General features: G+C 49.5%; 6 protein-coding genes and 1 long non-coding RNA gene across 20 annotated transcripts; 4 read left to right on the top strand and 3 right to left on the bottom strand.

Moving 5' to 3' along the window:
* The first annotated feature begins 61,690 nt into the window (after window positions 1–61,690).
* SMTN (smoothelin) lies at window positions 61,691–83,783 on the top strand. 4 transcript variants are annotated; one of them, XM_032602547.1, is made up of 21 exons: window positions 61,691–61,828; window positions 63,537–63,667; window positions 68,304–68,452; window positions 68,826–68,919; window positions 69,006–69,084; window positions 69,192–69,289; window positions 70,200–70,520; window positions 70,609–70,681; window positions 71,294–71,365; window positions 71,446–71,967; window positions 72,153–72,325; window positions 75,430–75,582; window positions 75,669–75,744; window positions 76,817–76,981; window positions 77,083–77,145; window positions 77,350–77,416; window positions 78,321–78,494; window positions 78,699–78,816; window positions 79,490–79,641; window positions 80,605–80,768; window positions 83,479–83,783. In XM_032602547.1, exons 2-20 carry the CDS (start codon window positions 63,617–63,619, stop codon window positions 80,747–80,749), a joined length of 2,745 nt encoding a protein of 914 aa, XP_032458438.1. In that variant the 5' UTR covers window positions 61,691–61,828; window positions 63,537–63,616; the 3' UTR covers window positions 80,750–80,768; window positions 83,479–83,783. The 4 variants fall into 4 exon arrangements, with proteins under 4 accessions (XP_032458438.1, XP_032458440.1, XP_032458439.1 ...); XM_032602548.1 differs by having other exon boundaries at window positions 61,702–61,828; window positions 78,702–78,816; XM_032602549.1 differs by lacking the exon at window positions 71,294–71,365 and having other exon boundaries at window positions 61,693–61,828.
* Window positions 83,784–83,953: 170 nt separating this feature from the next.
* Window positions 83,954–86,630, bottom strand: SELENOM (selenoprotein M). The gene is made up of 5 exons (XM_032602553.1): window positions 86,280–86,630; window positions 85,061–85,096; window positions 84,821–84,855; window positions 84,381–84,459; window positions 83,954–84,297 (listed from the first exon to the last, which is right to left on the bottom strand). Exons 1-5 carry the CDS (start codon window positions 86,397–86,399, stop codon window positions 84,139–84,141), a joined length of 429 nt encoding a protein of 142 aa, XP_032458444.1. The 5' UTR covers window positions 86,400–86,630; the 3' UTR covers window positions 83,954–84,138.
* Window positions 86,631–93,520: 6,890 nt separating this feature from the next.
* INPP5J (inositol polyphosphate-5-phosphatase J) lies at window positions 93,521–103,107 on the top strand. The gene is made up of 13 exons (XM_032603664.1): window positions 93,521–93,648; window positions 95,284–96,371; window positions 96,725–96,838; window positions 96,960–97,068; window positions 97,280–97,396; window positions 97,730–97,905; window positions 98,302–98,413; window positions 98,554–98,663; window positions 98,800–98,983; window positions 101,554–101,691; window positions 101,835–101,912; window positions 102,039–102,143; window positions 102,342–103,107. Exons 1-13 carry the CDS (start codon window positions 93,544–93,546, stop codon window positions 102,846–102,848), a joined length of 2,943 nt encoding a protein of 980 aa, XP_032459555.1. The 5' UTR covers window positions 93,521–93,543; the 3' UTR covers window positions 102,849–103,107.
* Window positions 103,108–104,209: 1,102 nt separating this feature from the next.
* On the bottom strand, window positions 104,210–108,967 carry PLA2G3 (phospholipase A2 group III). Its single transcript, XM_032603665.1, has 7 exons — window positions 108,343–108,967; window positions 107,197–107,329; window positions 106,807–106,941; window positions 106,206–106,513; window positions 105,454–105,583; window positions 105,229–105,345; window positions 104,210–104,595 (listed from the first exon to the last, which is right to left on the bottom strand). The coding sequence occupies exons 1-7, from the start codon at window positions 108,854–108,856 to the stop codon at window positions 104,382–104,384; spliced, it is 1,551 nt and encodes a 516-aa protein (XP_032459556.1). The 5' UTR covers window positions 108,857–108,967; the 3' UTR covers window positions 104,210–104,381.
* Window positions 108,968–124,926: 15,959 nt separating this feature from the next.
* On the top strand, window positions 124,927–213,122 carry LOC116765143 (E3 ubiquitin-protein ligase RNF185). 10 transcript variants are annotated; one of them, XM_032654405.1, is made up of 22 exons: window positions 124,957–125,078; window positions 128,585–128,733; window positions 140,164–140,386; window positions 143,402–143,420; window positions 145,142–145,254; window positions 146,678–146,732; window positions 149,278–149,395; window positions 170,218–170,317; window positions 197,338–197,473; window positions 198,014–198,123; window positions 198,686–198,874; window positions 200,060–200,165; window positions 200,471–200,667; window positions 201,667–201,853; window positions 202,689–202,775; window positions 203,413–203,544; window positions 203,790–203,846; window positions 205,957–206,022; window positions 206,958–207,132; window positions 207,866–207,921; window positions 208,987–209,144; window positions 211,331–213,122. In XM_032654405.1, exons 3-22 carry the CDS (start codon window positions 140,211–140,213, stop codon window positions 211,473–211,475), a joined length of 2,382 nt encoding a protein of 793 aa, XP_032510296.1. In that variant the 5' UTR covers window positions 124,957–125,078; window positions 128,585–128,733; window positions 140,164–140,210; the 3' UTR covers window positions 211,476–213,122. The 10 variants fall into 10 exon arrangements, with proteins under 10 accessions (XP_032510302.1, XP_032510294.1, XP_032510303.1 ...); XM_032654403.1 differs by lacking the exon at window positions 128,585–128,733 and having other exon boundaries at window positions 124,939–125,078; XM_032654404.1 differs by lacking the exon at window positions 128,585–128,733 and having other exon boundaries at window positions 124,942–125,074.
* Window positions 213,123–213,261: 139 nt separating this feature from the next.
* On the bottom strand, window positions 213,262–225,128 carry PIK3IP1 (phosphoinositide-3-kinase interacting protein 1). Of its 2 annotated transcripts, none has more exons than XM_032654420.1 (6): window positions 224,912–225,117; window positions 223,856–223,972; window positions 223,646–223,765; window positions 222,545–222,745; window positions 222,366–222,444; window positions 213,262–213,432 (listed from the first exon to the last, which is right to left on the bottom strand). In XM_032654420.1, exons 1-6 carry the CDS (start codon window positions 224,982–224,984, stop codon window positions 213,399–213,401), a joined length of 624 nt encoding a protein of 207 aa, XP_032510311.1. In that variant the 5' UTR covers window positions 224,985–225,117; the 3' UTR covers window positions 213,262–213,398. The 2 variants fall into 2 exon arrangements, with proteins under 2 accessions (XP_032510311.1, XP_032510310.1); XM_032654419.1 differs by lacking the exon at window positions 213,262–213,432 and adding an exon at window positions 214,287–215,936 and having other exon boundaries at window positions 224,912–225,128.
* Window positions 225,129–225,276: 148 nt separating this feature from the next.
* On the top strand, window positions 225,277–246,262 carry LOC116765147. The gene is made up of 3 exons (XR_004353154.1): window positions 225,277–225,369; window positions 241,956–242,263; window positions 246,058–246,262. It is a non-coding gene; the product is annotated as an uncharacterized LOC116765147 (long non-coding RNA).
* The last annotated feature ends 243 nt before the right edge of the window (window positions 246,263–246,505 follow it).

Below are 246,505 nucleotides of genomic sequence, written 5' to 3'. Positions count from 1 at the left end.
GAATCTGCCTGCCAATGCAGGGGACATGGGATCAAGCCCTGGTCCTGGAAGATCCCCCATGCCGCGCATCAACTAAGCCTGTGCACAACTACTGAACCTGTGCTCTAGAGCCTGCGAGCCACAACTACTGAGCCCACGTGCCACAACTACTGAAGCCTGCGCGCCTAGAGCCCATGCTCCGCAACAAGAGAAGCCACCACGATGAGAAGCCCGCGCACCGCAACAAAGAGTAGCCCTCGCTCGCCGCAACTAGAGAAAGTCCGCGCGCAGCAACGAAGACCCAACACAGCCAAAAATAAATAAATAACTTAAAAAACAAAAAAGAAAAGTAATAGATGTTCATTGTAGAAATTTTGGAGGCACACCAAAAAGAAAATAAAAATTACCAGGAATAATTTCCTCACACCCCCTCAGATAACCACAGATAACACATTGGCACATTGGCAAACAGCCTTCCCCAACATGGTTTTATGCAGAGAAGCTGAATAAAGTTACAAACAGAGAAAGCTCTGTACGCTCTGTACAGACTGTTTTGTAACTTGCTCTTTCCACAGTGTCAGACCATATTTGAAGCATCAGAGGGCTGAATTTGTTCCTGGCATTTTGGGATGTTGCCAGATACCAATTTTAATGACCTCAGGTTTTTCGCAGGCTGGGCTTTGGCAAAGGAGACTTATAAAGGAAACTGAGGCCAGGCAGGGAATGACACCCTCGAGGCCAGATAGCCTGTTGTCACCCAGAAATTTCTGCCCCTCCAAACTCCTCATAACATTGTAGTTGAGCTGCTGTATCCCCAAAGCTGTTACCTTTGGGATTATTGTCAGAGTTCAGTTCATGTAAGCCACAGCCTCACCCCTAATGAGAGGGGCTTAGAATAGGGTGAACCCAGTACCCCTCTGCCTGAGACCTGGCCAGCCCACCACCCATGGAGCCTGATTCTCCCCGGGCCCCCACAGCAGCTGAAACTCGATTCCTGGAGCACCATTCTAGAACTTTTAGGGTTTGACCTTCTTTTAAATGTGAGTGGGAAGGTAATAAGTGAGGAGATGGGAAAAGGAAGGCAGGAATCATTCATTCATTCACTCATTCAGCAAACTTCATCAAGCCTCTGGAAGTCCAGGCCCCGTTGGAGGGTACTGGAGCTATGGAGATAAGTACAACAGGGTCTCAACCCTAAACAATACTTCTGTATTTGAATGTGATACAATGAACAGGTGTTACTTTTGCAATGAAAAAAATAATGTGCAGTGAAGATTTTTTTAAAAGAATGTCTGAGTTATTTCAATATTTATAAACCGTGTGACTGTTCCATTCATCAACAATAAATGTGGAGAAAAGGGAACCCTCCTACACTGTTGATTGGAATGTAAATTGGTACAGCCACTATGGAAAACAGTATGGAGGTTCCTTAAAAAACTAAAATTAGAGCTACCATATGATCCAGCAATCTCACTCCTGGGCTTATATCCCGAGAAAACCATAATTCGAAAAGATACATACACCCCAATGTTCATTGCAGCACTATTTACAATAGCCAAGACATGGAAGCAACCTAAATGTCCATCCACAGAGGAATGGATAAAGAAGATGTGGTACATATATACAATGGAATATTACTCAGCCATAAAAAAGAACGAAACAATGCCATTTGCAGCAACATGGATGGACCTAGAGATTATAAGTCAAACAGAGAAAGACAAATATCATACGATATCACTTATATGTGGAATCTAAAAAAAATCCAATGCAAATGAACTTATTTCCAAAACAGAAACAGACTCACAGACATAGAAAACAAACTTACGGTTACCAAAAGGGAAAGGGTGGGTGGGAGGGATAAATTAGGAGTACAGCATTAACAGATACAAACTACTATACATTAAACAGATAAGCAACAAGGATTTGCTGTATAGCACAGGGAACTATTTTCAATATTTTGTAATAACCTATAGTGGAAAATAATCTGAATATATATATATATAAAAGAATCACTTTGCTCCATATTTAAAGCTAACACAATATTGTTAATCATCTATATTTCAATTTTTAAAAAAAAGATGGAAGCCACAGCGCCTTTTATGACCTAGTTCAAAGTCATACACTATTACTTATGCTTTATTCTATTCATTACAAGCAGGTCACTGAGTCCAGCCCACAGTCAGGGGAAGGGGAATTAAACTCTATCTCTTGAAGAGAGGAGGATCAAAGAATTTGTGGACACATTTTTTTTTCAAAAGCACCATCACAGCAACATATTCCAGTTCACATTGGGCATCAGACCCCCTTTCCAGTGCTCTGCTCTCTTGGAACCAGTACAAGCTCTCCATCTTGTCTCATAACGAGAAGTGTAGCTGATTTCCTTTTTCTCCTGGTCTGTCCCACACACCCTTATCCCTTTTTTCTACCCATGAGAGCTTATCATTATATTTTTCCCATCCCGCACAGTCCCCTTCCTTAAATGAATTCTAGTGTCAGTTGTTAAAATAATGAAATTTCTCTTTTTTACATGAAGCGTTTTAAAATTTATTTATTTATTTATTTAAGGTTGTGTTGGGTCTTCGTTGCTGCACACGGGCTTTCTCTAGTTGTGGCAAGTGGGGTTGTTGTGGTATGAGGGCTTCTCATTGCAGTGACTTCTCTTGTTTCAGAGCACAGGCTCTAGGTGCGTGGGCTTCAGTAGTTGTGGCACGCGACCTCAGTAGTTGTGGTTCCCAGGCTCTAGAGCATAGGCTCAGTAGTTGTGGCTCATGGGCTTATTTGCCCTGTGGCATGTGGGATCTTCCCGGACCAGAGCTCGAACCTGTGTCGCCTGCATTGGCAGGTGGATTCTTAACCACTGCGCCACTAGGGAAGTCCCTACAAGAAGCTTTGTATGGAGAAAATTATTTCGAATGAAAAGTCCATATCCAGCTATATGAAGAAAAGCAGGGACTCTGAAACTTTCTCTTGTGCACCCTCTCTGCAAAAAATGACTTGAGGATGTACTCCAACGAATTGATAAGGGAGTCCAGGAAAAAGACTTGGGAAACAAGAAACAGTGGAGGGCTTCCCTGGTGGTGCAGTGGTTAAGAATCCGCCTACCAATGCAGGAGACACGGGTTCAAGCCCTCGTCCTGGAAGATCCCACATGCTGCAGAGTGACTAGACCGTGCACCACAACTACTGATCCTGCACTCTGGAGCCCACGGGCCACAACTACTGAGGCCCGCACGCCCAGAGCCCGTGCTCCACAACAAGAGAAGCCATCGCAATGAGAAGCCCACGCACAGCAACGAAGAGTAGCCCCTGCTCGCCAGAACTAGAGAAAGCCCATGTGCAGCAATGAAGACCCAACTCAAGGAAGGGAGGAAGGGAGGAAGAGAGGGAGGGAGGAAGGGAGGAAAGAAAGAAAGAGTGGAAATAAAAGAGAAGTTTTGAAAGAATCCCAATCTGACAGCTATGAAGACGACCTAAAATACAATGTGTCAAAACTAGAATTGGAAGTTAGAGGTCTCTGGGACAAAAACTTCAAGAATAAAAATAGATGTCATTGTGCAAATTGAATATGTGAAAATCTAGACATTCTTAAGGATGAAGTGAAGACAAGAGACTCTGACTACCAAAAGGGAATTAGAAACTTGGTGGGGGGATGGGTATAAGCCTTGCTAGAAATGCACAATCAAACTAAAATGAACATGATTTGGGACAACTGATAGTGAGTTATCAGTAACCAGCGAAACAAAGACGACCAAATAACAGTCATAAACAAAGCTGAATTTATTGCCTTCCTGGCAAGAGAGTCATGTCACTCAAACACAAGTTCCACAGGGCTCTCTGAGCAAAAATTAAAGTAAATAGATAAGGGGGGGGCGGGGCAGGAGAGGAAGTGCACCAAATAAGGCAAGATTCTGAATATGGTCTCTAGATGGCTCACAGAGCAGACTGTAATGTCATTTTTGCAAGTGCTCACCTCTAAGTTCTATATCACTGACACTAGGAACCCAGTTTGGAAAAAAAAATTGAGGGAAGAGTACGATTAATATTCTGAATTCATGATTAATTTTGTTGGGCTTAGAATAGATAGCAGGTGTAACTGTTTTCCTAAGATGTCTTTTTCTCTTTTTCCTACAAGCAATTTGTCACTTTTATTGAATATTTTCTTGGCAATCAGGCTTTCTCAATTACTGTCTTCTAGAGGGTTCAGGTTTTAAATTTTGTTCCTTTCAATAAAAGTTTTTAATTGTATTGTGTGTTTATTATCTATTTAGCCATCATAGTTGTTGATTTTTATTCCGCAAGTGACAAAGTTTTATTACATGGAAATTTAAAGTTATACCTACCAAGATAAAGTTTAACCCAATACACAATGTTCCCATTCTCTTACTATTTCACAATCTCTTGTTAAATATAGAGGAACTGGGGGCAGGGAGTGAAGGAAGACTTTGGTGTACTTCAATTCTTTTTATTTTATTTAATTCTAGTAAAATAAAATAAAATATTTTGAAAAACTGAGACTCAGTATCTCATGGTGATGAATTAAGGATGATTTTTAAATTTTCACCTTTATGCATATGCTTTTCTGTATGTTTCTTTAAAAATTTAACCACGCATATGCATTTTTTAAATAAATAAATGTATTTATATATTTATCTTTGGCTGCATTGGGTCTTCCTTGCTGTGTGCAGGCTTTCTCTAGTTGCTACGAGTGGGGGCTACTGTTCATTGCAGTGCACAGGCTTCTCCTTGCGGTGGCTTCTCTTGTCGTGGAGCACAGGCTCTAGGCACACGGTCTTCAGTAGTTGTGGCACATAGGCTCAGTAGTTGTGGCTCGTGGGCTCAGTAGTTGTGGCTTATGGGCTCTAGAGCGCAGGCTCAGTAGTTGTGGCACACGGGATTAGTTGCTCCGTGGCATGCGGGATCTTCCTGGACCAGAGCTCAAACCCGTGTCCCCTGCATTGACAGGCGGATTCTTAACCACTGCACCACCGGGGAAACCCCTGCATTATTTTTAAACCATAAAAAGTTATTTTATAAAAGAAAGCCAAATATATATGTAAAAGGATATTTATGGCAACATTGTTCATTATAAGAAACAATGACAAACAACTAAAATGTCTGTCAACAAGGGAATGGAGTAAATGATGATACCCCCATAAACAATGATGTAGCTATTAAAAAGATTAAGGTAGAGTTATGTGAAGGGACTAGGAAAAATATTAAGGAAAGCAAGTGGCAGAAAAATATGTTCTCGGGGACTTCCCTGCTGGTCCAGTGGTAAAGAATACACCTTACAATGCAGGGGACGCAGGTTCGGTCCATGGTCAGGGAACTAAGATGCCACGTACAACAACTACGGAGCTCGTCCACCTCAACTAGAGCCCACGTGCGCTGGAGCGTGTGTGCCACAACTAGAGAGAGAAAACCCACACGCCGCAACTAGAGAGAAGCCCGCGTGTGGCAACAAAAGATCCCACATGCCTCAGTGAAAGTCCTGCATGCCACAACTAAGACCCAACATAGCCAAAGATAAATTAAATAAATAATAAATCTTTAAAAAAGGAAAAGAGAAAAATATGGTCTCATTTTTGTGTGTAGGGGTGGGGGGGAAGAGTTTAAATTACCCAAATATAATTCAAAGGGCTTGGAGATAAAAAGAGAGAGAAAGAGTGACATAGAGATAGAGATACATGTGTATGTGTGTATACGAATATGTATATATTTCAACTTGACCCCTAAATGCAAACTGATTCTCAACTGAAAAACAGGGATCTGTTACCTGATGTGAGAAAACTAGGTGGACTTACTAAAGGAAGTACTGAATATGTGAAGACCACATATACCGATGATAATAAAATTTTACATTATGAGCTGACTTTAGAAACCATCACCTCACACCCCTTAAGACATTACTTCACTATTTGTGGACCAGAGATTCTAAGAGGATGGAAGTGTCACCAGCAAAGCCCAGGGAAAAATTCCCAGGGAAATAAAAACAGAATCTGAGTAATAAAATAAAGTCTAACCTTTTTTTTCTTTTTTTTTCCTTTGTTCTTAGTCTAGTTTCACTCGCTCCTAGAGGGCCGCGTGCAGAGTACCCGCACCGGGTGCTTCAGAACAGAGCTCCCGGTGCGAAATGGCTGCGCCAACACCTCAGCTCAGCAGAAGCGCTGCAAACACCATGCAATTCAAGATGGCGGCGGCGGGCCATGGGCAGAGATGCTGCCCCCGGCCCTGCGGTCTGGAGCCCCGAGCAGCACAGCTGTGCGCGACCCATAAGAACTCCGCCCTCCCCCCCCACACACACCCAGTTACCCTATAAAGCAGCCCCACCCACAGCCTGAGAAGGAAGGGGAGTGTGTACTCTAGAGCCCCAGCTCACAACTCTCCATTCTCTGATTAAAGAATAAAGCTTTCCTTTGCTTCTGAACAGAATTCCGTCTCATTCTATTGGATCCAACCACAAGGGCAGAAGGACCTTGCTGGGGACTGACTCAGGAGGGTCAGTAATAAAAGCCCATCAGTTAACAGATGGTGGGGGACAGACTATTACTTTTAATGCTTTCCCACATAGTTTTATATTGTTTGAATTTGTTAAGTTTATAAATAATTTATAATTTTTTTAATTATAAAGATTTATGTCTTTATATGATGCATATTATCTTTCTATATATATTCACATAACACTTTTTTTTATTTTTTATTTTTTTGTTTGTGCCACGCAGCTTGCAAGATCTTAGTTCCCTGACCAGGGATTGAACCTGGGGCCACTGCGGTGAAAGCACAGACGCCTAACCACTGGACTGCCAGGGAACTCCCACATAATAATATATATATTTTTTTCTACTTTTAAAATTGGTTTATTTAGTCCATATGCATTTAATGTAATTTTTAAAACATCTTTATTGGAGTATAATTGCTTTACAATGGTGTGTTAGTTTCTGCTATATAACAAATTGAATGAGCTATACATATACATACATCCCCATATCTCCTCACTTTTGTGTCTCCCTCCCACCCTCCCTATCCCACCCCTCTAGGTGGACACAAAGCACCGAGCTGATCTCCCTGTGCTATGTGGCTGCTTCCCACTAGCTATCTATTTTACATTTGGTAGTGTATATATATCCATGCCACTCTCTCACTTCGTCTCAGCTTACCCTTCCCCCTCCCCATGTCAAGTCCATTCTCTATGTCTGCGTCTTTATTCCTGTCCTGCTCCTAGGTTCTTTAGAACCATTTTTTGTTTAGATTCCATATATATGTGTTAGAATACGGTATTTGTTTTTCTCTTTCTAACTTACTTCACTCTGTATGACAGCCTCTAGGTCCATCCACCTCACTACAAATAACTCAATTTCGTTTCTTTTTATGGCTGAGTAATATTCCATTGTATATATGTGCCACATCTTCTTTATCCATTCATCTGTCAATGGACACTTAGGTTGCTTCCATGTCCTGGCTATTGTAAATAGAGCTGCAATGAACATTGTGGTACATGACTCTTTCTGAATTATGGTTTTCTCAGGGTATATGCCCAGTAGTGGGATTGCTGGGTCATATGGTAGTTCTATTTTTAGTTTTTTAAGGAACCTCCATACTGTTCTCCATAGTGGCTGTATCAATTTACATTCCCACCAACAGAGCAAGAGGGTTCCTTTTTCTCCACACCCTCTCCAGCATTGTTTTTTTTTTTTTTTTTTGTGGTACGCGGGCCTTTCACCGCTGTGGCCTCTCCCATTGCAGAGCACAGGCTCCGGATGCGCAGGCTTAGCGGCCATGGCTCACGGGCCCAGCCGCTCCGCGGCATGTGGGATTTTCCCAGACCGGGGCACGAACCCGTGTCCCCTGCATCGGCAGGCGGACTCTCAACCACTGCGCCACCAGGGAAGCCCCAGCATTAATTGTTTGTAGATTTTTTTTAAATAAATTTATTTATTTATTTATTTATTTATTTATTTTCGGCTGCATTGGGTCCTTGTTGCTGCGGGCGGGCTTATCATTGCGGTGGCTTCTCTTGTTGCGGAGCACGGGCTCCAGGCACGTGGGCCTCAGCAGTTGTGGCATGCAGGCTCAGTAGTTGTGGCACATGGGCTTAGTTGCTCCATGGCATGTGGGATCCTCCTGGAGCAGGGATCAAACCTATGTCCCCTGCATTGGCAGGCAGACCCCTAACCACTGCACCACCAGGGAAACCCTGTTTGTAGATTTTTTGATGTTGGCCATTCTGGCCTGTGTGAGGTGATACTTCATTGTAGTTTTGATTTGCATTTCTCTAATGATTAGTGATGTTGAGCATCCTTTCATGTGTTTGTTGGCAATCCGTGTATCTCCTCTGGAGAAATGCCTATTTAGGTCTTCTACCTATTTTTGGATTGGGTTTTTTGTTTTTTTGATATTGAGCTGCTTGTATATTTTGGAGGTTACTCCTCTGTCATTGCTTTGTTTGCAAATATTTTCTCCCATTCTGAGGGTTGTCTTTTCATCTTGTTTATGGTTTCCTTTGCTGTGCAAAAGCTTTTAAGTTTCATTAGGTCCCATTTGTTTATTTTTATTTCCATTTCTCTAGGAGGTGGGTCAAAAAGGATCTTGCTGTGATTTATGTCATGGAGTGTTCTGCCTATGTTTTCCTCTAAGAGTTTGATAGTGTCTGGCCTTACAGTTAGGGCTTTAATCTATTTTGAGTTTATTTTTGTGTATGGTATTAGGGAGTGTTCTAATTTCATTCTTTTACATGTAGCTGTCCAGTTTTCCCAGCACCACTTATTGAAGAGGCTGTCTTTTCTCCATTGTATATTCTTGCCTCCTTTATCAAAGATAAGGTGACCATATGTGTGTGGGTTTATCTTTGGGCTTTCTATCCTGTTCCACTGATCTATATTTCTATTTTTCTGCCAGTATCATACTGTCTTGTTACTGTAGCTTTGTAGTATAGTCTGAAGTCAGGGAGTCTGATTCCTCCAACTCCGTTTTTCTTTCTCAAGATTTCTTTGGCTATTTGGGGTCTTTTGTGTTTCCATACAAATTGTGAAATTTTTTGTTCTAGTTCTGTGAAAAATGCCACTGATAGTTTGATAGGGATTGCATTGAATCTGTAGATTGCTTTGGGTAGTATAGTCGTTTTCACAATGTTGATTCTTCCAATCCAGGAACATGGTATATCTCTCCATGTGTTTGAATCATCTTTAATTTCTTTCATCAGTGTGTTATAGTTTTCTGCCAACAGGTCTTTTGTCTCCTTAGGTAGGTTTATTCCTGGTTTTTTATTCTTTTTGTTGCAATGGTAAATGGGAGTGTTTCCTTAATTTCTCTTTCAGATTTTTCATCATTAGTGTAATACAAGAGATTTCCGTGCATTAATTTTGTATCCTGCTGCTTTACCAAATTCATTGATTAGCTCTAGTAATTTTCTGGTAGCATTCTTAGGATTCTCTATGTATAGTATCATGTCACCTGCAAACAGTGACAGTTTTACTTCTTCTTTTCCAATTTGGATTCCTTTTATTTCTCTTTCTTCTCTGATTGCTGTCGCTAAAACTTCCAAAACTCTGTTGAATATCAGCAATTGATATGATTTCAATTTTCTTAAATTTACCAAGGCTTGATTTGTGACTCAAGATATGATCTATCCTGGAGAATATTCCATGAGCACTTGAGAAGAAAGTGTAATCTGCTGTTTTTGGATGGAATATCCTATAAATATCAATTAAGTCCATCTTGTTGAACATATCATTTAAAGTTTGTGTTTCCTTATTTATTTTCATTTTGGATAATCGGTCCACTGGTGAAAGTAGGGGTGTTAAAGTCCCCTACTATTATTGTGTTACTGTTGATTTCCCCTTTTATGGCTGCTAGCATTTGTCTTATGTATTGAGGTGCTCCTGAGTTGGGTGCATAAATATTTACAATTGTTATATCTTCTTCTTGGATTGATCCCTTGATCATTATGTAGTGTCCTTCTTTGTCTCTTGTAATAGTCTTTATTTTAAAATCTATTTTGTCTGATATGAGAATTGTTACTCCAGCTTTCTTTTGATTTCCATTTGCATGGAATATCTTTTTCCATCCCCTCATGTACAGTCTGTATGTGCCCCTAGGTCTGAAGTGGGTCTCTTGTAGATAGCATATGTACAGGTCTTGTTTTTGTATCCATTCAGCCAGTCTATGTCTCTGGGTTGGAGCATTTAATCCATTTACATTTAAGATAGCTATTGATATGTATGTTTCTATTACCATTTTCTTAATTGTTTTGGGTTTGTTATTGTGTTTCCTGTCTAGAGAAGTTCCTACTGCATTTGTTGTAGAGCTGGTTTGGTGGTGCTGAATTCTCTTAGCTTTTGCTTGTCTGTAAAGGTTTTAATTTCTCTGTCGAATCTGAATGAGATCCTTGCTGGGTAGAGTAATCTTGGTTGCAGGTTTTTCCCTTTCATCACCTTAAATACATCCTGCTACTCCCTTCTGGCTTGCAGAGTTTCTGCTGAAAGATCAGCTGTTAACCTTATGGGGATTCCCTTGTATGTTAACTGTGCTTCTCCCTTGCTTCTTTTAATATTTTTTCTTTGTATTTAATTTTTGATAGTTTGATTAATATGTGTCTTGGCATGTTTCTCCTTGGATTTATCCTGGATGGGACTTTCTGCGCTTCCTGGACTTGATTCACTATTTCCTTACCCATGGAAGTTTTCAACTATAATCTCTTCAAATATTTTCTCAGTCCCTTTTTTTTTCCTCTTCTTCTTCTGGGGCCCCTATAATTCAAATGTTGGTGCGTTTAATGTTGTCCCAAATGTCTCTGAGATTGTCCTCAATTCCTTTCATTCTTTTTTCTTTATTCTGCTCTGCAGTAGTTATTTCCACTGTTTTATATTCCAGGTCACTTATCCGTTCTTCTGCCTCAGGTATTCTGCTATTGATTCCTTCTAGAGAATTTTTAATTTCATTTATTGTGTTGTTCATCATTGTTTGTCTGCTCTTTAGTTCTTCTAGGTCCTTGTTAAACGTTTCTTGTATTTTCTCCATTCTATTTCCAAGATTTTGGATCATCTTTACTATCATTACTCTGAATTCTTTTTCAGGTAGACTGCCTATTTCCTCTTCATTTGTTTGGTCTGGTGGGTTTTTACCTTGCTCCTTCAACTGCTGCGTATTTCTCTGTCTTCTCATTTTGCTTAACTTACTGTGTTTGGGGTCTCCCTTTCGCAGGCTGCATGTTCATAGTTCCCGTTGTTTTTGGTGTCTGATCCCAGTGAGTAAGGTTGGTTCAGTGGGTTGTTTAGGCTTCCTGGTGGAGGGGACTGGTGCCTGTGTTCTGGTGGGTGAGTCTGGATCTTGTCTTTCTGGCAGGCAGGACCACGTCCAGTGGTGTGTTTTGGGGTGTATGTGAACTTATTATGATTTTAGGCAGCCTCTCTGCTAATGGGTGGGGTTGTGTTCCTGTCTTGCTAGTTGTTTGGCATAGGGTGTCCAGCACTGTAGCTTGCTGGTCGTTGAGTGGAGTTGGGTCTTAGCATTGAGGTGGAGATCTCTGGGAGTGCTTTCGCCATTTGATACTACATGGGGCCAGGAGGTCTCTGGTGGACCAATGTCCTGAACTCAGCTCTCCCACCTCAGAGGCTCAGGCCGGACACCTGGCCAGAGCACGAAGACCCTGTCAGCCACAAGGCTCAGAAGAAAAGGGAGAAAGAAATAAAGAAAGAAAGAAAAAATACATAAATAAAATAAAATAAAGTTATTAAAATAGAAAAAAATTATTAAAAATAAAAAAAAGAAAGAGAAAGAAAGAAGAGAGCAACCAAACCAAAAAAAAAAATCCACCAACGACAACAAGCACTAAAAACTATACTAAAAAAAACCCAAAAAATGGACAGTCAGAACCCTAGGACAAATGGCAAAAGTAAAGCTATACAGACAAAATCACACAAAGAAGCATACACATACACACTCACAAAAAGAGAAAAAGGAAAAAAATATATATTTTTTAAAAAAAAGGAAGAGAGCAACCAAATCAATAAACAAGTCTACCAATGATAGTAAGCTCTAAATTCTGAACTAAGATGAACATAAAACCAGAAACAAATTAGATGCAGAAAGCAAACCCCAAGTCTAAAGTTGCTCCTAAAGTCCAGTGCCTCAATTTTGGGATGATTTGTTGTCTATTCAGGTATTCCACAGATGCAGGTACATCAAGTTGATTGTGGAGATTTAATCCACTGCTCCTGAGTCTGCTGGGAGAGATTTCCCTTTCTCTTCTTTGTTCACACAGCTCCTGGGGTTCAGCTTTGGATTTGGCCCCGCCTCTGAGTGTAGGTCACCTGAGGGCATCTTTTGGGAAGTCTGAGGTCTTCTGCCAGCATTCAGTAGGTGTTCTGTAGGAGTTGTTCCACATGTAGATGTAGTTTTGTTGTATTTGTGGGGAGGAAATTGATCTCCACGTCTTACTCCACCATCTTGAAGGCGCCCCATGTATTCAAACAAAACAGGCTGTACAGTGCTGCGTGCAGTGATTCACAATAGATTGTATAAAATGGTGCCAGCTCAGGATGGCTCAGCAGTGGGAAAGGGCTGCCAGACTCACAGGGGTAGGAGATAAGAAATAGTTAAGTGGCTGACTGCTGCATCTTCTCCTCTGCAGAAAGCCCTCATTTTTCAACACTTTAAAGGATTTGCCTCAACTAAAGAGACCTGCATTGCCCAAGGTACAGTCGCCCCTCCGTATCCACAGGGGATTGGTTGCAGGACTCCCACCCCAGCCCATACCAGAATCCACGGATACCAAGTCCAGGGACGTTCCATAACACTATTTTTTTTTTTTTTTGCGGTACGCGGGCCTCTCACTGCTGTGGCCTCTCCCGTTGCGGAGCACAGGCTCCGGACACGCAAGCTCAGCAGCCATGGCTCACGGGCCCAGCCGCTCCACGGCATGTGGGATCTTCCCGGACCAGGGCACAAACCCACGTCCGCTGCATCGGCAGGCAGACTCTCAACCACTGCGCCACCAGGGAAGCCCCATAACACTAGTTTTAATGGCTGCATAAAGTTGGACAATTAAGTCTTTTCTAATTTTTTATAATTATAAACATTCTTGTACATTAACCCTTGTTCATTTTTCCATTTGATTCTTCTATGAATTCATCCTAAGGGAAAGAAAGAGGGGAGAGAGGTATGCATTGTTTAATAATATATTTTTTAGTTAATTAATTTACTTATTTATTTGGTTGCACTGTGTCTTTTTTTGTGGCAGGCAGTCTCCTTAGTTGTGGCATGCGAACTCTTAGTTTTGGCATGCATGTGGGATCTTGTTCCCAGACCAGGGATCAAACCCCAGCCCCCTGCACTGGGAGCACAGAGTCTTATCCACTGAGCCACCAGGGAAGTCCCTGTTTGATAATATTTTTGTGAGGATAAAGTAAAATAATATTCAAAAAGAACCTCACTTCTGTAATTCTTCTTTTTGCCACTGGGCTCACAGCCAGGTCTGAAGAACCCTGAGGGTTCAAAAGACATATCAGTTGCCACAGCCTGGACTGGCTCCTGAATGGGGCATGAACCCTGACCCTGAGCCTGACCTCAGGGCACTCACAGTCTTAAGGGGAAAACAGACACAAATAATTACAAAAAAATACAACTCACAAGAGAAGCACAGTGTCAGAAGTGGTATGTAACACTTCTCAGACTTCAACTTGCACATGAATCACCTGTGCGTCTTTTAAAATGCAGATCTGGATTCAGAAGGTCTGAAATAGAACTCGATACTGCATTCCTACCAGTTCCCAGGTGATGTCCAAAGAGTGGTCCTTCACAGACCACATTTTTAGTAGCAAGAGCATAAAGAGAAGATAAGCAAAGCTTTCCAGAGTTTCGAGCAGAGTTTTGAAAGATAATTATGATTTTCCCAGGCAGTTAATGAGAGGAAGGGTATACCTTGGCAGAGAGAACAGTTTATGTAAAGGTGCAGAGGCATGAAATAGCATGGTCTGTCTGAAGCACCAAGTTCAAAGTGTGGGGAGCAGATGAGGAAGATCCCCCCACTAAGGAGCAGCAATGGTGATGGAACCAAGGAGGAAGAGAATCCACAGGGTGAATCCACAGGCTGGATAACTGACCAGAAAAGGGGGGAAGCAGAGGAGGGTATGCATGGCAAGGGGAGGGGTGCCCCCTCCAAAGGAGTGAATAAAGATCCAAGCGTAGGTTTGAGGGAGAAAGTAATGTGTTCAGTTTGAGGTTCAAGGAGTTGGAGGTGGAGGAGTACGGAGTATTGGAACATTAGTGGAGCCCTCTGGGGAAAGATTGGAGCAGGAACGGGCAAGTGGTCAATGTGTTGGGCAGTCAAGACCATGGTCTGGGAATGGAGAAGGAGTCTCCAAGCCAGAAGCATAGTCTCTCTTCAAACCTCAGAACCACCACTATAAAGCTGCAAACCTGTGCATGATGTTTCTCATTTACATTTGAGAACGTTGATCATTAGACGCAAAAACAGGATCCCAAGGCCCTCCTAAATTATCAACAACATCATACACAAAAACCTGTATGGAAATGTTTATAGCAGCTTTATTCATAATTACCCCAAACTGAAAGCAACCAAGATGTCCTTCAATAGATGAATGGGGCTTCCCTGGTGGCGCAGTGGTTGAGAGTCCGCCTGCCGATGCAGCGGACACAGGTTTGTGCCCCGGTCCGGGAAGATCCCACATGCCGCGGAGCGGCTGGGCCCGTGAGCCATGGCCGCTGAGCCTGCGCGTCCGGAGCCTGTGCTCCACAGCGGGAGAGGCCACAACAGTGAGAGGCCCGCGCACCGCAAAAAAAAAAAAAAAATAGATGAATGGTAAGCAAACCACGATACACCCATCCAATCAACGGACTATTATACAGCAATATAAAGAAATGAACTATCAAGCTATGAAAAGACTTGAAAGAACTTTAAATGCATAATGCAAAGTGAAAGAAGCCTGTATGAAAAGGCTATGCATTATATGGTTCCAAATGGAAAAGACATAACTATAGAGACAGTAAAATAAGATGACAGTGGATGCCAGGTGTGATATCATGATTCATAATAAGAATTTTATATTTGGTCTTCATCTCTGTTCTGGCACAAAGCTCCTAAAACCCTTGGAATTTCCTGTGATAAGAGCAATAAAGGTGTGTTTTGTTATGTTAATGAGGTGATTTTGAGGCCGCAAGCGAATAAGCCAACCATGTGATTAGAGGGTTGGAACTTTTAGTCCCCCCCACCCCCACCTCCTCTGCGGAGGGAAGAGGAGCTGGAGATTTGTGCTCAAACGCCAATGGCCACTGATTTAATCTATCACACCTGTGTAATGAAGCCTCCATAAAACCCCAAAAGGACAGGAGAGCTTCCTTACTGATGAACACACGGAAATTTGGAGAGAGCGGCACACCCAGAGGGCATGGACACTCTGGGCCTCTTCCCACATACTTTGCTCTATGAATCGCTCCCATCTGGCTGTTCCTGAGTTATATCCTTTTATAATAAACCAGTAGTCTAGTAAGTAAAACATTTATCTGAGTTCTGTGAGCTGCTCTAGCAAATTAATTGAAATCAAGGATGGGGTCATGGGAACCTCTGATCTATAGCCAGTTCATCAGAAGCACAGGAGAAAACCTAGATTTGAAATTGGTGTATAAGGGTGTGGGGGGCAGTCTTGTAGGACTGAGCCCTTAACCTATGGGCTCTGACGCTATCTCCAGGTAGTTAGTGTCAGAATTGAGTTAATTGCTTGGCAGTGTTGGAAAAAGCACACACACATCAGACCAGGGGTTCAGGGAGAGGGATGAATAATGAAGCAGAGAGGATTTTAAGGCAATACAATTCTGTATGATACTGTAATGCTAGACACACTTCATTATTGCATTTCTCAAAACTCATAGAACTGTACAGGGGAGGGTGGGAAAAAAATACTGTACAGCACAGAGGGAAACCTAACATACGCAAGTGAGAAAAATAATAATTTAGGAGGTTGGGACATCCTAGGAAGGAATAAGGCTGTGATAAGAGAATTTAACTATATGAATGTATGAATATATGAAACAACTTCACTGAAGGGGATGGAGGTGCTAATCTAAGCAAATCTTTGGACTAAGTGGGGTCTATGAGATTAAAGGCAAAAGGAACTGCACACAAACACTGTACTCTAGTTGATAATGTTGTTTCCTATGTGGTTACAAGTGAACAACTCTGATACTGCTATATGTGGATTAACCAAAACTTCAGAAATGGAGGCCTGATTGAAATTAAAAGGTTTGTTAGGACTGCAGCCTGAGAGACACAAGTTGAAGAAGCACTTGAACTGTGTTGCACTGAACTACAAAATGTTATATAAAGGCAGAAACCTCAAGATTACATTTAGTTGCGTGAATTGTTTATCAAGAATTATAATTGAAGCTGGCAAGAAGTAAAGGTGCTTCTTAAGTAAGGATTGGTTGGGGTCCAAACTGGTTGCATAGTTACAAGGGGAGACCTTGAGGCCATAAGGTTGCAGCTGGCAGGCGTTCTGAATAAGCCTGGTGGTATCCTTGGGTCTGGTACAATTCAAAGCAAGTTTTTCTCAGTGATACAGAGAAGTGTCTGAGACCAGATCCTTAGTGACTGCCTGACTCCATTTTTGTACACCTGAACTGTGATCACTCCATTATAATTTCAATTTGTCATCACATGTATACTGGAATGGAACAATTAAGTAAATGGATGTCAGCAGGAGTCAGTTTTCTCACTGTTGGAACAGAAGTTTGCAGATAAGCAAGAGAAAGAAACTAGAATGATCCACAAGGTAATGTATTAGAATTGGATACATCAGCATGAGCTCATGTTCAGCTTAATATAGATATAGATGGTTACATATACACAAATTTATATATATATACAAATTTTAATATGTATGTGTTATATAAAATATGTATGTGTATGTTTAATATATATATACATAGTTATATATATGGAAAACACATTTTTTTTTGCTCTGTCTGCTGAGAGAGCCTAAAAGAAATGACACCCCAGAAGCCATAAGAATGCCTAATGCCCAGATTTTGGTTTTTGACGCTATTCCCCAAGAAAAGGAACCAAAGCTCTCTAGAGAAATGGCTGGTTCTAGGACTGCAGCAGGAAATATACAAGATGAGCCTGGAGCATCTTGTAGGGCCAGAGAGTAAGGAAGTGCTCAAAAAATAATAACAACAAAATAATAAGACTGTCATAGGAACCAACTGAAATAGCTTCTAATAGCCAAAGCTGAAACAATTTAAGCAAAAAGTTAAAGTAGCATTGGATAATGACTCAAAGTAAAAAAATAAATATCCGTTAGTTCATAATAATAAAAATGATTGAATAAATTAATGAAGGGCAGAGAAGAGACAAATGTCTCATGCTGGATGGAGTGGACTGAAGAGCGTGCCCCCAAAACTCGGGTCCACCGGAAACTCTGAATGTGACTTTATTCAAAAATAGGGTCTTTGTGGGCTTCCCTGGTGGCGCAGTGGTTGAGAATCCGCCTGCCGATGCAGAGGACGCGGGTTCGTGCCCCGGTCCGGGAAGATCCCACATGCCGCGGAGCAACTAAGCCCACGTGCCACAACTACTGAGCCCGCGCGCCACAACGAAGAGTAGCCCCCACTCGCCGCAACTAGAGAAAGCCCACATGCAGCAACTCAGACCCAACACAGCCAAAAATAAATAAATAAATTTATTTTTAAAAAAAAGAATATTGCCATTACCCTACCAAGTTCACCTATGATCATCCACAGTCATCTCAACTCCCAACCTCAGCTGTGGGCAAACATTGACCTGCTTTCTGTTTCTATAAATATGCCTTTTCAGGTCATTCTGTATAAGTGGAATCGTACGATATGTGACCATTTATGTCTGACTACTTTCACTTAGCATAATGTTTTTGAGGTTTATCCATGTTGTATCAGTACTTCATTACTTTTTTTTTTTTTTTTTGTGGTACACGGGCCTCTCACTGTTGTGGCCTCTCCTGTTGCAGAGCACAGGCTCTGGACACGCAGGCTCAGCGGCCATGGCTCACGGGCCCAGCCGCTCCACCGCATGTGGGATCCTCCCGGACCGGGGCACGAACCCGTGTCCCCTGCATCGACAGGCGGACTCCCAACCACTGCGCCACCAGGGAAGCTCCTTCATTACTTTTTAAATTGCTGAATAATATTCTATTATTACCATAGTCTGTTTATGCGTTCACCAATTGATGGACATTGGGGCTATTAGGTATAATGCTGTTATGAACATTAATGTACAAGTTTTTATGTGGACATATGTTTTCATTTCTGTTGGGTAGATACCTAGAAGTGTAATTGCTGGGTATGTGGTAATTCTATGTTTAGTGTCTACTGTTTTCCAAAGGGGCACATTCTTTTACATTCCCATCAGCAGTGTATAAGGGTTCTGATTTCTTCACATCCTCACCAACACTTGTTTTTATTTGACTTTTTTTTTTTTTTTGCCACGTCACACAACTTGAAGGATCTTAGTTCCCTGACCAGGGAATGAACCCAGGACTACGGCAGTGAAAGCGAAAGCGCTGAGTCTTAACCACTAGACCGCCAGGGAATTCCCATATAGTTGTAGTTCTTAAATTTATATCTGTGATCCATTTTCAGTTTATTTTTCTGTATTGTGTGAGGTAGGACATAAATTCACCCTTTTGTATATTGATATCCAATTGTCCCAGAACTATTTGTAGAAAAAACTACCTTTTCCTTATCAAATTGCCTTGATACTTTGTTGAAAATCAATTGACCATAAATGTAAGGGTCTATTTCTGGACTCTTGATTCTGTTCCATTGATCTATGTTCAGCCTTTTGCCAGTTAAGTTTGAACTTAGGAAGTACAAGTCCTCCAACTGTTCTTCATTTTACGAATTCTTTTGACTATTTTATGTCCTTGCATTTCCAAATGAACTTTAGGATCATGTTAAATGTTAGCATGCTAACATGTTAGCATGCTAAATCCTGTTAGTATTTTGTAGAGATTATATGGAATCTAGAGACCAATTTGGGAACAATTGTCATCTTTTTTTTTTTTTTTTTTTTCCCGGTACGCAGGCCTCTCACTGTTGTGCCTCTCCCGTTGTGTAGCACAGGCTCCGGACGCGCAGGCTCAACGGCCATGGCTCACGGGCCCAGCCGCTCTGCAGCATGTGGGATCCTCCCGGACCGGGGCACGAACCCGTGTCCCCTGCATCGGCAGGCAGACTCTCAACCACTGTGCCACCAAGGAAGCCCAACTGTCATCTTAATATTGAGTCCATGAACATGAATCTCTCTCCATATATTTAGATATTCTTAAATTCCTCTCATCAATTTTTATAGTTTTCTGTGTACAAGTCTTGCACTCCTTTTGATAGATTTACTCCTGAGTATATTTTTTTAATGCTACAGTGAATGCAGTTAGTTTCCTTGTTTCTTTTTGCTGTTGTTGTTTGTTGCTAGTGTGGAGAAGTACAATTGATTTTTTTCATTATATTGACCTTGCATCCTGTGACTTTACTGAACTTATTTATTAGTTCTAGCAGTTTTTGTTCATGGTAGGAGGGGAGGTCTTTAGGATTTTCTACATACATGATCATGTTATCTGTAAATAAAGACAGTTTTACCTCTTTTCTTCCCAAATAGGTGCCTTTATTTTCATTTTTATCTTGTTGTCTGTCCAGAACCTATAGTACAATGTTGAATACAAGTGGCAAAAGTGGACAGCCTTGGCTTGTTTTTGATCTTAGTTCCCCGACCAGGGATCGAACATGCCCCTCAGCAGTGAAAGCTCAGAGTCCTAACCACTGGACCACCAGGGAATTCCCTAAATAGTATACAGTTGGATCATAATTTTTTAACCATTCTGCCAATCTTCTGTCTTTTATTTGGTATATTTACGCCATTTACATTTAAAGTAACTGTTGATATGTTAAGACTTAAGTCTGCCATTTGACTATGTATTTCTATCTTTTCCTTCTATTTCTCATCCTCTGTTGCTTTTTATTGCCTTCATGTGGATTACCTAAGCATTTAGGTAATATTTTTAGCATTCCAATTTGATTTATTTGTAATATTTTTGAGTATATTGCTTTGTATAGTAAATGTACGTGTAAATATATATATTTACATTTATATACACATGCATGTATAAATATATAGTTTTTTTTCTAGTACTTGTTCTAGGTATTACTGTATAATCATGTAATTCATCACAGCCCACTGATGTCGACATTTACCACATTGAGTGAAATGTAGAAACTATACTTTGCATTTAGATCCCTTTACCCTCCCACTTTTTCAATCTAATTGTCTTAAGTATTTCTTCTACATACATTGTCCACCTGTGTGGCAGAACCACACTGACTCCATTTTGTCAGCTCCATCTTAGACCCACATTTTGTCAGCTCACCTTTCCGTGTGACTGAGATTTAGCCTAACTCGCCAAGGAATGTGCCCAAACCAGAAGAGTTCCCCATCAACTTTTACCCTTGCTTTCATCTGACATGAAACCTGGAAGAATGCCTTTCGTTGACACAGATGGTTAATGGTCATGAGCCCCTTGAGGGTAGGAAAAACCCCTCGGTTCCCATTGGTGTGGAGGTGCTTCACCCTAGTAGTCATCTTCTATTTTTAGCTTTAGCCCCTTCAAACTCCCCTGTATCCCTTCAGTGGCATGCAATACAGCTTCAAATGCCTCTGGATCATCCATTTGCCCAATCCTTCCTGCCTCTATGCAAGTTACCCACAATAAACTTCATAATTGCACTTTATGCATTTGTCCGCTCTATTTTTCGGTCTCAAAGTTCCTTCTCAGTTTGGAGGATATTATTCAATATCTCTGCCTCCCAATACCACCACATCAGACGGTATTATAAATTTTTTTCAATCATAAAATATGATTTAAAATCATGAGGTGAAGGATAGGTTACTTCTATTTTTACCCATTCCACTTTTCTTTCATTTCTAAAGGCTTCAGCCTTCTTCTGTGATTATTTTCTTTCTGATGAGAGAACATTCTTTAGCCATTCTTTAGTAGCAGGTCTACTAGCAAGAAATTCTCTTAGTTTCCATTCATCTGAGAATGTCTTTATTTTTCCCTTCACTCCTGAAAGATAGTTTCACCGGGTACCATTCATTTTCTTGCAGCACTAGAAAAATGTTGCACCACTTCCTGCCTGCCTCCATGGTTTCAGATGAGAAATCTGCTGTGATCCAAGGTAGTATTCCTTTATAAGTATGTGTCATTTCTCTCTGCTGCTTTTATTTACTTTTTTTACAAGTTTTCTTTTTTGAATTAATTTAATTTTGGCTGCATTGGGTCTTTGTTGCTGCGCACAGGCTTTCTCTAGTTGTGGCGAGCGGGGGCTACTCTTCGTTTTGGTGCATGGGCTTCTCATTGCGGTGGCTTCTCTTGTTGCAGAGCACGGGCTCTAGGGCGCATGGGCTCAGTAGTTGTGGGGCGCGGGCTCTAGAGCGCAGGCTTGGTAGTTGTGGCGCAGGGGCTTAGTTGCTCCGTGGCATGTGAGATCTTTCCGGACCAGGGCTCAAACCCATGTCCCTTGCATTGGCAGGCAGATTCTTAACCACTGTGCCAACAGTGAAATTCCTCTGCTGCTTTTAATATATTTTTTCTTTGTCTTTGGTTTTTACAAATTTAAATATGATGTATCTTGTGCTATTTGGGATTAACTTGGCTTCTTGTATCCATATTTTTATGTCTTTCACCAAATTTGGGACATCTCCAAATTTTATTTCTTTGAACACTTTTTTAGTCCCACACTGTTCCTCCTCTACTTCTGGAACTCCAGTGATACGAAGGTGAGATCCTTTGTTATTGTCCCACAGATCTATTCATTTTTTTTCAGTATTTTTTTTTTTTAAGAGCAGTTTTAGCTTCAAAGCCAAACCGAGATGAAGGAACAGAGATTTCCCATATATTCCATGCCCCTACACGTGCATAGCCTCCCCCATTATCAACATTCCCCACAGAATGGTACATTTGTTACAACAAATGAATCTACATTGACACATCACAATCACCCAAAGTACATAGTCACTCTTTGTTTTGTACATTCCATGGGTTTGGACAAGTGTATAATGACATATATCCAAACTATAGTAACATATGGAGTATTTTCACTGCTCTAAAAATCCTTTGTGCTCTGCCTATTCATCCCTCCTATCCTCTAACTCCTCATAACCACTGATATTTTTACTGTCTCCATAGTTTTGCCTTTTCCAGAATGTTATATAGTTAGAATAATACAGTATATAGCTTTTTCAGATTGGCCTCTTTCACTTAATGTTATGAATTTACGTTCCCTCCATGTCTTTTCCTGGCTTGATAGCTCATTTCTTTTTAGCAGTGCATAATATTCCATTGTCTGGATGTACCATATTTATTTATCCATTCTCTATAAAAGGACATCTTGGTCATTTCCAAGTTTTGGCAATTATGTATAAATCGCTATAAAAATCTTTGTATAGGTTTTTGTGTGGACATAACTTATCTCCTTTAGGTAAATACCTAGTAGTATGAATGCTGGATTGTATAGTAAGAGTATGTTTAGTTTTGTAAGAAACTGCCAAACTGTCTTCCAAAGTGGCTGTACCATCTTGCATTCCCACCAGCAATGAATGCGGGTTCCTGTTGCTTCACATCCAGCATTTGGTGTTGTCCATGTTCTGGATTTTGGACATTCTAATAGGTGTGAGGTGGTATCTAACTGTTGTTTTAATATGTATTATATGTAGACCTATGTTGTAGAGCATCATTTCATATGCTTATTTGCCATCTTTATATCTTCTTTGGTGAGGTGTCTGTTAAAATCTTTGGCCCATTTTTTTAACCAGGTTTTTTTTGGTTGTTGTGCTTTTTTTTTTTTTTTTTGGCTGCAGCATGTGTCATCTTAGTTCCCTGACCAGGGATTGAACCTGGGCCCCCTGCAGTGGAAGAGCAGAGTCTTAACTACTGGACACGAGAGAATTCCCAATCAGGTTGTTTTCTTATTTTTGAGCTTTAAGTGTTCTTTGTATGTATTGGATAAGAGTCATTTATCAGCTATGTCTTTTGCATATATTTTCAGTCTTGTTTCTCTGTGTTGTGCAGATTGAGTAAATTCTATAGACACGTCTTTAATTCACTAATTCTATTCTCTGTCATCTCCACTCCACTGAGTCCATCGAGCAAGGTTTTTATTTTGATTACTGTATTTTTCAGTTCCATAAATGCTATTTGGTTCTTTTTATAATTTCTATTTCTTTGTTAAGATTTTCTATTTTTAAATTTGTCTCCAGAATATTTGTTATTATTGTTGAAGCATTTTTATGATGGCTGCTTCAAAATCCTTGTCAAATAATTCCAGCATCTACTCCATCTTGATATTAGCATCTGTTGATTTTCTTTCCTTATTCAAATTGTAATTTTCCTAGTTCTTGGTGTAATTGATAACTTTTTTATTACATCCTAGACATTTTGGTTATTATGTTAGGAGATTCTTGAGCCTATTCAAATCCTGTATTTTAGAAATTACCCTTTTTCACTGTAGGTTCTGGACTATTTCTGTAGTCTTGTGTTCCAATGACAGCTTAATTTTTCTGAGCCCTTGCAATGTTATTATTATCTGCTTCATTCTTCTTGTGATGCTGAGCCTCCTGCTCAATTCCTTTTGGTGCCATATGTGGGGGAAGAAGTGCTATTCTGGGTCACCTGCTGTCACTGAGGACCTTCTGGCAGAGGTGGGGTGGGCAGAAGCTGCTGGGCCTAGGTATCCCTATGCCACAGGGATAGAGAGCAGGGAAACACAAGATTCTGCTGCTGTTGCTGCTGCTGCTGTCACTATGATGGATGGGACCACCCATTAGTGCCCTGGTTGTGGAATGAAAGCTATGGTAGCCTGGGGCTTTGCTGCTGCTACTGCTGCTGGCAAATCAGGCTGCCCATAGACCCCAGTTGTGGAGTGGATTTAACTCACTTTTTCAAAACTCAAACACATCTACTATCAATTTAAATTCATCCTAGGAACTCCCTGGCAGTCCATTGGTTAGGACTCTGCACTTTCACTGCCAAGGGCTCGGGTTCAATCCCTGGTCAGGAGCTAAGATCCTGCAAGCCGCGTGGTGCGGCCAAAAAATAATAATAATAAACAACTCATCTTAAGAACCAATGGCCATGATGAAATCATGAGTTTGGAGGGCCAGTTTTAAATTTTCCTCTAGGACACGTGTAATGATTGACAGGAAAAAAATGTTTAGCCTTGTGCCACCTGAAATCATTTCATGGACACCTGAGGCCACTTTGGGGAATCATCCCTTCAGCACACTGACACACTTAGCCTCTGTTTGCCCTGCCTAAATGCGGTGAGTAGAATGACTCTCCCAAATAGCCTGAGGCTATTTTGCGCTCAGAATACCCTAGAATGGGTCTTCGATGTTGTCACCTCACCCTATCACAGGCCAAAACCACGATCAGGTTGAAATTCTGAAAACAGCCTTGGTACATGTCAGGGCAGTGTGTGGAAGCTGCACGCCTCACATGGAGCGCAGGCAAATGCTGCTATGCTCACACGTGTACCCGCTTACGTGCTGAACGCCTGCACGATTGCCTGCTTGCTTATTTACAGACTTTCTGCCCATACAATTACATGCTTACTCCCTGATGTAGTTACTCAATTACAGACTTATACACTTACCTGCTTACGTGTTTACCTCCTTACATGCTGCATGCGTACCTCCTTGCACACGTATATTTTACATGCTTACACTCTCAGGTGCTAACACAGTTACATGCTTACTTGCTCATCTGCTTACGCTCCCCTTTACCCGCTTAGCCCCTTTACACAATTACACACTTACCATTTACACACTCTGACACAATTACATGCTTATGAACCACTTACACAACTCCAGCTCCAGACCTGGTGGGGTCCTAGCTGCAAAGACACCCTGCTAACAAGGAAAAGGAGTTGGATTTCAGGGAAGGAAGGCTCTTAGTCATGCTCGCAGCAGTCAGGCCTGCTCTCGTCCCCGGCGCCTGCCTCATACCAGCCTGTTCTTGCAAAGCTCCTGTCCACACCTCCAACAGCTGCCAACATATTTCCTGCGGCCTGAACATTTTTGCGTGTGTCAAGTTGGAAGGAAAACAAGCAGCGTTCAGGGCACTTGCGCGTTCCCAGCCTTACACGTAGCGCCTTGTGTATAATCTCCTCCTCAGCCTTTTGGCTCCTGGCCTGCTCGGCTTCATGCAGCTCCGTCTGGTGTGAGTCAGAGCTGATTTTCAAATCAGTAGATGCTGGCTTCACAGATGGCATGTAAGGTATCTCCTCCAGGGAAGAACAGCCTGAGTGCGGCTGGTGGAAGGGATAGAGCACTGGACTAGGAGTGCTGGATAGGCCTGAATTCAGTGTCCAGATGGGCCTCTTCTGAGTTGTGTGACCTTGGGGGAGTCACTTATCCGCTCTAAGTTTCTGTTTCCTCATACGAGAGAAGGGGGTAACTGGGGGCGTTAGAAAAGCAGAAACTGGATCCTTCTGCCTTTCTCTTCTCTTCCCTTGGTCCTGGTACACAATAGACCAGTGAATGCTTTCCACCTGGAATAAGACTTCTCAAGACATTCATACTCCACTGAGCACTAGAAAAGTGGCACAAAAGCCACGGAGCACCGTTCTCAAAGTGGGGTTCCCCCCACCTGCATCAGAATCATTACAATGCTGGTTGAATACAGATTCCTGGGCCCCAGCACCTCTCGGCATAGGACCCAGGAGTCAGCAATTTGACAACTTGCATAGAAAGAATCACTTGCATAGGGTGCAGAAAACAATTTCCGCCATTTCTTTTCTACACATTATAGGTTCTTATTAATCCTTCGAGTGAGCTCCGAAGTCACCTCCACCAAGAAGCTTTCCTAGACTCACCCCAGTTAAAATTAATTGCCTCACCCTCTGTGGGCTCACAAGTAAACTACCTTATTCACATTTGTGTCCCCAGCACCAGCCCAGGAGCACATAGCAGATGCTCATATTTAAAAATAAAATCTAACATCCCTCCCTGGCCTGAGAGGCTCTCAGTGCTCTGATCTTCCCCATTTCTACCTGCCTTCCGCACCCCACTCAGCTCACCTCTCCCTCCTCTGCCCCTCAACCTCGATGCTCCTGCCACACTGGCCTGCGTTCTGTTCCGTAAGCCAAGTTGCATCCATCCTCTCATCCTTTGCTCTTGCTGTTCCTCTGACTGAACCACTATTCCTTCAGATCTCTGCGTGACTGGCTCCTTCTCACTGGACGTCAGGTTCCAGATCAAATATCATCTTCTCAGAGACACTGTCTATGCTCACCCAACCTGAAGAAGTGCCCCAGTAACACCTGTCTCATCACCTCATTTTAGTTTTATCATACATTGATCATTCTATGATAGTTTTTTTTTCTTTTCTTTTCTTTTCCTTGGCCGCGCCACGCGGCTTGTGGAATTTTAGTTCCCCAACCAGGGATTGAACCCAGGCCACGGCAGTGAAAGCACCAAGTCCTAACCACTGGACCACCTGGGAATTCCCGATAATTTCTTTTTTAAAAAAATATGTTTGGGGACTTCCCCAGCGGTCCAGTGGTTAAGGCCCCGCGCTTCCAATGCAGGGGGCTCGGGTTCAATTCCTGGTCGGGGAACTAAGATCCCACATGCCAACGTCTGGAGACATCTTGGGCTGTCACAACTGGGCAGGTAGGTGCTCCTGGCATCTAGTGAGTAGGTGCCAGGAATGCTGCTAAACATTCGACAATGCACAGGAAAAAACAAAGAATGATGCAGCCCCTAATGTCAGTAGATCATTGGAGAAGAAGCCCTCTCTAACTCATCTCTGATGTCCCAGTGCCTGGACCAGTGCCTGGCAGATCTTACGCAGCTCAAACATTTTTGCAGTGTGAACGAATAAAATGTTTAAATTAAATGTTGGATTTAATTTTAAAGCCTAAAATTTCCCTAGAGAGCCATTAAACCACAGGTTTTCACACTGCTTCTGGAAGCCTCAGGCTACGAGGCAGAGTTTCGGGAATTCTGTATGCAATGAAGAGTTTTCAGCTCAACCCTGAAGATGTAAATTTCCTGGTCTGTTTTATATATTGGGGTCCCAATTGTCTGACAAGTTCTACCACTTTAAAAAATGGGGAAACCACTGCTCCAAACCAGCCCCTTCATTTCACCCAGCTGCAAGCCAGGACCCAGAGAACCTGGGGGCCCCTCAATATTATTCCACAGAGAGCCAGGTCTGAGTCTCCTGAGTTCCCCGGCTGGCCTTGGTCACAGAACTGGTCACAGTGCTGTGATTTGCGAAAGACACAATTTAGGAGCAAGACAATGTGATGTAACAGTTAGGAGCACCAGAGCCGTATCGGGTGGGATTTCATCCTGCCTCAGCCTCTAGTCAGCTGTGTAGTCTTGGAAAAGCCACTTAACCTCTCTGAGCTTTCATTTCCCCTGAGGATCTGTAAAAATGGAGACATTAATATTACCTACTTTATAGGGTTGTGATGCAGATTAAAAGAGTTAAAATGTGAAAAACGTTTAGAACAGTGTCTGGCACAGAGTAACTGCTGTTACTATGCTGTACAGTAGGTGACCAACTCATCCCAGTTTGCCTGGGACAATCTTGGTTTTAGTACCTGAAAGTCCTGTGTCTCAAGAAACCTCTCGGGACTTCCCTGGCGGTCCAGTGGTTAAGACTCCGCACTTCGACCGCAACGGGGGCAGGTTCGATCCCTGGTCAGGGGAATAAGATCCCACATGCTGCATGGCGCGGCCAAAAAAATAAAAAAGAAATTAAAAAAGAAACCCCTCAGTCTGAGCAAAGCAGAACACTTGGTTCTCCCAATTGTATGTGTATGTTTGATTTTTTAAAAACCATCTGCACTACTGTTCAGTAACTGTATTAATGTTCAGTTTGACTTCATTACTAAGTACTTTTTTACTTAGCATGTTACATATACTGAGCATTAGGGAAGGGTTACTGATGAATTGATTACACAGATGGGATAGCACGGGACATCTTTAGTCTACTCTTTTTTCTAGCGTGTTCCTCTCACTGGATACAGTAGTACATTAGTGGCTTTTTTGGCATTGATTTATGGGAGTGATATTTCTTGAGTAGTATTTTTTTTACATTTTAATATTATTCCCCTTTTCCCCCAAGTTTTATTGAGATATGTTGACATACAGCACTGTATAATTTTACAGCATAATGATTCGACTTTACCTGCTTTCTAATAATGAAGTAAATGAAGCTATTGTTCATCTTCTATCAATTCATGTAACGAGGTCCACAGCACCTCTACTTGGAAAACACTTTTGTAGCAGTTGGTTTGTTACTGGATCTCCTCAAACAAGAGAACTCTGTTTCTTTTTTCAAAAAAGTCTATATTCCAACAGTTCACCACTTCAGACTAAATATTCCCCAGTCACACAGAATCTTTGAACTGGAAAGTTTAGGAAATCTTTAGTACAACTGTGCCATTTCCCAGATGGGAAAACTGAATCCAGAGAAGCCCACTCCCTCCCATGAAATCACATGCTAGTAAAGGATGACCCTGGGGCTCGGGTCCAAGATTCCAACTCCTGGGTCAGGGCACTCTCAGAGGTTCTCAAACTGGGTTCCACACACAGAGGCAAGTTTCAGAGAGAAGTGGGAGGCTAGGGCGTAAGAGGGAAGCCATGTCACCATGCAAACTCCACCCCTCCTTCTATCCCAGCAGATCTACTTTAACCATTTGGACATTGAACTTCAGTTTAAGTACCCTCTGCAAAAGAGTTCATGTTGAAAAATTATTTTTTGAAAGCTTCTCTGTTATATCATAAGATTGACATATTTTCTTCCCTGGAAAATTTGCTCCCATGGAGACAACTTAACTATTTATTTGACATTTTTTCCCCTTTCTAATAGATTTTCTGTGGTTGGAAAAACAGATGCATGGGTCCTTTAAAAGGCAGCAGTTAAAATGAAAGGCACATTCGCTCGCAGGAATGGGCTGGGTGAGTCAGGATATTGGTAACAACCTACCCAAATGTATAATCTCATGCCCATCACTTAGAAAAATGTCACTTAGGAAAATGCTGCCATTTGGGGCCACTTGACAGTGAGAGCTCAGGAGGGCCCCAAGGTGGACGGTCTCCAGGAAGCAAGAAGGAGGGGGCAAATGGCAGTGAGACCATCTAGAACCCAGAGCCAGGGTGTTGGACACAGGCAGAGGGAGATGCTGGCAAGTTATGCCTCTTCCTACCCCTTCAATATGATTTTAAGCTGAAACAGACAAACCTGGCTTTGGAGCCAGGAAAACATCCTGGATTGACCCCCAAGCGGGAGAAAGACAAGAAATGCCAAAGCAAAGTGTGCGGCCTTTGTCCATGACGACCCTGGGCTCTCCCTTGAGTGGGTCAAGGCTAAAAGGAAGGGTGAGGAGATTTAGTGATTGCCCATAACAGAGAAGTGAAAGTTCAGGCTTGATACTCAACAGGCCTGGGTTTGAATCCCAGCTCAGACACTCACCAGCTGTGCAACCTCGGGAGAGTTGTGTCACCTCTCCGAGCATCCTTTCCTCGTTGGTAAAATGTAACGGTACCTACCTTACAAGGCCAGTAAAGGATGAGAAAAGAGGAGGGCTCTGCTCCTTACAAGGCTCTCGTGCCAGTACCAAGGAAGTAGTTGCAGCTACTGTTTATTAAGTACCTATTAAGTGCCCATCTCTGGATGCCAGAGCCCGAGCTCCTCACCACTGGACTATGTGGCCTCTGTCTACCGGGGATTCTCCCCAATGCTAGAGGAGTTCAGAGTAGGGCTGTCACCATTGTAATTTGGCGCCAAAATAGTCTTGAGTGAGAGAACATCCTGGGAGACTCAGAGTTCATCAGTCTTTGCCATGAATCATTGTGTTTGGCCAGCCCTCCCTATATAGTAGGGGGTCAAAAAATATTTGTTGAATGAGGGACTCATTGATGGAAGAAATTAATGAAATACCAAATGTTGATAAATGTCTCCTTCTGGATGGAGGGAGATAAAAAAAACAAAACTCAGGAGGTCATAACATAATGTTGAATGAAATAAGCCAGATACAAGAGAATGTTCTGTGTGATGACATGTGTATAAAGTTCTAGAACAGGCAAGATAAATCTATGGTGACAGGAGCTGGAATAATGGTTCCCTGGGGGCTGGAGGAAACAAAGCTGTTCCCTGTCTCCCCTATATCTGTTCCCCTCTCCCTTGCAGCTAGTGTAGCTACTTGATAAAGTTCTGGCCAATGAGACATAAGTGGAACTGTCAGGTGACAGCTGGGGAAACCTTTAAGGACTGGTTCATACTCTTTGCCCTCTTGCCCCCTCTTCCTCCATGCTCCTTTTTGAATACAGATGTAATGGCTGGATCTCTGGCTGTCCTGTTGTATTATGAGGATTAGAGCCACATACTAAGAGTGGAAGAGCTGAGAACTAGATCCCTAACTACTCCATGGAGCTGTCACACCAGTCCTAGACTGCTCGCCTGCTAACCTCTAGACGTGAGAGAAATGATTCTTGGGTAAGCCACTCTTATTTTGGGGTTTTCTGTCACATGAAGTTTAACCTATTCTCCCTGCCCAACAGCCCTATGAGGTTAGTACTGCTACTGTTGTGTAGATGAGGACATTGAGTTACAGATCACATCCTTGCCCAAGGTCACATGGCTGGAAGAGGGACAGCCAAGCTTTGAGGGTTGTTGAGGGCATTCCTTCTCTGGAGGCTACTGGGCACACATCACAGTACTCCAATGCCCAGTTCCTGGGGTCCCAGGGAGAACAGCCCATGACCACAGGATCAAGAGAGTCATAATCATAAACCCAAAACTTGAGCCCCACCCACTTGATGTCTCTGACACCCCACTGACTATGGGACACGGAGTTACATCCCCATTTTACAGCTGAGAGAACTGAGGCTGGGGGCACTGAATTTACTCTCTCAGCATCATGGAGCTAGGAAATGGCAGAGCTGGAGTTTGCACCAAGGGTCCCTACCAGCAAAAGCCACATTCTTAACCCCTCAGCCACACTGCTGTCTCAGAAGCCATACAGCCCAGTTCCTCATCAGATTTTGAGAGCTCCTTTATAGCCCCTGCCACATGGCTGGCCAGCCTCCATTTGCATACCTCCAGCGACTGAGAGCTCTTTACCTACAGCCCTGCAAAAGAGAAGCTTGGGAGGAAGGGTTCTAGTCCCTATATGAGCCTCTACTTCCTCCTGTCTGGACTTGGCCATCCTGTGACTGCCCTGTCCTGGGGACTTTTCTCCAGAAGCCACCTTTTTCCTCCTTGTCTAGTCCCTCAAGCTCAATGGGTGGGGTGCAGGTGGGCGTGATATCTTCACTGTGGATTCTCTCTCTCTTTCATCATTTCCTGTTCATTTGAAGAGAAGACAACAGTTCAACAAATGTAAACTGTACATACTCTGTGACCCAGCTCTCTCTCTCCCTGCACATGTGCCCAAAGATGGATGTGTGAAACAGCTCAGAGCAACGAGGTTTGTGAGAGTGAAACCTTGGAAACAACCTAAGTGTCCACGGATGAGGGACTGGTTATGACATCAGAGTGTTTCCAGCCAATGGAGGATGCCACAGCAGTTTAAAAGGTCCATCCAAGAGAGTCCATCCAAGAGAAATGAGAACACACGCCCACACAAAGACTTAGGTGTGAACATTTATAGCAATATTATTCCTAATAGCTCCAAACTGAAAACATTCCAAGTGTCCATCAACTGGTAAGCAATTAGCAAAATGTAGTATATCTATAAAATAGAAGAGTAGAAAAAAAAAGATGATACACTCTACAGCATGGATAAACCTCTAAATCGTTATGCTAATAAAAGTAGTCAGAGGCAAAAGACAATGTATTGTTTGATTCCATTTACATGAAATGTCCGGAAAAGGCAAACCTACAGAAAGATCAGTGGGCACCTGTGGCCAGGGGTGAGAGCAGGGGTTGACTCAAAATGAGCATAAGGGCACTTGTTGGGGGACTGGAGATGCTCTAAAACTGGATTGTGATGATGGATGCACAGCTCCATAAATTTACTAAAAATCTTTGAGCTCTACATTCACAACAGGTGAATTTTATAGTATGTAAGTCATACCTCACTCAAACTTTTTTAAGGAAGAGGCTGATATGGAAAAAGGAATAAGACATTAAGTGAAAAAAGAAAGATGTTGAACAAAAAATACAACTCCCATTTATGTAAAAAATAAATTGAATAAAACCCCTCCCATGTGAACATGAATGCATGTATAAATAAATGCAGAGAATCATGTCTTGAAAGCTCCACTTCACACTTTTGGCAATCACTATTTCTGAGAAGGAGAGTAGGAATGGGGGCTGGGGAGGGCTACTTTTATTTTTCCATGAAAGTATATTCCTTGGGTAATTTTTTTAATTTAAAAAAATCAAGCAGATAAAAGAAAGAAAAGAAGCAAGGCAGGGAATTTTCTGGTGGTCCAGTCGTTAGGGCTCTGCACTTTCACTGCAGGGGGCATGGGTTCAATCCCTGGTCAGGGAACTAAGATCCTGCATGACACATGGCATGGCCAAAAAACAAAGAAAAGAAAAAGAAAAGCAATGCAAAGGAGAGAAGCTAGAGGCTGCATGCAGTCCATCCTCTAGCACCTCCTTTTACAATTATTGGGGTCATGGGTTTAGGGAATTGGCATTTGTAAGCAGTAAGTTGGATGTGTCTAGACTTAGTAAGGGTTTAAGGAATGATCTAGTCCAGTTCCTTTGCTCTGTAGGTAGAGAAACTGAGGCCCAGGGAGGGTCTGGGACTTATCCAATGCCAGAGCTCATTGGGCCTGGGCCCGGGCTGAAGTCCAGGCCTCAGACGAAGCTCCCAGCTCTGCCCCCGCACTGCACTCTGCACAAATTGTTTCGTGTCTCCGGGAAGGGGGAGTTTATAAATTTGGCCACATTTTGGAACAACAGAGCCATAAATGGACATGCCCGCGGGAGGCTGGGAGGTACCTGACCTTTGAGGCTTGGAGCGGGGAGGGGAAGGGAGCACAGGGTGGGTAGACCAAGCCACGGCCCAGATTCTCGCATTCAGGGGAAAGTAAAACTGGAGAAAAGAGCTTGTCCAGAGGAGGCTGCAGATAAAGTGAGTAAATGTGGAGGGCCAGACGGACCTGGTTCAAAATGCCCCCTTTGCCACTGTCTGGCTGGGTGACCTTGGGCAAATGCCTTTACCTCTCTGAGCCTCACTAGTCACCAAACCCCGTGAATGATGAGAACATGTGAAAAGGTTGGGAAAATGCGAATGACCAGGCCCCAACTCTGACTTACAGAGAATCAGACACTTCCAGGATGGAGCCCTGGCAACTGTATTTTCTAGAAGCATCCTGTGGGGGGGGGGGGGGTCTGCATTGCTAGAAAACTAGAGTTCAGGAGCCAAGGACATCCAGGCTCTCTAAACAGCCTTCTCAAAATGATTATTTTTATTAGACTCTGTTGCCTAGGGCTGAAAAGCCAGACCACTCAACACGGCATTCAAGGCCTCCAGGGCCACAGAACAGCTTCGTCTCTCACGTCAGCCAGGCACATCCATCTCTTTATTGCTTAAACAAGGTGGAGTGTCCCCCCACCCTGCTGCCCCAGACAAAAATCAGGTCCCTGCCTTCCCTGAACATCCGAAGTGGGAATAAATTAAACTCCACACTTCACGGTTCTCTTCCTTTTCCAAACACATTCACTTTCAACTTCCAAACTTCTGCACTTCCTTTCAGTTGGACAACCTCCCCCACCCCACCTGGCTTCCCTTTTGATGGAAAGCCCACCTCAAATCCCCTCTTCTGTGAAGCTTTCTTAGGTCTCTGCACACCCCAGACTGAATCACTATTCACTCAGGGCTGTCCCCTCCAAATGAACAAATGAATGAATGAGCGGAATTCCTGATTGATTTGCCTCCCGCCCTGGCACACAATTTGTAGCCAATAATGTTGGTTGAAATACAATAAAATCTGGATTCTCTCAGCCAACTCTGATCTGAATGCAACAACCACTGAAAAACATTCAGTCTGTCAATAAACATTTGTTGAGTGCCTACTATGTGCCTGGCACATGTAAAGAAACCAGAGCATTCCAGATGGGGTTCAGTGCTATGAGAGATTACTGTTGAGAGGTGCTATTTCACAGTGTCCAGGAAGGCCCTTGGAGGAGGTGGCATTAGAGGTGACACCTGAAGAATGAGACAGGGCCAGCCTGCAGAGCGCCAGAAGTGCTGAGCTAATTTGAGTTTGAGAAGAGCTCTCTGGATTCTAGGTGGTGAGTGGAGATGGGGTGGGGGACAGTGGCCAAATAACAGCGGTGTGGAGAGGTGGGTCGTAGCCACATGAAGACAGATGCCACAGGGGGCCTGCTGCTTGGGTGGGATGGCTGACCTTCCAAGCCTTAGATTCTTTGATTCTGAGTCTTGTTTATGTTTTAAACACACACGCACACTCACATACAGAAATAAAGAAAACAAAACCCCTCAGAGCCTCAGAAGTTGGCTAAAGCCCATAGGATTGTTTGTTCGTTTTCTTAAAAATATATTTTCCCACTGAATCTTCAGTTTTGTGTTTCCAGCAGCTGGCATGCCCCCAAAGGGACAAGTTAGCTGGGACAAGCGGGCTTCCGTCCCTCTGTCATTGTCCTCTGGATCACAGCTTGTGGCTGCTAAGAGGGTCATTTCCTGCGGCCTCAGCAGGGCCGGGAGTGCGAGGTGCGGGGGCCAGGCCTTCCCACGGATGCAGCTGGGTCGGCTGCATTTCCCGAGAGGACACTGCTCTAGGGGAGAGGGTGGGGCAGGCAAAAGGCAGCCCCTGAGGTCAAGCAAGCAGCTCTGGCCCCACAGTTCATTATTAAGTCAGTTACTCAAGGTTTAACAAGACAATACGGTGAGGTTCCCAGGCTAGCCCATAAGAAGAACCTGAAGCATTGATATTGGAGTCATCTTGGAATGATGAGGAATCCAGCTCAGGTGAGGGCCTGGGCCACCTGATTGTAAGACTCACCATGGGACTTCCCTGGTGGTCCAGAGGTTAAGACGCCACAGGGGTCTTAATGCAGGGGGCCTGGGTTCAATCCCTGGTAAGTGAACTAGATCCCACATGCCACAACTAAGACCTGACGCAGCCAAATAAATAAATATTAAAAAAAAAAAAAGACTCACCAAAGGCAGGCCACGTGACCCAGAAACGATCCTCTGAGGTGACAGAAAAGCCCTTCTACCACTGCAGACCCAGCAGGGGGCCCTGACTCTGGGACAGGGGACTCCAGACACGGGGCTCTCTGAACCCCATGACTATCCAAGCTACACATACACCCAGATTCTGAGGTTCTAGATTCAGCCCCTCCTGGACAATCTGTTTTTTTAAACTGATGCTCTACCCCCAGGGAGAGTGGGGAGGCTGCCAATGCTGTGTCCAGGCCATACCCACCAAATTCCTCAAACAAACCCATGAATCTTGTATCAGGATCATGCACCTTCCTCTCATGCCACTCTCCCTTGCTCATTACCTCCAGTCACCCTAGCTCACTTTGGGTTCCTTCTTCCCACCTCAGGGCCTTTGCCCATGCTGTGTCTTCTGCCTGGATCAGGCAAAGTGCTCAAGAACCTTAACCGTTTCCTTCTTAGAGCTAACTAACAATAGTGATTTGTGTAGTAATTTGTGAGATGTCATCTTCCTTCCAAGACCATTGAAGACAGCCCACCACCTCTGTCACGCGGTCTCCAAGGTCACCATGAAAAGGAAAGCGAAAAGAGAACCTAGGTTTCTGCGGCCTAAACCTATAAGAGATGCACGTCCCTTCTACTCACATTTCATTGGCTGGAATCAGTCACATGACCCCTTCTAACTGCAAGGGAGGCTGGGAGATGTGGTCTAGCTGAGTGTCCAAGAGGAAGACATGGATGTTTGTGCAGGCCATATAACTCTATCACAGTGGGCAACGTGGTTCCCCAACATGAGAAGATAGTGGTGATGGAGGCCTGGAGAGGCAAAAGCCCCCACTATTGCACTGTATAAATCCTCCACATCCTCACACAGGGAGGAGGAGGCAGGTCTCCTGGGCCTGTGACTGCCTTTTCCTGTAAATGTAAAACAAATTCGTGGTCAGCCCCTGGAGCAGACACTGCCCATATCCCCCTGACAACTGCCACGACTCCCCAAAGGCTGCTTACGTTGTTCTGGCCTCAGGAGCACTCTTGGGTCTGCACGCAGGCAAGCCGGAAGTGCCGAGAGTTGGCGCCCGGCCCCCACCTCCACGCCATCCCCTGCCCCAGCCCCTGCCCCACCCCAGCCCTCAACCGACAAAGGATGACTATCCCAGATCCCTTGCCCCTTGGTTGGGATGAGTGAGGCCTACTCTACCCTGTCTCTGAGAGTTCCTTAGCAGGGTTGAGCTCTGGTTTCCCACCACGGTAACTGCCTTGATAATGCTTCCTTTACTGGAGGCCTTCCCTTCCCTCCCCTACGGGAATGCCCTGGGATCACCTCCAAATTAGATTATTTGCACTTAAATACTTGTCTTAGGGTCTGCTTCTGGGAGGACTCAAACCAAGGTCGCTCCCAAGGGCAGGGACAATGACCCATGCTCTACTCCCTACCATGTCCAGCCTTGTGCTTCATGGGTGCAGGGTCATCCTTTTTTTTTTTGATTACTTTTAGAAACATGCAAAACACATGTCAATGTGTTGGTCCTCTTGGCCAGGGCTGCTGCAGACTCATGAAAGGGTAGCCTTCACGCAGTTGAAAATAAGCCTCGGAGGATTTATCTCCTCATCCTGTTTCTTTCCCACACACAGGAAATCCTGAGCAGGCAGAACTTCCTGACCCTGGGGGAGCTCGCGGCACTGGGTCAAGGCTCTGCTCCCCATGGGAGGAAATGTTTGAGTGGTTTGATGGAATCGGCGTTGCCTTCCTCACTGCCTGGAGAAAGGGAAAGTACAGAGTCCTGGGTTCTAGTCCTCACTCTGCCACTAGCTGGGTCACTCTGAGCTGTTCCTTCCCCTCCCCTGGGCCTTAGATTCTATGAAGTCTGGAGGTAGAATAATCATGCTTCGGGATATCTTAGAGCTGCTGCATTCTGCGTCTCCTCAGAACTCAGATCCAGGCCTGGCACATTATTTCACTTCTGAAAACTTGTAAGGGGTTCAGGAGGTCAAAGCAGACAAGTATTTTGGAAACCAGTATTAGCAACAATGAAGAAGAGTTAGAGTGACTTGTCCTGTAGATGGAATTTTCCATGGGAAATAATTTTAAATATATATTTTCTTAATAAATTGACACTCCGCTAGACAATTTTCTCTTTTCCTTTTTCCAGGCTTGCTCCAATCCCTACATTGTAGCCCAAGTTACCTGGCCAGTTGGATCATGTTGCTCTTCCGCTTGAAACTCATCTGTGCATACCTGGTGCCTAGCAGGGCCTCCCACGGTGCTTTGCATGTAACAGATGATTGATAATGGAATTGAATTTGATTTCCAAGCTATGGCCTGGGAAGATGCCCTAGAAAAGCTTGTTAGAAGGAATTCCCTGGTGGTCCAGTGGTTAAGACTCTGTGCTTTTCCACTGCAGGGGGTGCAGATTTGATCCCTGGTCAGGGAACTAAGATAACATCCCACATGCCGCGTGGTGTGGCCAAAAAAAAAAAGAAAGGAAAAAAGAGAAGCTTGTTATAATTGTATGTAAAGTAAGAGTAAAAAGACTATGAGTTAAGGCCAGGAAAGCTTACCTAAGAGTAAGGTGCTTGGTATGGATGTTGTGGTGCTGCTTTTGTCCTTTTAGCTCAGTTGTCCTTTTAGCTTCATTTCGGATTCTAGATAAGTGAAGTCATTGCATAGAGTTACTCCAGTTATGTGAGATGCTATTGTGTATGCTGATTCTATCAGTTAGGGATGCATTAAGCTGCAAGTTGCATGGCACAGTGGCTCAAACCACAAAGATATTTATTGTTTGCTTGTCTACAAATCTGGATACAGGAGACCACAGAGTTGTTCCACCAGCTTAATGATGTCATAAAAGATCCAGGTTCCTCCTATTTTTTCATTCCTTCATCCTCATATTTCAGCACCTCATGGTCCCAGGATGGCTTTCACTTCTGTAACTTACATCATCCTTGTAACAATTCCCGTGAGCTCTTCTCTCCTTTCTGATCCTTTTATCAGGAAAGCTTCATTAGCCAGAACTAGGTCACATGACCATCTGTATCAATTATCCATTGCTGTAAAACAAATTACCCAAAACCTAGCTGCTGCAATAAACATCTACTATCTCTAGAATTTTCTGTGAGTCAAGTACCCAGGAATGGCTTAGTTAGGTGGTTCTAGATCAGGATCTCTCAGGACTGATCTGTGCCTGACTTAATTTATAAGGTGACTGTGTGACAACATGGGGAAGTCGATGCCATTGAAAGAAAAGTTTAATGTTACTTACAGTTCCCCTAGAAACAGGAGGCATACTGTGCCATGCAGGGCCACAGGGGAAAGCACCAGTGTCAGTCAGGAGGCAGAAAGGAAAGACAGAAGTCCAGGAGCACAGCCTTTATTGGGGTTTCTGCAGAAGGGGCAAGGCAGGGCAGGGTAAACAGCTTATAGCTGGCTAGTTTGAATAATTCCAGTGAGCTTTGGGGCATAAGGGCTCTCCCTAGTTGTCCAGTGCCTGGCCCTGGGTTGATTTATGGCAGAGGAAATATTGGCTTGATGTGTGAGAGTTAGATAAGGAGGTGGTTGGGGGTATAGACACAGGGTTGGTTGGTTTGTACATGAAAGGTGGGCTCACTGACAAGTTGTTTACTGTCTCTAGGGACTAGCTAGCCCTGGGAGGGGCAGTGTCTTCCCAGACATCAAGGCTCCCAAAGACATTGAAACATCATAAAATATAGAAAATAAAAAATATGATTTGGGGCTTCCCTGGTGGCGCGGTGGTTGAGAGTCCGCCTGCCGACGCAGGGGACACGGGTTCGTGCCCCGGTCCGGGAAGATCCCACATGCCGCGGAGCGGCTGGGCCCGTGAGCCGTGGCCGCTGAGCCTGCGTGTCCGGAGCCTGTGCTCCACAACGGGAAAGGCCACAGCAGTGAGAGGCCCACGTACCGCAAAAAAAAAAAAGATTAATACGAGTATATCCCTGGCTCATGCTACAGTCAAAATGTTGGACCACACTGTAGTCATCCATAGGCTTGACTGGGAGTGGAGCCACTTCCAAGGGGGCTCACCTACAAGCCTGGCATGTTGGTGTTGGCTGTTAGTTCCTCCCACGTGGGCCTCTCCACAGGGCTGTTGCATGTTCTCACAACATGGTAGCTAACTTCCCCCAGAGTGAGTAATCTAAGAGAGCAGGGCAGAAGCAACAATGTTTTTTATGACCTAGCCTTGGAAGTCACTCTTTGAAATGAATCAGTAAGTCCAGCCTATATTCAAGGGGAGAGGGTGAGTTTCTACTTTTTGAAAAGGGGGGTGTCAAAAAATTTGCAGCCACCAGATCATCCCTGAGTGCAGGGGAGTTTGGGAAAGCAAAGGAGAACAGAGTTGTCAGGACTGGCTTATACTAATCATGATTCATTGCCTGGGACACAATGCCACCCCAGACAAAATCAGAGTTCAGTTCTTGAGGAAGGAGAAGTAAGGCTGATGGGAAGACAGATGAGAGTGTCTGCCATAGTAATGATGACACAGATGAAGGGGAATAGGGCTGCCAGGTAACTCTATGTCTCAACATTGCATGGGACAGGGAATTCCGTGGCGGTCCAGTGGTTAGGACTCCACGCTTTCACTGCTGAGGGTATAGGTTCAATCCCTGGTCAGGAACTAAGATCCCACCAGCCATGCAGTGTGGCAAAAAAAAAAAAAAAAAAAAAAAAAAATTACATGGGACATATTTATATGAAGACACTATTTGTTTTTTATCTGAAAGTCAGACTTAATTGGGTGCCTTCTATTTTCATTTGCTAAAAATCTAGCACCCCTCGGTGGGAAGTAAGTCTTCAATAGTCACGGAAGGAGGCCAGTGAGGGGGTAGTATTTCTTGAGAAGAGGCAGCAAAAGGAGGCTGGGGGTGTCTGGGGGAGGAACAGATGTTTCAAAGCCTAGGGGAGGTTTTGTTGGGAAGGTAGGTGGGTGAGGTTGAGATCTCCTGTGGGCTCAATCACTCTTCTCTGTTCCCATCACCACCATCACCACCCCACCATCACCTCCACTCTGATGTCAAACACAGCCAGGAAGCTCTAGCCAGAAGCATCTCTCTTTTCAATACCCTGAGAAACTAACTCACAAAACCAAAGTGGGGGCTGAGGGCAGTGCTGCAAAATGCATGTTAAGGAGTGTGGGAACATGGATCCTTGCTGTGTGACCTCAGGGAAGGCCCTGTCCTCTCTGGGCCTCCCTTTCCTTGGCTATATAATGAAAGGTTAGTCTAAATGGTTTCCAAGTGCCCTTTCACTTGGCCTACGTGTCTCCCTCCCAAAGGAAAAACTAGAGGGAACAAAAAGACATGGGTTGTTTCTCTGGTCCCACCTTCAAGCCAAATTCAGATGAAAATGTCCAGTGTGACAGAGATTTAATATAAACAGTGGTGCATTAATACTCACAAATATCCCAAAAGGAGTCCCAGATGGGCTATTTTTATCCCTTAAAACACACACACACACTCCAACCCCCATCACCTCCACCCATGAGAGTTTCTCCAGTTGGTTTTTATAAGAAGACAAGAGTTCCAGTTAAGAGTGCTAATTAAACAGCTTTGACTGTGGGCAGGAGGAGGCTGGCAAAAACCTCCTCTCTGGGCATGATGTCACCACAACTGTGCATTTCTCATGACCCAAGAATGTGAGTGTGTTTGCACAGCACGTCAAAGCCAGTGATGCAAGCGCAGCCTGGTAAACAGGCCCCAGACAGGCAGGCCCTGCAAGGAGACTCGGTGCAGAGGCCTGGCGGAGGCCCAGGTGGTGCTTAACTCCTTCCTGGCAGAACTGGCTGCTGGGCCGCTGAGGCTTGACCAAGGAGCCTTCTCTACTCAGCTTCTCTCACAGGCAGGATTCCTGGTGGTGGCAAGCCCTAAATTAGAGTCACTGAGACCTTCATTCTCACCCACCATTTGCTTGCTCCAGGGACTTGGGTATGTGATTCCTCTAGCTGGAATCTCAGTTTTCTCATCTGTATAACGGGGAGAGGAATCAGGTCCCTAATACCTACCTTCAATACCATAGTCCAGAACACCTAGACAACCAAGGGCTTTTCTCTATACTCAAAGAAAACTCTTTTGGAGGCAAAATCTGACCCAAATGGACTGAAGCTCTGCTGAACTTTTATTCATCCCACTTAGAGTCAACACACACTTCTCACTATAGCAATATCTATATGCTTGATTGGAGACGGGTGGGCTCAGACTCCACCCAATCACTTTTTAAGATCTCCCAAAATTCTGAATTCTGAAAACCATCCAGCCCCAACAGTATTGATCTAGGGTTGTGGGCCTGGGCCACCGGCCTCTGGCTCTTTGGGGAGACTTACTGAGAGACTGCTTTCTGCTGGAAAGTCAACCCCGGAGGACAGGGCTTAGCTCTGTCTCTGCTATGCCCTAAGCAGGCAGTGCCTGGCACACAGCAGGCACCCAACCAATATTTGTTGAATCAATAGCTGAAGTTATTCATACCGCATAAATGCCGTGGTGGTGATTATGGGGAAACTGAGGCCGAAGCCTCTGAGCTGGCCTGCCCTGGATCCTTTCCCACAGAGGGAGTTATGTCTTTCCCCAAAAAAGGTAGCTGCCCTTATTTCTCTGCTGGCCTGATCATAAACAGCTTGGTGACCCCCTCCAACATCCCAGGGCAGCCTTCTCCCTGGCTGGCTGGTTGTGGGCATCAACGAGTTTTCTTTGGCCAAAGGTTTCAGCTGATTATTTTTAAAGGGGGGGCCCATGCAGAAAGCTGGGGGTGGGGAAGGGGTGGTCATGGGGTGTCTGGGGAAGACAGGATCTGGGGTCAGCCTGAGACTGTGGACTAGATCCCCAGACCCTTCTGAAGACTGTGAATGTATCACTCTTAATCCTAGGGCTGGAGAATTATCCAGACCCGTGTGGAGCTGCCAGGATGCAAAAGTCCTCCCCAGTGTGGTCTGACCCATCCCCAACTGCTGTGAGGCCCCAAGTAACTCCTTTTCCCTCTCTGGGCCTTAGCATGACGGAGATGGAGAATCCAGCACAGTGGATCAGAGCTGAATTAGAGACATAGACTTGAGTCCAAGCCCGGGCTCTTCCCCTTGCTGGGCAGGGAGTTAGGGCAAGTCATTTTCCCCCTCTGAGCCTCAGCTATCCCAGCTGTAAAATGGCACAGTTATAGAGACGTTGTTCTGATGAAGGAGCCTGGTACACAGCAGTGATAAAGGAATGTTAGGGGCTATTACCCTTGGTCTGGATGAGCCTCCTGATCTGATGTTCTGTGTTAGGCACTTAGAACAAAAATAACTTCATTGTCTGAGCACCCACTATGTTCCAGGCTAAGTGCTTCACAAGCATTAGTTCATTTCATCCTCCCAACATCACTCAGATGGGTACTAGCATGTCCCCATATTTCAGAGGAGGAGACTGAGGTTCAGAGAGGTGAAGTGACCCCCCACAAGGCTGCACAGCTGGTGGGTAGCAGAGCTGGAATCTGTCAGACTCGTAAGTACCTCATACCATGGCTCCGTTCCTTGAAACAAGAGATTCCAGGCCCAGCTGGGCCGCACCCTGATGTGGCATATGACCAGTGCTGGGGCTGTAGGTCCTCCATCAGAACCATGAGGAAAAGCCTCCCTGCCCTGCCTCCCCTGCAGTGCTGAGGTGAGGAAGCTGGTGACCTTGAAAGGGACTTTGTAGGCTCTGAGATGGGACAGGCATTCTCAAAGTCTCAGTCGCAGGAAGGCAAGGGAAAAAATTAATGCTTTCCCAGCCACCCTGGCAAGTGTCAGAACAGCTCTGGTCACAGAGGTATGGAATAGGAAGGTAGGTGAGGTACAGCTGCCTCAGGCTGTGTTAAGGGGACTACTCGGGGAGCCAAGAACTGAAGGAGAAATGGTGTCCCAGGACCTGACTCTCACCACCAACTCCCTCCATTAGGAGTTGGGCAGTACTGCCTAGTGGTTAGGAACTTGGCCTCCAGAGTCCAACAGACAGGGTTCAAGTCTCAGCTCCACTCATCTCTGCTGAGTCCCTTGGACTTCCCCTGTCTGAGTACAGTCTTCCCAACTGTGAAAAGGGGATGATAATGATAAGAGCCTCGCCAGGACTGTAGTAAGGACAGGACTTGGCCCATGGATATTAGTTGAACAATTATCTTCTACACTTGGTCTGCAATCCTCAAGGAGCTTCTAGTCTGAAAGGAGAGACTATATGTAAAATGCCTGGCACAGGTGGGTGCCCACTGGATGGAAGGATGGATGGATGGATGGACGGACCAACAGACAGACGGATAGGATGAGAGATTTACTCCAGGTCATACAGTCAGGAGGTAACCCTTCCTGATAGCTCACACTGGGCCCCAAAGAATGCCTAAGAGCGGGTTAGAGAGGGAGAGGAAGTCCAGGTGGAGGGGACTGCACGAGCAAAGGCTTGGAGTTGGGAATTACTGCAGAACGGAAGAGATACTGGTCTCACGTATTCTCCTTCAGTAACTTGCTCAACAAGATCCTATGAGGAGGGGCCTCTGGATGGAGGCTCTCCCAGAGTCCCCTGGGGCAGAGCCAGCAGGTTGCACAGGGAGTAGGGCCCCACAGCACAGAGGAGCAGGCAAGAGGAAGACCAGCCTTGGAGTCGGGCCTGCGAGGGCCTGGTCTGGCCATATTTGGTTTTCAAGGAACTGGGAGGCTTCTCACTGGCTCTGCTGCCCACGCACCGGAGCAAGGCCACCCACAGTTGCTGAGTCAGGATGGCAGCTGGGATCGAGAGCAGAGGCCCCAGAATGGGGTGACTGTAACACAGTGGTTCAGAGCCCAGCCTCTAGAGTCAAGAAGATGTGGGTTCAAATCCTGCTCAACTACTGATGGCTGTGTGACTGGGCCGGCTGCATCACCTCTTGGAGGCTCTGTTTTCTTTATCTGTAAAATAAAACAGGAGCAGTAAGGACAAGCACCATTACTGAGTTTGCTATGTGCCAGTCTGTGCTAAGTGCTCTACCTGCACTTCTTGTTTAATTCTCATCACGATAGAGAAATCTTATTATTGTCCCCATGAAACAAAACACGTGAGACCAGTGTTTCTCATCCATGCTGCAGTAGTTCCTAACTCCAAGCCTTTGCTCATGCACACCCCTCCACCTGGAGTGTCTCTCTCTCTCTCTCCCAGCTCTAGGTATACTTTGATGCCCAGTGTGAGGTATCAGGAAGAGTTACTTCCTGACTGTGGGACCTGGGTTTCCGGATAAAGAAACTGAGGCACAGAGAGGTGAGGTCACATGCAAGTAATAAACAGAGCAAGGACTAACGAGAAGCACCTCACCACTCCCCTGCACTTTCCTACATTCCCATTTCTATTTCTTAATCATTTCCCCACCCAATGCCCCCCAACAGCTCATGTAAAACAATACCTGGCACCTGTTCCCTCCACGTCCAATTTCCAAACTGCTGCCAAAGGCTTATTCAGCCCCTCATAATAGTCCTGTGCAGAAGGTAGGCTAGATATCATCCCCATTTCACGGATGGGGACACCAAGGCTCAGAGAAATGAAGCAAGTTGCCTGAGACCTTGCAACCAGCCCGAGGGGAAGCCAGAGTTGGACTGCAGTGCTGTATGACCCCCATTCCAGTGCTCTCTCCCCACCACGGTGAGCTGACCACTTTCTGAGACAGGTGCCCTTCCTTTCCTCCCAGCCAGGTCATTCCTAGACAATTAGGATAAAGGGAAAATTAATCTGAGGTCCACTTGAAAGGGAAAGTCAGGCAGGACTAGTGGGGCATTATGCAAATATATAAAGAAATTAGGCTTCCTTTGAAAAATCATAAAAGAATGAATGAACAAGCTGCAATAGTTTTAAATCAGATCATCTCCTCATGACAGGCAGGAGACCAGAACCGCTCTCTAAACCCGTTACCTCATCTCACTCATTTTTGGAGGCATCTCCTGCCTTACCCCATGCCAGGAGCTGTACTGGGAGCCAGACAAGGGCCCTGCCAGAGGAATCAATACCTGGACAGCGCTCCCCAGACTCTGCGATTTCACATTCCAGTAAAGTGTTCTCCCCAAATGAGGCACACAGTTGCCAACATTTTGCTATTTGTCAAAGAGCATTAAAGAAAAGGAAAAATAAAACATGACTTTCTGTCACCATAAAATTTAATAAGGACTAATCTCAGAATTTAGCAATTTTTGAAAATTATCTTTATAAGTAATGGTCCTAGTTTTGTCACTCGTTGCAGGCCAGGAAGAACTGTATCTAAGATGGGCATTTGGCAATCTCCAGATGAATGGGAGAGAGAAAACATTTATGCATATAACTCAGAATAGCTATATTCATTGAGTATCTTTTGGTTGAAAGCCACAGAAAACTATTCTGGCTACCTTAATAGAGAAAGATTTATTGGAAGGGAATTTTATTGGAAGATTGGATTCTGGGGGTTATGTAGTAGACAGCAGGGCCAACCAACCAACCATTCCTGGCAAGGACAGAAAACTTCAAGAACAGATGGAATCAGAGTCCTCTCTCTGCTCTCCACCAAGTGAGGACAGTGAGAAAGTAGCTGTCTACAGCCCAGGAAGTGGGCCCTCACCAAAACTTGACAAGACTGGCACCCTGATCTCAAATTTCCCAGTCTCCAAAATTGTGAGAAATAAATCTGTTGTTTACACCAAAAAAAAAAAAAAACCCAAAATAAAAACAAACAAAAGAACAAAACAGATGGAATCAGCTCTCTCTCTCTTTCTCTCCTTCTTGCTGCATTTGCTATCTTCTCTCTAGTTGCAGACAGGGTTCCTCCATGTGTCAGAGAACACAATGGCTAACAGCTTCCACATTCATATCTCATGGCTCCAACTTCATATCTCACGGCTCCAGCAACCAGAGACAGACCAATTAACTTCTCAGTTTCAGTGGGGGGAACCTGGAAGGTGTCTGATTGGCCCAACAGAGTCAGATGTCTACCCCTGGACCAATCAACTGTGGCTTGGGGGGGGGGTCTGTAACAACATGGTAGCTCCTGTCATGTTGGACATCATGGTTGGAGAACATCATGGTTGGAGAACATCATGGTTGGAGTCAGGAGCAGGAGGAAAAAGAGCTGGGCGGATAGGCTGGGTGGATGATACCATAGATGTCCACCATGGAGGTGATAAATGCCCTAACAGAGGTGCAAATAAGGTGTCGTGGGAGTTCAGGGGAGGAAGGCACAACTTCTAGCTGTAGGGATCAAGTAGAGCTTCTTGGAAGAGGTGGCATTTGAGCTAAGAATAATCTGGAATATACAGAGATTCAAAATGTTATCTCAAAAAAAAAAAAAAAATGTTATCTCAAATTAGAAGAGAAAAGTGAGCACTGGTAGAGGTGTCATCCAAAGTAGCTATATATTAATGCCTTACTTTGTCAAGATTTTTAGAGGTTATCTAATTTTTAAAAAATTTTAAAGTTATTTACAGTTATTACAAAACATTGACTATATTCTCCCTGTTGTACAGTATATCTTTGAGCCTATCTTACACCCAATAGTTTGTACTTCCCACTCCCCCAACCTTATAATGCCCCCCACAACTGGTAACCACTAGTTTGTTCTCTATGTCAGCGAGTGAGTCTGCTTCTTTTTTGTAATATTCACTAGTTTGTTGTATTTTTTAGATTCCACATATAAGTGATATCATACAGTATTTATCTTTCTCTGCCCGACTTATTTCACTTAGTGTATTGCCTTCCAAGTCCATCCATATTGCTGCAAATGGCAAAATTTTGTTCTTTTTTATGAATGAATAGTATTCCATTATGTATATATATATATATATATATATATATATATATATATATATACCACAGCTTTATCCATTCATCTGTTGATGGACACAGGTTGCTTCCATATTTTGGCAATTGTAAATAATGCTGCTATAAAAAAATAATAATGCTGCTATGAACATTGGGGTGCATGTATAGTTTTATAAATTTAGAATTCATATATAAAATTTACCTTATAGTTTATTTATTTTTTTTTTTGAAATAATTTGACTTACAGAAAAGTTGCAAAAAATAGTTCAGAGAGCTCTCCTAAACTCTTCACCTCCTATATCCCTCACCTAGCTTCCCCTAATATTAACATCTTACCTAACCTTGGTACAGTTATCAAAGCCAGGAAGTCAACACTAATACAGTGTTATTAACTAACCTACAGACTTATTTGAATTTTGCCAGTTTTCCTTGCAATCAAATCCAGCATCCCACTTCGTATTTAGTTGTTATGTCTTCTTAGCCTCCTCCAATCTGTGACAGTTCCTCAGTCTCTCTTATCTCTTAAACCTTGACACTGAAGAGTACTGGTCAGTCATTTACAGTATATCCCTCAATTTGGATGTCTCGTGGTTTTCGCTTGATCAGATCGAGATTATGCATTTTTGGCAAGAATAGCACAGAAGTAATTTTGTGCCCTTCTTAGTACAGCATACAAGGGCTTCATCTTGTCAGCGTGATTTATTACTAGTGAAGTTAACATTGATCACCTGGTTTAAGGAGGTGCCTGCCAAGTTTCTCTTGTAAAGGGTTCCTTTATAATTAGTAAGTATCTTGTGGGGAGATACTTAAGACTACGCAAAAATGTAAACTTCTCATCATTTACAGTTCTTTTTAAAGGTGCTATGCAATGCACACTTTCTACTTTTATTCAACAAACATCAACTATTCACCCGCTATGAACCAAGCACTGGTCTAAGATGCATGGCTCAGTTTTGTGTAGCTTGATGACCTTGCACCACCTTAGGATCCTCATCTATGAATTGGGTATAATTAAATTTTACCACTCAGGGCTTCTGAGGATAGAGGAGGACCATGTTTATGAAAGTGTTCTGTAAAGCTAACTGGGATTGTTCATTCTCTGTCCAAGGCACTCAGCTCTGTCCTCACCTCCACCTATTACCAGTCTCCATTTCTGTTCTGCCTGCATCCATACCCACAGGCTTCTGTCTGTCCTCACTGGCCAGACTCCCTCATCCTATTTACCAAGCCTTACTTATGATGTCACTTAATAAGTTTTGGAGACACAAGGTGAGCCTTGTGTCTCCTTCTGGAGCATCTGAACGCAATTTTGGGAGCTGCCTCGAGATGCCGTGTGATGCCTGGGACCTGTGGGTGGCAGGCGGGAGATCCTTTCTCCAATGGGAGAAATAGTGGGAGAAGTAGGAATTGCCTTCTTCCAATAATGCTTTGGCCCTAAAAGGGAAACTCTTGAGCTCCAGGGAGTACTGAGTAAGTCTGCATGGATACTTGTGTCTTGCTGAGAGATCTACATAGGCACACTTTATTTTTTTTTATCATTATTTATTTATTTATTTGGCTGCACTGGGTCTCAGTTGCCGCACACGGGATCTTTAGTTGCGACATGCGGGATCTAATTCCCTGACCAGGGATCAAACGCAGGCCCCCTGCATTGGGAGCACCGAGTCTGAACCACTGGACCACCAGGGAATCCCAGCATAGGCACACTTTAAATGAAAAACTTCATAATGTGAGAGGATGAGCTCACCCACGATCCAACCTCCTAACCCAACAGCACCTTAATTTGAGAACAGGATTTTAGCAAACCAAGAGGGAGGTACAAGTTAAGTAGCAACACTCCTTGGGTTGCACTTAACCCTTTTAAAGGCAGGAAAACTTTTATGCTTGACTGGTGGTTTTGTTTTTTTTGTTTGTTTACATCCTTTGTACAAGATCATTAGGAAGATCAAATATGATAAGAGGTGAAGGTGCTTTGGAACTCCCACTGCGCAGAGTCAGTATGGCTGTTCCCATTCTGTGCCCTGAGGGCAGCTTTTTAGGAACTGCTTGCCAGGATCAGAGCAGGCAGATTGAAAGTCCCAGCTCCAACATCAGCCCAGGCCATCCTCTGCCTTCCTTCAGCCAAGAAGATGAGCCCTTCAAAATAGAGTCCCCTAAGTAGGAATCCAGCAGCATACAGGGCATTCCCTCCAGGGTCCCGAGTAGTTTCCTCCTTGGCAAGTCACAGGCCTGGGTTCCCCAGGACCATCTCCCACCTGAGGAGCAGGCTGCTGTGGGCTGGACTCCCGCCCAGCTAGCACCCAAGCAAGAATCGTTAACAGCAGCTCAAGATTGCCGATTTTACTGCCCTCTCCCCAGTGGACCCTGGGGAACAACCATCCCCTGGAGACCACCAAGGCAGCAGCTCTCCTAGGAACCTTCAGGTTTAAGAGACACCGTCCCACCATTACCCAGTTGATTCCTGTGGCCATGCACCCAAACTATAACGTACACGTGAATCCCCTGAGAATCTTGTTAAAAATACAGATCCTGATGCAGTAGGTCTGGGGCAAGGCCTGAGACTCTGCATTTCCAACAAGCTCCTAGAAGATGCCAAAGCTGCTGCTCCACAGACCACACTTTGAATGCAAAGCTCCAGACCACAGGATGATCAGAAGGGTCTGGAAACCAGAAAACAATGTTGAGTAAATAGAAACAACATGAGTTGTTGCGTCCCCTCTTTCTACCTTGAAATTTTTATAATCTTGATACCCCTTCTGATGGCCTCCCAATAAAGTCCCCATTTAACTCAGGTTACTCTAGGAGGTTTCTGGTATTTGCAAACAAAAGAACCTTTCCTAATATCGAAAGGTAAATCCCCCAAGTAGGAAAGGGTGACTCTTCCTCATCCCATCGCTTATTTTACAGGCCAGTTCTTCCAGACCCACCACCAGAGCCTGGCTAGACCCACCTGCTTCTTAAAGGGACCAAGTCCCCTTTTGGGGGGCTTGTGATCATTTAAATCTCCTTCAACAACACAGAAGAGGTTTTCAAACATTACGCCGGGGATTCCTCATTGCCCTCTCTCAATATTTTCCCAGAGACCTGAGGCTCCTTGAGGGCTTCAGTCCCTTGATTGCCTCCCAGCCCCTAAGCTGTCTTGTGCATTAATTAGCTGGTGACTAATTGCTTCCTAATTGCCAACCGGCTCCCACCCACACCTGCATCAAGAAGTCATGGGTATCCGCCAGGGAAAGGTCTTTTGTGAGTCCAGTGGTTCACTTTTCCACAAATGTGGGCTGAACTTCTTCTGTGGTACCAGGTCACATTCGCAGCCCTGGGGACTTGGTGGTGAGCAAGACAGACTTGGTCCTTGCCTTCAGAGCTCACATCTAGTGGGAGCCAAATAGCAACACAGGGACTGCCCTGGTGGCATAGTGGTTAAGAATCCGCCTGCCTAATGCAGGGGACACGGGTTCAAGCCCTGGTCTAGGAAGATCCCACATGCTGCAGAGCAACTAAGCCCGTGTGCCACAACTATTGAGCCTGAGTTCTAGAGCCCATGAGCCACAACTACTGAGCCCATGTGCCACAAGTACTGAAGCCCGCGTGCCTAGAGCCCAAGCTCCGAAACAAGAGAAGCCACTGCAATGAGAAGCCCGTGCACTGCAACGAAGAGTAGCCCCCACTCGGGCTTCCCTGGTGGTATAGTGGTTAAGAATCCTCCTGCCAATGCAGGGGACACAGGTTCGAGCCCTGGTCCAGGAAGATCCCACATGCTGCGGAGCAACTAAGCCCGCGTGCCACAACTATTGAGCCTGCGCACCAGAGCCCATGAGCCACAACTCCTGAAGCCTGGGCACCTAGAGCCGTGCTCTGCAACAAGAGAAGCCACCGCAATGAGGAGCCCGTGCACCGCAACGAAGAGTAGCCCCCGCTCGCCGCAACTAGAGAAAGCCCGTGCACAGCAACAAAGACCCAACACGGCCAAAAATAAATAAATAGAATTTTTAAAAAAAAAGAGTAGCCCCCACTTACGGCAACTAGAGAAAGCCCAAGCGCAGCAACGAAGACCCAACAATGAAGGCCCGACGCATCCAAAAATAAATAAATAAATAAATTTATTTTTAAAAATAAAAAACAAACAGCAACACATAAATTTCAGATAATAACTGCTATGATTTAACAAATAATAAAAATACAAAAGGATAATACAATACAGAGTAATGCCTGGAGCTTCAGATAGGTGCGCTGGGAAGGCCTTTCTAAGGAGGTGACATTTGAGTTGAGACCTGAATGGTACTCAGGAGCCAGCCAGAGTGATGATTGAAGAGAAAGAGCTGTCCAAGCAGAAAGCACGGGCAAGATCAAAGGCTGGTTGGGAGGGACCAGCTTGGCCTGTCTGAGGAACACTCACTGCATCCTTTCAGCCCCCAGGGATTCGGGAGTCAACCAGCAGGTTGGAGCTGGTTTTAAGAATTGGAGCAAAACCTTTCCTCTCCTCTTTTTGCAGAGGCTGGGGGTGAGGCTTACTCCACATGGCCCCACCTCCAATCATCTGATTGGTCAGATTTCAGGATCCTGATTGGCCTTTGGTGGTAACTAGGGCGCTCTTTCTTCAAGGTTCCAAACTCCACAGTCTTACTTCGGACTTACGGCGGAACCCCTCGGAGGGTCCAGTTAGGGAGCACGCGGCTTCCCCTGGGGAATCCAGACCCAGGACTCTGCAGAGAAACAACAATGCAGATTGCCATGTGAAATTTCTTGATTTTTAAACGTTAATGATAAGTTGGAAAAGCTTTTTAAAAGCTGTGCAGGCCAAACACGTGTCTATAGGCAGGACCTGGCCCCTGCACACCCACACCCACCCCCCGCCGCCCGGGGCGGTGCAGTGGGGCTTGGCGAATGCCTAGTGGTAGAGGTGATGGACAGAAGGAGTCAGGAAGGACACTAACTACATCCTGGATTCTGAAATACCCTGCCCTGGAGGAGGAACTCGCTGCCACAGACACATACTGAGCACCTATTGGTGCAAGTCTCTGTGCTAGGTTGGGGGGTACAAAGCACATTGTGAGGCTGTACCCTCCTCCAGGGCAGGGGGTTGCCTACCGCAGAAGACCTGGGTTCCAGTCCTGCCTTGGCCTCCTGTAATTACCGTGAGTCCTTGGGTTAGTTCATCAGCTCTGGGATTCGGCACATAGCCTTATGTTGATAGCAGGTTAACTAAGTCAGGTGAGGGCAGATTATGAAAGGCCTTGAACGTCTAGGTAGGGAGTTTGGGCCGGATCTGTTAAGGGGGTGGGAGCCACTGCAGGTTCTTGATCAGGAGAGTGATATTGCAAGTAAAATATTTTAGGAAAATGAATCAGGCCACCTGTGCAGAGAGAAGAGGGTCACATACCATCAGGTGTGGTATAGTGAGACAGCACCTGGGTTTATGCAAATAAGATCTTACCACCCCTAGCTCAAAAGCCTCTGGTGGCTCCCTGCAGCCCTCACAGCAAAGTCCTTCCTTCTTACAATGGTCCAAGTGCAGGACCATTGTCCTGGGTGTATGACCTGTGCAATTGCACAGGGCCCCACACTTAGTTTAATGATTTACTGTCACCATCTTGAAATTCTTAAAGGGGTCTCATGTTTTTCCTTTGCATCAGGCCCCACAAATTATGTAGCCAGTCCTGCCCACAGGGACTGGCCCCTGCTCCCCTCTCCCTTCTCATTTGCACCCCGCTTCTCCCTAACCCTTCAAACTCCAGTTGCTTTAGTCTTCCATCAGTTCCTGGAGGTTGTTCCTTCCTGCCTCAGGGCATTTGCACAACCTGTTCCTTACCTGGAACACCACCCCTCACCCCAAGACCAACTCTCTGTTCAGCAAATTTCTTCTTATCCTCCAGATCTGAGCGTAATTACCTCCTGAGAGATAACTTCTCTGACCTCCCAGGATTATCTCTTCAAAAACAAAAGTTTAAAAATAATTTAAAGTAGGCCCCCAGTACAAGCTCCCATAGTGCCATGTGGTTCCCACTTCAAAGAAATGACCGTAATCTGTAATGAAAACTTTATATGGCGCTCTGTTCGCTGAGTCTGTCTCCACCTCCAGACTGTGAGCGCCACGATGCTCACGAACCTGTCTGCCTGGCTTCAAAGGGAGGCTCAGAGATGGGTTAAATGGGGTGAAAGGTGGGGAAGCCATATCTCACCCATCTTGGACCTTTCCTTCAGGTTGGGCAGAAATTTTCATAATGCCCAGACCACACACCCAGTAGGGTCTGCTCTGGCCCTGGCCCTGGCCTTTCCCCAGCTGGAGCCCATTAGCTACAGACCCTCTTGCCCCGATCCCAGTGATGGGACAATCCTAGGGGTGGGTGGGAAGAGGATGCATTTTACAGAGCCAAGCTTTAGTCTAAAGGAAGCAATAATGAAATAATTTCAGACCTCTGACAGCAGAACAGCCATGGGTGTTTGGGGGCTTTGTGCTTGTAAAGGCTTGAGTAACATATCCAATTGGGGGAAATTTTCCTTCTTTTAACCAAGTAAATAAAACCATTCATACCACAAGAGGTAGGGGGAAGGGACAGAATTTGCACAAAACATAAAAATTTGTTGACCCTGGCAAGATGAGAAAGAGCATCATGCCTGCCCAGGTGGCTCACATTTATTAAGTAGGTGCCATGTACCAGGATCTGAGCTAAGCTCTTGACACACATAAGCTCCTGAATGCTCACCCTAACCCTGTGAAGTTGGAACTATTCCCCTCCCCATTTTGTGGATGAGGAAACTGAAACGCAGAGAAACTGGGTAACTAGCCTAATGTCACACAGCAAGGAAACGACAGAGTTGGGATTTGTACCAGATCTGTCCAACTCCAGATCTGTTCTGAGCCCTTCACTACCACAAAACAGCTACTCATTTGGCTTGCAGTGTGCTTTTGGCAAATTTGTCAACCTCTCTGAGCCCCATAATCTGTTTTTTTCTTTTTCTTGACCCATGCCCCCTGCAGTAGAGCACAGTCTTTTTTTAAAATAAATTTATTTATTATATTACTTATTTTTGGCTGCGTTAGTTCTTCGTTGCTGCACACAGGCTTTCTCTAGTTGGGCGAGCGGGGGCTACTCTTCTTTGCGGTGCGTGGACTTCTCATTGCAGTGGCTTCTCTTGTTTTGGAGCTCGGGCTCTAGGCACGCGGGCTTCAGTACTTGTGGCACATGGGCTCAGTAGTTGTGGCTCATGGGCTCTAGAACTCAGGCTCAATAGTTGTGGCACACGGGCTTAGTTGCTCCGCAGCATGTGGGATCTTCCGGGACCAGGGCTCGAGCCCGTGTCCCCTGCATTGGCAGGCGGATTCTTAACCACTGTGCCACCAGTGGTTAAGAAGCCCGAAGCACGGAGTCTTAACCCCTGGACCGCCAGGGAAGTCCCAAGCCTCAGATTCTTCACCTATAAATTGCCCCTTATTTAAGCCACTCTGTGCTAGGTACTGCCTGACTCCTCACGGTGCCTGGTGAGGGAGGGAATGTGGCAGAGCCAATGATTTGTGTTCTTCAACCTGTTTCCTCTTCCTGGGCCCTACAGTTAGCAGAGTCATGTGACTACACTCTGGCCAGTGAAAATTACATGTCATCCCGGGCCAAGGTAATTAAGAATGGGTGAGTCTCTTTTGATTTTTAGTCTCCCTTTCACATGCAGAGGATTCAGGAATGGATTCCAGGGAGGGCCTTGGGGAGTCACTGCCTGGAAGAGAGCTGCCTTCCAAGGCAGATGGGTTAGGAGACCCCTGACCTATATCAGACTTTGCATGAGTGAGGAATAAACTATCATTGGGTTAAGCCACTGAGATTTTTGTTTTGTTACAGCAGTTACCATTAATTGCACTGAATGAAACTTTATCAGTTATTAATTTCCATAATAATGCTGCATAACAAATCACCCCAAATCTTAGTGCCTTAAAACAGCAACCAGGGACTTCTGTAGTGGTCCAGTGGTTAGGACTCCATGCTTCCACTGCAGGGAGCACAGGTTCGATCCCTGGTTGGGGAACTAAGATCTCGCATGCTGCACAGTGCAGCCAAAGAAACAAAACAAAAAACCCCCACAAAAAACAGCAACCATTTAGTTTGCTCATGATTTCATGGATTGGCAATTCGGTCTGGGCTCAGCTAAAGGTTCTTCTAGATTAATTGGCTGATTAGCACAGCCTCAGCCAGGACAGCTCATTCCTGTTCCAGTGGTCTCTCATCCTGGAGCAGGATAGCTCAGGCCTGTTCACATGACAGCTGGGAGGATTCCAAGAGAATGGGCAGAGGCTACAAGACTTCTTACAGTCCAGACTCAGAACAGGCAGTGTCACCTCTGCTGTATTCTATTGGCCAAAATAGGTCATATGGCTGAGCCCAGGTCCAAGGAATGAGGAAATAGGCTCTATCTCCTGATGGGAGGAGTTCCAAAGTCACACTGCAAAGGGGCTTGCATACAGGGAAGCAAAGCACTGAAGTTATTTTGCAACCAAACTACTACAGGAGGTATTAGTGCCCCCATTTGAAACTTCCTTCCCAGGTTCAGGAAGATGAAGTGGCTAGTGAATGGAAGAATCAGGATTTAAGCAAAACCCGAAGCTCTCTTCATGCCCCAAGCTTCCCGTATGACTCCAAAGACTGGTCCTCTTTGGCCAGAAGGAACCTCCCCACTTCTGCTAGCTGAATCAGGAATCCAGCATCCTGGGCTCCCAGGGAAGGAGCCCCCAAATCTGGATCTCATTCTGGCCTTTGGAAGAACAGGGCATCTTTTCAGATATTTGAGTCTAGGAAACACCTTGAACTTCAAGCCTGGAGAAGCTGTGACTGCAATGACCTGGGGCTGGCGGAAAGGCCTTCCCCTCCTGGCCTTTACACATCAGATGGCCCTAGAGACCTACTTCACTCTGTGACCCAGGCAGAGCCCACACCCTCTCTGTGCCTCAGTATAAGGATGCAAAGTGTAAAGAGAAAAGTGCTCAGCCTCTGGACTCACAGCACTGGCCTCAAATCCTGACTCACTTGCTGTCAGTCCTGGGCAAGGCCCTTCCACTCTCTGAGCCTCACATTCTCTTCTATAAAACAGGTGTGAGAGAAGAGGAGTCCCCATCTTGGGGGCTGTTGTGAGAACTGAATGAGAGAATGCACAACATAAATGCATGATGTAAATGACCTACTACCCCCAAGGTGGACTTAGTAGCTGGCAGGTGGTGGTAGCATCATGTCAACCAAACCCCCATTTTACAGAGGAGAAAACAGAAGCTCAGGCAGGTGATGTGACTTGCCAAGGCCACACAGCTAAAGAGCAGTGATGTCATCAGTGATGTACTCAGGTCTATCTGATTCCAGAAACCAAGGTCTTACCCTCTCTAGAGTCCTAGGTTTGAGTTGCCTCTTGCAGCCATGTGACCTTGGGCAAGTCCCTTTTCTCTCTCGGTCTCATTTTTTTCATCATCTAAATAAATGATGATCTGCCTATGATGCCTTGTGCATTTTCCTCAAATGGGAAAATACATGGAAAGTGCTTAGCACAGTCCCTAGGACAGACTTGTGTGCTCAGCAATGAGAGGCTGCTATAACAGTCAGGGGTAAGTTGCGTAACTCTCTGTGTCTCAGTTTCTCTATCTGTCAAATAGAGCTAATGACAGACTTATCTCATTGGGTTGTTGTGAGGAATAAATGAGTTACTGTGGGCTAACCTCAGCACAATGCCTGGCACATGTATGCACTTCATAAGCACTTGCTATTATTTTAAAAGTTCAGAAACCTGTTCCAAGCCAGCATGAGATGATGGGGATCCCAGCCCCCCACTGGCTGAGGCTCCAGGCACTGCCTTTGCTACCATTCAGCTATTATTAGGCCCAGCGTCCTCATCTCAAATCCAGATGGGGAGCTAGAAGGGCGGGCAGGGCTGGGCCTGGCTGGCGGATGGCTGGGAACACTGCTGGGAGGCCGGTTTGGGTTTGGGCCCCACCCCGCCTGCCCTCCCTCGCCTGCAGTGGGTCCAGCCGCCACGTCTACACTTGGCTCTGAGGTCTGCACCAAACACTCCCTCCCACCGTGGCCGCCTCCTCTGGGAAGGTTCAGAGCATTTCGCGGCCTCAGCACTTTTCTGCCCACCCCGGGGAGGCCAGGCCTGCGTAGAAACTATGAATTGGACACTGCATGCCTCTGGAGCCTGCAAAGGGGTCAACCACCCTCCTGTCTAGAGGTCTTCATACCTACAGTGAGGCCTACTGGGTCCACCAAGGGGAAAGGGTCCACACAACTGGGTTCAAATCCCAGCCCTACCACCGATATGCAGCGTCAACATGGACAAGTGACTTCCCCCTGAGCCTCAGTTTCTTTATCTATAAAATGGGTATAATCTTAGCACCTACCTCACATGGCTGTGGTGACGTATAAATGAATGAATAGCACATAGTAAGGACTCAGTATGTGCTAGTTATTGTTATTTCATGCTTGAGTGTGCCAGGCCCTGAGGGGGAAACAAGGATTTGGGGAGGCTGGGGATCTGGGGTACCAAGTGGCTCCACCTCCAATTGCTGTGTGACCTGAAGCCTGTTCCTTGCCCTCTCTGGAACTCAGATTACCACGAGGTGGGCATCTAGGACTCTATGATGCCACAATTCAGCTGCTGCACTCACAAGTAGTTAAGAAATATGACAAGGCCCCATGTGGGCAGAGACCCCAAATGGCAGGGTACCATGGTTAGGAGCAAGGGTTCTGGGGAATTCCCTGGCAGTTCAGTGGTTAGGACTCCACGCTTTCACTGCTGGAGCCCAGGTTCAATCCCTGGTAGGGGAACTAAGATCCCGCAAGCCACGCCATGCAGCAAAAAAAAAAAAAAAAAATCAAGGGTTCTCGGTTCTAATCCTGTGTGAGGTGCTGGTGTGGCTTGGCCTTGTTGAGCCTGTTTCCTCTTCTGTATAATGATGGTTCTACCTCACAACATTCAAGCTGTGAGGTTCATGATAATAACAAAACTGCACTCATGTGTTTTTATGGTTCCAACCCACTAGGCAGCAATTATACAGGGCCGCTGCCATAAGCCTAGATTACGCCAGGCATCAGGGAACTCCCAGAAGTGATAAGTCCAGGCCGGCCCATCCAGAACCCTCTCCTTTTTCCATGAGGCTGGTCTCCTGGGGTTCATCACAACCCATTGGGCATCTCAGATTCCCTTCTCCTTCCCAGGGCTCACTTGCCTCCAAGTTTCCTACATTGAAGAGTCACTCCTTTCCCATCCTTCAGCACCTAGGGCCGGGCCCCCTTCTCCTCCAAGGCCGGAAGTTTATCTGACACTGTCGCTCAGAGAACACAGCAGCTGGATGACATCATGGAGGAGACAGTCTTGCCAAACTGGTTTGCCAAACAGATCCCCAGCCCCACTCCTGTGGCTGCTGACCTTGGGGGCCTCCAGTTCTGCCCACGAGGGAGAGGGTCACAGCCCTTGGATCCAGCCAACCCCAGCAAGAACCAGTTCTTCTCCTCCAGGGTCCCCATGCTCCAGCCTCACCTACCTGACTTTTCCCCAGCAAAGTCCTCAGAGTCCTATCTGATTTCCTTTGCTCTCATGCTGTGCCCTCTCCAGGTTGCCTTTCTCCACCCCTTCCACATGCCAAACAGCAAGTGAGGGCTTTTTCTCCACAACTTTTAGAGTCCAGATACCATCTCTCCCCCTACCCTCACCAAGCTGTGAGACCCCAACAGCAGGCCCAACTCCCATCCAGCTCTAACCCCTCTACCCCTCCCACTGCCCAGCAGGCTCTAGACCCCTCATAGGCCCAAGGTCTTGGCCTTGGCTGGCCTCACAGCCACTTGTGAGCACATCCCAAGGTGGGGTCTCCCTGAAAGTCTTGGAATTTTATGTTGTCTACTTTGGTGGGGAGAGGGCTTAGAAAGCTCAGGCCACAACTCCCCCATCTTGCAGATGAGGAAACTGAGGCTCCAAGGGGAACAAAACTTTGCCTGGGCTGGAGCCAGGCCTAAGACCCATCACTCCTCTTGCTTCCTGACCCCAGGACTGGACTTTCTCTGCAGGACACCAGGGAGGGGGAGGGGAAGCCAGGGAGATTCAGGGATCTGGCACTGCCAGCTTGGTAAAAATATTTATTCTCAGACTGAGAGACTGGAGCAAAATATTACCCTTGGCCCCTGAGCTGCTCCAGTCATTCCCTACTCTGCCAGTCCAGGGTTGGACCTGGAGAAATCTGGACCCTTTCTGGGAGGGCCTGAAGTGAGCCAGTCCAAGCTCCTCATTTTATAAATGGACAGACTGAGGCCCAGGCCTCCCCAGTGCCCATAAGACATGTTCACCCTACTCACCTGTCACTCAGGGCCTTTCACAGATGGAAGGTCTTCCATCCCCATTTCCTGCTCCATCCACAGCCCATCTCTCCTCCTTTTCCCACTTACAAACTTCCTGGCCTTTATTCACACTGTCCCCCTGCCACTAATACACTTTCATGTCTTTCCCCCTCTTCTCTGTGGGATGGATTTCTTTGCACCCTTCCTCAAGGATCAGTTTGCTCCTCCTCTAAGAAGTCTTCCAGGATTTCCTCCATCCTAGAGGCAGCAAGGTGGAGGAAAGGGGCTTTAGCATGGGGCAGAATTCCACTCAAGTTTGAATGCCATTACCAGCCAAGGTGCCTTCACCTCCCTGAGTTTCAGCTTCCACCTCTGTAGAATCCGGGTAATACTTATCTTGCACAGTGGTCAATTTGCATGCAACTGGTTCTCAGTAAACACCAGGACCCTCCTCATGGGACGTTTACTCCTTCCTGTGCTGTGGCTGCAAGCTTCTCCAGAACCACACCGGGCTGCCCTTTGATCTTTGTTTCACCACCATCTCGTCCCACCCCTTTCAGATAGGAAGGGAAAGCAAGTAGTTCTGGAGGAGGACCCCAGCCCTGAGGGCTTGATGGAGGGGCAGGACCCATGCTTATCTTCAGTACTACCAGGAACTAGTGAGCGTGTGTGTGACACAAAGTCCGCTCTCAGAAACTCACGTGTGCCGTTCCTCCCTCCTGGGGGGTGGGGGCAGAACTAGTACGAAGCAGGCCATTCACTGGAGCCAAGAGCCGCCACTCAGGTGGCTTACGTATGTCCCGCCCCAGGAGGCTGTTCCAATGGGCGCGCGAGGTTTGAAGAGGACTGAGTTGGCTTTGCAGGGCGCTGAACCTTGTTCTGAAGAATAAGATGACATCTAAGTTGGGAATTCCCTGGCGGTCCAATGGTTAGGACTCAGCTCTCACTGCCAAGTGCCCAGGTTTAATCCCTGGTCGGGGAACTAAGATCCCACAGGCCACGTGGCCAAAAATAAAAAATAAAAAAATAAAGTTTATTAAAAAAAAAAATGACATCTAGGTTAACCAGAGAGAGCCTACATGGGGCCTTCTCAGGAGACGGGGACCTCGAACTAAAGCCCCAAATTGGGCTCTGTTTGCTCCTCCTCCCGTGTGACCTTAACAAGCCCCTTCCCTCTCAGAGCCGTGGTTTTCCCATGTGTAAAATGGGACCACCTCTCAGGGATGTGGGGATGCAGTAAGATGACACCTTTAAAAGAGTCTCAGAGTGGATACTGGCCCTCGCTCTAGATGGGGGCAAGGTGTGGTAGTGGGTGGTCACAGAGGATCTGGACAGTGGGGCTGAGGGGCTCTGCTGGAGCAAAAGGCTGAAACCACTTCCCCACAACCCCATATCACTGTGGTTAAAAGCACAGATTCTATACTCAAAAGGTGCTGGTAGGAACCACAGTTCCACTACCTATCAGCTGTTGTCCTCAACTGTAAAATGGGACAGTAATCCTGGGCTCAAATGGTCGTTATAGGGACTATATGCCTGGTACATGGCAAGTACAAAAAAATGAGTCTATATTATTATTGTTATTATTTGACAGACGGGATTCCAGACCCCACCTCCCAGGCTCCAACTCCCTTTGATGTCCATGGAGACCTGTGGGAGGCACCCTGACCTCTATCACAGGGGACAGAGTGGTTTTCTCCAGTGGGTCTGAGCTCTTGGGTCCCCTGGTTGATTCCTCATATTGTCTTGGGCATGTTGGCTCTCTCTGGGTCTCAGTTTCCTCCATTTGTTGAATTCTGGACTTCGTGTTCCCTATTTAACTCCACAGCGCTGCAAGAGGCCGACGCTGAGGGGCTTGGAAGCGAGAAGCATGACAGATAAGGTCAATATCTGTGCAAAAGTGTGTCGGCTGGGGAAGGGGAATTGTGTGATTGACCCTGCTCCATCTGAGGTGGTCCCTAAGGTACTTCAACGTAGGGTCAAGGTGCTGCCGGCCACTTAGTCCCTGCTCTGAGATGACCCGGACCAGGTGTGCCGAAAGCAGCCTGGGGGCAGCGGCCAAGCCAGGGCACTGAAGCGAGGAGGGGGCGGAGTCGAGTGAGGGGACAGGGTCTCACGAACAAAGAGGTGGGCGGAGAGGGACAGTCCTGAAGGCTCCGCGAATAGTACGATCCCGGGCCACTTACCGCGGCTTTGGGCGCCCTCCCTGACTTTGGCGCAAAGCTGCATCCTCCTGGTGACACCCATCCGACCAGCGAAGGCCGCTTGAACAGTGGCCCCAAGACTGCAAACCCCTACAACCTAGGCCCGTGAGGGGCGGGGCCTCTTCTAGGGGCGTGGCCGTCAAATTGAATTTCCCCAATGGGGCACGAGGGTGGGCGGGATTCTCCCCAGGATTGGTTGGCGCCGTGGCGCGGGGCGGGACCCGCGGGGCTGCTGGCGCGGCTGGACGGGCGGCGCTTGCAGAATCCCGGGGACGGTTGCTGAGCGGGCTTGGCGTCCCGGTCGCGGCGCCTTCCGCCTGACCGCTCCTAATCCATCTGTTGGATCCCGAACGACCTAAGCTGAGCCCGTGCCGGGCGGGCGGGCCGGACTAAGAGGTGGGTGTGCGGACCTCCGGGCGGCAGCAGGACCCCCGACGGGTCCGAGGGTGGAAGCCGGATAGGTGGACTCCCAGGGTTCTGGGACTCCTGAACCTGGGAGCCCCCACCCATCCACAGGGGCTCTAACCCATGCGATAAAGTTCTGAGGCCTGGGGAAAGGACACTCACGGACCTCCAGGAGGCTCTGCGACCCTCAGGGGTGCTAGTCTGTGGGGGCAGAAACCCTGAGGAAGCTCCTACGTTCCTCTGAGACTCCTCGCAATCTTCGGGGACCTCACACTGTGTGACAGGGAGCCATGGAACTGGAGTGGAGCAGCGGCAGGAATCCCTGAGGAGAAAGAGACTTCCCTGGGAGTCCTAGATTCTGCGTTAGGGACCCCTGCCCCTCAGAAGACATGGGGGAACTCAGAGTGTCCACAGAACCCAAGTCTGGTGATTGCTAAGTGAAGGACCCCAGCAGAGGGCGGCTGGGAGGTTGCTACCTGTCCGAGCCTACAAGGATGGGAAAAGCAAGCAGCGACTTGAACAGGCAGAGTCCGAAGAACCCCAACTGTGTGGACTAGGACCTTCCCCAGACCCATTCACTGGATGGGATGACTCGACAAGTGACTGGGGAGGGGGAAGGGATGACTGAGTGATGAATCAACAGGAGCGGGGGCAATCCAGGGGCCATTTCAGTCACCATACATTAACTAAGCACCTACGGTGTGTCACGCTGTGGGCCCTCAAATTCCAGAAAGATATTAGGGCTGCAGGGGGAAGGAAAGAGCTACACTGGGAGGCTGGGCCAGGATTTAGGGGGCCATTTTGATAGGCAGTGATAGAGCAAGAGGGAGTGTCCTGAGCCCCTGAGGGCACTTTGGAAGGGGACTTCAGAAGCTAGAGGTGGCCAAGATTAAATCCATTCCCTACCCTCTGGGTCTTTGGGATCCTCCTTCCCCCATGACAATCCTCTGGTCCTCTCCAATCCTGTTTGCCTAAGTCCAGAAGCTGGACGGATCAGTTTCTGAAGGCTCTTCCAGCTGAATTGAATTCTAAGTGTGTGAACTGGCAGGAGGAGCGGGGTGCCTGGACACCTGGCTTCATGAGGTCAGGGCAGTTGGCATCAGGGGGAGGGCGGGAAAGGGAGGAGTGGAGAGGGGTGTGTACAGAGGGCTGTCCTCAAGAATTAGAAGACAGAATGTTACCTCCAATGGCTTAAGTTACCTGGGGGAATGAGAGTGGCAAAGGCAGCAAGGACTTGGATATGGGTTTAGCCCATAGCCAGAGGCTGAGCTTTTGGGGTGAGTGGGGGCTGGGCAGGCCCTGGGGATGGGTGGGTGGGGCAGGAAGCTGTGGAGTGTGGTGGGCACCCCCTGGTGGTGAGCACAGCTTGGGTGGGCCTTACTGGGCCCTGGCTTCACAATCCAGGTCCCTACCCTCCCTGTTTGATGCTTAGATATGGCAAGGGCCCAGCTTAGGCCACACAGCAAGCTAGCAGTCCAGCTGGCTGGACTGGAACCAGGGACTCCTACTCTTGGTTTGTTTAGTTTTCCAGCACACTACCCTAGGGCAGAGGGCACCTCCCAGCCAGGAGTCACATCACAGATAAGGATCAAACACCAATGGATAATCATGGCTTAGAGGGGGAAACTGAGGCACAAAGCCCAAGTGCCTGTGGTTTCTAGAGGCCCCAGAAGGCCTGATTCATGTCTATCCCCTGCAGAATTCCCTGAGCTGGTGTCAGCTGCCAAAGGCACTGGGGAACTCACCAGGAGGGGACGGACGGAGCTAGGGGCCAGCAAGATGGCGGACGAAACATTAGCTGGGCTGGATGAGGGAGCCTTGCGGAAGCTGGTAAGTGGTTCCATTATCCCTACTATGAGGGCAGACAAGACAGGCCAGAGAGGCAGGGCCTGTCCAGGATACCTCTCAGCTGACAAGAGGAGGTGATGGGGGAGGGCGCAGGAGAAGGGCTCCGGGGAACAAGGCTAGGCCTGTTCCGCGTGGCCGATGCAAAGGCCCTGGTGGCATGTGCTTGTCCATGCCAGGTGCTGAGGCCTTGTTCCTCCCAGCCCCCCACTGCCACCACCTGTTTAAATAGTAACTGGTAAGGACTCACCCATGTGCAGTCACAGGTGTGGGGAGGCTGGATTTGCCTCTCTCAAGCAACAGCCTGGGCAGTACCCACCCCTCCTGGAGGCTGCCCCAGTGATAACAGTAGCAGCAATGATTAATAAGCCAGGGCACAGCAGGGAGCAGTCTGGGCGCTAAGCACACCATCTCACAGAATGGTTACAGTAGCTCCAAGAGCCAGGAGGACACTGAGGCTGAGACAGGTGAAGTCACCTGCCCAACGGCACCCAGCTCGGAAAAGGGTGTGCCAGGATCCAAACAAACCCCAAAAGGGGTCATGGGGGACCAAGAGACCTGGATAAGTCAAGTCCAAAAGAGCCCATAGAGAGAGACAGGCCTTGGGGACCCTTATAAACACTGTGACTTCTAATCTGTCATTTTTCCCACTCTGAGCCTCAGTTTCTTTATCTGTAAAATGGGAGGTGGGGGGAATGTGTGTGAACATAATATCTAGGTCCTACAGTTGGCATGGGGATGGAATGAGGCATGGGCCCAGATCTTGGCATGGAAGAAGGATGGGCCCACTCTACCCCTTTCCCCAGCTTCTTCTTGAAGCCCGCCCTCCCCCCCAACACACATATCATGCACAGAGAGGATGTGGGGCAATATAGCAGGGCAGGCATGGGCCCACCAGCAAGGGCAGGGTGCACTGGAACTGGAAGAGGGGCCAGAGCTCCACCCCCCAGCCCCTGACCCTTGTCCAGGGGGTAAATTAAAGATTTACCTTCCCTGGGAGAAGGCAAATGACCCACCCCACCCCCATACCATTCCTCTGGAGGCAGGGGCTGGAGCCAGCTAGCTCAGCCCAGTCACTGGGCAGTGCCCAGCCACTGCCATCATCTACCCAAGGCACTTGGCCTCTGTGTCCTCGGACAGCACCTTAGACTTTGGGTGTCTGCCACGGCCACAGGCGCTGTGTGCAGCCTGAGGGAGATGGGTTTCCAAGGGGTCCCACCACGTCAGCTCGACCTCCCATCAGGAAGTCAGAATCCTAATGTGGGTAGTGGAGAGAAAGCCAGACCTTTGCTCATCCCCTTCTCTAGGGGTCCACTCTGAGGCTCAGGGTTCTCCAGCCGCCACCCCCCACCCCATGCGGGTTTGGATGCTGGAAAAGGGTTTCAGAGAAACCAGAGCATTGGCTGTAGTCCGCCCCCCCACAACCCCGGCCCCCTCCCTGGGAAAGGACTAGCAAGACCCCGCCCCTCGTCTCGGGACCCCGGAGGTCTTTCCCATTTCGGGACCGGGGTCCTCCACCGCCGGGCGCCCGCCATTACTGCGCCCCAGCGCTGCCGAGGGTCCCGCCCCGGGCGCCGGCCTCCTGGCAGGAACTGAGGCGTCCGGAGCCGGGTTCCTCCCCGCGGGGCCGGGCCTTATAAGGGAAAGCTGACCCAAGCCCCAGCGTCCGGCCGATCTGGGGACCCGGGGACCCGCTCCCAACCTCGGCTCCTGCACATTCCTGCGAACAGGGAGGGGGGCTGTGCGGGATGGAGACACCTGGGGACACGAGCACCACGTGCTCCTCCTCCACATATAGGGACGCCCTCCGCCTCGGTCCCGGGTTCGAGATCGAGCTCTGACACTCACTAGCTGGGTGACCTGTGAACCTGAGTTTCCTCTCTGTAATCGGGGATGTTAAAGCAGGCGGAACCTGGGCGGCTTCCTGTCCTGCTGGCTCCTGGCTGGGCGCCTTGCACCGGGCTGCGTGGGAGAGGCGTGGGCGGTGCAGGCGGCTGCGGTCGCGGGGCCCGCGGGCCTTCAGCGCCCCCTGGCTAGGCCACGCTTCACTGCCGGCCGGTCCCCCATCGGTCAACTGGAGGAGCTGGGACTGAGCGAATGCCTGGAGTGTCTCCTCCGTAGTGCTGGTGGGGAGACCGAGGCCCAGGAAGACGCCGGGGCCTGTCAGACGCCCCCAGCAGCGAGGGTACAAAGTACCCGGAGGCCCGGCCCCCCGGGAAGAGGAAGCACCCTCTTTCCTCCCAGGAGAATTTCACTGGGCAGTTTCGGAAACCCCCCCATCTCCTTCCCTTTCCCCGAGTGGACAATGGCGCTTTGTACTTCCTTCCCTCCCAACAACAGCCCCCTCCACTCAGGATGGTGGGGCCTGAGAGGACAGGGAACGCAGGACACACATCAGGGACACTGTGGGCGGAACTTTGTCTCCAGGCCCAAAGGGAAGGCTCATGCGGGAGGGTGACCAGTGGGATGAGGTTGTCCATTCCACAACCCTGCCCCACCCACTCGGGGGATCAGACAGAGGCTCCCATTTTCCAGAGGGGGACACTGAGGCTCCCAGGGGTTGCAGAAGTGACCAAGTTCCCACATCAGCTTTTTTCAGGGAGGAGAACCCCATCTCTGGAGCCCAGGGGGTTGAGAAGGGACACACAGGAGACAAAGGGCTAGTCATTGCATCTCTGAGCCTCTTTACCCTCTGCACAGGAGGGTCTGGACCAGCTGTCCCCTCAAGCCCAGAATCTCCTAGTGTACCACGGAGGGCTCTGGGCCTGAGTCAAGGCCAGGACTGAGGGTGGGAAGGTGAGCCTTCTCCACCCCCCCCCACATGATAGGCCCCCTTAAGCCCCAGGGCCTCTCTAGTCCAGGCTGGAAGGGTCCCCAATATAGTACAAGGATCTTCAAGGTACCCACCATAGCAGACAGACCCCAGCCACAGAGATATCCTCAGCCCAGGGAAAGCCCTGGAGTCATGGAAACCTGGGTTCAAATCCTGGCTCAGGTCACTTGACCATAAGCAAATCACTTCCCCCTGAGCCTCAGTTTCCTCATCTGTCAAATGGGAGTAATAAATTGCCTAGGGTTTCTGTGAAGTTAGGACAAGTATGGGGCTCAGCACAGGATCCAGCACATGGTTTCTCAGTAAATGTTACAGATGCCTCTGGGTATCTTGTCCTCACTTGCCCTCACTTCTCTCTCTCCCATCCTGACTGGCTGGAACCAACCATACATAGGTCCGCAAGGTGGGGGGGACCCCAAGTCACTGCCCCCATCCTCACCCACTGCCCTAAAGGGAGGCCATTGTCCCATCTGAGAAATGAGATGTTAACCAAGACCAGGGATGTTAAGTATATGATCCTGACCACCCAGCCAGGACTGGACTGGGGCTGGAGCCAGCTGGGGGTCCTGGCTTGAGCCTTCCGGGAGCCCTCCCATATCTCCTCAGGAATGTGAAGACTGAAGGCTCCCTGGAGGGCTCTGTCACTTGTCTCTACCCTCTTCAGACTGGGACAAGTGAGCTCATGGCTAAGCTGGGCCAGCCCACACTCCCTGCTGAAACCTTTCCCCCTCCCACCAGGCTCCCTTGTAGATCAGGAAGGAATGATGGGAGAAGAGACTAAAAAGGAAGGGAGTAGAGGGTTCCTGGGCCTACCCCTGAATGATTTGGGGGTGGGGGCGGAGGAAATCACTTTGCCTATACTTGCTCCCACCTAGCGCACACCCACACTGGAGGCTTATCTTTGCCATTATCTTCCTGGGGGCCCTGGGCCTGTCCTCTCTCCCTTGAGCCACAGAGGCTCTGTAGGGGGTAGAGGAGTGAGGGGGGCAACAGGATTGGCTGACTGTCCAGAGAAGGTGCCCTTTCCTGGACCTGGTTAGACCAGCCACCCCCAATTTCCCAGGGAGTGACAGGCTAAGAAGCTGGTGGGAGCACCTGTCCCCCACGGACGCCCTCTCTAGGGCCCTGGGTGGACCCTAGTGCACCCAGGGGTGTTGGCCCCCCCACTCTGAGACCCGGCCCCTTTGCCCCTTCAGCGGTGGCTAGAGCAGGACCAGTGCAGAGAGAACAACAGCCCCCAGCCAGGCAGGGAGCTATGACTCCTGAGGGCCTGCCCCTGCCTCAGTTTCCCCATCTGTCCAGTGTGGACGAGGCTGCCACCCATCAGCAGGGCTGTGGTACTTTGGGAGTCTCTCGTGCTCACAGCTAGATTCCAGCAGCCCAATCACCCTTCCCTCCCCAGGGACACTGTTAGGGGCCCGTAGGATGGCCTCCCTCCTCCTGCCACGACTCCCTGGTTCTTGGGGGTTTGATGAAGGGCTCTAAGAGGCAGGAGTCGAGTCACAGGAATGAGCGCCTGACTTGGCACCTGGCACAGGTGGGTGGTTGCTGGCTGCCCACTCTGTGAATCTTAGTCCACGGTGGGCTGTCCAGAAGCCCTCGCCGCATGATCTGAGTCTCCCCCTGAGACCAAGTTTGGGTGGGCAGGCAGGCACATGACGGGCTTGGGGCAGAGGGAATGGAGACAGGCCACTCATTGTGCCCCAGGCCAAGCCGTGGGCGGCCAGTGCCCGCCCTCCGTCCCTGGCAGCCAAGATGACCTGCCCCTCACCACCCCTTGCCCTGCAGCTGGAGGTCACAGCAGATCTAGCAGAGCGGCGGCGCATCCGCTCAGCCATCCGGGAGCTGCAGCGGCAGGAGCTGGAGCGCGAGGAGGAGGCCCTGGCATCCAAGCGCTTCCGTGCCGAGCGGCAGGACAACAAGGAGAACTGGCTGCAGTGAGTGGCGAGGGGTTGGACATGCAGGTGGGGCTGAATGTGCCAGGGCTCAGCTCGTGTTGTGCAGGCAGGCATGAGCCATGTGTCTGCTGCCCATCTGGGTGTGCAAATGGCAGCGCAGGCACGCATTTGGAGTACACAGGGATGTTGGTGGGCACGGACCACGTGCCGGTCATGGTGTTCTGGCCACGCCCATGTGATATTAGCACTCAGGTCCATGGGCGTGCATGTGCCAGCGTGTGTGCAGAGGGTGTGCACAGCTACCTGCCCCTCTGCCAAGGTTCCAGGTACCCTGTCCTGGCCTCTGCCCTCAGCCCACATCCTCTATGACCTGGCCCTGGCAATGGAGGTTATAGTCATGGTGTCCCTGCAGCTCTCAGCAGCGGAAGGCTGAGCAGCAGGCTGCTCTGGCACGGCTGGCAGGACGGCTGGAGTCCATGAGTGACGTGGAGGAGCTGACCACACTGGTGAGGCCTGGGCCAGGGCAGGGGATGGGGGCAGGGCAGGTGAAGACCTGGCCTTCACATACCCGTGGCCCACCCCTCACCTACAGCTGCGAGGCGCTGCTGAGTACGAGGAACGCAAGCTGATCCGAGCCGCCATCCGCCGTGTACGGGCCCAGGAGATTGAGGGTACGTGCCCTGCCCTGGCCCCACCCCTGCCCTGCTGCATGGTGCCCCCAGCAACGCCTCACCCTGACCCCCTGCCACTCACCTGACACCTCTCCCTTTCCCTCCAGCCGCCACATTGGCTGGAAGGTTGTGCAGCGGGCGTCCCAGCAGTGGCTCAAGAGAGGACAGCAAGGGGCGGGCAGCACACAGGCTGGACCGGTGTGAGGTAAGGGGTGTGGGCAAGGTCCTGTGCCCATGGACGCCAGCAGCACAGAGCGCCTATGTGTCTTGGCTAGATTGGTACTTAACTGAGGGGGCCCCCAGCTTGTGTTTGGGGGACAGTGTGACTCTCTCAGGCCTCTGCCCACTCTCCCAGGCAACTTCTAGTCACATGTCTCCACTCCAGAGTTTGTCTCTACCCAGGCCTCCCCCGCAAAACCAGCTTGTCTACACTGCTCCCAGGTTCCTGACTGTCACTCATTACCACCCTGTTGACCTCCCTGCTGGCCTCCCCGCTTCCACACCTACCTTCCATCCCCACACTGGCCATCCAGCCTCCACTCAGCAGACAGAGGGATCTCCCTAAAATGAAAATCAGACCCTGGTACTTGCCCAGCTTAAACCATCTGAGGCTGCCCCTCCCCCTCCGTACAGCCCAGTTCCTTACCTTGGCTTATCAGGTCCTGCTGTCAGGGGCCAGTGTCGGCACTGTTCTCCAGGGAGTGTGGGTGAGAGGTCGGGTCGTGCAGGTTCCCTAAGTGGCCAGCAGAGGCCGCTGGGTCCCTGGTCCTGGCAGGACTACCCACTAACCCCATAATTAACCAGGCAGAGGCCAGGGGTCAGGGGCCTCCACGCCTGAAATTGATTAAGTCTGGGAGTCCCCAGCAGGTCTCCTGCTGTCCCCAACCCCTGCCATTAGGATCTGGTCATCTCTGAACTGCCCTTGACTAGGCAGTGCCAAGAGGTTGGGAAGTGGGGATCAAAGACGGCCCATGGTGTGCCAGTGACCATGCTTGTGCAGATGTGCCTGCAGGAAACCGTGTCCAGCCCCTCTGCTTTGCATGCCCTGCCCTGGGTGCCTGCCAGCCTGGAGAGCCTTGGCCACATCCTGTGGGTCTCCCACGGGTCTCCCACAGGTGCCAAAGCCAGAGGAACAGGAGCAGCAGGCAGAGGTCCCAGAGCCAACTCCAACCCCCAATGGCACCAGCCATGACGTGACGACAGTGACACTACTGCTTCGGGCCCCACCTGGGGGCACACCCAGCTCACCTGCCTCAGCTGACAGTTCACCCACCACTACCTCTCCTGAGCCTCCACTGGAGCCTGCCGAGGCCCCATGCCCTGCCACTGAGGCTCTGGGTGGCCCCAAGCCACCTCCCAGCCCGCCCAGGGCTGCCAGCCCTGAGCCCCAGGAGCCTCCAGCCACCCCCAGCACGGAGGGGCAGGTGGTCAACAAGGTGAGTCTAGATGAGGGACAGGGATGCTAGGCAGGTGAGCTCCCCAGTCTGGGAGTCAGGCCCTGCCCATGCCATGTCTCCCCTGCAGCTCCTGCCTGGCCCCACAGAGCCCCCTGCTGCTGATGGCCCTACCAAAGGTCCCTCCGACACAAAGAGAGCAGGTAGGGTTCCGGCAGAGATAGCTAGGGGCATCTGCCTCCCTGGGCCTCCCCTTCCCTGCCTGGAAAATGGGTTCTTGTGCCTAGATGGCTCCAGTGCCCCTCAGGTCCAGGCAGGCTCTGACACTCCTCCCACTGCTCCTGAGGTGTCCCCACCCCTCCCCACCGCCCCACTCCCGCACCCATGGCCAGAGGCCTCCCTGCAGCCTTGAAAGGCAACAGGCCTCAGGCACATTCTTTTCCCCAATAAGGGAGTGCGCCCATCTCCCAGCTAGGAGCCGTGGGCAGTGCTGGCCAGGGGGGTGTCCACCATCCCCATCAGCAGGGAGAATCTGGGCACCCTTCCTCCAGCCCAAGCCTAGCCCCAGCCCCCAGGAGTGTCCAAGTTATCCCGGGGTCGGGGAAGGAGGGGCCTGTAAGAGAGACGCAGCTGAGTGGGGAGGTTAGGAGCTGTGGGAGGTGCAGGATGGTCTGGGGAGGCTGGGGAGGTTGAGGTGCAGGAAGGGGTTGGGAGGCTGAGGAGGTGTGGAAGAGAGGACTATGAGAGGTGGACCCCACCATCCACTCTCCTCTCTCTGCGCCCACATGGCTGCCACCGCCTTCCCATGCTGCCAGACCTGGCTGGCCCTCGCCCCTGCCAACGCTCCCTGTCTGTGCTGAGCCCCCGCCAGCCAGTCCAGAACCGAGGTACTGCCAGTTCCCACAACCCCGGGCTCTGGGCAGTCCCTGTCCCATCCAACCACTGACAGCCCTCCTGTCCCTTCTAGAGCCCACCCCCCTTGCCAGCGGACCTTCCGTGTTCCAGCGGGCTGGCTCCGTACGGGACCGTGTGCGCAAGTTCACATCCGATTCTCCTATGGCTGCTGGGCTCCAGGAAGGCCCACTCCGGGCAGCCCTAGGTCCCTCGACCCGTGCAAGACTCCCAGGCTCCTCCCACATCAGCACCACCCCTGCCTCCTCCTCCAGTGGCCCCTCCTCACGGGGCCCCAGTGACACCTCCTGCCAGTTCAACAAGGATCAGCAAGGAACAGCCCGGCCCCTGGCCCAGCTTCAGAGCTGCCCCAGGGAGGAGGGCCCCAGGGGGCGGGGCTTGGCTGTCAGGCCCCTTGAAAACAGAGCAGGGGGGCCCATGGCCCGCTCAGAGGCGCCCAGTGCCCCGCTAGCCGTGGCCGTGGGCACTGCTGAGCCAGGGGCCAGTATGAAGACCACATTCACCATCGAGATCAAGGATGGCCGGGGCCAGGCCTCCACGGGCCGGGTGCTGCTGCCCACAGGCAACCAGAGGGCAGGTAGGCCTCCCCGCTGCCTCCCCACTGCTGGGGATGACTGCCTGCAGCCACCCAGCTCTGCACATAGGACAGGTGCTGTGGTCAGGGCTCAGGGTGTCTCCAAAGGGTGCACTGGGCGCCATCAACCTGGACTGGAATTACCCTCACCCCACCTGATCCTGACCATAGTCCTTCTCCCTATCCAGAACTGATGCTGGGGCTGCGGGCGCCCCCCACCCTCCTTAGCACCAGCAGTGGGGGCAAGAGCACCATCACGCATATCAGCAGCCCTGGGAACCTGGCTCGGCTGGGCAGTGTCACTCACGTCACCAGCTTCAGCCATGCCTCCCCTGGTAGCCGAGGAGGCTGCAGCATTAAGGTGAGCCCTTCCTCACCCCACCAGCCTCACCATCAGCCGCCTCATGTAGACTTCTTCAGGGTGCAGGGCTCTCAGGGCTCCTCTGCTCTGCTCTTCCCCTACAGCACACACGGGAAACTGAGGCCCACAGAGAGAAGGTGACCACAGTCCACAGACAGTTGGTGGCAGAGCTAAGGCCAGACCCCCACCTATCAGCCACTAGACATGTCAGAAGCTCACTCTCTACTGGCCTTAAGCTTCCCACATGATGATCTCTGGTCCTTACTCCAGAATTGGTCGGTTCATTCCTCGTGAACAGATGGGACAACTGAGGCTCAGAGAAGGGTAATAAGGGCTTGCCCCCCTCTTCCTGTAGCAGCCCCAGTGGCCCTGCTCCCAGCCTATACTGAACCTCAGCCCCAAGGTGCAGAGCCGTTCATCTGCTCATCCAAGATCAGCCTGGCCCGTTAAGAGATTGGAGATTAGTGATTACCATCTGCGTCAACATCTCGGGGTGGGGGGGAGCTGGGCAGAAGCACTGAGGGGGGACAGGCAAGGGGGTGCCAGTCAGGTGAGGCAGCAGCCTAGCAGGTGCCACGGGAACTGAATCTGCCGCACCCTTCCATTATTCATTCTGGAGCCCGGGATCAGCTGGCTGGGAGCTCAGCCTGGGAAGGGTTCCCCAGCGGGCCGCCCAGCTGCCCAGGTAATGGCCTCTGTGCTGTTCCAGGGGCTGAATGGGACTTTGAGGTGAAATGGCTAGAGCCAGCTTTGGGCTTTCTCAAGAGTGATAGGGAGAGGGTGGGGGCAGGAAAGCACCCTTCACCTCACAGAGCAGGACCTAACTGCTCTCTGCCAAGGGAGTGAGGAGAGGGTGGCTGAGGCCCTTGGGGTGGAGGGGAGGTGCCACAGGGAGCGCCAGGTATGACCACCTACTTGCCTCAGTTTCCCCAGCCAGAACCAAGGGGAGGCAAATCGTGTGCCTGTAATGCACTTGCTCAGAGTCTGTGGTTGGATCTGAGCACCAGAGGCAGGCAGAGGACATTTATCTCAGGGATAAGGCACTTGCTACTACAGATTGCTTGAAGTCCCGCCTCTCTGTGCCTCCATTGCCCCCATCGGTTCAAAGCTTTCTAAAACAGCATGGCATGAGGGCAGAGGACGCAGGCTCTGGAGTCTGGCAGACTGGGTCCTCACGGCTAATGCACATAGTGGCCCAGACAGGCCCATGCCTTACTCCCTGCCTCAGTTTCCCCACCTATGGGGCATGGGGCCCCGGCCTCAGCAGTCCTTCAGAACCTGTGCAGACTTGCTGTACTGCCAGTCTGTGATCTCTGCAGGGCCAGGGCCAGGCCTGGCGGTCTGCCTACTTGGGCAGGCCACCCCTCCCCCACTGCCCCCTCCAGAGGGAGCCCAGAATAGGTTTCTATTTGGGCTACAGCCCCAGCTGGCAGGTGGCGGGCTGGGAGGCCAACAGGGGCGGGGCAGGCCCACTGCCCTTGCCTTCGCCCTCGGGCCAGCTGCAAAGACTGACTCTGCCAGACAGAAGCAGCAGTCCCTACCACTGCCCCCTCCGTCACCCCACCATAGAGCCCCCACCATCACCATGCCGGGGGTACCGGGGCCCAGGTCTGAGCTGGCCGCAGCCCTTGAGGAGAGATTGGGCCGGGCGTTGGAGGAGCTGCGGGCAGTGGCGGAGGCAGGCCGGGCGGCAGTGACCCAGGCAGCTGAGGCAGCTGCCTCGGCCGTGGAGCCGGTGGCCCGGGCAGCTGAAGAGCTGCGGGCAGAGACAGCAGCGCTGAGCCGGCGGCTGGATGCGCTGGGCAGGCAGGTGGAGGTGCTGAGCCTGCGGTTGGAGGTCCCGCTTGTGCCTGACCTTGAGCCCGAGCTGGAGCCCAGTGAGCTGCTCCTGGCCGCTGCCGACCCTGAGGCCCTCTTCCAGGCGGCCGAGGATGCTGGGACCCCTGTGGCCCACCCGCCTGCCTTCAGCACCCGCCGCCGCTCCTCTGCAAGCCCTGCCCACAGCGGCAGTCTCGTAAGTCCTTACGGGCTGCAGGGAGGCGGGTGGTTTTGAGCCAGGCTCTGCCTCTGCTCAGTGACCCTAGGTGGCCTACCACCTTCTCTGAGCCTCAGTTTACCTATCTGTACAGGGGACTGGGGCATTAGCGCTCCGAGACTGAGGCGAGATGGTGCCAGGCTTCTGGCCCTGAGGCACACGTGGCGGCTGCCCTGGCAGCCCCTGGCCGGGGCCCAGCCTCCAACCCCACCCCCACTCCCTGCCCCTGCCAGGCCGAGCCTCCCTGAAGCAGCTGCCACCTCGGCTCTCCTTACTCTTACAGCAAACAGAGAGGCCCTGCCAGGAGGGGAGGGGCTCTGATAGTTGGGCTGGGGGCTTGTCTGCAAGGGGCTGGGAAGATGCCCTGGGAGGGGTGGGGGGCTAGGTTGGGGTTGGAGGCCCCTTAGGGGGTGATTCATGCTAAGGGGTGTGGGGAGCAGGGGCGAGCTTCAGAGAGGACTTGGCTCTGGGCAGCCCTGGTCAGACACCTGGTCAGGAGCCTATGGGCCCTGGTCCAGCTCCCTTGGTGTGTTGAGGGCGGGCATGTGCTTGCTGCCTGGGCACTGGCCCAGGAGGACCCAGGCTTTGGGAGCAGGCAGGACAGAGCACAGCCTGCCCGGGAGGGGGCTGGGAATGAAGCCGCAGAAGGAACTCAGATTCAGGAGTTAGGCTAGCTTCAGCTCAGATCCCAGTCTGCATCACACTTATAGAAGGACTGTGGGCAAGTCATGCAGCTACCCTGAGCCTCAGTTTTCCCTTCTGTTAAATAGGGACAGTAAAATACCTAGTGTTCATACAGTGCTCACCACTGAATGGAAATCACCATTATTACCTCCCTTAATTGTATTAAGACAGTTCTGGGTACATGGGAAGCCCTACAACAAGGCTCTCAGTACCTCTTCTGTGAGCCTGACATCAACATGGTCATCCTTGGACAGGCAGTCCAGCTGGCTAGTGGTATTTCAAAGGCTGTGCCAGAAGCCCCAGGGCCTGGCCCCCTGTACTTTGGGGCATGGTTGGTTTCATTTACACCCCTGCTTAAAGTCCATGCCCTCTCCGCACCACACAGATGGAGCCAGAACCAGCAGAGCCCCCTTCTGCAGCAGTGGAGGTGGCCAATGGCGCCGAGCAGACCCGCGTGGACAAAGCACCAGAGAGGCGGAGCCCTCTGAGCACCGAGGAGCTGATGACCATTGAGGATGAGAGTGTCCTGGACAAGATGGTATGGCCAGATCTGGTGGACTGGGGGTTGGCAGGGGCCGGGACCAGCAGGCACCAGATAGGCAATGACAGGGACTCTGTCTGCAGCTGGATCAGACTACGGACTTTGAGGAGCGGAAGCTCATCCGGGCTGCGCTACGTGAGCTCCGACAAAGGAAGAGAGGTAGAGAGCCCCATGCCCCCCCAGATCCAGCTGCTCCCCTCATTGGGGTCCATTTGTGGACACTCCAGCTCAGTAACGCCCTCCCCAGCTTCTTCTCTAGGCTCAGCTTCTCCTTTTCTAGACCCAGCTCTTCCCTTGCCTCCTTTCCCCAGATCCAGCTGCTCCGTTCCCTAGCTGCTTCTCTCCCGCTTCCTAGACCCAGAACCAGCTTCTCTTCTCCTTCCTAGGCCAGTTACTCTCTCCCCCAGCTACTCCTCCTTGCTTCTCCAAGTTCTGTCAAGTACTCCTTCCCTGAATCCAGATACTCCTTCTCCCAGCTGCTTCTGTCTCCTCAAGGTCCACTGATGACCACCTTAGCCTCTGCTTCCTCCCTGCTTCCCCTTCCCTGAACACAGCTACTTCCTCCCCAGACCCAGCTATTCCTTCTTCCAGATTCTAGATTCATTTGCTTCTCCAGATACTCTCAATTACTCCCTCTCTGGATCTAGCTGCTTCCTGCAGGGCCCACGGATGGCCACCCAGCCTCTATGCCCACCCACCTGCTTCTTCTTTAGGCCCAGTTACCCCCTTTGTCACCTTCTCTCCCAACTACCCTTTCCCTGGATCGAATTGCTTCTCAGATACCTACAATCACTCCATCCGTGGATTTAGATATTTCTTCCTCTAGCTGCTCTTCTCCCTGCTAAGACCTATTTGAAGGCCCGCTCAGCTACTGCCCTCACTCAGCTTCTCCTTCCTGGCCTCTGCTGCTTCCTCACTAGATGGAGATACTCCCTCCGGACTCAGCTACTCATTCCCACATAAACTCCCTTCTTGGATCCAAATACTTTCCCTTTGAGTTCAACTATTCCATGTCCCCTTGTTTCTGAGTGCACCACACCCCGCCATTCCCTCCCAGGTTATAGCTACCCCCTCACCCCCAGCTACTCCTAGAGAGGACCGTTGTCCCCTGTGTCTTCAGTATTGCTAACAAGTTGCCCTCCACCCCATCTGTGTGCCCCGTGTGCCCGTGCATATGTGCTTTGTGGGCGATGGCGGCCTTCTGGGCATGCGTGGGGCATTCCCCGCCCAGACCAGCGGGACAAGGAATGGGAACGGCGGCTGCAAGAGACACGGGCCCGCCCAGGGGAGGGCCGTGGCAACACGGCCACCAAGACCACCACGCGACACAGCCAACAGACAGCCGACGGCTCAGCTGTCAGCACTGTCACCAAGACCGAGCGGCTCGTCCACTCCAGTAAGGGGCTGAGCAGAGATCAGGGCTCAGGGTGGGAACATGTCTACCTTTGCTGGACCCTGTGCCCATCCACACCCTTCCTCTCATCCCTGCCCCCGCAGATGATGGCAGACGGACGGCCCGCACCACCACGGTGGAGTCGAGTTTTGTGAGGCGCTCAGAGAGTAAGGCCGCCCGGCGTCTTCTCGTGCCTGCCTGCCAGCCCACCTTCCTCAAACTCTCTCCGAACTTCCATCTGTGTGTCTCTCTGTCCAGCCGTCACTTTCTCTTCTCTGCCTGTGGCTACCTCCATCCCTGTACCAACCTCCCACCCCATCTCCCACATCCAGCCCAGGACCTCACCCTGCTCCCCTTCCCCTTTCTTGCAGATGGTGGTGGCAGCACCGTGATGCAAACTAAGACCTTTTCCTCTTCATCATCCAAGAAGATGGGCAGGTGAGCACAGGTACCCACTCCCAGACCATGGAGGAGTCAGTGTCTCAGGGCACCTCACTGCACACCCATTCTACAAGAGGGGACACAGCCAGGGAGGGGCAGAGTGGGAGTCAAACCACTCCTGCTTGCCTTGCCATCTCACCTAATTCTCAACCGCAACCATTGGGGGAGGCCAGAGATTTGCTCAGGGTCTTAGAGAAGCCTCCCCACCACACTGAGCTGCTGGTGGCACTGCCACTTCCCAGTGTCTACAGACCATGTCCCATGTCACAGAGCATCTTTACATCTTAGCCCCATGAAGGTGGGATACACCCGATGTTATAGAGCATTTTGGGGCAGGTAGGATCAGAATTCAGGCTGGAACCAGAGGGGTCCAGGAACTCTGAGTCAGAGACTTATATTCAAGTCCTTGCGCTGCCCCCCATGCTCTCTGAAATCTAAGGGCCCAAAGGCCTCTGTTTCCTCATCTTCAGTGGAAGTGGTAAGAGCCCCTCCATACTCTTGTGAAGTTTAAAATGACACATAGAAAAGGCTCAATAGACACTAGCTATTATTATTATTACCATTACTGTTATCACACTGGTTGTCATTATTAGTTGATAGGGCCCAGAATCTAAGCTCACCTGTAACCTGACGATACAATGAGCCTTCGCAGAAAAACTCCCCAGGGTCCAAGTCTGTTGAAAAGAGCTTGCTCCCATTTTCTTGTCGTTGAGCCTCAGTCTACTCTTCTGTAAAATGGATTGTGATGAGAGCACCTCCCTTGCTGGCCAGCGTTGCCGGTGGTGAAGATACCGCAAGAGAGTAGGATCTGAGTGTGACAAGGCCCCTCCCTTGACCTCGTGGGGATCGAGGCTCAGGAGCGGCCCTCCCTGGCCCTAACAGTGGCATACCCACCCCTCAGTATCTTCGACCGAGAGGATGAAGCCAGCCTGCGGCCCGGCAGCCTAGCGGCGCTGGAGAAACTCCAGGCAGAGAAGAAGAAAGAGCTGATGAAGGCGCAGAGCCTGCCCAAGACCTCGGCCTCCCAGGCGCGCAAGGCCATGATTGAGAAGCTGGAGAAGGAAGGCACCGCGTGGTGAGCAGCAGTTGGCGGGGCGGGGCCTAATGACCGCACGGGGCGGGGTCTGGGCCGTGGTGGGCGGGGCCAGAGACGAGAAGGGAGCGGCTGGAGCTGTGGGGGGGCGGGGCCTGAAGGTAAAGAAGGCGGGGCTGGGGCCTACGCCGTGGGCCGATGGAAGAAGCGCCCCTTGTAACCCCGCTTCCGACACCACCCCCACAGCAGCTCTGGCGGACCCCGCGCAGCTGTGCAGCGCTCCACCAGCTTTGGTGTCCCCAATGCCAACAGCATCAAGCAGATGTTGCTGGACTGGTGCCGAGCCAAGACGCGTGGCTACGAGGTGAGCTCTGTGAGACCATGTGGCCAGGCGAGGGCCTCCTCACCCTCACAAGGCCCCAACTGCAGCTGTACCCTTCACAGCCACCATGTCTGGCAGAGAAGATGGGAATTCCTCTTCTGGGATGAAACAGGCTCAAAGGACACATAACATGCCCTACATTCCAGGATAAGTGATTAAGTGGCAGGGCCTAATGAGGGCCCTTGGATGGTGGGCACAGTTCAGGGCCAGACCCCACCCTTAGAGTCCCCTCCTCATTGTTCTGTCGGAGGCACTGGGTAAATTTCTGTACATAAGGGAAGGAGTGATGAGGGCATGACCATGGCCCTAGCTGGGTGGTGCTGCGCCTCTTGGTCACTCTGTCCCCCTAAGCAACAGACACGGGAGTTAACAAACTGAGTTGGAGGAGGCTACCTACTGTGCAACCTTGAGCAAGCTACAGGGCCTCTCTGAGCTCAGTTGCCGTAGATCTGGATTACCAAAACACTGGAGGGTGAGGACTTCCCCAGTGGTCCTGTGATTAAGACTCTGGTTAAGACTTCCACTGCAGGGGGCATGGGTTTGATCCCTGATTGGGGAAGTTCTGCACGCATGCCTCATGGTGTGGTTAAAAAACAAAACAAACACTGGAAGGTGGAGGACATAGGGAGCTGACCAGTCTTCCCACTACCCATAGCATGTGGACATCCAGAACTTCTCCTCGAGTTGGAGTGACGGGATGGCCTTCTGTGCCCTGGTGCACAACTTCTTCCCTGAAGCCTTCGATTATGGGCAGCTCAGCCCACAGAACCGGCGCCAGAACTTCGAGGTGGCCTTCTCATCCGCTGAGTAAGTGTGGGTCCCAGCCCTGCTGGTGTCAGCTGGGCGTCTGGGGCTGGGCATCTGGGCCGGGCCCAGCTGCCCTGAGGCCCCCTGGAGCTGGTCAGCTGCACTGTCATTCAGCGGCTGAGACCCCCTTCCCCAGAAAGCCCCCGTCCTCTTCCACCCCACCCACCTGTTGCTGAGCGTGCCAGGTGCCCACCGGAACGAAGGAGCCAGAGGCCCGCCTACCAGCCTGGGCCAAGGCCCATCAGGTGGCCCTGTCCATATCCCCTCCATCCTCCTCTGCCCCTTCTCCCTCTATCTCTCCCTTTCTCTGTCCTGCTCTCCTCCCACTATCACCAGAGCTTCCTGCTCCCACGGGATCCCGGCTGGAGATTCCAAAAGGAGGATCCTGGCCCGGGCACCGTGCCCGCCCAGCCTATATAGGTGTTGCCAGAGGCTTATATAGGACATCAGCAAGCCCTCCACTTTGGAATCGTTGCCCCTTCTGCTCACCTCACCCTCAGCACCCTCCTCCATCTGTCTTTCTCTATCTTTCTCTTTCTGGTTTCCCCCCGGATTTCTTCCTCTTTCTCCTCCCTCCACCTCCTCTCACGCCTCCCTCACCCCCCCCCCCCCGCCCGGGGCACGGCCCTCCTCTCCAACCTCAGCGCCAACGCCATCGCCCCCACCCCTTGTTCCCTCCCGCTTGCCCCGAGAGTCCTCTGCACCTGTGACTGATCTGGCCCCCCACCCCTGTCTGCATTGCACACCATTAGTGATGGGTAGTAAGCGGCACGTCCACAATGGGGAGGGGGCATGCGGGGGGCTGGCAGACTGCAGCACTGAGAACGTAACTGAACTCATGTCTCTGTGTGTGTATGTGTGTGTCTCTCTGTTCTCCTCCCCTCTCTCTTCTCTGCCTCTTCCCCTGCTGCCCCGCTCGGGCCCCGCCCCCCCTGCCCCTTCCCGGCCCCCTACCCTCCCCAGGACCCATGCGGACTGCCCGCAGCTCCTGGACACAGAGGACATGGTGCGGCTTCGAGAGCCCGACTGGAAGTGCGTGTACACGTACATCCAGGAGTTCTACCGCTGTCTGGTCCAGAAGGGGCTGGTAAAAACCAAAAAGTCCTAACCCCTGCTGGGGTCCCACGGTGAGGAATGCCGCCTTGCTCCCCTGTCCCATTACGCTGCCCCGCTGGAATCTGCTCAGTGGGGCACAAAGAAAAGCCAGGGAAATGGCAGGAGTGGGGGTGGGGAAGCAGGGGGACCCTGAGAAGAGCCAGAAGGAGCCAGGCACGGCCTTATCTTCTGTTCAGGACCTCACAGACAAGACTATTCTCCTCAATGGGCAGTGATGAGCCAGGTGGGCAGGACTGAGATGGGGGAAGCCCAGGAGGCCATGGGATCCCTGGGGAGACACCCGACCCAGCTGGCAGGTCCAGGACAGCTCTCAAAAAAGTGCAAACTAAGCTGGCATCTGAATGACAAGTTCAGGCTAAAGAAGAGGGAGTCCCAGGCAGAGGGATCAGCCAGTGCACAGGGGTGGGGTCGAGGGAGGTGGAGGGCATGGCACACCCAGGAAGGGAAGGAAGTTTATTTAGTCTGGATGTGAGGGGGAGGAAGGGGTCACAGTCAGGAGCCTGAACTTCCTTCTGAGGACAACAAGAGTTATAAAAGGTTTTCAAACAGAGAAGGGATATATGTGATCTGGTAGCATTGAAGAACAATCCTTGAGTGAGGCCTGGATGAGGGATGGGGAGGGAGGGGATGGACTAAACAGTTAGAGAAGCTTAAGCAGAGGGGTGGGGTTTTTGATGGACCCACTGGGGAGGGAGAAGGAGGGTCAGGGAAGCCTCCCAGGCCTCCAGTTTGTGCACTGGGAAGTTGGGGGTGCCATGCTCCAAGTTGAGGAGCTCAGGAGTGAGGCCAGTTTAACAGGAAGTTATTTCTGGTGGGGGTCCTGGATCCCCAAGCCAGCTGTGGCATTTCCTGTCTGGTCATCTGACCTCAGGGCCACAGTAGAGAATTCAGATCCTGAGCTAACTGCCCATTACAGACCAGGAGCTCAGAGGAGAGAGGTGGGCTCAGAGTGTGCCAGGGGTTGTTAGGTCAGAGCTAGGGCCAAAAACTGGAACTCCAGACTCCCCACCTTGTGGCTGTTTTCCTTGCCCCATCACTTTTCCCACCCATTTTGTAGGGAGAAGAAAAGACGAAGGCCCAGAGGGAGAAAGGGGATTGCCTAAAGTAATGTGAATCAGGGACAGAGCTAGCAGTGCACTCAGATGCCCCTTGGGGCCTGGAGCCATTGTGGGGGGCAGCCCACACGTGCACACATATACTCAGAGAAGCTGTGCAGGTGAGGGAAAGATGGGCATGGTGCTGTCTCCAGGTCATATATGGACTTAGGAGCTGCTGCCCAGCAGGCCAGCCTGGAGGGAGTGGGGCCCAGTCCGGCCCTGTTCCAGTTGGAAAGTGTGACTCAGCCGTGCTGTTGCTCGAATTGCCTGGTGTTTGGCCTGTCACTGGGGCAGCAGGAGCCCTGAGCCGTGAGCCCCGGTGTAAACAATGGCTTTATAAGGTCTCCAGGGAAGACACCAGAGATGGGAGGGAGCTCCACTTTGGGAGAGGCCAGGATCCCTGGGGAGATAGCCACAGCTGGAAGAAGCTGCAAAGAGAGGCCGCCTCTTCACCATAGTACAACTGAAACAAGCTGGGGCAGAGACGACCTCAAGGGCACATAGCACCTCAACAAGAGAGTCAGAAACCTCTCACTCATCCTAGGTGCTTCCAAGGACTCAAATGAAGCAAAGAATGACTATACTATTGCAGAAAAATGGGGAAACTGAGTCACAGGGCAGGGTTTTCTCTAGCTTCCACAGCTGGCCAGGAGTAGAGCCTTGACAGAAACAGGTCTCCTGCTTCCCAGGCTTCTTCCCCAAAGGAGTCCTGGTGAGCTGAGAGTAGGCCCCAGCCCTTACATTGTTTGACCTTGAAGGTCTGACCTTGAAGGCACAAGATGGAAGGTAGTCCTGGGCCCTTGGGTGTCTTGGGAACAGGAGCAATTCCTGCCCTCATGCCTTCCCTGCCAAAGGAAACTCACTTAACAACATTGACAGTGCTAACTATATGCCAGGCATGGCACATGGGAGGGAGCAAGTCCTGCCCCTGAGTGTGATGTAGTTGGTCCAGTTCGTATTGATTGGGACACTCATCTGCTTCCCGTGCTCTACCCAAGTGGGTAATAAGAGTTAAAGAACTGTCTCTCAGACATACACACACACCTCCCTGGCCACCATCTCACACAGCAGGGATGTCCCTTGAGGCAGATGGGGGTTCTCAGGCTGCTCTACAGGAGGTACCAAGCCAGGGAGCTGGCAGATAATCCTGGGCCCAGAGGGTCACTGGAGTGGGTCCTGGGTGCAGGGAAAGATTTGAGGCCCCTTGGGTACAACGGCCCAACTGAGAGGCTTGTGCCAGCTGGAGTGTGCCATTGAGGGTGAGAAGGAGGCGGCCCTCCAGAGAGAAGTGGGTGGGGTCTGGAGTGAGGACCTCCCCAGGGCTAAGGGTTGAGACCCCAACCCTGCGCTGGGTCTGCTGCGCCTGGGCGCTGGGATGGGGCAAGGATCTCCTCCTTAATCTCCACATGCCTTCGCCTTGCTCCCCACAGAGGTGCCTCCAGGCTTGGGTGGCTGGGGCCTGGGGCTTCTGCCTTCCTAGAAGGCTTTTCCCCCATTCAGTTGATCAGGAGTCGAGTTTATGGAAGACCAGCGGGCTGCGGCGTTGTAAAGACCTCTGGGTAGAGGGTCGCCGCAGGAGTCGGGGCCGGCACTGACAACCACCCCCGTGCCCCCCTCCCCGCAGGATGCTGGTGGACTGCGTACCCCTCGTGGAGGTGGAGGACATGATGATCATGGGCAAGAAGCCCGACCCCAAGTGCGTTTTCACCTACGTGCAGTCGCTCTACAACCACCTGCGGCGCCACGAGCTGCGCCTGCGCGGCAAGAATGTCTAGCTTCCCCACCGCCTGCAAGGCCGCAGCGGCAAGCTGCCCCCACCATCCAGGCACCGTCCCCTCCCTGTGCGCCTGCCCACCGCTGCCCTGTCTGTTGTGACACCTTTCCACGCATACACACACAGCGTTTTGATAAATTATTGGTTTTCAACGACCCTGATTCCTCTCTGCCTCCCTTGGGGGGCTGAATGGAGGGCAGCTGGGTAAGGTGTGCCCACGTCCCCACTCTGGCAGCCAGGCAGCTGGGGATGCGCGGTCTCCTATGGGTATTCGGGGAGCTCTTATTCCTCACCCGCCCGCATCAAAGAAGGAGTCGAGTCTCGCTGAAGGCGGAAGGGGATTTAGTGGAGCTGGGAAGGGAAGAAAGAGGGTTAGGAGGGACCCCCGCAACTCCATCCCTGCTGGCTCGGGGACTGGGCGTCGGCCCTCAGCGAGGGTGGTGCTCCCGGGCCGCTGAGCGCTTCATTCTGTCCCCAGGGCTCAGGCAGGGTGGTGCCGCGTCCCCAGACCTACAGGTCAGCGCGGTCAGGAGCGCCTTCGGCTGGCCTAGCGGGCGCCCGCAGGTACTCTGGGGGCACAGCCTCGTCGGGCGACGCCTTGCGGTAGAAGCCGAGCTCCTGCACCAGCGCGTTGATCTCCTCGCGAGTCATGTCGCTGAGTGGGATTCGCTGAAGCAGAAGAGGGGCGGGGTCAGCGCGCCGGGCCCCGCCTCTCGCCCCTCCTCCCCACTGTCCACCTCCCCAGGCCTCACCTCCAGTTCCTCAAAGCGTTGGCCCAGCAGCACGAGCTCCGGGTCGGCCCCCGGGAGGTGTTTCATTACCAGGTTGTGGCTGGAGATGGTGTTAAGGTGGGTAGTGGTGGGCGGAGGCAGGTGGGGTCTCCCGGGGACTTGTCGATGTGAACACTACCTCGTCTGCCCAAGCAGGGCAGGGATACCCATTTACACGTGAGGAAATTAGGGTTCGAAGAAGTAAGGGGGTCTCCTCTCTGTGCCGGTGTCTGTGGCAGTCATCACTAGTCAATTTCTCTTGCCAATCCAAGACCACCTCAGAATTCGCTGGGCAGCCACTATCAATCAATCCCACTTGTCAGTTGAAGACCATTTGTCATCCCTATCTGTGAAGTTAAGTGGAAGGAGATTCTTGCAGATACCCTCCCCTTTCTCCCTCCCCAAGAACAGAAGGAGGATACTAGAGTGGGATGTCCTGGGTGACGAAGGCCTTCACCTGGGGAGGAACCAGAACATCAGACCCCAACCATCTCCAGGTACCAACAGGAAACTGAAGCCCAGTGAGGTCACACAGCAAGCCAGGTGCAGGCTCCTGACTCCCAGCCCAGGGAACCTTCCCCACCCGGTCATTGGGACCATGTTGCCCACCCCCAAAGAGGCTCAGGGGGGACAGAACTGGGGATCCCTTCCTTCAAACTCACCTCCTTCAGGCGATTAAGCTGTCATCCCCCACATGTCTGGAGGGGAACAAAATGGCATAGGTCAGGATTAACACATCTACCCTCACCCTCATTCCCCAGCTGGGCATTGGATTGAGCTGTGAATTACTCCCTGGAACAGCAGTTCCTAAGATGTGGAAGTGGAGGCCCCTTGTGGGTAGAAGGAGGAACTCTGTACAGATGGGAAAGCCGAGGCCCACCCACACCAGAGGAAAAGAGGAGCAAGACCAGAAACCCAAAGGAAACTTACCAGCCTTGGGGCTCTTGCCTGCACAACTTACTGACTGTTGACCCATGCCCAATGCCCAAGAGAAATGATCACCCTACCCCCTCAGGCCATAGAGACCTGGACCTGGTCTTTGGCCCCTAGAACCTCAGGGTGGAGGCAGACCAGAAGGAAACAGCTCAGAACTTCCCTGAGAGGCCCTATTAGAGACACCTACCATCTGGTCCCTACCTCATCCGGTGCAGAGCTGGCTCTCCCTGCCACCTGCAGCCTAGCCCTACAGACCATCTGGTTGCTTCCCCAACAAAGGAGGCTGGGAGGGCCCCTCCCTGTACTCCCTGAAGGGGAGTCCAGACCCCAGGATTACCCATTCTAGTCCTCCCTCCTCCCCGCCCTCGCCACCCCCCCCAACATTTTTCAGGCAGAAAACCAAGGCCCAGAGAGGGTCTGTGATGATCCAAGTTACACAGGGACTTTGGTGGGGCATTTCATGGCAGGGGAGGGTGGGGGGATTGCTGAGGAGTAAGAGTGGTAAGGCAGTTCCCAGCCAGGTGGCAGGGAGGCTCCCAGAAAGTCTTCTGTCTCCCAGGCAAAGGGAGTGAGACCAACCGGAACTGGAGTGGGGAGGAATTCCAGGAAAGAGAGAAGTGATGGGGGGATGGGAGGTTGGGCTGCAGAGGACAGATTTGGGAAAGTCATAGGCCGGAAGAAGTTAGGGGACAGGGCCAATGTGTCTGGGGCCCGATGTCTGGCCGGATGGGGAACTGGGGAGGGTTTCAGATTTCCAGGCCTCAAGATCGGTTGTCTCGGGCTTCCACGGTGGGTGCTGGGGTGGGGAGTGGGAGGGACAGTCCTGGTGCCGAGGGGGACATGGGAGTCGGGAGGGTCCTGGGTCAGAACGGGCGGTGATTCCAAAGCCAAGGGGCCACGGGGTTAGGGGTCGGTGGTCCCTAGCCTGGGGGCCGCCGCACTCACCTCTACCCGGCCTCGGGCCAGGCCGTGTAGACGGTTCCAGTCGGGCCGGAAGGTGGTGGTGGCGGCCGCGACTGCCGCGAGGAGCAGTAGCAGGGGCGGCGAAAGCAGCGGGAGGCGCATTGAAACCCGGCCGAAGATGATCCGCAAGCTAGAGGTGAACCGTCTGGCCACTGCGCCACGTCTGGGCCCGCAAGTTGGCCAGGTCCCTGCTTGAGGTCCCACCCCACTAGGGACCACGCCCCCAGCTCTCGGTCTCCGCCCAGGGCCTGCGTGGGGGCCGCCCGCGCTCTCCCGGCGGGGTTTGGGCTCCTCTCAGCCCTTTACTTTCCCAGCCCCGAGAGTGTCCACCCTCCCTCTGCTGACAGAGAGCATGGACGCTCCGACAGGATGCGGCCAGGCAGTGCCCCCTCATGCCGGCAGGGGGCGCGGGCGGGATGCGGACGGACACGCGAGTTTCTGGGTCAGACACCCGATTTGAAGATGGGGAAACTGAGGCCTGGGGAATCCTTTTTTGTGTTTTTTATTTCTCTGGATGAAATTCCGATCTGGATTTCAATTTCCTGAGCACACGTGTGGCGATGGGAATATTACGTCGGAGCTGGGAGGATAAAAGGGTTAATACACATTAGAAAGCTCTTTAGAACAGTACCTGGCACAGTACCTCAGAACGGCCCCATGAACTCCGTTTTACAAGTTAGGTAACAGACTCAGAAAGGTAAAACAATTAAGTTGTGGATCTGGGATTTGAACCTAAAACATGCCTGTGTTCATCTCACCAAGACAAAGATAACTAGATCAGCATGCTACTTCCTCTCTCCAAGCCTAAGGCAGACAGCATATTGATCACAATGCTCTTTCCCACCGAATCTAGCCTGGGACTCAGAATCCTCCTCAACATCAAACCAAGGCTGCATTATGACCGGTTTTGCCTTCCTGGGCCCCTTCCTTTATTAAAAAACATATATTAAAAATTGGATTTTACAACTGCTTTGATTTAATAAAATGAATGTAATCCAGGCTGGATTCATGATTACTTATTCATTTTTTTTCTTCCGATTTTAAAAGAAGTTAAAATTAAAATATTTTTGTGGACCCCTAAAAGTATGATGGGTCCTAGACACTGAGCCTAATGGAAAAGTCAGTTCTGCCCTTTGTTCATACCCTGCTACCTCCCATTCACTGACTTGCTTGTGAAGATATAATAATAATAGGCTTAGGGCTGTTATTTAATATCCATTCTCTATAAATGCATGAGGACACAGTAAATATAATTGGTTCTATCCAGATTATTGAAATGACAGGCTATGTCTAACACTCTATTTACTGCTGTGGAAGTGGGAATTCATCCAAGCTTTCTGAAAGGCAATTTGACACAGTAAATCAAAACCCTAAAAATATTTCTTCTACCCAGTATTCCACTTCTCAGAATTTGACCCAAAGTAATCTTCAGAGAGGGAGTCAATTGTTAGGTCAAGATGTTTATCAAGACACTGTTTATCATGGTGAAAAACTGGAGAGAAGACAGAAGCATGTCACAGCAGGGGATGAGTTAAATAAATGGTGATACCTCCTTAGGGTAGAGAACCAAGCAATTGTTTAAAATGATGCAGCATACTGTTGAATGACATGGAGAATGCTCATAGTTATGGTATTAAAATTTTTAAAAAGCTATGAAACAGTAATATCAGCTGGGAGTGGCGATGCTCTGGGCTGCAAGTCACAGAAACCTCAAGTTTAACTGGCTTAAACAATGAAAGGAATCTGTTAGCTCAAATAACAAAATAGTCCAGGCAGGGAGGGAGGGCTTCAGGTGAGGTTTGATCTGGTTGGTAAAGTCACCAAGACCTGATCTCTTTCCATTCTGCTTCTATAACATCAGCTTATCACTAGCCCAATTACCTTCATGGTGTCAAGATGGCTGCCAGTAGTAACCAGTACCACCACAGACTTTTTCATTCATATCTAACCAAGGGGAAATCTTTTTTTTTGTAAACTTCTCAGGAGAGAAAACAAGCTTTCTTTCCCAAAACCCCCAGCAAAAGTCTCCTTATATCTCACTAGGTCCATCCATGATCTAATCAAGTGTCTGGGGAAATGCAAATGCTCCCTGGCTTAACCAGTTGGGACCCATTCCTGAAGATTGTCAAGGATATGAGCTGCAATGGATGTATGGCGGCAACAGAGTAGCCAATGGATTTTATAAAATATGTATATATAAATACATATGCCTTCACCAAAAACCATAATCTAAAGGAAACAACCCAAGAAGTCAAAATGGTCATCTCTTGGTAGATGAAATTATAGGTGAATTTTTTTTTCTCCTTTACAATATTTTTCTGTGTTTTCTATAATAAACGTGTGTTACCTAAACACAAACAGTAACATTTGTTAACAAAAAGAATGGGTCATATGCCATGGGTTCCCTCTACCCCACCCCACACCCCAGCAAGGGCCTCAGATTGGCTGAATCCAGAGGCCCCGTGGAGCCCATGGCTTTTCTGCTGACAGAGCCAAACCTCAGCACCCCATGGGCCCACGCTGTTCACTGGACAGGTGCCACCAAACCACCCTCATTGCATTAACCTGGACTCTGTGTCCTGGAGGGGCCATAGCCTGGGCTGCTGAGTGTTGACTAGCCAGCTAATGGTAGTGACTGGCCACAACAGTACCAGGAACATTCCGGCATCAGCAGTCATGGGAGGCCCAGGATCTCCCAGAACAGATCTCTGATCTTAATCCATGACTTTATGGGGCAGTTTGTAATCTAGGCCAGCAGCCCTCCTCAGGTGGGGCTGGGTTTGGGGTTTAGTCTGTGATAAAGCCAGGCTCAGACAAGGTCAGGGTCAGTCCTTAGCCTATGCCCAGGTTCAGAACTGAGTCTGGGGCTGGAGTCAGGGCTCAGTCAGTGACTGGGATTTGGTCTCCGTCTGTGACTATGTTCAGGGCTCAGCCTTTGACCAGATTCAGTACACAGTCTGAGGTCAGGGACTAGTATGTGACCAGAGTTGTGTGACCCAGGGTCAGAGCTCAGTTTGAGACCAGCGTTCAGTCAATGATTAGATTCAGGGCTCAGTCTGTGACCAAGATCAGGGCTCAGTCTGCCACCAGGTTCAGTTAATGACCAGACTTGGATCTCAGTCTAGACCTGGGCTTGGGGCTCAGTCTAAAATCAAGGGTTAGTCCAAACCAGGGTTAAAGTTCAGTCTGTGACTGTGACTCAGTCTTAAGCTAGGATCAGCGCTCGATCTGGGTCCAGAATTGAAGTCTCCAGTTGGAATCAGGCTAGGTCAGGCTTGGATCAGGCTCAGTACTTGACCAGAACCAAGGCTCAATCTAGAGCTGGGGTAGAGGCTCAGTCTTAGTGTGGGATCGGGGCTCAGTTAACACAAAGATTAGGGCTCAAGCTGGATCTGGACTCAGGGCTAGGGTTTAGTCTGGCTCTGTGCTCTGTTCTGAGCTCCAATATAGAAGTTTCTGGAGACCTGGGCACCAAGGGCAGGTCAGCATGCAAGAAAGGAGAGCCCCCAGGCAAGCTTCTGTCCCTGCAGTAAACCTCTCTTTGCCTGCTGAAGCCAGTTGTCCTAGAGCCTTCTAACCTACATGGCTCTGCTGCCCGAGATCCCCTCAAACCAGAATAAAAATAGCCATTCACTTCAGAGCAGCTGACAGCCGGTGCCAGCCTGCCTGGGAGGAGGGGGAGCTGAGGAGAGGAAGGAAGGATGTTTGAGCTCAGGCCCCAGTTGTGTGACCTTGGGAAAGTCACTCCTCCTCCTTGAACCCATTCCTGAGGAGCAGAATGGGAGGTGAGGATGACACCTGCCCCAGAGGTGAGAACGAGGGGAGAGTGATATAACACGTGGCAGTTGGTACCAATAAGGAACTCTGGAGTGTAGCCTTGGGAGGAAAAATGCTCCTCCAGGTCCTGTATACTTTCTCCTCCAGGAAGCCCTCCTTGATGCTTATCTCTTCCACCTTCCCACACTACCCTGTAGCACCCTCTATGTCTCAAAACATTTCTCAACTAGTGGCCACAGTGTGACCTCCCTCACAGGTGACCAGCGAGCAAAACGAAGAGGACAGACCCTTCTGTACCATTACCATCCTCAGGTGCCCCTGGGAGGTGGATCGAGGAAGAGGAAGAGGAAAGAGGAAGAAGCACGTCTCTCTCTCCATTCTCTACTTCTGGGGGATTTACTCTGAGCCAAAGGGCCATGAGGGCACGTGTCCAGAGTTTGCATCCTTTCACAGCCGGAACCTTTCATATTCCATACCTTTGCACCTGCTGCTCCCTCTGCTTCCCGGGGTATTTCTTCTCTTTTCAGTTTGGCAATACAGATTCTCCTTCAAAGAATAGGTTCAACAGGAACCTCTGTGGGGGAGAATTATCCACCATCTCCCTGGGAACCCCATGCTCTGTCCCCTGCTGGCTGTGTAATCCCTAGGCCTCAGCTTCTTCCTCTGTCAAATGGGGATCTTATTACCAACATCACAGGGTTACTATGGAGAGTAACTGAGATAATCCATCAACCACCTCCTTTCCTATCCCTGACCCAAACAGCCTGGAGGGTAGCACTAAGATTTCTAGGATGGGGCAGGAAAAGATGTACTCTCTGCCTCAGTACACCACCCCCTACCCCCAGGAGCGAGGGAAGGGAGGGAGCCAGGAGGTGTCTCCGGAGACAGCCACCTCCAGGGGGGTGGTTCTCCCTGGCAGCTGCCCCCAGCCTGCCACCCTGAGCCCCAGAGCCTGTTATCAACCTCCTTAGTCATCATACCAGGAGCTCAAATATAGCTCTTACCCTGTTCTCTTCTCAGCCGGGGTCCGCCCCCTGCCCCCTTCCCCTAGCAAGGCCATGTCTGGGTCTCAGAGCCCCTTTTCCTCCCCCCCCGCCCAGGAATGCAACTATGCTGGGCCTCAGTTTCAGCATCCTCCAAATGGGCAGGTTGGAATAGATGATGATGATGGGGATGATGATTGTGGTGGTGGTGGTGGTGGTGATGGTGGTAACTCCAGGGAAGCTGCCCTTACTGGGAGCTTGCTTGTGCCAGGCTCTGTGCTAAACTCTTCAGATGTATTATCTTGTTGAATTCTTACAGCAATCTTGGAGGTATCTACTGTTTTTATCTGCCTTACACAGACCAGGAATCTGAGTGACTCTCCAAGTAAGTCAGTGGCAGAGACAGAAACAAAGTCCCCTGAAGGATCTGAGCTCAGGGAGGGGACATGGTGGAGATCCTGGCTGCCCCACTGGGGCAGAGGAGCCCTTTGAATACTTATTTGCATGACATTTGCCTGGTTTCTCAAGGATATTGATGCCCCTGTCTCAGCCCGGATGGTTGAGCCCTAGGACTGGTTCCAGGGACCTGGATCTGTCTCCCATCACTTCCAGGATTGCAACAGAAGCCAAGTACTCTTGGGGGCCTCAGTTTTCCCATCTGTAAAATAGGAGTCAGAGGGCTAGGCAGGGTAAGTTCAAAATTTCCTCCCACATCTGGTGGCCTGAGCACCACCACCCTGTTCACGCTCACTTCCCCCCTCACCACCACCCGCATCTTCACCTCCAACTCCACCACCACCTCTTCTTCCGTTAGCATAACACCCCCACCACCTCGTCTGCCCCCATCCCTCCTCCACTGTTACTATAACCCTCATCTCTTCATTCTAGCACCTCCACCATCACCAACCTTTGTTATCATCTCTACTATTGCCATCACCATTACCTCCACTACCTCTTCTATCACATCCATCCTACCACTATCACCTCCACTTTGCCAGCACTGTCACCTCACCACCACCACCAGCACTGTCAGTCCTCACTTCCATTATCATAATTACATACATTATCATCTCCACCCCTTCGATCACCACTGTCCGTTACCTCCCCCATCACCAACGTCATCACTTCCACCATTACCACATTTCTACCCCAGGACCCTAATATGGCCTGGGTCTCTGCCCCTGCAAATTCCAGCCTCATAGAGGTGCTAGCCCAGAAACACAGACTAGACCCAGAGACTAGCAGAGGTGGGAAGCCCATCCAGGAGAGGGAATGAGGTATCTGTCCACGTGACTGTCATGCAGGGGACCACACCGGTCCATGAGGATACAGAGGTGACTGTTGATCAGCAGGGGGCTCTGGGCACAAAACTCTGATCATTTTCTGCCTAAACTGAGTGAGATCACTCCTCTGTAAGCAATCAAGCAGCTCTGGAGGAATCAGGGTTTCAGGGACTGCTTAGCAGATAAGAGTGAGAGTGGGGAAGAGGCAGAAGCAGAGCCCACAGCTATCTCCGGCCGTATCTGAACTTGTCACTCATTCACGCTTCTCACTGATTGATTCATTCATTCAACAAACACTTCCCTAGGTCTGTTGGAGACCAGGCCCTATGCTGGGTCCTGGCCAAAGAAGTTCCCAGACCTGTTTTTGACCCTCCTGCCAGTCTGTTCCCCCACTGCTGGGCCTTTCTCCACCCCAGCTCCCTTCCCCCAGACATCCCAATTGACTCTTGTGGTTCCTGGGTCACTGAGGCTCAGGGGACCTCCCCAGCTCACCAGGTGACCTTGAGCAAGTCCCTCTCCCAAGCCACACCCAGTGAGTCTTGGAGGAGGAAAGCTGAGAGGAGCTGGGCTGGGCCTGGCTGTGGGGACATCCAAGGGCAGGCTCAAGGTGTCTGCAGAAGAGGAGGGGCCAGTGCTGAGGTTGAGATGGGAAAGACTCCAGTTGCTGGAGCCTGAGTGTCTGGCTCTGAGATGGGAAGGATAGAGCCAGGCGAGGGGCGGGCACCAAGGCCTGAAAATGGGGCAAGGGTGGGGGCCAAGGCAAGCCCTGAGCTGGCAGGGAGTCAAGAAGGTCACAGGATCAGAGCAGGGACTCAGGTGTCTCTGAAGCCCTGGAGAGGGGGCTGACCTCTGAGCTACCTTACCCTCAGGTGTGTCAATGCCCCTCCCTTGAGCAAGGGCTGGCCAGGCCTACTGGCTGGAGGGTGGGAACAGAAAGACAGCTTCCACTATGCTGCCAGCTGGGACCTGTGCCAGGCCAATGGACCCACTCCCCCTGCTTCCTCCCCCACCATGACCATTCCAGGCTCAGCAGCCAGTCCCCAGGGGGTAGGCCACCTTGCCCTGGCCACCTCTATGTTGGGAAGTTGGTGCCTGTGTCTTTAAATTCTCAGCAGGTTGAAACGGCTGATGACATCACTGGTTCCTGGGAGCTAGCGGAGGAGCTGGAGCCCAAGGGAACCCAGGCTGCCGGGGGCTGCAGACATGGAGGGCCAGGGCATCAGTGGCAGCGGGAGGCTGGGGACCCAGGCTGGCCTGGGCCCCCTGCCCATGCCCCATGGGATTTCCCAAACTGGGGCACCCTCCAAGGTAAGACCCCTAAATCCTAGTTCCCCCATTCCTGATCCTTAATCCCACCCCCCCACACACACATACTGCAGGCACCCTGGTGCCCCAGCTGAGGGGCTGGCACTCTCCTCTGCCCACCAAGCAGGACTGGGCAAACAGGGCACCCTAGGGGCTGAGGGGGTAGTGATGGGACACTCAGAGAGAGATGGAGTTAGCTGTTTCCAGGACCTCCTGGGAAAGCCTTGGACCAGGTATCAGGGGACCCAGCTGTGCTCCAGCTTTGCTATGTGACCTTGGGCAAGTTGCTTGTCCTTTCTGAGCTAATGCAAAATGAGGAGGCTTGTCCCTGAAGACTGAAACTGTGACATCTGGGATGTCTAAGTTGTTAGTGCTGGAGGCGGTGTGGTGTTTGGGGTGGGGGTTTGGAGTGGGACACTAGGAACCAAGGAGGATGCCCAAAATGCAAGCCTCAAAGAGCTGAGTTTGGGGACAGAGGTGGAGGCAGAGTTTCAGATTCTCTGAACCAAGCAGGACACGGGATGCAGACAGAACTGCATCTCTGGAGGCAGGGATGGGGCCACCCCACGGTGAGTGTAAACCTTCGTCTACCCTCCCTGGCAAGGGACACTTTATCCTGACTTCTGGAGACAGGGGCATCAGACAGGGACAGATGGGAGAGGAAGAGGAGGTCCTTGCAGGGCCCCACACCCCCCACTCCACCTGCTGGACATAAAGAGGATACCTGCCTGCCTGTCCTCACAGGTGGGGTGACAAGGGTAAGAGGGTACAACTTGTGCACAGTGGTGCGGCGCCAGGATCAACAGAACCCTGGACTTGCTCTGGGTGTTAGAATCACACTTGGGAGGAATGACTATTCCATGGAGCTCAAATGGAAGCCTAGCAAATTTTGGCTCATACATGCAGAGGATATGAGACCTAGGCTTCCCAGGATCAGGTGTGGCCAGGGATCCTTCACCAGAGTCCTTCATTTTAAGACAGGGAAACTGAGGCCCTGGGCAGGGAAGTGCTTGCCTAAGGTTACACAGAGCTGGGCTGGGAATTGACATGGCCAGTCCCAACCCAGGCTCTTGCTCCTGCACGGAGCTCTAGGAATGGGTGATGAGGACAGAGAGGGCTGTGACCAAGGAATTGGGACATGGCGGGGGGAACCTGAGGGTTCCTGTGTACTGTGGAGGAAAGGGGGTGGTGTTTAACAGGCTGGCCCCAGGGTGTCCTGAGTGGGAAGATCTGGGGGGGTCAGATCAGTAGCCCTTGGCTAGGGGAGCAGCAGGGACTGCAGGGGTGGGCAGTGACTCCAGCCACCCAACACTCCAGGGTGGCCAGGGAGTGGGTGCCAGCCAGGAAGGCAAGGAGAGCCCTCACTCTGAGAGGCTCACACTCTGCCTCCTTTGAGTTGGGGTCTTAGTTTCCCCATCTATGAAAGAGGTGTCACAGGTGAGGGAGGGGATAGGTTTCCATCTCCTGTTTCCTCCAAAAGAGAAGCTGATTCACAGCAGAATGGATTGAGGTGAGAAATTAGGAAGAACTTCCTCAGAAAGATGTGCCTTTCTTAGCTAGACAGAGTCTGCTGGGGTCTATATGGAAGTGGAGGCCTGGTTAAGGTTGACTCTGAGTCTCTGACTTGTCCTATCCAAGATGGACTCACGTTTTCAGCTCTCAGCGAAGGAGAATGCAGCACCAGTATGCTCGGAACCAAGGTTGGCTCTGACACCTGTGGGGTCACCAGCAGCAATGCCACCTTCCTCAAAGGGGCCAAGCCTGGCTCTGGCGTCTCCCCGACCCATCCTGGCTCCAATGTCTACCCCTGGAGAGCAGAAAACAGCTCCTGCCCATCGCAGCTCCAGACTGGCTCCAACATCTGTGGGCCAGTTGGTGGTGTCTGCCTCGGCTGGGCCGAAGCCTCCTCCAGCTACCCTGGGGCCCAGGCTGGCTCCACTGTCCAGGGACCAGAAGCAGGTGCCACCTGCCTCCATGGGACCCAAGCCAGCCCTGGCTGCTTCAGGCCTGAGCCTGGCCGTGGCATCTGAGAAACAGCCCCCACATCCCCCCTCCAGCTCTTCCCCAGTGCCCAGTCCAGTTCTGTCACCCTCTCAGGAACAGGCCCTGACTCCAGCATCCATGACATCAGCCCTGGCCTCTGTGGGTTGGACATCAGCTAAACAGAGGGATGCCCCAGCCCCTAGACCTCTCTCCCCTTCAGAAGGGCATCTCCAGCCCCCCACTCAGACATCTGGTCCTGTGGGCTCCCCATCCTTGATTCAAGCCCCCCCAGACCCTCGGATCTCCCCCTCTTTCAGAGCCCGGCCTGAGGCCCCCCGCAGCAGCCCTGAGGATCCTGTCTTGTCCCAGACACCACAGACTCTGCCCCTGGATGTGGGCCAGGGTCCTCCAGAGCCTGGCACTCGCTCCCCTGGACTTCTCTACCCCACCTTCCGGCCAGGGGCCCCCTTAGCCCAGACTGTGCCCCCACCTCTGCCCAAGCCACCCCGATCTCCCAGCCGCTCCCCCAGCCGCTCCCCAAACCGCTCCCCGTGTGTCCCCCCAGCTCCTGAGATGGCCCTCCCCAGGCCTGGCACCCAGGGTGCCGGGCCTGGTGGGCATCTGAGCCCCAACCTTCAGCCCAGAGAAACCCCAGCCCCTCTTACCACCTCCTCTTCTACATCCACCTCGTCATCCTCCTTTTGGTCAGCTCAGCCCACCTGCAAGAGCGACCCTGGCTTCTGGTGAGGGGCCCTCTCCCAAGACATTGCTGGGGCTTGAACTCTAAGACTAGCCATCCTTCTAGGTTGGCTTACCCTACTCCACCCCAGCTGACCTCCCTGAGGAAGATTCCCTGTGGGTGTTAGGCCCACTCTGGGGCCCTCGGAAGACAGCATCCTCTCCTAAGGGACTTGCCTACCCCGCCTCAGTTGATCTCCCCTGGAAGAGTCTGGTGGAAGGGACCCTGGGCCCATTGTGGGTCCTTCTGAGGGCTTATACTCAAGCTTATTTCCCCAGAAAAAGCCCTGTGGGAGGGAGGTTGAGGGTAAGAGAGTGGTCCCCAGTAGTAACCCCTTCTGTACCCCCACCTCCCCAGGATCACTGTGGTCACATGGAACGTGGGCACCGCCATGCCCCCCGATGATGTCACATCCCTCCTTCACCTGGGCAGCAGCGATGACAGTGACAGGGCAGACATGATCGCCATAGGGTGAGGGGACAGGGCGAGTAGACTCCCTCCTGAGCCCCTCCTGCCTCCCAGATCCTCTCCCACGGGAGGGGTTTCTAGGGCGCCCCCCCCAATCCGAAGGCCGCCTCACAGTCCCCCACAGGTTGCAGGAAGTGAACTCTATGATCAACAAGCGGCTCAAGGACGCGCTCTTCACTGACCAGTGGAGCGAGCTCTTCATGGACGCACTGGGGCCCTTCAACTTCGTGCTGGTAACTCCTCCCTCAACCCCCGGGCAGCTGGAGACCCCTGGATTACTCGGCCCTAGCTCTGCCTTGATTCACCGTGGGGCCCTCTGGGCCTCGGTGGCCGGGTCCATGAAATGGGAAGATGGAAGAGCAGACCTTTAAGAACCGGAAAAGGCGAGGGCGGGGGCGGGGGAGATGTGTCCGGTCTCTCAGCCTCCTCACGCCTCTGCTGCAGGTGAGTACTGTGCGGATGCAGGGCGTCATCCTGCTGCTGTTCGCCAAGTACTACCACCTGCCCTTCCTGAGGGATGTGCAGACTGACTGCACGCGCACTGGCCTGGGTGGCTATTGGGTGAGCGTGGAAGCGGCCTGGGAGGGTACAGGGCCCTAAGGGATCCGTAGATTAGTCCCCGGACCCCCGCGTACTGGCAATATCCCCTCCCCAAGCTACACCCCTTACTCTGAGGCCTGCCTCTCCCCACCCACCCCCACCCCTCGTTTTCTAGACCCAGCCCCTTTCTGTCCCCGCCCCTCCTATTGTTCCACTCCTTTCCCTAGAACCCACCCCTCTCCACACCTCCACGGGTCCTGGGCCTCACCCGCTGACCCCGCCCACCCTAAGCCCCGCGGGCCTCACCTCCTAGCCTAGGCCCCGCCCATAACCCACCCAACCTTGTTTCCCAAGGGCAACAAGGGTGGAGTGAGTGTGCGACTGGCCGCCTTCGGGCACATGCTGTGTTTCCTGAACTGCCACCTGCCGGCCCACATGGACAAAGCGGAGCAGCGCAAGGACAACTTCCAGACCATCGTCAGCCTCCAGCAGTTCCAGGGGCCTGGAGCTCAAGGCATCTTGGATCACGAGTATGGGCCGGGGCGGGACCTAATGGGGCTTGGGCGGGGCTAGTGAAGGAGGGGTGGGACTCAGGGGCGAGGCCGGTGCGCCTAGTGGGGAGAGGCGGGGCCTATGGGGGTGGAGACCACCCACACTATGGCTAGGAACGAGAAAGCTGGTAAGTTTGATGGGGAGGTGGAGCCTGCAGGGTGAAGCTTTGCTGAGCGGCAAGGCCTTGCTAGGGGTCGGAACCTAACTTCTAGGTCTACACCCCCTGCTGCTCCGCGGTGGGCTGGCGGCCCTGCAGCAACCCACCCACCCTCCGCGTCATCACTAGGCGCAGCTGTCGGGTTGGATGGGGGCAGAGAAGGATCTGGGCTGGGCTCTTCACCCCATGGACCCCGCTGACCCCCATCTCCGAACAGCCTCGTGTTCTGGTTCGGGGACCTGAACTTCCGCATCGAGAGCTACGACCTGCACTTCGTCAAATTTGCCATCGACAGCGAGCAGCTCCACCAGCTCTGGGAGAAAGACCAGGTGGGGAATCCCAGCCTGGACCCCAAAACCCCAAGCACACAGAACATGCCCTAGGACCACCTGTACCCTAGGCTATGGTCCTTGCCCTCATCTGCCCTGCCCAAGCTCTTGTCCAATTCTGTGCTTCTGGACCCTCACAGCTCAACATGGCCAAGAACACCTGGCCCATCCTGAGGGGCTTCCAGGAGGGGCCCCTCAACTTTGCGCCCACCTTCAAGTTTGACGTGGGTACTAACAAATATGATACCAGGTGAGCTCAGAACTGGGATGAGAGGTGGGGATGTGGGCTGAGGTCTTCTGGATAAGGGAGACAGGAAAGAGAGATAGGAGGCAGAGGTGCCTTGACCCCCAACCCCTGATACTCAGCCTGCCTTTGCCCACCGCAGTGCCAAGAAGCGGAAGCCAGCCTGGACAGACCGTATCCTGTGGAAGGTCAAGGCTCCAGGTGGAGGTCCCAGCCCCTCAGGACGGGAGAGCCACCGGCTCCAGGTGACCCAGCACAGCTACCACAGCCACATGGAATACACTGTCAGCGACCACAAGCCCGTGGCTGCCCAGTTCGTCCTGCACGTGAGTCCTGGCCTCATCCTCCCCGCATGACATCCGCAGACCCAGCTCAGCATCCCACTGCCCACCGGTAACCCCTTAGACCTGCCCTCAGCAGCATCCACTTGTCACAGCAGACTGGGAGTGGGATTATGATCTCCATTATTTATTTATTCTTGGCCATGCCATGCGGTATGTGGGATCTTAGTTCCCGGACCAGGGATCGAACCCATGCCCCCTGCATTGGGAGCTCAGAGTCTTAACCACTGGACCACCAGGGAAGTCCTATGATCTCCATTTTCAGGTGAAAAATCTGAGGCCCAGAGACACAGCACCCCTTGCCCCGGGTCACATGGCTACTAAAGGGAAGGTTAGGATTTGCACCCTGGCTAGTCTGATTTCAAAGGGTATACCTTTTCCACTAATCTCTAATTCCCCTTTTCTGAGAAAGGCTAGGACAACTTATGTTAAAATTCACATATATAATAAGACCAGCCACGAAAATATTTACTCAAATCCCATGTAGCATTCATTCACATTCATTTATTATTTTTTTACCATCTTACCGTATGTGATGGGGAGGGGGAGTAGAGATACAAAAAAATACAAAGCTAAACCCTATATAGTTACTATAAAATTTAGCATTGTGTTTAGGATTTTTTTAATTATAAATTTTTATTGATTTATGTATTTATTTTTGGTTGCGTTGGGTCTTCTTGCTGCGCGCAGGCTTTCTCTAGTTGCGGCGAGCAGGGGCTACTCTTCATTGTGGTGTGCGGATTTCTTATTGCAGTGGCTTCTCTTGTTGCGGAGCTCGGGCTCTAGGCATGCAGACTTCAGTAGTTGTGGCGCATGGACTTGGTTGCTCCACGGCATGTGGGATCTTCCCACACCAGGGCTCGAACCCATGTCCCCTGCATTGGCAAGTGGATTCTTAACCACTGCACCACCAAGGAAGCCCCTGTGTTTAGGATTGGGGCTCCTAGCTGCCAAAGGAAAAAGGGAAAGTCCGAGAATGTCAGAACTGGATCTTAGAGACCATGTAGTCCAACTTTCTGTTAGTGGGGTAGGCATGCGCCCCAAGTTGCACACAGGCTCAGCAGCAGAGTCGTGTGGAGCCCAGTTTCCAGTCCTGAAACTCAACTCTGGGCTCTCCGATTCTCTTGATCTGATAAGAGGGAGCCCAGCAGACCAGAGAATGTTTTCCCTGCTAACTTTGTCATATGGTCAGTCAGAGGGACAGTGGCCAATGTCCTCAGCTGGGAATGGAAATCTGCCCATGTCTGGCCTCCCATGACCTTTGGTAAAAGCCTTGGGTGTGAAGTTTAACCCCCAATCAGGGACCTCACCTTGAGAACCACTCCTTTTGGGTGCCCTATCCTTCCCTCCTTATCTAGAACCCTGTCCCTTGTAAAACATTACCTGTTGAGCACCTACTATATGCCAGAGCCTGTGGAGCCTACTTCATATATGTCATCCGTTTGAATACTGTGGTAGGCCCTGAGGATGTCTAAATTCTCCTCCCAGTTTTACTGATGAGAGAAACAGAGGCTCAGAGAACTTAAATCTCTTATCCAAAGCAACACAGCACAGGGCTCAGCAGGAGTTTTGACCCCACAAGGCCCTAAAGGGTATTTCCAAGAGCGCAACCTGGCCCGACCTGTTGTTAGGAACCCACAGGCAGGGAGAGGATGTGCTGGTTTCTTCTGGAGCAGCTTGGCTTAGAAGCTGAGGAGGGAGAGAAAGTTGAAACCAGATAAACAGGGGAGCAGACAAAGCCTGAGGCTGGCACCACCGAGTCTTTCCCTGAGGGACAGAGGTGAAGCCAATACCCTGGCCACCTGCCACCCCAGCAGCCCCATCCACATGGTGAACCCCTGCTCAGCCTGGGGTGACCCTGGGAAGAGAAGATTCTTTTGTCTCCATGGACTGATGACAAACAAGGTTAATAGTGGTTCCTTAATACAGGTGGGGAAACTGAGTCTTACTTAGCCTGATGAGGGGCTTACCTGAGGTCATGAAGCAGGTTAGTAGCAGAGCCTAGACGGTCTCCAGCCATCTACCCAGAGCTCTTCTTGCCTGCTCACGGGTGTTCACTTTACTCCAGAATATCCAGTGCATCATGGGACTCCTTTGTTAACTTATAGGCAAGTCATTCATTGAGCACCTACTGTATACTGAGAAGTTTATAGGATGCTTTATATGGTATCTCATTGAATCTGCAGAGCAACCCCAAGAGTTAAATAAGATCATCAGAGTTTAAGGACAGGAGCCCTTCTATTCAGAGGTCAAGAAACTCACCTTGGGTCACACTGCATAACAATGGCAGAGCCAGGGCCAAACCCACAGTCTACTAAGCTTCAAAGCTGTGTTCTCACTCACTCCCTAAGGAGGCTAAGGACAAAAAGAGCCCTGAGCTGGGAGGCAGGAAACCTGGCATTCATCCTAGACCTGTTCTTCCTCAGTTTCCCGGCCCGTGCAGTGGCTTCAAAGGCCCTCCATCTCAGCCAATTTGTGCCGACGCAGGCCCAAGGGCTCTAGGTGCATAGAATACTAGAGGGTCTCCCCTGATGTTGCCCCCTGCCCCTGGGCAGTTTGCCTTCAGAGACGAAGTGCCGCTTGTGCGGCTGGATGTGGCAGACGAGTGGGTGCGGCCGGAGCAGGCTGTGGTGAGGTACCGCATAGAGACGGTGTTCGCCCGCAGCTCCTGGGACTGGATCGGCTTGTACCGGGTGAGACGGGCAGGGGTGGTCGGTACATCAGGGAAGGAAGGGCCTGAAGGGGCAGCCAGGGACCCAGGTCCCTGGCTTCCCCAGAGTTTAAGGCTGCTGGGGTCAGACCTTAGGGGTCACGACCCTGATTGCTCTTGCCCCAGGTGGGTTTCCGCCACTGCAAGGACTACGTGGCTTATGTCTGGGCCAAACACGAGGATGTGGATGGGAACATCTACCAGGTACTTAAGGGGAGGGGTAGAGTGGGAGGAAGTCCCCATTGCCCTTGGGGGCTCAGGATTCAGCTTGAAGGGTCCTGAGGCTGTCTCCCTCACCCCAACCTGGACCTAAACCCCCTGGCCCACCAGGTGACATTCAGTGAGGAGTCACTGCCCAAGGGTCACGGAGACTTCATCCTGGGCTATTATAGCCACACCCACAGCATCCTTATCGGGGTCACTGAGCCCTTCCAGGTAAGTAGGCCAGGCTGCAGGGTCAGGGGGGCCAAAGGAGTATTCAAATTCCTCTACAGCTTCTACATTCTGTTCTGTGACCTCCTACAAGTATCCTGACCTTCCTGGGTCTGCCAAGGGGGAGGGCGGGAGTGGTTCCCAGAGGCCTCAGTGGCCGGTTGGGGAGAGGGGCACCCCAGTGACCAGCCTTCCCCCCAGATCTCACTGTCTACCTCGGAGCTGGCCAGCAGCAGCACAGACAGCTCGGGTGCCAGCTCGGAGGATGAGGATGACAGCACCCTGGAGCTGCTTGCATCCAAGTCCCGCAGCCCAAGCCCTGGCAAGTCCAAGCGGCACCGTAGCCGAAGCCCAGGTCTGGCCCGCTTCCCCGGCCTGGCCCTGCAGCCCTCGTCCTGTGAACGCCGTGGCACCAGCCGAAGCCCCTCGCCCCAGAGCCGCCGCCTGCCTCGGGTAGCCCCCAACGGGGGCAGTGATGGTGGCAGCCGGGGCAACAGTGAGGAGGGGCCCCCTGGGCTGCCTGGGTCCTGGGCCTTCCCACCATCTGTGCCTCAAAGCCTGGGGTTGCTGCCTGCCTTGCGCCTAGAGACCGTAGACCCCGGTGGTGGCAGCTCCTGGGGACCCGATCGGGAGGCCCCGGCCCCCGACAGCCTGTCTCCCAGCCCCCAGGATCAGCAGGGCCTGGAGGAAGGGGGCCTGGGGCCCTGAGGGTGAGGTGGGCAGGCAGGCCCAGGTGGCCCCCACTCTGCCCCAACCTTCTGCAAACCCACCTGCCTCCCTCCTGCTACTGCTCCAGCTTTATGTGCACCTGCCACTCTGTTCTGGCCAGGGGTGGCCAACTGGGGTCCCCCAAACTTGGTCCTGGCACCTCAACTGTGACAATCAGCAAACCCCTATCCCAGCCCCCATCTGGGATGGGGGAGCAAACCTAGAGGTCATCAATTAGGAATTAAATTCTCCAGCCTCACTCCTGACTTCTTCCTAACTTGTTAGCAGTCTAGGGTTGGGGACAGTCAGAGAAAGGGACTAAAGAGATGAGAGGATGACAGATCTGACAATTACCAGGCACCAGCTGTATACATTACACATGCCATGTCCTTTAAGCTGCACCACAAGTTGTGGTGTTGAGTTCAGTGTAGTTCTTAGCTCCATTTCACAGGTGAGCAAACTGAGACCTCCAAGAGGTTATGTGAACCTTTAAAAATCAGATGCCTAGGGCTTCCCTGGTGGCGCAGTGGTTGAGAGTCCGCCTGCCGATGCAGGGGACACGGGTTTGTGCCCCGGTCCGGGAAGATCCCACATGCCGCGGAGCGGCTAGGCCCGTGAGCCATGGCCGCTGAGCCTGTGCATCTGGAGCCTGTGCTCCACAGCGGGAGAGGCCACAACAGTGAGAGGCCGACGTACCACAAAAAAAAAAAAAAAAAAAAAAAAAAAAATCAGACGCCTAAGCACAGTTCGGCTGTGTGCTGGAGGGAGGGAACGTTTACTAGGTGCTGAGTGCTGTCCGTGAGTTGGTTCGCTTAATCCTCAACAACCCTGTGAGGTAGGCCCTGTTTACACTCCCCTTTTTCAGATGAGGAAACTAAGGCTCAGAATGAAGGAGGTCTCTTGCTTAAGGGCACGGGGGAGATCTGAATTTAGGTCTAGGGCAGAAAGAATGGGCCAGGGCTGGGCCAGGAAGAGCATAGGAGCTGTTAAGAGAAGGGGTCCCCTGGGGAGGTGAGTTGGGAAGCCCCTTTCTAGCTTCCGCCACCCTGGATTCAGACACAGGCACTTCTGTGACATCCCTCATACCCCACCTGCTGCCCTAGACCTCAGCAGGCAGACGCTGGGGCTTCCCTGGGCAAGTTCTTGAGACATGCATTAATTTTGCAACATAGACATATATGTACCTCCTCCTGGTACCTCCTGGGGCTGCTGCAACGTTACCTTCTCCCCATTCCCATCTGGATGTTAATTTCTCCGGGAAGGCCCGAGCCTGGGGCAGCAGAATGAGCCTCCTGAATACCACATCCAAGCACAGAGGGGTTGTGTCACCAGCCCAAGATCACCCAGCACAGCAGGAGACGTGGTCCGGCATTTGGGTCGTGGCCCCCCCACCCTACCCATGCAGCCCTCTGGCTATCCACAAGAGCCCGTCCATGCTTCAGTCTAACACGTGGAGGGGAAGCTGAGACCCCCAGGGCCTAGCAAAGCCAGGGACGAGGTCCAGTCTTGTGCCCAGGAGAGCTGGAACTGAGGTCACTGGTTCCAGGATTTCTGCTGTCCTTCAGGTCCTCCGGCTCCCTGGGTCAGCTGCAGGCACAGGTCATAGAAGGACATGGGGGCCTTTGGGTGCCCTGAAGGCCATGCCTGCCTGTTGTCTGTGCCTGTCCCCTGGAGCTGGAGTTGCCTCTGCTGAAGTTGCCACAGGTGCCGAGCTGACACCTTGATGGCCCTGGGGTCTCTGGAACAGCTGTGAAGAGAGAAAAGTGGGGCAGGTGGTCATAACTGCCAAGAATCCCACCCTACTCTGCAGAGAGGGTGACCAAGGCCCAGAGAGGAGCAGGGCTGGGACTGGGAGGGTGGGGGGCTGTTACACCTAGCAGGGGGCAGAATAAACCTGGGTTGGCACCCGGAGGCCCAGGTTCTGCCACTAGCTGGCTGCAGAAACCTGGGTCAGTCTGGGCCTCAGTTTCCCTACCTGTGAAATAGGAAAAGTAACAGAGTTAGCTTTGAGAATCAGAACTGAAATGAAATTGTGGATTATGGGGTAAGAGTTAAGCAGGTGTTTTACTATGTGTCCTACAGGTCTTGGCCTATGTACGTCACACACGCCACTTCCTTGGCTTCTACCTCCATTTTATAGGTAAGGAAACAGAGGTGTGGAGAGGTTATTCAGCTTGCAAGGTCACATAGGAAGTAAATGACAGAGTTGAGATGCAACCTACATGGGCCAACTGTAGAGCCGAACCCAGGGATGATGACAGTGGAGCTCAGAGGTCCCCTGACCCCCTCCATCACCCTCTCAGCCCAGGTGCACAAAGGGAGCAGAGGCAACCCACCCCTTGGGAAGTCCCCCATCCCTCCTGGCCCTGATGTCACTTACCCTTTGCCCTCAGCACAGTCCAGTGGAGGGGCCAGTTTGAAGCAGGTCATGCCCAGCAGCTCCCAAAGTATGTTGGCGCCCACAGGTGGGCTGTGGAGCCTCAGGAAGCGTGCCAGACTGAGGGCAGAGGCAGGCTCAGGCTGGGGCAGGGCCTCGTCAGCCAGGTGTCCCTTCCCAGTGCCTGGCAACAGGCAGCCCACCCCCAAGGGTCCAAGCAGGCCTCACCGGCGCGTGCAGTTGCAGTGGAAGAGGGGTTCACGGGCATTGTTGAACAGCTGGAACTTGGTCTTCTGGGGCCCGATCTGGTGCTCACACTGGTCCAGGCGGCGGAAGCCGCGGCAGGCCTGGCGGGCCCCTGGGGGCAGGTGCGGTGGTGAGAGGAGCCCTGTCCGATGCCCACTGCCATCCGGCACACACGCTCTGTCGCACACACACAGTGTCCCTCCATCTCATGCCCTTTGTGCCTTCAGAGTGCCTCACACATAGGAGACGCGCACACGTGCACACACACACAGAGCAGTGCTGCCATGGGGAAGCCCAGAGGCTCGAGAGTGGTCAGAAAAGGTTTCCTGGAGGCAGAGGCGTCTAAGCTGAGGCTGGAAGAGGGGAAGAGTCAGGGAGAATTCTCCAGGCAGCAAGAAGAGCATGTGCAAAGGCCCAGCAGTGGGAGAGAGCACATGGCTCTAGAAGAACCAAATGAAGTTTGTGGAACTGGAGTTTCGACTGGGGAGTAGGATCTGCAGGACCAGACTCGACAACCCCTGGGTGTTGGGACATCATGGTGGGGCCTCAGCGAGGAGTGCCATGGACAAGTTTGGAGCTTACAAAAATCCCTCTGGCTGCAGCACGAGATAGGTTGGGAGACCCCAGAAGAAGCTCAGAGCAGGAAAGGAAGCAACACAGGGGCCCCCCACCCTGAACAGAGTCAGGGACACCTCCTTACAACAGGAGCCCCCAAGGTTAGGTTCTGAGCTCACCTTGAGGTTTTAGGCCACGCCATAGTCCCTGGAGGCCTGAATCAGTGACCTCCAGCTGGACTGTGGAGGCCACATCAGGCCCAGGGGAGGCCACAGGGGCCTGGAGGGCTGTGGCATTGGCTTGGCTGGGGTACTCGGACTCTTTCTGCTGTGCTGGCCACTTCTGGGGATGCCGAATCCACCAAGGCTTGCTGGGTGCTGGGTTCTGAGGACTGGGAGTCAGGGAGATGGCAAGGGAGCTCCAGGAGGCATTGTAGAAGGTCCTGGGCTGGAGACGGGCGAGGGATACAGAGCCATATGTTCTACACCTGGGAGGTAGCACATGGTGGCAATTGGTAACCCAGAATCCCCCCTCCCAGAAGTCCCCAGGTTCATCTCTATGGAGATCAGGGCTCTGCCAGTCCCACTCCTCATCCCACATCCCACTGGGTCCTGCAGGGCACCCAGGGAGCGTCTGCATCCTGGGCCCAACCCTGAGGAGAAGACAGGGAGGACGAGGCATCATTCCCTGGAGGACAGACATACAGAAAGGTTCCCTCCCAGGCTTGGAGCCCGAGCTCCCCACTGGCTGGGAAGGGGCTCGAAAGGGGCAGCCACATACCCGCCCCACCAGTACCACTCCACACAGGCCTCCTGGTCCTCCAGGACGAAACAGGGGATCGCCAGCACGTTGAAGAAGACCACGCCCACGATGTCAGAGATGGAGTCCCGCTGGTTATGCAGGCACTGCTGGAACCTGTCCCAGAGCCAGAACTCAGGTCCCTGGACCACAGAGAGCTACCTGGCTCCTCTCCCAGACCACCTGGTCACTACCAGCCAGGTGATTTGGGGTCCAAGTGTCCCCTCTCCTGTTAGGCCTCAGCTTTCCCACTGCACAGTGGACTCCGGCTGGCTGATCCTTTAGGATTCTCTGGAATCTCAGACGCTGCACCAGGTAATCCCAGTGGATAATCCCACACCAAGTTCCCAGCCCTCCCTGCCCACCACCAACCTGGCATCACAGTTGCAGTGGGAGATGGTGTGGAGTCGGTAGTTTCGGATGCCATAGTTGTACTGGAAGGGTGAGACAGTCTGTGGGCAGCGGTCGTGTTCCTGGCAGCAGAGATCGGGGCCCTGGAAGACCCCTGCAGGGAGCGGAGGGGGCACCAGCTCAGCAGGGTCGTGGGCACCACATGCCGGCTATGCCCGCGTGGTGTTGGGAGCAGAGACCTGGTTCTCATCCCAGCCCTGATACAGATGACCTGGGTGGTCTCAGGCCTCTCCCTGTGGGACTCACAGTTCCAAAGCTTGAAGAGAACACCCAGGTACAGCCTCTGTTGGGCAACTCCAAGTGCCAGGCAGCCCACCCCGGAATCCTTGCCCATGGAAAGATCTCCCTCAGGTGAACTGGTGTCTGCCTCCAGAGTTCTCGGGCTCACACCACAAGTGAAACTCCAAAGTTATGAATGTGTGTGGAATGGAATGGTAAACAGCAGGGTGCAATCTCGCTGGCACAATGAGGCATTGTCAGGATGCCAGCCAACTCAAGTGCCAAGTCCTCCTCCCAGCCCTCCACGTGTATGCACTGACAGCTGTACCGAGAGTGCAAAAAAGCCATGCATGTTTTTCACCACCTGAGCAATGATGCCCTTTACTGAGCATCTCCCAAATGCCTGGCACTTCCCACACCCAAGCACACAGCAGCCCTGGGAAGGAGGTGTCACGTTTATTGTACAGGTGAGGAAGCATTCAGAGAGGGAAGGTGACTCGTTCAGCTCGGAAGGGCTGAGCTGGGATTTGAACCCAGGCTTTTGGGTCTTGGCGTCCCCTCCACTGGGCACCCTGTGCCCATAAAACCTCCTCTTGGGTAATGTTTTTTTGGCTCAGCCGACCCTGGATCCACCCCAGCCAGCCTCCTTCCTCAGATGGTAATTAATGAAGCCTCCCAGGTGTGAGTAGGACCTTTCCCATCTATAACCACATTTAAGCATCCCATGATGAGATTTATGGTCACCCCATTTTACAGATAAGGAAATTGAGGGTCAGAGTGGCTAAGTCACTTCCTCAGGACACACAGCCTGGGAGAGTGGGTACCAGGGCTAAAGGCTGCATTTCCCCCCCCCGCACCAGCCCCCCTGTCCACACACTGATGGCTTACCCAGCTCCGAGGAGTTCCCGGCAGAATCCCCAACTCCACACCACAGTGTGCCAGGCATGGTCCAGCCTCTCTTCACCCGCTGGTTCCCCATGCCAGGCGCTCCACTCTGCCCTGCTGCTCGCTTCTCCCTGGTCTCTGCTGGACTCTCGGCAGGCCCTCTGCAGGCCTCCCACTGACGCTTAAGGGTGGCCAGGGCTCTCTGCAGCTCAGGTCCAGGGGTGTGGATGAAGGAGTCCCGGGTGATCTCACCAGCACAGAGGGTACTGAAGGCTGTAGTGAGCTCTGGCTCATCCTGCCGGCTGCACACCTGCAGCCTCCCGTGCCCATCCCAGCGGGCATGGAACAGGGCTAGTCCCTGGGTATCCTTGCCCAAGAAGCTAAGGAACCCCAGAGGGCTGCCAGAGATGGGTCTGGCCAAGTGGCAGGAGGTGCTGTGCAAGTGGAGGGCAGGGGAGCCCCCCAGAGCTGCCCCCAGGAAGTTCAGCACCCCAAAGAGCACCACCAGAACCCCCATTCTTCCCTGGCCCAGCCCAGTCAGACAAAGCCCCCGGGAATCCTACCCTGGTGGGCCCACGAGGCAGCAGCTCTGTAGCTGAGCGGAAGCGAGCCCAGCCGACCCGGTGCTGCGGGGCCAATGAATGGAGCTTTGGGAGGAGTAGGAAGGAGGCTGGAGTATGGGGTGATCTGGGGCTTGTAACTGAATCCACCGGCTGGGCAGGCCGCTGATTGGCTGAGGAGTACACTGGCCGGGGCCCACGCCCCCACTTGGCCTGCCTTTCTCCACGCCTTCCAGTCACCTGCCACCAGCCTCGCCTGGATGGGGACGGTTGGAGCCAAAGCCCTGGGCCCTGGAGGCAGGGGCCAGAAGGGGGATCTGTATCTCCCTGGGGAGGGAAGAGGGTCTGGGGGCTCAGAGGAGGCTCCTAGAACTGGTCATCTCCCCATCCCAGGGATGGCCGCCAAGCCCACCTCCATGAAGCTGGCAGAGAGCCACGGGCTTCTGCCAAGGCTGGGTAAAGGAGGTAAGGGCAGGGCTGGGGCTCTGTGGCCACACCCCTCCCCCCGGGAGGCTCTGAGGCTTCTGGGAAAGGGAGCATCCATCCCCCGCCCCCGCCCCGCCACCTGGGTGCTCTCCCTGCCCAGTCCTGGTTCTAAGAGAGGCACTCAGCATATTCAGGGAACAGTGCCCCAGGGCTCCCCACTTCCTGGGACTCCAAGCACAGGCATGGCCCGGCAGCAACCCTCCTGGTCTGATAGATGGCGTAGACACAGCCAGAGCAGACTTTGAAAGCAACACTGGGGCTTCCCTGGTGGTGCAGTGGTTAAGAATCTGCCTGCCAATGCAGAGGACATGGGTTTGATCCCTGGTCCAGGAAGATCCCACATGCCGTGGAGCAACTAAGCCCGTGCGCCTCAGCTACTGAGCCTGCGCTCTAGAGCCCACGTGCTGCAACTACTGAGCCTGCGTGCTGCAGGTACTGAAGCCTGTGCACCTAGAGCCTGTGCTGCGCAACAAGAGAAGCCACCGCAATGAGAAGCCTGCTCACTGCAACGAAGAGTAGCCCCCGCTCGCCACAACTAGAGAAAGCCCGCGCACAGCAACGAAGACCCAACACAGCCAAAAATAAAAATAATTAATTAATTGATTGATTTTTAAAGAAGAAAGCAACACTGGGTAGGGCTGATGCTCTGGGCGTGAAGGGACTGTGGTCCCCAGAGGAGCAGAGGTGGCCTAGGGGGCTGTGTCCGCAGCCACCTCCATCCTTGGACTGCAGTCACCTGGGGGACACAGCAGGCATCATGTGTACCTCAAGAGACAGGGGTGGTCTGTCCAACAGGGAGGGGTTACACCCAGACACTTGTTCCTGTGTCTCAAAGCTGATGTATTATTCACCTTCCAACCATCTGGGTAAGCTGGGTACTTACAACTCAACTTCCCACCTCTGCCCTCCTTTTCCATATTACAGGGCCCTTTCCTGCTGGTGAACAACCCAGGGAGGCTGGGAGGTGCCACAGCAGGTACCCAACTTTCAAGGTCGGATGGACCTAGCTTGGGTCCTGGCACAGTGTGACTTCAGGCCTAGAAGTCTCAACTTCTCTGAGCCTCAGTCTCTTCATCTGTATAATGGGCATACTCACAGCAGCCACTTCACAGGACTCTCAGCACAGTGCCTGGCATTCGAAACACTGTTACGGCTCAGGACACCCCTGGGCAGGAAGCAATTTACCCAGAAGAAAGCAAGTCTCAAAGGTTTTGGGGCCATAGCATCTGTGACAGCGAGTCCTGGTTAGGCCACTGCCTGGCTGTGTGACTGCAGGTTTGTCCCTGCCTTTCTCGGAGCACGGTTTCCTCCTCTGTACAGTGAGGGGTACAGTGGAGCTGACCTTTGAGGTCTTTTCCTGCCTGGGCCCCAAAGGGAGGCAGGCTGGGGCCTGCCTGGGCCTCAGGGGAGGGTGTCACTGGGTTTTCCCTTCAGATTAACCAGTAGCCACGTCAGTGAGCCTACAGGACAGGCTCCAGAGCCCTACCTCCCAGTGGGGTGCCCCTCAGCGGCCTCGGAACGGAGGATGTCGGGATCCAAACCAGCAGGACAGGACAGGGCCAGCTGAGCCCTACAGACAGAGGGGCCGAGGCTTTTCTCTGGGTCCCCACCCGTCTGGGGTGGGGCAGGGTGCACAGTGGGTGACAGTGGGACGTGCAGGGTCAGGGTCCATGGGAGAAGGCGTTCCCTTCTCCCTCCCTCCCTGTCAGACTGTTTCTCCCTGTCTGTCTCCATCCGGCCCCATAACCCTTTGTCTCCTGGCTCCTCACCCATCCCTCTCTGGCTGTTAGTCGCTTTCCCTCTCTGACTCTGATTCTCATTTCTTTCTGTCTCCTCCATCCCCCTCTTCCATCTTTCTCTCTGTCTCTAACTCCCCATCTTATTTTCTCTCTCCATTTCTTTCTCTATCTTTCTCTCCTCTGTCTCTCTTTACAGTTTTTCACTGAAGCCCCCCTTTTATCGTCTCTCTCTCTCTCACTCGTTCCCTCTTTCTCTTTCTCTCGCATTTTTCTGTTCTTTGTTCCTGTGTGTGTGCGCGTGCGTGCGCGTGTGTCTCCCTCTCTCCTAATCTTTTGTCTTCCTCCCTTCTCTGTCCCTCTCCCCCTCCACACCCTGACCCCAGGCCTAGGACCCAGCGAACCCCACTCTTTCCTGTTCACATTTTCCCAGCCATGATCTCATCTGATGCTCACAACCCCTGCCCCTCCCTGGGGAGACAGGCAAGGCAGGGCTTCTCATCCCATTGTCGAGATGGATGGAGTGAAGCCCCAGAAGAGAGGTGACTTGCCCATAGTCACTTAGTGGATTGGGGAGAAGCCAGGTCAGATGTCCTCTGGCCTGTGGGGAGGGCCTCCCCTGGCTCTGGGAGATTCCTAGCTCCACAAGAGCCTCTCCACCACAGGGCCTTCCTCGCCACTGCCTGGAGGGCACCCTCCCTCTGCCCAGTGGAGCTGGCCTCCTGGCCCCACCTGGAGGGCTCTCTGCAGCTCTCTGTGCCAGGAGAATGGTGTAGGCAGTGCCTAGCTCCAGAGCATTCTGTATTCGTTCAAAAACAAATAGTAACTGAGAGTCTACTATATGCCAGACACAGGGCAAGGCCCTGGACAGAGAGAGGAGGGGAGGGGGCACAGAGGATGCTAGTGTCGCGGGATGGAGATGGAAGGCATCCCTGGGGTTAAGGGGTCTGGCAGTTCGGAGGAGCCAGGGCCTGGGTGTCGGTTGTGTCCTCTAGGAAGCTGCCACCATGACGGAGTTAGAAGTGCAAGGGATTTATGTCTGTGGACATTTAGGTTGCTTCCATGTCTTGGCTATTGTAAATATTGCTGCTATGAACATTGGGGTACATGTATCTTTTTGAGTTAGAGTTCCCTCCAGATATAAGCCCAGCAGTGGAATTGCTGGATCATATGGCAGCTCTATTTTTAGTTTTTTAATCAACAACTTAGTAAAATATGAATAAAAGAGAGAGGGGAGAGATGGGGACTCAGAGACACTATGGAAGCCATTCTACCTAATCAAGCAACATTAGAAACTGTGGTGGTTTGAAGATGTGCACAGTTTCTTTGATACTCTTCCCTTCACATGGTGGAGCCTACCACCCCACCCCTCCGGTGTGAGCTGTACCTAGTCACTTGCCTCTAACAAAATGTGGCAGAAGTGACATTACTTCCTAGACTAAGTCACAAAAGACATTATGGCTCCCTCCTTGTTCTCTCCTGGACCACTCTCTCTGGGGAGGTGGGTGACATGTCATGAGGACATTAATGAAGAGGCCTACATGGTGAGGAACTGAGGCCTCCTGTCAATAGCCATATGAGCGAATCACTTGGAAGCAGATCCTTAAGTCCTAGTTAAGCCTTAGGATGAGTACACCCCCACCTGACCTTTTTCTTTTTTTGGTAACAGTTTATTGAGATATAATTCACATGCCATATAATCCACCCATTTAAAGCATACAATTTAATGGCTTTAAGTACATTCATAGTTGTACAACCATCACCACTACCTAATTCCAAACATTTTGATCATTCCAAAAAGAGATCCTATAACCAGTAACAGTCATTCCATCTTCCTCCCTCCCCCAGCCCCAAGTAGCCACTCATCTACTCTATGTCTCTATAGAGTCGTCTATTCTGTACATGTCATATAAAAGGAATCATACAATATATGGCTGTTTGTGACTAGCTTCTTTCTCTTAGCATAATGTTTTCAAGGTTCATCTGTGTTGTAGCATGTATCAGTACTTCATTCCTTTTTATGACTGGATAATATTCCATTGTATGGATAGACCACATTTTGTTTATCCATTGTTAAAGCTGATGGACATTTGTACTGTTTCCACTTTTTAGCTATGATGAATAATGCTTCTATAAACATTCATGTAAAAGTTTTTCTGTGGACATATATTTTCATTTCTCTTGGGCACATACCTAAGAGTGGAATTGCTGGGTCATGTGATGACTCTAACCATTTGAGGAACTGCCAGACTGTTTCCAAAGTGGCTGCACCATTTCACATTCTCACCAGCAGTGTATGAGAATTCTGATTTCTCCACGTCCTTGCCATCCTAGTGGGTGTGAAGTGGTACCACATTGCAGTTTTTGTTTTTATTTCCCTGATGGCTAATGAGGTTGAACATCTTTTCATGTGCTTATTGGCCATTTGCATATTTTCTTTGAAGAAATTGGCAGACAGTTTTGCTGTAACCTGGTGAGACCCTGAGCCAGAACCACTCAATTAATAAGCTACTCTTGAATTTCTAACCTTCAGAAATTATGTGAGATAATAAATGTTTGTTGTTTTGAGACACTAAGTTTGGGGATATTTATTACACAGCAATACATAACTAACACAGAAGCACTCAGGAACATGTCATGAGTGACTACTATTAATGCTACTGAAAGTCCCAGCCAACGCAATAACACAAGAAAAAGAAATACAAATTGTCAAGTTTGGAAAGGAAGAAACAAAACTGTCATTGTTTGTAGATTGATTTTTCTACCTAGAATTTCCAGGTGTATCCAATACCTGGGGAAAGCAGTGTAGTGGAATATAATAAGCCCAAGCCACACCCAGATTGGAGTCCTAGCTTTTCCCTTACTTTCTCTGTCATCTTGGGTAAGTCCTTTTGCCTCTTTTGGCCTCATTGGTAAAATGGAGATAAGAATAGTACCTATGCCATGAGGATTAATGTGAGTGTATATAAAGTGTTTAGGGACTGACATATAATAGCCTTTGACAAGTGAGATCTCCATTTAGGAGGGGATTTGAAGGCAGGAGCCAGGCAGAATTGCAATGTGATTGATTTGATGCCCAGTTCTTAAGCTGCAGAATGTGGGCTCTTTCCATTCCCCCAACTGACTCCAGCCTGCTAGTAGGGTCCTAAGAGCCTCAGCAGATCCTTATCCACACCCTGGGTTCAACCCCTGGTTCCACTTCCCCTCACTGGGCAGCTTTGGGCAAATCACTTACCTTGGCTGAATACCCATAACATCATCTACTGATTGGAATGCTCATGCATCCCTACTTACTCACCTTTCTTACTTCTCAGGGGGTGTGGTGAGGATCAGAGAATGGAAAAGGAGCTCACTGAGGGGAAAACCTCACAATAGGCTGCAAATAGCCCAAAAGAGTCCTTCATGCAGCATGAGACCCCATCTCCAGAACTGTAGGAAAACCCAACAGCAACAAGGGGGTAGAATGGGCCCTGAAAGCCCTGTCTAGCTAGACATGGGGGTCACAACAGGCCTTGGGGTTTGAGAGAATGATGCTGAGTGCAAGATTCACACCCTTCCTGTTCAGAATGTGCTTGACATTTATATTCTCACCAAGCTCAAGTGGTAGAATTGCCTAATAAATTGTAGATGCCCAGTTAAATATGAATTTTAGAAATCAGGGAATCATTTTTAGTGTAAGTATGTGCCCCAAACACTGCAGTTATTTTTTTTGGTTATCTGACATTCTAATTTAACTGGGTGTCTTGTGTTTTTACCTACTATACCTGGTAACCCTACCCAGCAGTGGGGTGAGGAGAAGCAGGGCAGCAACTCTTCACCCCACTTCCCACTGGAGACACAGGGAGGCTCTGCTGATTACCCACCCTTCCATCCCACCCAGGGCTCTTTGGCTGAGGTTGAAACCTGGGTTGTGTGCTGGCTGTAACTCAGAGACCTTAGCTCACATCCCCTCCTTCCGTTTTGGGACTGGCCTGGCCCTTGGGGCCTGGGGAGGCCCTGGGAGTCTAACTCACTCAACAGGATGAAGAGGGCAGGTCAAGAGGCCCAGAGGGAGGTCTGACAGAAGAATTTGGCCCCTGGTAAACTAAGCAATAAGTCTCCATTTTTCCAGCCAAGAACCCAAGTTTTCAAGCACTGTTTTATTTATTTATTTAAAAATTTTGGCTGTGTTGGGTCTCTGTTGCTGTGTGCTGGTTTTATCTAGCTGCAGTGAGCGGGGGCTGCTCTTTGTTGAGGTGCGTGGGCTTCTCATTGTGGTGGTTTCTCTTGTTGCAGAGCACAGGCTCTAGGCGAACGGGCTTCGGCAGTTATGGCATGCGGGCTCAGTAGTTGTGGCTCGCGGGCTCTAGAGTGCAGGCTCAGTAGTTGTGGCGCATGGGCTTAGTTGCTTTGCAGCATGTGGGATCCTCCCGAACCAGGGCTCGAACCCGTGTGCCCTGCATTGGCAGGCGGGTTCCTAACCACTGCACCACCTGGGAAGCCCTCAAGCACTGTTTTATATGTGAATTTGCCCAAGGACAGCAGCAGAGGGGAGTTAGAGCTAGGACCAGACCTTGAGCTTCTTGACACCCAGGCTCTCCTTGTTGGTCTGGGATCAGGACAAGAGGGCCCAGGGAGGAGCCCTCTCACGCCCAGACCAGAGAGATGGGAACAGAAAGGCCTGTGGGACAGCAGAGAGGGCCCTCCCAGAAGCCCCCGATTTTGATCCCTCCACTGCTGTCACCTAGTGGGCATCTAAAGCCAGCGCCTGCTAGGGAAACTCCTCAACAAGGAAGGCTGTCTTTGTGCCTTTCCCGTCCCTTCTGGTACCTGCCTGGTCACACTGTGTGATGCTGAAAAGCCCTTTGCCTCTCTGGCTTTCATTTTCTCTCTTAGAATAAGGATTCTATGAATGGCAGCAGGCCTAATCTTTCTAAAACACAAGATTGGAATTCCCCAGGTCGGGGGTTGGGGGGGGGGTCTCCATTAGTTAGGACTTGGCACTTTCACTGCCCAGGCCGGGGTTCAATCCCTAGTTGGGGAACTAAGATCCCGAAAGGGCATGACCAAAAAGAAAACCGCACACAACCACACACAAGCCTGGCCAGGTCAGTCCCCTGACCCTCTCTGGCCTTCAAGTTGAAGCTTTTCATGACCTGCAGAATCTGGGCCTGGCTGACCTCACCAGATCCCCACTTCTCTGCTTCAGCCACACAGAACTACTTTCATTTCTTCAATCACCAGGCCCTCTTAGGGCCTTTGCACATGCTGTTCCCTTTACCTAAAATACTTCCCTCTTCTTCACCTGGGCTTGTTCCTACTCATCTTTCAAGTGTTGGTTTAATCACCTCCTCCAGGAAGCCCCTCCCTGACTCCCGCAACCCAGGATGGGCTCACAGCAGGGAGGGGGTATGCTGCTGGAGTCTGGGGCACCCAAACACTGCTCAACACCCCACAGCAGCACCCCCATTCAGGACAGGGGACTGGGGGGGCAGGCACTGTGGAAACTACGGGCTCAGGGTTCAAATTGACCCCATTTCCCATCCCACCCTGCCATGGTTAGACAGTGTAAACATCAGCCAATGATTCCACCTCTCCAAATCCCAATTTTATTTTGTTTTATCTTATTTATTTATTGGCCGAGCCGCACCGCACACCACTGGACAGCCAGGTAAGCCTCCAAGAGTTGTATTTTCTTTTTTGGCCATGCCATGCAGCTTGCGGAATCTTAGTTCCCCAAACAGGGATTGAACCCCGTGCTCCCTGCAGTGGAAGCATGGAGTCCCAACCACTAGACCATCAGGAAATTCCCTGAGTCCCAATTTTACAGGTGAATAAGTCAGATCTGTCTACACCAGTGCTGAACAATAAAACTCTAATGCAAGCGATGAATGTAATTTAAAATTTTCTAGCCGCAGTTTAAAAAAATAAAAGAAACAGGTGAGCTTAATTTTAATGATACATTTTATGTAATCCATGTGCAAAATATTATTTCAGCATGTAATCAATACTTTTAAATTATTAACGAACTATTTTACGTTCTTTGTTCATATTGAGTCTTTGAAATCATTGTGTATTTTATATTTACAGCACATCTAAATTTGGATTCCACATTTCAAGCACTCAGTAGCCACATGAGGCTAGAGGGCTCTGAATTGGACAGCACGGCTCTGTCTTGATCTGTGTGGTGGTTACGCAAGTGTGTTCATATGTGAACATTCTTGCAGGGAAACACTTAAGACTTTTAACCTTTTTTGTATTCAAATTATATCTAGTCTTGAGAAAAAAAAATAATTCCCGGGTTTCTGGCCTGATCGTGGATGGACAAAGGGTGGAGCGATTTCCTGGGGTGTGGGAGCCAAGGTGACAGATGGGGTGCAGGGTGGGGGAAAATGAGAGTCTGAGGATCTTGGTCCCTTTAGGTCTTTGTTGCTCCCGGGCCCTGGGAGTTTCCAGTCACCCAAGCAGGAGCTGTGCAAACTTCGGCTGCCCCCTGGTGGCCAGGTAGCAGGTGGCAGGCAATTGTTGACCTTGGTGCCTGGGCCTCCTCCCCCCACACCTGAGAGGGGGTCATGGTGTCACTCAAACTTCTCTCCTAGACCTCACAGTCCTGACCATGGGCATCCCTTGTATCTAGGATTGCTTGATTAGCAAAAAATAAAAGTCACCATGTTAAATTTGTATTTCAGATAAATGACAAATAATTTTTTGTATAAATATGTACCATTCATTGTTTATGTAAAATTCAGATTTAACTGAGTGTTCTGTATTTTATTTGGTCACCCAACTTCTAGCTCATCCTCCAGGACTCGGAAGTACAAAATACAGTTCTACTTTGCTGTGTGACATTCATCATATTCCTTCAGTTTCCTCCTCTGTAAAATGGCCGATAATTCTTTCCTCAATGAACTATTAAGAGGATTCACTGAGATGGGAATTTCCTGGCTGTCCAGTGGTTAGGACTTGGCGCTTTCACTGCTGGGGAGCTGGGGTTCGATCCCTGGTCGGGGAACTAAGATCCCACAAGCCATGTGGCACAGCCAAAAAAAAACCGAAACAAACAAACAAAAAAACAGGACTCACTGATAAAAATGTAAGAAAAAAAATCTCCCCATAATGCCTGGCACATGGTACACCCTGAGTGAATATTCCTCCCTTCCTTCCTGGGCTCCCAGAGGTGCAGGTCAGAGATGGGCTGCCAGATGAGTACCCCACCTCCCTCCCCACACTGCCCAGGGTTTGGACCATGACTTCTTGGTGGCTTCTTGATTTTCCTCTCCTTCACTAGGAAACCTTCCTTGGTTTCCTAGACTTTTGTCCAAGCCTCATCTGTGTTGGGAATATTACAGAATCCTCTGGGAAGAGCCTAACTCCCAGGAATAGGGTCCTCCTTGCCCAGTTCTCAGAAGATTCCAGAATATAGCCCTGATACCATCTAGTGGCCATGTCCCTAAACAAATAATACCATCCAGACTTGAACCTGAGAAGTCAGGCTGGTTCACTCTGCCCTCGACCCAAGTGAGACGCTGTCCTCGGCCAGCAGGGCTGCCATGTTGCAGAGCCCTAGGCCAGGCCTTGGCAGAAGGCAGAAGAAACAGACCGTGAGCTGTCCTGGGGCAGAAGGATTGATGGCAGGGGTGCAGTGGACTTCAGCCCAACCTTAGAACCCATGCACAGAGAATGAGAGGAGCCTGAGGCTCAAGGTTAAGTGACATGCCTGAAGGTACACAGCAAGGATTTGCACATTTGCTCTGGGTTGGGTAACCAATGAGGCCATGCTTCTAACAGGCCCACCTCCTCCGAGGAACAGTTGGAGTTGAGGAGGACTGGGGGTGCTTTCTCTGGCTTATTCTCCATTCTGTTTGCATACATGGTCTTTCTCTCTGAGCCTCCTGGACCCATGGCGGGAGACTAACCCGAGCCTGGGGTTTGGATGGGGATGGGCCAGGCTCAGGGAACCTTCTTTCCCATGTCAGGTGAGGAGACCAAAGGAAAAAATGATGCCATCTCCTCACCACCTACCCAAGCTGGACTGGTTCCTGGGATCCTGGAATCTTCTCTCCCTGCATTGAACAGAGGAAACACTGAGGCCCAGAGAAGGGCAGGGATCTGTGAGCCTTAACAGATCACATAGGTCAGAAGGTCCCCTAGAATCCTTGCCTCTCCTCACCTGGCAGTTATACACCTGTACGGCCTCAGGTCCTTAATCACACTTTTCTCCTTCACAATAACTTGCCCTTTCCCACTATTCAACCTTCCTGGCCCCCCAAAACCCTTGACACAAGTCCCCACTCCCTCTGAGGCTCTGCAATGGCCTCCTACTTTTCTTGTGCTCCTAATCTCCACCCCTTCCCTCTGCACTCTGGAGAAGATCTGATTGCCTCTGCATGGACCCCCACTCCCCCTTGCCCCTGCCCTTTCTTTCTTTCCAGGCCCATCCCTCCCTCTGTCGCTTCATAGACCCTACTCGCTGGCCCAGGGTGGCAAGGCAGCATTTTAACAGGAGAAGGTTTGTTGTCAGATTCCAAATGAATCTGATTCTTACCAGCTGTGTGGCCTTGGATATGCTGCTTAACTTCTCTGGGCCTCTAGCTCCTCTTGTGTAATATTACTTGTTTCGAAATTTGGGGGTAAGGATTAAACTGCATAAAGCCCTTAGCACTGTGTGTGACACGTTAATAAACATAATAAACATTCAATAAATATTAGCTGCCATTATTCGTATGCGTGTTATTATTAGTCGGAGGAATAGCCTGGAGAGGAGGTGAGGGGGCGGGGGAAGGTTAGGGCTATTAACATGAGAACCCTTGGGATGCTCAGAGCAAGCAGAGGAAGACATCAGAACATTTCTATTTATTTTATTCTTCCCAACAGGAATGAATATTTTTTATTTAGCACAGTTTGCTGTAGGCATCAAATACTATTAAATCCATGCTGGGTCCTAGCAGGATAAATGCAAACATCACCAACAGGGCTTCTGGGGTCTGTAAGTACCTTAATGAGCTAAGCAGAGAAGATATTACTTGATATATTTTTGAAGCTGAAGTGCTTCCAAGTTTGGTAGTTCCAATTCTGTTATGTCTTGGGAACATTTTTAATAGCAAGAACATGAAGAAATAAACAGTGCTGGTTCCCTTACGTTAAAGTTTCAGGAACGTTTCCAGAAGAGACCATGAGAATGACCTCATTTCTGACAAAGGAAAAGTTGAACTTTCGCCTTTAGTCTGCCTCATGAACCCAAGAAAAGAACAAAGGGGAATACAATCAGCACATTGTCTTAATTGGAGCTGTTGGCTTCAATATCTTTTCATAATGATGGTGCTCTGTGACTTTTCAAAGGAGGTAGCAGCTCAGGCAGGAATTTTATTTTATTTTTATTGTAGTATAGTTGATTTCCAATGTTGAGTTAATTTCTGCTGTACAGCAAAGTGATTCAGTTATACATATATATTATTTTTCATATTCTTTTCCGTTATACTTTAGAACAGGGTATTGAATACAGTTCCCTGTGCTATATAGTAGGACCTTGCTGTTTATCTGTCCTATATATAATAGTTTGCATCTCAAGCAGGAATTTTTCAAAGTACACTGAGAGCTCTCAGTGCTAAGCCTGTTCCATATCCTCACAACAACCTTCTGAGGTAGGAATAAATCTTTGCATTTCAACAGGTGAGGAAATGGGGGCTTCTGTAGGTGAAACTGATGTCTGAATTCACATAGCTAGTGAGCAAGGGATCTTTGAATGCTCTCCAATCAGAGACCACCAGAAGCACACCCGTGGTCGAACAAGTTGGGTTTATTATTTGTTACAGCAAAGTGGGGGATGTGAACTATGAGGAATGATAGGGCATCTCAGTAACAGAGTCTTAGGAAGGACATTTAGGATTTGGGCTTGTGTGTGATAATTTGGGGGTGGGCTTAAGGAAGCAGCGTTTCCAATTAAGAAATGGGCAGAAGATCTAAATAGACATTTCTCCAAAGAAGACATACAGATGGCCAAGTAGCACATGAAAAGATGCGCCACATCGCTAATTATTAGAGAAATGCCAATCAAAACTACAATGAGGTATCACCTCACATCAGTTAGAATGGCCATCATTAAAAAGTCTACAAATAATACATGCTGGGGAGGGTGTGCAGAAAAGGGAACCCTCCTACACTGTTGGTGGGAATGTAAGTTGGTGCAGCCACTATGGAAGACAGTTTGGAGGTTCCTCAAAAACCTAAAAATAGAGTTACCATATAATCCAGAAATCCCACTCCTGGGCATACATCTGGAAAAGACAAAAACTCTAATTGAAAAGATATATGCACCTCAGTGTTCATGGCAGCACTATTCACAATAGCCAAGACATGGAAGCAACCTAAATGTCCATCAACAGATGAATGGATAAAGATGTGGTATATATATATATACACAATAGAATATTACTCAGACATTAAAAAGAATGAAATATTGCCATTTGCTGAAACATGGATGGACCTAGAGATTATTATATTAAGTGAAGTAAGTCAGGCAGAGAAAGACAAGTATTATATGCTATCACTTATACATGGAATCCAAACAAATAATACAGATCAACTTAATGAAACAGAAAGACTTACAGACAAAGAAAATAAACTTATGGTTACCAAAGGGGAAAGGGGAGGGTGAGGGATAAATTAGGAGTATGGGATTAATAGATACACACCACTATATATAAAATAGATAGGGAATTCCCTGGCAGTCCAGTGGTTAGGACTCCGTGCTTTCACTGCCGAGGGCCCGGGTTTGATTCCTGGTTGAGGAACTAAGATCCCACAAGCCTCGCAGTGCAGCCAAAAAAATATACAAATTCTAAAGATTTTTAAAATAAAATAAAATAAACGAAAAGGATTTACTGTATAGCACATGGAACTATATTCAATACCTTGTAATAACCTATAATGGAAAAGAATCTAAAAATAAATTAATTAATTTTAAAAAAAAGAAAGAATCTGAAACTACATTTGAAACTAACACAATATGGTAAGTCAACTATAGTTAAATAAATAAGGAAGCCGGGTTTATATTTATTTAGCTATAGTTAAATAAATAAGGAAGCCGGGTTTTATCTGGATCAGATGCTATGACGGGTACCTTGGTAAATCTTATCTAGAACGAGGGAAGACTAGACTGAGACTAAAGCTGTAATTGGTGAAGAAGCAGCAATCTCTATATGAGCTAGGTTAGGGAAATACTTGGTCATTTTTGTGCTTTGGACAATGCTCTTGCTTTGTCTGGTTCATACATGATTATGGAGAGGTCTTTATATTGTCCTGATCCATCACAGTCACAGAGCAGCCTTGTCTGATGTTGATGTTCTGTGTTTTGTTTTTATGCTCAACAGGAGAACACCAAGGCCTTCCTGTAAGTGCCAGGCTAGCTCCTGGGTATCAGGGGCTGCTTTTCTGTTTCTCAGAGCCTGGACTCAAATCCAGGTTCATGTGACTAGAAACATCCCTGTGTCCACAGGAACTTGAAGAGAAGTCTGGCAGATGAGGAATTTCATCTATGAGTTTATTTCATCTACTACCTTCACCCCCTACTCAGACCCAACCCCTAAGACAGTCCCTGGGATAATTGCAGGCAATTAATAAATGCTTGTTGAATTCATGAAACAACGAAGATGGGTGTTGAGCACTCCAGAGAACGGGACTTCCCTGGTGGCACAGTGGTTAAGAATCTGCCTGCCAGTGCAGGGGACACGGGTTCGATCCCTGGTTGGGGAAGATCTCACATGCTGTGGAGCAATCAAGCCCGTGCACCACAACTACCGAGCCTGCACTCTAGAGCCCACAAGCCACAACTACTGAAGCCCGTGCACCTAGATCCCGTGCTCCGCAGCAAGAGAAGACACTGCAATAAGAAGCCCGTTCACCGCAATGAAGGGTAGCCCCCGCTCATCCCAACTAGGGAAAGCCCACGTGCAGCGACAAAGACACAGCCAAAAATAAATTTTAAAAAAAAAGAAGAACTCCAGAGAACAATGTCTGGGTGCAAATTGCAGCTCTGTCACCTATCAGTATGTCATCTGAAAACTGTTAAAGGATAAAATTGCATAAACTTTTAAAAGTTTTCCTTTACCCATTTGTAAAGCAGAGGTAATGATCAAAACCATTTGCAGGGCTGCTGTGAGGATCAAATGAACCATTGTGTGGTGTGTGCTTAGGTAGGCTCAGTAAATGTTAGCTATTAATATTTTCAAGCCAGGTAGCCCATTAGTTTTGTGATTGTATGTTTGACATTTTTCCTGCTAGGCATGAAAGCAAAGATCTTGTCTTGTTTCCTACTGCATCACCAGTGCTCAGCACATAAATTAATGTTTGATAGGTAAATAAGTAAATTGGCTAGAACCAAGGCACTCCCCTCATTCTGGGGGTAAATTTTAATTTTTATATCATTGTCCACTGAAATAAAAATGTACAATGTGAGAGCTGTTTCAGTTTTATTTGGGGACTTACTGATGACTATAGCCCAGGGGGAAACAGCCTCTTAGATAGGAACTTTGAGGACCTGCTCCAAAGAGGTGGGCGAGGTTGGTTTATATGTGATTTTGGAGAATGGGTATGAGCAATCAAGCACACATCTCAGTAGAAGGTTGCTGTGAGTCATGAGGAACACATATCTCAGTTAATGACATTAGTGTCTTTCTAGGTATGAAAATATGCAAGAAATTGGGCTCCTAAAATTTTCTCCTGAAAATATCTAACCATCTGAAGACCTGTTCTGCCAGTTTTCCCAGAACAGAGAGTGCCTCATTCCTGATCTTCGCCCCTGAACTCCTTTCATTGTGTGTTGAAGGTCAGAGACTACGGTGGCTAATGACTCAATCCTTGTAGAACCGGGTGTCAAGAGACCTTCTTTAGTTGGCATCTGAAACTTAAAGAAAAATTGCAAAAATTATGTAAGGAACTTCCATATACCTTTCACCTAGATTCACCACTTGCTTACATTTTGCCTCATTTCCTTAAATCATGCTCTCAATTTTTATACACCTGAATTTTTTTCTGAATCATTTGAAATTAAGTTGGAGACATTGTGCCCTTTTACCCCTAAATACTTCAGTGAATATTTCCTAAGAACAAGGGTGTTCTCTTAACATAACCACAATAGAAATTTTAACATTGATACCCAACCCCTAAACCATGATCCATATCCAAATTTCATCCCTTCCAGGAGGCACATAATCTTTACTTGACCTATAACTGGTGATGTTAACTCTGATCATTTTGATTCACTTGTTCTGCGAGGTTACACCTCTGGGAAATTCCTATTCTCCCTTTGCAATCAATAAGTAATTTATGGGAGACCCTTTACTGTGTAACCATCCTGTTCCTCTAGCTTTACCGTCCATTACTGATTTTTTAACTCCGTCATATCTGCTAGTTGTCATTCTACTAAAAGGAAGAATTTCCCCTTCTCTCCCATTTATTAATCACTTCTTTATTTATATCAGTAAAGAGTCATTGGGTTATAATTTTATTCAGTTATATTCTGTTACTATCATTATGTATTTTGCTCAAATTGCCCAGATTTGGCCAGTGGGATCTCCTTCAAGTTAGCTCCTGTGTCCTATGACATATTCCCGTCTTTCTGATTGCCATCATCCTTACACTCTGTTCCAACAAAAATGTTCCAAGCACGTCTGGGGCTTCCATGCCCGGACTTAGGCTTTTTAAAAAGCTGCCAAACGGTCCCTGTGTTTTTCCGCTTCCTGCCAGCAGGCGGAACCTTAGAGCCCAGTATCTGGGGCCGAAGCACAGCGGCGCGGACCAACCTTTTCCGGTTGTGGCCGGAAGTCTTCGGAGAGCGGCGTCTCTGAGTCAGCTGACCAGCGTACGTGTAGGTGGAATCTGAAGTCCGGCAGGCCGGACTGACCCAGCTAAGGGGCTGGCTGGGCGGCCGACGGACGGACAGGCTGGGGCGCCCTCGGCGGCGTTAGCTGAGCAGAGGCAGGTACATGAGGGGTTGGGGCGGCAGGTGGGGGCCGTCCAGGTTGAGGGACGCGGGCGGGGACCGGGTTCCGCCTTCAGCAGGCCCACGGGCTGCGACACCTGAGCCCAGGAGCACAGAGACAACAAGTCCAGCTCTGGCCCGGGCCATTCGCCCCAGAAGGGAGGTCAGGCTTGTATTGTGGTCTTTCGTCCAGTGATTACAGTTTGGGGAAACTGAGGCCCCAAGTAGGGAAAAGGCCCCCACAAGCTCTCCTTTCCAGGCAGAAACTCACTCTGACTTCCAGTCGAGGCCGCCTCTGTCATGTGGAGGTTCTTTTAATGAGTTTGCCCCGAGTGGAGAGGCCGAGGCCCGGAAGCGCGCTGAATAGAGTTGGGCTTGGGAGTAAGAGGCCCGACTCTGCGACTTCGTCGCCGACAGCCAGTTGTGCTTTATGGGCCAAATCCTTTCCCTGTGTCGGGCCTCAGTTTCCTCATTTGTAAAACAAGGCAGTGTATCTCTAAATATGGTTCTCACAGCCTCTGCTTTGAAATACCCTACGGTGCATACTTCACAGTGTAGGACTCAAATAAGACTCATTTAGAATCTGGGTCGGAACCAGGGAAACTATATTTTGAACATGCTCCTCGGGGGTCCTCTGCATACCGATGTTTGAAGCCCACTGATCATAAGTGCTTTCTTGCTGTGAGTTCTTTGCTTTGAGGCAGCTGGAAGTTGTTCAGGATCTTTGGGGGGGCGAGGGGGGTGGCTGGCGAGAATGTTTAGCCCGGAAAAGGGAGCAATGGAAGGGAAAAAAAAAAAACAATCTCATCAAAAACAGAAAAGATTGTTTCGGTGAAGAGGGCTTCCACTTCGTCTTTGCGGTTGAAAGAGGCAGAAACTAGGATCAATAGGTGGATTCTACAGGAAGACAAAATTTTGATTTAATAGAAGAACTTAATGCTGGCCACAGGTGACCAGCAATGGAATGGATTGCCTCCAGAGTTAGTGAACTCCCTGTCAAAGGAGTTATTAGATGGAGGTCCTTTTCAACTTGAAAGTGTCTAATTCTGAGTAGTTACCTTGAGTCTTTCTGGTGCTGTCTTCTTTTTTTCCATCCGCCCAGCCTACATCTCTAGAAGTGAGGCCAGTGGGTTTGAACTTATGTCATCTCTTCCTTGTCCTGTGTCCCATCCTTCTTTTCAAGGACTTTGGAATGGCCCATCTGATAAGGGCTCCTTAAATGTTTGTTGAATGAATAACTAAGCAGGGTCCCCACCCCATCAGTTTGTAGCTTACTTTCTTAGAATAACTTGGAAATGAATCTGAAGACTTTGATGAGGAGAAGCCAGTGAACTCTTTGGACTCACAGAGCTGAAGAGTATGGGTTGGAAGGAGGCTGTTCAAGCCAGCCTCCCCCAGCTCCAGGATATAAATCCCTCTTTAATCCTCTCTCCAGCAGTTTGTTGTTATAGATGTTGTGTCTACTGAGAGAGTTTTTGCAATCTGTTGGCTAATTTCATCAACATTTAAAACAGTCCTGTGATGGACTTGACTTGCCAGTTCATCCTCACATGTAATCTGCAGATAATGCTTCTAACATATCTTTAGTTTTCTAATTAAACATCAGAGCTCCTTATTTTGTGATTTACAAAACTCCAAGCAGATCACTTTTCAGAAACCTGTTAGAATGCTTACGTTGCCCTATAGAACAGAGGTTCCATATTGACCCAGTCCTGCTGGAATGCCAAAAAAAGGTTGGGTTTGAGCCAAGACTTCCTGCCTGTGTTTATCTTCCTCCCTTTTTTGTTTGTGTTTCCGAGGATGTAAAAAAAGTGAAATGCTTATTCAGATATTATCCAGGCGTTGAGTAAAATGATTGTAATTTAGTGGTGTCTTTAAAACTTCTCAATCTGAAATTTTCCTCTTAAAAAAGTACCTAAATCAGCATTTTAGGAAAATCGAACCAAGTAAATAAGGTTTTATTGGAACACAGCCACACCCTTTAATTTACGTACTGATTTTGGCAACAGAGTTGCCCCAAAGACCATATGGTCTGCAAAGTCTAAGGTATTTAATGTACAGTGCTTTTCAGAAAAAAAATTGCCAACCCCCTGACCTGCTCCATGTACTTTCTTTTTTACTTTTTATTTTGAAATAATTTTAGACTTCCAGAAATAATACACAAACTTCCTGTATACTCTTTACGCAACTTTCCCTAATGTTAACATTTACATAACCATAATAACATTGTCTAATAAATTAACGTAAATACAGTACTACTAACTAAGCTATAGGCTTTATTTAAGTTTTGCCATTTGTCCCACTAATGTCCTTTTTCTGTTCCAGGATCCAATCCAGTTTCCCACATTGCATTTAGTATCAAGTCTCCTTAGCCTCTTAAATCTGAGACAGTTCCTCAGCCTTTTTTGTCTTTCATGACTAAACTTTTGAAGAGAACTGGCCAATTATTTTGTAGACTGTCGCTCAAATTTATTTTTTTGAGGTAGAATTCACATATCATAAAATTCACCATTTTAAAGTGTGAATGTTCACAAAGTTATGCAACCATCACCACTGTCTTAATTCCAGAACATTTTCATCTTCCGAAGAAGCCCTGTACATGTTAGCAGTTCTCCCTAGTCTCCCTTCTTCCCATCCCCTGGCAACCACTAATCTGGAATCACATGTATGTGGCCTTTTATGTCTGGCTTCTTTCATTAAGTGTAATGTTTTTGGGGTTCATCCATGTCATAGCATGTGTCAGTACTTCAGTCCTTTTTATGGCTGAGTAATATTCCACTGTAGGGATATACTGTGTTTTGTTTATCCATTTGTCAGTTGATTGGCATTTAAGTTGTTTCTGTCTTTTAGTTGTTATGACATGCTGCTCTGAACATTCATGTACAAATTTTTGTTTGAACATATTTTCAGTTCTCTTAAATGTGTTTACGTAGGAGTGAACTTGCTGGGTCAATGGCAACTCTATTTTTAACTTTTTGCCTGCTGAACTGTTTTCCACAGCAGCTCACCATTTTACATTTTCTTTTAAAATTTTTTTTATTTATTTTTGGCTGTGTTGGGTCTTTGTTGCAGAGCACTGGTTCTAGGTATGCGGGCTTCAGTAGTTGTGGCACACAGGCTTAGTTGCTCCACGACATGTGGGATCTTCCTGGACCAGGGATTGAACCCATGTCCCCTGCATTGGCAGACGGATTCTTAACCACTGTGCCACCAGGGAAGTCCACCATTTTACATTTTCATTAGCAATAAATGAGGATTCCATTCTCCACACCCTCTTCAACATTTGTTATTGTCCTTTATTATTATTATTTTTTTCCACCATAGTGGGTGTGAAGTGGCATCTCATTGTAGTTTTATTTGCATTTCCCTAAGGCTAGATGGTGTTGAACAGCTTTTCACGTGCACGTTGGTCATTTCTTCTTTGGAGAAAATGTCTATTCAAATCCTTTGCCCTTTTGTAATTGAGTTACTTGTCATCATGTATAATTTTACATGTAAATATTCAGAGTTTCCAGATCTCCTGAAGCCCCTTGAAGTAATTCATTGAGAGCTGAACTGCAAAATCTGAGGCAGTGCCAGTAACTCCGTGACCTGATGGCAGTTGGATTTGGACATGTTGAAGTGCAGAGTGAGTTGTACGTCTGACCACTCAGAGGTTGGTTCAACCCCAACCACTGTTGACCATGCAGAGCTAGGGCGGCCATGTCAAGTGAAAGGGGTACTACAGCATCATCCCAGATGTGATAAGACCACTAGGAAATCCTGTAATTTGGGAGCTACTCTTGTGTTTGTCTGGTCACAGGCAGGGAGTCGAGGAGTCAGTGGTAGTTGGAAATGTTAGGACTGGTGATGGCCTTGGGCAGCTGCCTGAGGTGGCAAAGCTACCAGTGCACCCACGCTTCTCTTGACCCCAGAGCATTTGGCTCTAACTAGACTATCTTGAAAACACACATAGTCAGACACACCCCCCCCAGTAATTCTAATTGTGAAAGTAATATGTACTCGTATTAGACATTTTGGAAAATACAGGAACTGCCCTAGAATTTTCTGCAGCAGCTGAATCATTTTACATTCCCACCAAAAGTGCACAAGGGTTCTGATTTTTCCAACTCCTCACCAACACTTGTTTTCTGTTTGTTTGTTTTTTAAATAGTAGCCATCCTAATGGGTATGAGATGGTATCTCATAGTTTTGATTTGCATTTCCTTAATAATTAGTGATGTTGAGCATCTTTTCATGTTGTTACTGGCCATTTGTATATGTTCTTTGGGGAAATGTCTATTCAAGTCCTTTGCCCGTTTTTGAATTGGATTGTTCATTTTTTTGTTGTTGAGTTTTAGGAGTTCTCTATGTATTCAGGATATTGATCCCTCTGATATATGTTTGACAGATATTTTCTCCCATTCTGTGAGTTGCCTTCTTACTCTGTTCATAGTGTCTTTTTTTTTTGGCCGTGAGGCTTGCAGGATCTCAGTTCCCCAATCAGGGATTGAACCCGGGTCACAGCAGTGAAAGTGCCAAATCCTAACCGCTAGACCACCAGGGAACTCCGCTGGTCTATCTTATAAATGCTCTCCTGATGGTTCTCCTTGGGACCTCCTATTGAAAGGAGAAGTGAAATCACATTGTTTTTGTCAAGTATATGCTGATGTTATTAAAACTCTTAGAAAGTTTTCTCCTTAGTTGGTTAAACCTTGTCGACCTTATTCATTTTCTTGATACTCTACCTTTAGAGTATTTCAGAGGTCTTCAGCTCAGCCGCAAATAAAATTTGAATTAATAAGATTTTATAGAATCTGAATTTAATAAGAATTTACTGACTGCGTGAAAGCAAAACTCTCACTTTGAAAATTTCTCTGATGACAAAGGAAGGACAGACACAATTACCCCATTTGCAGGTGAGGACCCTGGCTTAGTTGAGTGGCAGAGCTGAGCATCAGACTAGGTCCTCTGGCTCCAGTTTTGTCCTCTCACTGTATTATACTCGAAATTTACAGCCCTTAACTAGGATCTGTCCAGTCTGAAGAGCTTCCTTTAATACAGTATTTTATCCAGTTATATTGGTTTGAATTGAAATTGGCAAATTCCCATCATTTATTGACATACATTTATTGAACATGTACTCTGTGTCAGGCACTGTGCATGTGACTCCAGGAGGTGTCTAACTAGAGTGAGCAAGACAGTTCAGTGAATAATTAATCCTCTGTGTGAGTAGCATAATCTCTAATACAGGTCGGTACTAATTTGGGGAAACCTGAACTTTTTCTGGTTGCATATCCCCGATCTTTTTTTTTCATTTGTTTAAGAGTTTTGGACAATACTTAAGAAAAAATTACTCTGAAACAGTTATGTAACATTTCCAGTTCTGAAAAACATCACTGAAGAATGTCTTGTTCTTTTAGGACACTGATTTTCTACTTTAATTGGCTACATTGACTCATCTTGAGTTGTACACTTCTAAACACTCCTGGGCATCAGAGCCATCAGCCCATACACATTTATGAGGTGTTCTTGAGGTGTCTAGCCCTGTGCTGAGCAAGGCACCTGGAAGCTGGGTCTGGGCTTGAGGAGATAGACACACAGACAGATCACTGAGGTACTTAAGCACATTGGCTTAGGAGTTGAAAACTTTGCCTCTGACTGGCTCTGTGACCATGGGCAAGTGACCTAACTACTCTGCGCCTTAATCTAACATCCCAGGGGATGCTGAAGATGGTAAGCAGTGTTTACCTCAAAGGCAGGTTGTAACGATTAAATGAGATGATTCATGTAAAGGGCTGAGCAGAGTGTTAGCTGATGTTATTTATAGTGATAATAGATACAACAGGTGCCTCCTGATTTTGACACTTTTGGGGAAAATCTGATTTTGCCCAGATCAAACTGTGTCCTGTTCTGGATTTCCTCATACACAGTTCTGATGTCTCACCTACAGTGCCTTCAAGGAGCGATGCTCATTCAGAAAGAGAAGTTGTGACTCATTCATTCAGCAAGTTAACCAAATACCTGCTGATTGCATAGCTCCCTGGGGAGTATAAAGAAGCAGTTACACCTTCATTGTACTCTGTGAGACCTCACAGTGGAGGAGCAATTAACATTTCTTGAACACTTAACTATGTGCCAGGCACTGTGCTAGTCCCTTACTGTTTTACTTCTTTAATCCCTACAATTATCTTGTCAGGAAGATAATTGCCCCGTTTTAACAGATAAGCAAAAAAAGTCTTGGAGAGAAAATAATGACTGAAGTCACAGAGTAAGTAAGTAGTGGAGCTGAGATTTGAACCCAGAGCCATTATATTCCTCTGTGCCATGATACTTTTTTTTAAATTTAGTTAATTAATTAATTTATTTTTGGCTGCATTGGATCTTCATTGCTGCACGCGGCTCTCTCTAGTTGCGGCGAGCAGGGGCTACTCTTCATTGCGGTGCGCGTGCTTCTCATTGCAGTGACTTCTGTTGTTGCCGATCATGGGCTCTAGGCATGCAGGCTTCAGTAGTTGTGGCACGAGGGCTCAGTAGTTGTGGCTTGCGGGCTCTATAGCGCAGACTAGTAGTTGTGGCACACAGGCTTAGTTGCTCCACGGCACGTGGGATCTTCCCGTGCCAGGGATCAAACCTGTGTCCCCTCCATTGGCAGGCGGATTCGTAACCACTGTGCCACCAGGGAAGTCCCTGTGCCATGATAATTTTTTTTTTAATATTTATTTGTTTGCTTATTTTGGTTGCACCAGGTCTTAGTTGCGGCAGGCGGGCTCCTTAGTTGCGGCTCCAAGATTCCTTATTTGTGGCTCCCCAGCTCCTTATTTGCGGCACACGGGCTCCTTAGTTGTGGCATGCAAACTCTTAGTTGCGGCACGCATGTGGGATCTAGTTCCCTGACCAGGGATCGAACGCAGGGCCCCTGCATTGGAAGTGCAGAGTCTTATCCACTGTGCCATCAGGGAAGTCCCTGTGCCATGATAATTTTTAAGGACAAAAGTCCATAAACGGTTAAGGAACATTTTAAGACAGTGATACAAGGAATGACAGAAGGCAGCCTCTTGGATGACCCTCGAAAGTTTGTGCTGGGGTAATCCGAATCCTACTTCACCCTTACTTATGAAACCTGGTAAACTTTAAGAAAAATCATTGAAGCTTAAAACAAAAGAAACAAAAACACTTTTGATTTAGAAATAATGGAAAATGGGACTTCCCTGGTGGTCCAGTTGTTGAGATTCCGCACTTCGACTGCAAGGGGCTCGGGTTCCATCCCTGGTGAGGAAGTAAGATCCTGTGTGCTGCATGCATGCGCACGCGCGCGCGCACACACACACACACACACACACACACACACACAAGAAAAAAATAATGGAAGACATTGCGAAGAAGTAGGAACAGCTGAGCCTAGAATTCCCACTCAGATATGTGTTACGTTTGGAAATTGTTATCTCTAGGGCCTAGCATAGTGCATGGAACATAATGGATTTTAATAACTAATTAGCGAGTGAATTAGTGAATTTAAAATATCTTCCCAAACTGCCAAAATTACCCTATGTTTCTCATGCTACTTATGCGTTCTCTTTTGAAAACATACATATAATTGGCAAAGATGGGGGTAACAAGCACTCTTATGTATTTTTCATGGGACTAAAAATTGGCACATCCTTTTTGGAGGGTGTTTGATACAGAATTACAAATACAGATACCCTTTGACCCAGTAGTTCTACTTCTGGAATGTGTCCTAAAGATATAGTCTAGTACCATTGGTCTCCAAGGCAGGGAGCAGGATGACTAGGTTCCAGGGATGGGAGAGAGAGACTTCTCAGTCTATATCCTTTTGTACCTTTTGAATTGAGCCATGTGAGTGTGTTACTTATTAAAAATATAACTCAATAAAATTTAAAAATGTGAAAATTTCTGAGAGAATTATTATACTAAGGTTCATCACACCTTAGTGTAAATTTCTTTAATCAGATTGCTTTCCTTTTTGTCCCCTACTGAGATCTGACGATCTGGGACCTTTAACATCTTCCCATATTTTTTCTGAATCTTAATAACATGGTACTTACTATGGAAAAAGTGGAAAGTACAGTTAAGTGTGAAAAAAGCTTTAAAAATTTGTCCATGATTCCGTTATCCAAAGACCACTACAGTTAATATTTGGGCCCCTTCCAATTTTTTTCTGTATCTTTTAACCTGTTAGTATCATACAGTATGTTCAATTTGGTATACAATTTTCTATCCTGCTATTTTCATTTAACATTATTTTATATAATTAAAATTCCCATATAGGCAAAATCCTTATGGAAGCATAATTTTTAGTGGCCTTGTAATCTGTCATGTGAATTTACCAGTTTACTTAGCAGGGGATGGGAACTGGATGGGGAGAGAAAGAGACATTGGAATCATGGAACCATTTGGACGGTTAGGCGGGTCTGGGTTAGGTGGCTCAGCAGGCAATGTGAGCCCGACAGGCAGGGACTGAAGGCATGAGGATTTCCAGGCCTTTCTTCCTGCCTCAATTGCAGCCCTTGCTGCCCTACCACCCCCACATGTTCTCTGGGCTCCAGCCACACTGAACTTGGCAAATTGAGTTATCCACTTGTCCTGTGTGCTGTGTCTCTGTCCTCCCCAGCAAGCCCTGCCCTCAGGCACTCTGTACACACCACTGTGAGCACGCAGCACACTGGACTGCCTTGTTGGTTTACTTACCTCTATCCCCCTTTAGACTGAAACCCTTTATATTTGTGTCTTGAATGCCTGGCAAATAGGGTCATTAATAAATCTTCGAAGGTAGGTTTGGGGTTAGTTGTACAGATAGAGAGATTAGAGGATACCAGAGAAAAAGACCAGTGCAGCCCTAAGGAAAAGAGGCCATTTGCTCAGCCTCTTCTGTCCTTCTGGACCTGAAAGGCTGTTCAGGTCCTTGGTCCTATACTTGAGGGCCAGGCCTCTGTGAGCTATAGCCTAGGGACCAAAACTCCATTTAGACTCCAAAATTTTAGAGCCTGGGTTCTGTGTGTTCCAAGTTCCAATCAACTTACTCAGATTTCCTCCCACTCTAACCTTCTGTGAGTGTGATGTAGACATTCTCAGAATGCAAGTCCCATCTCTGCCTACTGTGATCCTGCGGCAGCCTAATGAGCAGTGAAGACAGGCTGGGGCTCGCCACCGTTCCGGCAGAAAGCTTCTGTATGAACACGCATGTGCCCACAGGAACAAGACTTCTGCTGGGTCACCTCTCACATCATGCCAGTTATTTATCATCCAAATTTGTAATCTTCATAATTAGAATCACCATTTCCAGATGCCTCTGTACACCCCGGTCCAGGAATTCTTAGAGCTGAAGGGGCAGAGAAGGCAGATTATGAATACCTGCGGTTCTCTAGAACCTGAAAACTGAACACAAGAATACTACAAAGAGATGTCCTCGTGAGATCACGTTCCCTGGTGATTCCTTGAGGAATATGCAAGTCTCATTTTCTCTCCCTTGCTCAGTTCCTGTGAGGTGGGCCAGGCTAGCTCTGGGAAGGTAATAGGAGTGAGGATGCTGGGTCAAGCAACTTCAGCTGCCAGGTTCTGTGTTCCTAAGGGATCATTAACTATCACAAATCTGCCAATCTGCCTTCGTTCCAGCACCAAATGTGCTGCCTTGGACATCTCAACTTTTTTTTTTTTTTTGCTGTACGCGGGCCTCTCACTGTTGTGGCCGCTCCCGTTGCAGAGCACAAGCTCTGGACGCGCAGGCTCAGTGGCCATGGCTTATGGGCCCAGCCACTCCGCGGCATGTGGGATCTTCCCATACCGGGGCACGAACCCGTGTCCCCTGCATCGGCAGGCGGACTCTCAACCACTGCACCACCAGGGAAGCCCTGGACATCTCAGCTTTAGGGATGTTTTTCAAAACAAGCTGTGAACTTGTTTTATAAATGATCAGCTTTGTCCCAGATGGACCAGGTGCTGGGTGGTCTGAGATCTCAGCAGACTTGTCCCCCACCCCCCAAGTTTATCTGACCTCTTCATAGTCCCTGTGGGCTATAGTTGGGGGTTGGGTATTCTGAAGGACAAGACCTATGGTTACTGTCCCTCCCAAACTCTGTGCTGTGCTGTATTGCTTTGTGCTTGGTAGAGTCTCCCCTTAAGAGCTGATTTTCCAAAACTCTTCATCAGAGAATCTTCTGGAGTAGAAGGTGGGACACTTATTTAAAAATATAGATTCTTAGGCTATAGCCAGTTCCAGGTCCTATTTAAAACACCAAGGGCGTCTAGGAACCAGATCTCTGGGAGGGTGCCTTGTTTAGGAAAAACAGGCAAGTTTGATGGAGCTCCTTGTTAAGGATTCTTATAATTAGCTCCTATTCTAGACTCCAGGGGTTCAATGTGGTCTTGCTCTTTTTTACCCACTTCACCCCAGTTGGTAGCACCAGGCGTCGATTGTAGTTGGTACTAGAGATCCTTCGGTTTCACGCATAAATGGATGAGTGGTGAGTTTGCTTTGCACTCACTTCAAAGAACACAGAAGTTAAGAGCATTGCACTGTGAAGGGCTTCCCTGGTGGCGCAGTGGTTGAGAGTCCGCCTGCTGATGCGGGGGACGCGGGTTCGTGCCCCGGTCCGGGAGGGTCCCGCATGCCGCGGAGCGGCTGGGCCCGTGAGCCATGGCCGCTGAGCCTGTGTGTCCGGAGCCTGTGCTCCGCAACAGAAGAGGCCACGGCAGTGAGAGGCCCGCGTACCGCAAAAAAAAAAAAAAAAAAAAAGAGCATTGCACTGTGAATTTGAGGGAAAACAAAGACCAGGTATTTAATTTTGTAAAGCTGCATGTTAAAGGGGTAACAGGTAAGAGTGAAAAGAGTGTTGATGTGTTGGAAAGTCTGAATTGGGCACAGAATTACATGTTTGATGGCCTGGCCTTGGGTAAGTCCTCTAACATCCCTGGCCTGATGTCCTATGTAAAATGGAGTGAGGGTCAGAAGTGGTAGTAGGTGTGAATGTGCTTTGAAAACTAGAAAGTGAATTCAGCTCAGGAGTGAAGAATGGTCAGGGTAGGGACAAGGGCACGGAACCAGCCACAAGAAGGCTAGTGTGTGGTCAGGTCCAAATCCATAGGCCCTACGGGGAACAGGAGAGCTTTTAACAGGATGGCAGCTCAGATAGGCTCAGGGCCAGCTTCCTTTCTACTCTGTCCAGTTTCTGAGCCGACTAGGGCCCTCTGTTCTCTAGGGCAGTGTCCCAGTCCTACTGGGCCCATGAGGCTGTGTCCACATTTTGTTGTTCTGCAGGTGCTCAGTGGACAGTCCCCAGGGAAGGCTGCTCATTTCTGCCTTGCTGCCCTGGCCTGGTGAGGTTCCTGTGTGTGAGGGAAGGTAGGAGGTGAGGAGAGGAGGCTCCAGTGACAGGGCCCAGGATATGTAAAAGAGAGGTTATATGAGCAGCCGGCCTGGGAGTTAACCAAAACCAGTCACACATGCCTGCACCCACTCACTCAGAAAATATTTGCGTGCCTACCAGGATGAAGCTCTAGAGCTCGGGTAGGGACCACGTGGTCATTCTGCTAAGAATTAGAATGAGAGTGATATGGTCTGCCTAGAGTTGGGACCTGCAGGCCTGTCCCAGTGCCTGGCCTGATGCATGACTGCTATTCCCTGCAAACTCTGAGTTGACCTATTACTGTCCCCTGGCCATTCCTACCCTGACACCTACCATGACCCTGATTGTCCCCTTAGGCCTGTGTGTAGGAAAATGCACTGTGCAGAGCTTTGTTGGGCCAGTGAGTGGAGAGGGCAGTGAACCAGGGTAAGTGCATGTATGTGCATCTCCCCTGCAGCAGTGGCCCCCTCCTACCTTGGTGGGTCCTCCAGGTCACTGTGTTATCGCATATGGCCACCTTAGCAGCCCTGTAGGAGGTATGACATTCTCATTTTTCAGGTGAGAAAAGATACTCAGGCCATTAAGGGATTTCCCAGAGCTACATGGCTAGTCAGTGGTGGAGCCAGGATTTCAATACAGAACCTTTCAGGATTGGGGAGAACTAGAACATCAGGGAAAAAAAGTTTTTAAATGTACTGTTATTCTTTTGTCTGATTTTAGAATTAATACAGGTAAAAATGTCAGCTTTATAAACAAGGAGGACCTCTGAGCCCCCAAAGATAGTACAGAGATAATCACTATTAATAGTTTGGTATGTTCTTCCACTTTTTTTTTTTTTTTTTTTGGTGGTACGCGGGCCTCTCACTGTTGTGGCCTCTCCCGTTGCAGAGCACAGGCTCCGGATGCGCGGGCTCAGTGGCCAAGGCTCACGGGCCCAGCCGCTCCACGGCATGTGGGATCTTCCTGGACCGGGGCACGAACCCATGTCCCCTGCACTGGCAGGCGGACTCTCAACCACTGCGCCGCCAGGGAAGCCCTTCTTCCACATTTTAAAAGACATTTTCTAATATTTATATTCATTATTGTTGTAACAAATGTAATATTGTACATACATTTTACAGTTTACTTTTTCAAAAATGTTATTGTAAAAGTAATATCTGCTTGTCATAAAACACTGAAACAGGATAGGAATATAAAATTCAAAGTTCCCCAGCCCTCCCAATCCCAAAAATAACTGTTGATAGTTTAGTGTGTGCCTTGTAGACATTTTCTTTGCAAAATATATACTCATTTGTGTACTTTATTCTCACCTAAATAAATTCATACGCATACTCTTCTGCAACCTGGCCTTTTTAAAAAGTATCTTTTATAATGGAAAATTTTCAAGCACACAAAAATAAACTGATGGAATGAACCTCCATTCATCATCCAGCTCCAACAACCATCAACTTCCTTGTTCTTGTTTCTTTTCTCTCTACTTTCATTTTTCCCCCTGAGGTATTTTAAAGCAGATCCCAAACATCTTATCATTCCTTCATAAATACTTAAGCATACATATATAACAGATGAAAAAATTTTAAATATGCCACTATCATACCCAATAAATCTAACAGTAATTCTTTAATATAAACTAATACCCAGGCTAAATCAGTTTTTGTCATTCATCTCACAAATGTCTTTTCCAGTTGGATTGTGTGAATCTGGTTCCAGTGAGATCCACATACTGCCAGTGGTTGGTATGTCTCAAGTCTCAGTTTGTAACTCCACACCCCACCCATGCTGTTTATTTTTTGGAGAATTTTGATTATTTGTCCTGTAGAAAGTCCCACATTCTGGATTTGCTGATTGCATCTTCCTGGAGTTGTTTAACACATGGATCTATGCCCATATTTTCTGTAACTGGGTAATTTGTTTTAGAGACTTGATTAGAGCTATGTTTTAGGGTGAGGATGCTTTGTTGTTGGTGCTATATGCTTTCAAATCATCATATCAGGGAACTGTCATTAAGATCCATCAGTGAACCTGACTTATGGTTGTCTTTCCACATCTATACACATAGTCCTTAATTTTAAAAAAAAATTATTTTTTAAAAGAAACGTGTCGGGTGCTTGAGCTGGAATGACAAAGAAAGGCCATAATGTGGCCCTCACAAGCAGGCTCCACCCTACGAAGACAAGACCAGATGTATATGGAGAGGATGAAGCACTGGATCATGGGGAAGGTCTTGGAACTGAGGCCAACAAGGCACAGTGCTGCTGGCAGCCAGCTGCTCTTCTGGGACACTATGTAAAATGATGTATAACTGAGTGAAAAAGTGGTGGTGAGCTGGCCTCCTCTCCCTGCTAATGTCACTGAGCTGCTGTCGTGGTGAGGGATGCTCATGAATCTAGAGTTCTGAGTCTATTGTGTAGAGAGGCTTCTGGGTCTAAAAGGACCGTGGCTTTTGGTCCTTATCTCCTGGTAGTTTGGAAGCTGAAATCAGGGTGGTCTTCTGGTGCTCCATTGGTGAGTCCCAGACTTGTGGTGGGGCTGCCTGCTTTGGAGAGAGCGGGTGAGATGACCTGGTGCAGCCACAGAGCTGGAAGGGGCACCTGGAGACCACGGAGTCCAGTGCCTCAGTTTACAGATGAGAAAACTGTGGCCAGAGAGGAGGGGAGGTTTCCAAGACCAGCTAGCAAGCTGGAGGCTCGACTGTGACCAGCATCCAAGCCTCCGATTCTCTGACTGGTAGCTGCCTAGCATTTCCCATTTGGAATCTCTGAGGTGGTGAGGGTGGCCATATCAGGCTCTTGATAGATTCTTGCTCTGCACCCAGAATTTCTGAGTATCTTTTGGTGGTGTTCTCATGCTCATTCTTGTTCAACTCCTGGTGGGTTCTTTGACCTGGAGGTGGTAGTGAACAGTGGTGTGTTTCAGTATTTGGTGACCAGCTTGGTCTGTGGTGGTACAATGGTGGTTTAACTACAAACTGTGTCACGAGACCCAGCCTCAGTTCCACATTCATCAGTCAGCCGAGAGGTCTCGGGCTGCAGTTTCCTAAGGGATAAAAGCTCTTCCTTCATTATGTTTGTATTTATCTTTCACTTATGGTAGGTACTACTGGTTTTGTGTTTTCAGCAGTGATATAAGCCTCCTCTTAAATGTTGATAGATTTAGACAAAATCAGGTATGTAGTATTCTAACCTGGCAGAAGGGGAAATGCAAAAGATTGCAGTGTGGAAGACGTTGGACCAGATGACCTTTTTGGTCCTTCCTAGCTTCCTGGGAAGCTTTCATGGTTACAGGGTTTTCTTTGTATTCTGGCGTGCACTGGTCACGACTTTCTGGCCTGAGCAGACTCGGTCGCCAACATAGAGGCCGTCCAAAGTTAGAAGACAGCCTGTGAACTTTCATTCTGATTGAGCATGTATTTATTTATCACCTGGGCGGTTATCCTGGGAGAATGGAAAGACAGTGAGACAGGGTCCTAGTTCCTGTGGAGAGCTGTTCCGTGGAGGCTGCTCTCTATTTGTGCGGTTCGTTATTTGTGTGGTCCATTCTGGGCCGTGTTCATGGGAAGTTTCTGAGTCGTTTCTCTCTGGGCAGTGCCCCACGACTGTCATCCTCTGCAGCCTCTGGGAAGTCTACTCAGGGGTTCAGTCATAGTCTGAACTTCCAGACCTGAGAGAATATGGGGGTATTGGCATGGAGACTGGGGGGAGTGGCCTGCAGAAATGGGCGGTCATGGGCTCTCTGCCTTTCAGGATTTCCCTGGGGAGAATCTTCACTCAGAGCTTGCTGACAGCCAAGGATGGCAAGCAAAGGGCCCTCGGCCTCTGCATCTCCTGAGAACTCTAGTGCAGGGGGGCCCAGCGGCAGCAGCAATGGCGCTGGTGAGAGCGGAGGGCAGGACAGCACCTTCGAGTGCAACATCTGCCTGGACACAGCCAAGGACGCCGTCATCAGCCTGTGTGGCCACCTCTTCTGGTCAGTACCCCTTCCACTGCCCCAGAGGACACATGCCATGTTTAGAAAGCTTGTGGCCCTGGACAGCTTTGGAGCAGGTTTTCCACCCATTTTGGGTCCTGATACACTCAGGTACAAAGGCAGGAGACCTGGGTTCTCATCCCAGCTCTGCTGCTGATAAGCTGAGTGAACTTGGGCAGATCCTGTCCCCACCTTGGGCTCCCTATCCCCATTTCTAAAGTGACAATACTCACCATTTAGTGAGCACTGCTCCATGCCACTTGCTGTGCTGAGCCAAGAGGCAGTTACAGCACGATGGTTCTGAGCAAGGACTGTGGCTCCAGACTGCCTTGCTCTGAATCCTGACTCTGCCACTTCCCCCCTGGATAACCTTGGGCAAGGTGCTTCCACACACAGTGCTTCATTTTTTAGGGTTGTTTGGGAGCATTAAATGACTCAGGATATGTAAGAGACTTAGAAGAGCACGTAGCACATAGTAAATGTTAACATGAGCTATGATCCTAATATTTGTTACCATATTTTATATATATCAAAATGAAGTGGCTGAGTCAGTGTCCATTCCACCCTTGATGGTTACAGAAGCCCCTTCTGGCTCTGAAAACCTGGGTGAATGTTGAGATTTCTTTTTCCCCCTCTTGATTTTGAGTTGGACCTTGAAGGGCAAATTGGGGTAACTAGAGAGATGAGAATGCCAGCTAGGTGAGGTGAAGAGTGTGTGCCACCCCAAGGCAGACAATTTCTAGGGACAGGCAAATGTGCTGCTGGGTTCATCTGAGACCTGAAGCTGCTGTATCCCTCTAACAGCACTCTGGATGGGTATTATGGGCTGGGGAGTATTAGGAAACAAGATTGTTAAAGGAGGATTGGGCCAGATTATCAAACCCAGATTTAACTGAGTAGAACATGGAGCTATTGCATGTTTTTGAGCAGGGAAGCGGTGTGAAGAAAGGGTCATTTAAATAATATCTCAGGGAGTTTAAATTGGCAACAGTGAAAAAGATAAATTTATTGGTGAATGAGTAGAATGGGGCAGAGGTGTTTTTTTTCCTGGAGGCTCTTGCCCTAATTTTGAAGTTTTATGCAAAAACTGTTGTCATCAGGACTTCCCTGGTGGTCCAGTGGTTAAGACTCTGTGCTTCCATTGTAGGGGGCACGGGTTTGATCCCTGATCGGCGAAGTTCCACGTGCCGCGAGGTGCAGCCAAAAATAAAAAATAAAAATAAACAAAAACTGTTGTCATCAGCCCTCTCCTAGAAATTGGAAATACTCTAGTTGTGATTGAGGTATCATAAAACCAGGATTTGAAAGAATGAAGAATTCAGTCAGGGTACCATTGGAAAGAACACAGGTTCTAAAATGAAAGAGATGCTTCCAATCTGAGTGGTTTGTCCCTAAGCAAATCTACTTTCCTCTCTGTACCCCAGTTTCCTTATCTGTGAAACAGAGATAATTGCACTCGCTCAAAGGTTAGTGTGATGACCGTTCCGTGACATTGACAAATGAAAAGCTATTTAGCCACAGCTCAGCACAGCACACAGTCATTGTTTAATGAATGGGAGTAACTGTCATCATTGCTATAATCCGGAACTTTTCCCAGAGGAAAAGCACTCCCACTTCTCCCCCATAGCCTTTTTTTTTTTTTTTTTTTGCAGTATGCGGGCCTCTCACTGTTGTGGCCTCTCCCGTTGCGGAGCACAGGCTCCGGACGCACAGGCTCAGCGGCCATGGCTCACGGGCCCAGCTGCTCCGTGGCATATGGGATCTTCCCGGACTGGGGCACGAACTCGTGTCCCCTGCATCAGCAGGCGGACTCTCAACCACTGCGCCACCAGGGAAGCCCCCCCCATAGCTTTTGAGGGAAGTTGCCGCTGGAGAGCTGCCGTGATTTGGAGTGACCTCTGCTCAGTTTAGAATGGAATTGCAAGGTTAATGTTGGCGTCAGGTGTCTGTTATGTCCAAGGAGATTGTGTGTCTGGATTGTGAGGCTAAACTGTGGTTCAGTAATTGGGAAAGGAATTATCCTCTGAGTCCAAATTTTACACAGGTTGAGAAGATACATTATGTGAGCGTCAGAAGTCATGTCTACATTTTCCACTGTCCTGGCATTTGGTAGGCGTGCAGTAGATATTTGTTAGTTGAATGGATGAATGTAGAGAGAAAGAAAAAATTTAAATCTGGAGTTAGAGTAACTTTTCCTTCAGTTCTGTAGACGTCATTTTTTGCACCCAGTGCTGGGTGATAGAGGGACAGTAAAAAGAAGTCAGAAGACTTCTGTTTTAGTCCTGGTGCTGCAGGCAAGTCGTTTGATGTTTCTGAGTTTTGTTTCCTCATTTGTAAAATGCGAAATTGAGCAGCAATCTCTGTAGTGTAAGTCACTAAGCTGGAGGTAGCCCTTTCTGCCAAGCAGCTTCCCCATCTTTGTATTACCTAAGGATGTTTTTACGGTAGACTTGAACTTTTAAGCTGCTTCCTGCCAGCAGAGCTCTCAGGGCTGAGGACAGCCTGAAGATTGTGTAAAACTGGATCTAGATCCACACCTTCCCTGTGAGCCTGAGGAGGCTGTGAACCCACTGAAGTTGAGTCTAAAATAGTGCGTGTGTGCATGTGCATGTGTGCATGAGTATGCCCCTGTGAACTTATCTGCACAGAGGATCCTTAACTTTTAATGGATTCCTTCAGAGGCCATAGCCCCTCAAAGGTCAAGTTGTAGAGTAGCTGGGTCTGGGATGGTCTGGGACCTGGGGGTCTTCACAAGTAGTGGGATCCTGAAGGTGGAGACTGGTGTCTTGTCTCCATTGCTTCATTTTTCCTGTGATTTTAGCTCAGTCTTTTCTAATTTCTGATAACAGTGATCCCCACAGACCCTCAGTGGGGTTGCAGTGCTCCACAGTTCAATCCTGTTTTCCCATTTTTCTCCTCCTACCTTACCCAGTGTTTCTGTTAATGAAATAATTTTTCTTCCTTTTCCCCTTTCTCTTTCTCCTTGATGACTGGTTGCCTTGGGGACTCTGGCAGTTGGCCATGTTTACATCAGGTAAGATGCATTGCATTTTACTTTGTCTTTCATCAGCTGTGGTTGCACAAGACACCCCTAGTCTCAGGAGACTACTGTCAGAAGCTGCAATCTTCCCTGCTTGTGGACTCATTTGCTTGCTTTCCCCCCAACCCTCTTTATACACCTGCCCACTGATAGGCAGTTGATGAAACAAGAGGTCAGTGTTGTACCCAGGAGGGATGCTCCTGACTCTGCTGTTGATGGCCTTTGTGGCCTTGGGAAGCTACACCTCTCTGGGTCTCACTTCCTCATTTGTAAATTGGGTTGGATGTGATCGTATGTTAGGTTTTTATTGTTGAGACTGTGCCTCTATAAAAAGCACCTCCCATCATATCAACAATCCCCCCTACCCTTATAGGTCTTGAAAATGTTAGGAAGGGGGAAACTTTTTTGGTCTCAACAGAGAGCTTTTATGAGAGGGAAAAAGTCTGTTTTTCCAGCTTCTTATTATTATGAAAACTAGTTAGTAAGTTTTCTCCAAGACCTAGGCGCCTGCTTGGTGGGACAGAGCTGAGTCTGGCACTGACAATTGGCTGTTAATAATCGCTGCCAGCTGTCTCCATGGTTGTTGTCATTGGAGCCCCACACTTGTAGGTGGCTTGGAAATGTGGAGGGGAGGAGAAAAGTTCCAGGCTGCTAAAGCCTCAGAATCTTGATGGGAGAAAGAAGCAGAGAAAGTGAGAGGGGTTTCCACTACATTTCAGGGCGGTGCATTTTGACCCCAGTGGAACCTCTAGAACATGTCTGTTCTAAATCTGTAAAGAGCACATAATACTTAAGTTTTCGAGCTTTTGACAATAAGATAAAGGAAATAGGATATAAAAGTCATTAAATGCTGCCTTCTCCTTGGCCCTGAAGTCCTAGATTCACATTTATATGATAAACTACATATCACTGGGTCTAAAGATATAATTTATGCTCTAAGATAAATGTTGAATGTGTGTGTGTGTGTGTGTGTGTATAAAATATTTATTTAATGTCTACAAGGACACTAAGGTAATATGTTTTTATCATTTTAATTTTGTTTTTAAGAAAGTTAAAATGATTTTAATACAACCAGTGAAAGGGCCTGAAAAACCCAAAACAGGACTGTTGTTTTTAATTTTGAAAGAAATAGTTGAATACAAAAATCATTGAAAGTACATAAAAAACACTAAGCAAATTTAGATAATAAGAAAAATCTATCCTTTAGCACATAGTAAATCACCAGAAAATGGTCAGCTTATTTCCAGATGGCTGATGTCTAAGACACGTAGTTGTTGAGGAAATACTGTAAAAATGAGAAACACAGAAAGAAAAATCTGACTGCCAGGGTCATACAATTGATCCGTCAGGGAAGATGGAGATTTAAAGTTTGTTCTACCTGCAGCCTGACCTGTGACTGGATCTGTCAGACCTCTTGACACAGCTGCAGGCCTGCAGTTCCTTCCTGTTGTATTGCTGGCAAGCCCCTGAGAGAACAAAGCATTAAGAAGCCTGTTTAATTATGACGGCGTCTAAAGGCAATTTTGATTTCACCACTAGTAAATATTTATTGAGTGCCAGGAGCAAGAATCAGAGAGTTGGGTTCCTTGAGGCATTCCCTGCTGGTGCTGGTGTTTGCAGTTTGAGGGCGCTGGTCCCTGTAGTTCTCCTACTGGCTCTGACTGACCACCCTGGTGGGCTTGTGCCATTCACGTGGTTTTCTCTCCTGCTTGCAGTGGTTGGAGACGAGACCTAACAGACAGGTCTGTCCAGTTTGCAAAGCTGGCATCAGCCGCGACAAGGTGATTCCCCTCTATGGCAGGGGCAGCACTGGGCAGCAGGACCCCAGGTGAGGCCATGGGGCCCCTCTCACACACACTCCTCCCCTTGGACACGAATTCACTTCTATTCAGCACCTCCTCACCCCACCCTTTAGTTAGTGTTTACAGACCCTCCATTTCAAGGCACTTGGCATCCAGATGGGAGTCAGCCAGGAGGGAAGGGGAACCAGGTTGCCATTTGCGGGGCTGTGATACAGATGTGCTGTGAGCATCTGCCAATGGGTAGGCACTATGCTAGGCAGCGCACAAGACACCACCATTGCAAGTATGCAGAGTGCTGTGAAGGAGCCTGGGAAGCAGGGTGTCCAGCAGGAGAGTCTGCAGGGTGGGAGGTGGGTGCTGTAGCAGTGATGTCTAAAGTCTGGGGGGAGGAAATGGGGGTCTGGGAGGCTTTGTGGAGTTTGAGATTTCTGGAAATGGAGGCATTCTGTTGAGAACCTTCATGGAGTGGTGCTCGAGTGTGCACATAACACACCCACGCACACTTTTCCCAAACTCCCGACAGTATCTGTTACCTTCTTCCACCCCACTCCAGCATACCCTGTACCCAGACATATTGGACTTCTCTTAAAGGGACTTATTTATGCTTTCACCTTCATGAGCCTTTGTATTTGTTGTCCATTTGCCTCTTCTGCCCTCTCCAGTCCTGCTCAACCCCCTTCTCCTCCTCTAACTTCTGCCGTCTTTTATGAGCAACCGTAAAGTTACCTCCTCCTTAAAGTGGCCTTTCTTCCCCACATTAGTTGCTTTCACCCATGCCCCCACTCCATTTAGTTGACACCTCTTTTAAAGAAGTCCGTTCCACGCTGTAGTGTGATTGGTTGTAGCCGCCTTTAAACCACAAGCACCTCAAGAGTAGGATCTATCTTCAGTCTTGGTAGCATCCTGCCTAGCGCCTGATGGATAACAAGCCCTCAGTCCAGTATTTGTGGGATGAGTGATGGAAGGGGCTAGGACCCAGAGGTCCTAGAGAGAAAGAATAGTGTAAAGTACTTGCTCAAGAGTAGTGGGAGGTAAAGCTGAAGGTAATGGGGCAGAGCAGAGAGACCCTGAATCTCAGCCTTCTCTGCTGACAGGCCATCTTCTGTTTGAATTTGGATTTGGGGTTTTTGACATCCGTGACCCAGGTCCAGGAAGGTGCCTGGCTGACAGTTGTAACCAATCTGGGTATGGCTCTCTGTGAGAAGAATAAGCTGAGTGCAGTCTGATGAGCATCTTGTAACAAATGGATTTTCTCCCTAGTTTTGTACACACTAGGGAAAAGCAATTGCATGTAGAACAGAGTTAGTATTTGGTTTAATTTGGCATAAGTTCATGTGCCGGGCGTGAAAGGGGGCCATGGCCCTGACCCTGTTGGTGAAGAGCTCCCCCACTCAGGGAACAGGTCAAAGCATTTCGTAATAGACTTATTTTACACCGTTTCTGTTTCAGAGAGAAGACTCCTCCCCGTCCTCAAGGACAGAGGCCAGAACCGGAGAACAGAGGGGTGAGGAAAATTCTAGGAGAAGGCTTCTAGAAATGAGCCCATGGCTTTAGAAGTTTCCCTCTCAGCCCTACATTTTTTCTCCTTGATTATAAAAGTAAAGGAAAATTTGCCAATTACAGAAAGGAAAAGAGGGGAGAAAATAACTTATAATCATACTATCCAGAGATAACCAATGGAAACACATTGGTCTATTTTCTTTTCTATTTTTCTATGATTATCTATACACACACAAATTTTATAGATCTATTTGTGTGTGTGTGTTTTATAGATAGATGTTTGTGTATACATATATTTTTATTTTTACAATATTTGGCTCCTGTTTTGTAACTCTAAGATTTTATTCTTTCTATATTTAGTGCCCTCTGTGTGCTGGGCCTCATTCTAGGCACTGGTAATATATCAGTGAACATAGTAAAGATCCCTGCCCTTATGGAGTTCACAGGCAGACCTTGGAGATGCTTCAGGTTTAGTTCCAGACCACCACAATAAAGCGAATATCACAGTAAAGCAAGTCACACAATTTTTTTGGTTTCCGAGTGCATATAAAAGTTATGTTTACGCTATAGTCTTATTAAATTAGCAATAAATAGCATTATGTCTAAAAAAAAGTGCATACTTTAATTAAAAAATACTTTATTGAGGACTTCCCTAGTGGTCCAATGGACAAGACTGTGTACTTCCCAGGCTCTGGTTCCCAGTGGAGCATTAGCTCCTAACCCAGGAATCCGAGGCCCCAGGAAGCCAGAGGCCCTGACTGTGAAGACTGCACATCAGATGTACACGCCAGTGCACATCTCTGGCGTTTACAAGCACCCACAGCCACCGGTGATGTTTTTTGCCTACTCTGCCCCAGGAACATAAACCTACCAAATGTGAGGACTTGTGGGATTGATTGTACAGGTGTTGCTGGAAGGGAGGCCGGAGGGCCAGTCCTCGGATTTGCACTGAATGAAGTGGTGGTTCCTGATGAAACAGTTGCACCTTCCTGGGTAAGGCAGCCTTGATATCAGGAGCCCTCAGACTCAACCAGGCTAGCTCTTAGTTGGAGGTTTTTCTGCACTGAGGAGATGGAAACCAGTTTTTCTTCCCTGTAGGTCTGCCCTCTTAATAAATCTGCTGTTAGGCTTTATAGGTAGTGCTGCCCATCAAGAAGTTTGGAGCTGGGTGCCAGGCTATGCTCAGTAGGGATAGGGAGCAGCCACTTGCATGATTTGCAAGAGACTCACAAATGAAGGCCTATCAGCTCTTCGTGGAGAGCAGTTAGCCCAATAATTTTTCTTTTCTTTAATTATTTTTTAATCAGTTCTAAAGATCTACCCAGGGATGCAGAGGAGAAGAGGAATTTTTTAAAGATGTTCACAGTAATTAAGAGCATGGGTTTTCGGACCATACTGATCTAGTTCCAGATCTAAACTCTACCCCTTACCAGCTGTGTGACCTTGGTCAAGTTATTTCATCTCTCTGAGCCTTGGTTTGGTCATCTGTAAATGTGGGTGATCCTAATGTAAGAATTAAATGCAATTTGAGTGTACTAGTGCTTAGCACAGTACCCAGCACAGAGTTGGCACTTAGAAAATAGGAGTTAACCTATTTACAATATTATGATTCCTTCCGAATCTTTTCATGTGAAAGATGATGCAGTGTAGAACATATTGGGCTGGCCAAAAAGTTCGTTTCCACCATCTTATGGGAAAATCTGAATGAACTTTTTGGCCAACCCAACATTTTAGGGAAAAAAGGCTGAGGATGATACCAAACTGCTGACAGTGGTCATTGGAGGGAGGGGTTATGAAGTGGAGGGTGAACAAGGAGACCTCTGATTTTCTGTGTTATTTATTCCTATAATGTGTTAATTTCTCATAGCAAGCGTATTACTTTTGTAATCAGGAAGAAAAGTGTTTTGAATTTTTAAAATTCTCTGTAACAATATTAAAAGAAAAATCTTAGGGAAAATACTTATCCATATCTTTTCCACCTACATACATATTGTCACATACTTGTGACCATGGTGTTCATACAGTTTTGTCTGAAAGCTTTTGGTCATAAGAGTTTTTCTGTGTTGCTGCATAGTCAGCGTAATGTATTGAAATTTTTTTTTTTTTTTGTATTGAAATTTTGATCATGACCTCCATTGTTGGCCAATTAGAGTTCCACTTTTTTTGCTCTTATAGATAATGTGTAGCTTGTTCTATGTTCCCTTGTAATTGGGTATAAGAGTTGTTGACACTTTGGCTGTTATAAAGCATGTAGAAAGTTTTATTGGCTGGTGTGGGACTCTGGGAAGGAACCTGGAGCTCTGAGAACACTTACTTGCATCAGCAGAGAGTTTTACTTTGGGTCAGAGCCAGTCCTTTCTGGCATTCATAGCTCCTTAGCTGGGACCCCTGGATGGCCAGGAGGGCGGAGGAGCCACCAGGGTTCCTCTGCCTTGAGATCTAGATGGGAGGAAAAGAGGGTGGGGAAGAAATGCGGGTGCCACACGTAAGGTGACGTGTGACAGGTGAGGAGAAACCTGCCTGTTCTGAATTGCATTTCTTCTACACAGGGGTTTCAAGGGTTTGGATTTGGAGATGGTGGCTTCCAGATGTCTTTTGGAATTGGGGCATTTCCCTTTGGCATATTTGCCACAGCATTTAACATAAACGATGGGCGGCCTCCTCCAGGTAAGACCCTATTCTCTTGGTGATTTTGCTTGAAGACTCCTAGGAATTCAGCAATATGTAGGATAATCAGCCTTTTCAAAATGTGCTAAACTCTTTTCCGATTACTGGTAGTCATGGTAATGATATTGCACACTTAACCAAGTATTAGGCACAAGCACGTTCAGAGTGCTTTCCATTATAAACCTGGGATCCCCACGATGAGCCTGTGGGATAGATGTGCAATTAACTCCATTTTACAATTCAGAAAATGCTTAGTAATGTTTTCCAAGATATAACCCATGCCCATAAAATGAAAAAGTATATACTCTACCCAGCTGAGTAAAAGCCTAGTTCTGGGCGTATACCCCTGACTTTGACCATTGGGGGTGGGGAGGGGCCAGGTGACTGCAAGGAGTCTGGGCCTCCCTATTTTCTGGCATCTCTGGCCAGCTTCCCTCAGGACACACGGAGGGCTGGTCCTAAGCCCCAGCCCTTTGGGAACCATGCCTAGGTCTGCCACCTGCTTCTACCTTTCTCCCTCCAGCCAGCTTGAGAGTGCTGGCTGCAGTTGGTGTAGGGCAGGGCAGTGAGGTAGGTGCCCTGGGCTCTATCGCAATCTGACGCCCAGGCCCAGATCCTGACCATGGAGCTGCAGAGCTGCTGAGGGCGGTTGAGCTCTGCTTGCACTCAATGGGGCCTCGTGTGCTGGGCACAGTGTGAGGTACAGAAGGGACCAGTGCGTGGCTCCTGGCCAGGAGCTTAGGCTCTAGGGACAGTAACCTCTCCTGAGCCATCCATTTGTCCCCTGCCCCCCGACCCAGGTGCTTGGCACATAGCAGACAATCGGTAAGTCTTTGTTGACTGCCAGCCTGCTTGATTCCATCAGCGTGCCTAACTGGGGCGTAATATAGCACCAAGCAATCTTGGGACTGCCCTTCCTTACCTCATCTGCCTCAAAAGTTTCTCCTCTGTTCGCATGCTGTTTTATCAGAGGAAAGAGACCCCAAAGGGCCAGGCATGCTCTGCTCTGAAGGAGGGACAGGGCCCCGTGGAAGGAACACGCACCTGCCTGCTAGTTTATTTCCATCCATCCTGGTCCAGGGCTCACCCGGGTTCCCCAGGTAAAGAGAGTTCACAGCCAGGCTGTGAACTCTCTTTATCCCCTTGGCACACTCAGACAGTTTTCCCTTGTTGTGTGTGTTTGGTACAGTTTGCCCATCTGGGATGTAGTTTCTCTTAACTCTCCTTGCCCCACAGTCAGGACAAGGAGCTCTATGGAGTAGCTTTTCTCAAAGCAGAGAGGAGTGGAGACCCAGGTTCTCAGCCCACTTCTGCCCCTAGTTTGCTATGGATTGAGGGAGGCAGGTCATTTTGCCTCTCTGGGCTCTAGTTCTCGTCTCTGGAAAAGGAAGGCACCTCACGCGGGGCTCCCTGAGACCCCTCCTGACTCATCAGTGCCAGAATCTAGAAACTCCATGACTCGAGAGGCAGTGTGTGGAGAGGCTGAGAGCACAACTGTGGGCTCTCCGCCAGCTCATGAACCTTGAGATCTTAGGCAGGTCACCTCATACCTGTGCTTCAGTTTCTTTTTACACAGAATGGGATAATAATGCCCAACAGGCAATAATGTGTATACACAACAGCACACACAAGATGCTTAACAAATAGTAGCTTTTATTTTTCCCTCCAAGACTTTCCTGGTTTATTTGCACCTGGAGACAAAACCCTCTTAGGATGAATTGGAGACTTTGTCCTCATTGTTAAATTTTTATAATTTGAATTTTGTTTTGCCTAATATTATTTGGGGTTTGGAAATATTTTTAGTGTGCAGGATTCTGTTGTAAAGAGATGAAGGTTGATGCTCTCGACTTCTGACTCCAGTGGGCAGTGTGTGCAGCTGCGGCATTCTCACAGCCTCCCTCCTCCCTCCTGTCCCTCCAGCTGTCCCCGGAACGCCCCAGTACGTGGACGAGCAGTTCCTGTCACGCCTGTTCCTGTTTGTGGCCCTGGTGATCATGTTCTGGCTATTGATTGCCTAATGCTGGGCTCCTGGCCTACATCCATGCAGGGCCTCTGGACCGGTGACATGCCACCCCCACTCTTGATGTTTGGCTTCCTGGCTAATCCTGACCTCTGGAATCAGTGGGGTCAGTGACACATCAAGGAGTTTTGCTTCTCCATCAGAGCTTTGGGACTCAAGACCAGTTGTTGAGGACCCTGGAGTGAGGCCACTGCTGTAAACACCTCAGGCCTTGGCATTGAGTCATTTCTTATGGGTTACACCGTGAAATCCTGTCCCAGCCAGCTCAGCAGGTCCTGACTCTGCACAGGAAAGAGGCAGGAGAAGAGGAATTGTCAGTACAATTTCACCTGAATTTAATATTAAAAAAACAAAGGGACGAACCAAATATGGAAACATTTTTTCATCTCTTTAAATACCCCTTGGTAAGTGGCCTCTGAAGTCAGTGGGACTCCTCGTATAGAGAGGTTCCCCTTCCAGATCGCAGTGCTATTCTGTCCTATTTCCTCTTCAGCAGAGATGCAAGAAATTGCTGTCCTATTAAGATCATAATTGCAGCAGCTGGAGCTGGAGTCAATTCATGAATTCACCAGGAGATCTATTGCCTCTGGGCTGTGCTCAGTGTCTTTGGCTCCAGAGTGGCTTGAATGACCTCCTGGTTTCCTGGCGTAGATTATCCCCAGAGACATGTGGTTTCCCATCAGTTTTCCCCCAAAACTATGCACATCTGCCTCCCTGCCAGAGGGCACCCATTCTAGATTACTGTTGAAGCCAGGACGGACTGCGTGTTAGGAAAGACCTGCAGTCGGGACTCAGGTGGGATTCGGAGCTCAGATGCAGGAACGGCTGAACAAGCAGCCTTGTCCCTAAGGCCGCAGAAGCTCCAGGTGCATCCTTTCCCAGACCCCACAAAGGAAACTGGGAGCCTTGTTGAGTCACCCCAGCTGCATGTTGAAGACCACCCTCCTCAGAAGCCAAATTGTCCTTAAAGAAGAGGCAGGGAAAGGGGAGACCCAGCATGTGACTCTGATTTTGGTATGGTTTGAAGACCTCTTGTGTGTGTGCTAAAACCAGAGAAGCACGCTACTCCAGAGCAGGCAACCCCTGGTGGTTTGTAAAGCCGGGCGCAGAGCCCAGGGAGCCTCAGCACAAAGATAGGATGTGGTCTGCCTGTGGAAGTCATCCTCTGGAAACTTTCAGGGAAGTCATTCTTCCCAAGCCCTTGATTTGTTTTTCAACTTCACAAGCTTCTTCTTCCAAATTTGACTGAGGGAGTGTGTTGCCAGCAGGAGAACAGTTCACCTGGTGGAATGGTTCTCGCTCTGCCAGTCTGGCATCTTCCTAGAAATTCAGGCTCTTCCAGGAGACCCTTAGGGTAGGGGGAGATGGACTTACTCTGAGGGCCTCCCTGTCACTTCACCAGTCCACACCGCTCCTGAGTTTACCCCCAGCAATAGCCAACAAGTGGTTGAAAGCTCCACCTAGTGTTTGTTCCAGATGTGGTTCTGCATAGCGTGTGGAAACCAAGACCTTGAGGAAGATGAGGGAAGCCCTTCTCTCTCCACTGCACCCCCCACTTCCCCTCTTACCTTTCAGTGCCAGAGTTCAGTGTTTAAACAGACAAAATACAAATATTGAATAGGTGGTTCATTTGCCGAATCCATTTAGTAGGAATAAGCCACCTGCTTTACGGTGTGCCTGATGGATTTCAAAGATTCTCTGGGCACCCACTCAAGAGTGCTCATTTTATCACCTGGAAATCCCAGGTCTGACGGGCCCTGGTTTCTCAGTGCAACGGCCCCACCTAGTGATGGGAGAGAGGACTTCAGTCAGATGGATCGAACAGAAATGGGTTTCCAGAAGAAAGGTTTAAAAAAGAAGGGTTGTAGGTAGGAAGACAAATAACTTTGACCCTTTAACGAAAAGGAGTGAGCCCAGGAGAGCTCCACCAGCAAAGGCATCCCAGGAATCTGTTAGCAAAGCCAGGTTGGCCATGTGCCCTTTGATTTTGAACCTTGCAGGTCCCCACTCATGCTCTTCCAGGAGCTGGGGCAGGAGAGCCGACTTGGGACTGCTGGCCCAGCCCCGACAGGGAGGCCCCTTCCCAATGCCCCCACAGGCTCACCACCTCACCCCTCTGCTGAGGCAATTTTCCTTTCTTTGTGTGTGTTTTCTATGTTCTTGGCCCCCAACCCCTCCTGCCACCTTTGTGGATTAGGACCAGGTCCCAACCACAGTCAGAAAATAATACCGTGTACACCTTGACCAGTCACTAATTTTCACTGTTGTAAAAGTGATTTGATTTAGAATTAAACAAATGGTTTTACATAACTGTGAGCTGTGGACTCACTGTGTCAGGGGAGTGGGGGGGAATGGGTTGAGGACTGGTCTGGCCTCCGCGAAGATTGAGGATGAAAGTCTTCAAACACCCATGGATAATTAGAAATGAGAAGCATAGGCTGGAGGCCTGGCTTCATACACAGCCCCACCCAAGGTGTGACCTGTCTGACAGGCAGACCCAGTCCTCATAAGTGTATGGAATTCTGAAGGTTGTGGGCTGCCACCCTGGAGCTTAGCTTGTGGCCAAAAAGAGCCTTGAGGAGAAGCAGGTTGTTCCGTGTCAGCATCTCTCCCCACGTTCTTTGACAAGGCAATCTGGCCTCCAGCCAAGCCCTCTACCTGTAACGGGGCGTGCTGCTCTGTAAGGTTCCGTGAGGTTCTCAGCAGAATGTGAGATGGAAGATGGTGATATTACAAACCTGGCCCAGCCTTGGGCTCCCCAGCACATCAGAGCTACAGGTCATCCGTCTGAAAGGAGTTCTTTTCTCCCTCTTAAACTTTGACCTAACAATTATCAAATTGAATAGTGCCAAGACATAGTAGGAAATGCAAAGGTAAGGGAACTCCAGGAATTCATAAGCCCAGTAAGAAAAGGAAACAAGACACAGAAGTAGAACAGGACAATAAGGCCTCCATGTACCAGTTGTTCAACCCCAATAGCCATCAACTCAGGTCCAGTCTTGTTTCATCCCCACCCTGACACTGTTCCTCTCCCGTACCTGCACTGTTTTGAAGCAAATTTTAGTCATATCTCACCTATTAAGTATTTCAATATGCATCTCAAGGATTTTTAAAAATATAACCAAGATACTCTTTTATGTACCTTTAAAAATTGATGGTAATTCCTTAATATCATGTATCCAATCATTGTTCAAATTTTCCTAGTTGTCTCATAACTCTTGTACAGTTTGAGTTGAGATCCAGATTAGATCCATACGTTGCTATTGGATGTCTCTTAAGTCTGTTACATCTGTAGGATCCTCTTCTGTCTCTTTTCTTTCCCTTGCAGTTAGTTTGTCCTGTTAAGTTTCCTAAAACTTCACTTTTGCTATTTGCATCACTGTGGTATTAACAAACTCTTCTCACTCTTGTATTTCCTGTAAATTGGTTGTTAAATCTAGAGGCTTAGCCAGATTCAGGCTTGATTTTTTTTTTTTTTTTTTTTTTTTGGTAAGACTATGTCATGAGTGGTAGTGTATACTTCTTGTTGCATCATATCAGGAGACACATAATGTCTGGTAGTCCCTCTTTGTGATGTTAGCAGCCCTTACTGATCATTGTTGAGAACAGCACTGTCCAATAGAATTTTCTGCAGTTGTGGAGATGTTCTCTGTCTGCACTGTGCAACACAGTAACCACTAGCCACATGGGGCTATCAGGCACCTGAAATGTGGCTAGAGTACTGAAGAACTGAATTTTTTGTTTTATCTCATTTTAATTTAAATAACCACGTATGGCTAGTGGCTACCATATTGGACTGTGCAGATTTAGATTAGTTCACAGGGGTTGCAAAATGATATAATTGAAAATAACAATGTGTTAAGGGTTTAGAAACAAGACTGCACTTCTGGCAGAATGGGACAACAAAATTACAGAGAACATGGGGAGCAGTGGGGTTGTGGAGGACAGCTGGTGGTTGTAGGAATGGCAGAATGTTACAAGGGCAGAAGGTATTCAGGAAAAAGCAGAGTCCTCGAGCGAAGGGAGTAGGGAGAGAAGGCTGTAGGGTGAGATGTGGTTAGTTCTTGAGGGCCAGGTTTGGCTGTTATTTTGTAGGCAATAGGGAGCTATTCGTTTTTGAGCACAGAAGTGACAGAAACCTAATTTTGGAAGATTAATCAGTCCATTTTAGGTAGGATGATTCAGGGAGAGGAGAAATTAGAGGTCCAAGACTGGCTTGGTCTGAGGCACATGGAAGTGACACTGGGAGTATCTGGCCGTGGACCAGTAGACCAGTTCCCTCAGGATGGCAGAGCCAGACCTTAAGATGTTTGTCAGGGCCCAGGTCCTCATTTCTGTAGGCCCAGAGAGTTGATTGTGAGTCAGTCAGCAGGATCTGGCCTCAAGGACTGACCAAGCCATGGTCAGGTAATCAAACTGCGCACAGGTGACCTGGTACTAGAAACCCAGGAGGCTTTCTCCCTGCGCAGGCCTTTTCTGCCCTCCAGAACTCCCTTTGAGTTCACAAGTGATTTTGGAATGTTCTTTGTATCCGTGTTGAAAAGGTATCTCTGGGTTTTATCATTTCTATAGACTGCTGTTCTCTTCCTTTACATTTCAACTTTTCATTTCTCAAAGTTACCTGAACTTCCCTGGGAGCAACTTGGGGGGAGTTGTTTATCCTCCCGCTCCCTGCTGGTGAAGACCATGAGGCTGGAGGTGGGAAAGAAGTGTAATGAGAGTGAGGAGGGAGAAGAGACAGACCTGGGTGCCTTGCTGTGGGGCAGAGGGAGAGGGAAGACTCCCAGGGGCCTTGGTTCCAAGGCTGCCAGTGCCTGGGTGTCTGGGAAAATACAGTGTAACCTCTTTCCATGTGCAGGGCAAATAAAAACCTCACCCCTTTTTGCTAGCCACTCTCCTTGTCAGGAGAGTCCCCTGGATCACCATCACTTTAATTCAATACAGAGTTTTGTCTTTACTATAATCAGAGCAGAGGTAGCCTCAGAAAGTAAAGCCGACTCCTGAAGAGGGTTCCCAGGAATGAACAGAAGTGAGGCACATCACCCACACTGCCCCTCAGCACTTTCTTCACACTCAGGACTTCAGGGGACACCTGCCACACCCAGAGGAGAAAAATCTGACCTGCATCTGGTTTGGAGTACACAGAGCAGGAAGGAAGAGGATTGTGCTCACCTTTGTGTACTTGAGTGCTGGGTTGAACTTCATCCTTGGTGGGAGTGTTGTGATCCATTTCCTTGGGCCCCATCCCTGTCCCTTCCTGGTCATTTGTACACTTTTCTCATGACCTATATCTGATCTAAGGAAATAACAGTTGCCAAAGACCCAGCACAAGAGAATCAGATTGGGAGGGACCTCAGGGACCAGCTGATGTGGCCGAGCCTTAGTCACACAGAGGACCCCAAGCCCCTCCCAAACCAAGTGAGGGGAAGTGGTTCTCTCAAGGCCCCTCAGCCACCTAGCGGCTGCGAGAAACCAGTCTGCTGTCCTTAATCCTGGTCCAGGGCTCTTCTCTACAAAGAAGAGTCCGAAGGGCAAATCCAAACCACTGGTACATTTCCTTTGACCTACATGGCATTTTTAGAATTTGAATGTTACCAACATTTTTTTTTTTTTTTTTTTTTTTTTTTTTTTTATGCGTTACGCGGGCCTCTCACTGTTGTGGCCTCTCCCGTTGCGGAGGACAGGCTCCGGACGCGCAGGCCCAGCGGCCATGGCTCACGGGCCCAGCCGCTCCGCGGCACGTGGGATCCTCCCAGACCGGGGCACGAACCCGTGTCCCCTGCATCGGCAGGCGGACTCTCAACCACTGCGCCACCAGGGAAGCCCCAACATTTTTAAAAGAGGGAAATTTCACCTAAATACCTGGATGTTTGGCTTATCTTGAAAAATTGGAAGATCTGGTGTTCGGGGTTCATTTATATACCTGCTTGGCCTGCTAAGGATCTGCCACTGAGTGTCAGCTTGCTTATAGTGGTACAGACAAGTGGCTTCTCTGAGCTGGAAGCTTCTAAGAAAAGCCCACCCTCAACCCCCCCCCAAAGCTATTTGTGGGTAAACGTGGTTTCTCCATATTCATAGTCTTGATTCCAGACACTACTGGAAAGAGCTTTCGACTGGGGATTAAGAGCCAGCGTTCCCATCCCAGCTCATCTCCTAATAAGCTGAGCCATTTTGAGGTTCGAACTTGTCCCCTCTGGTCCTCAGCTGTCCCCATCGGTAAAATGGGCAGAGGGTCCCCTGTGTTGAGATCTCCAGGCTGCGCAGAATCACCATCACCAGTTCGGGCACCCACAGAGGGCGCAGAGTCTAGCGGGCACCAGGGCCGCCGCAGAGCCCGGACCAGGGGGCGGGGCTAGGCTCAGGGGCGGGGGCTGGCGTCGGCTGGGCGGGGCGTAGGCGGGCGGGCCCCCGTGCCAGGTGCGGTTTGGTCCTCCCCGGGCGCCGTAGGCGGCGCATCTCGCTCGCGCCCCAGGCAGAGGTGCTCGCGCGTCTGAGGCGGCGGCAGGAGCTGAGCGGAGACGCCACTGTAGCGGCCTCCTCTTCCCCATTTCCGCGCCTCTGGGACCATGGCCGAGCAGGCGGGTAAGGAAGGGCTGCGCCGTCCTGTCCCGGCCCCGGGGCGCCTGAGGGGAGCTGGCGGCCTCTCGGGGGTTTCGGGCTGAGTGGACCCTCGTGGGTACCGGCTCCTTAGAGAATTTGGGGAGTGAGCACAGCGCTCGCCGAAGACTCGGAGGTTGTGGGGAGCGGGGATAGAGGGCTCGCGGGGAGGTGGGGCAGGCGGGGTTGGCGGCTTCTCGCGAGTCGAGGTCCTTGGGAGGAAGGGATGCTGGGGGGGCACCTTTTTTTGTGGACCTGGAGACTGCAGGTCCTCAAAACTCTAAGGAAGCTGAGGGGACCGGTTTCCGTTGGAGTCACAGTTTGGGGGAATATGGGGAGTACGGCATCTTCAGAGTTCGGGTAGGTTCTGAGGGTATGGAGAGTTACCCCGTGTTCTGGATTTTCTGTGGGAAATTGAGGAGAGTATGAGTTTCCCACGGGATCCAAGCCTTCTGGAGGGTATCTTGGTGCCTGCGGTCTCCTGGGTCTTGGGGTTCTTTGCAGGAAGTAGGGCATTGTGGGCTCCCTTGGGGTTTAGGACACGACTGGGGGTAGGGAGAGATTGGAGCTTCTTCCTGAGGCAGGTAGGGCCCCTGGGGCTCTGGGCCCTCCCATGGCCCCTCTAAGACCAGAAAGGAATGTGGCCAAACACCTCCTGGAAGGAAGAGTGTCTAAGGGTGAAGGGTAGCTTCAGGGTTAGGGTGGCTGGGCCTGCGGTTCCTTCCCAGTCATTTCACACCACCCTGCAGCTTCCTGCCCTCCTTGCCTGTCCCCCAGTACCAGGAACTTTCTGTTTCCCAGAAAGTTGTGGGAAACACCCACCTGTGTGGGTGGCCCAGCCTCTGGGTCGACCAGGGTCAGCGTCCAGAAGCTTTCTAGAGCTGGCAGGAGGGAATAGTGGAGGAGGGAGGCTGTCCTGGATATCTGCCCCCGCTTCCTGGCTTTCAGCCTGTGGACAGTCACTTCCTCCATCCTGAATAAAAGGACTAGGCCACCAGTGGGTCACTTCCTCACCATGGGAGCATGGGATTTTCTCCTCATTCTTAATAATAGGCTTTTAGAGAAATAGGGGTAGACATTCTCCGTCCCTTCCTATTTTATTTTTTTTTAGTTTCCAGAATTCTTTGTCTCAAATGATTTCTAATGATTTTTTCTAACCTTTGAGTAACATAGGTTCCCTGTCTTGAACCTTGATTCTCAGAAACTTGCGAAAGATCTTAGAGTGCAGTAGTGTTTATTAGATCTTTCTCTGAGTGAACCAAAAAGCTGTCTAGAGGCGTCAGTGCCTCTAGATGCATTCATTTGTACATTCTTCCATAAGAATATTTGTTGGATACTTCTGGGCCACATGCTAAGCCAAGCGCTGAGGAGTATAATGATGAGCAAAACGACACAATTCTTGGCCTTTGTGGTGCTTACAGCCCTAGCGATGTACAGTAAATAATTGAGGTGACAATTGAGATAAATGCCATAATAACTGAGATAAGCAGTTGAGATATGTGCCGTAAGATTGCACCAGGGGCAAGGGAAGTGGATAGGGAACACATTCCTTTATGAAGCAAGTTTATGCTGAGCCCTGAGGATAAGTAGAAGCTAGTCCAGCTAAGAAAGGGTGAAGAACTTTTCAGGCAGAGGGAACATAAAAAAGTCCTGAGGCAGAAAGGCATGTGGTGCCTTTGAAGACTGAGAGAAGGCCAGTACAGCTTTTTTATGGATGAGGAGACTAAGGTTCAGAAATTACTTGTTCAAGGTTCCATAGCCAAAAAAATAGCAGTGGTCAGAGTTCATATTTTCTAGCTTCAAATTTGGTGCATCATCCTCTCTGAATCACAAACACCAGAATGAGGTTGCCCGTGGAGTCAGAGAAGGAAGCGGGACTTAAACTTTTACTTGTTCTTGAACACAGAGCTGTGTTCCGAGACAACTCAGATTCCTGTGTAACAGAAGAATCAACAGAGAAATCAAATATTTGCTGAGTACTGGTGATGTCTAAGGCACTGGGCTGGGCCAAGTGTTACCTGTTATAAATTTTAACAGATGCTAGAGATAATGTAACTCTCCTCGTTTTACATGTTAAGAAACTGAGGACTAGGGAGGAAAATGGATTTGTCTAGGGTTACTCAACTAGCGGTAGAGCCAGGTCTAACCTAGAACTTGTTCAGTGCTCTTTCCAATATTTCAGGGTCCTTGAGGCATACAGGGTCTGGCACACAGTATTTGTGGAAAAGAATAATATGTGGTTTGTGCCTTTGAGAAATTCACTATTTAGAGTAATTGAGGAAAAAATGAACACATCAAGGCAAGCTATTATAAGGCCTATAGGTGATAACATTAGGGAATTTCAAAGATGAGGGAGAACTTTATTCGTACATTTATCCCACAAGTATATATTGAGTTCCTGCTGTGTGCCAAGCACTTCTAGGCCCTGGGGGATACAACAGGGAGCAAAATAGATCAAATCCCTTCCCTCGTGGAGTGTATGTTCTGGTGGCGAGAGACAGACAATAAGTAAATACATGAATATCACATGTCCGGAATAAATGCTCTGAAGAGAGATGAAGTATGATAAGGGCATAGGTGCAGTGGGAGGTCAGGGGAACCTCTCTTCGATGGCATCTGAGCAGAGAAATGAAGCAAGGGAGTGAGCCATTTGCATATCTGGGGGTAGAACATTCTGGATAAGGAATAAAAGAGAATGAGCAAAGACCCTGAGCCAGGAATGTGCTTGGCATGTTTGAAGAACAGCAAGGTGTCCAGGGTGGCTACCAGATTTGGCCAGGGAATACTTCACGGAGGTAAGATTTGAGAGATCTCAGGTAGGTTAAAAAAAAAGGGCAGGGGGGTTTAAGGGGTAAGGAATAAAACTGGGAGTAGGATTGCAAAGGCAGGTGAGTTTCAAGATCTTCACAAGGGGTGGTGAATTAATATGTGTGGTGGAGGCAAAGATTGGGAGGTGTGGGAAGTGGAAGATAAGGCTGAGAGGGTGGGTGAAGCCAGACTGCAGAGGGTTTAATGCCAGGCTTGTAGACTTTTCTGATCTGCAGCAGAGACCATAGGTTTAGAGGCAGGGAGAGTCATGATGTGGGCATTTTGTGTTTATACTATCAATCTGGCTTTGGTGGGCAGGATGGATTGGACAAGGGTGAGGAAGAGCACCAGTCTGGAGGTGGGTACATACAATGGACCCTGAGCTGAGGTTGTTACTGATAGGAATGGAGAAGGAGGCACTGACCAGAGGAAAATGCCTCATGTCATGGGCAGGGTTGGGTGACTTGAATGGCTCTGGATATGGGATGGAGGGAGCAAGGTAGGGTCCAAGAAGACCACAAGGTTTTAGAGCTGAATAGAAACCCATCATGTTCAAGAGGCAGTATTAGGCTTTCCACATTCCTGGTGGGTTGTCTGCCTCTTCTGGAGACTATGCTGATTTCCAGCCCAGGGCTGGCCTCTGATCACTGCAACCTGGGGTTAGGGGCTTGGGCTCAGGCATACTAGGGAGGGGTGGAGCCCACCCCCAGGTATCATTTCGGCATTTCAGTGAGAGGGCGTGGAGCTGTAGCAGTCTCTTACAAGTCTATATTCTTTCCCACTCTTGACGTTTCCTTATACAGTAGCAAGAATTAGACTCTTAACTATTAATTCACATCCAACAGTAGCTAAAACACGAAACCATTGCTTGGTTCTATTAAAGTACACCTTGAGCGTCCATCCTGGGATTCTATTTTGTCAGATCTCTCTCCTTGTAATTTATTTTTCCAGTAAAGAAAGTCTAAAATGTAGTTGAAGACAGACTTTGGAGTAAGCAGACCTGTGGTCTAATCCCAGCTCTAACACTTGTTAGTTGAGCAGTTCAGTTTCCTTTTCATTAAAATGGGAACAATAATAGTCCTTTGATACTAGTCCTTATTTCATGGAATCTTTATATTCAATTAGTTCATGCTTGCCTAGTGCTTAGGACACTGCCTGGCATATAATAAGGACTCAAAGAATTTTTTCCCTGCCATTGACAATGGGTTGAGAACTGCCATCTGAGAATGTATGAATTGGTTAACCAGTTCTCTGATAAAGAGATTCTCTGTAGGCCTTCCCCTAGATAAGAAAATGCCTACTCATTCACAGCTAAGTAAACTTATGGTTGGAAGTGAGAACCTGAGTGCCTGAAAGCCGAAAGTGGCAAGAACCATCTGTCTTGTTTGTTTCTCTACCAAGTGTCTTATTACTCCACCAAGCTTGCCTTGCCCCCAGTACCTGGTTTGTCCCTCTCTGACATGTGTTATATTTTTACATATCCTTGCCCCTCATACCCATGAGCACTCGCCAAGGGCCCCATAAGTTTGTGGCCTAGTCTCTGTCTTGCACATGGACACATAGAAGACATTTGCTGAATTTGTTTTGAAAACATTCCCATCAGATTTTAGAGGCTAATGTATTTAATAGCTCAGCGTTTTCCCCAGCCAGTCCCCTAGATATACATGAAAGAAAGAAGAAAAGCTACTCACAATTCAGTTGCCAACTAAGTGCCAGGCACTGTGGGAGGTATTTTCAGGTAATATTATGTTATTTCTCTTAATCCTCTTGGTAATGCTGTAAGGTGAGTGATATCCTCTTTTTAAAGATTAAGAGACAAGGGGGTGAAATAGGTAAAGGGGATTAAGAGGTACAAACCTCCAGTTATAAATAAGCCACAGGGATATAATATACAGCATAAGGAATAAGGTCAATAATATTGTAATAACTTTGTATGGGGACAGGTGGTTACTAGACTTTTTGTGGTGATCATTTTATAATGTATGCAAACATCAAATCACTATGCAGTACACCTGAAACTAACATAATGTATGTCAACTATATTTCAGTTATTAAAAATTACTGATAGGAGCTGAGGGAGAAAGTTATTTGTTTACTTTCTTAAAAAAAATAAAGATTAATAGGCTCAGGGCTTCCCTGGTGGTGCAGTAGTTGACAGTCTGCCTGCTGATGCAAAAAAAAAAAAAAGTCAGGCTCAGAGAGGTTAAATAATTTGCACAAGGACACAGAGCCAGGTTTCAAACCCAGATCTAACTCTGGTTCTTCTGCTTGACCCTTACAAATTTTTCCTAAAAAACTAAGGAGAGGCAGAAGAGAACAACAGCAAGAATAAAACCTCTGAGATGCCTGTGTCTGTGCCTTGACCTGAAAAATGAGAGGCCCCGGTTTTAGTGTCACAGACTCTCAGGAGTAATTTGATCCCTCCTTACTTTTTTTTTTTTTTTTTTTGCTGTACGTAGGCCTCTCACTGTTGTGGCCTCTCCCGTTTGGGAGCACAGGCTCCAGAGGCGCAGGCTCAGCGGCCATGGCTCACGGGCCCAGGCGCTCCGCGGCATGTGGGATCTTCCCAGACTGGGGAACGGACCCGTGTCCCCTGCATCAGCAGGCGGACTCTCAACCACTGCGCCACCAGGGAAGCCCATGATCCCTCCTTTTATGAAGGAAGAATCTAAGGTCCAGAGAAGTCCAGGAGCACCTTTAAAAATCATCTAATCTTTCTTCCTTAGACACTCCTTTGGTAATATTTGATAAGCTAGTGAGGAGGAAAACTCTTTGGGATACAGGGGAGAATATCTAGAGGAATGTTAATCATTACTGTTAATCTTGTTGGTAGTCACTTCATTCAAATGTGATCTCTTCTCTCTTGGTTGTTCCATACCAGTTGCTGCCCTGCCCCTCTGCTTCCTGCTTTATCCTGGAACAAGTTGGATTTATATACCTGACCTGCCAGCTCCCAGGGGGCACAACAGTTACCGTACTTGTTTTGTGCTGCACTGAATTGGCTGGGTTTTGTTCCAGGTTCTCATAGTCTAGTGGAACGTGAGAAGCACCAACGATTTTTTTTTCTCAAGTGAAAGGATAGGATCTGTGCATGTTGGTTCAGGCCAGGCTTTATGGTCTCACAAGCTCTCAGTGCTTGGGGATTTCTCACCACTTTGAAGTTGGAAAGGACTAGTTTGCAGAAACCAAGTTCTTAGACCAAGATTAAGGTGAATGTTAGTGTCTTGTGGGAAACTCACTGGCCCTGAGCTGGGGTACAAGGCTGAGCCCTTCCATGGAATAACTGAGCCCTTCCAAGTCTCAACTTGTCTGAGGCTGCTTAGGATCATAAAAATGCAACAGGTCTGGTAGTCTCAGAACTTGGGTTTGAGCCCCTTCTGGACCAGCTTTCTGATGGTTAGACAACTCAATTCTTCTCCAAGCCCATTTTTCTTTCAGAAAAATGAAAGGCTTAGGTTTGAGTAGATGATTTTTAAAGGCCCTTCCAGCCTTACCATCCTGCTACCCTAGTGCCTACCCCAGTAGTCACAGATTGTTTGAGGCTCATGTCACCAATTATTAAGTTGGGAGAGAGAAGAGTATAGAAGCTGAGTATATTTTATACCAGCATTCAAAAGATCCTGAAGGTGAGAAACTTTGTAATGAGCCATTTGTTACAATTCTCACCTTGTTTGCATCGCACACTTAGCACTTCCTAAAAGCAACAAATCCCAATAATAACCATGAAGGCATGGTTTTCTGATTATTAAACACCTGACAAGGGCTCCGTATTGTTTGAAGCTGCTGGGGACATTTACTTAGTCAAGCTCCCTTTCTGGACTCTGACAATCAGTAGCCACTGTTGATAAGTCTGCAAATAGGAGAGGTAAACACAGTCGAGGGAGAGGTGAACAGCCTGGTACAATGAGGTATTTTCCTAGAGGAAGACATTCCCACCGGACTGGACCCTAGATTGGTCTTCCACTAGGCCTCACAGAAATCTCCAAGACTTTGTATTATTACATTTCTCTTACATTTCCTAGAATGAAGGTTATAAGAGAGTTAGGATCATTGACTTTTAGGGCTGTGTAAGGGAGCTGAAGAGGCCGAGAGTATTTTTGAAGAAAGTCTGGGTTTGGGAGGCTGAAGGCTCTGCGTGAATAGCCTCCCTCGGGTACAGTGTGACAGACTGAGGCATGTGCATCTACATGTGACTTTTTCTGGAGGTAGTCACGGGGGAGCCAGGACACATTCCAGGTGAATCATTGCTGCTGACCATTGGAGCTTATCTTTGGAAATTACCTTTATAGCTGGCAGTTGGGTCCAGTTTTTCAGTTGGATTTGCCACACAAAGGAGTGTCAGTTCTGCACCAGACTTCATGCTAGGCCCTGGAGATTTGAAGATGATCAAGGTGCAGTCTTTGCCCCTTAGAGCTGGGGGCGGTGGTGCAGAGAGGAAGGGACTAAAGGAGACAGAAACATAATGAACTGTAGTTATAGAACAAATGATATAAAACAGGTAATACACCAAGTGAAACAAACACTTCCTGCCTTTGGGGGACCATCAAGGAAGGATGGAAGTCTGATTAAGGGAGGAAAAGGTGGGTAAATAAAGTATCCTAAACACACAGAGTAGCTATAGGTGTGAATATTAGGATACAAGACCATGCATTTGTGTGGCAGGAATAAAAAATAAATCAAGATGTGACTAGAGCATTCGTTTGTACAAGAGGTTGAAAGATAAAGGTTCTTTGGGGCCACCTTGTGGAGGGCCATCCCTTCTTTCAATAAATGTTTCTTGAGGGACTGTAGTAGGCCAGGGACTGGTCTTAGTTCCTTAGTCCTTAGGAGCTAACAAGAGCCAGCTTTAGTGATGAGTGAGGAGTTTGTGTTCCTGCCTCAGGACCTTTACACAGACCTCCCCGCCATCCCAGTCTCCAGTGTTACCTTTTCCTCCTCCTTTTGCCTGGTTAATTTCTATTCATCCTTTAGAGCTCAGCTTGGAAATTACTTCCTTAAGGAATATGTTCTTGTTTGCCCTACCCAACCCCATTTGCTTAGTTATGAACTTGATATCTTCTTCCTACCACTTGCCCCAATTATAATGAAAATAATTATGTTATTGTTTAATATCTGCTCTATGTTTAATCTCTCTCTTGTTTGCTGCTCTTTCCCGAGCATGGTGTTAGACACATAGTTGGCATGCAGTAAATACTTGCTAAAAGAATGACTGAAACGTGTCCATTGAATTTAGCAATAAGCGGTCACTGTTGACGTTGGTGAGACAGTTTCAGAGAAATGGTGGGGGTGGAAGTCAAACTGCAGTGGATTGGGCAGTAAATAGGAAGTGAAGAAATGAAGGCAGTGATGTGTAGACAACTTTTTTTTTTTAATTGAAGTATAGTTGATATACAACGTATCAGTTTCTGGTATACAACAAAGTGATTCAGTTATATATATATATATATTCTTCATATTCTTTTCCATTGTGTTTTATTACAGGATATTGAATATAGTTCCCCATGCTGTACAGTAGCTCCTGTTGTTTATCTGTTTTATATATAGTAGTGTGTATCTGTTAATCCCAAACTCCTAATTTATCCCTCCCTGCCTTTTCTCCTTTGGTAGCCATAAGTTTGTTTTTTATTAGACAACTTTTTTTTTTTTTTTTTTTTTTTTTTTGCTGCGCCGCCTGTCTTGCAGGGTCTTAGTCCCCTGACCAGGGATTGAACCCGCGCCTTTGCAGTAAAAGTGCAGAGTCCTTACCACTGGACCTCCAGGGTAAGGACTGGAGGTTAGACAACTGGAGGTTACCACTGGACCTCCAGGGTAAGGACTCTCCCTGTTAGACAACTTTTTAATATGTGTGGCTGTGACATGGGGAAGCAAGGGTGGTAGCTAGAGGAGAAAGTGGGGTCCAGGTTTTTTTTTTTTTTAAATGGGAAAGACTTGAATTTATTTCAGTGACAGTTGGAAGGAGCCAGTGGAGAAGGGAGAGGTGGTGGAGACTGTCTTCTGAGAGGTGGGATGGGGTGGAGTCAACAGTTGAGTTCTGTAGACATTGGGGAGTCTGGGTGAGCCAGCTAAGACTGTGCAGCAGCACACCAGGAAAAGAAGCCAAACACCTGAACTCGGGCAGTGCTGAAGGACAGAGAAGGATTGGAGGGACATTTCAAAGGTGGAACCAGGTGGCTATGAGAGGAGGGAGTAGAGGGTCTTGATTTTTGTGCCACTAGTGCCTAGCACAGAGCACGTGTTACGTAAGTGTTGAATGGTGTTGAGTTTCTCAAGACCGGAGGGGGACTTCTCTGGTGGCGCAGTGGTTAAGAAACCGCCTGCCAATGCAGGGGACGTGGGTTTGAGCCCTGGTCTGGGAAGATCCCACATGCTGCGGAGCAACTAAGCCCGTGTGCCACAACTACTGAGCCTGTGCTCTAGGGCCCGCAGGCCACAACTACTGAGCCCACGTGCCACAGCTACTGGCGCAGGGGCACCCAGAGCCTGTGCTCTGCAACAAGAGAAGCCACTCCAATGAGAAGCCCACACACCGCAACGAAGAATAGCCCCCCACTCGCCGCAACTAGCGAAAGCCTTTGTGCATCAACAAAGACCGAACGCAGCCAAAAATAAATAAATAAATTTATATTAAAAAAAAAAAAGACTGGAGGGCAGGGTAGGCTCTGGAGGGTGTGGCCATAACAAGTTATCTCGAATATCTTCACAGTGGAAAGGCCTGATTCTTTTTGAATTTTGGAAACAACCAGAGGTCACTCAGAGCCAAGATGTTGAATTGTTGAGTAAGTGGGTGGTCGGGTCAGAGACTATTCCTTGCTGGTTAAAAAGTAAAAGCAAGAAACAAGGTGTGGCTTAAAATAATGAGATTTGCTGGTGGCAGCCTGAAAGCCCTTTCATGTAAGAGTTCCCAAACTCTGGTACTTCCAGAATTTGGAAGATTCATTTGGATATCTGTGTTCATTAAAAACCCTCTCACTAAAGGGAACCCTCTTGCACTGTTGGTGGGAATGTAAATTGATACAGCCACTATGGAAAACAGTATGTAGGTTCCTTTAAAAAACTAAAAACAGAACTACCATATAACCCAGCAATCTTACTACTGGGCATATACCCTGAGAAAACCATAATTCAAAAAGAGACACGTACCACCACAGTGTTCACTGCAGTACTATTTACAACAGCCAGAACATGAACGCAACCTAAGTGTCCATCAACAGGTGAATGGATAAAGAAGATGTGGCACATATATACAGTGGAATATTACTCAGCCATAAAAAGAAATGAAATTGAGTTATTTGTAGTGAGGTAGATGGACCTAGAGTCTGTCATACATAGTGAAGTAAGTCAGAAAGAGAAAAACAAATACCGCACGCTAACACACATATATGGAATCTAAAAAAATGGTTCTGATGAACCTAGGGGCAGGACAGGAATAAAGATGCAGACATAGAGAATGGACTTGAGGACACGGGGAGGGTAAGCTGGGTTGAAGTGAGAGAGTAACATTCACATATATACACTACCAAATGTAAAATAGATAGCTAGTGGGAAGTAGCTGCATAGCACAGGGAGATCAGCTCGGTGCTTTGTGACCACCTAGAGGGGTGGGATAGGGAGAGTGGGAGGGAGGCGCAAGAGGGAGGGGATATGGGGATATATGTATATGTGTAGCTGATTCACTTTGTTATACAGCAGAAACTAACACAACATTGTAAAGCAATTATACTCCAATAAAGATGTAAAAATAATATTAAAAAAAAAACCTCACTAATTCACTGTCTCACCCATAAACCAGTTTGAATGAGTGTCTCAGACTTTTCTGCCTTGGAGTTTGTGAGGTTGATGGTGCACTGTCCAACCACTACCACCCAAAACCACAAAGGCCCCTCCCTCTTGAGAGTCTAGGAAGTTTAGATCCAGGAGGTGATACATGTATGGGAGAGGAGCAGGTGGGTCGGGCTTTAAAACCTTCTGCCAGCTCATTTAACTCTCCTCTGGGCTGTGAGGACAGCTGTCTGTGCCCTGGCTGCCCCAGAATGCCGCCAAGCAATCCTGAAGTGCCCGAAGCCGTGCATTGTCTATTCATGGCCCCTGTGCCTGTAAAACAGGGTCCGGTGACTGTCACTGTGCCTGTGGCAGTCTGGAGTTACCCAGAGAGAACAAAGCCGCACACACGGGGCGCACAAGGGAGTCTTGTAACAACCTTGTCCCGCTTTCTAGGGCTGAGTCAGGTACCACAACTTGATCTCAGCTGCCCTTTTATTTCAACAAGTTAACATCTGAGCCACACCAGGAGTATTGTGCTCTGTCCCTTTTGGAGGGATGTGGACTGACTCTGTGCTTCTGCCCATGCTAATCTCTCAGCCTACACAGCTCTTCCCCATACTTTTTCAGCCTGTAGTAAATCTTGCCCATCTTTCAAGGCTCAGCTTCCCCTGCAAAGACTTTCCTGGCTCTCCTGAGTGGAATGGGCAGGAACTAGAAAGAGCACAGGCTTTAGAATGGGGCAGACCTGAGTTGGGATGCTAACTCTGCCGCTTGGCCTTTCACCTCCGGCCCCAAGCTTCAGTTCTCTCATCCGTTAATGTAATAATAACCTGTCTCACAGGATTGTTTTGAGAATTAAATGAGATTGGGTCTGTGAAAGCATCTAGCCCAGTTCTTGGCATATAGGAGGGATTAAATGTTTGTTCTTTCCCTTCTACCCTTGTAATTTCTTTCTCTGAACTAAGATAGCACTTTGCTTCTACCCCTGAAATAACATCTTAATGAAAAAGTACAATATGGAAGAATGTTTCTTTTCCAGTGGATTTCCTCTTTGAGGAGTAGGGGTAATTTATCCAACAACCTCCAATGTAGAGCTTGGACCCATGGGTCCAACAAGAGGACCCATGATGTTGGTTGAATGAATGATGGAACCATTGGGGTGATGGAAAATCTGCACAACCAGGGCTTTTGAAGAGTAGGGAAAGGCAGCAACACGTGTAACCTAGAGAGGAGAAATTTCTGGGTGCTGGCTGGGGACCATTGTAGGAAAGGCTGACCCGAAAATAAAGAGACTTTGTTCATTTCATCTACTCAGAACTGTAAGCAAGGGCTGAAGGAAAGGAGAAGGCAGGTTTTGTTTCAGTAGAAAAAGGAACAACCAGAACCGTTTTTTTAAAAGTCTCATTTTAAAAAATGAGGCTACTTTTGAGGCCAGGAATTCCCTGTGGTGGGGAGATGAACAACTGGATGAGCGCTCCCCAGGGATCTTGTGGAGGAGGAAACTGTGCATCCAGCAGAGCATCGCCCAGCCCTTTCAGTATGAGAGTCCGTTAACTTGATCGTCTTCTACACGGTAGGAGTCCCATCCCTGCACCCCTGCTTCTTTGGCCTCTGAGCCCCTTGGTTTTGTGTGCAGGTGAAGATGCCTGGAGGTGTCGGGGCTGTGGAGACCATGTCGCTCTGAACCAGAGGTTGTACAGGACTGTCAGTGAAGCCTGGCACAGCTCCTGCTTCCGGTAAGTGGGTCCACACCCCTGTCTTTGCCAGTGCGCTGCGGGCCAGGCACTATTTCATCTTCTGGAAAATACAAAACAAGCTTCCTACTAGAGTGTTTCCATTTGGGGGGAGCTCAGGGAGCAAAGGGATATGCCCAGGAAGGGCATGTGAGCAAACACCAGGTGAAAGTGGAAGAGCCACACATGGGCCGGGTGCAGCTAGAGGTGGGGGGTTTGGGATGGGAGGAGACCTTTCCGGGGTGTCCCAGCACCCTCACTTTATAGGTGAGGAGACCAAGGCTGAGAAAGAGCGACTTTCCCACGCCTGCACTGCTGATTACACAGTTGCCTCAAGGGTTGTTTGTAGTGCAGCTGGCAGAGCCAGCTCTTCTTCACCACGGGATGCCTCCCTAGTTTCCTGCTTTTTGTTATTAACTTTATTATAGCTCTTAGATTATTGTTTGGAGGCAGCTTGGTTTCTTGAAAATAACACAGACTTTAATGTCAGATTTGTTCCTCTTCTCTGAGACTCTGTTCCTCATCAGGAAAATAAAGGTGTTAATCATCTCTGTCACAGACTTGTTGAAATTGAATGAAGTCATATATGCCAAGGGTCCAGCTCATGGTAGGCACCCACTGAATGGTTGGAATCCTTGAGAGTGGGAGCTTGTCTTTATATTCTCCAGAGCATAACACAGCACCTGGCCTGCAGTCATTCCTCGTTGGAGGCTGGGTGGGCATTTGTGGTCCCCCGTGGTCTGAAGTGGCAGGGCTGTGCTGAGATCTGAGAATGAGACAGACCGTAGCTGGGCACCATGTGCTGTAAACTCCAGCTCCCACACACAGCTCATGTTGCAAAGCATCCCCTGTGCTGATATCAAGAAATTTAATTGACCTTTAAGCATTTGTCTCCACCCAGGGAATTACGTGGGGGGTTGGCCTGGAGAGCTCTGGCCTCTGGAAGAGTTGGAACATTTTTCTGCCCTTTCAGCTCTAACTCGGAGCTCTCCAGTCTTCTCTGTGGATCTGATTGCTTTGGTTACTCCTCCTTGGTTACCCTCAGGGAATTTGATTCCACTTTTACTTTGCCTTTTAGTAAGATAGGAGCAGAGTATCATAGCTGCAGGGGCCTCTGGCTAGTCTTTTCATTTTACAACTGAGGCAAACAAGCAGCATCAGAACCCAAAGAGTTCCCAGACTGAGGCTCTCCTTGGCCTCCAACCCATACGGTCTTATTTGTTCCTGCCGTTTTCCCATTTGTATGAATATCTTCTAACCAAAATAAGCAGGAATGGGTAGAACAAGCTAATCTTTGGGATTTCTGGATTCTCCTATAACTAGAAGAACCACCTACTATATGATATAACTCCTTCATATCACAGATGAAAGGCCTGAAACCAAAAAGTCAAAAAGTTAGGCCATGGATGAAAAGAGCTGGCCCTAGGACTGAAGATGCTAGCTTGTTAGAGTGCACTCTGTGTGTGTGTGTGTGTGTGTGTGTGTGTGTGTGTGTGTGTGTATAAAAGAGACAGACACACAAATACATGCTCATAAAGAAATAAGACATGTTATCCTGGTGGGAAAGAGTTCAGGCTATGGAAGAGACTGGTTTCAAATCCTGGCTTTGCAGTTTATTAACTGACCATAGGTGACTTCCCTGAACTTCAGGTACCTCATCTGTAAAATAGGGATAAGAATAGTACTCATCCCAGAAGGTTGTTCAGGAGGATTAAATGTGATAACCTATGTAAAGTCCCTAGCATAGCATCTGACACATAGAAAACCTTTAATAATCAGCAGTTGTCACTTTATGTTATATTGTGAATGTGTGTCTATATATACCTGCATGCATATGTGTATTTCTCTTAACACACTCATTGGTCATCTGATGTGGAGCCTTGGGGATTAAGGTTAACTTTGAACCACCCTGGCACAGTTAAATCAAAGAGCATGCCTGTGGGGGAAGCAGAGCATCTCGGTTCAGTCTCTTATTTGCAGCTTTGCCTCAAGGATGGAGTCTTTCTGATCCAGCTCTACTGAAAGGATGCATCTCCTGACTCCTGAGCTTTCCCACGAAAACTGGATGGCATGGAGCCCTCAGATGGAGCCTGGTGATTTGCCGTGGGGAGGTTGGCTGCTTTGGAGCCAATTTGATTTTTTCCCAAATTGGAGGAATATCTTCAGGGCTGGGAAGTATTGTACTTGTCTGGCCCCAGAAGCGACCTGGGTTATGAGGAGCCTGAGGCATTAGCCTGAATAGTCTTTTAAGGTCTCTTCCCCCCCAGCTTATCTGTGATTCTCTGATGAATTCACAGTGTCTGGGTGCAGGCCTGCTAGAAGCAGGACCCTCCTTCCGTGCTACCCAAAGTAATTCATTCTTCCTGACTCCATTCCAGCCTCACTCTTACCCAGCTGGGCTCCAGTTACAATAAAGGAAATGACTTTTCTTCTCCCCTTCCCCCATACCTTTGTTTTCCTAGTCACAGGGTGGGGCTGGATATTGAATGGAGAAATTGCTGGGGTTTGGTTCAAACTCCTCCCCTCACCTTTCCTTACACTATCCCATCCCGTCTGCAGCCACATACATAATCTTGCCTCTTGCCTCCGCCAGATTCTCAGGTGCCCAGACAATAGGAAGCCACTTACGGCTGGGACCTGGGGCTGTACTTTGGAGGCCAGTTAACCTACTTCCTGGAAGTCCGTAATTGTGCTGATGCAGTTGGGGCGCCCAGCCAGGATCTCTCTGATCTCTGGATGCTTGGCTGACCAGCCCTCCCGCTTCCTCTCCTCAGCCTTCGCAGTGGGCCTGTTTGGACTCCGTACCTCTGACCTTCCTTCTTGAGCAGTGCCATTGGTTCTAGAGCTGGGGACATTCTCTCTGAAGCTCTCAGGAACTGGCTCCCTCTCTCTGGGGGAGGCCAGGAAAGCAGCCGGACTGCACATTGTTTGTAGTTGAGGTTAAAATGAGAAGCTATGAATGGTGACCTGGTCTCTTGGCATGTTGGCAAACCAGGGAAACTTGATGAGTTTTCTGACGATTGTCCTTGATTGTCCTTTCCCCCTAGTCAGAGGTGTTTGGCCAAGGAGGAGAGATTGTGGGAGGAGGAAAAACTGCCTCTTTATGGCCCCTACCTGGAACTCTGTTGTTTGACCCGATTCCTGACAGCATTATCACAGGGGCAACTCCACCATTCTTAAGGCTCCTGGGAACTTTCAGGGCCTCCTTTCTCAGGATCGCGAACAGCTTTCTCTTTGGAGAAGTGTTGCCTAATGGCGATGCTCTGGAAAAGGGATGATGCAGATAGAAAGCTGTTGTCACTTCATCAAGCTACAGACCATTTCCTCTAAATTTGTGACTCCAGGAAAGGCCGGTGAAGAAATCACACATGTAGCGACCAAGACTGTGGTATAATGGGCTGGCTGACGACAGTGTTTTCTGCAGTGCTGAAAGCTGTGCTCATTTTCTCACCCACACCCCCATCCAAACAAGCGCAGTAGAATGATAATTACAGTAACAGGTACCATTTATTGAGTGCTTACTCTGCACCAGACACTGTCCTAAGTGTATGTCACGTACATTATCTCATTTAATTCCTACAACAACCTAATGTGGTACTGGTCTTACTTATTTTACAAATATAGGGAAATGGAGGTTACTTGCTACAGTCACAGAGCTAGTAACTGGCATAGTTGGGATTTGAACCCAGGCATCCTGACTCCTTGCTTACCAGAGTCTTTGCATTCCTGACTAGGGCAGTCATTTACCCTCCCTGAGGCTCAGTTTCCTCTTCTGTACCTTCAGGGTGAAAAGAAATCACCCTCCACACACTGGTGGTGTCAGATAGCACTGAAGGACATTGGTTCAAAGGCTTCATGAACTCTAGTGTCAGTAAAAGTGCTGTTAAATTTCTCCTGGGTCTCTGGCTCCTGGCGTGGGAGTCAGTGGAGCAACCCTGCCCTCTGCTGTTGTACTGTTGGTGTTGCTGTCCCGTTTATTGACCCAAAAGCCTTTGATTCTAGTTTGTCTAGTTTATCTCTAAGGAAACAGCCAGCCAGCAGGTCATTAAGGCTGGCTGCTGGATAGATGCCTGGGGCCTGGGGCTTGCCCCGCAGGGAAGGGGAAGGGCAAACACCTGGGCTGCCTTCTGCCCCGACAAGGGACTCCAGCATGATCAGAGTGGGACTTCTAATATGTAGCAGCAGCTTGTGACCTTCAATGTGCCTTAATCCTGCTCTGTTCTTTGGAAAAACAAAAATAAGACCCCGTAGAAGCCCCACATTGGCTGTCCAGGGCAGAGATGGAGGGGCTGGGGGTGGGGCCAGGGATGGAGGACTGATAATTTACTAAGCATTGTATTGGGAGTTTCACTTAGATTATCTGATTCAACCCTCATGGTAACCCTACAACCCCATTTTATACAGGAAGGCCCAGAAAGGTAAAGTAACTTGCCCAGGGTCACACAGAGCTGACACTCGAAGTTAGGTCTCTCTGGCTCCAAAGAAGGGTCTTCTTTCCACTGTGACTCCCACGAAAGAACATTAGACCTGGAGTCAGAAGACCTGGATTTGAGCCTTGGTGAGCCAGGCCAGCTGTGTAACTGTGGGCAAGTTCCTTAGCTGTGATGAGTCTCAGTTTCCTATCTCTAAGATGTGGTGAAAGTAACCCACCTCATGAAGTCGTTGTGAGGATCACGGAGGTAACACATCAGAGAGCACTCTGAAAACATTAGGATGGAGTGGGTCAGCAGCAGCACGTAGCAACACTGTGCTCCTGAGCCGTTCTCATTTCATTTTGAGCATCATCTACTGTATTAAAGCACCCAGTTAGCTGCTGTCGGGGACACAGATTGGACCTACTGGTCATATCTCCCAGTTGGTTCCCTCAGACAGCTGAAAAACAGGTCAAAACTTGGAGTGTTCCTAATAATGGGCTGTAGTCTGGCTTCCATTCTGTCTCTCCCTTGGAACATTCCCTTGGGGGTGTCCCAGAGGATAGACTCAGCGGTCCGTCCGCTGGCCACTCTTCAGTCCTCATCTTGTATGGCCTCCCGAGCTGCCCTGGAGGTAGTCAGGTGAATCAGAGTTTGCAGTCAGGCTGCTTGAGTTTCCATCCCAGCTCCTCATGAGTCACCGCCTTAACCTTTCTTTGCCACAGTTTCCTCATCTATAAAAGAGTGAAATGGTTCCCACCTCAAAAGGTTGTTGTGCAGACTAAATTTGAACATGTATTCAAAGCCCTCAGCAGAGTGCCTGGCTGTAATTAAGACTTAATATATGTTAGCGTTTATTATTAGTGTCTCGGTCACTCTTGAAACGTTTCCTTCCCTTGGCTCCCCTGACATTCCATGCCCCCTTCGTTTCCTCCCACTTCTCTGGTCATTCCAGTTTGCTTACCCCCCTCTATCCAGCTCTGAAACATTGCCGTTCCTCCAGGTGGGCTCACTGTTCCCTCCCTGGGCAGTCTTACCCACCCCCATGGCTCCTGTCCTCCACATGCTGATGACCACATACTCCACATACTGATGGAATCGGTGTGCAGTCCAGACCTCTCCACTGAGTCCTAGACTAGTATCCTGCTGTTAACTTCACATGTCCATTCGGAGGTCTTGCAGGCGTCTCAGACCCAGCCGGGCCTTCAGTCTTCCCCCCAGAACTGGCTCCTTTTCCATCGTAACCTGTCCTGTTGAATGGCTTCACCATCCACCCACTGCCCAAGCCGGAACCCAGGTGTCCTTCACGACACCTCTTCTTTCTCATCCTTATATCCAAGCCTGTCAGTTTTATCTCCAGATTATACTTTGAATGCGTTCACGTCTTTCCATTTCTCCTATCACCACCGTGTTCCAGTTTACCATCATCCCTCACCTGATGACCACAGTAGCCTTCTTACTGTCCATGGTCACTCTGGACCCCCAATACATTCTCCACAGAGCCGCTAGAGTGAGTGATCTTTAAAAAGAAAAAAAAATCTGGGCTTCCCTGGTGGCGCAGTGGTTGAGAGCCTGCCTGCCGATGCAGGGGACACGGGTTCGTGCCCCGGTCTGGGAAGATCCCACATGCCGCAGAGCGGCTGGGCCCGTGAGCCATGGCCACTGAACCTGCGCGTCCGGAGCGTGCTCCGCAACGGGAGAGGCCACAACAGTGAGAGGCCCACGTGCCGCAAAAAAAAAGAAAAAGAAAAAAAATCTGACTACGTCACACTCTGTCATCTCTCTGTCCTCATACACTTCAACGACTCTCCAGCATTCTTGGGTAAAGGCCAAAGTCCTTTCTGTGGCCTGTAGAGTTCCCCGTGGTCTGGCCTCGCCCCATAGCCTCCCGTTTCCTCTACTTCAGCCTTGCTGCTCTTCACAGGTCCAAAACTCGCCCTTCTTCCTTTTGACAAGGCCTTTGATCCTGCTGCCTCTGCCTGGAATGCTCTCTCACCCTCTTTTCGCCTAGTTAACACCTGCTCATCCTTCAGGTCTTTACCTGGATGAGGAACGGATGTCTCAGGGAAATAGTTACAGAATAGGTTGTGGCCCCTGTTTTATGCTTTCATAGACCTTCTCTTGAAGCTTTTTTTGTGGGTTTAATCTCACATTTATTCATTTGCTCATCTCCTTAGTGACATCCTGAGGTCTCTAATATGCTAGCATAACTTGGTCAGGGACCACAGGGTTTTTTGCCCTTTATGTGTCACCACTGAGCACATGTTGGCATGGGAGGGATAGTTGTTGAATGAATTGCCTGGGGTGGCCAAGTGATGTGATGAAAGTGAGGCCTTTCCCTGCCCTTCCCCTTCCCCACATCCTTCCCATAGCAGCCACCGTGGCTGCAGTTACTGTAAATGGCAGGGAGGAATTGGTTCCGGACATTGGGTTATTTGGGACAATTGCCTACAAGTGTCGAGTGAAAAGTGAATGATTTGTCTTCTGCCCCCAAAGGAGCCAAAGAGGCTGACCCAGGAGTCCTCCTGTCCAGCAGCAGGTCTTGAGCTGTACTCTGTAGGTACAGTCCAGACAAGAGCAAGCCCTGGAGAGAGAAAGAGAAATGTTCAACTATGGCCCAAACTAGTTATGAACTGTCCTGAAATCTGACAAATCCCAATTCTAATCGCAAGTTTTTTAATATATTTGTTTTTCAAATTTTTAGAAATCTTTGAAGGATGGCATTAGCTAAAGATGCCCATTGAGTATAAAGTGGGGAAAAAAAAGTATCTTTTACTTGTGGGTGATTTATGGCAGGGAGGGGGTGGATGGTTTGGCGATTCCCCAAGAACTTGGAAATGAAGTTTGTCCTCTGGGAGTTAAACTAGTTGGATCTGTGTGTAACAAGAGCAGTATTGTGTGGTAGTTAAGAAAGACTCTAGAACCAGATTGCTTGAGTTAGAATCCTGGTCCTGCCATTTATTAGCTGCGCACCTTGGGCAAGTTACTTACCCTTTCTGTGCTTTGTTTCCTCATCTATGAAATGGAGAAAGTAGCCTAGTGCCTGCCTCGTCATGTTATTGTAAGCGGTGGGTGAGTGAAGCCATGCGTGGCCCTGGTGGGACCAGGGCTTGCAGAATGAGTGCCCATGACTGGTAGCCATTTGTTAGTAGCTCCCAGGGAGCCCAATGTCTGCCAGGGCTGAATAGTACGTGAATTGGTGATTGTTACATATCTAAAGAAGTAATGATTTTTTTCAATTAAAAATTAGTTTAAAAACCAGTAGAATAATGAGTGGCCAACAGTGAAACAGTAAGTGAAAAGTCCGGCAAAACTAGAAGTATGCAAAACTAGAAGTATGTCCACATAGAGATACTGAATCTGGGTTTAGTCACCAGAAGGGTGTTCTTTGTTGTAGGCGGGGCTGGTTTGGCTAGCTCATGGCTGCCAGAACGAAATTTCTCTCCATGGCTCCTCATTTCCCTGTATTTTAAGTCCATGCTCACAGTGCAGCCTTCTGATGCCTAACTCGGCTTCCTGGGATTCTGATGACAGGAAGGATCAGGGAGCAGCACCTGTACAGGGGATGTGGTGTTCTGATTTCAAGGGCCAATTCATAAATGGACAGAGGTCAATAAATGGTTAGGATAGACACATCCTAGAATGTCTGCACCTCTCTGGATACTATGAAGTCCTGTTCCTGGACCTAAAAGGTCAAAAATGAGGCCTGAATTAGGGTCCTGGATTCACCAAGGTGACCCTGGCTTTGGAGAGGTCTCTGGGTGTTCAGCCAGTCAGCGTTTCTCTGACCACAGCCCTTCAGCATTGACCTACTGGTGTAGAATGTTTTGCTCACCTAACTCCTTCCTCTTACAGAGGAAGAAATGGAAGCCCAGAGATGTTTAATGGCTTGCCTTAGATCACACAGCAAGTTTGTTGTCAGCCAGGTTAGATTTTCAGGTCTTCTCTGCCAGACATTTCCCAGAGATTTGTCAGGGTATCCAAAGCACTCTTTCCCCATGCAGTCAGGGGAAGAATGTGTAAACACAGCATTTGACACTGAATGTTAAACATTCAGTTTTCTAATATTTGTTACAGAGCCACAGTGGATAATTATCTACAAAGGGGTTGTGACCCTGTTCTTTTACAGCTCGTGCAGGCAAATCTCAGGTGTTAAAAGGACCACCTCGGTGGAGACGTGGCCTGAGGATGAAGCCGTGGTCTGCTGTTAGTGAACACTGGTTGGCCAGCAGTCTTCAGTGGATGTACACACAGCCAGCTGTGGACTTGAGACAAATGCCTGTTCAGGGAGAGGAACTGGCAGCTAAGGACCAGCGCTCTCTTTGGTGTTTCAGGCTTTGTGTTTTCTTCATTGGGAGTCTCTGCTTGCTTAAATACCTCTGATAACTCCTCACCACCTGTGGGTGACCTGACTCTTGGTGGTCTGCCGTGCCCTCTTCCCCCATCCCAGCCTCCCCTCTGCTCACTCTTCACATGCGCCCTGTGCTGTGGCGGATGGACCTTCCCCTGTTCCGCCTCAGTGCTTTTGCACATGTTGTTCCTTCAGGTGGAATGCCTCTTGTCTGCCTGGCGATCAGCCTGTTAGACTCAGCCGATGCAGCCAGTCCTCTGTGGAGGAGCCTCCCCGAATGCACCCACACTCCTCCCCACCAATCAGAGGAGCCTTTTTCTCTGTCTTTGTTACTCTCCTTGTATAACCTCAGTCGTGGCCCTGTCAGTATCTGTTCACACGTCTAACATCAGTCTCGGAGTATGAAATTCTCTGAGTCTGGAGCCACATCCAGTTCATCTTTGTTTCCCAGAGCTCGGCAGAGTGCCAAGAACGCAGCGGGCACTCAGTGCTTGTTGGGCGAATCATGTTTTTATCAAACAACCATCTTTCTCTTTTGACACTTGGATAAAGCCCTTCCAGTGCACGTCATCCCCATATCTTTGTTCTGCAGTATTCTCCCAGGCAAGAGCTCTTCTTCTGAAATGGGGGCATAGAATAAGATCTCTGTCTATAAATGTCATTCTGGAGTCTAAAACCAGCAATGCAGCAGTCTTGAAGGATGGCATGCCTTCTGCACTGCCCAGCCCACTGTGCTAATTTGCCTTGTAGTTTTCCCGCAAGGGCTAGAATCCCTCCTCACTTGGGCAGTGCTGGAAGGGTGCCAACAAGCTCTCTGTCTCCACACTCCTCCCTATTACCAGGAAAAACCTCCCAGTACCTCAAGCCAGGTTTCAGGTTTGAATTAGCATGGTTTTCTCTTACGTGTCAGTCACCTTCTGGTCCTGCCTCGCTGAGGCAGCCCGGTGGTGATCCTGGTTAGAACAGGGGGTGCCCCACTCCACTCCCATCAGTAGCACTGACTCTTGCAGCAGCACCGGCTGTTTTTGTTTTTGTCAGCCCTTGCGTTTTGTTTTGTTAACTTGTTTCAGTTCCAAAGGCTGCCTTTTCATGAGAAGACCCTATATTCTGGAGTCACCTTTTCCCACTGTACCTTGAGCAACACTGCGGTGTCAGTGAAGAAAAGACAGAGGCATGGGCTTCCCTGGTGGCGCAGTGGTTGAGAGTCCGCCAGCCGATGCAAGGGGACACAGGTTCGTGCCCCGGTCCGGGAAGATCCCACATGCCGCGGAGCGGCTAGGCCCGTGAGCCATGGCCACTGAGCCTGCATGTCCGGAGCCTGTGCTCTGCAACGGGAGAGGCCACAGCAGTGAGAGGCCCGCATACCGCAAAAAAAAAAAAAAAAAAAAAAAGACAGAGGCAGCTACTGTGTGTTACACATGAGTAAGAACAGCGCCAGGAGGGTGGAAGTCCCCAGCGAGCCAAGGCTGTACAGAATGTCAACCACCAAACATTTCTGTACTTAAGCTGCATCCAGAATAAGAAGATGAACAAGCTGCCTTGCAGTCATTTCCTCATTTGTAACAAGGGGATGCTAGTGATTTGTGCTGCCTGCTTCTCAGGGTTCGTGTGAGAGTAGAGTGGAATCAAGTGGAAGAGCACACAGGAAAGCAGTGGTTTCAGCTTTCAGTCTGCATCAGAAACACCGGGGCTTCTACAAAATGCAATACTTGGGCTCGCTCTCAGCAATTATTATTATATCAGCCTGGGGTAGGTCCAGGAATCATCACTTTCAACAAGCTGCCCAGGGGTGTCCAATGCTGCAGTTCTTTCGACCAAACTTAAAAACACCACTGTAAATCAAATAGCAAGTATAAAATAGTTATTTGAGGCAACTTTAGTGTCTTGGACCTGGAATCCAAAGTCTTGGGCTAAATCCCATCTCTGCCAATTCCTAGACCTGTAACCTTGAATGACCTTCTATTAGGACTTCAGTTCTTCATACATAACAAGGAGATGACATCCCAACCTCACAGGGTTATGAGACTTAAATGAAAGTGTATGAGAACAAGCCCACCCCACTGTGGGGCTCATGGAGCTCGGTCAGTGTTTTACAGAAAGGGAGCCAAGTGTCCACGACTTCTGGAACGTGGTGTCGTGTTAACAAACACAGGGCAAAATACAGTCCTTGGCATCCAGCTTAATCAGGTATCCTGGAAATCTGGAGAGAACCTTAGAGATATAGTCCAGTCCCTTGAAACTCGGAAGGGAGTATAGAAAGCCCAAGGTGTATGAGGGTACCCAGTCACATGAAATGTGTTTAGATTTTCAGACTGGAAAAATTATTTCCTAATACTTTGAAGGAAGAAAAAGCGGGGATACCTTATTGGCACAGCAACAGTTAGTTACTTTTGAAAAACCGTGGAGATGGGGTAATACCCCAAGTATAGTTTGTTCCATACCTGCCGTGTACCAGGCGTTGGGGATCTAATAGTGAAATAAGAATGGAGGTTGCTAACTGGCCCAGTTTTCAAAAAGGAGGAAAAAAGGAGATCCTGGAAAAAGTGAACTTAGAATTCTTCTGACTTGACTCCTTCACAGAATTCTGAATGGGATTTTGTGGACAAATTCTGGTGGAATTCTGTGGAATTTTGCAGATGATGGAATAGGTAGACAGTGAGCATTTAGGAAGGGGGCTGATCACGAGGATTCAGCAGTGGTGGATCAGTCATGACTTGTTAGACCTGACTTCATGTTTTCACTGGGTTGTTGGTCACGAGACCCTCTTGATTCCCACGAGGCAATTGCTTTCATGATATCCTGACAATAAGAATGTGGGCAGAAAATCTAGAGAAATCAGATGGAGGAGTTCAGCATACCCAGCACTTCAGGGCCCTGGGTAGGTGTTGGAGAGGCTGGATTCCTGAATGCCTCATTAGGGTTCCTGTTGAGGAAGGGGCATGGGATCGGAGGTCAGCAAACCAGGCTTTTAATCTCAGTCCTGCACTTCCCCGCAGTAACCTTGGATGGATTACCTAACATCCCTCGGCTTCCCTTGCCCTGTCTGTGCTGTGTGTACTCTTTTTGAGGTTATTGCAAGGACTAACCTGGATGATGAGCATAAAAGCCCTTTGTAAATTGCATTGTAAACCTTAGTTATCACCACTCTAGAAGTTGCTCGTAATGGGGGTCCTGAATCATTTACTAGGCATCTGCGAATGTCAGGGGTGGGCCTCATGTATTCGACCTGGAGGTAAACAGGTACGGGCTCCGAGCCCCTCCTGTGTGTGATGTGCTTGGGGATGTGTTAAGGAAACCCTTTCCAAGGACACTGAGTGCTCTTTTGGAGGTGGGCCTGGAAAAAGGAGGAGACAGAGGCTTCCCTGGTGGCGCAGTGGTTAAGAATCGCCTGCCAGTACAGGGACACGAGTTTGAGCCGTGGTCCAGGAAGATCCCACATGCCGCGGAGTAACTAAGCCTATGTGCCACAACTACTGAGCCTGTGCTCTAGAGCCCACGAGCCACAACTGCTGAGCCCATGCTCTGCAACAAGAGAAGCTACCACAATGAGAAGCCCGCACACCACAACGAAGAGTAGCCCCCACTCACCGCAACTAGAGATAGCCTGCGTTCAGCAACGAAGGCCCAACGCAGCCAAAAATAAATTAATTAATTTTAAAAAAAAGGAGGAGACAGTCACCAGCTGGAGGTGGAGGAGGCTACAGGAGCTAAGGGAGCAAAGGCTTGGGACTGCCCAGGGAGAGCCTATGTGGCCAGGTCAGGAAGTAGAGTGGGGCAGGAGGTGGCCAGAGTGGTGACCCCAGGGGGGAAGCTGGAGAGACAGCCCTGGGGGTCCTGAGTGCAGGGCACCCAAGCAGCCTTTGCCTCTGGACAGGAGCACTAGGAAAAACACGTGAGAAGGTGTTTACTCTAAACCATGGGACTTTTGTGTTTTTTTGGCTGCGCTGGGTCTTTGTTGTGGCACGTGGGTTTCTTTTCATTGCGGTGAGCTGGCTTCTCTAGTTGCGGTTCACGGGCTTCTGTAGGTGTGGCACACGGGCTCCGGAGTTCACGGGCTCAGTAGTTGCGGTGCACAGGCTTAGTTGCCCCACAGCATGTGGGATCTTAGTTCCCTGACCAGGGATCGAACCCGTATCCCCTGCATTGGAAGGTGGATTCTTTTTGTTTGCTTTTTTTTTTTTTTTTCCTCTTCGTTGCTGTGCGCAGGCTTTCTCTAGTTGCGGTGAGCAGGGGCTACTCTTCGTTGCGATGCACGGGCTTCTTATTGTTGTGGCTTCTCTTGTTGCGGAGCACGGGCTCTAGGCACGCAGGCTTCGTAGTTATGGCAAGTGGGCTCAGTAGTTGTGGCTTGCGGGCTCTAGAGCTCAGGCTCAGTAGTTGTGGCGCATGGGCTTAGTTGCTCCGCGGCATGTAGAATCTTCCTGGGCCAGGGCTCGAACGTGTGTCCCTTGCATTGGCAGGCAGGTTCTTAACCACTGCACCAGAGAAGCCCGAAAGGTGGATTCTTAATCACTGGATCACCAGGGAGGTCCCAGGACTTCTGTTTGTTTTTGTCCATTTATCGTTTTAAAAAGCAGCACTTAAGTGTAAGAAAAAATGTAAGCAGTATTAAAAGGTAGAAAATGAATGCTGTTTCCTCCGTGCTGCTTGTCTCACTACCCTGAAGAGAAACCAACAGCCACGTGGTAGAGTCCACCAGGTGGTCTCTAAGGGTTACACGCATAGACTTTTGAAACGGTGGGATCATACTGCACGCTCTCTCTGATGCCTGGATTTTTCATGTAACCCTTTACCCAGGACAGTTTCTGTTTCAGGACCCTAAGATCTACCTCATTATTATTATTATTTTAAAATATTAATTTATTTATTTTTTGGCTGCGTTGGGTCTTTGTTGCTGAATGCGGGCTTTCTCTAGTTGTGGCGAGCGGGGGCTACTCTTTGTTGCGGTGTGCGGGCTTCTCATTGCAGTGACTTCTGTTGTTGCGGAGCACAGGCTCTAGGCGTGGGCTTCAGTAGTTGTGGCACATGGGCTCGGTAGTTATGGCTCATGAGCTCTAGAGCGCAGGCTCAGTAGTTGTGACACATGGGCTTAGTTGCTCCACAGCCTGTGGAGTCTTCCCAGACCAAGGCTTGAACCCGTATCCCCTGCATTGGCAAGCGGATTCTTAACCACTGCACCACGAGGGAGGCCCCTACCTCATTATTCTTAATATCTGCGTAGTATTCTGTCACGTGAAAGTGAGATTGCTTGTAGCCCACCCCTGCTGATGGGCACATGGATTATTCCTCATCTTTCAGCATGAAACCATGCTGGACACAGGTCTTGGCACGTTTGTAGGAATATTTCTCTGGGCAAAATTTCTAGCAGTAGACTTGCTGGGACCCTCATCTGACTGCTGCTTTAGTATGGAAAGTGAACTGGAATTGAGGGGGAGCAGAGGCAAGAAAAACAGCAGATGAGGATGACGCCGCTCCCCTTCCAAGGTCCCCGAGCTCCCATCCCTGGATGGAGTCCTCCCAGCCAGTAGAGGGCCCCACATGGACACAGTTCCTGGGCTTCAGGTTATCTGACCAGAGCTGCCTTCTGAGAAGAGGTTGGGGTGATTCATTCATTCACCATTGCTCCCCAGAGCACTCACTTGCGGCCACTGGCCCTGAAGGCTGTCCTTGCCAGCTTCGCAGCCGCCTCGAAGCCCAGTGTCTCAGCTGGTTCTGAGGAGTCGGTTTGCTGGGCTCTCCTCCAGGTTTCCAACTTGTGAAATGTGCAGGAGATTAGTACCTCCCCTGCCATCTTATCCCGTCCGTCACTGCCAGTCCAAGGATCCCTGCAGTTGCCTCTGGCAGCCGCAGCCTCTGAATCCTGTGCCAGCTGCTCTGGTACCTAGAAGAGCAGCTTTCCACCCAGAACCAGTATCCAGGGGCAGGGGGTGGAAGTACAGCCTCCATTGTGACCTCCCGCCTCCCAGTTCTGGGGGCGGTTGGAGGCCTTTGAAGTTGGCCCTGAGGAGCCACACGCTTGGGTCTGATCAGCCAGCGGCTTCTCACATCTGGTGGTTTCGCGTCCTTCATGGTTCCTTCTGCAGTCTGGATTTATAGGGGTCAAGTGGACTCCACCTTGGAGGGGCCTCCGCTTCAGGTCAGCACTGGGGGAGGCAGCCACACCTCTTCCAGGGGGAGGCAGTTTTATGGCATTGAGAGGTCCTTACACTAGTTCCCCACATACCCACCCACCCACTGAGTCCTTTGTGAGGGGAGTAGGGGGGATGGAGAGCGCCTGCAGCCTCCTGCTCGCATTCCTAGACACCGACTCACTGCACCCGCCGCCGCTGGAACAGCAGAGCTGTGTGAAATGTCAAGAGGAGTTATGCTCATGAGCTCCCTGGCCCCGTCTCTTTGTGGCTTGCATTTTCTTCCATCCGCACGCTGTTCATCAGATGGAAATCAGAGGGTGCAATTAGAAGATAATTTGCTAGTTCCAGACTTAATTTGGGGCCCCCTTCTTGCCTGATCGAATTACAGGGGAACATAATAGATTTTTGGTGAGAAATAGTTGGCTCTGTCACTGGAAGAAAGAGAGCTCCCAGCTCTCATCTGGGCCGGCCTTTCGGTATACTGTGTGTTGTTCCCCCCACCCTTCCACTCTGCCCCACCTCCTCTGTGGCTCTTGTGTGGCCCCCAGGCAAGGATCCTGATCCCCTCAGGGCCAGCTCAAGAGGTTTAAACTCAACTTGAGACCCAAGGAAAACAAGGAGCCCTCTGCAACCTCATAGGGCTGAAAAACATTGAAGCTGGCAGCTATTTAGAGACCTCACCAAGGCTGAGACAGGGGCAGCAACTTGCTGAAGGCCACATAGCTAGCCTATAGTGGTAGTAACAATAGTCTTAATGATATTAGCAGCTAACATTTATCTACCCTTAATGTGTTCCAGACTCTGTGCCAAGGGCTTATGTGCAGTGCCTTGTCGTACTCAAACCCAGACAGTCTGGCTGCGGGCCCAGGCTGGGCTCCAGCATAGCAATGGTGGAGCTCAGGTTCGACAGCCTGGGTTCAAATCCTGGCTTCACCTCTCACGTGTACAACTGGGTGACCTCAGGCAAGGGGTTTAAACTCTCTGTACCTCTGTTCCTTCCTCTGTAAAAAGGGGGAGATCACAGGACTGCCAGCTGGTGTGGGTTAAAATTCACTTATGCTTGTAAGTGCTGCACGTAGGGCTTGGGACAGGGTGAGTGAGGGTGAGCCCTCGTCCAGTGCTCACTGCCTGCTGGCTGCCTCTGGGGCTGGAGTGTGGGGTCTGTGTGGCAGGAGATAGACGTGGCTGAGTTCTGCAATAATGCCAAAGGCTGGTCTTCATGATTAGAGGCCGGAAACGGTGTGGTTGAGTGTGCTGCCTGTGGAGCAGTGGTCAGCAGACTAGCCCACTGCCTGTTTTTGTATGGCCTGTGATTTTTACATTTTTAAGTGGTTGAGGGGAGAAAGCAAAAGAATACTTTGTGGCACATAAAAGTAACATGAAATTCAAATTTCAGTGTCTATAAATAAAGTTTTATTGGAACAGAGCCACACCCGTTTGTTTACATTTTATATATGGCCACTTTCGTGCTGCAGTGACAGAGTCTGTATTTGTGTAGGCCTGCAAAGCCTAAAATGTTTGCTGTCTGGCCCTTTACAGAAAAAGTGTCCCAACCCCGTCTCTCACTGGATTTGAAGCCCAGCTCCCCCACTTACCAGCTGTTTGTCTTCAGGCTAGTGACACAACCATTCAAGACCTCAGTTCCATCATCTGTTAAATGGGGGTGATAACATCTACCCTGTAGATTGGCCATTTAAGTATGATGGATAACAGATGCAGAGCACTTAATACAGGGCCTGGAACCTCCTAAGTGCTCGATAAATGCCAGCTTATAACAGGGTGCAAACACCCTCTCTTATCACACTCGTTATTATCCCTGTGCCCAGTCAGTAGAGGAATGGGAAAAGGCTCCCTTGACACACAGCCACCACCTTCGCCACAGGCTTTCCTGTCATAGTGACAGGGTGACTTCAGTGGAAAGGAGTGTGTGCCTGGTGGGAAAGAGCTGGTGTCGCTCCCTCAAGTCCAGCAATGAGTTCTGGATGTGCCTACGCCTTCTGGGGGCTCTCCCAGTGGTGGGCCCTCGTTTGGTCAGTCCTGCAGCTGGGGCTCTTCAGGCAGGCCCCACTCCAGATACCTGGCCAATCATCCCCACAGACACCATGGGCCTTGTCCTCCATCGTGCCCTGTTTTTCAGTTTGAGAAGCCTGGTTACCATGGACACCGTGGAAGAAGCACCACTGCCTGCTGAGGCCGATGGCTGGCATTCTAGGAATGAATGAATGAAAGAAAGAAAGAGAGGGGACAGGTGACCTGGGATACAGGCTCTGTGCTCCTCCTACTTGCAGGAGGGCTTTGAAAGAGATCTTTCCCCTTGAAGAGGCAGAATGAAGCTCAGGGCTGAGACCTTCAGCTCTAGAGTCACATGAGTCTGCATTTAAATCCCAGCCCTGCCACTGACTAGTTTTTTGGCCTCGGGTAAGTTACCTAATCTCTCTGTACCTCACTTTCTTTGTGTATACCATGGAGATAACTCCCATGTCAGAGAAATAAGAGAGTGTCATACAGGTGCTTGCCACACGGAGAAGCGTCAGTTAACACCCTGGGCCTTGTTTCCTCATCCACAGTGTAGCTCTGCCCAGAAGTGGAGTGGCAGTCTCCAGGCCAGGCAGAGGGAAGGAATGAATGGGGACCCTAGTGCCAGCACCAAGTAGATGCCAGCCCAGAGCAGACAGCCCAGAGGGCAGCTCTCTGGATCTGGGTCTCTGGACCAACCTCTCCTGCCAGAGGGCCCCCCGCTTTAGGGGGTGGGTGTGGCTTGGCCTGGAGCTGGTCTTCTGTGCTTTTCTTCACCTCCGAGCAGAGTTACCGTCCTTTGGGCGGCTCTTCAGGTTGGGGACACTTGGGGCAGATGTGCTCACCCCCTCTCCTGCCCTGCCCTTCCCCGAGCTCAGGGACGGACACCCAGCCATTCCTGGTTATTGTCTGCGGCGCCAGCCTGCAGCCTCCCTCCCGCTCAGCTCCACCCCTTGCCTGCAAGGTCTGTTTCCTAATAGCTGCTCCAACCACACACCTCGTTCCGCGCGGAGCCCCTCCCCTTCCTCCCTCCTTCCCCCGGCAGGGGTGGGGCTGGAGAAGAAGGCTAACTTGACAGCAGCGCCTCTTTCCTGGCTAGTCACCGGCCCCTGCCCAAGAATCCTTGTGTGCGTGTAGCCTCCGCAGAGAGGTGCTTCTCCCGAGTCCTGAGGGGCCATCCAGCCTCCGAGAACTGGGGGGCAGCATCCCAGCCATGAGCCCCTGCGGGTCTCTGCTGGGGGGCAAGGGGCCCAGAGCGCTCACACCTCTCCGGCCCCTCCAGAGGGAGAGGTGAGCCGGGCAGCCAGCCCACAGCCAGCGGTGCCGGAGCCCCGGGCCTGTCATGGTGGCCGTCTGCCGGCTGGAGGCCCTTCCAGACGGGTTTGCAGCTGAGCTTGTGTATCTGATGTGGGAAGAAGATGGGGAGTTACTTGTCCGTCCAGGCTTACTTCACCTCCAGAGACCCCTTCCGGTGAGTTGGGCTCCAAGTCCTCTTCCCATCTCCTCTTTGGGCCCCTTGTCCTGAGGGGAGGGCAGATGCCTCCCTGAATCTGCTTCTCAGATTTCACTTGTCCTTTGACCGTGTGTCAGGCAGAAGCCAGTGGAAGCTGCTTCCAAGCAGAACCAGGCTGGCGAAGGCTTCCCCCATGTGCTGGGAATGGGAGGTGAGGGGTGGGCCCAGAAGGCAGCTCCTGGGGAGCTCGGCCTCTCCTTCCTTCCCAGACACACCTGGAAGAGCTTCTGAAAGGTGCTGCCGACCCGGCCTGCTCTTGGTGTTACTGCTTCCAGGGGAAGAGCACAGCTAGGGTGCTGTTCTTCCAGCTCTCACACGTCTCACCTGCCTGCAGGCTGTGCCGCCTGCCCAGGAATTTGTCCCAACAAGCAGGATGGGCAGGTTTTGCCAAACAGCATGGAAGCTGGCGAGGCCTGGGTGTAGGCAGCCCAGTCCACGGTAGGCACTCTAATTATACACGTTTGTTCTCTTAATGGCAGGCACCTTTGCCTCTGGCCTTTAAGGGCTCCTGTGCTCCCTTTGAGTACAGTTGCTGGGGAAAGGCCTGGGCAAGTGAGACTGGAGCAGCTGGCTTTGGAGTATCCTGAGCTGTGGGGCTGGCCCTCGTGCCTGCCAGGTCCCCAGGCCTGAGCTTCTGTGGGGCTTTTCAAAGGGAGATGTGGAAACTTCCTCTCTACCTCTGACCTGCCTTTCTTTGCTCTCTGCCCCACCCCCCCTCCAACAGAAACTCCCCAGGGAGGTTCTGGCTCTCTGGGTCCCCCCTGAATGGAGCCATTCCTGGCTGGGGTGGGGCTTGTTTTCATTCTTTGGGAGCAGCCTGTTGTTCCAAGGTCTGCCTCCCCCTCACCCATGGTGCTGGTCGTCTGGCTTCCCCAACCCAGCCTCTTGCCCCTAACTCGCTGCTGGGATACGTAGTCAGGTGGCTGTGCCCTGGGCAGAAAAGCAGAACACCATGCGGTTTCTGGGAATTACTAGACCCTGGTAGAGTGGTGGGAAACCCCTGGATTTGAGGGAGGGGAGAGGGAACTGGTCCTCAGGGCTAACTCTTCCAGGCATCCTGCTATGTACTTTATCCTTTGATCTCTCAACAGCCTCAAGATGTTTTGTATCCCCATTTTACAGATGTGACAACTGGTTTCAACATAGTTAACTTGTGGGGTCTCTCTGGCCCACCTCACCTGTCTTCCTGAGTTTCTTCTCTCATCCTCAGGAGGCTGCACCTCCCCCTGCATGTATCCCCCACAGGATCGTTCTCAGGTTTGCTTTCCTCTTGAAGCAGAGAGATCCGAGCAGAAAAAGGGTCCCCATAGTGTGCCTGGCATATGAAGGGATGGCAGATTCTCCTCTGCAGAGCCAGTGGGAATTGATCTTGAGTTGTACCATGTGGAATCAAGATGCCAAGTGTTTGAAGTAGCCACTGGGTTAAGCCAGGGTCTCATTAATCCCTCTTACTCTTAATCCTGGATAGGCAGCTTGGGGGAGGGGTTGTTCCCTTAGAAGCAGGAACATGTGCCCCTTTTAATCTCCAGGGACAAGACACAACTTCTGAGGAGCTAGAGCAGATAATGAACTCTCATCCTGGACCTCTGAGGGCCAGGCCACTGAAACCACCCAGGTCTGCCTGTCCTTTATCTTTTTCTGCCCCAGCCCCTCTGGGCAACCTGACAGCCCTCCCCCCAACTCTGTTTGGCCAGCTGGAGGGGGTCAGGAACAACTGACTGACTGGCCATAGACCCTCTCCGCTGCCCCCTCCCCCAAATGGGAGGCCACATTCCTGAAGCCACTTCTGAAGAGCTAGCCACACATGGGGCTGTGTGCCCCACAGGAGGGACCACCCAGACCCTCCACTCTCCCAGGTAGCAGTCTCATCAGTCACCACTCTCCCTGCCTGGTCAGAAAGATGCTTCTGCCATCAGCCCTCTCCTTTACTACAGGATGTCCTCATGGCAGCCCTCTGACGCCTCCCTGGGCCTCAGTTTCCTCCTCTGCAGAGCATAGGGACTGGACTTCCTGGGCTCCTGAACACGACCCTTACGAGATTCATGGAACAAATTAAGTCCTTGACCCTAGGCCTTGAACACACAGGAGTTCTGGGGCTCTGGTTGCAAGGAGAGTGACGCAACCAAATTCCACGGGGACATGATCTGGCGTGACAGTGCACAGGGGAGGGAAGAGGGAGCCGGGGATGAAAGATGTGATTTCTGTGCCCCCGGCACCCCTGCCTGGCAGGTCGCACTCAGCAGAGGGCACTGTCTTCCGCTGCCGGTGCCACCAGCTTGGGGGGTGAGATGTAGTTACAAGTGTCCTCCCAAGTAAGAAAACACCTCAAATTGGAATTTACAAAAGAGGTAAATTAGGGAGTGACTTTTGTCTGACATCTTTAAAGGATTTTTCTTTTTATAGCTTTTCTGTTTAATGCCCAACATTGATTTAATGGGTTTGGTTTACACATTGTCTCTTAAAGAAAACAAGTTCATCTTTGTATTCTAAAGCAACCCATGTTTAAAGGGAGAAACTGTTCTTAACGCAGCCCAGCTTAGCAGTAACGTTTGGCAGCCACCTTGGGACTCTTTTTCTCCTCATCTGAAAAATGAAGGACTTGATGAGGTGAATGGTTCCCAACTCCGCAACCTGTGTACCTCCTCAGAGACACACAAGCTCTTTTCCATGTTTTCCAAATACCGGAGGCTCTACCCTTAACTGCAGCACGACGGCACAAATTGCTTGAAACTATTACAGCCTTCCTGGCTTTTGGTTGGAACTGAATCAATGCACTCTGGCAGCACTTATTTCTTGCTGATCAGAGGCTCATTATGTGTTTGGTTAATTTTTTCAAACAGGATATCAACATATCCATAATAATTACAGCTCAATTGACAGCCTGTTTCAGTCTACAGGGTCTGCAGGAAGGAGGAGTAATAAAGGGGTCTGTGGTGGTAGAACACTGGGCTCTGATGGACCGGAGTCTATAGGCCCCTGTTCTGTCCGCAGCCCCTGGGCCTGGGGGAGGCGTAGCATCCCCAGTGGTGACTCTCAGGCAGGGGCAGAGACCTGCCCGCTCTCCCGTCCACCCTGGTCACAGCTCAGAGGTAGGGGCTGGAAGAAGCGTCTTCCCAACAGTTTCCTGCTCATTCAGAGGCTAAGGATGAGCATCCAACCAGGCCCTCAACCAGGACATGGGAGGGCTTGTTCTTTAACCTATGTAAATACCCTGTAATTGTGGCTGTGTTCTGCTTTTACCACATAAGGTTGAAATTTTACCTGTAAACATTTGGTCTGGAGAATTTGCATGTGACTGAGAGCCAGGCCTGTGTCTTATCGCAGTTGGCTTCTCCCAGGATCTTGCCTATTTGGTCTTGCACACCCTAGATGCACAGTAACTATTTCCTAATTGGTAGAAATTGATTATAATCAATTGATTTCTAATGGGCTAGATGAATAATTCATTTGGGAACCGTCTCTATTTCCAGAAATCTATTTGGTTCTGGGCCAAGAAACAGGTCCGTATTGCTTGGGCATGGCAGGGCAAGAGGTCTGTCTCCTTTTGCCCTTGGTGTTCTCAAATTAAAGACGGAGGTGGGGAAGTGAACGCTTCATGGGCACCAGCTGTGGGCCAGGCTCGTGCTAGGCATTTGTACGTGATTTAATTTTCATCATCACCGGTGTGCAAATGAGGACACTGAGGCTCAAGAGTCATGAAGTAACTGGCTTTATGTGACACAGATAGTAAATGGCAAAGAAGGAATATGGACCCAGATCTTGAAAAAAGTTATTTGTGAGACTCTAAGTATTATATTTTTAACTGGTGTGTTCCCTGCTGACTCAAAAGGCCTCAGCTTGGATCTCAGCTGCCCACTGAACTGACCATCAGGGTTTGGTCCACTTTGTACCCACCCAGGCTCTCCGTAGTGCTCGGGAAAAGTTCTGGAGGTCAAGGTGTGTGGGCTGGAGGGTTTCAGCTCCGCTCACTGACCGGGAGAGTGTGATGGCTGATGCCTCCACCCCAGGTCTGGACTCCACCATCAACCCCACCACCTCTGAGATGGATGCCCTCTGGCCTGCAGCCAGGACAGATGTTAACTTTCACTTGAAACTTTAAAAAATTGAAAGCTGGGAAAAAGCCTTGGCTTTGGGGAGAGCATATTGTGGCCATAGCCCCTGAGAACCTGAGGTGGGATTCTTTTGAGTAGGACCTTACTTTCCCAGAGTGTGTTTTGGATTCTTTTCTTAAAAGGCAGAGTCTTCTGGGGACCAGCCTGCTGTGGACTCAGCGGAGGAGGAGAGTCGCTGTGCCATTTAACTGTTGGGTCCTTGGGCTTAAGGAGGAGTGTCAGCAAGTGTTAACACTAGAAGGAACGCGAGCTCTCAGGACTCCAGCCTCTGTGTTTTCAAAGATGCAAACCCCGAGGCCCAGCTTAGTGGACATGCTGCATCGTCAGGTGCAAGTGCACATTGGTTCAGATCCCAGCTCCATCATGTGTGTACCGGGCAACTTTGCAGAAGTGACTTGACCCTGCTTTTCAGTCTCCTAGTCTGTGAAACAGGGATAATCCTATCACCTTGCAGGGTGTGGTCAGGGTTAGAGATCATGTAAGGCACCTCATAACAGCACCCAGAGTATGGTTAGCATTCCTGTAACAGGTCACCATAGCTGCTGTTAATGTCTAAGCTAGGACTCTAAGTCTACCCTGGCAACTTCCCCGGTGGCCTGGAACCACTTGTGTTCTGTGACAAAGCAGCTTGGGGACCCACAACCAGTCCTCCTATCAGCTGTTCACCTTCCTGTTCTTCAGAGACACCTGTGGTGACTGACTTTGGCCATGCAGCTGGCTGTGCCCGTCAAAGGCATTCCTTGACACAGATGTGTGCATCGGTGGTGTTGCTCTCTGGCCAGGTGTTCTTCCCAGGAGGCTGGCGTGGCTGTCTCCTGCGTGCCTGCACTCGCTTCTCTCCCTGCCTCCTCTCCTGGGCCTGGCCAGGGCTACTTGCAGCAAACAAAAGCAGGATATTGGCAATGGAGAGAAGGACGTGTCTGGTGCTCCTGTGCCCCGCGGCACACATACCATTGCGAGGGTGTGACAGGGCCCAGGCCTGCAGTTGGGTGCAAATTCGTCTGCACCAGCTTTTCTCCCCTGCAGACAGGAGAGGGGTAGGGCCTGGTGACTGTGAGCCCTGGAACTCTTGTGCTCCCACCTGGACTGCTGGTTCTTGCCACTCCCACCGTTTTCACTTTGGAAACATTTGCTAAGGGCTTACTCTGCCAGCCCTTTGCAAGGTGCTGAGTCTACCAGGAGTAAGTAGGACACTGTTCCTATCCAGTGAAGGAGGAAAGCAGATACCCAGAAACTTTACATCAACAGGTGGCAGCAGGAAGGAAGCCCCTGCTTCTGGTGCTGGCCCTGTGCTAGGCCCCTCACAGCCGTCCAGAACCTAGTTTAATCCTCACTGTTACCCCGAAAGTAGGTGGTGATGTTGCCATTTCACAAATGAGTTAAAGCAGCTGGGCCTAGGCCACTTAGGGGGAAAGTGGTGCTGAGACTTGAACCTTCAATCATCTAGGGAAAAGTCTAATCCCCTCATTTTACAGGTGGGGAAACTGAGCCCAGAGAGGGAAAGGGGCTTTTCCAAGGGCATGTAGTCTCTCCTCCCAATTCAGAGCTCATCCAATGTGCCCTTTTTTTTTTTTTTTGGCTGTGTTGTGTCTCCGTTGCTGCGCGTGAGCTTTCTCTAGTTGTGGCGAGCGGGGGCCTACTTGTCGATGCAATGCGCAGGCTTCAGTAGTTGCGGTATGCGGGCTCTAGAGCGCAGGCTCAGTAGTTGTGGCGCACGGGCTTAGTTGCTCCGCGGCATGTGGGATCTTTCCGGGCCAGGGATCAAACCCGCGTCCCCGGCATTGGCAGGCGGATTCTTAACCACTGCGCCACCAGGGAAGTCCCCCAGCGTGCCTTTTACATTGAGAGGAGTTGGAGCTGCAAGCCCAGAACAGGGTCTTCTCCTCTACCTCCTGTAATTTGTGGTCCTCACTGAGCCATTCTGGGCACTTCATATCCTTACTGTTCACACCAGACCCAGCTCTCAGGACCCTGAAGTTCAGCATCCAAAGGACAAGTAGGAAATGCTGAAGGCGGGAATGGCTGGTGGCAGAAGCCCCCATCGTGGCCTCTCACCCTGCACTGTTAATCAAGTTTTGATTAGAATTTCTCTTCCCCAACTCATTAAAGCTCTTGGAAAGTGGAGTAGGAAACCTTGTACATCTATCTTTCCTATCTACAGTGCTTGCCAATTTACTCCCAAGTTACTGTAATACACTTGCCTTGCCCTTCACAGTTTGCAAAAGGCTTTCCTCTTGCGTTAACTTATTTAGTCTTCATAGTGGGTCTTTGTAATAGATGCTGTGAGTCACATTTTGTCAATGAGGAAAAGCTACTGAGAGAAGTTGTCCAAAAGCCACCCAGCTGATGGCAGTAAGGGGCTGATAACGTGAGCTTCCATTATCATCATCATCTTTAACAGCAGTGAACACTTACTGAGTTCCTACTGCACTAGACCTTTTATAGAAACTGTGTATACTTTATTTTTTTTTATTTTTTAATTTTATTTTTGGCCCTACTGCACAGCTTGCGGCATCCTAGTTCCCCAGCAGGGATTGAACCCGTGCCCCCTGCAGTGGAAGCACAGAACCCCAACCACTGAACCGCCAGGGAAGTCCCAAACTGTCTACACTTTAATACAGATTATTTTATTTTCGCAGCAGTCTATTTTACAGATAAGGAAGCTGGGTCAGAGAAGTGAAGTCACTTGCCCAGGATGACATAACTAGTAAGCAGCAGGGTCAGGATTCAAACCAAGAGGCAGCTCCACCCTGCCTCTCAGAAAGCAAGGATGTGGCCAGTGTGGGTGGTGTGAGGCCTCCATGACAAGAACAGAGAGTCTGTTAACTAGGGAGAAAGAGGTGGGATGGGCTTGTCAGGCCGAGGGGCTCTTAGCACTGGGCGCCAGGATCAGACGTGAGGACGAGCATGTCTGTACAGACATGGCCCGAGAATACCCGCCCCGGCCTGACCAAAGGTGGAACGTCACGGTGACTGGAGCAGAAAGGAGACCTGGGGCTAACATGCATGTATTACACAGCGCCGATGGGATTTTAGTTTTATCCCCCCAATATTTTATTTTGAAAATTTTCAAATATATAGAAAAGTTGAAAGAATAGTTCAAAGAACACTCATGTGTCCGTCACCTAGACTCATCATTTGCTAACTTTTTTTTTTTTTTTTTTGCGGTACGCGGGCCTCTCACTGTTGTGGCCTCTCCCGTTGCGGAGCATAGGCTCCGGACGCGCAGGCTCAGCGGCCATGGCTCACGGGCCCAGCTGCTCCGCGGCATGTGGGATCCTCCCGGACCGGGGCACGAACCCGTGTCCCCTGCATCGGCAGGCGGACTCTCAACCACTGCGCCACCAGGGAAGCCCTATCATTTGCTAACTTTAAGCCACTTTATTTGTCTGTACACACACACAATGTTTTATTTATTTATTTTTTACTTAACTATTTAAAAGTCAGTTGAAGTTTCCCCTTAATTATTACTTTACTATTTTTTCTTCTACACATTTTTCTATATAGCCAAAGTATCATCACATCTAAGAAAATTGACAGTAATTTTACAATATAATCTAATGTATAGTCCAAATTCAGATTTCCTCAGTTGTTCCAAAACTGTCACTCTCGTCTGTTTTCTTTTTCAGTCCAGATTCAAATACAAGGTTTAGGTATCGCATTTGGTTTCTGTGTCTCTAGGCTTTTTTAATCCCTGGGCCTTAACTTTTTGGAAGAGTAAAGAGCAGTTGTCTTATAGAATGACCTCCCCTTTCTGGATTTGCCTGACTGTTTCTTTATGCTTAACATAATTTTCTCAAGCATGCTACATCATAAACTGTTATATATAGGATGGATAAACAACAAGTTCCTACTGCATAGCACAGGGAACTATATTCAATATCCTGTGACAAACCATCATGGAAAAGAATGTTTTTTAAAAAAATGTCTATATGTGTATAACTGAGTCACTTTGCTATACTGCAGAGATTGGCACAACATTGTAAATCAATTATAGGTCAATTTAAAAAATTTTTTTAATTAAAAAAAGAATGCTACATCAGTGATGCTGTTGGTAATGGGTGGGTTTTTGAGCTTCTTTGATTCATCGAGATAGCTGTCTAGACCAGAGGTTCTTAACAGGGTCTGTGAGTAGGCTTCAACCCTTGATACACATGTACCCCATACCTAAATTCTATGCACATTTTCCTCCTATGCGCATTTTGCCAGGAGAGGCTTCTTGGCTCTATCAGATTCTCCAAGGGCTTCAAGACCCAGAAAGGTTGAGGTCCCCCAGCGGAGGCAGGTCATACAGAGCTGGTTTCTGGGGTCCTGTTCACTCAGACTGGCTTCCGTTGGGAAGATAGCAGCAAACTGTAACATTCCCTTGTCCTGGCTCTGGATCAAAGAGGTCCCTCCATTTTGTTCTTACACCTGGGAGCCCGGGGCGGCCTGTGTAGCCTAGTTCCAAGGATCCGGGAGAGTTTCTGTTCTCATCTTGCCTTTCAGATGTTCTGAATGCCAGGATTCCCTCACCAACTGGTACTACGAGAAGGATGGGAAGCTGTACTGCCACAAGGACTACTGGGGGAAGTTTGGGGAGTTCTGCCATGGATGCTCTCTGCTGATGACGGGGCCTGTCATGGTGCGTGAATCCCTCCATCTCTGCCCCTCTTGGTCATCAGAATCCATTGTCAGTACCTCCAGTTCCCCGTGGCCATTCATCTTCTGGTCTTCCCATCAGCCAAGGCCTCTCCCTTTATTTATTCAGTCATTTAACAGATTTTTTTTTAGTACCCATTAAGTGCCAGGTAAGGTCCTTCCCTCAAAGACTTAACAGTCCAGTGTTGGGGTGGGGGGGTAGGCAGGCAGGGAGGAGACACAGTACGATGGGATGAGGGCCTTCAAGGAGAGCATGAGCCTTTCTAGTGGGGATGATTACTTCTGGGAACCTGTTCTCATGGCTGAGACCGAAAGAGTTTTTTGCAGTCTCCGAAATGACAGGGAGGCACCCATCTGACCCTTTCTCTGGAAGCGTGAGGGAGGGGAGTGCCAAGGTAGATTATGACTGGCGTCTGTAGATCCTTGATGGGAGGTCCCTCGCCCATCCCTACCTTCACTCCAGCAGCAGTGACAACTCACTTCCTCCCCATGTCTGTCTACCCTTTTCCCCACCTGCTCACAGGTGGCCGGGGAGTTCAAGTACCACCCAGAGTGCTTTGCCTGTATGAGCTGCAAGGTGATCATTGAGGATGGGGATGCATACGCCCTGGTGCAGCACGCCACCCTCTACTGGTAAGATGATGGCCCCGTGTCCATCCTTCCCTACAGGAGTGGCCAAGAGAGAGGGACAAGTGGCACTGTGAGTTAGGCAGAAAGATTACAGGGGTATCAGCATGCTGGATTCCTATCACAGCAATGCTCTTAACCAGGTCTGAAAGCTGTGAGCAAGATGATTAACGTCTCTGCCCTCTGTCCTTACCTACTGGGAGAATAACCACACTGCCCTGCAAGCCTCCCAGAGGAAGAGAGTGCCTGGGAGGGTGCTCTCGGAGAAGGATCCCAGAACATTAAAGGCAAAGACCCCTTAGAACTCACTCAGTCCAACTGCCTCTGTCGATAAAAGAAGTCAGGCTGAGGCCCAGTGCTTAACTTGAGTCAGAGGCAGAGTGAAGAGAACCCAGGCCGTCTCTCCCCCAGTCCCAGCTCACCCCAGAGAACCCAGGCTGCTTATTCTTGTCAGCTGGAATCGGGCAAGGGCAGTGAACATGGGGCTATGGATATTGTTACTTGAAGCCACGTGGGGGCTTCCAGGTGGGGCTGCAGGTTCTCAGCCCCCTTTCTGCTCCTCCCGCAGTGGGAAGTGCCACAACGAGGTGGTGCTGGCACCCATGTTTGAGAGGCTCTCCACAGAGTCTGTCCAGGACCAGCTGCCCTATTCCGTCACACACATCTCCATGCCGGCCACCACCGAGGGCAGGCGGGGCTTCTCCGTGTCCGTGGAGAGTGCCTGCTCCAACTACGCCACCACCGTGCAAGTAAAAGAGTGAGTGTCTGGGGCAGGGGTTCTTGAGCAGAGCCCACAGATGGGCCTTGAGGGGATCGGAACCCCAGAGTCATAGCAGAGCTCCCCACATCTTCATCTCGTCTCTTCCTCCTGGGCTCACTGTACTGTCACCGTGCCTGGGCCTTGGCACTTACTGTTCTCCCTGCCTAGGTTCCTCCCCACCAGATACTTAACGCCAGAATTGCTCACCTTTCACGTGTCAAGTTTCAGATCATGTTTGCTCTTTGAAATTATCTGCCTTGGTTATGTTTGTTTATCATGTGTCCTCCTCATGAGTTCCTTCTGGAACTTAGTCTTGTTCAATGCTGCATGTCCAGGGCCTGGAACAGTGCCTGGCACATTGTGGGTGTGCATGGATTATTGTTTCGTTGGTTGAGTGAGTGAATGGAGGAAGGAGGAGAAAGAGGTTAAGACTCCATCCTAGGTCCAGGCCAGCGACCAGATGGGGGAAGAGTCTGTCTGCCTAATAACAGTAATGAGGCACTGTGTCTGCCAACCCTGCAGACGGTGACTGTGCACTTACTGTGTGCTGGGCACTGGGTGCTCACAGCAGAGCGGGGAGGTCCTGGGGTTGGGGGAGTGAGGTGAAGTCTGCTCTAAGCCTAGAACTGTGTTCAGGGCTGAGGTGGGAGTCTGTGGCTGTGTCTGGTGTAGATTGAGTGGTTGGGAGTAGCCAGAGGGGGTCTGTTAAGTCATGGAGGGCCTGGATTATGGAGACTCAGCAGGTCTATTGAGGGATTTAAGCAACTAGGTGACACAACCAGGTGAGCATTTTAGAAGGATGGCTGCCGTGGAAGTGGGACGAGAGAGGAGCAGGCCTAGAGGTGCAGAGACCAGCTAAGAGGCTGATGCAAGATCCAGGCAAGGGATGTTGGTCACTATGGTGATGGAGGATTCTTCAGGATGGTGAGGGTTGGGGGGCAGTGAGGGAACCCCACATGGGGACGGTGCCGTCCAAGTTTCTGGCTGAGGCCTCTGGGTGAGTGGGGGTGCCCTTTACTGAGACGGGGCACCCTGTGAAAGGTGTGGCCTTTCACTGTGAGTGGCCTGGGCCTTGGGGGCCAGTAGGGGCCTGGGGCCTGGTGAGCCATCCCTGCACAAGAGAAATTGGTCAGACACTTTTTAAAGATGCCTTCACCCCGCCTCAACTCCTGTCTGGCCCAGGGTCAATCGGATGCACATCAGTCCCAACAACCGCAATGCCATCCACCCTGGGGACCGCATCCTGGAGATCAATGGGACCCCCGTCCGCACACTCCGAGTGGAAGAGGTACAGTGTGTCCTGTGGGAGTGGGACACAGAACAGACCCTCTGGGAGATCAGGCCATGGCCTTTACCTTTTCCTACCCCCAGTCTATCTCTTTGTCTTGCCAGTGAGCCTGTGACCACTAGTGACCTCCTGTGTCAGCCTGGCACGTTACCAGGGCAGCAGGGATGGCCTGCCAGACTGTCAGAGGGCACTGTGTGGCTAGTGGCAGCTGGAGGCCACACTGGGCTTGGGTCATCTGGGCTGACGGTGGGTGGCCTGCAGTGGGACAGCCTGTGGAGCCAGCCTTACACTGCTCTTGGCCACAGGTAGAAGATGCAATTAGCCAGACGAGCCAGACGCTTCAGCTCTTGATTGAACATGACCCCGTCTCCCAGCGCCTGGACCAGCTGCGGCTGGATGCACGGCTCTCTCCCCACATGCACAATGCCAGACACTCGGACACCCTCATCCCCCTGGACACCAAGGAGAATCTGGAAGGGACACTGAGGAGACGCTCCCTGAGGTGCCACTTCCCACCCCGGCTCTGCGCTGTCGCATGCCGGCCCTCAGACGAGGTGGAGCCGGCTCTCAGAGGCCAGCAGAGTTAGGAAGGGAACCAGCTGGCCAGGGACGGGCTATGAGGATTGTGCTGACCCAGTTCCCCCGCCTCAGGGATCACAGTTCATAGCCGGGACCCAGCTGTCTGCCAGGTTTCCCTAGAAACCAGAGGGTCAGGCTCTGTCCACTGAACTGAGCTGGACAGGAGGCAGCAGTGCTGGACCCCAAAGGATAGCATGGCCTGTGGGGGAAGCGTGGGGCTCAGAGGCTGGAGAAGGGGCACAGATAGGGTTTATAAGTGTAAAGACGTTGAAAACTAGAAAGCAAGAGGTGAATTAAAGTTGTTTTAGGTTTTCAAGAAGGGACAGGGAACCCTGGCGGTCCAGTGGTTAGGACTCCGAGCTTTCACTGCTGGGGGCCCGGGTTCAATCCCTGGTTGGTGAACTAAGATCCCACAAGCTGTGAGGCGTGGCCAAAAAAAAAAAAATGTCATAAACATAGTGGCTTTATTGCTCTAAAAATCATACACACTTATTATTTTAAAATTCGGGAAATGCAGATGGGTACTACGGAGATGGGCAAAATATCCGAAATCCCGTTTGCTTGTTTGGGGTGGTACTAGGCTGTCGCTCTAAGCCAGTCAGGGCTTAAATCAAGCAGGCATGGAAGGCGGTGGACTTCCATCAACAGTGCTGTCAGCTAGTAGAGTCTAATCCATCGTTCCGGGTGAGAGATACTTAGGATTCCCACTTTTAATGTGATTTTACCATGCTTAAATGGGCTGCAGATGTCTGCAGCCCCTAGATGACACATCTGTCTGATGTTAGAGTCCCCTCCCGCATCACAGCATCCTAACTACAGACATTGGAACAGACAGGGCGGACCTGAGGTTCCTGCCTCTAGGCGTTCCTGGCGGGTCTCTGAGGACTGCCCTGTCCCTACCCTCATCCTTCCTCATCCTCAGGCGCAGTAACAGCATCTCCAAGTCCCCTGGCCCCAGCTCCCCAAAGGAGCCCCTCCTGCTCAGCCGTGACATCAGCCGCTCAGAATCCCTCCGCTGTTCCAGCAGCTACTCGCAGCAGATCTTCCGGCCATGTGACCTGATCCACGGGGAGGTCCTGGGAAAGGGCTTCTTTGGGCAGGCCATCAAGGTGAGCACTGGTGGCAGCTGTGCCACCTCTCTGCCCCCCAGCCCTCTCACCTCCTTTTGGGGATTTCTTATCACATGGCCTCCCCGACGCCCTGCAGGATACCAGACCTCACTCCTGGCTGGAGGTGATGGTGTGAGGGCCGCACCCCTGCCCTCCCAGGCCACCGAAGGGCAGCATTGCTGCTGAAGTGAGCTTGGTGGACCTGGAGCCCCGGGTGGGGACGAGCTCTCCCGTGGCCCTCCCGCCTCCAGTCAGTGGGTGTCTTTAGGTGCCCAGAGGCCTCGGTGCTGGGAGTGGCTCCTGCCTCCCTGCTGAACAGTCTCGGGGACTAACCTCTCTTTCTCTCCTCCTCCTCTGCTGAGAGCTGGGAGGGGGGGGTCAGGTAAGCCATGTGTCTCAGCCTTCGGGGCATTGGGGCTGGAGAGCTCACTCCCAACCCACCCAGCTCCCTGGTGCATGTCTGTGGCACTGACCCTCCTGCCCCTAGACTCCTTTTCCCCCAGGGGACATGCTTCTGTGTCAGGTGACCAGAAACCCTGCTTGGCTTGGCAGCAGCCCCACCCCCCCACCCCCACCCCACCGCCTCCTCCCACATGTCCCTTTTCTGGATTCTTGCTTCTCCTTTGTGCATGCCCAGCTCTCCAGTGGGGAGGGTGTGCTCCCCTCTTAGTCCCCCGGGGTCCATGCTGTGTGTTCTACACATGAGCTCTGTCAGTTTTATCCGGTTACTTCAGTGTGTCCTCCAGGGGATGGGATGGCCAGTTACATCGATTTTCACACAGTTCCCCAGAACCACCTCTGGTCTCTGCACCAGTAACAGTCACCCTCCTTTTAGGTGACACACAAAGCCACTGGCAAAGTGATGGTCATGAAGGAGTTGATTCGGTGTGACGAGGAGACACAGAAGACTTTTCTGACTGAGGTAAGAAGGGGAGTGTGGCGGTTAGGAGTTTGATGTCAGTGTTGGAAGACGGAAGTTGTTACTAAATAATGATTTCAATCCCGGCTTTTGGCACCAAAAAAAAAAAGATTTCAAGAGGAAACTTAGTTTGGAGTCACTTTCTTAAGGTAGAAAAAATCATTTAGAGGAACATCCCTGCCCTCTCTAAATTACAGCATAATTATTTGTGCAACAAACACTAAAGACAGCATGAGCTAGGTACCGCGAGATGTGGTTCAGAGGAGCTCGTGGAGTGTGGGGTGATGGACATGAACACAGACCAGTTCAGTGCAGCTCAATGCTGTGACCCACCTGAACGCCGTGCCCGGGGAGCCTGGCACCTTGAATGTTGACACGGTTCTCCCACCTCTCTCCGTTGCTCCACTGGGTGCTGCCCTCCAGACCTTGGGTCCTCCTACTCCAGTTCCCCCGATGCAGCTCCTAGAAAGGCAGGCTCCCAGGGGTGAGGCCTGGGAGGCCATCCCCATCCACCTGGGGCCTTCTTCCACAGCACATGAGATAGGAGGTGGGAGATGCAGGTCACATTTGTCAAGCTGACTCCCTGGAGGGAAGGGGTGAGAAAGAAACCACCCGCCCTCCTTGGCCTCCCCTCCTTCAGGTGAAGGTGATGCGCAGCCTGGACCACCCCAACGTGCTCAAGTTCATTGGCGTGCTATACAAGGACAAGAAGCTGAACCTGCTGACGGAGTACATCGAGGGGGGCACGCTGAAGGACTTTCTGCGCAGCGTGGTGAGCGTGCCACCCCCAAAGTTCCCAAGAGCCTTGGTGGGTTGTCTGTGGGACACCTCTGTCACCACTTACTCTGGAACCATGATGGCCAGAGAGGCCCACTGCTTTGCCTACAAAGGGCCGTGCTGGGTGGGACTGGGCACAGGCAGGGAGGGTTTGCTGGCAGATCATGTTGACCCACGGGGCCCGGACCACAAGTGGGACAGGGCCCAGAAGCCTCTGATGGGCATTCCTCCATCCTGTAGGACCCGTTCCCCTGGCATCAGAAGGTCAGCTTTGCCAAAGGCATCGCCTCTGGAATGGTGAGTCCTGCCAACAGCCCTGCCAGCGGAGCAGGGGTATTGGGAGTGGGGGGTCAGGAGAGGTGCAGGGATGGCGGGCAGGCACTGAAAGGCAGAGACCCTGTCCTGGGCAGCCTGCATGGGCTGGGTCCTTCAGCACCTGTTTATCAAGCTTCTCTCTGTGCCAGTGAAAATTGCCCACAGCTGGCTGTTCTCAACTTACAACTCTACTCTCAAAGAATTCCCAATCTTCAAGAGCAAACAGGGTATGGGCAAGGCGAACTGGAGAAGCAAACTAGCACGAGGCGGCCTGGCCCTGCTGTCACAGGGGCATCCAGGTGCTGAGGGCCCTTAGAGAAAGCAGAGAACCTCACTGCCCAGGAAATCAGAGAATTGGGAATTGTGTTCTAGTTGAGCCCTGAAGGATGGGTCAGAATTGCATGAAAGTTCCTCTTGGCAGAGAGGCCCCAAGGTTGGGGTGATGAGAGCAGCAAAGAGCTGGGAGGAGAGAGGAGGAAATAGTCTATTTCACTGGGAAAGAATGGTGCCAGTCACAGCGATGGGGACAGTGACAACTGCCGAGTGCTTTCTCCAAGCCGGGCACTGAGCTGAGGGACTAGCACCTCTCATGACAGCCCTGGTTCCAGATGAGAAGCTGAACTACACAGGGACGGAGCTAGGAGCTTGGGTCAGTTGGTCTGACCCCCAAGCCCGAGATTTTAATGCCTGCTGTTCTATGTGGGGTCCATGAAGACAGTATTAGACAGGGGGGACATTAAAATCCCTGCGTTTAAGCTAAGGAGTCCAGACTTTATTTAGGAAGCCAAAAAGACACACATATAAGATTTTTCAGCAAGAACATTTCGTGACCAGAGCTGTGCTGTTTTGAAGGTGACTCTGATGTGGTCAGTAGGTTGGCGGGGAGTTGGGAGAACTCAGGGCAGGGAGACCTGGGTTGGGAGTCATGAAACCTTTCAGGTTTCTGAATTACAGTGGGGCTGTGGGACCAGGAGACTGGGAGGCAGGGTGGAGTCAGAATGGAGACTGGTTGGTAGTGAGGGAGCAGGGGTCGGGGGAGGTGGGCCCAGGGCGCCTTGAGGTGCCTAGAAGAACAGTGGTGTGGTCTACCAGACTGCCGGGGGCGGGGGCGGGGGAATGATGGTCGGGAAAAGGGTTTGGGAAGAGCTAGGATAGGATAGGCATCTCCTGAGGCTGATGTGCTGGTGGTTCGTGGGGGTCAGCAGTGAAGAGAAGGTGGCTTTGAGAGGCGCTGACATTGAGGAGGCCGGAAGGAAAAGGCAGGCGTCTCGAGGGCAGGTGTCTCGGGAGAGGCATGGGCAGCCTCGGAGGAGGGGTGGCAGGCAGGTCAGGAAGAGCTCCCTGGGCCTGTGAGCAGCTCCAGGAGCCCAGGGGCCGGAAGTAGTGCTGTGGGGGCTGCAGGGGGCTGGGCGGTGGCTCCTTCCACTCTTGCTGGGGAAGGGAAGGAAAAGGAAGTGGCTCCAGGATGACAAGAGCCATTGGTGGAGGCCTGGAGGGGGGAAATAGCAAGTAGAGACCAGTTTGGAAACATTTGGATAGGAAGAGGGAGAGGTCAGTGAGAGCACCGAATCCTCACCACTAGACCACAGGGAGCGGGGAGGGTGCTGAGTCTCAGGGGAGGGGGATGTTGGGAGCACAGAGCCAGCTGGACCAGGAGGAGGCCACTTGCCCTTTCACAGCAGGAAGGATCCAGAGTGGCTGAAGCCAGAGACTGGGGTGAGGGTGAGGGTGTGAAGGGGCAGGAGCAATGCACCCAGGTGGGGCATCTAAGTAAAGTGGGTAGAGGGGATGGAGGCTTGCAAGGGCCAGGGCCCAGTGGAGTCGGAGACTTGAGAGAGCATCCACTGGGTTGGGTCAGTGAACAGAGGATGGGCAGGAGATGGCATCAGGGAGAGGGGAAGCCCCGGCAGCCTTTGGCTTTCTGTTGTTGGTGGGACAAGGGAGTGACAGCAGGAGGGCTCTGGAGTCCGGGTTGGTTCCGAAGCTGGGTGGAGATGACCTGGGAGAAGAGCAGGTTCTGTGGCCCCCAGTTTCACAGTCACCATCTGGTTGATTAACTGCCCATTGGCCTCAGCTCATACTTCTGTTCCAGGCCTATTTGCATTCGATGTGTATCATCCACCGGGATCTGAACTCGCACAACTGCCTCATCAAGCTGGTATGTCCCACCACTCTGGGCCTCCCCAGGGCGGTCCTCCTGGCCTCCTTGTCACCAGGGAGACTGTCCCCTATTGCTTTAGACCAGAGGTATCACCTAGGGCTCCTGTCTTGCCCCTCCTGCTGCCTCCAATGCCCTCCTCTGTCTTCCAGGGGCTTCCTAACACATGCCGACGAATCCCACCTCCTCCCAGTAGCAGCTTTGAAATCCTTTGGTTAAAAGGGACTTGAGAAGTTCCTTAACTGTACATAGAGCCCTGTCGCTTTTCCTGGTTTTGCCCTGTGATGGTGAAAGCAACTCACTGAGGACCCAGTTTTACAGCCTTGGCACCTGAAGCCTCAGCCCGAGGCCACAGAGCTAGTAAATTCACAGTGACTGGTTTGGGGCCAGCCTCCGTCCCCCTTGCTGGTCAGCTTTGGCTGTTACAATGTTACTACTCCTGTTGACTTCCAGTGTGGCTTCCTGGGTGTCCACTTACTGGCCCTGGCTGTGCCCTCTGGACTTACACCAAACAGTCTTAATCCCTTTTCCACATGACTGCCTTGTAGCTGTTTGAAGAGCTTATCTCCCCTACATCCCCCCAGTGAATGCCTCCACCTTGTCTTTTTCTGTCTTATCCTGGTTCTAGCCATGGCCTTAAATCTTTCTGGGAACAAGGCAGGATGAGAAAAACACAAAACAAAAGAAATCCTCTGTCCTGCCTCTGAGTTCCACTCTCCGGGTCCCATAGCCTTACCCCTCCAGGCTCCAGCACCTCTGCTGAGAACACCCCCAGGCCTGGGGAACCTGATCTGTGCAGAGAGCAGACACTGAAAAAACAAACGCCGAGCCCCATTCGCTAAGACACCCCTTTGCTACACTCCTTTTCTCCCCTTCCCAGTGGCTGCTTTTGGGGATGTCCCCACCAGGTGCTAACCTGGCCCTTGTCCTCCCAGGACAAGACCGTGGTGGTGGCAGACTTTGGGCTGTCACGGCTCATAGTCGAGGAGAGGAAGAAGCCCCCAGTGGAGAAGGCCACCACCAAGAAGCGTACCTTGCGCAAGAGTGACCGCAAGAAACGCTACACGGTGGTGGGAAACCCCTACTGGATGGCCCCTGAGATGCTGAATGGTGAGTCCTGACGCCCCAGAGGGGAGGTGGGGCCGCATCTCTCAGCAGAGCCCTGGGGGCTTCAGGGGAGGCCTGTGAAGTGTAAGGCCAGGTACCCAGAGCTGAGGGCTAGATGGTTTTTATCCCCTGCCAGGCTGGACCTCATAAACCCCTCCCTCCCTGAGCTCAGTCCTGCGAGCTGGCCAGTGCCCCATTCTGGGCCCACGCTGCGGTCTGACTGTGGCTTTTGAGCACCAAGGGTAGCTGAGAGCTCAGGCTGTTTGCCTTTTCTTCTCTCTCTGTGCTGAGAACTGAAGTGTGGCGCCCCCTTGTGGATAATGCTCTAACCAGCCAGAGATGCTCATTGGATTCTTGAACCACACAGGGCTGTGAGGCCTCAGAAATGGTCCAATACACCCTTTCTGGAGTCTGCAGCCCAGAGAGGTTCAGGAATCTGCCCAGGAACACACAGCAGGCAGTGTCAGGGTCCATATGAACCCTGGTCCAATTCTCTTTCACTATCCCATGCAGTTTCATCCTGGGCAGTGTTGTTTCACAAGATTTCTCCAAGGCAGCCCACCCAGGACTGAGGAAAGGTGATTTTCAGATGGTGTCTATCCAGGGCAGCCTTTGGGGCATCCCCACAGAACCTATTCTAACCCTGTTTCTTGGCTGTGGCCTGACCTGGCTCTAGACTCAGTGCAGAGCAGAGAAGGGACTAAACCTAATAGCCTGCTCTCCTGTGTTCCCCAAGGAAAGAGCTACGATGAGACCGTGGATGTCTTCTCTTTTGGGATTGTCCTCTGTGAGGTGAGCTCCTGCATGGAGGCCGGGACTGAGGCAGCAGGCCCAGCAGCTCGGCCCCCTAGTCAGAACTGGGGCTCCTCCTCCTCCTAAGATGAGTAGCTTGCCATAAAATCAACAACAGTGGAGGGTTGTGTAGTTTATCACAGATCTGTTGACACCTTCGAGTCTCATTGGTGCCATGAGAAGGATTGGGCCGGGCTTATTCAGGTGAGGAAGCTGAGGCTCAGAAAGGGGCAGTGGCTTGCTCTTGGTCACATGGCCAGTAAGGGGGTGGGCGGGACATGAAACTTCACCAGGAAGGGCAGCAGGTTGTCCTTCTAGCTCTTGGGCCAGATGTAGCCTTTCCCTCTGTGCCACCTTCCCCAGGCACTCGTGCTGCCCCCACCCTCAGCCCAACAAGGAGCAGCAGACACTCCAGAAGCGCTGGCCCGTGTGGCACAGCGCTGGGCTCTGTGGGGTGCAGAGTGAGTCACGGAAAGAGTCCTGCCCTCAGGAGCTTAGCTCAGTCTGTCTTGAAGCACTGAGTCGAGTACATACATTCAAAGGCTTCTGTGCTTCCCACGGAGTGAGATGTGGTAGAGGAGACAAGAGGGACGGTTGGAATAATGAAGGAAGGTTTTTAAAAATATTGTTCTCTAACAGAGATCACTTGAGCACCTACTGCGTACAAAGCACTGGTCTGGCGCCAAAGGGTTTCAGACTTGAATCAGACCCAGCGCCAACCTTCTCAGGGCCTAAACTCTGTCAGGGGACACAGACAGAAGGGTACAGAGCAGGGCAGGGTCGGGTGGGTGGAAGCTGCCCCCCCCAGAGGCCAGTTGGGAATATTGTGCTTCTGCTGCAGTGAGGCCTCTTCCAAACCCTCCTCAGTAACCACACTCTCAGTTGAGAGACAAGTCTGGATTAGCAAGATTTGGAGAAACGGGGGAGGTGGAGCCCTCCAAGCACGGTTTTTACCTCCCTCTTCTGACCATCCTTCCTGTCCTGTCCACACACCAGCATGGCCCACCCCTGCCATGCGGCTGCACACCAGCAGCCCATTCCTGACTACTGTCTTCCCACCTGCAGATCATCGGGCAGGTGTATGCAGATCCTGATTGCCTGCCCCGAACACTGGACTTCGGCCTCAACGTGAAGCTCTTCTGGGAGAAGTTTGTCCCCACGGACTGCCCCCCAGCCTTCTTCCCCCTGGCCGCCATCTGCTGTGGACTGGAGCCTGAGAGCAGGTTGGTATCCGCTCCTGTCTGCCAACCCGCATGGTCCTGGGATGCTCGCCCCTGCCTTCAGCCATCTCCAAGCCCTTCCCAGGAACTGGGGTGGCAAAAGCCTTGAGTTCGAGGATGGCTGTCGACCACCGAAGCCACCTGACAACCCTGACATGCCAGTCGAGGGGACGGGAGACGAGGGTATCGTAGCTAGTGACCTGGATGTAACCCAGAGACAGCTGTTAAAAGAAACTTTAACAGCAGGAAATTCACCCAAACCTACACCATGCTAACAGCATAAGTGTCTCCATGTGTCCATATTCCCAAGTCCATGTCCAAATACATATGTTTTGTACATTTATAATGTCAAATAGAGAAAAGTTTTACATTTTGCTCTGCATTTTGTCACTACCCAGTATTCCAGATTATCATTTTTGTTGACTACGGAATTCACTAGGAGACTGTATGAACACATAATATACATAATGTAGATGTTCAGGTTTTTCCAGTTTCTCCTTACAATAGGTGTTACTACTGTGAGCATCTTTATGCGTTTAGCCATTTTCTTCCTTTAAGGAAATCTTTTTAAATTACCTTTATTCTTCTCAGGTTATAGCTTTCATTATTACCAAAGTTATTCTGAGTCTTTTTAAGTTTGTGCATTAGAAAACTAGAACCTTTGTGCTTCTGCTATCAAAAATTATGTTTCTTTTAAAAAACAAATTCAAACATTACCAAAATATATAGGACAGGAAGTATACGTTTTCTGTAATCTCCTGAGCAGTGTGCCCCTCAGCACTCCCCACTCCCCAGCTCCATGCCCCCCAAGATAACCAGTTGGCACATAACCTTTATTTTTATTTTTTTATTTTTTTTAAATAGTTACGTTGATTTTGTTTTTTTATTTTTATTATTTTTTTTTAATGTTGAGCCTTCTTTTAATTTATTTATTTTTATTTTTGACTGTGTTGGGTCTTCATTTCTGTGCAAGGGCTTTCTCTAGTTGCAGCAAGCGGGGGCCATTCTTCATCGCGGTGCACGGGCCTCTCACTGTCGTGGCCTCTCTTGTTGTGGAGCACAGGCTCCAGACGCGCAGGCTCAGTAGTTGTGGCTTACAGGCCCAGTTGCTCTGCGGCATGTGGGATCTTCCCAGATCAGGGCTCGAACCCATGTCCCCTGCATTGGCAGGCGGACTCTCAACTGCTGTGCCACCAGGGAAGCCCCCAACCTTTATTTTTAAATGATTTCCGAAGATCCACTTTAGACTTGGGATTTGCTGGTGGGAGGCTCTGAATCTTGTTCCTTCATGGACCAAAGGACCAAAATCCTTCAGTCACACCAGAACAAGAGCATGAGGAGAAAATGTTAAGCCACACAATATTCGTTTGCTAATATCCCTTCTCAGTCATTGTAAATGTCTGTTTAATTCAGACAATATTACTGAGTGCCTACCACGTGCCAGACGCTGTGTTCGTAAGCTCTGGGATGCTGCAGTGAGCAAAACCAAGGGGCCTGCCCTCCGAGGACTCACATTCTAACAAGGGGGAGTGATAAACAATAGATATGACAAACTGTGTTGCATATGAGGAAGTGACAGATGCTACGGAAAAAGGGGTCAAGCCGAGGAAAGAGGATTGTTTAGGGTGCAAGTTATACAGAGTAGGCCTTGCCAAGAAGGTGACAAGATATCTAAGCAGAATCAAGGAGGAGGCGGGAGAGTAAGCCTGAGGTGTCAGGTTCCAGGGCAGCTGAGCTGTCTCCAGGGCACTAGGAGCCAGGCGTTTGCTTTACTCCTTGGGAAGGGCTACCAGAGTCTATGAAATGCCCCTCCCGGGGCAGATCCATTGATGTGGAAACAGTCTGAGGACTGGAAAGGATCTTTAAAAGGGTACTTAGTCCAGTCCCACCTGTGATGGTTGCATTTTCTCCAAGACGTGGGATGGGCATTTTTTCTCCTGGACTTGCTTTTTTTGAGCTGCCAGACCAGCCTTCTCTCAGTGTTATTATCTCTCATCTTTACAGCAACATCCTACACAGTTACATGACCCCTGTTTCCCACAGAGGTACACCAAGGTCAAGGGGCTTGCCCAAGGTCAGACACCCAGGAAGCAGTGGAGCCACAGGCCTGGGTGCCTTCTGTGCCACCCTTTCTCTCCCCCCGCCACCACCCCTGTATCTCACCTGTCTCCAACTCCTTTTCTTTCTAGACCAGCATTCTCCAAACTGGAGGACTCCTTTGAGGCCCTCTCCCTGTACCTTGGGGACCTGGGCATCCCACTGCCTGCAGAGCTGGAGGAGCTGGACCACACAGTGACAGTGCAATATGGCCTGACCCGGGACTCTCCCCCCTAGCCCCGGCCCAGCCCCCTGCGGGGGGGCATTCCACAGCCAGCACTGCCCCCTCTGCGCCCCATCCCTGCTGTGGGCAGGGCCTTCCGCGCTTCCTGTGGATTGGCAGCTTGTTTAGAAGCAGAACCAGCCATCCCTACTACCTCCCCAGGAGGCGAGCGGGTGCAGCACCGGGGAAGCCACCTCCACAGGTTCTGGGGCCTGGTTACTGTCTGTAAATCCAACACTCGCCTGAAAGCTGTGAAGAAGAAAACAAACTAACAAACAAAAAAAAAGCCTGGTCCCCGTGCCAGGAGGAATCTGTTACTCATGACCACTCGGGAACTCCCTGGCAGTGGATTCAGGGAGGCTCTTGCTTACACTAATCATTGTGACCTGGACCTGCTGGGCAGGATCCCAGGTGCACCTGCCTGTGGGCTCTGAAGCCTCTGATCCAGCTGGTGCAGAAGGACTTCTCATGAGAGCGTGGCAGAGTGAGCGGCCATCCAAGGATATGAAGTGACAGTGGTGCTACCCCCTTCCACGCCACATCTTGCCCTCCCCTGGGCAGGGTCAAGGGAGTAGGTTTTGAAGGGTCCCTTAGTCGGGTTGTAGTGTGTCCGGCCAGGAGTCAGGGGAAGGGCTGGTTTCTGTTCACCTCCCGGGCCCAGGGGCCACATCAGCTCGAGGGGGAGCCTCCCCCCGTGTTCTCAAACTGAGCGGCTGGAGACTGGCTGGGAACTTCCTTTCTGCCTCCCACAAGCAGTCAGCCACAAGTGCAGGAAAAGGCTGGGGCTGGAAGGAAAGAGGCCCTGCCCGCTAGAAAGCTCTAGTATCCTGGCTGCTGTCACTCACACCCTGGTAGGCACCTCAGGAGCCTGGGACTTTGCTAGGTGGGTTCTGGAGGACAGTGTGGCTGGTCGCAGGCCCAGTGTATGGGGCGGGGTGCTGGGAATCTCAGCAGTCTCCCAGCCTTGTCCTCGTGGCAGCCGTTGCTCACCCCTCACTGTGCCTGATCCAGGCAGCAGCTTGGGTGGCAAGATGTGGTGGCAGAGTCCCAGAGCGGAAGTGCTGGGGGGGACATCTCCCCGAGCCGGGCTCTCTGGCTTCTACCTCCCATGTTGGCTGGCCCAGCTCATGAGCTCCTGGCCCCAGCCACCTGAGCCACAGCTCACAGCTGTGGGTGCTGAAAAGCCCAGGGGACACCCTCTACCCTGGCTTCCAGAGCTGGGGTGGGGGTCTTGAATACAAGTAGATTTGCCTCCCCATAAGTGGGACCTTGCACCATATTTAACAGATTAGGAGTGGGTTTGGGATCTTACTGCGATGGTGGTTATATTGGGTGGGGGGAGGAGGTGGGTGGGAGTGATGCAGGAGAACGGTTGCTGTTCAGACTATCTTGTTATATCTGTGGGGTGTTATGTGAAACGCTGTACATAGACCTGATGAGTTGTGGGACTAGATGTCACCTCTGGCCAGAGTTTCCTTGCTGTCTAGACCATACTTAAGTGTGGAGTGTGCAGGTTTGCTGTAGGGTCGAGCCCTGGGCTCCTGGCAGCGGGAAGGCCAGCATTGTGTGGCTGGTGGTGCCTCAGTGGTCCCCACAAGTGTGGGGGAGTGGGCCCAAGCGGGGCCATCAAGCAGACCAAATAAATTAAGCAGTTAACATAACCGACCGTGCTGAGAGTGAGAGAGTGACTTGCGGCCTGGTTCAGGGAGATGCACGTGGAGGGTGTGCTGGCCACTTTGACCCCACGGCAGGGACTTCTCGTGCCCCCACCTCTGATTCCCCTCCTTACACAGACACCAGCCGCTCCAGAGAACATGCATGACCCACCTGAGGCAGCCCCGGCCTTGCAGCAGGTCTGACTCCCACCTCCTGCCTGAGTCATCCCTTCAGGGCCATATGCTGCCGCCCTCTGACATCCGTGCGCTCCCATAGCCAGGCTATCCTGGAGTCCTCTGCAGGGCTGGGTGCCACCTTCATTAAGGGAAGAAATGCATGCAAGTCACCCCTACCCCTGGTGTTTCCCTGCAAGTACTCAGGGGGAGACCTGTTTCTTGCTTCTGCACATGGGGTCTGTCGTGGAGGGTGATGGCTGGGCAAGATGTTGCGATCTGGCTTGTAGGATCCCGGGCACACTAGGCATCCACATACCCAAAGGTGATTTCTCCAAAAGCTGGAGTCCAACTGAAGGGCAGGATCTGCTTCCTGGAAAAACTGATGCTTTAGGGTGCCCCTTGCTTCTAGAAGTACAGAGCAGTGTCTGAGTATGGGCAGAGGTCACCCTAAGTGTTCCTAGAGGCTAAGAACCTACTGCTAAGTCCCTGCTAAAAAGCCCAACGAACTCCCATTGGTAGCTTCTGGAGCCCTAGGAACCACCCCCGCAGGGACCTTCCACAGCCCAGAGCTGCTCCTGGGAGCCCGGAGACTCCTCCCCCATCTGCACACCTATCCCTCCTTCGGCTGCTACAGCACCACCACCCACCACCCCGTCTCCAGCCCCTGCCAGGGGCTGCCTGGATGTTCGTTTTAACTATCTCCACCTCGGAAAGAATGCTGACGGGGAGAGGATTTGCAGTGACCAGCCTCCTTTGGGATGCCACATACCCTCTTTCCTGCAACTTCGACCTGAAAAGCTCCTGATTGTGACGCCCAAACACGCAGGCTGCAGTTCCCAACCATCCAGCTGCTGCTGCCTCCTAGGTGCAGGGCCCGAGTGAAGGACAGAGAGCCAGAGCTTGCCGTGCAGGTGTTGACAAGGTAACCAAAAACTTCCCAACTTTGGGGAGGAGGGTCCTGATACCCCACAAAAACTTGGCAATATGGAGTCGTCTTTTTTTTTTTTAATTTATATAAGTCAAATGCAGAGCAATTTCCTGCACTTTATAGGCAGGTGTCAGAATGAGGTATATAAAACATGTACACAGAGAAATGCTTTTATAGAAAAGTAGAAACCAGTAATGTTCTCTTCTGCATCTCTACCAACAAGGGACCCCCTGAGGCCTAGGTCCCCTCAGCAAATCACTTCCAGGAACAGCCTGCCGGAGAGACTGGGCCCCACTAACCCCTCTCCATGTGAGGCAGTGGCAGGGCTTTGGGAAGGAAGCTCTGTGGACGGAAAGCAGTGCTAAGGCCTCCGAGCGTGATATTAGGGCCTCAGGGCTGGCCGTGCTGGTAGCTTCCTCTGTGACCCTGAATGTCAGTTTCCACTTCTGGCCCCTCTGTCCAAAAGGCTTCGGGAACCCTAAGGTCCCTCAATGGTTCTGTGATTATTTTACAAGTTAGGGGTCGTGGCCCTCGCCCTATTGACCCCACAGGAAGGCGCTGGCCTGGAGGCTACAGAGCCACCTGCAGATTTGGGCCGAGGCAGGCGCCAAGTCCTGAAGCCCCCTCCATCACCCTGCCTCCGAGTGGGTTTCCAGGTTAACCTCTCAGAAGCAGTTCACAAGGCCTCACCCACAGTGTCATTCCCGTAGGTTAGCTGGCTGCTGTCTCACCCCTGAAGAATGAAAGGTCATTGTCCACCCCAAAGAGAGACCGTCTGGGACACCCCAGGTCCACTGGGGTCCTGTGGCCGGAGGCAGCTGCAGATACTTCTTTACCCTCTTCCTAAGTGGAATGTTCAGTGTGATTCTTCCCTTCCTTTCCTTTCAAAACAGGAAGAGTCCCTGGGCCCAGCCCACGGTTGTCAAGGCACATCACTGCCAGCAGCCCCCCCGCCTAGATCCCGTTCTCAACCCACAGTTCTGACTTTCGTACAGACTTATTTCCATTTCTCAGATGTCTGCAGGGAATTGCATCCCAAATATTTAAAAAACTAAATATCTTTTTTAAACACCGCCTCTCAACCTACACGACCTGAACTGTGAATAACGGTGTGCACCACTCAAGCCCAAGGAGAACACATGGGGAGGCAGAGGCTGAGGCCATCTTGGACAATAAAGCACAGAGGAGCTGGGGAAGCTCCCTGTCCATCCCTGGTTCAGTTCCGGGGCACTGGAAGGCCCTGTTGGCAGCACTGCTGTGGGGACTGCCGCTGCCTCCATCCACGGGCAAAATCCTGCTCCATGGGATGGAGAAACAGCATTGGTAGGACCCCACCCAGCCTCACCCTCAGCCCACAGTACCACCTGCTTGTCTTAGGATTCACCAAAAACAAACCAAAAAAATAAGTGGGGGTTTTTAACCACAACAAAAAGTGTAGATCCTCCCAGCTGTAGGTGGGTAGGCGGTCCTGCACCACTGTCTGCATGGGCTCCTGCCCATCATGGGGGGCTCAGGCGCCTGGAGTGCCCGCCTGGCCCATGAGGGGGGCACTGCCCTCCTGAAGGTCAACTGGAGTCTGGCTGGCGTGGACCACAATGGTCTTCTCATCCACGATCTCACAGTTGGGGTTGGTGAAGGCAGACAAGGGCAGGGTGATTCGTTGCATCTCCCTCTCACACACCTTTCGCTCATGCTGCTCTTTCAGGTCCTTGCCCCTGGCAGGAGAAGAGGGAAGCGTTCAGGCTGTGCCTCCTGCATGGCTCTGCTCCTAAGGTGGCATCTTGAGGCCCAGCAGGGGCAGGGGCTGGCCATGGTCACAGCCAGTCAGTGGCTCATGGCCTAGATTTCTGTTCTGCCAGACTGCCTTAACTCAGCAAGGAGCCCCTAAACCTCATCTGCATGAACCTCACACAGCTGCAGTGGGGCTCAATGAAGATACTGTGTAGGAAAGAGACTCTTAAAGCAAGGTGGAGTTTTGCTTTTTCAGCCCAAGGTGCCACAAGACCCAGAGAATTTTCAGCCCTCACCTATAAAATTGTCCAGAAAACTGACCTTACCATCCTGTTCTGTGACATCTTATCCAAAATTTCCAGAAGCTGTGAGCCCTGGCTAGAAACAGGGACCATGCAGGGGCCAAAAAGGACTCTGAGGGCTGCTCAGGTCAATGGGAGACAATGACCATGGGACCCTGAGTTTTCACACGCTTTCCAATTCTCATGGTGCTCAGTGACACAATCAGGCCCTGATATTGCCCATTTCACTCACATGAAGTGCTCGCTCCATGCTAAGAGCTTTACGAGCGTTATCTCACTTCATTCAGAACCCTAACAATTGGGTCTTATCATTCATTTTATAGATGAGGAAATAAGTCCAGAGAAACTGAACTCTCCGAATGACATGGTGGGCTCAAACCCAAGTCTGTCAGACTCAGGCTGATGCTCAACAGAAGTTCTGACCCGATCAGGGCCACCCTCAAAGAAACAGTGGGGCAGAGACTCACACACCGTCTTCCAGCTGCACATGTTCTGCCCACCCCATGGGACCAGGCCACCCCCACTGCAAGCCAAAGGGCTTGGTGTGTGCCTAGCACACTGCACACCAGAACCAGCCACCAGCACGCAGGTCAGCATCGTCTGACACAGCAACTAGATACGTGGGCTCAGCTGTCAGAGGAAATCTTTCTGGAAGGAGCCCACCCCAAAAAGGCCTTGAAACAAGTAGCCAATGGATGGCTTGGTGCAGCAACACAGGCCTGCTTCAGACTCCCTGGGGAGACGGCCGAGATCAGATGGATTACACAGCCATCACCACGTGAGGTGCGATGACAAAAGTGTCCAGAGACTGGAGAGTAACACTGAGAAAACAGCAGGGGCTGGACAGGGAAAAGCTGGCACAGGTACCTCACAACTGTCTTTAAATAAACCAGTTGTCTGTACTTGGAGCAGCCCAGCCTTGGCTGTGTGACACTTGGCCTCGGGGAGCCTTGGTTTCTTCATCTGTGAAATGGGGATAATATCTGCCTCCAAATAAGATAATGGATGGAAAAGCATTTCAAAAACAGTGGAACTGCTGTAAAACTCATAGGAGGCTGTTATGATTTGCCCTGAAAACGACTTGACTCACCAAGCAACGTTATCTTAATCTGGGTTCCCAAGGGAACTCTCCTACTGACCAGCCAAGGTGAGTATTATTTGTGTGACCTCAGCCACTCCCCTTCTCTTGGGGCCTTCATTTCATCATCTGTAAAACAGGGAGTTGGACTTGTTAACCTACACGGACCCTAACATTCTGTGAGATCCCACACATGACATGTGCCCTGACTCCCTATTTCTCACTGTAAGGTCACAGAAGGCAAACCTGTAAGCTCATCTCCCTGACTCACCCTGGGTGGCCGAGTTTCTGAATGTGTAAGCCTGCAGCTCCTACCCATCCTCATCAGGCTCTGTACTGGACACCACCAACCCCCACAGCAGAGGACCTCCCAGAGCACCCAGAGGGGCCATGGAGGGCCATGAGGACAGGGCTGTCTGGACCAAGTGCATCCCCACTCACAGCCTGAGATTCACTTTGCCCCTGGGCACTGCCCATTGGTTACAGCTGCCGCCGCATCGAAGAAAACACCTACCTATGTAATAAAACAAAATGCTAGATTCTTCAAGTCTGCCCATGTAGGGAGAAACTTGGAAGGTCTCGGTTTAATTTTATTAAGGGAGCCCCCAAGCCAGCAGAAGACCAAAAGGCCATTTACAAAAGAAGGAGAGTATCTGCCAGGAGTCTTGGGCCAGGCCTGAATTTCAAAATCTACGGGGCTGGAGGAAGAGGGAAAGCAGGAACTCATGCTTCCTGAGGACCCACTAAGGTGCCCGGAAATGGCCTTCCCATCATCCAACATGAGAAGAGCTACCTATGCACCTACTGGATGCCACACACTTTATACATGTACCATATTTGTTCACTTTCCACCCAACTTTGCAAGACTGCAAATATCACCCACATTTTATAGAAGAAAGTGAGGCTTTGGAGTCTGACTCCAAAGCCCTGCTTTCCTCAGCTACCTCCTTTATCAAGCATCCAGCTGTGGTCAGCCGAGCCGTTGATAATGGTCAGGCTGCATCATACACAAGTCTTTAGGGCAGGGGTGGGGTCCCCAACCCCCAGGCCGTGGACTGGTATCGGTCTGTGGCCTGTTAGGAACTGGGCCACACAGCAGGAGGTGAGCGGCGGGCAAATGAGCCGAAGCTTCATCTGCCGCTCCCCATCGCTCGCATTACCGCCTGAACCATGGCCCCCCCCTCCACCCCCGTCCATGGAAAAACTGTCTTCCATGAATCCGGTCCCTGGTGCCAAAACGGTTGGGTACTGCTGCTTTAGCGGGGAAAAATCAATTTGGATTAATGGGGCAGAGCCGGGCTGGAAGAGCAGCCAAGGGTAATGAAGGAAGCAGGTGCTGGGACTCATCTGGATGACAGTCTCTTCCATTTAGAAGCCTCAAAACACACCCAACCCCACGTGCCTCCTGTTAATGGTGCCTGTGAATCCTGGAGGTGTGGAGGCTGCCCCCAGCCCCTTCTGAGGTCTGAGAGAGGCCAGCAGGCCTGCTGCACTGACCACCAGGCAGTTCAGCCCCTTCTCACCACCTTTTGGGGGTAGGGGGGGCAGCCAGGCTGTTGTCTGGCAGCCAAGAAAGAACAAAAGACTTATTCACTGACTCAGCTCCTCTCTTAAGCAGGCAGAGTGGTGTTGACTTACAGTTTTTCCCTTGCCTTTGTATCAGAAAATAAATACTCCCTCCAGAGCCAGAGCACAGACGCTGCAGGGGCAGTGGCAGGGGCAGGGAGCTGCAGACTGGCCACCTGAACCTCGTGGCCCAGACAACCAGGACAAAGATCCGCCAGGCTGAGCCCTCACCGCCCCCACTTGCTGCCCTGCCTCCCTTGAGAGGAAGCCTGGTACCTGCCTGCCCCTCCCGGCCAGGGGAAAGCTCTCTCCCTGGCCTTTGTGGGCAGGGGGATAGGGGGGCTCATGGCCTGCAGTAATTCTATCCTGACTGCTCTGGGGCCAGGACCGGGAGCTGGGCTGGCCAGAGAGAGCAGGTGTGGACGGAGCTGCTGCCTGTGTCTGACATCCTCTTTGGGGGGGTGATTGGAAGCACCCGAGACCTCCTTCAGGTAACACGGGTTCCTTCAAATTATTATGTAACTCTGAGCCACTGCTCCCTTCTCAGTCAGAAGCAGTGCTGTGCCACACTGCTGCTCAGGACAAGTTCCTCAAGGCAGCTAAGGTTAGGAACACCAACTGTCTGCCCAAACTACACTAATTTCACCCTCACAACAAACCTATGTGGCATCTATTAGGATCTCTGTTTCAGAGATGGGAAGGCAGATGCACATAGGTTTAATCATTTATTCAAGCAAATGGTGCATTTGGGATTTGAACTCAGTACTGCCTGCAGCCACCACCAGGTAATATCGTCTTTTTTTAGGCAACGTTAGAGCTGGGAGTATCATCACTAACCTCCTGCCCCTATTTTACATATGAGGAAATCAGAGAAGGTAAATGACTTGTCCACTGTCACACCCAGAACTGGGTGTTCCAGAACTAGATCCTGGTTCTTCTAACTTTTAAACCCAGCTATTTTATTTTGAAAGTTCCAATTTTTCCTACTGTCCTATGCAATCCAATGCAAATTGGTATGAAGTTCCTGGGCCTCGCTGGACTTTTGGGAGATACTGGCTAATCCTTAGACACACCTTATTGGCTGTGTAGCTTAGACACAGCACTTAACTTCCCTGGCTCTCAGCTCCTCACTGTAAAACGGTGTAAAAGTGGTCCTTCTAGTGTGGTCCTGAGGCTTGGGCGTGATCATCAGGGAAGGGCATTCAGTGGGGCCTCGCTTATTAAGAAAGCGTGCAATAAATGCTGGCAGCTAGTGGTTATTTAACCTGATTGGTGTTCTACTGTTTACACGTAATACTTAATGGTAATCTGGGGTGGGTATGTGTGTGTGTGGAGTGGGGATACAGCCCCACTGAACAGACAAGAAACAAGAAACGGAGGCGCAGGGAAGCAGCAGGACCTGCGCTCAACAGCGCTTTCCAGAACACTGTTTTCTGACTCTGGGGAGAGATGGGGGCTGAGAGCTTGCCTCCAGCCCACATGCGGTTTCCTGTTGTACAGTCTGTGCTCAGAGCACTTTTGCCGAGGGAAGGGGTGGTCCGATGGTTAGTGACGGGGAGTCTGGTGACTTGGTGCCTCGCCCTGAGTTTACAGGAAAGTAAACACAAGGCCTTGGGGCAATCCTGTGACAGCCTGAAGGAACAAATCTAGAAGAAAAAGGCTTGGCTTCCTCATTGGGCCTAAGAACTGAGCTTGCAATTAAGGACGTTTAGCAGTCAGTTCACGCACCTGGAGGCCTGGACACTGTCACAGGATTGGAGGAGAGCCAACTGCTATCCAGTGGCTGAAGAAGGAGGAAATATTTCAACAGCTAGACTCAGCCAACAGTTTGGGTCTGACTACGAACTATAACCAGGGTCTCCCCATCATTTCCTCTGACTCTGTGAAATGACAAGCAGGTGCCCCTGGACCTGCCACGTCAACCCTCCCACTGAGGGCAGCAACCTTGCACTGGGAGTCAGGAGACACTCTCAGGTCAATACCTCCCCTCTCTGAACCTGTGCTTCCTGAATCACAGACCATCAGAGAAGCATTGGGGCCCAGAAAGTGCTAGTGCAGTACCCACATTTTACAGAAAAGAAAAATAGCTATGGTTTACTGACCACTTACTATGTGCCAGGCAGTCGCATGCCTCAGCTACAGCAGTGCCCTGGAGTAGCAAACAGAAGCAACTTGCCCAGAGTCACACAGATCGCTAGTTAGTGGCAGGGCTAAGACTTAACTCCACCAAATGCTAGGTGTGTGACCTCAAGCAAGGTACACATCCTCTCTTGCCTCAGTTTCCTAATCTGTAAACTGGGGATAATAACAGCATTTACCTCATAAGGGGTGATTGCGAGGATTGAGTTAAAGTGTGCGTATCATTTGAAGCAGTGCCTGGCCTCTGGTAAATGTTCGCTACTGCTGCTATTGTTGTTATTATTCTTACCCAACACCTCCCCTTTTCCATCTGTAAAATGAGGAGGCTGACTACATTGCCCTAAGGACACCTCAGTTTATTTAATGCTGGGTGACCCACTGGGGCTGTGGGCTCAGACGTGGTCTTCACCACTGGAAAATGCAGGCCACCACATCACTTCCCTTATAGGAAGCCTTCCCAGACCATAGAAAAGAAACATCACACATACTCTGGACTAGAAGTCAAATCCCCTGATTTTGCCCAAGATTTTGCAAATAATTTTCCCAGAGTTAGCCAGTGCTGTAAAAATGGGCATAACTCTGGCTTATCATCATGCATCCGTCACTGGCTTTGAGACCCTTTTCCACATGGCATCTCAGGGGACCTCTCAAAATAAGCATTCCTCCTTCTGCCGTCCCAGCCACAGGTCATGTCCCTGAGTTTCCCAGGTAGCCTCTCTGGCTTTCTCATATGTGGTGTAGAGTAGCTTACAGACTCCCTATCCTCTTACTCATTTCCTTCCTCCTGTCCTAAAGGAGATCCCACTGCTTATGGCTCAGGACATTCAAGCCCCAACTGCAAAAGCAGTGGCTGGGAACTTTTTCTAGTAGCAGAATTTTATAACTCACAGAAAGAATTCAATCTCAGGGTCCCTGCAATGAGAGCCCAGCCTGATTTCTGCAGGGCCACTCACTTCCACACCAGGCATGCTGGATTAGACAGCAGGGAATGTGGTGTCAAAAGAGCTGGGTTTGAATCCAGCCACTCGCAGGCAGTATAACCTTGAGCAAGCTTACTTCACCTTTCTGATGAAGGCTTCCTCACTTGTAAAATGGGGAACAAGAACCCCTACCTCAGGAGGCTTTGGGGTGAGGAGTAAAGGCACCAAAGGAAAGGGTTTGTCCAAGGTCACCTGGTAAAGACTAGAACCAAGTCTCTACATCTTGAGCTGGTTTTCCTCTTCCAACACCTCACTTCCTTTATGGGTAAGAATGCCACAAAGGAGTCTGCTTTGACTTTGTGGACCTTCCTCTCCTCTCTCAGAGAGCCCAGAAGAGAAGCTACTGACCTCTTGTAGGTGTAACCGAGGACGATGCCAGCTCCAATGCCAATGATGATCACCATCATGGTAACGCCCAGCACGTAGCCTGCCAAGGACAGGACACAAGGTATACCATTATCTCCACTCCAGATAATCAGCAAATATTTCTCAATAAATCCCACAAGGACAGGGGTGGGCAGTCATACCCAGGGTTCCCAGGTCCTTTTTCTCCTTGGAGTTCACCCGCACCCGCTGGCTGATCCCAATCACTGGCTGCACGGCAGCGGCCTCGCTCTGGGCAGGCAGGGTGTTGGCAGGAGCAAACACCTGCACCTCATCTCCTCCTGGCACTTCAGACACCTCCTCGGTTTCTGTTGTAGAGGTTGGCAGGCCCTGGAAAGTGGTCTCTGGAGGTGAAGTGGGAAACAGCTCTCATCAGAAAGTGCCTTGAGTTTGGGGGGAGACAAGGGGGCCCACCTTAGAACGCACTTATTTCAAGACCTAGGGGCAAGACCAGGCCTAAGGGCTGCACCATAGCTGGGACGAGGCCAAGGTGAGGGGAAGGCTATGAGAAAGGGCCTCTCCTGCCTCCCACGTCTTCATATGCTCAAATCCTTGCCATCTTCCAAGGTCCAGCTCAGCTGTCACCTCATCCAGGGGTCCCCCCTCTATGCCAGGAAACAATCCATGACTCCTCTGAGCAGCTCAGGTTTGTTGAGCCCAAGCTTTATGCCAATCCCTATGTTATATGTTTACATATCCCTATGTTATATGTTTACATATCCCATTTAATCCTAGAGAATCGTTTTGCTGCGCCGGGAGCCACAAGTATGCACTATGGAGTCTAAGAAACTTGGATTCAAACCTGGACCCTGCCACTGCCTTTGGTAAATCGCTGAACTTCTCTTTGAGGCTCAGATCCCCCAAACTGGTTCTTAGGGATGGCGGGGGTGCTGTAAGCTGAGTGCCTAGCACACAGCAGACGCTCCACAAGAGGTCCGTAAACGCCCAAGGTCTCACTAAGGGCGTGGACGCGCGACTCTGCGGCTCCCCCATGGGTCAGGGAGCTCGGCCGAGGGGCCGGGCCTCGCGGCCCACGGTTGTTTACTAGGCGCTCGCGGAGGATGAGCTCATTCCAGGCGGCGGCGCTGACCAATGGGCTTCGGGCCCCGCGGCCTGGAGACAGCCCTGGCCAATCGGACGGCGCGGGGCGGGGCGGGGCGGAGCGGGGCCGGCCGGCGTCGCGCGGCCGCACGTGCACTGCCGGCTCTCTGGCCCCCACTGGGCGCGGGGTCCCGGGCGGGTACCTGGGCAGCGCAGGTCCTTGCAAGGCCGCTTCTCGGGAGCCCCGGCCTCGCCGCTGACGTAGCACCAGGGCCCACGTGGGTCCTGGTCCGGGTTCCGGCAGTAGCTATGGTTGCCGGCGCCTGGGAGGGGAAAGAAGGCGCCATGGGCCGGGGCCGGGACGCAGCCGCCGCCCGCCCGCCCGAGGCCCGCCTCCCGGGACAGGCACTCACCCGACTCGGGGGCAGATACCGGGCCGCTCTGCGCGTCCAGCCAGTTGAGACAGAGGAGGCCCGGTGCGGGAGACGGCTGGTCAGCCCGGTACAGGTGGCCGTTGTCCCAGAAGCAGCCTGTGAGGAAGAGGAGTCCCCCGGCCAGGACACTGAGTGGCGGGCAGGGGAGCCCGGGCCCACCCCAGCTGGGAGACGCTGCCCTCACGTGGAAAACCCCGTCTGCCTCGCAGGGTTGTGAGGCCGGAAAGAGAAGGGAGGGAGAGCGCGTGAAGAGCCCCCAGCCGGTGCCCGGTGCCCGGTGCCCGGCCCCCAACGCTCAGTATTAGCTTTTTTTCTTTTCTTTCTCTTTCGTAAGCCGGAAAGCACTGCACAACCCAAGGGGTTGTTGCTCTGGAACTTGGGGCCAGTTTGCAGGAGGGTGCTGGGGAGCCCTGGGTTCAGGTCTCTCTCTGGAGACGATGGGAGTTTTCGGTCGGTGGGCAGCCGGACCCGAAATCCATCCCTGTGTTGTCGTTCCGTGTTACATAAACTCTTGTGTTCCCTTCTCTGCGGATGTGGCCACACTTCCACAGGCAACACTCCCTCCCAAGAGAATTCTACAAAAACCTTGATTCAGTCACGGAAAAGAGAGCTTCAGACAGAGGGAACCAGCCTCATCGCTGCCTGGATGTGACTCCAAACTCCCACTCGCCTCAGCAGGAGAGCCGCAGGAAGGGGCTAAGGGAGGAGGGCCTGCGCTCTGGTGACACCGTGCAAAGCCCCTGAAAAGAACAGTACTTAGGAGTAGGGGAGATGAACCCCCAAGTTCCATCCACTCATGAGCCACAGGCAAGGAAAAGGAAAGAGAAAGTGGCTACTTGCCTTTGTTCTTAATGGCAAAGATGGAGCTGCAAGCTCCTGGCAGGGAAAGGGGGAAAAAAAAAAAGGCTTTCATGGGACAACAGGAACCTGCTAAAAGCTTCGTTTCCTGTCATCTTCCTTCCTGCTTGGGAAATAGGGAGCTCTACCCTTTCTGCTTCATTAAGTTGCTGCAGAAAGGAAAGATAGTAATCTCACCTCCAGATCCATAGGCTTTTGCCAGGAGCATGTTGCTGACGACGAGGATTGTTTGCAGCCAGGCCAACAGCATCCTCACCTCCTTCGTCCTAAAGATCACTGACCAACCAGGGTCCGACCGGGGTCCCCTTGGCGGCGGCTCTGCCTCCCGTTCCCAGCCTTGCAGTCAGACTTGTTATGCTCTTCTGGTAAACAGCCTCTCTTTAGAACTGGGAGCTTCCCAGCCAGCTTGCTGCAGCGAGATGGTTTTTGTTTTGTTTTTTTTTTCTCTCGGCTGAAAGGCGCCCCCTGGGTCCTAAGCCTCCAATGCCAGGCTCATCACTCTACCCTGAGTCAGGAGAGGAACTCAGCCAAGCGAAGAGAGGCAGAAAAGTTCAGGTTGTGCTTAGCAGTGGTTCAGCTTGAGACCTGCACTGTCTGCATCCCCGGGGCCTTTCATCTCTTCTGTTTCCATCTGTGTGAGTACAGAAAGAATAATTTTGTCAAGAGGCATCACTGGGGGTGGGGGTGGGGGCAGGGAGTTTAGAATCACAGTGACTAAGGCAGAACCACTTAGGGAGAACATGCTAGCTACACAACCAGGAGGAACTTGAGACCGTGGATGGGGCACGAATCAGAGCATCCAGGTGGAAGCAGCTCTTTATACCCATTCTTGAAAAAGAAAAAGGGCCTTTGTAGTTTATACATGTTTATAAACACTGACTCTTTTTTTTTTTTAAACAGTGTAACTTTGCCAGGGTCAGATCAGTCACATACCTTTGCTTATATTTGGGGTTTGGGGTGTCATATATAGTAGGAATAAGTAGGAATACAGAAGGGGTCTCTTTAGTTGGAAACACATGTCTTGCAGACACATTGAGATATCTGCTCAGCTATATTTAATAGTCTGGCCTTTCTACCAGCCCTGAGTTCCTATAGAGGAAGTAAAATGTTTGCCTTCCCCCCCGCCACCCCCACCCTGTGGGAATTCCATCTGCAGCCGTTTATATCCATCATTAAACCTCACCACATCCATAGGACTGAGAACTTCTGGAGTTAGGCAACACAGCTCTCTTCCTGTTTGGCTGACAGCTCCAGTTCCCAGGCAGCCTCAGTAAACTAAGAGATAGAGCAGAGTGATTTGCCAAGATTACCTTGTGACTCAAGCAAATCTCAAAATAGAAATGGGAGACTGTTTGATCTGAGGGCTTGCATCTTGCAGGCAGTAATTTAGGGAGGAGGGAAAAGAAGAAAACTTTACTACATAAATGTCAAAAGTTTTCTCAAGGAAGAAAGCTAATGTCAAACCAACTAATCTGAAGTGAATTTGGATTCACTACACTCAGATTTCAGACATGGAAAGGACAGAACGATACATTTAGTTTACTCTTTGGAGATGTTTGCTGACAATGTTTGATTCCTTCCATCCATTAAATAAGACCTGTTGCTTTGTTTTTGCAATCACTCTCCCAACTCCCCACACAAGCTTGTGATCCTCTGACTCCTGGCTTGGTGTCCACTGGGAATCACACCATATGGAGTCTGTAAATTTACTCTCACACCCACACATATATACACAGATACGCCAAAATTTTATAACTTAATAATTCTAACATAATATTCAGGTGTCTTTTTAATGCTTTTATTAATTTTACAAAAATTTTAAGAACCTCCTACAACTACATGCTAGGTATAGTTTTTTTCTTTTAATTTATTTTATTTATTTATTTTTGGCTGCATTGGGTCTTCGTTGCTGCATGTGGGCTTTCTCTAGTTGTGGCGAGTGGGGGCTACTCTGTTGTGGTACGCGGCCTTCTCATTGTGGTGGCTTCTCGTTGCGGAGCACGGGCTCTAGGCACGCGGGCTTCAGTAGTTGTAGCATTCAGCCTCAGTAGTTGTGGCTCGCAGGCTCTAGAGCGCAGGCTCAGTAGTTGTGGCGCACGGGCTTAGTTGCTTCGCAGCATGTGGGATCTTCCCGGACCAGGACTCGAACCCATGTCTCCTGCACTGGCAAGCGGATTCTTAACCACTGCACCACCAGGGAAGCCCTAGATATAGTTCTGGATACTGAGATACTGAGAATATATCTGCGAACAAAATATTTTGAAATCTCTGCCTTCATGAAGCTTACATTCTAGTTGAGAAAGACAGATGACAAATCTATAAAATGTCAAGGGGTCTTAAGTGTTATGAAAAAAAGTGAAACAGGGTAAGAGGGAGAGAGTAACAGGGTGGTATTTCACTTGCTAAAGAAAGCTTACACTATTTTCAGGGAACCAGTAGGATATTTCTACAGGGAAAAGACTGAAGGGGAAGGTTCTTTGCACAGTTTTCCTTGCAGGTCCTGAATACTCTTACACCACTGCAAGAGATCTATGATGCATATTTTGTTTCATTACATAAAATACATTGGCTTGAGAAAATGAGAATATAGTTCTAATTTCAGAGAAGCTGGGGGTTCTTTTGGATCCCTCAGCACCTAATCTGTTGCCTTTGTATGCAGTGAGTGCTCAATTATTGTCTGATGAAATGCTCCTCTTTAGACTTTGAATGGCTACTTCTGCTGGATTGTAATACTCTTCCTTCTGATTACAATAGAGACAGGCTGTACTCAGACCAGCACTTGTACCGTTTTCAGTTTATATACTGTGCCTATGTAGGGGTGCCAGGACTTCCTCCTCAGAAGCCCAAAGCTTCTTTACCTGTTGCTGTTATCATCTAATTTTCTGTTTAAAAAACTGCTATCTTCCCTAACTTACACACTTTGATATAACAACAAAACCATATTTTGTGCCGTGTGTCTTTTGAGGAACAGCACTGCCTGGAAGAGATATAAGACAGGCCAGAGGAGATTTTTATCAGCTTAGTCATCTCTGCTTTTTCTCCCTTATAACTAAGACATTTATCAGGATGATTTGATTTTTTTCGAGAATGACGGACTTGTTGCTCAATCCTTCAAAGGCACATTCTGTTACAACCGGTTCAGTACCTTCCTTCCTCAAGGAAATCAGATCAAGTTCAGAGATGTGCCTGTCATCATCATTGGTGATGTTTTGGTCTTTTTCTTAGAATACAAATTTGAACTCTGCTTCATGTGTTAGTGCAATATGTCCATATTTTATGGCCTATAGTTATTCTAAACTTCAGATTTCTTCTGAAAATATTACTACAATAATAATGTGATACAGCACTACCCAAATAGTCACTTTGGATTGTTCATATCCTGAAGACAACGTTGTGAAATATAATCATATTTTACTATTTCAGAGATGTTTAACTGTTGGTTTCATATTAAATCAGTGCTTAATCCAGAGAGACAAAGCTGTACAGTTAATTTTTTTTTTTTTTTGCTGTACGAGGGCCTCTCACTGCTGTGGCCTCTCCTGTTGCGGAGCACAGGCTCCGGATACGCAGGCTCGGCGGCCATGGCTCACGGGCCTAGCCGCTCCGCAGCATGTGAGATCTTCCCAGACCGGGGCACGAACCCGCGTCCCCCGCATCGGCAGGCGGACTCCCAACCGCTGCGCCACCAGGGAAGCCCTGGACAGTTCATTTTGAACGTAGAAGAGCTCTAAGGAAGCCATAACGCTGTTAAAAGGCTTAAGAATCCTTTTGTCAGCAAAAGGGCCAAGGTGTCGGTAAAAAATTCTTCATGGTAAGATCTAATGAGTTGACTCCCGATATTCTCTCCATATTATGTGCTGTGGAAGTGGCCACTGAGATCTTGCTGAGAGATATTTGGGTGTACAATTGCAAACTGAGCAGGAGATGGTTTTATGAAGTTTGTTAAGGAAATCATAGTCCAGTCAAAAGATCTAAACTTCAAGGCCGTTTCTAAAGTATGGTCTTCAGTGAGTTAGATTATGTCCATATTAGTACGTAGTTAAGTGTTTAATAAATGTTTGCAATAAAGGGAAAAAGCAGAGTATGTGAGGAAAAGAGTCTAAGCTGACAGAGAATAGTAATTTTTTAAGGGTAAGCAATAAAACAGCCAAGAAGGTTTGTGGATCACAGGCTACTTTCAGAAACAAGACATTCCACGTTGGGGAGATGAGGGGCCACAAGAGCAGGGAACTTGGGAACATCAATCACATCACTGGTTTTGGGAAATAAAGGGAAGAGTAAATTCCTGAATGAGGGCTGATTTTGAGTTAGAGGCCAGTCTTAGAAAACAAGGCTTTCACATTGAGGAAAACAGCCTTCAGCATTGAAGGGAGAGAAGTAGAGACCATAAACTTAATTGGCTGGTAAGACTAGGCTGGCCATGTGTAAGGTAAATTAACTCGGTAAGCTACAATTATGCTTCTTTTGGAAGGGAATTTAATATTTTCCAATCTCAGTAAACTGGATCTGCAGCTTTCAAAATTTATCAACACCCAGTATGAGCTTTAGCACGTTTATTTAAGCAAAAGAAGCAGTGTAATTAAGAGTGCAGGCTTTGGGAAGACCTGGGTCCCAGTCCCAGCACTACAGTATGACCTTGGGTAAATTACTTAACATCTGTAATTCCAGGTTTCCTCAGCCTCTGATTATAGGGATTGAGAATACAGGCACAAATGTCAGGATTCAAATCCCAGCTCTGTCGCTTACTAGCTGTGTCATCTTAGGGAAGCTACTAAACTCCCTGACTCAGTTTCCTCATACGGAGGGAGAGAGAGAGAAAAATAGTACCTACATCTTTGGATTGTTGACATTCATTGAGCCCTGAATAATTGTTAGTTTTTAATAATGTGTCAGTTTTTGTGTCAGTAACCTCTGACTTAGAAGTACTGAGCACATTTGCTATCTTCCAGAAACTTGCAATCTGGTTATAAAGATCAGGCTAACACATATGAAAATAAAAGCAATATAGGGCATTTATAAGTAGGTGTTAAAGAGTATGACACAAACAATAAAGGTTTATTGATTCACTGATTATTTATTAAATGCTGTGCACAGGCAGGCACTAAGCCGAGTACTGAGGATACAACAGTGACCCTAACCAGGTCCTTGTTCTTGAGAAGTTCACAGTCTTGTGATAGAGCAGGTACCAGTGGACAGGAAAAACAACGCAGAGAAATCAATGCTACAGTAGGGATTACCATTGGGGGCTACAGGGGCTCGCAGGAGGGGCATATGGCCTAGTTTCAGGAGGTCAGAAAAGGATTATCAGAAAAAGTAAAATCTGAAGGGCAAAGAGTTAAGTGTCCTTTTTTTTTTTTGGCTGCGTTGGGTCTTCGTTGCTGCACTCAGGCTTTTTCTAGTTGTGGCGAGCAGGGGCTACTCTTTGTTGTGGTGCGCGGGCTTCTCATTGCAGTGGCTTTTCTTGTTGCAGAGCACGGGCTCGAGGTACACGGGCTTCAGTAGTTGCAGCACGTGGGCTTTAGAGCACTGGCTCAGTAGTAGTTGTGGCGCACGGGCTTAGTTGCTCCTCATCATGTGGGATCTTCCCGGACCCGGGATCAAACCCGTGTTCCCTGCCTTGGCAGGTGGATTCTTAACCACTGCACCACCAGGGAAGTCCGGAGTTAGTGTTCTTGGCAGGTCAGACGATGTGCAGAAGGCTGGCAGTGGAGGTTGTCACCGTGGCTAGTGGAGCTTTCAGGGTGGTGATTAAAGTGAGGCCAAGAAACAAACGCATGAAGCCAAAGAGGGAAACACTTGCTGACCAGGTTACGGAGGTCCCTGAATGTGGACTTATCCTGAAGGCCATGCAGATCTAGTAAAGAGTCAGACTGTTGTCTTAGTGAGTTGAGTCAGGCCACAGTGTGGAGGATTAGAGGAAGCCAAGTCAGAGCCAGAAGACCGCAAGGAGACAGCTGCAGTGATCTAGGTGAGAGAACAGTGGGCCTGGATCCAGAATTAGGTCAGGTCACCTGGGTTTGAATCCTGCTCTGCCACTTAGTAGCTGTGTGACCTCATGCAAGTTACTTAACCACCCTGTGTCCTTGTTTCCTAATCTGAAATTGGAGATGATAATAAAATTTACCTTAGAGGCTTGTTGTGAGGATTAAAACACTTAGAACACACCTGTCCAGCTCATAGTCTGTGCTCCGTAAATGTAGGCAGTGAGGCTGAGGAGAGGCAATGCACCGAAGAAGAATGAGCAGGACTCTGTGACCGAGGGGGTGTCGGGAACAAGCAGGAAGACCTAAGGAGGCTGGCTTTGGTGTGGGAGCTCGTCAGGTGGTGGTGCCACTCGCTGAGATCAGGAGCCGGAAGAAAAGCAGGCTGGGGGAAGGCTGAGAAAATGTGGCCAAAGGTGCGTAACTGGCAACCAGGAGAGTGTGGGTTCGGGAAGCTGTTTCAGGAAGGAGGGAGGGGCCCACATTGCTAAACGCTGCCAGAAGGGTCAAGTAAGAGAAGAGCTAAAAAGAATACACTGGGGACTTCCCTGGTGGTCCAGTGGCTAAGACTCCATGCTCCCAATGCAGGGGGCCCCGGTTCGATCCCTGGTCAGGGAACTAGATCCCACATGCTGCAACTAAGAGTTCACATGCCACAACTAAATATTCCCCCATGCCGCACCGAAGATCCTGCGTGCCACATCTAAGGCCAGGCGCAGCCAAATAAATAAATGAATAAGTAAATTTTTAAAAAAAGAAGAAGAAGAAGAAGAATACATTGGTTGTAGCAGCAAGAAGGCCATTGGTGACTTTGTCAGGAAGGATTTGGGAGCTTGGGGGCTGGGGCTAAATTAATGGATTATGGAAGGAAAAGGAGATGATGAAGGGAGATGTGAGAACAGACAGCTCCTTCAGGAAGTTGAGTGAGGAGGACCTGGGGTGGCTGGAAGGGTCATGGGCAAGGCAGACACTGGACCCAGTGAACTGTCAGGTGGGTTTCCAAGTGGTGGTGCATCCATTGTGTCAGTAGCCGTGCCAAGGAGGTTTAGAAGGGGAGCTGATTTAGGGATGTGTCATGGGCCTGGCCTCTGTGGTTTTGAATTTGACATGGGGTCAAGGGGTGCGTGTGGAAGTGCCCAGCAAGCAGTTTGACATGGGACCCGTGTTGGCCAACTAGACAGGAAAACCTGAGTAGGACCCAGGTGAGGGGGGATGAGCTAGGAAGCTACTAGAACAAAGGCAGGCTGGCAAGAAGGCACAAAGGAGCTTTGGGTGCAGCCTTAGAATTCATGAGCATGGTGAGGGTGTGTGAACTCCATGAGGCCAGGTGCTGGAGGTAAGGAACCAGGCCTCAAATCCAGACTTCAGAGCTTATCAAGAGCATTCGCCGTAAACAGGGGAGGTCAGAGGTGGAGCCCAGGAGCTGTAAGCTGTCAGGGAGAGGGAGCGGGAAAGGAAAGGCCTGGGTTTGGAGCTGGAGCCATTGACCTTGGCCAGTTGCTAAGCATAGTCTAGGCAGTCATATGGAGTGATGGGCTCTGTGGGCGGACTTTAGGGAGGCAGCGCTTTTGCCGTAATCTTTGCTGTGTCTTCAAAATGTAAAAACATTCATCTGTGTATTTCAGATGTGCCAAGCCCTGATCGTGGTGTTTGCCATGAATTACTTTTAATTTATATGTGATTGTAGTTAGCATTACAATATGTAAATCAGGTGTTTATCTGTTAAATCTATCCTGGATGTGGGAATAACAAGGTAGCTGGGAAAATATAAAAATTCAAAAGGTGGGGCACTTCCCTGGTGGTCCAGTGGCTAAGACTCCACGCTCCCAATGCAGAGGGCCCAGGTTTGCTTTCTGGTCAGGGAACTGGATCCCGCATGCTGCAACTAAAGATCATGAATGCCGCAGTTAAGCCCCGGTGCAGCCAAATAAATAAATTTTTTTTTTTTTTACATCTTTATTGGAGTATAATTGCTTTACAATGGTGTGCTAGTTTCTGCTTTATAACAAAGTGAATCGGTTATACATATACATATGTTCCCATATCTCTTCCCTCTTGCGTCTCCCTCCCTCCCACCTTCCCTATCCCACCCCTCTAGGTGGTCACAAAGCACCAAGCTGATCTCCCTGTGCTATGCGGCTGCTTCCCACTAGCTATCTATTTTACGTTTGGTAGTGTATATATGTCCATGCCACTCTCTCACTTTGTCACAGCTTACACTTCCCCCTCCCCATATTCTCAAGTCCATTCTCTAGTAGGTCTGTGTCTTTATTCCTGTCTTACCCCTAGGTTCTTCATGACAATTTTTTTTTCTTAAATTCCATATATATGTGTTAGCATACGGTATTTGTCTTTCTCTTTCTGACTTACTTCACTCTGTATGACAGACTCTAGGTCCATCCACCTCATTACAAATAGCTCAATTTCGTTTCTTTTTATGGCAGAGTAATATTCCATTGTATATATGTGCCACATCTTCTTTATCCATTTATCCAATGATGGACACTTAGGTTGTTTCCATCTCCTGGCTATTGTAAATAGAGCTGCAATGAACATTTTGGTACATGACTCTTTCTGAATTATGGTTTTCTCAGGGTATATGCCCAGTAGTGGGATTGCTGGGTCATATGGTAGTTCTATTTGTAGTTTTTTAAGGAACCTCCATACTGTTCTCCATAGTGGCTGTATCCATTTACATTCCCACCAGCAGTGCAAGAGTGTTCCCTTTTCTCCACACCCTCTCCAGCATTTATTGTTTCTAGATTTTTTGGTGATGGCCATTCTGACTGGTGTGAGATGATATCTCATTGTAGTTTTGATTTGCATTTCTCTAATGATTAATGATGTTGAGCATTCTTTCATGTGTTTGTTGGCAATCTGTGTATCTTCTATGGAGAAATGTCTGTTTAGATCTTCTGCCCATTTTTGGATTGGGTTGTTTGTTCTTGTGTTATTGAGCTGCATGAGCTGGTTGTAAATTTTGGAGATTAATCCTTTGTCAGTTGCTTCATTTGCAAATATTTTCTCCCATTCTGACGGTTGTCTTTTGGTCTTGTTTATGGTTTCCTTTGCTGTGCGGAAGCTTTGAAGTTTCATTAGGTCCCATTTGTTTATTTTTGTTTTTATTTCAATTTCTCTAGAAGGTGGGTCAAAAAGGATCTTGCTGTGATTTATGTCATAGAGTGTTCTGCTTATGTTTTCCTCTAAGAGTTTGATAGTTTCTGGCCTTACATTTAGGTCTTTAATCCATTTTGAGCTTATTTTTGTGTATGGTGTTAGGGAGTGATCTAATAAGCCCCGATGCAGCCAAATAAATAAATACATATTTTTTTAAAAAGACAAAATGAAGATACTACATTTAAAAAAAAATTCAGGGCTTCCCTGGTGGCACAGTGGTTGAGAGTCCGCCTGCCGATGCAGGAGACACAGGTTCGTGCCCCGGTCCGGGAAGATCCCACATGCCGCAGAGTGGCTGGGCCCGTGAGCCATGCCGCTGAGCCTGCGGGTCCGGAGCCTGTGCTCCGCAACCAGAGGCCACAGCGGTGAGAGGCCCGCGTACCGCAAAAAAAAAAAAAAAAAAAAAAAAATTCAAGAGGTGGAACAATTTGAATCCTGGTATTTCACTCCACTGTTGCTGTTCATTCTCTCAGTCAGCAAACAGTTGTCGAGCAGCTTCTGTGTCAGGGGCTGCTCTTCCTTTTACCCTCAGTTCCCTCCTTTCCCTCTCCCATTCTACACCATCATACACACTGTTCTCTTCACCCACCTTTTCCCACAGGTAACTCTATCCCATCTCCTCTTAAGAAATATCCTTTAAAGAATTTTTATGTCCAGAAATATTTTTTTAAAAAAAGTTGTGATATATAATCTTCAGACTCTTACAGTAAAATGAACCAAGAAGAAGAAAAAATCCCAAACACGATCGTAGAGTGACTATGGCTGGGAGGAAACGCAAGAATGAGGGGAATGAACATCTTACTACTGTGAAGCCCAGATAACAGAAACGTGCGTGTTAGGGGGAGTCGTAAGTGGACTCGGTTTGGCCCCATCATGGCAAGACCCTGACTTCAACAATAGGAGGTTAAGTACCAGCTTCAAACACTCAATGTGTTCTGTGAGTTTCCAGTGATATTTCTACCTGGCACTTTCTTCTACATTTACCTTAATGGCTCAGCTGGAACTCAGCCATCACCGCTTAATGTTCTTGAGTTTTATGCAGTATTGGCAGCAGCTTCCTTATTGTCCTGATATTAGAAGTAGAAATTCCACCCAGTTGCAGCCAGGCTGTTGCTGCCCAGGCAGTGGAGGGGCATTTCCACTTTCTAGGAGCTTGTCCTTTTCAACACTGAGAGGCCTTTTGTCACCTTCACAAGTCATCAGATTTATGAGAAATCTTCCCATTCCCAAAGTGGCTCTGCCATCAGCCATTTTACTCTGCTGTTTACTCTGACTTTCTTTTCTCTTGGCTATAGTAGGAAAATCTGCTCCAATAAATGTGACGTTGTTAATATATGTAAAGCATTTAGAAGAATGCTTCATATGTATTAAGAGCTATTATCATTAATTATTATTGTTGTTACTGCCGCCATCTTGGATTAGAAGCTGAAGCCCAGCCGAGCCTCTGATTTTTCTCTGGTTATGCTGGGTGGCTTAAGAAAATCCAAATTATCTAGAAAGGGGGTAGAAAATACTTGGTTTCCTCTCTATTTTGTGGCCATGGTCAACCCAAAGAGCCTTAAAAAGATCAAAGTATTATCACTGTAGTATATTTACTTGTTGGAGCTTTAACATCCCCTCTCTGGATTCCTGACTTGGCAGTGGGATGGATAACCCAGAAATCCCTGCATAGAATGATGCACAGCCATCCAGTGTTTACCAAACAGTAGGTCGATGTGGGACAGTAATAAACGTCATAACTTACATTATTGAGCACTTTAGTATGTGCCAAATAGTGTTCTAAGTGCTTTTATATATACTATTTCATCTATTCTTCATAAAAGTCCTGTGTGTAGGACTATTATCCTCGTTTTATAAATGAAGAAACAATCATAAAGAGGTTAGGTAACTTGCCTAAAGCCACAAAGATAAGTGGAAGAGCCAGGCTATGTACCCAGGCAGTCTGATCCCATAGCCTTTGCTAATAACCACCTCACTGTGCTGATAGGGAGAACCCTGGATCTGAGATGGTCCAGTTCTGATCTCAGCTCCTCAACTCCATCCTTTAACAAGTCTAATGATCTTGGGGAAGTTACTCAACCTTTCTGAACCTGTCTACTCATCTGTAAGATAGGGATGGTACACTACACTGGTGCTCAAGATGGAAGAGGAAATTTGTGCCTCCTTGGGGTCCTCGTCTGGGGTGGAGAAGAGGACTAACATGGGACCAAACCATTACAATATAATATAAGAAATGCCACTGTAGAGGAATGTACGGAGAAAGGAACATCTTCCGAGCTGGGGCAGGGCGAAGTCAGAGGAGCTTCAAGGTGCCAGTAATGTTTGTGTTTGGTATTGAAAGACAAGATGGGGGAGTTCCCTGGCAGTCCAGTGGTTAGGACTTGGCACTGTCACTGCCAGGGGCTCGGGTTCTATCCCTGGTCAGGGAACTAGGATCCCGCAAGCTGCTCAGTGCGGCCAAAAAAAAAAAAAAAAATTTTTTTTTCTTTTAAAAAAAAGAAAGACAAGATGGGATTGAATGAGGTGGACAGAGGGAACAAGTTTCCAGGCAGAAGGAATAGCATGAGTACAGGTGCTGGAGCCTGGAAGAGCTTGGCAGTCTGTGTTCAGGTAACGGCTAGAGGATCGGTTTGCAGCTGGAGACTGAGGCTGAGGTAGGAACTGATGGTGGTGAATACACTGCAGAGCGGGGCACACAAGCCTTCAGATGTCAGTATGTACTGCGCCATCAAGACAGACACATTTTTTTTTTTTTTTTTTGCGGTACGTGGGCCTCTCACTGTTGTGGCCTCTCCCGTTGCAGAGCACAGGTTCCGGACGCGCAGGCTCAGCGGCCCTGGCTCACGTGCGCAGCCGCTCCGCAGCATGTGGGATCTTCCGGGACCGGGGCACGAACTCGTGTCCCCTGCATCGGCAGGCGGACTCTCAACCACTGCGCCACCTGGGAAGCCCCAAGACAGACACATTTAAAAACAAAACTTAATAATGAAATTAAGTAAATTTAACAATAAAAAAATGCTCTACTTTTTTAATTGAACTATAATTTAGGTACCATAAAATTCACCATTTTACAGTGTACAATTCGGCAGTTTTTAGTGTGTTCACAAGGTTGTACACCTCTCTCTAATTCCAGAACATCTTCATCACTCCAAAAAGAAGCCTACTACCTGCTGGCAGTCACCCACCCCACCCCCCATCCTCCCTGGTCCTCATCCTCCGGCAACCCCTGCTCTACTTTCTGTCTCTATGGATTTGCCTATTCTGGGCATTTCATATCAATCACACTAAGTTTGACCTTTTGTTTCCGGCTTCTTTTACTAGGCATAATGTTTTCGAGATTCATCTATGTTGTAGAGTGTACCAGTGTTTCATTCCTTTTTACGGCTGAATAACCTCATTTTGCATGGTTATACCACATTCTGTTTATCCATTCATCAGTTGGTGGACATTTGGGTCGTTTCCACCTTTTGGCTGTTATGGATAATGCTGCTATGAACATTCATGTGCAGGTTTTTGTCTGATACCTGTTTTAAGTTCTTTGGGAGTGTATACCTGGGAGTGGAATTGTGGGTAACTCTGAGTTTAACCATTTGAGGAACCTATCAGACTGTTTCCACAGTGGCTGCACCTCTGCATCCCACCAGCAACACGAGTTCCAACTTCTCCACATCCTTGCTAACACTTGTTATCCCCCCTCCCCTTTTTAAAATTATTGCCATTCTAGTGGGGAAAAGTGGTATCTCATTGTGGTTTTGATTTGCATTTTCCTAATGACTAATGAAAAGATGTTGAACATCTTTTCATGTGCTTTTTGGCCATTTGTTTACCTTCTTTGGAGAAACGTTTATTGCAGTCCTTTGCCCATTTTTTAATTGGTTTGTTTGTCTGTATTGTGACAGTTCTTTATATATTCTGGATAATAGACTTTTATCAGATATATGAGATATTTTCTTCCCATCTGTGAGTTGTGTTTTCACATTCTTGATAGTCCTTTGATGCACGAAAGTTTTTGATTTTGATGAAGTCTAGTTAATCTGTTTTTTCTTTGGTTGCTTGTGCTTTTGGTGTTATATTTTGTGGGGATTTTTTTTTTTTGGTGTTATATTTTGCATGTGTATATCTAGCTGTCCCAGCACCATTTGTTGAAAGACTATTCTTTCTCCACTGAATGGTCTTGGTATCCCTGTCAAAAATCAAATGACCATAGATGTATGAATTTATTTCTGGACTCTCAATTCTGTTCCAGTGATATATATGTTTATCATTATGCCAGCACCATATTATTTTTATTAATATAACTTTGTGAATGCTCTACTTTTATTACCCTAGATGTGCTTCTGATATGTAGTACACTTGTGTATTGTGATTTTTGTATTTTCATTTTTTTTTTTTTTGGAGCATGTACTTCTGTGTGGATCATTTATATAATTAGTACCCTTGTCATTTAAAATAATTATAAAGTGTTTGTTTTATTGCCTTACTGTGCTGTGCTTGCTTTTGTCAAACTCTTATGTCACCCTGTTTTCTGGGTTGGTTTTTACTCTTTTAGATAGCCTTGTTTGCACTGTTTTTTCTGGACCCAGACTCATTAGCTATCAAGCCTCACCCGCTGGATGTCAGGGAATGCTGGCTGAGTTTTTTAATTCATGCTCACAGAAACTTGGAGGACCACTCCCACCTGCCTCAGCCCAGACCCAGTACTTCCTGCCAGTTGTGAATTGAATTTCTGACCTCTTTCTTGAACCAGAGCTCTCCAGAGGTCAGGAGTGGCACCAGCCTTAGGATCTGCTGTATACTTTTTTGTAAATTACTATCCCTGAGATGTCATACTGCTGAGGAGACACATGGGAAAAAACTATCTTTTGAACTTCTCTCGTGCTGCCAAAACAAGCACCTACAAGTGCTGTTTCCATATGCAATATGTCCCTGTCTTTAGAAAGGAGGAGCTCCCAGAGAGAATGGGACTTGTTCAGGTTGCCCAGTGACCACACAGTGCTACTAGGAACAGAATTCATCCCTCACTCCCATGGATTCTCCTCTCGTCATCCTAACCAAACACTCCTTTCCTATTGGGCAACAGAAGATAGAATTTACATTTCAGTAGTCTCCCCAGGGGAGGTCTTGAGTTTCTTCTTCCCTGCTTTTGTGAATAACCAGGTAAGGAGACCCAGTGAAATGACTTGCACGCATTGTGCTGCTCTTTAACAGATCAAGATCATTGGTTCTGGCAGCAGACCTGTGAGAGGAGGGGCAGGAGAGAAAGTTCACAGCTTCAGGGTGTCCTGAGCTCTTTAGGCATTTTGGATGAGCAGAGATGCCCAGTTTTCTCCCATAACAAATAGGGTATCTTCTGTGAAACTTGGCTCTAGCGGTTATTGACCAACTTGTTGGTATATATAAACTTTTCCTATGGGAATTTTCAAACAGTTGCAAAAGTCGAGAGGATAATGTAATGAATTACCAGGTACCTGTCACCCAGCTTGTGGAATTATCAATACATGGCCAATCGTGTTTCATCTCTACCCCCTTTTGCTCCCTCTCCCCACTGAATTATTTTGAACCAAAATTAGTATATTGATCAAGTTTTCAGTTTCTACTTATTCTTGAAGTGGTTTCCCTCAGATGTTAGAATGTGAGCTCTCATTTAGATTGGTTTTAGCAGCTTCATTGGGCCTGTCGTTCTCTCTCTGGCAGTGTTGTTGTACTGGCAGAATCACAGGAATTTTTTGGCCTCAAACTCTGTTCTTTTGTGCCTCCCACTCCCGGTGTCCTGGGAACCTGTCATGCCTCTTCCCTGTGTTCCCAGTGCCTGGACCTCCTCTCATCAGCTCTCCCAGGTCATCAACCCTTACGTTGGAGGCTAAGAATTTCTCTATATGAGGGTCTAGGCTGGCAGGTAGAAGGTGCTTAATAATGAGTTGTTGATGACTGACTGGATGTATTCTGTTTGGCTTTCCACTCACCTGAACCTCACACTCAGCTGTTTTAACAGTGCACTTGGTTCTGTGTATCTTAAATGAGGAGGGACTTACCTGAGCCTCGCCACTGCTTCTGTCCAGCTGCAGAGTCTGGATTTTCCTGGCTCCCCCTGCTGGCCACTCCTGGGCAGCTGCATACAGGTGCCTCTGGTGGCGTAAGACTGGAGCCAGAGCCAAGTTCTGCCAAGGGAAAGTAGAACATTGTTGTGAAGTGCCCGGGCTAGTCCAGGCAGGTCTCAGTAGGAGAAGAGCAGCTTGAGAACCGTTCTGGGAAGGGCAGCTTTCTGGGTAAGGGACAGGGAAGGTGGGCCACTGCCCACAAAGTCAGGAGGGCAGGGTTGAGGCCTCAGCACTGGAAGACCACATGGGCCCGTAAATGAGCTGGTCGTTGTGTGGGGATTGGGGCCTATACTGACAATAGAGATGGGCTCCTTCTCCCCTTAAGACAAAGCAGCCTGGGGTCAGACATGGTCACCAGGCAAGCAGAGGGGCTACAGAGTTTTATCTCAGCCTCCATGAAAATTGAGGCCAGGAGGGTGGTGAACGTAGGTGAGAGCATCCCCAGAGTTCATGGTCCCACGTGGGATACATGACCCCACCTCCTAGCTCTAAAGACAAGTAATGACTCTGTGGAACTCTGGGTGCATGTTTCTGTGTGGGCTCCTCCCTCCACTATCTGTAAATATAATAAATTCCCCACATCTGTCCACCCCTTCCATCACATTTCTTGGTTATTTACATGTATTTGTCTTTTCCACGGCACAACTTCCCAGAAAGTGGGCTGTGGCAGAATGCATCTCGCCTGACTCCAGCCAGCTGCAGGTGTCTGGAAGAGGGTTGAAGATGGTCAGATGCTAAGGGCAGAGCCCCTCTTCTTCTCTCCACCCCCAAGCCGCAAGTGCCAGGGTAATTGCACGCTGAGCTGAACATGGAAAATAGGCTTTTGTTCCCTTTCAGGGTATAGCGTTTCCCCAATACACAAGGAAGGGAACCCAATCCAGAAGAACCCCAGGGCATGAAAATTGCCATTGGACTTGGGCAGGTATAACTATGAAGCAGTCCTTATAATGAACTGTTTGGAAGGAATTAATTTCTGTGCAGGGTGGTGGGGATGGAGCGGTGGACAGTGTACTGCATTCTAATGGGGGAAGGCAGACCATACACTTATATATGTATATAGTATGTCAGGGGTGCTAGGTACTAAGAAGGAAGAAGAATCAGGGGAAAGGGATAAGGTAGGAGTACGTCGTTTTAAATTTGGTGGTCAGGGAGAACAGCCCTGCTGAAGTGAGGCAGCAAGCCCTGTGACTACCTGGAGAAAAAATATTCCAGGCAGGGGACAGCAAGTGCAGAGGCCCCGAGGCAGGCACGTGCTTGCTTGTGAGAGGAACAGCAAGGAGACCATTGTGTCTGGAGCTGGGTGAGGGAGGGAGAGTCAGAGAGAGAACCAGGGGCCAGGTCATGAGGGGCCTTGTACACTTCGGTGAGGGATTTGGATTCGCTCTGAGTGAGATGGAAAGCCGTCAGAGAGAAAGCCGTCAGATGGAGCCCAGAGTAACATGAACCAACTGATGTCTAAAAAGACTCACTCTGGCTGCTGAGACTGATCACAGGGAGGCAAAGGTGGGGAAGGGGGACCAACTGGAGGACAGAGAGAGGTGAGGTGGCCTGGATGGGGTAGTAGCAGAAGTGAAGGAGCGCTTGACTTGCAGATACGGTTGAATGGACAGCCAGCAGGGCCTGCAGGTGGAATGAATGTTGGGTGTGAGAGGAGGAGAGAGCCCGGGCTGCCTGCAGAGGCCTGGCCTGCATCCCCAGGAGTACGTGCTACCCTTTACTGAGGTGAGGGGACTGGAGAACAGTAGGTCTGAGAGAAAATTCATCAGTTCTGTATTTATGTTCTGCGAGTAAAGGTATCCACTTCAAATAACAGTAGATGTTTCAAAGAATAGGCTCCTCAAAGGAATAATAATAGCTAATGACATTTACATTGTGCTTTACAGTTGACAGTGTTCCCAGTCATGTTATCTTACTCTGTTTTCACGTCACCCACATAAGGGAGTGCATTTTCTTTCCATTTTGCAGGTAAGAAAGCCGAGATTCAGAAGTGTTCTGCACAAGAGAGCCAATTTTTGGATGCTGCCACACAGAGAGAGACAACAGCCAGTCAGTCTTGAACAGCAGCAGCCAACCAACAGAGAGATGGCAACTTCCCCATGGCCTCCCGGCCCCTGTCCACAGCCCCGCCTCAGACAGGAGCAGGGAGGATGTGGCAGAGGACAGACCGCCTTCCGCCACCCTCCACTCAGGCCACGAGGGCCATGGCCACATCTAGCTTCCCTGGGAGTGGAGGCTGAGAGCTTTGAAGGAGAGCTTGACCTGGACATTTTTAAGTGAGTATTTTTATTTGTGTAAACATTTTAAATGAATCTGAAAAACCAGAAGGAGACTATTCTAATTTCTGAAAGTAGTTGAGAATCTATGGTGTCCGTCATTAAGCTACCCAGTGAGAAAAAGGGCTTAGACATGGTGTTACTAAGGGCAGCTATTGAAAGATATAAAAAAGGATTCACATTTATACAGGATGAGATACCCCAATAAACCAGTTGCAAGTGCATTTTCTTCCACTCTTTTTCCATGCATCTTTTTAACATTGTTCAGATCTTACCACCTAGGCAATTTTATTTTCTCATAACCTGCTCTTTTCTCATAACCACTTTTAATATAAACATTTCCCTCTATGATACTGAACATTGTTGTGATCATTTTTAAGTGGCTGTATATTAACCAGCTATTTAGGCTGCTTTCACATTTTACGTACATCTTTGTGTCTTAAGCTCTTTAGTATCACTTTGTTAGATAGCTTCCTACAAGTAGAATTACTGGTTTAAAGGATATGAACATTTTTAGACTCTTGATAAATTCTAACAAATTATTTTCCAAAAAACTTCTGCTATCAGTACAAGAAAGTAAGAGTGAGCCCCGGAGCCAAGATCTGCTGACTCTAAATCTCAGGCTTTTTATTCTGGGCTAGATATATGAACCTCGATTTTCTTATCTGTGAAATGGGGACGACTGCCCCAGTCACAGTCACGAGAATCAGAAAAACCGTGTGCTGAATAAATGGGGGGGAGTTACTATTTTAATGAGAGAAGATTTGTTATTTAAAGCTGGCTGCAGGGACTTCCCTGGTGGTGCGGTGGTTAAGAATCCACCTGCCAGTGCAGGGGACATGGGTTTGAGTTCTGGTCCAGGAAGATCCCACATGCCACGGAGCAACTAAGCCCATGCACCACAACTACTGAGCCTGCGTTCTAGAACCTGCAAGCCACAGCTACTGAAGCCCATGTGCCTAGAGCCCATGCACCGCAATGAAGAGTAGCCCCTGCTCGCCACAACTAGAGAAAGCCCGCACGCAGCTACAAAGACCCAGCGCAGCCAAAAATAAAATCAATTAATTAATTAAAATAAAAAAAGCTGGCTGCAGTAGTCATCTTAGGAAAATGTCTTTGTTCAGACATTGGAGCATGGTCTGCCGCGACCAGCTCTTCTTCACTGTCTGTTTGCTGGCTGGCTTTTTCTAGCAGCTCCTACACAGTCTGAAATGGCCCTTTTCTCCCTTGATGACATGAAGGCATTTGTCACTTTGTCAGCTGGTATTTGGACTTCAAGAGCAAGCTTGCCCACCTCTTCCCTTCTCTGAGCACCACCCCCCCCCCCAGTTTCCCCCACACCCATGCCTACATCTCCGAGTCCTAAGCATGCTCCAGTGTCCTGCTCTAATGCCACCACCTTCTCAGACCTTCTCCAAACCATCATAGCATTTACTTTCCCTCCCCTCTCATATCATGTTCTCTCTTGTGGTTCAGACATTTGTTTATGTGTATGTCCCATGTCCTGTCCTGCTTTGTGTGTTTAAGCTCCTTGAGAGCAGGAATTCAGTCCTTCCTGGCACAGTCGCCCACTCAGAACATCTGTCAAATAAATCAGCAGCTGCTAAGTGCCAAGCATTATTCTAGGTTTTGGGAATACAGAGACGAATTATCTTTGCACGAACCCCATTTGCCGCGAAACCTGGCCTCATATGGGGAGATAGATCCATAAAGCGTGATGTAAAAGTAATATGTGCAGAACAGGGAGCTGGCACAGAGGAGATGGCACACAGTGATGGGGCCCTGGGACCCACAGTCAGACAGTTCAGGATTCGGGTCTTAATTCTGCTACTGCACAGCTGTGTGACATGGGCAATTACTTGGCCTCTCTGGGCCTCAGTGAGATTAAACAGTACCTACTCCACAGAGTTCTTGATGTACATGAGGCCCAGCACAGTTCGTGGTACAAAGCAATGATGTGAGGATGAAAGTTGCCTCCTCTTGGAGGGGGCGGGGAAAACTTTGTAGACAAGGGGCCACTTGAGCTGAATAAGATGAATAAGAGTTCTTCAGGGAGACAGGAGTTAAGGACTTTACAGGTGGAGGAAAGGACATGAAAAAGCAAATAGTTTATCATCATCCAGAGAAAAGCTTAAAAAAAAATAAACACAGGCCCTGCCACGTGTGGAATTTGTGTTTCTCAATGTGGACACCAGGACATCCAGCAGGCTCAGGGCACAGATTCTGATTCGGAAGAGGAGAGAATCAGAAGAGAACGAATGCCCTTTAAGAAGGGAGAGGTGAGGACAGTCTTGCAGGTCCATCCTCAGAGCCACAGGCCTTGGCCTCTGCCCAGTGTGGACTGGCCCTGGGTGGGGCACCAGGCTGAGTGCAGGCCACAGGCTTTCCCTGAAGCAAAAGTCAGTGATTTTCCTGTTGTGGCATCCACAACGATACAAAGAGCTTTATTCAGAGGTGCCTACCTCCACACTGCCTTGTCTTCAAAAGAGTCTTGTTTTCTTAGGACAGATTCATCTCTTAGATGAATGTTTGGCGTTTCCTTTCACACGGTTTAGCGAGAGATGCAGGTCCAGATAGACATTCTGCCCCCCTCGCTCTCCCCAGTGAGCCTCAGGGTCCAACAGGCACCTCGGGAGATCCCAGAAGGGTCAGGCCGGTGGCCACAAAGAGAAGGGCAGAGGTGGGGTGTGTAAAGACTGGAGTCCTGGAGGCCTGCTGCCAGGTGCTGGGCAGCTGGCATGGTTACGGGAACTGGTGGGAACTGGCGGGGCTCTGAGGATAACTTTAGGGCGAGTCTGGCCTCACCACTCAACATAAGCGAGGGCACGCCTGTGGAATTTCCTCCTGCAAGGCCCTCAAGAGAACTGAAATTCTGAGCTCACTGCCAAAACTGGCAGCTCTCACTTCACCCCTGGTGCCTCTGAGCACAAACCTTCGGGGAAAGCCAGGAAAAACGAGGGCAGACAAGAACAGGACTCAGTCACTGACCTCATTCCCCACTTCTCCCACTCCCACATCTGCCAGCTCCCCACCTACCCTCTTCCCTCTGTCCTGCCTCCTCTGCCCCTGAACCCAAAAGAGACATGAATGAAAACAAAATGACCAGAAAACTGGGCAGGCAGTTCTTGTTCTGGGTGCACTAGGCTCTCCTTTGTGTGGGCTCTGTAGTTCCTTAGAACGACCTTGTTTGGGGGACGTGGCATTGCACTCTGCAGGGATCAATGGATTGATCAGCAGACCAAGAAATCACAAGCTCTGGGTGTCGGAGCCATTTTACTCACATAAACCGTGAGCTTATGTCCCATAGGCTGGGACCCGAATCTGGGGGAAATCTGAGCTCTGAAGCCAGGAGAGAGAGGCCCGCCCAGAGTAGCAGAAAGAGAAGCTGATCTTGAGTGGTGGTTGGCAGATTCGGGCTGTACAGGAGCCAGCCTGCACCTGGTTTTGTACAGCCAATGAGCTTTATATTTTTAAATGGTTGGGAGAAAACTCAAAGGAAGAATATTTTGTAACACCTAAAAAGTATATGACATTCAAATTTCAGTGTCCATCAATGAAGGTTTGTTGGAACCGAGCTGTGTCTGTGCCTGGCTACTCCTGTACAGCAGAGTGGAACAGCTGTGACAGTGGCCACACGGCTCACAAAGCTGATGATGTTCACCCTCTAGCTCTTTACAGAAGTTTGCCTGTCCCTGCTCTTGTGCCTTTTTGTGCGGGTGTGGTCTGGTGGAGGAGATAATAATGCGGGCAAACTAAAAGGGAGCTTTCTGAGTGTTTCCTAATTTGCTTTACAGGTACCAGCCTGTGTAATCCTCACAGCAGCTGCGAAAATAAGAGCTGCACCTGCCAGAGCACACCCGGTTAGAAAGAGGTGGTGCTGGGATCTGCACCCGCTGGCCATCTCTGGAGACCACCATGAGACAGGGCCCCTGGTGACCGCCCGGGGAAGGAGCAGGTGCAGCGCCGTGGAAGGTCGGAGGAGGGCAGAGGCAAAGAAGGCCATGGAAACGGTAAGACTCAGATGCACAGGGCTGTGAAGGAAGAGCCTTCCAGGTGGAGGGTGTTCCAGGGTAAAGGCTCGGGGCTGGGGGCCAGTGGGACTTGCTGAGAAGGGGAGGGTCTGAGTGTGGAGCCGAGAGGCAAGGACATGCCCCAGTGCAGGGTCGCAATGAAGATGCAGCTCTGGGCCTGGGTTCAGATCCTTACTGTACCACTCAAAGCCATGTGTTTGGGGCAAGTTGC

Source organism: Phocoena sinus, chromosome 14 (genome assembly GCF_008692025.1).
Source record: "Phocoena sinus isolate mPhoSin1 chromosome 14, mPhoSin1.pri, whole genome shotgun sequence".
In the NCBI taxonomy this organism is placed as follows: domain Eukaryota; kingdom Metazoa; phylum Chordata; class Mammalia; order Artiodactyla; family Phocoenidae; genus Phocoena; species Phocoena sinus.
The sequence above is the reverse complement of the archived record's forward strand: the minus strand, read 5'-3'. Positions and strand labels throughout refer to the sequence as shown.

Excerpts from the sequence above, each read along its gene's own strand:
- SMTN (XM_032602552.1), top strand. The coding sequence starts at position 63,617 with ATGGCGGACGAAACATTAGCTGGGCTGGATGAGGGAGCCTTGCGGAAG. Across the intron at positions 69,085-69,191 it reads ACGGGCCCAGGAGATTGAGG|CCGCCACATTGGCTGGAAGG; the intron begins GTACGTGCCCTG and ends CTTTCCCTCCAG. Across the intron at positions 76,982-77,082 it reads CGAGCGGCTCGTCCACTCCA|ATGATGGCAGACGGACGGCC; the intron begins GTAAGGGGCTGA and ends CTGCCCCCGCAG.
- INPP5J (XM_032603664.1), top strand. The coding sequence starts at position 93,544 with ATGGAGGGCCAGGGCATCAGTGGCAGCGGGAGGCTGGGGACCCAGGCT. Across the intron at positions 97,397-97,729 it reads CTGGCCTGGGTGGCTATTGG|GGCAACAAGGGTGGAGTGAG; the intron begins GTGAGCGTGGAA and ends TTGTTTCCCAAG. Across the intron at positions 101,692-101,834 it reads ACTGGATCGGCTTGTACCGG|GTGGGTTTCCGCCACTGCAA; the intron begins GTGAGACGGGCA and ends CTCTTGCCCCAG.
- PLA2G3 (XM_032603665.1), bottom strand. The coding sequence starts at position 108,856 with ATGGGGGTTCTGGTGGTGCTCTTTGGGGTGCTGAACTTCCTGGGGGCA. Across the intron at positions 107,330-108,342 it reads CGGGAACTCCTCGGAGCTGG|GGGTCTTCCAGGGCCCCGAT; the intron begins GTAAGCCATCAG and ends CGCTCCCTGCAG. Across the intron at positions 105,584-106,205 it reads GCGTGGCCTAAAACCTCAAG|GGGCCCGCCAGGCCTGCCGC; the intron begins GTGAGCTCAGAA and ends ACCTGCCCCCAG.
- LOC116765143 (XM_032654403.1), top strand. The coding sequence starts at position 140,211 with ATGGCAAGCAAAGGGCCCTCGGCCTCTGCATCTCCTGAGAACTCTAGT. Across the intron at positions 146,733-149,277 it reads CAGAACCGGAGAACAGAGGG|GGGTTTCAAGGGTTTGGATT; the intron begins GTGAGGAAAATT and ends TCTTCTACACAG. Across the intron at positions 203,545-203,789 it reads AGGACTTTCTGCGCAGCGTG|GACCCGTTCCCCTGGCATCA; the intron begins GTGAGCGTGCCA and ends TCCATCCTGTAG.
- PIK3IP1 (XM_032654419.1), bottom strand. The coding sequence starts at position 224,984 with ATGCTGTTGGCCTGGCTGCAAACAATCCTCGTCGTCAGCAACATGCTC. Across the intron at positions 222,746-223,645 it reads CAAGGACCTGCGCTGCCCAG|AGACCACTTTCCAGGGCCTG; the intron begins GTACCCGCCCGG and ends CTTCACCTCCAG. Across the intron at positions 215,937-222,365 it reads CTCGGTTACACCTACAAGAG|GGGCAAGGACCTGAAAGAGC; the intron begins GTCAGTAGCTTC and ends TTCTCCTGCCAG.